The 251830-nt window shown below is 39.3% G+C and overlaps 12 protein-coding genes and 2 long non-coding RNA genes across 30 annotated transcripts; 6 read left to right on the forward strand and 8 right to left on the reverse strand.

Annotated features, from left to right (window-relative positions):
• Positions 1 to 53745: 53745 nt before the first annotated feature.
• On the reverse strand, positions 53746 to 73262 carry trip10a (thyroid hormone receptor interactor 10a). Of its 5 annotated transcripts, XM_004552116.5 has the most exons (16): positions 72731 to 73262; positions 66961 to 67076; positions 66301 to 66357; positions 65727 to 65874; positions 64968 to 65030; positions 62986 to 63090; positions 62756 to 62884; positions 62272 to 62418; positions 61942 to 62127; positions 59541 to 59702; positions 59224 to 59247; positions 58384 to 58493; positions 58007 to 58139; positions 57725 to 57813; positions 57503 to 57636; positions 53746 to 55221 (listed from the first exon to the last, which is right to left on the reverse strand). In XM_004552116.5, the coding sequence occupies exons 1-16, from the start codon at positions 72752 to 72754 to the stop codon at positions 55070 to 55072; spliced, it is 1779 nt and encodes a 592-aa protein (XP_004552173.1). In that variant the 5' UTR covers positions 72755 to 73262; the 3' UTR covers positions 53746 to 55069. The 5 variants fall into 5 exon arrangements, with proteins under 5 accessions (XP_004552173.1, XP_004552174.1, XP_004552175.1 ...); XM_004552117.5 differs by lacking the exon at positions 59224 to 59247 and having other exon boundaries at positions 72731 to 73261; XM_004552118.5 differs by lacking the exon at positions 59541 to 59702 and having other exon boundaries at positions 72731 to 73260.
• Positions 73263 to 79281: 6019 nt separating this feature from the next.
• LOC106674506 (vascular cell adhesion protein 1) lies at positions 79282 to 101065 on the reverse strand. Of its 5 annotated transcripts, XR_013098386.1 has the most exons (11): positions 100607 to 101065; positions 95895 to 96046; positions 94854 to 94895; positions 94477 to 94734; positions 93895 to 94221; positions 93558 to 93797; positions 93196 to 93423; positions 92804 to 93067; positions 91883 to 92672; positions 88661 to 88993; positions 84426 to 84514 (listed from the first exon to the last, which is right to left on the reverse strand). XR_013098386.1 is itself a non-coding variant. In XM_076883291.1 (7 exons), exons 2-7 carry the CDS (start codon positions 88749 to 88751, stop codon positions 82535 to 82537), a joined length of 1359 nt encoding a protein of 452 aa, XP_076739406.1. In that variant the 5' UTR covers positions 88752 to 88993; positions 89472 to 92516; the 3' UTR covers positions 79282 to 82534. The 5 variants fall into 5 exon arrangements, 4 of the variants coding, with proteins under 4 accessions (XP_076739406.1, XP_076739408.1, XP_014263561.1 ...); XM_076883291.1 differs by lacking the exons at positions 92804 to 93067; positions 93196 to 93423; positions 93558 to 93797; ... (3 more) ...; positions 95895 to 96046; positions 100607 to 101065 and adding exons at positions 79282 to 82701; positions 82834 to 83097; positions 83275 to 83601; positions 83896 to 84150 and having other exon boundaries at positions 84260 to 84514; positions 89472 to 92516; XM_076883293.1 differs by lacking the exons at positions 92804 to 93067; positions 93196 to 93423; positions 93558 to 93797; ... (3 more) ...; positions 95895 to 96046; positions 100607 to 101065 and adding exons at positions 79282 to 82701; positions 82834 to 83097; positions 83896 to 84150 and having other exon boundaries at positions 84260 to 84514; positions 89472 to 92516.
• A 1201-nt stretch (positions 101066 to 102266) lies between these two features.
• LOC101488022 (intercellular adhesion molecule 5) lies at positions 102267 to 129073 on the reverse strand. Of its 3 annotated transcripts, XM_076883294.1 has the most exons (16): positions 128631 to 129073; positions 126917 to 127192; positions 126507 to 126827; positions 126115 to 126369; positions 125743 to 125997; positions 125313 to 125636; positions 124921 to 125175; positions 124549 to 124803; positions 123848 to 124207; positions 105062 to 105316; positions 104690 to 104944; positions 104257 to 104583; positions 103921 to 104160; positions 103565 to 103792; positions 103166 to 103429; positions 102267 to 103032 (listed from the first exon to the last, which is right to left on the reverse strand). In XM_076883294.1, exons 1-16 carry the CDS (start codon positions 128734 to 128736, stop codon positions 102833 to 102835), a joined length of 4176 nt encoding a protein of 1391 aa, XP_076739409.1. In that variant the 5' UTR covers positions 128737 to 129073; the 3' UTR covers positions 102267 to 102832. The 3 variants fall into 3 exon arrangements, with proteins under 3 accessions (XP_076739409.1, XP_076739410.1, XP_014263580.3); XM_014408094.4 differs by lacking the exons at positions 102267 to 103032; positions 103166 to 103429; positions 103565 to 103792; ... (2 more) ...; positions 104690 to 104944; positions 105062 to 105316 and adding exons at positions 121468 to 121815; positions 121971 to 122222; positions 122365 to 122709; positions 123051 to 123305; positions 123457 to 123708; XM_076883295.1 differs by lacking the exons at positions 104690 to 104944; positions 105062 to 105316; positions 123848 to 124207.
• On the forward strand, positions 107085 to 111587 carry LOC106674812 (uncharacterized). The gene is made up of 3 exons (XR_001341645.3): positions 107085 to 107306; positions 109003 to 109138; positions 110420 to 111587. It is a non-coding gene; the product is annotated as an uncharacterized LOC106674812 (long non-coding RNA).
• Positions 129074 to 129179: 106 nt separating the features above from the next.
• angptl6 (angiopoietin-like 6) lies at positions 129180 to 134113 on the reverse strand. Its single transcript, XM_004552126.3, has 7 exons — positions 133863 to 134113; positions 132847 to 133326; positions 132627 to 132764; positions 132312 to 132519; positions 130775 to 130968; positions 129584 to 129854; positions 129180 to 129491 (listed from the first exon to the last, which is right to left on the reverse strand). The coding sequence occupies exons 2-7, from the start codon at positions 133309 to 133311 to the stop codon at positions 129307 to 129309; spliced, it is 1461 nt and encodes a 486-aa protein (XP_004552183.1). The 5' UTR covers positions 133312 to 133326; positions 133863 to 134113; the 3' UTR covers positions 129180 to 129306.
• Positions 134114 to 137357: 3244 nt separating this feature from the next.
• Positions 137358 to 141381, forward strand: ppan (peter pan homolog). The gene is made up of 12 exons (XM_023152545.2): positions 137358 to 137582; positions 137865 to 138035; positions 138145 to 138246; positions 138520 to 138570; positions 138770 to 138940; positions 139159 to 139235; positions 139572 to 139679; positions 139798 to 139921; positions 140016 to 140094; positions 140303 to 140432; positions 140527 to 140684; positions 140761 to 141381. Exons 1-12 carry the CDS (start codon positions 137568 to 137570, stop codon positions 141144 to 141146), a joined length of 1572 nt encoding a protein of 523 aa, XP_023008313.1. The 5' UTR covers positions 137358 to 137567; the 3' UTR covers positions 141147 to 141381.
• Positions 141382 to 142281: 900 nt separating this feature from the next.
• On the forward strand, positions 142282 to 144821 carry p2ry11 (purinergic receptor P2Y11). The gene is made up of 2 exons (XM_023152546.2): positions 142282 to 142410; positions 142609 to 144821. The coding sequence occupies exon 2, from the start codon at positions 142653 to 142655 to the stop codon at positions 143568 to 143570; it is 918 nt and encodes a 305-aa protein (XP_023008314.1). The 5' UTR covers positions 142282 to 142410; positions 142609 to 142652; the 3' UTR covers positions 143571 to 144821.
• A 233-nt stretch (positions 144822 to 145054) lies between these two features.
• eif3g (eukaryotic translation initiation factor 3, subunit G) lies at positions 145055 to 149463 on the forward strand. The gene is made up of 10 exons (XM_004552127.4): positions 145055 to 145189; positions 145272 to 145318; positions 145891 to 145979; positions 147359 to 147418; positions 147516 to 147620; positions 147735 to 147930; positions 148043 to 148153; positions 148711 to 148847; positions 149168 to 149274; positions 149360 to 149463. The coding sequence occupies exons 1-10, from the start codon at positions 145167 to 145169 to the stop codon at positions 149373 to 149375; spliced, it is 891 nt and encodes a 296-aa protein (XP_004552184.1). The 5' UTR covers positions 145055 to 145166; the 3' UTR covers positions 149376 to 149463.
• Positions 149464 to 149683: 220 nt separating this feature from the next.
• Positions 149684 to 161456, reverse strand: LOC101464316 (intercellular adhesion molecule 1). Of its 4 annotated transcripts, XM_076883298.1 has the most exons (8): positions 161281 to 161455; positions 159996 to 160275; positions 154563 to 154683; positions 154377 to 154470; positions 151216 to 151491; positions 150802 to 151119; positions 150438 to 150698; positions 149684 to 150357 (listed from the first exon to the last, which is right to left on the reverse strand). In XM_076883298.1, the coding sequence occupies exons 4-8, from the start codon at positions 154396 to 154398 to the stop codon at positions 150263 to 150265; spliced, it is 972 nt and encodes a 323-aa protein (XP_076739413.1). In that variant the 5' UTR covers positions 154399 to 154470; positions 154563 to 154683; positions 159996 to 160275; positions 161281 to 161455; the 3' UTR covers positions 149684 to 150262. The 4 variants fall into 4 exon arrangements, with proteins under 4 accessions (XP_076739413.1, XP_076739411.1, XP_076739412.1 ...); XM_076883296.1 differs by lacking the exons at positions 154377 to 154470; positions 154563 to 154683 and having other exon boundaries at positions 161281 to 161456; XM_076883297.1 differs by lacking the exons at positions 159996 to 160275; positions 161281 to 161455 and adding an exon at positions 158205 to 158223 and having other exon boundaries at positions 154377 to 154683.
• LOC143418386 (uncharacterized) lies at positions 152516 to 153623 on the forward strand. Its single transcript, XR_013098387.1, has 3 exons — positions 152516 to 152625; positions 152862 to 152953; positions 153486 to 153623. It is a non-coding gene; the product is annotated as an uncharacterized LOC143418386 (long non-coding RNA).
• Positions 161457 to 162915: 1459 nt separating the features above from the next.
• Positions 162916 to 167968, reverse strand: LOC143418387 (vascular cell adhesion protein 1-like). Of its 2 annotated transcripts, XM_076883300.1 has the most exons (6): positions 167702 to 167968; positions 166280 to 166555; positions 166139 to 166167; positions 165850 to 166021; positions 165490 to 165753; positions 162916 to 165400 (listed from the first exon to the last, which is right to left on the reverse strand). In XM_076883300.1, the coding sequence occupies exons 1-6, from the start codon at positions 167745 to 167747 to the stop codon at positions 165243 to 165245; spliced, it is 945 nt and encodes a 314-aa protein (XP_076739415.1). In that variant the 5' UTR covers positions 167748 to 167968; the 3' UTR covers positions 162916 to 165242. The 2 variants fall into 2 exon arrangements, with proteins under 2 accessions (XP_076739415.1, XP_076739414.1); XM_076883299.1 differs by having other exon boundaries at positions 165850 to 166167.
• A 1037-nt stretch (positions 167969 to 169005) lies between these two features.
• On the reverse strand, positions 169006 to 182033 carry dnmt1 (DNA (cytosine-5-)-methyltransferase 1). Its single transcript, XM_004552134.2, has 34 exons — positions 181828 to 182033; positions 181375 to 181411; positions 180790 to 180897; positions 180438 to 180678; positions 180261 to 180333; positions 180087 to 180168; positions 179944 to 179984; positions 179811 to 179865; positions 179641 to 179724; positions 179380 to 179489; positions 177969 to 178087; positions 177783 to 177875; positions 177536 to 177687; positions 177124 to 177311; positions 174972 to 175152; positions 174780 to 174877; positions 174457 to 174604; positions 174238 to 174353; positions 173961 to 174162; positions 173744 to 173877; positions 173470 to 173649; positions 172949 to 173173; positions 172675 to 172867; positions 172356 to 172446; positions 172140 to 172271; positions 171757 to 172039; positions 171466 to 171607; positions 171128 to 171294; positions 170844 to 171021; positions 170562 to 170757; positions 170306 to 170469; positions 170001 to 170117; positions 169419 to 169512; positions 169006 to 169297 (listed from the first exon to the last, which is right to left on the reverse strand). Exons 1-34 carry the CDS (start codon positions 181872 to 181874, stop codon positions 169260 to 169262), a joined length of 4509 nt encoding a protein of 1502 aa, XP_004552191.1. The 5' UTR covers positions 181875 to 182033; the 3' UTR covers positions 169006 to 169259.
• Positions 182034 to 183572: 1539 nt separating this feature from the next.
• On the reverse strand, positions 183573 to 200625 carry s1pr2 (sphingosine-1-phosphate receptor 2). The gene is made up of 2 exons (XM_004552135.6): positions 200052 to 200625; positions 183573 to 186615 (listed from the first exon to the last, which is right to left on the reverse strand). Exon 2 carries the CDS (start codon positions 186494 to 186496, stop codon positions 185375 to 185377), a length of 1122 nt encoding a protein of 373 aa, XP_004552192.1. The 5' UTR covers positions 186497 to 186615; positions 200052 to 200625; the 3' UTR covers positions 183573 to 185374.
• A 25848-nt stretch (positions 200626 to 226473) lies between these two features.
• LOC101466249 (hemicentin-1) lies at positions 226474 to 251358 on the forward strand. Of its 3 annotated transcripts, none has more exons than XM_076883301.1 (14): positions 226474 to 226585; positions 231717 to 231974; positions 232066 to 232413; positions 232572 to 232796; positions 233837 to 234064; positions 234152 to 234415; positions 235038 to 235295; positions 236064 to 236201; positions 236988 to 237197; positions 237759 to 238001; positions 244798 to 244935; positions 246225 to 246434; positions 246807 to 247049; positions 249034 to 251358. In XM_076883301.1, exons 1-14 carry the CDS (start codon positions 226477 to 226479, stop codon positions 249252 to 249254), a joined length of 3093 nt encoding a protein of 1030 aa, XP_076739416.1. In that variant the 5' UTR covers positions 226474 to 226476; the 3' UTR covers positions 249255 to 251358. The 3 variants fall into 3 exon arrangements, with proteins under 3 accessions (XP_076739416.1, XP_076739417.1, XP_004552193.2); XM_004552136.3 differs by lacking the exon at positions 226474 to 226585 and adding an exon at positions 228883 to 229035; XM_076883302.1 differs by lacking the exons at positions 244798 to 244935; positions 246225 to 246434; positions 246807 to 247049; positions 249034 to 251358 and adding an exon at positions 239639 to 242198 and having other exon boundaries at positions 226475 to 226585.
• Positions 251359 to 251830: the final 472 nt, after the last annotated feature.

Genomic DNA, 251830 nt, shown 5'->3' on the forward strand with positions numbered 1-251830 from the left:
CAAGGTGAATTGAAAGTGCAAGCAAAACATCTGATAAAAAGAGCAGATGGTGGTGCAAAGGGTCAAGAAGAATCCACAGCAAATGAAAGACAGAATGTAAAAGGTATTACATTAGAGATGACACTTCTTTGTTATTGCTGCTTGTCAGGCTCCAATCTGCTTTAATCTTGTTAGTCCCACAGCTCCTCTCAGATGCTTTCTGCAGAAAAATGATAAAATGCAAACCACACAGTAGCACACGGCTCGCATGAAATTCTCAACCTGCAGTCCTTTTATTGCAGCTTTGTCATTATTTACCACTGAAATATTTCAGAAGCCATACTGGCATTTTGTGCTGCATGGAGGAGACAACAGCCCGCTGTGCTTCATTTCTGTGCTTTCATCTATAAGGTTTGTGCATGCTTTGCAGGGGTTGTAACATAAAATAATATCGTAGATTCAACTTTTCTCTTCTTTGTAGTAACCATGGTGGATTTATCCTAGATGACCTTTCTATCAATAAGTGCTACGCTGAAGAGAACCCCGATGAGTTCATACACAGTAGCAGCTGACATTTAAAGCACAATGCAATAAAAAAAAAGGTACAAAGCATCTAACAGCATCAAACAGAAACAGTATTGACTGGGAAAAATAAAGGTTTTGGAGCTACCACAATATTACTTCACATGTAAAAGTAACTGGTTAACAAAGAAACAGATAAAAGTTAACAGAGACTGAATGTGCTCTTAACACAGGTCCACCACTCACTGCTCTCCCACTGCCCACACACACACACGCAACTGGTTTTAAAAAGCAGTGCAGCACATCCTGAATTTGCAAGAATATATACAACAGACCAAGACATCACCTATAGTATAAATAGAATTTCACCTTTTAAAAAACTTTATAGTTTATAGTTTCATAAGCACAAAATAGTATTTGAAGTTAGGCGTGACTGATTATGGCCATGAGTGGTAAAGACAGGACTGCATTTTCAAGCTAGCAAACGTTCTTGCTTTCTTCTTAACATAAAGAAAGCAAGGAAATAGTGACCCATACTAAACAGACAAATAAAGCCATGAGACTGGAAACAGGCACTCCTCTGAGAAATGTGAATGGAATATTTATCCATTCCACAAAATATGACATTTTTTAAGCAGTGGGGTTTTTTTTAAATTAATGTTTCTTCAAAAGAAACAGAGTTCAAAACAGATAAGAATCAAAAGAGAGCTTTGCAAGGACCAACATATGTGCTGTTGTGCCACCCAGTTCTCACACTTAGTGCCAGTCGGTGTGGCAATAACAAAGACAGAGATCAGGGGTATAAAGAATAGCACCAAATCATTATGTGGTGACCCCATTTGAGTATTGTATCATCATATCTGTGTCAGTCTAGATCATCTTCAGCTAAGGCCAGTTTGTCAGAGCACAAACCCCTGCTGCCAAGCAACAGTACTTATGTGCCATCTTTCCTCAGGATCATCTTAAGGATAAAAGACAGTAGGCTGAAAAAGGTGGTTGTGATTCAGGGCGTGTAAAAATGTACTGTAGTAAAAATTCAGAAGCGACATGTCAAATGTTTTTAAAAAATATATATGAGGGAAAAATATATTATAAGTTAGAGCAAGAGGTATTAGTTGAATAGATAAATTGAATTTAAAAAATAATAATTAGTGAAAGATGGTGATTTTGTGCTTATTAGCTAAATAAGTGTTTTTATTGTTCTATCAGAGTATGATGAATACAGTATGATGAATAAAGTGTGGATTCTCAGATTTAATATCTGAACAAAAATATTTCATCAACCCCTGTGAAACAGTTTTCTATTTGCAAGGCCTTCAATGTATTAATCATAAAAAATGCAAGCAATGACGCATGAAGTCTTAAACTCATGAATATCACCAACGTGTGATTTTCCTTCTTTCTGGTTATATGCGTAGCTTTTATATCAGTTATCTTCAGTTTTTATTTGTGTGTTAATCTTTCTACCTTTAGTTTTTTCTTCAGTAAAATGCTTGTTCAGTCAGGATGAGATTAGGGAACTACTGAAGAATATTGCACTTTCTAGCTTTATAATACTCCCTGCATTGCTTTAGTAGCATTTTGGGTGATTTTCTATGTGTAATGAGAAGAACTTTACTGGATTTTTGCTAAAGTGAAAAGCAGCTCTACACACTTCAGAATGTGTTCTGTTTAATTATGAATTAACACTAGTGACGCAGTGCTGACAAAAACTACAAATGTATGTGCATTACACCACATTTTGCAGGGGATCTTGTATTAATTCAAATTACATGCCATTCCAAAAGTGCAATGGAAGCAGAGATTGACCCTTCGTTGATTGTGGATGAGAAGGCACAGTACAGTTTATATTTAGCATTTAAGCTATGCCTTTATTGCTCCTCAAGCATGGGATACTGTCATGGAGTGATTATGATATAACAGAAGCATAAGAATTGACACATGTGCAACAGTACAAGGAAAAATCTTACGTAAAGCAAAAAACAGAATTTGTAAATTAGTACACGTTTAACAAGCTTGAAAGCATCTGGTATACTTTATTCTTCAACACAGCCTGAACAAAGCTCTTGGGCAGCTTTGTTGTAATTTCCTTAAGTAGTCATCTCGTTGGAATGTCCTTCAGGCTTCTTGAAGGATATTCAGAGTTCTTCTTTGAATGTTGGCTGCCTTTTGTTCTATTCTCTGTCAAGATGATCCTCACACGGCTTCAGTAATGTTGAGGTCCGGGCTCTGGGGAGACCACTGCATAGTTGATACTGTTCCATTGTGCATCTATCCAGGTATGCTTGTGCTGCATTGTCAGTTTGTTCAGGATTGTTGTTGTGCTGAAAAAAGAAGCCACTGCCAATCAGACAACGTGTTTGTGGATTAAAGTCTGATCCATAATGACCTTTTACCAGACCTCCTCTGTACATGTTGATGATGATCTGAAACAAAATCTTCCCATTTGGATTCATTGCTAAGCTTTTTTGGCTAAAAGCTATTTGGGAATCACATTGTTGATACAAAAATGCTATTTTATGACTGTCAGACTGTGATGTCTTTGACACTTCCTTTGAGTGATACATAGGTCAGCGTTAAAACAGTTTAACAAACAAAACACAATCCTCTTAAATGTCCTCAAATAAAAGGGCAGGACTGACAATCAGTATAATAAGTGAACCAATATTCAAGACCACTTTAAAACATTACAAGAACGTCTGCCTCATTGGAGGTGAAACATAAAGAAAGAAGTGCTGTACTGCACAGTACTGTAAATTGAATGATTGAATAAAATCATTTACCACCAATTTAAATTGTGGATTTAATTTAAAAATTCATAGTGACAATGTTTCAGATGTTAAATTGGGATTAGGGTTAAATTAATGGTTAAAATGTTTGAAATGACTTGCTGTGTTATTATTTCATCATTCCAGGCTGGACAGCAAAGTATAATTTTACAGCAAAGTTGTTGATTCATGTCATTTGTGGTAAAGTATGAAAGAAAGTTCATGTGGAAAGACCTTTAGCTATTTCTGCAGTTGCATTTTTCATTGTTGTTGGAGTCAGCTGTGACTTTGCACATTTTCTCATGGTGCAAAGTCACAGCTACAGGACCCCAGGAAAAACAAAACAACAAACTTTAAAATTAAAGTTTGCATGAATAATAACCAAGACAGAACGTATTAACCTACAGAAATCTCTCAGCATGAGCAGCTTCCATTAATGGAGAGCTGAAATCTAAAAAGAACAATAGGCGACAGAGTGGCTTTGCCGGTTTGATTTCCTTAAAGTGGTTATGAACATGCATTCGCACATGCAGTCGGACTGATTGAGTGCAGGTGGCAGCGACAGAACTGGCTTGATAGAGTGCATGGGGTGAGATTCATCGGCAGGAGCGGAGCTACAGAACAGCTCGAGAATTAAGAAGCAAAGCCAGTTCCAGTTTAATCACGCACCCATCCTCGAGAAGAAGGGTTTGTTTTGATGGAAACACAATCATCTTTGTGAGTGCAGCTGGTCCTGAGACACTCCTCTTTGATTAAACTTGAGAGTACATTTGCTTTCTGTCCCTTCTACTCATACAGTAGGTCATGCAGCAACTTCTGTCCTCTGAAAGGAAAACTTGCAAATCACCCCAGCCTTGTTTTATGCATCCTTTCACTGTAACCTTTTACATCACCTTCCTCATTAATTGTGCCCTCAGCCACACTTGGAACAACACCCCACCTCTTGTTCAGATTCACAGTAAACATTTCCTCTACACCCTGCCCCTTGAGGTGACACAGAAACGCTATGAACAGGGCTTTGAACATTTGTTTCCTCATGATTAAACATAACTTGCACTCAGTTTCCTAATTTTTTTCCACACTCCATATTCATGTTTGAACTCTAAAGGCAAGCAAAGGTGCCGGGGTGTCGAGATGGAATAATGGGTTAGCTGGAGAAGACGCTAATTTACTCTACTCACCTCTTTGGAGAACCTTCCTCATTAATGTCCTCTTTAATTGTGTTTTAAACTTCCATTGATTCAGCACTTGCATCCCTAATCTCATTAGGTGCTGTTTTATGAAGGAAGAACAGTAGATCCATTCTGGGCTGCAACCACGGGCGATTCCATTTTATAACCTGATGTCAGAACGCTGCACTCCTCGCTGAGGCAGTAAAGGTTTACCCTTGAACTGATTTTTTTTTTTTTATGTCTCTTTCCGTAATTACAGTAAGATGCTGTTGGAGAAAAGAGATGAAATTTTAGCTCTGGTGTGCCAGAAGGGAAAAGAAGTCAGGATACATAAATACAAACATCACAATGTAGCCACAAGCTGAGCAATAACAGGCTGGTAAGTCAATATAACTGAAAAAAGAAACTTTTAGAAAAAGGAAAACACTTTTCACCAGCTAAAAAAATGAAAGATGCTAAAGGAGCCACAAATCACATCCATATACAAAGGGAATTATTATATTACTTTTTCACCAGGTGGATTAAAATTGCAAAGATTTTAATGTACATATATTTCTCTTAATAAGTCACGATCACTGTCTAAATTAGATAGCAAATCTATTGTAATCAGGCCCACTGATGCACATATTGTAAGTCTCATATAAGCTATTTGCAGTTTTAGGATCGTGGAGTTAACTGGTTCACTGTTGCAGCTTCACATTAGTAGTATTTAACTGGTGAAATATGCATTGGCTTTTATTATGAATTTTACCAAGAAAATACAAGGTCATTGTTTGCAAATTTAGCGTGTTTTCCTGTAGTGAGTCTGCCAATCAACAAAACTGTAATGTCTTACAGCAAATTAGTTTTTCTTCCATTACTCCATGTAATGTTTAAGAGTCTTTTATGAAGAGCTTCAGGCAACAGGCTTTTTGAGCAAAGGTCACTCTCCCCCAAACTGTGTTTTTCAGACTCATTCCACATGCAGCATTAAATCCCAGAATGATGGAAAAAAAGGCCAATCTTTGTCTGCTTCATCCATTAAAGTGACAACACTTTGTTTTGCAGGTCCCAGAATTTATGATTAGTAGTATTAAACTGCATTTGCTTTTACCGCTGATAACTGCAGGTGACCCTGCTCTGTGATGTTTTAAGAGAGAGGGAACTTTTTGTTTAAATGGGCCATCAGTAATTGTGGAGGGCAGAATTTTACAAAAATATTTCAATCATTCTATTCAGTTGATATTTTTTGTCATGCATGTTGTTTGAAAGTTTTTGTAGTTCTTCAAAATTGTTCAAAGTTAGCCAAATTGGATAGAGAGGCTCTAGCCTCTTGGTCACTGCAAGCCTCACAGTTTTCACTCCTCAACAGTATCCTGTTCTTGAGGAGCAACAAAAGCATATTTTAAAAGCTAAAAATAGCCTCTGTACATAATCTGTATTCACATCGACCATCATCAGTTGCCTGGAATAGCACAATAGAGCCACTCCTATCTGCAATGCCAAGTTTCCTAAACATATACCACTGAACATCATAGCCAAATACGTAAACTTTCATTCTATACCCCCAAAGGATTTTACTCCTTATGTTCTGAGAGTTGAGAATTCTCCCTGCAAGATTTGTGCCCAGCACTTCAAAACCCTGTCATTATAGAGTACTTTGAGTAAGCTAATGACAAAACAAAAAAAAAACAATTCTCAATTTAAAAATAATACGTAAAATGTGGAAAACCTGAAAGTTTGAAGACTTCCTGAATCCTTCTGCTTACTTTAATAAAGTATGTGTAGCTTGTAGATACTGCAGGTGGTATCAGTATCTGCTCATTTGGTATTTCCTCAGCTAGGCCTATCAAACCTACATTGGTCTCTGACAGATACTGGATAATGTTTTTGCTTAGAATCACTGCAGAATAGTTGCAGTTTCAGGCAACCTGCTGGAACTGACGATTGCTGATGTCAATGCAGAATATCTACAGCATTTATATTTAGCAGCTAAGCTTTTATTTTGTTGCTGCCCAAGTACGGGAAACTGTCGAGGAATGATTATGATATTACAGAAATTCTCTTAAGCTTACATATTAGTGCTTCTGGTGGAGGTGAGTTTGAAGAAAGAAATCAGTTTCAGACTTGGTGCAAACAGTATGGGCACTTTCCTCTCAAAGCATTGCTCTATCAGGCCTGCAGTGTTCAAAACATGAAGGGATAACTGATATCCTTTTGAACATTATAAGGAGCTATTTTGAATAAATTCTCATTCTAAGGCACCAGCACAGACCAAAAGCTTTCATAAATTGCTTATAAAGTGTTACTAAAACATGAATCACTGGATATTTTCTCTGTTACGCAGGTTAAGCACTGCTTAGCCTACTTAAGTCAAGAAACCTCCCAGACTCTGAACATAACTTCAAAGCAGGATAATAGTCATAATGAGTGTTTTTAAACAATTTTTGTGTGTGTGTGTGTGTGTGTGTGTGTGTGTGTGTGTGTGTGTGTGTGTGTGTGTGTGTGTGTCCAATTCAGCTCATTTGAAATATTGCCCATTTAAAAAACTGCAGAGAAGATGGCAACATTTCTATTTTGATTCAGGAAGTATTATATTAAACATGTAAAGAATGGAAGTGGAGCTGTTATCAGCTAAAGATCTGAATCATTCTCACTTTTACAGCTTGCTAATTAACCAGGAAAATTCACAATATTGCCTTTGTTTTCTTCCTTTGGATTATGACAATTTGTTTGTAGTGCCAATAGACTCACTGCAAACTGAACTGAGAAATAGTGTTGAAATTGCAGTTATTTTCAGATATCAGACAGGCTTTATTTAATCTGTTTGGTAAATGGATGGTTCACAAATGAGAGCATTTTCAAAATTTTCTTTTTTGCATTAAACCAGCGGGAAACATTTTGACATGTGTTTAGTAAGTTATTATGTTTTAGTTTAGCGTTAATTGGTCCGACCTACTTAACACCATTGGGTTGTATCCCATTACCAAAATCAGTATAGGTAGGAGGTTTGTAATCTTATAAATGGGGGGAAAAACGCTCAGGTTTGTTTACTAGTATTTTTCACTGGCTGGAAGCTAATATTTAAACTGGATGGATGTGTTTATTAAAGTAGTTTCTGTTTTCAGACAGGGTGCAGATATATGAAACATGCTCAGAAATGCAGGGCTGCTCATGAGCAGCAATAGAATACAGGAAACATCAAATATGGCAGGCTAAATAAGAAAGTTCAGGCAAGGAAAGTAAAATGTTGTGAAGGAGACAGAGTGACATACAAAGTGAAATCTAGGTTAAGTGGGAAGACTGTCAGAGACCAGGCCTCATGTACTGTATGTCACGGAAATGAGATGCTGTTCTCTCCCCCAGAAGATCAAAAGATCTGTCTGAAGAGACAGAACTTTTTCCTCTTTCCTCTCTGTTCTGTGCAAATTACAGTTTTTAAAAAGAAGAAAAAAATGTGATCCATCAAAAAACACCAGAGCATGGCCATGAGACCTCCTTTTTATAAAAACCTGTAGTTGTAAGCCACAAATATACAGAACTATAGCTGGATCAAAGTGCTCCATTTCCAGGACCTCGCTCTTGTAAACTGGACTTCATAGGTTAATTTTTTTTAAAGTTAAATAGTTTTAATTGTGAATCAGAACAAGTTTGTCTCTATATGCATTATATTTGCTCTGTATTTTTTTTTCATAGTAGATACATGAACTAATATATTTTGACTTTGTGTGAAATACTACCAACTCACAACAGAACCTGTTGTTTTTAATTCACACCTGCCCCAACAGATGATTACAGATGACTTGCCTTCAGAGCAATCCATCTGACTGAACATCAGAGCAACACAATTATTACAAACATGCACAACATCTTGTACACACAAAGCACAATTTGACATTTTGACTTTGTGACATCTTTGTACTATAATACATGTCTCCTCTATTGGAGCATAAAACAATTTAGACAGCCTCTTTAAACCACTGAATACATTGTAAAGGTAAATATAATTCAGATGAGGAATTTTGTCAATGTGATGTAAACAAGATTAGTTCTCTTCACATAATTCATAAATTAACTATTATGGTTTGTGCAAGGAACTCAAAGGCAGGACGCGCTGGAGTTCAGTGTTTGTGATTTTAATGAACACATTCTAATTTACAATCCGTGAGTATTTACAGTAACTCCGAAAGATAAACAGCTACAAACAATGGAAGTTTTGAGTTTGATTTCCTTGCAGGTTAAAGTCCAGTTACCACCAAGCAAGCAAAGCTTCATTATTAAAAGAGCTGAGTTACATTACTGTATTTGTGTGGTCCAACAATACAGGAAAACTGGGGTTATATACTGTTGATAACTGTAGATGAACATCAGGTGGTTCAACACCTGAGAGAATGGCGAGACCATAACACAAGCATGATCTGATTCTCAGTAATATACGCACAAAAAATAAAATTATAATTTACAATTAGATACACAACATATATGACATATTATTGGATGTAGAGATTTTATGCTCTGGTGTTATTTTTTTATGTACGTTGCTGATTTTTTGATCCTTTATGTTTTGAGCACTATTGGTAGCTGCAAGTTACATCTGCTTGTTTGTAATACTACCATTTCTCAGCTCAAAATAGATATGTGGGAATTTGATTTTTTTTTACTCCTTATACGATCAGGATTAGCTGAAAATTTATTGTAAATCTCAAGTAATAGTTAGATTTACAATTATTAAAAATGTCATGACCCTTAAAAACTACATTTATATTGCTCTAATTGTGGCTGAGGTGTTATTGGTTGCCTCTTTAAATAGCGAATCTTTTTCTCGTGCCATTTTCTCTCTCCCTCTCTTCCTATCTCCCTCGCTCTGCCCGCAGTCTGTGTGTGTGTGTGTGTGTGTGTGTGCTGAATTTTCCTCCAGGTTGAGAAACATGTGAGTTCATATTGTTCCCATATAACTGTTGTATAATTCATGTATTTACAGAATATGTATTCAGTTCCAAACATCCAATAAATCTTCATAATGCACACACATTCATAAAATGATTTCCCAGTATTTCCCCACACATCCATTAAAACATAATCTATGTGTCCATGGACAGACTTCTGTCCCGAAGTTTGACATTTAATAACAGTTTAAGTATTCATTTATGTGGAGGAGCACAAATGACTCAGAGTGTATTCACTGAAGAAAGAAATCCATGAGGGTGGTTTCGTACTGGTGTAATTATTTCTCTTCAGCTTGCGTTTGAAAGAAAATCCCACAAACAAAATACCTGGGTTTTTTTTATAAATAAATATGCAGAGGCATTACAAAGTTTCCACCAGGGAATTGCTGCCTTTTCCTGCCTCCATTGCGGCACAACAGGGCCCTATCCTGACACCTCCAGAGCAGCACAAAGTAAAGGTAATTAAAAAACAGTCGCCTCAGCCCCACCCATCCGTAAACATTGCAGACTGCAACCATTGTGCCACATTAATATGCAAATTGGAGAAAGGGCTGCAATCAGGGTGCTTTACTGATCCAGTTATTAAATCAAATTTCCCCCAAACAGGCATCAGGAGCTGCTGAGGTAGTGAATGGGTTTTCCCTCTTTCTGCGCATAGTAATGAGCCTTTATCAATTTTACATTCATCACGGGGGTAGGGGAGATGGAGAAGGCGGTGCATGATGGCACCACCTCCCCTGTGGCAGGCCACCTCGCTCTGCAGTGGCAGTCATTCGCAGGGTAGTCCATCAGTACAGCAGCCATTGGACACAAGGGTACCAGGATCATCATATCATCTTGCCTCTCTCTCCTCTCAGTTCTTCTGGGACCGCATGCACAGCTACACACCGAGATGACATGATCGAATTTTTCAACGGCATCAACAGGTGATGTTACACAGCAGCCAGAATGCTGCAGTCTCCAAGGAACTGCAGTGTCAAACCACTAAATTTGCTGGTGATTGTAGCAGACTGCAATTCGGTGTGAATTACAAACAAATACACCGTGTGAGTTGAACACAGCATGTGAATGGACACTGACACAAAAAGTAGTCTCACTGGTGAGGCAGTGACACTTTGCTAGAGAAAATGAAGACGACAGGTTACTGTTGTTTCTTATGGCAAATGTGCACACACTGATAAAATGATCTTCCTTCAAACTCGTCTTCCTCAATATAAAAACACTGGCTTACAACAATCAAATCAGCGAAGATGAGAGCAGGTGAAATGACGGCTTCCTCCTGGGAGACGTGTGGGAACAATTGGATTGTTTCTCTTACGTGCCTTCTTTTATTTGTATCTGAAGTGACCTTGGGCAAAGACTAGAGTGTGGGGACATTAGCAAACCAGCAAGTATTGTTATAGCAATTACTAAGAAATCACTGGGCCACGGGGAGCAATTATGTGCTTTGTGTTTACAATCCAGCATAGGAGAGCGATGGGAGAAAAAAATGAAGAAGAGCAGGCACTGAAAAAATTGGGCTGTGGGCAAGTAGGAAAGCAAGAGCGCAGAATGAGGTAATAAAAAAGCAGTGTGCAGTGGCAGAAATGGGAGGAAGTCGGCAGTCAGGTGTGTGAGAGGATGGTGAGGAGGAAAGAAGAGGTATTTGAATGGTAGTGAAGTGGACACAGTGAAGTGTAAGTGTAACAACAGTAAGAGAGAAAAGTGGAGGGACAAAATAGCAAGTGACTCTAGAGTTTCTAGAGCCTGTGATAGCTTGGATTTCTTATACAGCATCTTGGTCCTTTGAGGCATAAATTTCAACTGTTTCTGTGTCACCATTGTAGCTGCGTACACTGCCAGATGTGAGCGGTAACGAGCTGGCCTGGCGACATGGTCAGGCTGAGTCTGGGGTTTGGCTGATAAGAATGACGGGGAGGAGGTCACTGAGCTCACTGTATTGAGACATAACCGTCGGTCAATTCAATTTCCTTAAGGACACAGGAGTCCAAGCTGCAATCAGAACATTTCATATCACAGTCAGGCTCCTCTTGCCCTTTCCCACAATCTCAGCAGAGAGGAGTTGGAGAAAGGAAGAATAATGAGAGAGGGAAAGAAAGAAAATAGGGGAAAAGTGTCAGAAGATAATTGTCGGGATGGGTGGGAAGTTTAGAGGTTACTGCAGTGGCCCAGAAAATCTTAATTTCCTGTCAGCGTTATTCTAACCAGTTATTAAGCTCTAGCTGACCTCAAGAGGAAACGAAGGGAGGAACATCAGAGAACACGTTCACAAACAAATTCAGTAAAGCCTGAGTGCTCAGACAAAAAGGCTAACACTGTCGGGATGTCGGGATCTGTAAAAGAGAAGAATCGGTCTCTCCCCAGCGCTTTCAGAGGAGAGGAGGAGCAGTATACATACAGGCCACCCAGAGGATCAAACAGCATGCTGACTGCAACAGAGGATTCTGCAACAAAGACACCAAACCACCCTCAGATGCAGATAAAGAAAGAGTGGAGGATGACTAGGAAGAGCTGAGGCAAGGACGACGTATACAAAGCAGAAATCTAAAATTGACTGGAGACTTTTAGGATGCCTGTGGACACCCACAGACCTGAAACAAAATCAAAGATGTAAAGTTTACATCATCTGCCTACTTAAAAACATGACCAAAATGTAGCCTTGTTTAAACTCCCAATTTTAGACAAACTTCACTTGAAATCTTTCAAATGGTCAAGCCTTTTTGTACTGATTCAGATGGTGTAATGAACCTTAGGACTAGGGCAGGGCAATATAGCCAAAAATATTTATCACGATATATATTTGAAAATTTGCGATAACGATATAACTGACGATATAATTAACGCGAGACAAAATACTTTACAACTCCACAACTTTATTAGTGCAAAAAAAAAAATCCCCCATCGATGTATTTTCACTTAAACAAGCAGCTGGTTTTTTATGTGCATTAAAGTTATATAAAACATTTACAGTGCAAATGCAAATTCCTTGCTGACAGTTTAACCAAAAGGCATTTCCAGTGGAAATTGGCCGACATATCCTCAGCATAACCATGTATAATATCCAAAACTTAAAAAGAGGTTATACACACACAATACGGTAATATTATGTTGAAGCACAGTACATATTACTTTGCGAGGCTCTTGACTCTGGTAGCCGTAATGCTCCAACAATCCATCAAGCGGTGCGACTTTGTAGCTTAGCAAAGTCGTACTAAAATATTTTTTGACAGATTTTTGAGCACCGTGTACCACATAAAATCGGTTCGGTAATAACGATGGATATGTGCTTTGGTGTGAATCTGATGGACGAAAGCCAAACCAGTTCCACACCACTGAAGTTGCACCATTTTTATAAACCAATTCTGGTTCATCTGTTTCATTTAACAATCTGCTTTCGCCCTTCTCATTCTCCGTCGCCGCCATGCTTTTTCCGCCATGTGCGTATGAAAACAAAGGCAGTGCACACGCTTGTTTTGCCCATATTCTATCGCAATATTTCATTTTCTTATCGTTGCCTAACATTATACCGGTATTACCGTGAACGGTATGATATGGCCCAGCCCTGCTTAGGACCACATTGCTATATGGGGTAACATTATGACTCATTTAAGCAGGGCTGAAGCAAAGAATCAGGATCATATCTCTCTAAACAATGAAGATATTGAAAAAAATTGATTCGTAATTGATTCACAGCAGAAAATGAAGTGTCTGAGTGTTGATTTGCTGACAACAAGAAAACCCAAGTCCGTACTGTGCCTGAACAATCACATACCATCACATATTAAAATAATGTGAGAGTTGATATTTAGTGAACAAGGGAAAATGACATAGTGTGCCCTTATTTTTCAATTATCTCAGTCTTATAGTAGTTTGTCTAACTGTATTTGCATAGATTAAATGGTGTGTGGGGGTGTGTGTATGTGTTTGTGTAAGAGGTAGGAAAAGAGGTTTGACTGGAGTAAGATTAAACCAGTTTGCTGTTACAATGGGCATTGTGTAAACATTTAAAAAAGAGAAATAACTTAATAAATACAACTGTTAGCTTTATTCATATGTAATCTCAATATTAGATGCTGTATTTGTATTTTTTGTCTGAGGAAAAATAATAGATGCTTAGGAGTCACGTTAACCCCTGTAGTCACTGGACTTACACCTCTGAAAACACTGAGTATGTGACCACCATTGAAATCGGTTTGTCAACAGTGAATCGTTTTAATTGACACTGGAAGTTTTCCTTTTCCGCCAAAAGTTTTTTGTTTTGTTTTGTTTTTATCATTATTACAAACTGCATTAACCCAGACAGAAAAAAGAGCAAACAACAGAGAAAAAAACAACAAAGCAGTCCTCCCAATCCAAACATGACACATCCACAAGTACAGGAAACAAAATACCCAGGCTCGCATAACAAAATCCCCATGTCAACTCAAAAGATACAACAAACCAAACCCAGTATGTTTTAGAGCAAAAATTACTCTGATTGACATTCTGTTAGATAAAAATCTTTTACAAAACTGAAAAGAGTCCCCAGACTTTTCCAGATGCCACTGTTTGTCTCCCTCTGAAACTGGAGGTTTTGATTAGCTGTATGTTATATAACCTTTTCACATTTTTGTGTTTTTACTTCTGTCCTAAAAGGATAGCTACAGCAACCCTGCAACTAATGACCAGTGATTCAGTAGACAGCTTTCCAACATTAGGTAATTAGCTCTGTTTAGCAAAGAACATCTTTACTGTTCCTCCAAATGGCAGGATTATGAACCCATTTAGACTGAATATACATAAATCATTGTTAGGGAAGAGCTTCTCACCAGTCACTATTCATTTGCTTGATAATGTAAATATCTAATCAGTCAATCACATAGAAGTAACTCAGTGCATTAAGGCATCTATAAATGGTCAAAATAACCTGCTAAAGTTAAATCCCAGCATCAGAAATGGGAAGAAATTGGTTCTTGGTGCAAGGCAGGCTGGTCCGAATATTTCTGAAATATTTCTAAAAGGTCAGAACTTATGCATAAAGTACATCAAACCATAAAGAACATAAAGAACATAAAAGCATGGATCTGTCTGGTCTTGTATCAACAGTTCAAGCTTCTGGTGGTTTTATGGTACTTCCAGAGGATAACAAGCACATCACACAGCTCAAATCATCTCAAACTGGTGTCTTGACACCATAACAATGAGTACACTGTACTCAAATGGCCTCGACAGTTACCAGATATAAATGTTATTCTGTAGTTTACAAACCAAAAGTTTGTTGAACTTTGAAGGGTAGCAGAGAAAATGGGTTCACACAAGTGGGTGGCTGAAATTATAGATGCATTAAAGAAACCAGATGCTGACAGAAGTATAAACAAGCGCTTTGTTGCAACAGCAAATTCATCAGCACTGAAAATGCAGAGCAAAGAGGAGAGGGATGAAGAGGTTGTGATGAGCAGCTGAGCAAAAGAAGAGCGGCTGATGAAATGATTAGAGTGTTTTGAAGTAGAAAAAGACAAGATATGGGATCATTATCAAGAGCCATGGAGCCAAATGCAATCACTGAGAATGTCTGCTTATTTACATTTATTCAAAAACTCAGCCTCTAGTGGTAAAAATCTGTAACAACATCAGTTGTTTCAGAATCATTTCCTCTCAAATATGTATTTTTTGTGCTGAAATGTACGTGGAACGTCTACCAACCCTCAGGACAGGCGTTCACTATGCAGATAACAAAAGGTTCAAAATTAGTCTTTTTAGATATTTCCCACTGATATACAGTTCTACAACTAGCTAATAATTCTACTTCGAACTATGTAGGACACCAAATGATTACAACTATGCAGTGCAATGTATTGCTAGTTGTTGCCACAGGAAAAAAAAAACTGAGGGAAAGACAGAGAGATGAGCAAGATTCAAGACAGCCAACTCTAATATTGTTTCACTGAAGAGAATCTCTTGAGTTTTATTACCAGACTTCAACAGCAGCTGAACTGCAAGGAGGCAAACATGCTGTTATCTGTTATGCTTCTATTTCACCCCATACCCCATCCTCTTTGCTCTCTTTGTCATCTTTTTTTTCCTCCCATATACAGTATGTGACATCTAACACGCTATTTCATCCCTACTTGGCAAGCCCTCTGACTGAGTGCCTTATTTGCTCTCTAATGTTGTCAGGAATGCAGCAACCCTTCCTCGGGTCATTGCTTGAGGTTGAACTTGTATCTCACTGCCTGACAGAAGGAAAGGAAGGCCAAATGGAAAGTAAAGAAAGGAACGGGGCTCTTTCATGCTCAATAGGAGGGGAGAATAGAGACAGAGAGAATGCAGAAGCAGAGCAAGGGGGTTGGGCAGGGATGGGCGGGTTGTGGGGGTTCACAGAAGAAGAGCTGCAATACTGAGGTTTTTAGCCAGAGAAAAGAGACAGCCAGTCTGTGAATACACAGCACTACCACAGTGGGTTCCCCACTCTTTTACAACCTTCCATCAGACTAAAATTTGGTACCTGACAGCAGCTGACAGCTTCTACAGCAGGAGGCAATACAGAAGACCACATGGCACATGCTGTTTATGCAGGTCTCTTGCATATGTATTGCATGTGCACATCCATGCATGAAATAGGGTTTATAGCTGCTGACGGGACTAGAGCTATCTGCAAACGTGATGTATAATTAGGACTTTATTTGCATCAAGCTTTATTTGATTTGAATTTCAAACTGACCCACACACACGACAGTAGTTCATATTGTGACTGCTTGTTTATGTGTTTGCCTTTTTCATGATTCAAGAGAATCATTGTGTGAGAACAATCAAACTTCACAATATGCTCTAGTTGCCATATCAAAGAAAAAACCCTCAACCTCTATTGTGAGGGTATTTGTGAGTGTTTGTTGCAGCCATAGTCCACTTGTTCCCTTGAGCCTGGATTATACCTCCAGCATCTTAGAGTGCATTAGTGTCAGGTCCAAGTCACATAAATTTTATGATCAGACCGTGAGCATGAGGTACTAGTGGACATATTGCATGCCTGCCTGTTTTTTGTGACCGCACTTGTCCAGGACTGAGGATTTAGATTACAATACCTTAGCTTCACATGCACGACAGATAGCCGACATCAAAAATGTCTAACCTGAATTACAAGGCTGTCTTTTTGTCTGTGTAGATTCTCAGTCATCCAGGTCATAGTAGCCTAAGGAGTTTGGAAAGAAAGCGACTGGACTTCTTAAAGTTTCTTAGAGATGTTTCACCTCTCACCCAAGAAGCTTGTTCACTTTTAAAACCAAATGGTGGCAAGTCATAGTTATTTAAGCTCTAGTGCGGGTTCCCTTAAGAGGGTCGTTGACCCTCTATCTTTGCTAATTTTCTATAAATTTTTAACTTGAAGATGTCAAATTGTGATTGCCTCGGGGTCTTTAAATTATTAGCAACAATACAATACAAATAGATAAATACTCAATTTGTAAATTGTTAAACTTCTGATAACTCTACTAGGTTTACATGAAATGATCAATAGATCAAATGCCACAGAGTTATACCACCACAGGCTAAAGACAGAAAAGTCTTCAATGACAACTGAAAGGTTAATTTTGCTGACTCACTGGTTATTTCAGACTCTCATGCCCATGGGGCTGTGCATAACTTCTAATAGCCTGGAGGTTTGCTTGACAAGGATTTGGAGCTAATTAGTGCTATGTTTATTGGCAGTTTGCATCAGAAACTATTCAATAAACTGCATTTTTCAGACAGTTTTGAGAGTTACTGCAGACAGTGAAGTTTAGATAAAGCTTATAAAGTCTAGCTGCTCTTGACAGTTTTCTTGTTTGACATTTTTTGTCCACAGCTGGTATTCTCAGTCTGTATCTTTGGCTGGCTTTTCCTGTGACTGACAGACAGACAGACAGATAGATTAAAGCAACTCCATTAAAAAAACATTCAGTCATAACCATAAATAAAATATAATCTAAATAATCTAAATAATCTGAGCAGGGCAGGGATAGCTCAGTAGGCAGAGTGTTCGCCCCATGATCGGAAAGTTGGGAGTTTAAATCCACCGAATGGCTATCCTCAGGTACCCTTGAGCAAGGTACCGTCTCTACACACTGCTCCCCAGGCGCTGGATAGGTAGTTGCCTACTACTTCAATGAGTGAATAGGTTAAACGCAGAGGACTAAGCAATTTCCTACAGGAATAAATTAAACATTATTATTATGAGATAAAAAAAACAAAAACAAAAAAACAAAAAACAGGATGAAGAGGATAAAAAAAAATTGGAGAAGGAGGGCAAATGTGTACAGGTGACTGATTTTTTTTTTAGTGGCGGGGAGAGTCCATTGCATGTGTGACCTCTAGACTCATGAGATGGTTGTCTGTGAAGGTTCTCAGTTATCCAGAACCTTCACATTTCTGGAGGCACAACGTAGATAAGCCACCTTCACAGGACAAGACTCGGCTGCCATCTGCATCTAAAAGACAAAGGTCACTCTTTCGAGAATGCCAACGTTTGCATTTTGGACAGAGAAGATAGATGGTTTGAAAGAGGAGTGAAAGAAGCCATCAATGTCCACTGAGAATGACCTTTGAAAAGAGGCGGTGGTTTACGACACCAAGTGTCGGCCATCTATAACCCAGTTTTGAGATCCCTTCCCAGACACCATAACAGCCACTCACACCCTGGGCCATTTGACCTCAGTATATCACATGATAAGGTGGGGCTAGGTTTCACAATGGGTTCCCCCGAAACTTTGGCTGATTGTGACCCACACCCGTTTTCACACCTTGCCTTGTGTTTTTAGGTAGGGGATCAATAGGAGGATCTTGGGGTCACTCCCATAGGGACTCTTCACCAATTGCTCATAGAACTGAAGAAGCTTCATGAGAATTGAAACATCTTCAAGGAAACTTGGGCTTGTTCTTGTTAGCATCCATGAGCTGGACATTCTTGGAGTAGCCAGTGATGTTCCACACTCCCCTCACACCTCTCTGCTGTTATTCTTCTACAGCTCACACTCCATTTTAGCCTGCATCAGACTCTCACTAAGTTCCTGTTGCATACACCTGAGGTTCTACTTGTCCCACTCCTTGAATGGTTGATATTTCTGTTTAAGCAGTTCCTTAATGTTACTGGTGACCAGGGTTTATTATTGGTCACTAGTAACACAGACTAACTCTACAGACTGGATCCAGAGAGTCTCTGTAGAGCTACAGTGGGGCAAAAAAGTATTTAGTCAGCCACCGATTGTGCAAGTTCTCCCACTTAAAATGATGACAGAGGTCAGTAATTTGCACCAGAGGTACACTTCAACTGTGAGAGACAGAATGTGAAAAAAAATCCATGAATTCACATGGTAGGATTTGTAAAGAATTTATTCGTAAATTAGGGTGGAAAATAAGTATTTGGTCACCTCAAACAAGGAAAATCTCTGGCTCTCACAGACCTGTAACGTCTTCTGTAAGAAGCTTTTCTGTCCCCCACTCGTTACCTGTATGAATGGCACCTGTTTGAACTCATCATCTGTATAAAAGACACCTGTCCACAGCCTCAAACAGTCAGACTCCAAACTCCGCCATGGCCAAGACCAAAGAGCTTTCGAAGGACACCAGGAAAAGTATTGTAGACCTGCACCAGACTGGGAAGAGTGAATCTACAATAGGCAAGCAGCTTGGTGTGAAAAAATCAACTGTGGGAGCAATCATCAGAAAATGGAAGACATACAAGACCACTGATAATCTCCCTCGATCTGGGGCTCCACGCAAGATCTCATCCCGTGGGGTCAAAATGATCATGAGAACGGTGAGCAAAGATCCCAGAACCACACGGGGGGACCTGGTGAATGACCTGCAGAGAGCTGGGACCAAAGTAACAAAGGTCACCATCAGTAACACACTACAACGGCAGGGAATCAAATCCCGCAGTGCCAGACGTGTTCCGCTGCTGAAGCCAGTGCATGTCCAGGCCCGTCTGAAGTTTGCCAGAGAGCACATGGATGATACAGCAGAGGATTGGGAGAATGTCATGTGGTCAGATGAAACCAAAGTAGAACTTTTTGGTATAAACTCAACTCGTCGTGTTTGGAGGAAGAAGAATACTGAGTTGCATCCCAAGAACACCATACCTACTGTGAAGCATGGGGGTGGAAACATCATGCTATGGGGCTGTTTTTCTGCCAAGGGGACAGGACGACTGATCCGTGTTAAGGACAGAATGAATGGGGCCATGTATCGTGAGATTTTGAGCCAAAACCTCCTTCCATCAGTGAGAACTTTGAAGATGAGACGAGGCTGGGTCTTCCAACATGACAATGATCCAAAACACACCGCCCGGGCAACAAAGGAGTGGCTCCGTAAGAAGCATTTGAAAGTCCTGGAGTGGCCTAGCCAGTCTCCAGACCTCAACCCCATAGAAAATCTGTGGCGGGAGTTGAAAGTCCGTGTTGCTCGGCGACAGCCCCAAAACATCACTGCTCTCGAGAAGATCTGCATGGAGGAATGGGCCAAAATACCAGCTACTGTGTGTGCAAACCTGGTAAAGACCTATAGTAAACGTTTGACCTCTGTTATTGCCAACAAAGGTTATGTTACAAAGTATTGAGTTGTATTTTTGTTATTGACCAAATACTTATTTTCCACCCTGATTTACGAATAAATTCTTTACAAATCCTACCATGTGGATTCATGGATTTTTTTTTCACATTCTGTCTCTCACAGTTGAAGTGTACCTCTGGTGCAAATTACTGACCTCTGTCATCATTTTAAGTGGGAGAACTTGCACAATCGGTGGCTGACTAAATACTTTTTTGCCCCACTGTAGTTTGTCACATCCAGGCTCAAAGGATTTGACAAGGAGGAGGGAGACCACACAGACACTTGGGAGGCTAGGAGATATTTTAATGGAATAAAGAAAAGAAACCCAAAAACAGATCGAGTGGTATGACTGCCATGGCTGAATGCACCATACCAGGACAAATGCTTGATCAGTCAAGCAGTATACACAAGAGTAAGGAGCAACTAAAGGAGCCAGCAGAGATTCATTCAGGCCTGCTCAGGTGTGCTGCATCTGAAATTGGGTCAGCTCCACCTACTAGACACCTGAAAGAGAGACAACAAAGTCAGCCCTATCATCACCCCCCCAAACTCATAGAACAGCGTTCTTACCCTGAGCCAAAGCGAAGTTAATTTAGTCCATGATAGTGTTCACCCAGCTATCAGTGTCGACATTTATGTTTTCATCCTGTGGCTCCAGCAGTCTGTGCACTTGAAACAGTCCCTGAGAGACTTGCTAGTCTCAGGAGATCATTTCCTGAATGAGCGGGTGATAACAGGAACCTCATTACACAGGGTTTATATGTGGGCTGGAAAAAAATCAGACTGTGATCTGATCTGCCAAGTGGTGGTAAAGCAGAGGCACAGTAAGCATCCTTCACATTAGCATAAAAAAACATCAAATGTCTTAATTTCTCTTGTGACATACTGTGCAAATACAGTCAGATGGCAGATGAGAGTGGTGTTATGGTGGTCTGGACTCTTGCAACGGTTTAATTTCACATTGAATTACATCATGTCCTATACTTTACTAGTCCCTAAGAACCCCAAAGCGCTTTACACATCCAGTCATCCACCCATTCACACACTGGTGATGGCAAGCTACATTGGAGCCACAGCCACCCTGGGGCGCACACCTTTTCACACCTTGCCTTGTGTGATTAGGTAGGGGATCAATAGGAGGATCTTGGGGTCACTGACAGAGGCAAGGCTGCCAGACACTGGCGCCACCGGGCCCTCTGACCACCACCAGCAGACAACGGGTGAAGTGTCTTGCCCAAGGACACAACGACCAAAACTGTCCAAGGCGGGGCTCAAACCAGCAACCTTCTGATTACAAGGCGAACTCCCAACTCTTGAGCCACGATCGATCATATCCCACCACATATCTGGTCCTTTACTGAGACAGAAGATCATCCCATATGCACACTAAGCTTTGCACATCATAATACTTGAAAATTGCACTCCAAAGCTGCGCACTGTCTCAGGAGCTATTTGGACCTCTCAGTACAGCACAATCTAATTCTCACAGACGGGATTCTCAGCCTGCTTTGTTGGTTGGCTTTTCCCATGCTGTGTCACAAATCTTACACATTTTTCTTTCTGTCTTCTCCAGATTAATAATGTTTCTAATATTGAACAGGAGAAGTCACTTAAATTTTTATTATCCTATATTACATATAGCCTTTGCAGTAAACTTCTGTGGAAGTACCTGCATTTTTTATTTCATCCATATATTCTTTTGCCCCTGTTAATTTGTATAAATACTGTATATAGTGGGAATGTGTCACATCTACATCAAAGAGGAAATACAAGCAATTTGTGTGATGCTGACAGCTAAATGTGAATGGGGAGCTATCATGATGAGTGAGAGATTGAGGTCATCCTGCATCCTGCATCCTGATCTTTGTTGAGGTCTTTCCAAAGGCTGTCACTTCATAAAGTGAAACAAGCTATTTAATCACCACTCTCCCACGCACATTTAAAAAAGAGGTGACATTACTGGGACAGACATCATAGAAAACAAAATTGTTCTTGACTACTCCCATAAAGCACAATGAGGTGAAAAAAAACAATCTTGTATTTGACCTCTGAACATCATTTGTCGTTAAGAGAGAAGATTGTACACTCTATGCATTTACAATTTAAATCTGACTAGGCAAAGAAAATCTCATTCAGTATGACAGGACTACTGGGGATTTTTCATTTGCTTTTTGCAGTATTTTCCAGCTAAAAACAGCACTACACACTTCACATAACAATTCGCCACACTATACCAACAAAAACTTTATGAGTGTACCACTACTGTCTCAGATTTCCAATTATAGACTGTGCTTTTGATTAACACCAAGACTTTAAATAGGTTTTGCCCTACTTTCTCTACATATAACAGTGTTGCTTACATATATATGCAAGAACACACTGATCCTGACAAAACAGCATCCCCACTAACAAGGGATAAAGTTATTCCGTGCTACTGCAGGTAATGTTTATATCCAATAAAACACAATCTTTGTCGAGAATCTGTATGACTTTGTTAAGATAATACTAATAAAAATTCTATTTCTTTGACACTTACCTAAAAAAAGAGTAGAAGAAAGAATAAGTGGCCAAAAGAGTTGAAGTCACATCATGACAAAATGGCTTTTTACAAATTATTTGGGCTTTACTTTTAAAAATCCACTTTTGTGTGGTATTGAATGCAGTTAAAGTGAATGAAAATAATGGAGAAAGTTAAAATAAGGAATTCTACACCTGTCAAGACAGGTTGCACCTAATCTTACATTTTCCACAAACCCTGCCCATGTACTGAGATATATAAAAAAGGTATACTATCTCTGCAAATGTAAAATAAGAGCTACAAAGAATATTCTTGGCAATGAAGCAGAACACAGACCACTTACCCAGCTTTCGGGGCATTTTGTTAAAAATTAAACTAGACATATATATCTATAATTGGGCTCTAGATCCCTTTTTGTTTGAAAGTACTATACTGCCAGACTCTCACTGAGTCAATTTGGGTGGGTATCAGCTGTGGTGTCAACAGGGAATAAAATGATAATGAAGCAAAAATACACCTGTTCAAACAAGAACCTCCAGGCAGCTAATATGGATATGTGATGTTAAGCTTCCATTTTATCTCATCTTAGCTTTTATAACGCCTGCTTCAACAGTGTCTACAAGATAATTTGGCAGACAAATATTGTTTGCTGTCGTTCCACGGAGGCTCATTTAAATTTCAATTTGGTGGCAACAGGAAGGAGGGAGAGAAGGATAAATGTAAGGTAGCAAGGGGCGAGGCAGCAAACGGTCCAATCACTCATAGATTACAGTCATTTGTCTCAGTCAGATGGGCATCGGTTCAATTGTTCTTTAACTGTTTCCTTTGACGCAGAGCAAGTATCGATTTATTTCTGTTTACACAATAAAAAAAGTTCTCCCACAAATGAATTCTATATATACATATATGTTCTGACTCTGTCAGAACTGATAAATGTGATGAACTGATAAATGTGATTCTTGAAGAGTTACAAAAACCGGCAAGCACAAAGACACAGATCTGGCCTCAAATAGTTCAAGATTGCAACGCTCACCCTGTCACACTGAAATGACAGCATTTGACAAGTGGTCATGTCAAAACGCACCGACCTCTTGGGTTTTACAGAAGCTGTCAAAGTCATTCAAAAAGAAAAAAAAAAAAACCCAACAACAAAAACACAGCTTTTCCCATTTCAGTAGGTATTGTGGGAACAAATAAAAGGTAAACAAAGGATGAAAAAGCAACAAAAAGGATTTGGGCTCCCTGGAGCTGGCTAAGCACTGCTGCTACAAGGATTGTCGTAGAGTAGGGCGAAGAGGGAGGCTGCTTTTTTTGTTTTGTTTTGGGGTTTTTTATTATGCATACTAACAAAAGAAAGAACAAGGAAAGCAGAGTTTATAAAAGAGTTGTGTAACTGCGTGCTGCAATTGTGCACAAAGCTTGTATTTGTTTGCGTGAAACATTGTGTGTACATGTGAGTATGCATTAGCATGAGGTGTGTATATATGCACCTAAATGGGTACGGGAATGAATGAGGAATCAGAGCAGAGGGAGAAAGCCAGGAGAAAAGAATTGCTGTAAATTAACTGTGAGAGCCAGCTAAATTGCTGACTCATATGGTGCCCAATTACACTGCAGGAAGGCTTGGTAACTGCCTTGGTCTGGGCTGCTGGTTAGGCTTTTCACAGAAATTTGTTATTTTGAGGATATTTGATGTCCTCTTCCCTAAAACAGCTACTGCAAATACAGAGCATGCTTATTGTGATACTGTGTAACAAAAACAAAACAAAACAAAACAAAAAAAACTGATAACAGAAGTACAACAAATGGACTTAAGTAAAACAATATATTATATTTTTACCATATATAGTTATATATACTAGTGCTATAAACAAGCACATTTTTTGAGATTGGCAAGTCTGATACAAAACAGCCAACACTACAGAAACTAATTGAAAATAAACTGAATTAAAAAGCAAAAAAAGTTAAACAAAAGATTTTCTAACTCATTTTCTGACTAATTTCAAAAGTTTTGCTCATGCTTGCCTGCTATGTTTGTCTACAATCCTGTTTTGTTGTTTGGACTTGTCATATAGTATGAAAGTAAAAAAATACAAAAACAAAAACAAAGCTATTAATGCAGCAATCTATACGGAAATGTTAAAGATTCCTTTTTTCATTGTAAAGAAAGGTCTGGCGTTCTCTCCAGAGACATCTGTACAGCTGAACAAATAGGTGTTCACACCTGTAGGGAAATGCAAGCATTTCTGGTTTTCTTCTATAATGATACTATAACTCCAGGGGAATCAGGAGGGGGTGTGCATACATATAAATATATAAATCACTGTTATGTTTGAAATTGTAAATAGCACTTCAAAATTCTCAATTAGTGCCAGCTCCAAGCAACATATAATTGGGTTTTGGAAGAGAACATAAAATACAAATATGGGGATTAGGTGTTATCAAAATAATAGATTGTATTGAAGCACAGAAATTCTATTTCAAGGTTTGGGGTTGACTGGATAAAAATATGGATATAATATGAACACACTATGGTCCAGGCAACAAAATAACATCAAGCGCAAAAGGTGAGTTGGAGTAAATTGCCATGGTAATAATGCTGCATTATAAGTCAAGCTGTAAAATTGGGCAACAGCCTCCACATATTGTCAGTGCAGTCAGATACCCGGGCTGTGTGCAGCCACCTAAGATGGAGACGAGTGTAATCTGTTGAATGAGACAAAGCTTTAAAATAAAACTCATTTCTTTCCCCTTGGCATTCTGCTTTGTCTGCAAAAATGAGGATTTGCAGTGACTTCTCCGACACTCAGGGCCACTGGTGAATGAAAAGAGTTATTATTCACATCAGAGTATAGTCTACACATACACACACACACACACACACACACACACACACACACACACACACACACACACACACACACACAGAGGCATACACAGGAAGACACATTCACCATCGTAGAGGGGTCCTTTTGCTGTTCTTGCTTATCCCTTTCTATTCTCCTTATTGGTCCTTTATGACTCCCTGGGCTGTGTGCTTGCAAGGGGTACAGCTCCACTTAACAGCCCCTGTATTTTCAGAAGACCCATAATGACAATTTTAAAAAGAAAACAAACCAAAACCAAAAAAGAAAAAATAAAAGCAATAACTCCAGACATGACAGAAGCAGGAATGAAATGAACACAATGAATAACAAAATGAGGTCACAGTAATTCAAATTTAAAAGTAGGTTGGCCAAATAAACTGCTGCTTAGTGTCTGCTCACTCAGGTTATAAAAAATATTACCAAAGTGTAAAGACCAAGTGTTTTTCCAATAATTATGTCTAAAATTACTTTAGGATGTTCATTATTATACTCAGATTGTATCTGGGAAAGATGATTTCAGGACAATTTTATATATAAGTCATTTATAAAATGTACTGTGAACTTTTAAATTCATCAGTTACTTACTTATAAATTTCACTCAATTAAGATAAGAAATATAGTGAAAAGCTATGCGGTGCTTTCTTTTGAAATTCACAAGCCAAAGAGATTTACCAGCGCAATCCAATACATTTTCCAAAATAACAAGTGCACTTCATTTGTGCAGCATAATTACAGAGTGTAGAATCCATTAATATTCTATACAGATTATTCACTAATCACCAGTCACCAGTTACCTAAATCATCTAAAGCTATATGGGATTTAAACTAAATTAGAGAAGGCCTATTACATGTAATTAACTTGAAATATGCTCAGTTATTTCTAGACATTACCACATATTTTCCGACACTGAAAACAATTGTAATGACCTCTATAGGTTTTTTTTGTATTTAAGATGTGAAATTATGCTTTTTGCAGACATTTTCTCATTTTCTCATGTCTACCTCTGCCAGTACGTGTCTTCTTCAACTGAAGAGGATAAAAAGAAAATGCTTATAACCTCAAAAAATGAAAAGAATAAAAACATGCTCTCTGTTTCAAGAAAAAGCTGCTCGCATGCATGTGTGGGTGCGTGTCTGTTCACGCACGTGTATGTATCTGGGGGAAAAGATGAGAATAATAGAAGAAAATATGGACTTTGAACGAAGAGAGCATGAAAAAGAGGGAATTTTGATCACCAACTGATATGATCTGGCTTATGCATTATGAATGATGCAGAAGAGGGTGACTGGCTCTCCAAACCATCTGCAAAAGTAGCAACAGTTAAGAAACTGGGGGGATGAAGAGATGAATTTGCATATGGGTTTATGGATTAATTCAAGGGATAGGCAGCAGTTACTTTCAGTAGGGGGTTGTTTAATTAATGTCAAGAGGTTTTTCAGATGTGCTACAATGATTCACATAATTTCAGTTGGACCATTAAGACAGCAGTCCAAACTCTCCGGGGAGTCAGACCACCCCCTACTCCATATCATGGATATTTCTGAGTGAGAACAGGGAAAAGTAGCATCACCACGGAAACCACAGATAGCGCAGATGAAACATATTGCCATGGGAACTGAAAACTATGTAATTATGCAAAAATATAGCAGATTAAACATATGATCAGTTTAAGAAAGTAAAGTTTTAATATGGCACAATTTCTAGACATGTTTTAGGGTATCTTTCCCCCTCCTTGCATTACCATTGTTATCGCAATGCATCCTGTTTGACATCCATAAGGTGCAAATGCGGGAGATAAAATGATGTATGTGGTATGGAACGGCAAGCAACTGCAGCGAAGCAGAAACTAGAATGTGTGCGTGTGCGTGTGTGTGTGTGTTTGTGTGTCTGCAATAAAAGAGAGAGAGTGGAAGGAAAAGTATGGGAGAGAAAAATACTGCACCCTCTTTGTCATAACATGATGGACCTTGCTGGAAACACAAACTGACAGCAGTGTTTAATTTCCTTGCAATATCGGAAAATTGAATGCAGTAGATAAACACTGACACGGCTTTACATCAACACTAAATGCTTATGATTAACCATCAGATCCTGCAAAAATATTCAATCATAATTCAAGCAAAACTTTTTAAAAACTAGAACACGATGTATATTATTCTATATTTGAATAAATAGGAATAAATAATAATGAATGAATGAATGACAAAAAATGGTCTGCTAATGTTTGTTTCATTTCTTTGTTGCCATCCACATGGCAATAAAGAAATGACAATAATTAAAAGATAAATAATAATCATACATGGATTGACTGTTCAATTAGTTGCCTCTGAACACTAAATTATAACATAAAGAGAGTGACTCCCTGAATGGAGACCTTCAAGCATTGGTCCTCCATCAATGCTAATTTTATTATACTAATTTCTCACCTTAAGGCAAACAGGTTTTGTTGCATTAATATCCTGCACAATCAACCAGCCGAAAAGCGGCCACAAACTAGTATACGCTTAATACCATTCCCAAGCTAATGGAGAGAGTTGTGTGAGGAAGAGTGTCCACCGTAAAATCATTGCCAAATAAAATATGCTGCTGATCAAGCATGTGATTCAGGACCTGGGTTAACAGCAACCCCCTACGGTGATGATGAGCATCATGTTGGGTGGAAGCTGTGCCGAAGCTGACTCAAGACAACGGTAAAGAAAAGGGTGTTTGGTTCAGGTCAGGACTGGGACAAAAAAAAATCAACCCTGGCACTTTTGGTCTCGATGGCCCAGATGAAAAAAAAACAAAACAGAGATGGTTCATTCATATAAGTCCAGATATTTGTTTAATTCCTCAAAGTAATGGTAAGGTTAAATAAAAAATAAATTAAAATCATAAATGTATTATTCAGGAAGAGGTCCGAGGAGGCGTGGAGGAGGGGCGAGTAAGACAGTGGAGCTCAGGCGAAAGGGGGCATGGACAAAGTGGGAGAACATCTTACAGCGGAAAGTAAACTGGACAAACATCATTGAGGCAAATTTCCATCATGTCCATTTCCTTGCTCAGGTTGTATATGATGCCTTACCAAGCCCAGCCAACATCCATGTGTGGGGCAAGAGTGACACACCAGCATGTCCGTTATGCTCTGGAAGGGGATCCTTACAACACTTGCTGAGTAGCTGTCCAAAGTCCCTTGCAGAAGGTCGCTAATGCTGGCGCCATGACCAGGTGGTGAAGGAGGTTGCAGAAGGTATAGGTAACCTATATGTAACGCATGCTTTGCACACTCTTGGGTTTCTCTTGATGAGCTTCATGGGGTACTCACATGAAATGGTTTTCCAACAGTCTTGAAGGAGTTCCCAGAGATGCTGAGCACTTCTTGGCCCTTTTGCCTTCCTTCTGCGCTCCATCTCATCCTAAAACATCTCGACATCTCGATGGGATGGCATGTTGCTGCAGGATGCTGTGGTAGCTGGTTCAGTGGGCCTTCAATTTTGAAAAAATCCCCAACAGTGTCACCAGCAAAGCATCCCCACACCCCACATCACACCTCCTCCAAAGCTTTACAGTAGGAACCATGCTTTTAGAGACCATCCGTTCACCTTTTCTGCGCTGCACAAAGACATGGCGGTGGAACCAAAAGATCTCAAATTTGCACTCATCAGACCAAAGCACAGATTTCCATTGGTCTAATGACCATTCCTTGCATTTCTTGGCGCAAACAAATATCTTCTGCTTGTTGTTTTTCCTAAGTAGTGGTTTCTTAACAGATATTTGACCAAAAAGGCCTGATTTGCCCAGTTTCCTCTGAACAGTTGATGTAGACACGTGTCTGCTAATGGAACTCTGTGTGGCATTTATCTGGCTGTAATCTGAGGTGCTGTTAACTTGGGATTTCTGAGGCTGGTGAGTCAGATGAAGTTATCCTCAGCAGCAGAGGTGACTCTTGGTCTTCCTTTCCTGGGACGGTCCTCATGTTTCATTATCCCCAGTTTCATTGTAGCACTTGATCATTTTTGAGACTGGACTTGGGGACACATCCCGAGTTTTAGCAATTTTTGACTGACTGACCTTCAGTTCTTAAAGTAATGATGGACTGTCATTTCTCTTTACTTAGTTGATTGGTTCTTGCCATAATATGAATTCTAAAAATTGTCACATAGGGCTGTCAGCTGTGTAACAACCAGACTTCTACACAATACAACTGACTGAAGTTATACTCTGTTGAACAGAGTGTAACTATAAGTACACTTTTGAAGGACTTACTCAGCACAATTCAAACTGGAACCGGAAAAATTGTATTCGGTGATGTACTCCTACACGGGACACCTTAAGCAGCTAATCAAGTTAGCCTGGATATGCTAGGGAGCTAAACGTAGTTTCTCATGGGAAGAAAGCAATAATGAGTTTGGACTGGCTGGTTGGCCGTGTTAGAATGAGGGGGCGGAGCCCTGAGCACAGCTCGACAGGTCTGCCATAGACAGACGTGGTGTCTTTGGAGCTTCCGTAGTTGGTCATGCCAAGGCGATTCCCATAGTAAAACACTGAGTGAAGTTAGAAAAAGAACTTTAATGCCAAAGTTGTCCAGAAACACAAAAAATACAGACGGTAAGAATGCAAACACTAAAATGAAGTGAGAAACCACAGAGTAAGGAAGCATGCAACCAAGAGGGAAAAGAGGGACTGTGGAAAACAAGGTGCACAGTAGCACACAGTACTGAGGACATTGCACAGGGTAAGAGAAGAACTGAGGTATAACTACACAAAAAGTAATGAGGGAAGCAGAACCAGGTGGGAGCACAGCTGGAAATTATAGACATAACTAGGCAAGGGAAGTAAACACAAAGAAAAAGCAGAAAACAACAGTGTGAATAATTCAGACCCTACACAGCGTTTGATATGTAAATAGATAATTTTATTTGCATTACACACAGATGCACTTTGCTTTAGCACCAGTGTCCCAGCACGGTCAGCTTTCAAGCTGTCTTCACACGCACGTCCTCCCTTCTGGTCTCCGATGTCACTATAAAGAAGGGAAGACCTTGTTAAATGAATCACCTCACCCTCCCTGGCACTGCCCCTTGAGCTCACTGCACCATGCCTCCCCTGCAGCTGAGCCAGGGACCACACGTCCACCACAAACAGTTAAAATAGGAAGACAGCAATTGAAGGAGGAATAAGGGTTAACTTGACTTGGGGAGAAAATAAGATCTAAACAGAAGCACATGGAAAGACAAAGGAAAACACCGATGAGACTCGAACTCTGAGGGCCACAACAAAAAGGGAACTAACTACGAGCAACCTGCATATCAACCGTAACCACAAAAATAGACACAATTTCTAAACACAGGGGATTAAACTAAAATAATCACTTGAGAATTAGCAAGTAAATACTAACTAGAACAAGTTAGTTGTGAGACATTATTGACAAGCTAAATATATACCACAAGATCACAAGGGAGGCAATACAGAATAACCAAAGCAAGCAATTTTATGAAAGAAGAAAAAACCCAAACATATGTCCTTCTCAAGATGCAGAAGAAACATTAACTCACAAAACTCAAACCCCAAAAAGAATAAATCAATGAAAAAACAGAAAGCTCTAGGTCAACGACCCTGGGACCATAACAGTCAGAGCATGTACCCCAAGATAAGAGATAAGATAAGATAAAACTTTATTAATCCCTCGGTTGGGTTCCTCTGGGAAATTTGGTTTCCAAAAGCACAGCACCGACAGAAGTTACTGAACGTGAGCAGAATATTATATATATACACATATATAAATACAGAGACATATATAAATAAAATACCGGTATATGAAAGCGATAAATAGAATAAACAGGAATAAGAATACAAGGAAATTGCACATTTCAAGAATTGAAGTCTATTGCACCGTTGACTATTAACAAAAGGTATTGCACAAAAAGTATTGCACAGTGAAGTGAAGAGAAGAGGCAGTACAGCTTAGTTGTTCCCCCCTCCTTTGTCCTCCTGTTTCCCCTCCCTCTCCCAGTTTGATGGCGTGTGGGACAAAGGAGTTTTTAAGTCTGTTGGTTCTTGTCTTTGGGAGAAGCAACCTGTCACTGAACAGACTCCTCTGGTTGTTTATGGCCATGTGCAGAGGATGCCCAGCATTGTCCATAATGTCCAGCAATTTTTTTTAGTGTCTTTTTCTCTGCCACTGATACCAGAGTGTCCAGCTTCATGCCGACCACAGAGCCAGCCAGCATAGAAAGTACTCCTGCGACCACTGACTGGTAAAACATCCTCAGGAGCTTCCTGCAGATGTTAAAAGACCTCAGCCTCCTGAGGAAGTACAGTCGGCTTTGGGCTTTTTTATACAGGTGCTCTGTGTTGCATGACCAGTCCAGTTTGTTGTCCACCCACAGCCCGAGGTACTTGTACTTGTTGACCACCCCCACCTCCTCCCCCTCTATCTGAACCGGCAGTGGACCTTCCCTGGACCCCCGGAAGTCCACAACCAGTTCCTTGGTTTTTGAGGTGTTGAGTTGCAGGTGGTTTGTGTGACTCCATGTGACGAAGTTCCTCACCAGACTTCTCCTCTTCCTGATTATCCCAGATACACCCCATGATGGCTGGGTCATCTGCAAACTTCTGAATAAGGCATAATTCAGACAGCACAGTTCCCTGTCGTGCTCCTGTGCTGCTGACCACAGTGTCAGACATGATGTCCTTCAGCCTGACGTACTGTGGTCTGTCAGTGAGGTAGTCTGAGATCCAAGCGACCAGGAAAAACTGCATCCGAATTAAAGGCACTGGAAAAGTCAAGAAACATGATCCTGACCGTGCCTTTTCCCCCGTCCAGGTGTGAGTGGGCTGTATGTAGGAGGTACAGGTGGGATCCTCCACTCCGACATCCGCCTTGTATGTGAACTGTAGTGGGTCCTGGGCATGTTGTACCTGTGGTTGGAGGAGGTTGAGGAAGAGCCGCTCTAGAGTCTTCATGAGTTGCTGGGTGTCAGAAGAGAAAGCTAAGACCAAGAAGAGACCCAATTTCTCTTCTGAAGTTGGGTGTCAAACGAGAAAGATGAGTACGTTGGATGAAGTGCTAAAGAGTATCCCCAGGAGGGAGAGACAGAGGAAAGAGAGGAGGAAGAGGAAGAAGGGAAGAAAAAGTAGGATAGTCAGGGAGATTGAAGAAAAGACAGTAGTATTGGGAAGCTAGAAAAATAGCAAAGATAGAGGTGGCAAAGGAAAAGGCTTATAGTAAGTTGTATGCGAAGCTGGACACCAAGGGAGGAGGAATGGACTATCAACTGCCTGGGCAGAGAGATTGAACTGGAAAGGATATGCAACAGGTCATGATGGTTAAGGATAGGCATGGAAGTACACTTCCATAATTTTGAAGTCTGAGAGCCTGAGGAATCGAGGTGTACTGGTACCAGTTGTTAAGAACCAGCCTGATATGCAGGCTACACTAGCTACAGACAAAGTTGATGAGCCATATGATCTGATGTGGGCAAGAATTACTGAAGCTATTTTAAGAACGGAGATGACAGCATTGTCAGGGTTTATAGACTAATAGTACTTTTTATAGTACTAAATTATGATTAGTGCTAATGTCATAAAGAAAAAAATATCTGAAATAAAAAGTCTGTCATCATTACATTAATCAGTTGCCATCTGTTTAGCTGCTATAAATATTAAAATATATAAATAATCTCTTCAGAGTTGACTTTACTGTTAATGCTACGGTTTGTCACAACAGTGATCTACTTTCTAAAACTACAAATGCAGGGAATTGTTCCAGCTGTTGATCCAAAATACTGAGGAAAATGGGTCTTTATACAGAGGTGCATATGGAAACACTTCAGTGATGCAGCTGAATGCCAAAATTTTCTCAGCCCAAACAGCCTTTCAGTAAGTTCTCTGATAAAAACCCAAACACACCCGTTTCTTCTTTTGCTGTGTGGACATTGTGAGTCCTACTCACACATCAGAAGTAAAGAATCCACTCACTCTGCTTTGAAAACACTCAAAAGCCCAACCCTTCCATGACTGTGTGTGAGTAATAGAGAGTCCATGTGATGAGAGGAAATTCACAGCTTGCCATTTATCCTCAGACAAAAGCTCTGGGAAGAATAAAAGCAAAATTGGAGTGCCTACTGAAGCTGTTGAGAGGGCCCCTAGCCGAGACACAAATTGCTTTCCTCCTTTGCTCTACACAGCCCTAACATGGTCGAGGCCTCGTACATCAATTACCAGCCACCTCAATGGAACATCTCTGCCACTGTAGTACCTTTTCTGGTTTAATGCCAAATGAGTGCTGCGCCTGCTGCACATCACAGAAGTCAAGCAGCCAATACGGAAAAGGCAGGTGCATTATAAATCAGCTGCCCATCCAGAGGAACTAAGTAGCTGTTGACAGGTGCCGGTAGTAGTAACAGAGAAAGCTGACAGCGGTTTGCGAACTGGAGTGTGGTGCAGCTTGCTGATTTTACATAATGCCTTCGGGCACTAATGATTACGTTTTGAAGGATTTTCAGCACCCAGCTTGCCAAGCAGTTTGGGTTTTATGATTTCTCTCTGTGTTCATTAGAATGTGAAGCCTCACTGCCCCCCTGCTTTGAACAAGCGTTGTGGTCTTACTCCAAATCCCCCATTCCCAGAGACATCTTTGTCCTGGCCAGTAGTCCATCAGAGTCCAACACAAGTGAGAAGGAGTGAGGAAGAGAGAGACTAAACTGAGACGAGGGAGCACAGCCATTTTGTCCAGCTTGCTACATCCCAAGCTTTCATCTCTTGCCTGGTTTCCTGCCAGATAAACCAGCAATCCCAAGACACAAGCTGGTCTGTCCTCGGCAGCTATTAAAAAAAACCTGATATGTGCTTGCTCTCTGCACTGGCATTTTTTCCTACAGCCATTTACTGAGTCCAGGTTCGGCCAAAAAAAGAGATGTTAAAGATATTAAAAATGTCTAATGTATAAGGCAGTTGGAAGTGCGTTGGGAGGTAATGATTGATGCCTCAGTGCTCTAACATTTATGCTAAGCCGGTTTCTATGTTTTTTGAAGAAAGCAGTAATGGTTCTTTGGGCCTCTGGGCAGCTACATCTCATGCCTGTATGTATCATAGATCCCTGCATGCCCACGTAAGAGCAAGATAATGGAAGGCCAGCCGGTCTGGTGGGATGACCAGAGGTGGGAGAACATACTGTAGCATAGACACTAACAGAGAAGCCAATTAGTAATTTCAGCATTTGCTTGTTTAACAAGCATGGTGCAGAGGTCTTTGTTAAATTAATATACAAATCTGAACTTGCCAAAAGCAGGTCGTTGTTGTTGTTATGAATCACATCACAGCCACTTTAAACATTCAGCCAGAAGACAAGGCACAAGGAAACATTTAAAAAGCTTAAAGGGAAAGGAAGATGGAAGACTTCCTCAAGAGATACCTATAGTGCAAGCTTTAAAAAAAAAAAAAAAAAAAGCACAGTTTAGGGATTTACGTTGTGGGATTTGATTTTATTCCTACACTAGAGACTTTTGTTTAATTGCTGTTCACATAGGAAATCACTCAGCCGTTGGGCAAATCAACAGTGCTCTCAAAATTCTGCAGACACACATACAGACTTTTACTCTCACACTATTGAGTTATACGGCTCTCATTCAGCTTTCTGATTCGGCTGAAACATAGCCCAAGGGGAAATGAATTTCTAAAATCCAAACAGTGTTCAATCTAATTGCCCTTTATTTTCTGAAAGCCACTACTGCACTGTTGTTCCTGCTAGTGTAGGGACATGATGGAGATATAATGAGAAAGAGCAAGATTACTATGCTGGACATGTTGCAAGAAAGACATTTAGCTAAAGGCAACGATGTAGGCCAAGACCGGGCCTAGCAGGAGGGAAAACATGCTGCTGACTCTAGTGGTCTAAACTGTTATTCCCACGCTAAATGCTAAATGTCACTGATGTTATTACACTCTCTGGAGCAGCATATATCTTTGTGCTGAAATAGGCAAATTCTCAAGTGGGACTGTGTTTGTAAATTGCGAGTTTGGTACCATTTTAAAGACAGTGTGGCATCTATTTAAGGGCTCTCACAATCAGTCATATTTCCCAAATGATCTGTAGCCACTGAAAAAGCATGACATGGTGTAAAATTTCAGCTGTAGAGCTGGTCGGATAGAGCCAGTACCTTTTTGTATGGACCTTCATATCTGACTTCTGGTTCTGTCAGTCTCTCTTTAACTGTCTTCCCATGCAAAAAACATTGTGTTTTACTGATAATAGTGCCTGCACTCATTTGTCTGACCTGTTGTTATACGTTGTAAACTCTGGTTCGTTAATCTTAAGATTTAGGCGTTCAAATTGATTGCCTTTTAAAAAGGGTGTATGTGTTACATGTACTGGTGTGACTCAAGTGAATAAATTGCAGATTATTCTCTTTAAATACTCACACATATACAGTTAGATATAATAAATCAAGATAAACACACAGTTCAAAGTCTGTAATATGCACATTTTGTGTTTCCCCTTTCTAAAACAAGTAACACTGCTCATGTGAATCTTTACCACAGTAGCGGTATCACTAAGAGGACAGTATGTCAGTTAAGTGTGACATTTTTTGGTACCATCATTTGTGGATGAGGTTCAAATGACAGAAAACTGACTTTTTCTGCTGAGTTGGCATTGCTTCCATATAAAAACTGACAAATCATCATGGTATCATAGTAGTTACATGTGATTACTGAAAACAATATATGCAGTGGTAGTCCAAGTATAAAGCATCAACACCAAAGTACTTCATGTTGGTTCTTGAGAACACCTATTAAAATATCTCTCTTAGAAACAAACATCAGTAGATTCTGGATCAAAATAGAGAGGATTTGGACAGATGGGTACAGCTTTATTGGGAACAGTCAGCATCCCTAGCAGACCCAAGGCATTATCAGTGTCAGAAGCCTGTTCAAGCATAAAAGCAACAGATAATCAATTTTTAACTGACTGTTTAAAAAAATCAAAAATAAATGACTACGACTTACTTATTTTACAAAAATACAGATATTGCTCATGCATGCAGAAATGCACGAGGTAAAATATCACTGTATATGTTAGTTAATTAATTGACTCATTTACTTTATGAGGGTGAGTTTAATACTTTTTGGTAATCTTATTTTGAAAAGCCTTTAGTCCCCAGAAGCATCCATCTTCAGAGTAGCCTGTAGGGGAAGTGCTGGTTCTGTCCCTCTCATTAAATATACTGGCTTAGGAGTGGAACAGTGGCTGTGTTTTTTTCTAAATTAGTTAATGCCCTTCCCTATTCAGGGGTTCAACATTTCTGGAGGCATCACTGGGATGTATGCAACATGTATGCCAAGAGCTAACCAAATTGACAGTCATCCTCCAAAATTATCCCAAGCGTGGAGGAAGGAGAAAATTCACGGCAAATCTTGGGGAGGAGCTGGAGCATGGGCTGCCTGTACTCTGAGGTGAAGCTAACTTACCATTAGAGCTAAAGCTAATATTAAAAGCTACCAGCACACCTGCTGTGACCTACTTTTTTTCTCTGGTGACAAAACAGGAAAATGGAGTCATCTAAACAAGAGAATTTGCAGTTGGAGGTGACAGAGGCACTATGCATGTTGTCCAGGGAGTGCCTTTTGGATTTGTGTGACTTTAACCATAGCCGGTCCAGAGCTTGAGCTGGTGGTTGAGAAAAAATAGGACAGCACTCATATCAATGATAAGCAGCCACCTTGAGTGGGAGAATTTAAAGGAATTGGAGGACAAAGGTACGTCTGAACTTCTTTGTCTTCAGGATAAGATTAATGAGTATTGCAAAATGCCAGACCCACTGGTTGCTGAGATTGTGCTCCAAACTACTGACCGAGCTAAAGAATTACAAAATGGACCGGTGCAGCACGAGCCTGTTCTTCACTTCAATAGAGAAGTGAAGAACAGGCTAAACTTTGTAAGGAAACTGAAGCTTTGCAGTTAAACTTGCAACTGTGAGCTTAGATAAACATTGCTGAAAGACGGCCGGCAGCCACTTAAACCTCTTCTTTATGGCATAAAGATTAAAATATCTGGCCAAATAGGGGAGCAAGGGCAGAGGGATTGCCTTACATTCTCTAGTTTGGCACACGAATTTAAAAATGGCTTGGTCAAAAGCTTTCCAGAAGTGGATATTGTAGATGCTGTGATAAGAGCGATGGCCCCTGGCATCTAGTTCTGTAGCTATCTTGAGGCAAAAATCTTCCCACATTAAGAAGAATTTGATGTCACAATCAGGAGAAGAGTGATACAGATCTGTACAAACAGCTGAGCTCTGAGGTCCAAGTTGTGAAAGAGATGATTTAAAATATTTATCCAAGCCCTTAACTTGAGGCAAAAGAGCTCATTTGCTTTATAAGACTTAAGTACAATTCTGAGCTGGTCCAAAACATGGTTTTTTTTTCATGCTGTGTTGTCAGGCTTGCAAAATGACAATATAAAGCATGATCTACAGCTATATCTTGAACTGACCAATGTCTCAGGTGTACTGTCACTGGAGAAATTTAATATTCCCTGTGCATGAAAGTGTGAGAAGCAGGACAAAAAGAAGATAATAATGCCAGCTCGTACTGCAGCCATCCATTCTGCACAGACCGACAGTACCACACCAAAGAATGAAAAATCCATTCAGCCAAATCACAGTAAGTATTGAGTGTTTAAGTAAGTATGTGTGGTAGCATTGAACACTGCTTGGCGGGCTGGTGTATGAGGGGAGGAAGACAAATGAGGCATAGCCCTTTAAATGAACAGGAGTCACTCCAGCAGGAAAGGGAGTCCCAATACAGTTCCTACTGTTGCATGGAAGGAGGTAAAGTAAAACTGTGCAAAAGTATGCTTTACTGCTCCAAATCATGTCAGGCAGAACACTAAACTCATCACAAAGATTATCATGCATAGGCGTTATGCAAGAAAACTCAAAACATCCCACCAAAACAAGAGAACTGTAAAGCCAAAGTAGAAGCCTAAACAGAACAATTATTGGCTCAAATGAGATCGGACTTATTGTTGAAACAATAAGTCCGACCTCTGTGCTGCACTAGATCAACAACAAGGATGAAAAATGCATGTCATAGCATACGCCTCCCACATGCTCACAGAGTCTTAGAAGAACTACCACCTACATTCCAGAAAACTGGAATTTCTGGGTTAAATGGGTTGTGACAGAGAGATTCAAGTATTATCCGATTGACTCATCTTGTACGGTCTACACCAACAATAATCCAGTCACTTATGTCTTATCATCAGCCAAGCTCAATGCAACATGCCACCTGGCTGAGTTGGTGGATTTTCACCTTACCATGAAATATTATCCAGGAAGATAAAATAGTAAAGCAGACAGATTGTCAAGAATGTCGGTTGATATTGGGACCATGATTAGGTAATGCATGGAGAAGAACGCACTAACATGATATGGTTCGTGCCTCTTGTAGCTCAATATGTACAAGTTGATGACCCAACACTTTTGACCATTTCAGCTGAAGGAATTTGTGCTGCCCAAAAAGAAGATCAATGCATTGGTAATGGTCCTTGACCTGCAGTCTGGCACAAAACCCAGAGGTCAGCAGCTGAGGTCTCTGACCAGGGAGACAAAATGACTGATACATGTATGGGATAGACTAAGACTGGACAGTGGTGGAGTTTTGAAATGCAAAACAGCAGTCAAAATTCAGCTGGTCCTGCCTGTGAAGTATAAAGAAACAGTATTGACAGCATCACATGATGAGATGGGACATCAGGGGATGGACCAGACATCCTCACTTATAGGAGACAGATTTTTCTGGCCACAGTGCAAAGGATATTGAGCATTCTTTCCCTGAGCTGCTCTTGCATAAAAAACAAAAAACCCAGGAAACAGACAGGAGCCTACTCACTAGCATAGTTACAACCCAACCCTTGGAACTAGTGTCTATTGATTTTGTACAGGTTGATAGATGCTTTGGGGGCTAAGAATACATATTGATTGTAATAGACCATTTCACACGGTTTGCTTGCCCTTATATAACAACATCTAAAACAGGCAACACAGTTGCTGACAAGCTTTTTAATGACTATGTTCTGAAGTCTGGCTTTCTACTGAGGATCCTGCATGATCCAGGAAGAGAATTTGAAAACTGGTTGTTTGCCCAGCTGTAAAAGAACTGTAGCATTGCAAGCTCCAGAACAGCACCATACAGTATCATGGTGAATGGAAATGGTCAGAGCATTTTAACAGGACACCCCTGCAGATGTTGAAAACATTCACTGAGAGGAAAGATTAAACTGGAAGGCGTAATTAAATAAGCTCATTTATGAATACAACAGCACAAGAAGTGACGTGACGGTTTTCACCCTTTTACTAGACCATGTTTTGATCAGAAATTTGACCCCTCATGGGGGAACAGGCAAGCTTCGTAGTCACTGGGATGACTGCATCTACAAAGTTGTGGTGAACAGAGATCTCCCAACTTAAGGGACAGCAGAATTTTGCACCGTAACCTTTTGCTTCTATGTAACCACTTACCTCTGGGGGTCCCACTCAAGGTGGTTTAGCCAAAAGAAAAGGACAGAAGAAAAGCTGGAAAAGATGCAGGTACTGTACTACAGTCTGAAAGCAGTAGCAACAACAAAGATGACTGGTACTGTTACATACCTTCACATGCTTCTCCAGCAGTACAGCCCCAGGAAAATGGAAACAGCAAGCAATCGTACATGTTCTGATGGCGTTCCACATCCTGAGCTGAAAAAAAAGTTTGAGAAGGATACAGATAAGGGTGAACCTGTGTTGATATTATGATCTAATGTTGGCAGTGTTTGCTTTATGTGTGACTCCTCCCACCAGAGGATGGCTGTGGTTTTTTTCCCTTTCTCTCATAGGAGGTGGACACCTGGGCGTGCCTGCTGAGTAGCTGGGTGGAGTCTCTTCCTGTCCTGGGATTGGATATTGGTTGATCACCTCCAGTACTTAACTACCTGGGCCCTATTTCAGGAAGCCGGTTTAGTGCAAACTCTGAGTAACCCTGAGTTAACGAAAACTCTGGGTTTTCGGTTTCACAAAGCGAGTTTAGATTAATTCTGAGTGAGTTACTATGACGACACACTCTGTGAAGCTAACCTGCCCCCTAGCAGGCTTACTTCAACTAACCCTGACCTTCTCCGCCTCTTTGTCAGAAACCTGACTGTAGGAAGTGTCAGACATGGTGTGCCCCTTCCTTGAAGAGCCAGTAGATGTTGAAGCCCAAATTCTCCGCAGAGCTCTCCGCCGGGAGAGAGTGATTAGAGCGCGTTCGGACATTTTATCATTTCCTGATGATTTTCTGTGTGAACGTTACCGTTTTTCAGCACAATCTATAATTCATTTGAATAACATCCTCAGGCCTAATATTGCTCATGTGACACATCGTGGACATTCTCTCAGTTCTGTACATATTATTTGTATCGCACTTCGGTTTTTTGCAAACGGGAGCTTTCTGTATAATATTGGTGACGCTGAGCACGTTTCCAAGGCTACCGTCTGTCGGGCAGTCAGGAATGTTACAGTTGCACTGAAACGTCTCCTGTACTCGTTTGTGGTGTTCCCCGGTCATAGACCCACAAGATTTATCAAAGAGGGATGCCACAAAATTGCAGGTATCAGGATGAACGAAACTTAATCCATGATGTGGTGATATTTGAACTACTACTTAAATTTTACATTTATTCTCACGGTTCCCAGGCGTGATTGGCTGTATAGATGGCACTCACATTCCAATCATTGCTCCTTCAGTAAATGAAGGAGACTATGTGAACAGGAAGTCTTTCCACAGCATTAATGTACAGGTACATAGTTCCCTGTAGCATTTCAAACTAACAAATTATTTCATTATAGTAATGGATGCTAATTTGTGTTCTCTGCACTGTGAAGATCATATGTGATGCTGCCAACATAGGCGTGAGAAGCCATTTTTGTTGATTGAGTTTTCTCCTGTTTTTCATTTAGAAAGTTAGGTAAGTGAATTGTCTTTTGTTTGGTTTTCATTTGTGTAGTAAAGCATAGGGACCATTAGGGAGTTTTGTTTGTTATTTTTGGCACTGCTCACTGCTGAAGCAAATAAATGGCTGCTTAGCATTTTAAAAGATACTATTGTTTGTGTTCTTGCTTTGGTGGAGCGGGAGTGGGCCAATTTCTTGTTGCGTTCAATACACGCCTAGACAAAGAACGTAACAGTTGGATAGTAAGGAAGGTTACACTAAACCCAGTCACCTGCACCAAGAACACACATGTACCCAGGAGGACATCATATTACAGATTAAGGCAGTCTTGGAGTGAGGGATGCAATCACCTGACTAGTTGGGAATGAATCAAGTGGCACTAAACAACCCCTTAGTTATGCTGAAATCGGCTTAGACTGCTGGGGGCTGGACTGCTAGGTGCATTTCTTCTTCACTTTCCATATATATCACTATTGCATTTTAACAATAATAATTCATTTTAAACTCTGGCTCTCTCCTGTATGTGTCTTTTGTCCTATTTCACTCTGCTCCCTTATCGTTCTCCTCATCCCCAAACTGTCACTGCAGATTACTGCACCACCCTGAGCCTGATTCTGCCAGAGGTTTCCTCCTGTTCAAAGGGAGTTTTTCTTTTCCACCGTCTCCAAGTACTTGCTCATAGGGGATGTTTGATTATTGAGGTTTATCTCTAACATTGCAAGCTCTTTACCCTACTATATAGATCGCCTTGAGCCGACAGCTTTTTGGGATTTATTGTTTAAAAAAAAAAGAAATTTAATTAAACTGAATTGAATTAAAATTTAAAGTGGGCTATTGGTAGAATAATGTCATTTTTTGTTGTGTTTACTTAATGCTTTAGATTAACATTAAACACAAAATCAGGGAGTATACATTTATTTTCACAGCGTAATTAACAGTAACTTATTAAAAATTAGTAAAATGTGTATATTATTCACCTCCTGACTGACTTCATTTAGTAAGTTAAGAAAGTTATTGGAATTTACAGTGTATGAAGAGATTCAGTGTAGCTTCAGTGAGTGTTATTACGCTTCAGTCTTGACATTTAATCCATGCTAATTTATCACTACAGCAGCCCACCCCAGCAGTAGTATCTGCTGGGGTCGGTGGGTGGTTTATTGCTTCATAGTGAACCTCTGGCACAGACACAGCAAGTGACAGGTTTTTCCTTTTATGCCTTTCCGTGTATGTACATGGAGGTGCATGTGTTGCCATGGGGTAAGGGGTGTATAAAAAATAAAGAATTGTCATAAAAGAAGCCATTGTCTAAACCATTTATAGCTGCCGGCCAAGTTTGCTGTTGTAAAGAGATACAGTAATGAATTTCTCCAGTGGTCTAGGGAACAAAAGAGCATTACAAAGATTCTTGAGAGGTTCATTAACATATTTGCTGCATTGAGGGACTAGTTGATGATCATATGTATAACCCCAATGTACACGTATTCATTACTTGCTTATAAAAGAAGCTTGCATCAAAAAGCCACACCTAGAAGCTGAATACATTCTGGGGTAAATCTGTCGTAAATAATATTTCCTCCGAATCATCGCCAGCTCTCAGGAGCATCTTCTGCATCTCCTTCGATAACAAAAAACAGATTATTTTATTTCATACCAGTTTTTCTCAAATGCCTGTGCATCACCGTGATTGATTTTCAGGTAATTCACTGAAGGAGGATGATCAAATGAGTGTCCCGTAACATGGTGCACCAACAGATTATAAAGGTGACAGTCTGTCTACAAACTTCCCTAGCTGTCACAAAAAGCATGCACTTCTTTAATAATGTGAATATTCCTAGAGAGAATTTAACTAATCCTTGCAAAGACAAATAACTGTGTCACTTCAGAGAAAGCTTTCCCTGAAAGACTGAAGTCAGATACGTAACTCTAGCATAAAAAAGAAAAACTTTTTTCCAATTGGTTTACAACTGAATGTAGAAGAAACCACACACTGTTAGAACTTCACAGTGATTTCCCTGCAGCTAATCTTGAGGATGGGAGTAAAAGTCAGTTATGTTGTATTTGAAGGCATTTTTTCCTTTACATATACTTTGTTTCAGCTTCCTTAGCCTTCCCTCGCTATTCTGTCTTCCTGCTCCCACACCCTGCTCTGGGCTCTCTGAGGCCCATGACCCATCACTTCTGCTAAGACCTCTAAGGGGCCATCCATCACTAGAGCAGCGTTGTAACCTGGGGATAGATTTCCTCTTCCCTTGCCCACTCATCAATCACAACAGGCTACTGTGCATACCCAAGCAGCTTGCGAAAGGTGGGAAAGGCCAAGCAATGTCATTCACTAAGCCAAAAAGGAACCTGCAATATAGAACAAAAAAGCATATATGCATCAAACCACTTTTTTTACATGTCAAAAATAAATAGACTAATCTTTCGATGAGGAAAAACTTGATCATACTTCTTAAGTATGCAAGTAAGCAACAGGCTATCTCTGTGTGTTTATGCATGATTAATTGTGAACATTAACTTCAATAAAAAGCTGAAGTTTAAACAGTAAATTCACCTAAAAGAGAGAATGTGCTGGAAAGTTTCTGGTCAGTAATCAGCAACTCTGTGTCAGCCGGCTTAAACAAAATAGTATCTTCACAGGTGCATCACTTACAGTTCACAAGAAGGTCACTCAAACATACAAGCAGTTTTTGAATCATACATCACTTACCTGAAGATGTTATCATGGGGGAAAACGAGAAACCATTGATCAATTGTGAATGAAGGTACTGGAGGGGGGGGGGGGGGTCACAGTGATGCAAAACAATGCAAGGAACAATTAAAGACTCCCATGAGAGCTTAGACGAAAGGGGAGCACTAATGTCTCACAATACACAGGAAAGAAGTGGTGATGCAACAGAGTAGAAAGAGCAAAAAAAAAAGGGGGGGGGGGGGAAATAGGAGAAAAGCAAAGTGCAGGCACCTACAAGAAGCCATGTTCCTTGTCACTGACACCTACACAAAGAGGATGCAGTGGTGGTTAAAGCTTTTGTAATGTCGATATAGCAAAGGCTGAGTACACTGGATGATGGGGTTGAGTCAGACAGTGCCAGGTGTCCTTTTGACATGGGCACCACTCCCCTAAATGAGTGGCTGAGAGAGCGAGTGCGGCTGTCACCAACACCCTTCCAATTAAAACCTCTAATTAATCAGAGCTATTTAAAGCAGCCCATTCATCCCCAATGGCGGGAAGCACGCTGACGAGAGGAAAGATAAACCGCACATCTTTGCTCTGATTTACCTTTTTTCTAAGCTGCCCGTTGGCATTATTGCTTTCTTTCCACAGCTATGATATGCAGCTGCTATGCACAGTTACAAATGTAAGAAATTGAATAACTGCATCTGGAGCAGGATATGTATTTTCTTTACCTTTTTCTTTTGAGGAATAATAGGTTGCTGTATTGTATGCTTGTACTGTTGACGATCATTAATATAAGTTAAGTAAATTATGTCTTTTCCCTGCAGTATACTGACAAACAAACAGGTGATGTGTGATTAAATGTCAGCATTGAGACATCATTAAAGATTTTTGATTAAAAATAAAAATCATAAAAACTGTTTTCATATTAGGATTATACATACTGATGTTCAGTGTTTGGTAAAGGTTGGAGCTTCTAAAAATTTACAGTGGAAGTTAAACTATAGGTTCAAGCTACTTAAGGGAAAAATATAGTTTGGACAAATAAAAATGCATCAAATTGTTAATCTACATATGTTTCAAATATAAAATTTTAAAAGTAACAAAAAATAGCACATCAGTGAGTTTACAATAAAGGTTTTCCACTTTTTCACATGCTGTTTATATAGTGCCCATGGTGATTCTTACTGAGACTGAGATCCTTATCCATGATGACGTCGCAGTGTGAGCGCTGAGCAATACCCCCCTTTGCACATACACTACACAAAGGTCAGATGTGTGGTTTAATGAATGCTTTGTCTTCATAATAGTTAGGGCGGAAGAAGAAGGTGATGGAGCAGGTGAAAGGGGGTTAAATTGAGTAGAAAATGATAAACATATATTTGTTTTCTGTTTATGACTCTAAAATGATCATAGTTCCTGTGGTTAATGACATGACAACGTAGCAAAAAGGTAAATTAACTACTTGAATCACAATTATACAATCAAATGGAAAATTCAGAAGATTCCCATGAAACACCCTTACTGCTTCTTTAGAAAATAAGAGGGTAAGAAGTAAGTGGTGCTAATCAAATGCACTTGATTAAAGCATCATCTGCATGTAGGACAGCCTCTATAAAAAGAGTTTTTGTGGGGGTTTTGGACTGGAGCATTTGGGTGTGTTAACTTAATGTCACAGTCTTACCAAGAGTGGAGACCCACTCTGAAATTGGGTCATGCAAACAGGACAATGATGTCAAGCACAGGAGCAAATCTATAACAGAAAGGCTGAAAAAGGAAAAGATTTTGCAATGTCAAACTCCAAACCTCAAAGTCAAAGACCAGACCTCAACCTGATTGAAATGCTGTGGCGGGTCCTTAAGAGAGCTGCGCATAAATGAAAGCCTGTAAACCTCAATGAGCCAAAGCAATGTTGTAAAGAGTAGCGGGCCAAAATTCTTCCACAATGATGTGAGAGACTGATATAGTCATACAGAAAATGATTACGTAAAGTTGCTGTTGCTAAAGTTGGTTCTACAAGCTACTAAAATCTATGTTTTGCACATGACTGCAAATGTAGCTAAATTACCAGAAAGCTACTGCAAAGGTAATTCTCCACTACAGATAGTGAAAATACATCACATGAGCATTTGAGAAAATAGCCCACTATTGTTTAAAATGTTCAGTATTTTCTGGTAACTAATAAATACGTATGAGTGCAAGTGACTGACAAGAAGAAAGAAGCGTGAAGCGTGGTAATTGGTTGTATAAAAGTAAGATGTCATTATGGTCTGTATGATAGAATTAGAGATGCTAGGTTTTTTTTGGGGGGGGGAGGGGGTTAAAGTTGGATTTCAATGTGGAACGAGGATGCTTTTTTCATTTCTAACCATTTGGGGGTTTTTTCTTATGCATAACACATTTTCCCACCAAATCAAAATTTCGAGCCTTATCAGTCAACATTTTAGTTCTCAGTATCATCTCAGCATCCATCTCAGTTATTCAATTTACAATAGATAAACTTGGAAAGCAAATTATTACAACGACAGTTCTCTAGTGGCATTGGGAAAGTGGAACTTAAGCCCATTTTTCACCATATGCTTGTAGCGCTGTGCCATAGTATCAAGTGTGATTGTGTACTTTGGTTTTTCGTTTTACATTTGATTCAATTAGTTTGTTTTACTACAGTTTTTAATTGTATGTACCTTCACATAGGTTGTATTTTCCTTAATGTTTAAGCTTTTCCCTATTTACATGCTTCTTTTTTTTTTTGTAGCATTTCTAATTTTGCTTGTGCTTTCACGTACTACATGCGCTTTCCCCAAAGCGTCAGCCACAGCAAAGTCCTTCTGGAGGGTCAGATCCAGACTGCTTTGTGTCACGTTGGAGATAATGGACAAATTTTGCATTCAGTTGGCACTTCAAGTAAAGAGGTTGACAATAGTTAGTGCCAAGGTGAAGAAACAGCAGAAAATGATCATGAAACATGTGGATAGAAATGGCTGGAGTCACATATACACACATGAGATGCAGAATTTCCTCAAGCTGAAACAATCATTTAATCACACTCAAAACTTTCTAGAAAATAAAAGGAAGCAACATATTGACACCCTTTATTTTCTCCCTGAAAAGAGCTCATTAGCTTCTCGTGCCGTCAATTGAGCTTCCCAGACAGAACTTCCTCTCACATTGAATACAGATCTCATCTCCTTGTCTTAGATTGAGACACTCAAACCCTAACCATAGCCATAACCCTCAGAATGTCAAACAAATTTAACCAAAAATATCTCATAATTAGATGAATTTTTAGTGAGCACTGAATGACCTGCAGGCATGATGCCTACCTGAAGGGATCAGTTCAGGGTGGAAGCATTGTCTCTAAATGAAAAGATTTCTATTTCCTACACCTGTACTATTTACTTTTTTTTACTGTTTGCATATTTATTTTTGAAAAAAAAAACATACATGTGTCAACTGCTTAGTCAAATGTCTCTCCAGACAAATTGCCTCCCTCAGTTAATCACCCCTATTTACATGTAAAATCTGAACTCTGCCTATTACCCATTAAGTACCTGTCAGTTTGACTGAGGAGCAATTAAACTGAATCACCCCATTACACAAATAAGTAGTAAGTAAGTGTTGGCCTCTGTTGTGTGTCCTCTAATTCAATTTAAAACAGTAATTCATACAACTTGGTATTAAGAACTCAAACACTTATTGAGTCTGGAAGCACATTAAATAATATGAAATGTAAATGGCTGAATCCTTTTCAGTCTGAAGATCTAAAATATATTCAGGGGAAGACAAAACTAGTGTGAGTAATTCAGGAGGTGAGGCAGAACTTGCATAACCATTTTATCATAAAAGAAGAAGAAGTGAGTTTTACTATTACCCCAAACCAAGTTTTCACTAATCTTGTGATTGATTTTGAAAACTAGAGATGGAAATAAGTAAGGCAGACCTGTTCCAGAGGAGTGGTTTTCAAATAAAACAGTGGGTAAGCACATGTTAGTGTTGACATAAATTAAGGTTCTCTGCTATTAGATTTAGAGTCTTAATAAATTTGAGTAACACTCAGGTTACCCTACCGCTGCATGTCAGTGAAAAGTTCTATTAAAGTAAAAATGAAATGCTTAAGTGAGTCAGGGCGAGTGTAATGTCTGAAAAAAAAAACATGTAAATGTAATTGTAAAAGCAAATTGAACCTTTCAGTAAATAAATAATAAAATTAATCAGATCCTACTGTTGAGATTTTTTTCTGGTGAGATCAGCAGAGGTGGCGGTCAAGATGAAGGTGGAAGTTAGAAAAATAAAAATGAAAGTACACAAATCAAAAACGCACCATCCACGTTTTAATCAAACATAAAAACTTATTTTACGTTTTGGAATGGAAAAAAAACCGCAGGCCATCATCCTGTGATTATGAACAACAGTAGCTGGAGATGGCGGAAGGTAGGTAACACAAACTGTTACCTATTTTTTATCCAAGACCCACAGTCATACAACAGTGTGGAAACAAGGGTTTTTGTTACATGATTGACACTGGAACCCAGAATGTGCAGAATTATTTTCACAAACACAGCCATATCCACACTCTACAGAGAAGTGAAGCTTACAGCTGAGCGTAGTTTGAATACAGTAAATAGAGTTGTATTGAAAAAAGGTCCATCCATTCATCCATCTTCTTCTGCTTGTCTGGGCCCGAGTCACGGAGGCAGCAGTTTAAACAGAGAAGCCCAGGTATCCCTCTCTCCGGCCACCACCTCCAGCTTGTCTGAAGGAGGCGTTCCAAGGCCAGCTGAGAGATATAATCTTTCCAGCATGTCCTGGGTCTGCCCTGGGACCTCCTCCTGGTGGGACATGCCCGGAACACCTCACCCAGGATGCACCTTTATCAGGTGCCCAAACCACCTCAAATGACTCCTTTCGATGTGGAGGAGCAGCGGCTCTACTCTGAGCCCCTCCCAGATGGCTGAATCCTCACCCTATCTCTAAGGGAGAGGCCAGCCACCCTTCGGAGAAAGCCCATTCCTCGAAAATGATTTATCACTGAGATTGATCACCTTGAAAAAAGGTGATAAATCACAATATACGTTACTGCAATACTTTGCCAACCTGAGAATTCAAAATCAATCTGATATCATAGTAAAGTATCTTAATGATATGGTACCCTGGGGTCTCGTGGTGATTCACACGTGTAATTTTGACCACAAATCCGATTCAGAAGGTTGCTAGGATCATTGTTCATTCTTTGTTACTTTTCTTAAAAGTAATGCAATATGTTACTTAATTACTTGCTTAATTACCAGCACACATACAATCTTTCTTGCCTTTGTTTTGAAACAACTTTAATCTCCACTTTTCAACTTCTCAAAATAGTATTTCGAGTTTAATCTTGAATTTTCAACTTTATTCTCAAAATAAACAAGAATATTTTTTAATGCTGCCTTAATGCTTTGTAAAATACAAACAAAGAATCGCAGTGAACAAAACAAAAAAACATGTTTTGTTTTTTTTAAAAAAGTGTTATAACCTAAAATTGTGACAGCAACATTCAAACCAAACAGGTAACGGTGCAGAGGAACAATGATGATCTGACTGAGGGAGGACAACTTTTAGTACACAGGGGCTGTCTGGGAATGAGTCATACATGGATTCAAGGCACCGGTGTTAGAGTAACTTTTTTTTTTAAAGTTACACATTGCATTTGTAGCACACTACTCCATAAAGTACTTTTGCATTACTTCATTATATGGCCTGGTGATTCTCAATTATCTGGTAATGATAAAAACCTTGAGTCAGAGTCCCACACATGTTCCTGTCGTCTGAGGACAGAGGCAGACTGTTCTTTTAGTGTTTAGGCATCAACACAAAGCCAGTATTCAGGCTAGAAACCCAAACAGCACTTAACAGCTACTGCCACAGCAATTCTACAGTATAAACAAGCACCGGCAGAAATGACGTTAGAAGCAGCATCACTGCTTTGTTAACTGTTTAAAATCACACTCTGATTGTCCTGCTGGGGCCTGCATACTCTCAGCTAAATTCTCTCTAGCTTTTGTATGCATCCCATCAGCAGACACCTGAAAAAAGTCAATGTTGTGTTAGCAACAGTTCCTTCTAACCTCGGTGCAGTTTTCACTTTATGTTCTTGTTATTTCATGAAAAAAGGACTAATATTCATGTCTCCATCCCTCAAAAGACCTCCAGCATTCACATTCGGTTAGCCTTTGAAACTCAAGTGGAGATAATTGGAAGTGTAACATGATTAATGATTTGAGTACAGTAATGTGTTGCAGCAAACATTCAATATGATTACACAAAACACTGCAAGACACAAGTAGAAACAATTAAGGAAAGACAAACACTGTGGGGGAAGGAACAAAAGCATGAAGTAAAACCAACAATAAGATCCATGACAACTAACTTACAAAATAAAGTGAGAATGAAAAAACAGAGAGGGACGCCACAAACACGACAAAGACACCTAAAATAACAACCGTGATATGTCTCTTGTATTAAATTATTATAAAATGTCATCTGTTAAAGGGAACTGACAGCTTGTAAGGAACTCTATGACTCATCATGTTTGGGTTTTATATTTTTTCTTTGTTGTGAACAGACTGCAGGAAGAAAAATGGGACGAGTATCTTTTAAAAAGACTGTGGTATACAGTCTGTTGAGATTTCAGGGGCTTTAAAAAAAAATATATATATATATATATATATATTTATATTTTTTTTTTTTTTTTTTTTTCAACACTGTGGTGGGGAAGTCGTATTGGAAGTCAGCTGGCATTTTGTGTTTCTGTGAAAGTAGGTGGGTCTGCTTGAACTCCTCACAGTGTCCTCTGCATACAGAATGAGTAAATTAGTATGTTGGGCTTGAACCATCTTAGAGTGAAGTTGTTTTATTTTTTGTTGTATCTCCAAAATCTCCAAAATGAACCTTTAACCAGGTAACAGGTGCCATAGCCACCTTTGCCCTTGACCTAGACTCATTTCAGTAAATACATCCACTATCAGCCAAATTCCTTGGATATGAGTACATGTGTCAGAACCTGCGGCACTCTTTGTTTAAATCATGTTCTTTGTCTATTGAGAATAAAAATGAAAACACTGAAAAAGAAAATTCCTTTTGTTTTCCACAGAAAAAAAAAGTGAATGGCATTTTTACACCCTGACCAACCTGAGAAGCTGAGCAGCGTTGTGGTTGTGAAGGCCGGAGGCGCTTCTGTTTAAAATGAAACTTAAAAAGAAAGTTATTCACTTCTGTTGGGATTTTAAAAAAATTGACGATGATATTAAAATTAGATTCGTTTTGGGGTCTTGTGGAGCCTCAGAGAGAATTACATGCCTCGGTATTACACTGATCAATATTTACTGGTTATACTCAAACAGGGTTTAGTCTAATGTTTAATAATTTATGTCTTAGTAATGAAGCTGACAACTTAGTCGAGGCAGTTTTGTGTTACTCCTAGCTCTGCTGGCTTGATGGTAGTGTTAAAATACTTTTGATTGGTGGAGCTTATTAAAAGCTCTTTGGGTCCACATATGCAGAAAAACAGTTACGGGGGGACAAGCTTCAACAGAATGGCTGTGAGAAGACAGAAGTTGTAAGCAGACAGAAAATTGGCCTCAAGCTGTGCCACAGGAATGAACATGAGGCAGTGATTAATCTGAGGGACATTTATTTATTTATCTACAGCAAAGCTACAATTACAAAGCAGTTGACTCTGACTCTGTTGTTTATTTGTGGATTTTTGTACATGTCACTTGAGTGAACCGGAAACGTTATTTACTTAGAGATTGTCCTGCTTATCTTGTAAATTGCCTTTTCAAATTTCTTAATGATGTAGTTTGATCATTCTCTCGTTGACCATGCGGAGCTGATGAAAAGCTTAAAGGTTATCCTGCATATTTGTCTTTATTTTCTCTAGTGACTCCTGAAAGATCTGTTTCTTAAATCTTTAATCACCTGTGGTGCAGAAGGGTAGAGAAATAATTGCTTATTTTGTAAACCACCGCAGTAAAATGGAACTGGTGTTTCACTTAGAGTGACACATAATGCAGTTACTGAATTCCTGCCAGGCAATGCTTGTTTGGAGCATTTATGCCAATAATCAGCCAAATAAAAGCATTGCTAATGGTGACCAGGTTGTTGTCGATTTGTTGATCACCACTAGAGCGTTAAAATGATGTCTGAGCGCTATTCATTTTCTACAATCTCTGATTCTGCAAGAACAAAAACAAATATTAGTTAAACACAGGCAATTCAAAAAACCATGGCACCACATAACTAGCGTTTGAAGTCCAACAGCTAGATTCATCTTTCCTGCTGGACATGTGTCAAAAGCAGCATTAATACACCAGGCACTGTTTATCAAGACAACATGTTTTTATGAGTCATTTTTTTCCCTCACATTTTTATAGTGAAATCCTTTGCAGTAGATTCTGATCTATTTTAATGTAAGGTTAAAGAAACATAGTCGATTTAAAAAAATGAAATGTGAGTATCCATATCCAACTGTGGGTATCGATAATGGATGCTCTTGGTCAGTCCCACATAGGAATAAAAGTGTTGTGTAAAAATGTTAAACTTGATGTGAAACGATTATAGACACATGAAATCAAAGATTACACTGAGTGAATATATTGAATAAGACTTGCCAGAGATCTCTTAGGAACTGCAATCTTGTACTGTGGTACATAACTTCCAGACAAAGTATCATCCTAGATTTTTTTTGGAATATGGATGTTCCAAAAACAGGAACAGCTTTGGTTATCAGGTTTCCCAACACATCAATAAATTATACAAAATTAGGTTGTGCCTGATATCTGCTTAAATAAATAAGTCTTTAAAGATTCAAATAAAATGAAACACATGAAAGCCACTGCCCAACTCTAACTCGGTTCATCCTTCAGGTAAGTTTGTTTTTCTGTCCAGAGAAACCGTTTAAATGTCTTCTCTTGTGTATCCTCCCCATTAACATCGCCACTGGGGTGAGACGAGAGGTACCAGGATGCAGTGTTGTCCCCACCGAGCTGTAGGTAGACGGAGAATGTTGGCTGGTTCCTGTTAGCCTTATTTAAAAGCTGACCTTTAATGCATCTTGAGAATAAAGGCTTTGCATACAAATAATGATCTTATTCCTCAGTCAGTCAGTCTCTCAGTTTGGCCACACCAAACTGATGCACTACCATTTCTGCCAGTGATTTTTTTTCCCATTTCTATCAAAATATGATGTATTATTCATTTAAACCTTGTTTTTAACTAAATTCACATTCATTGCATTTCACTTCACTTGTGTGGTATTGTGGATGAGGTGATACGAAAGTGGGGCACATGCCAATTTTGGGTTATTTAATTAGTCATTATAAACATTATGGTTTTTGAAGCCAGTGCAATTTAATCAGGTATGCAAATGCATGGCCTATATTGAAAACATAATTATGCAGAAGAGAGTAGATGGCAGGTCTATGACACAAGTTGCATCACTTAAGAAATGATGCAACAATGCCACCTACTGAGAATGAGCTGCATGTAATCAGTTAAGAGTGTGAGACATATCAATGCATTCTGGGCCTTATTTCTTAAAGCAGGTATTGGGATTTTGTCTTTTGTAGTTTGTTGCAACACCATCTCAATTTTTATTCCTAAGAAAATGCAGCTAAATTCCTATAATTGTTACATTATATATAATTCAGATTTTTCTAGGTCATCCATGTAGATGGATTGCCTTGTTATTAGATAAAAAAGAAAAATATTATCTTATATGACCAGATATGTTTTATTTTTTTCTCCAACTTCAGAAATGACATAACCACTTCAAACTCTGAAATGTGCTTAACATTTATTAAATCTTGAAAAAAAGAGAGAGAGAGAAAATACTTTATATGCAAAAATGGTATATACACATTGCTTTTAACCAGAAAGGCACCAAAGACACATAAGCAGTTACTTGGATAAGTAATGCTGCTAGCTGGCTTCATGACAACATAAAAAAGACATTGTATGACAAATTAAAGTGTGAAAAAGCAACATTATCGGCCATAAAATTAGCTTTCAGTTTTCTCTCTAAAAAGTACGATTTTTTTTATTTTTTATTTGAATGGTTAAAATCGCTAATAAGACAATAGTGGTGTTGCAATAGCTAAAAATATATATTACTTATTACATAAATACAATAGTCTTAATGAAATACATTTTATTTACTCCCTTTTGTGGCTACAAACTGTCCACTATGTGTGCAAGCAAAAAAGAAGAACATGAAAACATCCTTAATACAAAGTACAACTTCTTTCAAACATGAACGTTTGCGCATCTGCAATAAATTATTTTTCTCTATAATTTCAGGATGTAACCATGAGAAAAGAATAGGTCCTGCATATCCTTATTACTGCTAAAGGTCTGAAATTAACTTAAGTGAGAATGATATGACTGTGATTGTCTGAACATTAAAGTGTTTGTATGGTTGTTTGAATCTGCTATGATGGGAGAGCCGTTCTCAACTTCTGGTGCTACACACAGCTAAAAACTAAAAGTAAGTATTCTCCCACAAATGAAATTCACCACCCGGTGACACTCAAGCACTATCGAGGGTAGAGAGTGACATGCTTGAAGCAAATAAAAACTCGCAGTGGAGCAGACTGCAATGAGCCATAGGAGGTCAGGTTTTTAACTGAAAAGGTAAACAGGAGAAGTAACTTCCTCCTAAATATTAATGGTGTTAACACCCAGTGTAAAGATGGCAGCAGCACTCCTCCTCCTTCCTCTCACACTCAGAAACTAATGCCTCACTAGTCTGTGGAATGAGACAAGCACTTGTACTATTAATGGTGCCTGAAAATGACTTTTAAAAAACAACAACAACAAAAATGACAACTGTATATTGTGATGCAAGACTAGAAAATAAAATGTCTTAGTGGTTCAGGTGGCTTAGGTAACTGGGATGGGGAAAAAATGTCATTGAAGCCATGATGAGCACACTGGTAGCACCATTCTTCTTCTTCTTCTTATATGGTGCACCTCTTTCAGTCAAAACACGTCATCTGCATATTTCTGGTAGTCTTGTCCATTAGTGCTGTCTTCTTTATGATCAGTCCAATAGGAAGAATTGCATACAGTTTTTTTTTTTTTTTAAATGTTAAGTGTTTCACTTATTTAGAGTGATGGTAACATAAGATGTAGGTATGTAGCCTTCATCTCCATTGTTCCTACGGACACGGGTCCAACCATCCCCTTTGTCCTCCTCTACCACAGCCAGCACCTCCCCTTCCTGCATAGCGATGGTCCCTTCACTGGCACCTGAAAAAGAAAAACAGGCTACAAATAATTTCATATACCGATGTGCTGACACAAACCTTGCTCAGTCAAATCAGAGGGGAAAAAAATGGATTCATAATTTTATGACTGACTTCTTATTTTGTGGTATAATTATGCTACAACCTACAGGTAGAATTTCAAAAGCCAAGCCAGCACTATAATTTTACTGTCATATAACATTCTGTAGCCATAATGAAAACTTAGAATAAAATTGTCATTGTACATGTACAACAAAATTGTGGGTGTGCCACACCAACTGTGCTGGAATGAAATATAAACAGTAGACAGCAGGAATAAATAGCAAACAGGAGAAATATATTCGAAAAAAATAAGAGAAATGCACACATTGGAAAACAAAATAGTTGCAAAGTGCTTGGAAGTAGTGCAAAGAAAAGACTAAAAGCCAGAGTGATGGGGGTTACTCTGACCATGGCTGAGATTGGTGAGGTGGGTGGGCAGGGGTGGGGGCAATATTGTTTATTGACAGTCTGAATGGCCCAGGGGAAGAAGCCGTTCGTGACTCTGGAGGTGTGGGACCTGATTGACCTGAGGCGCTGACCAGAGGGCAGTAGGGTGCAAAGGGTCACCTGTGATGACAAAGGTTTTTCTGAGATAGACGGATCTGGCGATGGCCTCCAGTGTTGGCAGAGGGCAGTCAATTATTTTTTTGGGCCAGTGTTAATTATCCTCGGTGCAGCCTTCCTGTTCTCAGTAGTGGCCCCTGCGTACCAAACACCCAGGCAGTAGGAGAGCATGCTCTCCACTGAGGAGCGGTAGAAGGCCAGTACCAGCTTCTGGTCCAGGTTATTCTTTCTCAGGACATGGAGGAAGTGCAACTACTGTCGGGCCTTCTTTACCAGGCCGTTGGTGTTGTGGGTCCAGGTGAGATCAGCGGAGATGTGGGTGACCAGAAACCTGAAGGTGGAGTCCAATTCCACCCGTTCTCTATTTATAAAGAGAGGGAAGTGGACCTGTCTGTGTCTCATTATAAGTTCTTTTGTATTGAGGACGTTCAGCTTCAGGTTATTTTCCAGTGTTGACTGACTATGGGTGGGTAGGGTGGGCAGATCAGCTGACAGCTCACCTGATACCCTTCACACATGCAGTTAGATTTACAAAAAAAAAAAAAAAAAAAAAAAAAAAAAAAAAAAAAAAAGAAAGAACAAAAAACACTTTGCAAACCACATCCACCTCATATTCTTCTTTCATGTCGTTTCTGACTTAATCGGTGTCATGTCTGCTGTCATTAAGGCTCGCTTTCTTCACTAAGCGAGCCTTTCTGCTGTTCTTGTTGCCTCCAATTTTCCATATATGAACATGGAAGTCTGGAGACATCTCAGAACAGAGCACAAATATTACAACCAAATTCTAAAAATAAAAAAATAAAAACTTAGGATGCTGTGTTAAATGTAAAAACAAACAGAATGCAAGGTTTTGAAAATCTCACAGATCCATATTTTATTCACAAGACAGAGGGAGCAAAAAAGGGTGTAAAGTCATATTTAAAAAGAACATTTGGTAACTGATTAGGTTATTTGGCAAAAGGTCACTAACATGATTGAGTATTTAAAAAAAAAAAAAAAAAAAAAAAAAAAAGACATCCTTGCGAGATGATGCAAGACAATTTTAAAGGACATCTACTACAACGGCGTAACTTTGTAGTAGAAGAGTCTGGATGTTCAACTGTGATGCCTACAGTCGGAAAAATATGACCAAGACAACCCGGGATTATTGAACAGCAGACAATAACAGGAGACAAAAGTCCAGCAACTACACTCTCAAGTTCCCCGATTCTTACAGACACTGTTGTTAAAAGAAGATGTGACGCTACACAGTGCTAAACTTAGCTCAGCTCCAACGTTTAGGTGCCATCAAATTCAAAATAACTTTTTAAAATGATAATTTTCTCAGTTTAAACATATTATATGCTTTCTCTATTCTGTTGTGAATAAAATATGGGTTTATGAGATTTGCAAACCACTGCATTTTGTTTTATTTGCGTTTTACAAAACATCCCAACATTTATTGAAAATGGGTTGTAAAGTACACCTCGCAGGAGAATAAAAATCTTAGACTGTAGTGGTTCTTACTAAACAGTGAGAAATAATATTTCCATAACTCAGCTTTTTAGGAATGCAACTCTTGTAATCACACATCCTAGCATACAGCATCGACTCACTATGCCTCATTTTGAACAACAACAATAAGTCAATGAGTCCATTAGTTAAAAAAATAAATAAATAATAATGAGTGTATTACATACCAGGGAAGTTGTACATGGCTGTGCATTTCCCGATAGGAGCAGCTAGGTCTTCATCCTCAAAGTCATCATCAAACTCAGCATAAATGGCTTGGGAAGGATCAGGAGTGCTTTCATCGGAGTAAGCTCCATCAGGGCTGGAAAGAAAATAGACAGGCTTCCTGTACAGAGTAGACAACAAGCCTGTGTTTTAAAGTAATGTCTACAAGCAAAATGTAATCCTACCTGTGTACATCATTAGCTCCATTATTGTTAAATGAGTGGGCTTTATAGCGCAGCGTGTCTCCTCGACCTCCAGCTTCAGCAAGCCATGTCTACTCAAGAGAACGGTCCCCCCAAAAAAAGCAGAAATTTCCATCAATCCATTATTCTACCATTTGTGTGACTACATGCTTTAAAAACTTTTAATTGGTTAGAAGAAAAGGCTGGAAACCTATTGACCTAATAGTTTATTAGAAATAACATATATGGGTCACATCATTTGACAGCAGCAGAGAGCTAGATTACCTCATATTTGCTCTGCTCTCCTCTGAGCCGCTCTATATTCTGGGATGTCTGGTTGATTTGGGATGCCAGGCTGGCGGGGTCTCCCATTTGAGGATTTTTCTCATAAACATCTTTCATCTTTCCCAGCGCTTCACTGAAAAGAGAGAAAAAAAAGAGAGCGATAGACAGAGAGAGGGGAACAAAGGAAGAAGAGGGAAAGTGACTTTCAGTAGAAATCAGTTCCCTGCAGACCTCAGGAGTGGATAAACACACAGAGACACGGCACAGTTGTGTACTCTGCATGGATATTATATCCACTTTCCCAGTGGAGAAGTTCTAACAGAGATGGTTATTAATACACAGAAGGATCCGCACATGTCTGTCTAATAGACACACACCTCTGATCAACTTCCTTTTGCAACTCTTTGCAGATTTCATCCAGTTTCTGTTGTAACCTTTTTCTGCGCTGCTCCGGAGGGAGGTGGGCAAAGTCCTCTGTCACTGTAGGCTGCAAGAGGGTACAGGAAGGGGGGGGGGGGGGGGGGGGGGTGTTAGCACTGAATGTCTTCTTACACTTTCATAATGACAGTTACCGTGGTGTGAGAACTGGACAACTGCAGAGGAAGCCTGTGGTTTGTGTTCAGCTCAGGAGACGTCAAACTAAAAACCATTTCAGCTCTTTGAGTTTCATGTTTGTTCGGTTTTGAACTGGCATAAAGCCAATGAAGTACAGAACATCAGTGAGCTGAACACAAAACCATCACCCATGGACCAATAACCGCATTCCAATAACTTCGTACAGTCCCATCTCTTATCATCTTCACATTAAAAAAAAAATAGTCTTGATTTACATGTGTGACACAGAAAAGTGCACGATTGGGGCTATTCGGAAAACAGGGTTACTGATTGCTCAGTGTTTCTATGTGCCACCAAGCATTCCTCCCTTCCTCCACCACCAGGTGGCCACCTCTTCAATACAGGCTTAAGAGGACAAGTCCTAGACCACATTACCTTATGCAGGATGCGGCATATTGAGGCCGTTTAGGGCAAAAACCAGCAGAAACTCATGAAGTTCCTGCTGGAAACTTCATAACTTTCTGCTGGTTGAGAAGGGAAACTACAGAGAATTTACAATGAATGTGAAGGGAAATTACAATGAAACGAGCCATTGTAAAGAAAAGGTGGCTACTTTTTACGAGTCAAACACCTCCACACCCCAGCTTTGTTTCCTGTATTACCATTATCCTCTCTGGAGTAAACTTCTGAGGGGGAAAAAAGAAAGAGCATGTGTACATAAAAATGGTGAAATAACCTTAAAGTGGGTTTCTTGCTTTTTACTTTTTACCTTGAAATGAATTTTAATTACATTTTTATATACATAAACATTAAAAATCAGACTAAGTTTAATACAGCATGTTCATGTCCTAAAAATATAAATCAAATTATTCATTACAGGAATTCAGTGACTCTTGCAGAGGCATGAACACAGGATGATGTGTAAGCCCTTATGAGTGAACGTCTCCTGGCACCCGAACCGTCTTCTGTGGTGACTCACCGATCTCCTGAGTGTCCGGAAGGAAGAGATTCTGGGTTTGACTGTCTTATTGATCTCCTTCAAACAGTACGACAGGGGGTCCCGGCCAAACTTGGGGGAAGGGGGTCCGTTAGGTGAAGGGGCAGGGGGAGTGGAGAAAGGAGCGAGCACTGGAGAGGACAGCTGGTGTGGGAAATGAGCAAAGTACCAGCACCCAAGATAAGATAAGGTATACAGACATAGATTGGTGTATTGGGGAAGGAGGAGGGAAGAATAATTGAAAAGAAGAAGGGGAAGACAAGAACAACAAGATGACAAGGGAAAGAAAAAGACACCGTCAACACCTTAAAGCACACCACAAAGCAAGGAAGACAACACTGAAGCCAACCCAGCACATGAGCCCAATAAGCATGAAAGCAAAAAACACTCTCATAAACACAAACATCAAGTAATAATTACAAAAAAATAAATAAATCCCAAAACACTAAGATTACACAGCAAAACAACCAACCACAGCTCCCACATTGGTGCCACAGCAACCCTGCAGCCAAGTTCAAGCCCAGCTGATGGGCAGCCTGAGCTCCAGTGAGGAACTGGCTGAAGAAAGCCTGCGAGGTTAAATTACTTTGCATTTTTTACAGCTTTAATTGTTTATTAGTAATAGCAGTAATATAATCATTCATAATAACAACATATTTACTACCCAGTTTCAATGCTAACAATAACAAGACCGAGGTTTCTAACTATGGACTGGATATGATTTCTCTCAATACACCCAATAGGCTATGGTTACTGGCTTGCTGAGTATCTATAGACAGTGGTCAATGTGTTTTTCCAATTTGGCTGTAATTCAGTTACACTGAAAATAGAATTTCGTCTCATCACAAAATAACTAAGAAAAATGTTTGATTCGCAACTAAATATGTTTAAAGTTTAACCAGCACTATTAGAAGTCTGACCTATATAGACAGAAAATATCAACTCACATACCAGAACAGTAGCTATAAATAGCCTGCTTAATTACCGCAGTGGGATTCTGCACATAGATTTTTTTTTTGGGGGGGGGGCGCCTAATGAGTGCCCTCTGTGACCTATTAGAAAGAGGTTAAACTGCAAACATGTCTGGGTGAACTAGACGCTGAGGTGTACATAAATGTAGTAAGGTGGGTGGGGGTCTATTAGCTAAATTACACAGGAGGCTGATGGCTTCTAGTCTCCAATAATGAACGTCTAAGAGAACCACACACAGTTTCTTGTGTAAATACGGTGAGCTAGAAGTACATTGTTATTATATGAACATCTACCGAGTAGGTGCCGCTTTTCTTCAGGGTTACGGGGGCCTAAATACAGGAGAGGAGTTAAGAACGGGAATGTTTAGGAGCTAGACATAAACCAAGAGCTCACTCAAGCCGATATATTCAGCCTCCTATTCACACGGCCGAGTCCTAATTGGGAGAGCATGACTGATGACACAGAGCACTGTGCCACACACATACACAGAGCGGGAAAAGTGCACAGCCAGTAAGACATGCAGAGAGTAGAGGGGTGCTGAACAAGCAAACACTGCAGGGAAGAAAGAAGGGATCATTTAGAGCTAGGACTGGAGGTGGGGGACCATTAGCTTGTTAGTGGTCAGCCACTCATATCGCCGGCTTAATTTTGGACCATAGCAAAAGTGCTCCATTGAGATAAGATTTACAATGTAGCGCAGCTCTCTTGCTCCAAACACAAAGTCATACGCAAGAACATAAATGTCAATGAAAACATTCAGGTCATAAACGTGCGACTGTAACTGGTCGGGGGTTTTTTTTTACCTACAAAATGTGGTATCATTCTGAAGTTGGCACAAAGATTTTATTGTGATGCAACACATAATGGCAGGTTCTGCACAGTATAATAGAAGCAGTGTGTTTGTGGATGCCTATAGAGAAAAATTCAATGTTGTTTGGGTCCCGTGCTGATGAAAGCACAAGCACAGCAGAATGCTGCCTGCTAGTTGACCTATTGGAAACCAGGGATAGGGAGGGTGTGCGTGGACGAGGTTTATACGCTGACAGCCAGTCATAGAGTCATGCAAAAGACCTTTTCCAGAAGTGTTGGGGTGTGTGAGAGTTCCCATATAACTCAGTGGCAGAGGGTCATGCAATATTATTCTGAGCATTAAAGGTAAGAAGGGTGTGTATGTGTGTGTTGCAAGTGTGTGCAGCTGCAACCACAGGTCCACCAGGGGTGCTCTCTGTAGGGGATTTCCTGGCTCTGCCATGCAAGGAGTCACACACTAATCTGCCTGATTGCCAACCTGAAGACTCACTGATTCATTGAAAAATTTCAAAAAGTACAATAAAGGACATCTGTGTGAGTGTGAGTCCATGTCATTAGGCTAAATTAGCCTAATGTTGCACTCTATAGTAAAATCTCCTACCTTACTTCGCTTGCTGAAAAGCCAAAAGTTATTGGTCTTCTTCTTCCATGGGTCAACGGAGACTTTAGGTGTACCGAGGCTACTGTCCGAAGAGGCTCGATTGATCCCCTGACTGTAGTCCTCAAACTCCAAATCTCCCGGACGCTCAAAGCCCGACTTATTCTGCTCTATTACAATCATGGAGTCCTGCATTAAATGCAATTATGGATAAGAGCAATTAAGAGCTATCGTCAAGCAGATTTAAGGCTAAAACGAATTAGCTGTACAAAGCCATGCTTCACATTAATATCCGTTCTTTTCTCCTTTTTTTTTTTTCCGAGATCCACTCACATTCTTCTCATTAACATTAGTTCCGGCTTTAGTAATGCCTTCCAGGCACTTGCCAATGATGGGCATCACATGCTTCTCTGTGTCTGAGAACAAGACGTAGCCTTGTGCCAACTTCTGTATTCGCCTCTCATCCAAATCCTGCAATTTCTAGTGAATACAAATTAACAGTTATTTACAAACAATGCCATTATTAGAGATAAAACAAAGCACAATAGATAGCAGCTAAAAATGTGTATTTTAAAAAAGGAAAGATCAGGTTTATACTAAAATATTGAAATCATATACATATTTATCTGAAACAAAATAAACAAGCTGTAGCTGTTTATGATTTTCAAATAGCTTTAAAGCATAACTTTGACATACATCATTTTTTAAATTTCTGATTCATTCATAATAACTAATACGCGTTACCAGTAGAATTTCTACTAAAACCGAAAATAATGATGGTGGTAGGTGGTCATTTTGCAATAGATAATTGACTTACATTGAAAATGAGAGGCATGTCACTAAAATAGAATTGGTTCTGTTCTTTGTTGTATTTCTGGAGCTGAGCAGCATAGTCGTTCTTACACTCGTCTGCTACGTGTGCTCTCATGTGAGCTTGCTGTTTGGCCTGAAATCATGCACAAATAAAAACAGGTTAACAAAGCGCATCTAGTATTACTTTGGACGATGTCAAATAGGATATGGATATTCAACATGTTTCCCGTTTACTTTTTCAACATCAGCTTTTGTGGCATTGATGTCTTGATCTGTCTTTTCTGCATACTGTGCTGCACGCTCTGCTTCTCTCCACTCTCTCTCAAAGCGCTTCTTACTCTGGTGTGGATGGAGGAAAGAAACAGAAAGAAAAGCAAGAACATTACATTCAGTTCATTTAGTAAAGAATTAACTCTTAAGAGGTTACACAACTTTAAGCAAAGGACATGGCAGGTTTGACGGAAAACAGGTCTTGTAGTGCGAGGCGGTATTACCAAAAAATTGTATCTCTGTAATACTTAAGATTCTGGCCCTCTGACCTACTTTAACACATTACTTCAATTTTATTTTGTATTACACAAGTGCGCCTTTATATTGGTTTACAGCTACAAGTAAAATGTAAATAAGGTACACACATTTAACTGCTCTTTAACACAATTATCAGTTGGTCACATGGCAGCAATTCAGTGCATTCAGGCATGATCGTGATGGCCTGGTGAAGGTCAAAGCACAATGGGGAAGAGAGGTGATTTAAGTGACTTTGAACGTGGCGTGGTTGTTGGTGCCAAATAGACTGGTTTGAGTATTTCAGAAAATGCTGATCTACTGGGGTTTTCCCCTCACACAAGTATCTCTGGTGTTTACAAAGAAAGATCCAAAAAAAGAAAGAAAAAGAGAAAAATAGCCAGTGAGCAGTAGTTCCCTGGGCCAAAATGCCTTGTTGATGCCAGAGGTCAGAGTAGAATGGCCAGACTGCTTCGGGTTGATAGGCAGGCAAGTAACTGAAATGATCACCAAAGCACAGAGAAAAGCTTCCCGGAATGCACAGCATGTCAAAGCTTGGAGCTGACGGAGTACAGAAATAGAAAACCACACCGGTTATCACTCTTGTCAGCTACAAACAGGAAACTGAGACTGCTATTCAGCACCCTTAGTACCAACTGAGTACAATTAGCACTATGGCACCATTCAAACACCACAGCCTACCTGAGTATTGTAACTGACCACAGTGTGCCCATGTCGAGATGGCTGCTTCTAGTAGGGTGACTCGCTATCTCACAAAGCCTCAATTATCTCAATCACAGACACCAGGATGTCAATCCAACGGAGCATTTTGGGATGTGGTGAAATGGGAGATTTGTATTATGATTGCGCAGCTGACAAATCAACTATGTGATGCTATCATGTCAATAAGGACCATAATTTCTTAAGAATGTCTCCAGCTCCTTGTTTAATCTATTCCCAAAAGACTTCTGAGGGGAAGTCCGTTCCGAGGGGAAAGATTAATCCAAACTAGAAAAGGGGAACTAATAAAGTGGTCAGTGAGTGTATCACGAAAAAGAAATAAAACACAAAAAACCAAAAACAAAACAATGAATTCATCTGCAATAAAGATCTGTTTGGTACAGGAAGTCCTCAACAGGCTGCTTGGTAACCTTTCGCAATATGCCACTGCTAGGCCTCACATGCATTAATTCAAGTCACTGAACTGGACCTCGCTGCCCTGAATGTGCTGCTGGTAGTTTTGGACCATTCAGTGTTGGTTTACATGGGTTCCCTCTCAATGCCAGCACAGCTTGTCCAGTGACCAATGTAATAATAGTACACAGTTTCTTGAAATGCCACAGTAGCGTGTTTTTACTTTTCACCTTTATAGTGGTACTTGAAAAAAAATATGCTTTAATTTATGATGTCAGTGCTGCATACCAGTTTGTCCAGTATGCAGCACAGCAGTGGAGATTCAAAAGTAGGCTTGCTTTCCACTCTGTTCATCTGATTTTACTATAGACAAATGTAGTCACCTGACTGAGCACACAGAATCTAGAACCATTCACTTTATCTTTCATTTTTTGCACTCAAGTCAAACATTCCAGTTTTGGTTATAGAGAAATCTTTTTTTTTCTTTTTTTTTGGTGGTACTTTAAATGTTAACATGCATTGTAGAAATGACTTGTGTGCTGTGTTCATCAACCTTTAAATTCTAAGAGTAAACTTACACTGTCAAGCTGCTTGTAGGTGCTCTCCAAACTCTGCTGGGCCTTCTTGGCATCCATCAGATACTGCAGACATCCATAAAAATAGAGTGAGAGGAGGGTCAGATGACAAAAAGAGAGACAGCCATGTGCAGGGGCAGACAAAATAAACAATGACTGCCTAAAGCCACACAGCACAACAGACAAGAAAACAAATACCAGTGTGTCTGTTTGAGACATCACGTCTTCAGTAGAAGCCTGTACATGGCTGCTCTGTTCTATCAGGAAAAAGCCAAAGCATTCCTCAGAGAAATGGCACACCACCACTCAGACCATGCCTCCCTCAGGAGACTCTAAGTGAGGCTTCTTTCCTGCCACAGCAGTAAGATCTCTGCATCTCCACTCCTCCTTATCACTGTTTGTTGTATATTCTAAAGAAAAACCCCATTTGGCATGTTGTCAGAATGTTGACGACTATGGTGTAATAGGCACATACACAGTGAGTTCTAGGTGTTTTCATTTACGTCATTTACATAACGGGGGCTTCCAGTGTCACACAGTATGACTCAAACCAGGAAGTAAACAACAAAACTGTTAAAACAGCATGGAAGTGAAACAAAAGTGGCCTAGTACAAGACAGTTAACCATCTGCAGGTAAAGAGTGGTATGAATGGGACTGTGGGAAACGAGACCAACTAAAATGAAAACATCACAGATTCTCTTTGTTGCCACAGATTAGAACTTTAAAGACTCTAACCCTCATCCATTTCATATCGAGCTCACCGTCTTTCGTTCCTGCTTAAAATCTTGCAGGTACTTGGTAAGATCGATGCAAATGTTCATCATCAAGTTCTCTGCAATTAGCTCTCTCTGCCCCGCATAATCGTTCATCTCTGTCAGGATGTCCAAAAATGCCTGGTAGCTGGACAACCTATTATTTAAAGAGGTGGAGAAAGGAAAGGGTGGAGAAAGAATGACACTGTGATGAGGCAGCTGATAAGATGACAAACAGACAGGTTAAAAGAGAAGTTTGCAGTGGACCACGGCACGATAAGAAGTTTATAGCTTCCTTATTCCTGCTTCCTTCTAAAGGAATTTAAATGGCAACGAAAACAGCAATGCACTACTGCGTGGATAACAACACCAACTAACTGCTTGGATAACAGGGGGAAATGAAGGGAAAACCTTTAGTTTCAGATAGCAAATGAACTTAGGGGCTGCACCAAAGTCCAGGATTATTTTTAACTATAGATAATGCAAAGATATCCTAGTAGATACCACAAATAAAAACATATAAATATAAATAAGGGAGCTCTTCTATAAGAACAATCCTGCAACATAACCAACAACAACTCACCTGCATTCAGGCTCATCTTTGCTGCTTCGTTTTTGGTTATACTTCTTTGAAAGGTTCCTGTGAACAGTGACAGATCATTAACAATCTGAAATGGGGAAAGGGCTGAAACGGCAGATGGCAATAGAAGACAACTCGCTGACTTAAAATGTTCTTATGTAACCATTTGATTTGTTTCCACACCATAGGATCAACAACAGCAGTCCACTATGAACATATTTAAATAGCTGTTCTTCCTCCTTTCACTCTCCTTCTGACCACTTCCTGTCTATCATGCGCCAGTCTGCTCCCGCTTCCTCTCCTTTCCAGCAAAGCTCAGCACTACAACAGATGGGGGCCTACAAACTGGGAAACAACCGGGAGAGGAAGGACTATGTAAGAAAGGCCACAGGAGAGAGAGAGGAGAAAGATACAGGGACAACAAGCTACAGCTGGAGAATCGAGCTAGTGTTTCACACACAAGTTAGATTCAGTCCCGCAGTGGTCATAAGACCAACAAGCATTTCATAAACAGCCTTTTAACAGGCACCCATGCAAACACAAAAGGACACATATGCTGCAAGCTGCTTTGAGCAACACACTTGTACACAATTCTTTGTGGCAGTTGGGCAACAACAACGTGAAAAACAGAGGAGGAGAGAGAAAAAACAAAAACAGGCCTACCTCAGTTGTTTGGCATAGTTTTGCTCAATCTCTGTCCTCTCCTTCGCAAATTTCACATACTTCTCTACCAGCTCCAGGCCAGACTGTGTGTGCTTTTCAATGATGTCATATTGGTCCTGGTGGAAGGAGCACAACACAAATAAGGAAAAGACAAAACACAGTGAAATACCAAACATGTGTTGAATTCTAGGTAATGACCGGGATGTTGCACTGGTGGACTTTGAGGTCACCAAATTACATCTTAAGCAGGGGGGAATAAAACAAAAACACATCAAGGTTTGTTCTCGCATGCTAGGTCCCAAGAATGCTCGCCACATGTGCACAAGATATTGGCAACCGTTTCTTAACTTCCGCTAGGCTTTAAATCATGGGGGACCTGCGTTTTTCTTACGAGGGGGAGAGAACTGTCAGAAGGACACAGAGGTCATGCTTCTCAGGCATTAAAGAAGGAGGTGCTTTTCTCTTCCTTATGTGGTCAGACTGTGTGGAGTGAATAGCAACGTGACGCCCGATTCCTTAGAAAAAATTTTTTTCATGCCAGTTCCATTTACAGCCGAATTTGCTGACTTCTCCTCATCATTATGCAGTATGACTGAGGCATATATGGTTTCTGTTCCTCTTTCACTGCTTTCTTTAAAACACCTTCAAGCTCTGACAAGCCTACTAAGAGTGAGAAACAATGCTGAAGACTTGAAGCGGAGGCATGTTGAAAGGGGATTCCTGACGTGTTGAGCCACGTTATTCTACACCCTTCCCGCTCTTCAGGTGAAACAAAAGAGTTAAAGTCCACATAAATGAGATGGCATTTAACCTAACTACAGTACACAGTTCAAAGTTAAGAGTAAGGCCTGCAATCCAGCGCTACAATAATGCCTAGCCAGTAGGCACTTTGGGGGTTTTAATTAAGGGTCAATAATTGTGTAACTGTAGTAGAGAAAAGGAGTGAAGTAGGCAGGATTAGTGTATTGCTGAAAATGTTTCCCACTTAAAGGTAAGCGATGACAATTTCTGCATGATTTAAAATGAAAGATTATTGATGTGGAGTAGAGTGCAGTAATAATAATTCTTTTACTATATGAATACATTTGGATTTGCAGCATATTATGATTTACCACACAGTTTTTGGATAACAGTAAACTAGCCTCACATGATTCCTGGATCACAAAGTTAGCGCATGTGACAATTTCTCCTAAATTACTCGTACCAGCCACTTAAAACCAAATCGCCCTAAATGAGTGATTCCTCCATCAGGCCCCAGTTAGATTCATAACTGGAGATGTGTCAAAGTGCAAACCAAATACCAGGAATACACCAATTACAAAATTCAACTCATGTTTAAAATAGCATTTTTCTTTTTAGTTTTTGCTGACATTTCCTCCCCATTTTGGGAACTGAAGTAAAATAGACCTCATTACACCATCTCTGAACATTTACCAAGCACCAAGTTTTTATGACACAAGAGATAAAAGTCAGCCACTGCCACTTATAAATGTCACGCCCAAGACACTTATTTGGTAAATATATTAGCTCACGTCTATCAAAATCTGTTTACACGTGAAGTAACCAAGAAGCTAGAGGCAACAGGAATAATAACACAACTGAAAGCCATATTATTCAGTCGGGAACTTGTAGGAATAACTACATGTGTACGAACTAAAAAGCACAGTAAGTTATGAGCTTACAATACCTGTTAGCACCCATTCAACTTAGTCCTGAGGCCTGACCTAATGCTGTTTTCAAACTCATAAGCTTGATTTAGTCTTCTGCAGGAAGCATCCTAACTTACGATGTAACTGGAAACCCCTCTTATCCACAACATTCCACGCCACTCAAGTCACTGCAGGCTGTGTCAACCCGACGTGCAATGACATTTCTCAAGAGGTGCAAATCAGGTTACGGCATAGGGTTAAAAGGGGTTTCCAGTTACGATGTAGACTTCCCACTGAAGCATAAATCAGGCATTGGTAGCCCCCAAGAGAGATGATCAGAGGCTTTAAATAATGTCCAAGACTGGACAACAGCTGGTTAGTCAAAATGCATTAATGCAGTCCCTTCGACTTGTAGGCAGGTTACTTCCGACATATTACAATTACAAATTAATCACTCTGATTGGTTTATTTTTTAGATTGTTAGTTTCACCACTAAGACAGATGTACTCATCATATTATGAAGACTTGGAAAGTTGTAGTCTGCCTCTGTAGTCTGGAACAGGTCATTTGAATAGATAAGCCCTTTATTTGCATATTCAGTTTGTGGACTGCCGACCAGCCTGTGGCACAGTGTGCAAAAAGCTTACTGCTTACTGTGGAGATTTAAGGGGAGGTTAGAAACTACAAGCTGTGCTAGGTGTAACCTCTTTGTGTGGGTTTGTCCTTAATCCAGTATTTATGGTCAAATTTCAAAATACTATACTTGAAGTATTCCTGTCAATACTGAGTACCATTCCAACATCCAGACACTTCCATTGAAAATACAACTGCAGATACTTATTAATGTTGGAAAATATTATCGATCCAGGAAATGTCACCATTTCTATATCAAGATAAAGCAATGCAGAGCAAAAGGTTTAAAGGTCTGACAATCCTTTAATGGTTATTTAATAGTTGAGGTATACCAGGTATATTTTAATAAGGTGAATGGATATTTATCTGGTAAAGCTGTATGATCTCAGTTATGTCGTCTGGATGTTGGATGTTCAAGTGTGATGCTAAAAATAATTGTGATTAAGCCCTTTTTTTGGTCAACATTTTTCACACTGATGAAGAAAACCCTTTAGTGAACTGGCTGTTTTATAGATCCAACAGGAAAATTGAACTTATATCAGAAATCTGTTTCAATTAAAAATAAATAAATAAATAAAAAAAAAGATGTTTGGCTTATTTGTTATCAATAAGAGTATACCGGTATTACCAGAAAGTCTTCACATACACACTACCCCATCTGTCCCGCAATATCACCCCTAAAAAAAAAAAGCATCTACATCAGTTTAAGCAATTATGAATAAATGACATGACCGAAGAAGAGTGGGAGGGGTTTCCACGCTAAAAAAATAAAAGTAAAAAAAAAATAAAAAAATGGATGTGAGAAATCTCAGTGCCAGCTCCATCAGGCACACTCTAAAACACAACGTTAGGAATAATTTCAAATAAATGATTGAAACCATTTCTGGGTAAATATTCAGTTTCTATAAGTTCCAAAAATTACATTCTGTTTTTTCTTTAACATTTTAAACCACTTTTTCTGGAAATGAGGTTGGATAACAGAGCTCATAGAGCTCATCTAAAGAATTCTTCAAACTTTTCACCTGAGGAAAGTGAATCAGAAAACATTTTTTTAATTTTTAATGGGTGTTGGTAACATAAAATTCAAAAGTTCAGTGTTGAAATAATCCAAATGTTTCAACCTTTGCTCTGTGGTCTTTGGACTATTAACACAAAAATACAAATATTTAAATTGTGACCTCCTTTTAGTCAACATTCTACACAACAACCCATCTCCCCTGTGATGGACTGGTAACCTATCCAGTGTATACTCCATCTACTGCCTTGGGCTCCAGCACCTCCTGCAACCTTGAACCAGCAAGTGGCTAAGAAGATGGATGGACAGAGAGTATGCCAGATTTCTTGTAAGCAGTTTCGTAAAATACTGAAAAAGTCACATTTGGTTATCTATAAACCTCAAGATAACAACTTAAATCTGAACAAGAACTCCCCACTTAAAAAGCAAAACCATTAAAACTATCTTAAAATAAATCAAAACAACTTGAAAAGATATAATCAGTGTCTTCTCAAACACCATTCAAAGCCACAGTCAAAGTTATGTATACAAGTCCCCGCAGAGTTTGTACTGAACTGATTTTCATAAGACTAAAACAACTTTAAAATGAGCATGTTTTTGTTTTAAAAGCAAATGTTATGTTGGTGGCTTGCACGACTGCTTTTTATTTGTTCTTTTAACTTGCCTTTACCTATAGTTATTTTTTATGGAGTAATCGCTCCTTTCCTCAGGAATACTTTGAGCCATGACTAGAATCTTTATCCTCCTCTTATTTCATCGTTTTGAAGGATAGTCTAAATTTTCTAGTTCTGCCCTGGTAATTATACAACTTCCAAATATAGAGAGCCATAACCTATTTTGTACTGCACAGATTTATGTATGTGGGGTGCGTTAAAAGTATGACAGTTTACTTTGTTCTTCAACTCCCAGGTCTCATCTAAACCTCTGTCCTCAAAATAATGTCAAAAGAGAACTGGCATCAAGTAAAAGCCACACAATTTCTAAAGGAGGCACCCTGAAAGTCACCAACCTACAATGCTTGGCTGGATATTTCAGCCTTGAGTCACCCTGTCATCTTCAAAATGAGGGGCCAGGCCTGGCCAGACCAGCCTTACTGCAGTTCTGAGGAGTGCCCTGGTAACACTCACTATCACAGTTAATGCCCAGACAATGATCTTGTACTCTGTAAACTAGTGCCTTAAAATAGCCATTGGATTAACGACAATCAGGGGACAGATGTCATAGAGCTGATTTGGCCCGAGGAACTAGCCAAACATTAAAAAAAGCCAATTATGCCTGCAGGGCTTTGTCCAAGCAGGCAGGTGAAGACATAGCCTACAATGAGATTTTTTAATGAAATCTATATTGACTGAAAGCAGAACAGTTCGCTTTCCTGTGAGAGATTTCCTAAAAACTAGTGAAACAACTATATGCACTAAAACAGGAAAGCCTTACAAAGAGACAAAGCCTCTGATTAATCCTGGGGTACCACATTTCTCTGAGTCAATCAAAGTAGGGCAAAACTAATTAGGCTGTGTTGCACCAGCACATAGGATGGAAAAGGGACTGGGGAAGAGGCCTAGGGGGAGATTGTAATGAGGTCACAACCTCACTATGCTCATCTTTGCAGTGCTCCATTTTACATATTCAGGTTTGTTGAAAATGTGCATGAGCAACAACAGGCTTTGTCTGGATTCTGGATAATGTCATTGCCTTTACAGCTGCATCCAGGAAGTGGCTTACAGCTGGCTACCTAGCAGTCTGTAAAACACAATTCATACAAATCTAGTATTTTACCAAATCATCGCAGCACATGGGAATAAAAATCTCTCTCAATATGCACTCTTTGTTGAATAAAAAAAGAATCATGGCACTGAGATGGACACATTAAGGGATTTACTCATGAAACTTGTTCGCAAGGCAAATCACAGCATCTGATTTCATCTCTATGGAAGCAAGGTGTGCCAGACTGTACACAATGAACCATCCCACGGGGCACAACCCACCTCTGCACTGTTTAAAGGCCTTTCTAGATGTGAAATAGTGTTTTTAGGCTGATATCAGACAACTTTTAAGAGTCATCTGGGTTATAAATAGTCACTTGATCCAATTAATTAATTAATACTTAGATTTGGAGGAAAGAGAGGGACTAAATGATAAAACAAAAGGTGTAAAAATATATATAATATGCAAAACGTGGATCCTTCATTTTCCAAAAGTGCTTGTATGGTTTTGTATGTAAACTTAATCCTTTTTTACGTACTAAAAGTTGAAGAAATGGCTGGAAACATGTTAGTATAATCCTGAATGCACAGCTGTGCACACAGGCGAGTTACTCCGCTTCTGGATACATGTAGGCTTCCTCGCCGGAGGTCGTGTAGCGTTTTTCACTTTCTCATCCCGCAATGCTTAAAAAACTGCACTGCAAACCTGACACCCAGACAACCTATTAAAATATCAAAGGAGACAGAAGCGAGGCAGATGATAGACTCACCCAAAGCTCTGTGCCCCAATCCATGTTCAGCTTGTTGGCCAAGCTGTCTGACTACCCCGAATACAAAGAACTTCTCCAAAGTTATCCCAACAGCTCGGAGGACGGCCCTGGCAAGTATAATCCCAACGTGATAGATCGGTCGTAAACACTACCTTCTCCGGCTTATTCTCTCTTCAGCACACACAATACATCAACATTATGATCCTGCAATTAATTAGGTGTGCCAGTCGTTAGTCTGATTCTTCTAAATATTTTACATAGCGAGGGAAACGGGGACAAACTAGCTTTCGTATCCGCGTCACTCCCAAATCCTAAGCCTTAAAGGGGCAGTAGCCTGAAGCACACACGCTACCAGCCAGGAGACTGTGCTGCATCCTGACAGTCCGCACTGGTTAAAATTACTTCTGTTCAAGACGTGTTCTTATCTAAGACGGTTATTGTAAAAAAAAGTCCTCTATAGGCTACAAGCTCCGGGAATTCTGTGCTTCCCTGATAGAGAGCGTCCCCCGGACTTTCCCACATGAATCATAGCATTATGTTCATCATCGATCAACAAGCAACAGGCTGACTGGTTCTGGCAGTGAGTGCTTCACCGTCTGATTCAAATCATTAATGACTCACAATTAAGTTTTCATGCAAGAAAATAGGCTACTCTGTTTAATTTGCTTATGTGCAGTGACGCCTAATAAGGTCTACAATGAACACATCCACTACTTCCAGACTGAAAAACAGCCAGACTGTAATGGGGGAACGAAAGACGGAAACTATAAATGTAAGAAGATTTAAATTCAATCTTTTGAGAGATATGAAGCTACGAATACTTCATACAAAGGGAAATTGAAAATGTTTTTTTTTTTTCATAGGAAAGAACAAATAATTAGGTTACCCGTGCAGTTAAGTTTTCACTTCAGTTTTCAGAATCCTGTAAAAACCCCTAGCACTTAACACTGGTTGATGACATAAGGACATCTATGTCATTTGGAATTTTGTATCTCTCTATCTTTTGTCTTCTGAGAGTTGTGAAAAGGGACCAGGAGGATGAGAAACGATGAAACAAGCAACACCCAACAGACTGGAAAGTGTGTGTGTGGGGGGGGGTTACCTGTTTAGTTTTACCTGTGAGATAAGCAAAACAAGACATAACATTTCTTCTCACCTCTTGACCTTTTCTTTATTCATTTCCCATATCTGTTCTGCACAGTCAGCAACCATATCTTTTATCACAAGTGTGGCAAATCTTGTCTTTCTTCCAACTTTATTCTCTCCAACACAAATGTAAACACCAGCACTGGTAGACGTGGCTCTAGTGATAGTGACAGACTTCTGGCGCCTCTTAGTGGTCTCATTTCACAGCCGCTGTGAGCTGTGTAGATCAAGCTGATGTTTGGGGGAGGGAGGGTTACTAGAGCTTCAAAAAGAATCACAGCGACTGACGATGGATCTTCAAATCTCACAACAATTTCAGAAAGCGACAGTGATACAAGGCAATCTTCTACAAGTAGACTTATGAAGTTAGAGCTTTTCTTTTCTTTTCTTTTCTTTTCTAAATTAAGGAATAAGTCAACAGTATCCACTCAACAGCTACCCTGAGGTACCCCTGAGCAAGGTGCTGTTCCCAGGCGCCCAATGGCTGCCCACTGCTTTACATAGTGAATGGATTAAATGCAAAGAGGAATTTCCCCACGGGGATCAATAAAATCTACATTATTATTATTATTAAAGGATGCATTAGCAAATTAACTGTAAGATAAACAGTGATTTAAATGACAAGGTGCAGGTTGTATTGCTGCAATAGAATGATCCTAAGATTGTTTGTGTTCTCCCCGTCGCATTTCCAGTTATAGACAAGAGGAGGGTTTCCCTTGGTTTCACAGCTCAGGGTAATATCAGTGCCCTTAAGTTGATAGATATCATTGTGTTTAGTTTAGCTCAGGAGCATCAAGAATGGCAAGCATAGTTTTTCACATTTAAACAATGGATAGCTAAACTGACTTGAATGGTTTTTGTTTTTTAAATCTAAGCTAAAAGTTGAAATAATGCTCTGTTTGTTTGGACACAGTGGGATGTTTACTCACAGTGTTCAGAAACACTGTGTGAATGAGGGGAAAAAACAGGAAGTTGTGGTGTCTCCCTTAGTTATGCTGCAGTTGACGTGGGCTGCTGGGGGGATTTTTATGATACGCTGGGCATTTATTAATCTCTTTATCTCTTTAAACATCTCTGTGTTTTTAGCCTTTTTGTATTTAATCATTCTTTGCTCTCACTCCAACCAGTCAACCAGTCACGTTTCTTCCTGTTAAAAGGAAGTTATTCCTTTTTTCCTTCCCATTGTACAAGTGCTTGGTCATAGAGGGTTGTGTGAATGTTGAGGTTTCTCTTTGGTATTGTATAGTCTTTACTTTACAATTCGAAGCACCTTGAAGCAACTGTTTTTATGAAGTGGCACTATATAAATAAAACAGAATTAAATTGAACTACATTTTTTTTCTGCGAATGTTCACTCTCAAATTACAGGATTCATTATTCAGTGTTTTGGTGTGATTGTTAAATGATGTGTCACAATGCTTTCATTGTTTTTATACGTCAGTGAAGTACTGAACAGGAACAAAACTGATGACATCACACAGCAGCCAGTTCTGCTTTTTTCTTCTATTGAACAACTTTTGGATTCTCTGGCAAACAACATTAGATAAAAGTTAGTTACATATACATCATCATTTTTAATTTTCTTAGCATTACATTGTATTCATTTCAAATTAATTTTTTTGTATGCAATAGGTCTTTACTGCAATTAATGAGAATCATCTAGCTTTATTTTTGCACTCAAACTTTCAGTCTAACAGTATAAAATCTCTTTGTTTTTAAAGCCGGAGCTTTTATTTCTCATTTCAGTGTGCTGGTAAACTTTACAGAGAAAGGATTTCCTCCATAGTCTTCTACAATCTCAAGTCGATCCAGGATAAGAGAGTTGAGCTCTGTTATGATGTCAGGATCTTTGCCTCCCTCTTGTGGTTCAGGCCACTAATGCATTTGACTAAAGCTTGAGCTGTAGCTCCTATGCTCCTATGTGTAACGTTATAAACACAATCTTTTGATCTTTTAGCTTCAACAACTCTTTCCACAAGTTCATGCCTTCAATATTCCTCTTGAAAATCAGTATCAATACACTTTTCAGCTCCTTAGGCTTCCTCTCATTCTCCAGGATTTTGTTAAACAGTCTGGTTAGAGTTGACTGTCCTCTCTCTACCACCACAGGCATGTCATCTTGACCAACCACCTTTCCACTCATCACCCTCTTCATAGCTGCCCTCACTTGCTCCTTACTAATCGGCTGCACTTCCTGATTTTCAACTAGTCCTTGTCTCTCTCATTTTCTGAATTCAACAGCTTCTCAAGTACTTCTTTGAATGTTGTAAATAAATAAAGAATCACAGTGACAACAGATACAGATACACGACCTTCCACCCTTTGAGGAACTTTGAGGGGCTCAGAGTTCCCCTGAGCTGGTACTTCTCCAGAGTGAAAATAGCCAGTTGAGGTGGTTCAGGCAGGAAACGTCTTATGCACCTCCAGGCATGTCCTACCTGAGAAAGCTCAGGGGCACATGAGGCAGGGATGATCAGGCACTTAAAACAATACTTTGAATTCCATATGCAATAGTATCTCAGATTATATAATCCATTCACAAAAATGGTGGTTTGAAATTTCTATTAGTATGAATGGCTTTTTTCCTTCAGTACTTTGAATAAATCAGTATCATGATTAAACAGTTACCAGTCATTAGTTTGGTTCTTTTTCACCAGTGTGACAAATCTTGTCTTTCTCACAACTTGCAACACACATGTAAATGACAGCATTGGTAGACGTGGCTCTTGTGACAGTGATAGTCATCTGGCGCCCCTCAGTGGTCTCTTTTGCATTCACAGCATCTATACAGATCCAGCTGATGTTAGAGGGAGGGTTGCCATCAGCATTGCAGCTTAGTGGAACATTCTCACACATTCTCAGGGTGTAAATAATCCCACTGGTTAACATTTAGTCACTTTGATCTCATAGGTTGACAGGTGAAAGAGAAAAGGACTGTCTGTGCAACCAGAGTTGTTTGAGCTCACAACACTTTAAGAATACATTAGTATTGGGTGGCAAGCTGATATCCAGAGTTCACTTAGTGGAAAATAAGAAGGAAATCTTACAAAGAACAACAGCAGTGTAAGGTGCTGAGGTTGCAGAAGGATGGACTGATAAGATCCGAAGCAGGTGCAGGAGGGATCTCTGGTGCTTTGGGTCCTAAGTGCAGCACAGCCTCACATCTGAAAACTAATCCAGGGTAATCTCTCTTGGGAATGAATCTTAAAACAGACGACACATTGACCGGATTTCCATGAGGGTCAATAAAAAGTTTTGTGTGCACAGTTTCATTTCCTCTTTACCACTTCACTGTGAGCTCCTTCACGGGAGCAACATTGGTGACATTGCATTTCAAATCATACTCTGTGCTCTCCGTCATTGGACTGTGATCTATTGCAGAAATTGACGCAGTCTGAAGTTTTTGTAAATAAATGAAAGTAAAAATAAATTATGTCAATGAAGACAGATTTTTAGTCATTTTGTCTTGATGTCTTTCCATCACCGCAGATGATTATAAATTCAACAGTCAACATGTGATTAAAATGTAACTTTAGTACAAGCTGTTTAACCTTGTGGTACCTGTTTAGAAATCACCACCATATTTATACATATTTCCCCATTTTCAGATGCTCAAAAATAGTTGGACAAATCAATATCATTTTAAATATTGCTAAGGATTGTCTTATTGCATTGGAGTCACACTGGGTTAAATATGTACACTTGGGTTTTAAGGGGTATTTATTATTTTCTTCTTTTTTTGGGGTTGTATGGAAGCCCCAAACGCAATTTCATTGTTCTTGGCAATGACAATAAATAAATAAATACTATAAGAAATGTTATTTAATACCTGGATCCTATACAATCCTTTACACTATCGCAAGTCAAGACGTCATGGACATTAACAAATGTTATTTCTACCTTGAGTTTCTCTGCTAGGATGTTGAATAAGCTAATTCAGTTGCTGCTTGTTTGTGGCTCTCTGTGCATTCAGTTTTGTCTTCAGTAAATGAAAGTATGCTCTGTTGGATTGTACTAAGGTAACAGGCTTGGCCAATGAAGAATATCCAATTTCTTTAGCTTGAGAGACTGCTTTTGGTTAATGATCCATTTGCATTGTAAAGTGGTGTTGGATCAGGTTTGCATTCAGCATTTTGTCTGAGTCTGAGCAGAGAGTATAGCCCTGTACACTTCAAAATTCATCCTGCTACTTCTATCAGCAGTCATCTCATCAATAAATACCAGTGGTCCGATTCCACTGGCAGCCATACATGCCTCCACCATGTTAAACAACATGCTTCGCATCATGAGTTGTTTTTCTCCTTCTCTACAGATTTATCTTCGTCCGTGTCAGAAGTTCACCTTGTTTATATCTGTCCAAGCTCTTTTAGATGCTTTCTGCCAAATCCAGTATTGCATATCAAATGCAAGTTGAACAGTTGAAATCAAGTCCAAATTGTTTATTTGCAAAATCCTAGGAGACAGGCATCACCTGACCATAAAACTACTTGTCATTCGATTGTCCTTTGAGTCTCAGAAAATGCTCTTAAACTGTCACGGTTCTGGGTCAGTTTGACCCAGTATTTTGAGTTATGTTTTGGTTTATTTTTCAATGATAGATTGTTCTTTATGTTTCTCTGGTGCTTTGTTGGGTTTTATGATGAATCTGCCTTTCAAGTTACTTTGGTGTGTTTGATTGTTTCCTTATTCTCTTAGTGCTTGTGATGATGATGATGATTATGATGATGTTCTATGTTCCAGCTTATTCTGGTTTATTCTTAGTTCTGCCCGTGTTAAGTCTGTGTTTCTTAGTCTGCATCCTTGTGTCTTATTTCCTGTTTTATTGTGAAAGTCTATGTCCTATGTTAGTGTGTGCCGCTTTGCTCCCCCTGTCTCGTTAGTCCAATTTCTCCCAGCTGTGTCTCCCTCCTGTTGCCCATTCCCTGATTACCACCCTGTGTATATTAGCCCTGTGTTTTCCTGTGCTCAGTGTCGCGTCGTACCCTCAACTAGCTGTGTGTTCTGCTTCTATGTGCCTAGTGTTTAGGCTCCTGCTGCAGTTTTGTATTTCTTTTCCAGTGTCTCAGTCCTTGGTTCCTCTGTTCAGACTTTTGTTTGTCTTTTGGTGAGTTTAGTTTGTTCGAGGCTTTTCCCAGCAATAAAGCTGCGCTTTAAGTCTCACTTCCGTGTCTGAGTTCTGCATTTTGGGTCCACCACTCCTGCTTGCCTGCCTGCCACACAGCGATTCATGACATAAACAACTAATGCAATAATTTTTTTTTTAAATCTCGTGACTTAAAGCTTAAACTTTAAGTCATGAGGTTTGGTGTTTTAAGCACTTCAATTGCATATTGATTATTTAATGTAAAATTGTGGTAAAATGATAGGATCATCAAAATGATGGCATAAAGAGACAAAGTCGCAATAATATTTATTTAATTATGTATGGAGTGACCTGTGTATATCGGACATTATGACATCAAAATGAGAAGAAGGCAGAGACAAATTAGTAGGCATACGTCAATGTGTAACTCTCCAAAACGTTATTGTTTTTTATTTCTACACAGTGGTACAAATACTTGAATGAGAGCAATTACAGGCTACTAATACCATCAAGAGTGAGCAATTAAAGTGACTATTCTAGCAATGAACATCATTCTACCAAAAATTGTATCAGTTCATTTGAGCAATGATGTAATCCATGTTTTCTGGAAATGTATACATAAAGATAAGCTGTGCAACACAATTGTACCTTTATCTTTGATAATATTACTCTGAAACCTTTGTTTTTCTTTTGGTTTCTGTACTTTATTTAAAAAAGACATCTTCATCCTTGTGGTTTCATGACTTTTAAATTCGTAGATCCTTCAAGTACATTTCTTACTGCAAAACGTACTTTATTTTCATTAAAATTAGAGGTTCTAGAGTTTTCTTTAATTTAAATGTTCTTCTAAATGAAGTGCCACAGGGCTGACCAAGAACAAAATAGGGGTGCACCACGGGAAATCTGAATATTTAATTTTTAATTAATTTGATTTTAGTTTTGATTTTTATTCTTGCTTCAGAGATTCTGGTTCTTGGTGTTGTTCAAACATACATCTGGTTTATTTATTTTTTTTCATTAGTAATCTGTTCTTCTTATGTTCTGGGTTCTTGTTATTCCTCTAATCTTCTAACTTCATTTATCTCACCTTATAAGTTTATGTGTTACATTTAAGTTATTTATTATGGCACCTTGTGAGAGGTCATTTTGGTTCCTACCTGGTAATGTTTATGGTGGAATTGTTTGTAGAGTGTAACATCCACTGTGTGCCATGCGTGTCAGGGAGTGAACAGAGTAAAGTTCACAGTTTTGGTATTAAGATAGAAGAGACTGTAGCCTCCAATGCAGCCACAGCCCAGAGCTACCACAATTTATCCCCTCAGTCTTCCCTTTGGGGATTTTGTGTTGTACTTTGTGGAATTTTACAACCACACTAATTAAAGGGGCCACTTTTTGTTAAATCCTGCTTGTCTCCTAATTTTACTTTTGGGGTTTTATCCTGCAAATTGTGACAGATTTGTATAATCTGTCACAATTTGTATAAAGTAAGTGTGCTATGTAGAATGTCTGTGAAGGTTCTCAGTCATCCAGGTCATCGTAGTCCTTTGACTGCTATGTAGAATGTTACTTTTCAGAATGATATCTAGTATTGTAGGTGTGTTTTTCATCACAATTAGTAATCCATCCAAGTGACATCAAAGGGGAGCAATCATATATCAGTGGAGGGGTTATTCCGCTCTAACGCATAATTTAAAAAAAAAAAAAAAAGCTGAATTGGTGATTCAAAATGGCCTGAATCTAGAGACTGAGCCATCTGTGACAGTCATCAAGAAAGGGTTCAATGAGACTTCATAAAGTATTACAGGACTCAGAGGAAGGCATCTCTTCTTCTTCAGAAGACTTAGGGACTTCCATCTGCCACTGAGGGTGCTTAAGAACTTCTACTCCTGCACCATCGAGAGCATCCTGACAGGAAACATCTGCACCTGGTTTGGGAACAGCACCAAGAAGGACAGACTAGATCTGCAAAGAGTGGTGCGCTCAACCAAACGCATCATTCGATCACAGTTTCCTGACCTGCTGTCCATCTACACCAAGCGGTGCAAGAACAAAACCAGGAAGATTATGAAGGACCTCTCCCATCCCAACAATGGACTCTTTTCACTGTTGAGGTCTGGGAAGCGCTTCCGCTCCCCAAGGGCCAAAACAGAGAAAATGAGGGGGAGCTTCTTCCCCCAGGCTATTTGGGCCCTGAACCAAGTGCAGGACTGGACTCTCATTCATCACGTCACTGTTTTTATTTGCACACTTCTTCCAATTTCTCTCTTAAATCATTATTTGCGCATTCTTTTTTTTACTGTAAATTTCTAAGTTAAAATCTGTAAATTTTGTCATAATCTGTAAATCTGTAAATTCTTTACCGTCGTTTAATGGTCGGGCATTGCACAGAAACAAGCACTTCACCACTTGTCTGTGTATGGTTGTGTGTGTGGTAAATAAAATTTGAATTTGAATTTGACTACAGGGTTCTTTTTTGTAACATTAGACACCAACTGGTGGCCCTTGAGTTTTAAAAAAAAGCCATTTCTAAGTTGTTTTCAGTTTTTATATTATGACCGTTAATCTCATTCTTCCTCTTTTCTTCCTCTATTTAATATCATGCAAGCGAAGCAGATTATACTCTCACTGAAAGCTCTTTGCAAAAATCAATTTTCAGGCCAGTCAGATTATTCAGAAAGCAAAAAAAGCTTTTCCAAAGTTATCCCAGCAATTTGAAGGAAGGTCCTGTTGAATAGGATCCAAGCACAATATAACCACTGACTGCTCCAGCTTTGTCTTTCTTCAACACATATAGCTGATTAATTGTTTAATAACCATCACACTTAAGCAATTAATTATGCTTGCCAGCTTTTAGCCTGGTTTTTCCAAATATTTAACATGATGAAGGAAATCAGGTCAACGTAGCTTTCCTATCCACATCACTCTCAAAAATCGTAATAAGCCTTAAAGAGGAAGCGATCTGATCTCCACACAGGATGCCAGCCAGGAGGCTGTGCTGTAACCCGACAGCCTCCACTGGTTAAAATCATCCTATTGTTTAATCCGTGTTCTTCAATGAATTATGTTATAAAAAGTATTCTGTGGACTCTGGAAATCAGTGATTCCCTGGCAGAGAGTCCTGGACTAGCAGATAATCACCCTCTAATTCAGATCATTAATAATTCGCCTTTAAGTTCTGGCATATGACATAGACTACTTTGTTTAAATGCAGTAATACCTGTTAGGGCTACACTTGATATTTCACAATTAAAATGAACTGTGGGTCAAAAAACATAAAAACAATAAAAAAAAATTAATTCAAACATAAGACATAATATTGCTAAATGTTAATTGTTTTTACAGCAGTTTCATGCACTGTTTAGCAGACATATACATAACATTATTAACTCTAAAGCATAACCTTCTTATTATTTTAGATATTTCTGCTATTTGTTTTCTGGTATATGAAGTTGTTTAATTCAAGGAATTAATTTATGGAAAAATTAAATGTACATTTATAAAATATTATAGGACAAATCATAAATTACATATGCAATTAAAATTTTACTTCATTTTTCATAATGCAGGGAAATATCCTAAGCATTACTACTGACTGTCAGAGGGACATCTGTGGCATTTGATACTATGTCAAAAGAAGAATGCCAATTTTTTCTCTTTCTATAGTAAATAAAGACCAGGAGGACGATGAGGCCAATGGCAAATACAGCGAGCAACACTCCAATGACTAGCAAAGGGACCTTATCTGTAAGATAAGCAAAATAAAAACAACATTAAAATAAGATCAGTTCTCGATGTCATATATTGTTCATTTTAAACATCAGTTATCACTTTTCTTTATACATTTCCATAACTGTTCTCCAAAAAGTAATCATACCTTTTATCACCAGTGAGACAAATCGTGTATTTCTCCCAGCTTCATTCTCAGCAACACAAATGTAAATGCCTGCATTGGCAGACGTGATTCCTGTGATACTGATAGTCTTCTGTTGTCCCTCAGTGGTCACGTTTGAATTCACAGCAGCTGTGTAGATCCATCTGATGTTTGAGGGTGGGTTACTGTCAGCACTACAGCTTAAAGTAACATTCTCACCCTGGAGCACTTCCTTGCTTTCATTTCCATTCTTGAACTCAGGGGCATCTGTGGAAGAAATACATGAGAGATTTAATAAGATAAAAATAGTATGCTTCAAACTTTACTTTCATCTAAAATTATGTATATTCAATATTGACAAATCATTTAAAAAGATCGTGTGATTCTGTTGCAGAGCTCTGAGGTGGAAAAAAAAAACATGAAATACGTGGGTGGAAATCTTACAGAGGACAACAGCAGTGTAAGGTGGTGAGGATGTATTAGGGAGGAACTTTGGTCCTTTAGGTCCGAGATGCAGCTCAGCCTCACATCTAAAAGTTAATCCATTGTAATCTCTCTGAGTGGAGATTTTCAGGGTAGAAGATGCGTTTACTGGGATCGCAGTAGATTCATTAAACGTCTCTGTGAGCACAGTTTCATTGCCTCTGTACCACTTCACTGTGAGAATCTGTACAGGAGCAACACTGATGACATCACATTTCAGATCATGCTCTCTGCCCTCCACCATCGGAACATGACCCATGTCAGACACTGACACAAAGTCTGGAGTTTCTGTAAATAAAACAATTTTTATTTTTTGGTATTACTGATTTACAATGTAAAAACCAAATTTAATGTCTAACATTATTACATCAGTACAGGAAACATGCATTTCTAAAAGTGTTAGTTTGCAGGTGCCAGAGTCACATTTTGATTTCCACATAAGGAACATTTGAATTGGATCAATTAGAAGCTGCTTGATATTATCACGTCTAAGCATGTCTTTAATTATTGCTTTCTTGCATATGCATTTTTCAGTTCATGCAGGTCATAATACAGTAACACAGTCTGTGCACATGTACTTACTGTAAACAGCGATGAGTGGACTCACAGTACACTGGGATCCATCAACCAAAGTAGCATAGCAGGAAGGACTTGGAGTCCACTCTTCTAGTTTTTCAACCCTCCAAGTGACAACAGGAGGGCGTTCAAATCCTGTACCTCCAAATGGAGCCTCCCAGCCCATTCCTTCAACATCTGTGGCTGATGTGCTGCAGTTGATTAAAATTGGATCTCCAAATTTCACAACAATTTCAGAAGGTGTCAGTGTTAAAGGGCAACCTGCCATTAACAAGCACACATGTTAACATTTAAAACTGATTTTGGATATAAAAAGACATAAGTCCCTAAAAAAAAGGACAGTAGTTGTAAGGTAAACAGGGATGTGTACCTCTTGGTTCAGCATGAACATAGAATGTCTTAGTTATGTTTCCTAGAATACTGGGAGCTGTGCAGGTGCAGGTTGTGTTGCGGTTTACTAGGGTGATATTGAGACTGTTTGTGTTCTCCAACATATTTTCCCCATCACAAGTCCAGCCATAGACCGGAAGAGGGTTTCCCACAGCTTCACAGGTCAACATAATATTAGTGCCCTCACTTGAAGACATCACATGAGTTCTGTTTTTTGTCTTTGGTTCAAGAGCATCTGAAAAAAAGAAGAAAACAGAAGATTGTTATTTACACAGTTTTATATATATATATATATATATATATATATATATATATATATATATATATATATATATATAGATAGATAGATAGATAGATAGATAGGGGTGCAACGATACACAAAATTCACGGTACGGTTCGATACTTTGGTGTCACGGGTCAATATTTTTTTGATACAAAAAAATGTTCATGCCTTTTTAATTTGTCATTTATTAAAATTATAAATATATATTTTAACTCAAAAGTACAGTTTTTAAATTTAATGTTGCTGAAACAAAAGTAATTAAAAAAATAAAATCTGATTGAGGAATCACTCATCTTTGAAAAGGAGAGTTTATTACAGAGAAATGGCTCTTTCCAAAATAAAAGCTATACTATACGCTTCTTCTGGGCTATATTCTCAGCAGCATATTGTAGCGGGTCAGGGCTGTTCGGGGTTCTGTTTGTACAGTTATGTTTTGTTTATGTTGCCATAGTGACGGGTGACGCCCTCTCGCTGCGACGGTGTGTCCTTCCGGGGTCAGAGGGCGCCCTGTGTGTTGTTGTTGTTGTTGCTGTGCGGTTGCCGCGCTGAGCAGTTAGCTAGCGGCAGTGTTCTTCTGCAGATGTCAATAAACGGCTGTGCTCCCTGGCTAGCTCACGGGAAGCAAGACCAAACGACACCTCCGTCTCCTCCTTGTCTGAGCTCGCCACATTGGTGTCAGAAGTGGGATGATGGTGGCACCCCATGTTCTGACCCGAGTGACTTTTCCCCCCGCCGGTCGTGACCGGCCGGTGCGCCAAAAGAAGGCACCTGGACGTTTGCAGGACTTTGTGTGGGGCAATGGGGTCGTCGGGGACGACTGACCCCTTAGGTGGGGGCTATGTAGCGGGTGAGGGCTGTTCGGGGTTCTGTTTGTACAGTTATGTTTTGTTTATGTTGCCATAGTGACGGGTGATGCCCTCTCGCTGCGACGGTGTGTCCTTCCAGGGTCAGAGGGCGCCCTGTGTGTTGTTGTTGTTGTTGTTGCTGTGCGGTTGCCGCGCTGAGCAGTTAGCTAGCGGCAGTGTTCTTCTGCAGATGTCAATAAACGGCTGTGCTCCCTGGCTAGCTCACGGGAAGCAAGACTAAACAACACCTCCGTCTCCTCCTTGTCTGAGCTCGCCACATTGGTGTCAGAAGTGGGATGATGGTGGCACCCCATGTTCTGACCCGAGTGACTTTTCCCCCGCCGGTCGTGACCGGCCGGTGCGCCAAAAGAAGGCACCTGGACATTTGCAAAGTGAAAGCAAAAAACAAGCGCAAATTCAAACGCAATTTTAATATGTCACATATTGACAGTGGCTCACCGATGCCAATGACATAATTATCCAGCTACATTTCCGAAAGAATGCAAAAACATTGACATATATTTTTCCTTCCTACAATAGCCCGACAGGCAGGGCAGAGATAGATTTTGGTAGCCCGACTGAAAAAATCGCTAGCCCCGGGACGTCGGGCTAGCGATTTTGCAAGCCTTGCATCTGATTGAGGAATCACTCATCTTTGAAAAAGAGAGTTTATTACAGAGAAATGTCTCTTTCCAAAATAAAAGCTATACTATACGCTTCTTCTGGGCTATATTCTCAGCAGCATATTGTAGCGGGTCAGGGCTGTTCGGGGTTCTGTTTGTACAGTTATGTTTTGTTTATGTTGCCATAGTGACGGGTGACGCCCTCTCGTTGCAATGGTGTGTCCTTCCGGGGTCAGAGGGCGCCCTGTGTGTTGTTGTTGCTGTGCGGTTGCCGCGCTGAGCAGTTAGCTAGCGGCAGTGTTCTTCTTCAGATGTCAATAAACGGCTGTGCTCCCTGGCTAGCTCACGGGAAGCAAGACCAAACGACACCTCCGTCTTCTCCTTGTCTGAGCTCGCCACAATATTAAACATATCAGGTCCCCATAAGGAGAATCATGTGCTAACGGCTGTCTAAATGACTTGGGTAAAGTTTGTAGCATGCATGCTTGTTGGTTTTGTCTGCTTCCACTTGTCTTTGCACTAGGATGATGTCGGCGTAAATGTGCAGTCATATTCGTTGTGTTCCCACTAGTGCTGTCAGCGTTAATCTCGTTGAAATGACGTTAACGCCACAACACGGCAAATCGCCGTTAACGAGCTACCCCTGATCGCCTGTGCGTGGGGCTAGATGGCCAACACCTTAACGAGCTAACTGCGCTAACACACTAGTTCCCACCCATGTAATTGAGCATTGCGTGGCACATCCAACATACTGTTTTACTTTAGTCCATGACGCGCTTACCTTCAGGGTCATACGTCACATGCAAACCAAAATAATTCCAAACGCCAGATCTGAATGAGGGTGGGGGAGGTTCAATTTGCCATGTTGCAAGGAGAGCTTAACTTCTGTCTCGCTAGCTTGCCCTGCGCTCTTCCTTCTGACGAGGCTGTCTGTGTTGAACGCTCAGTGGATCTGCGCTCGACAGTGCAGCCTAGGCGGAGTAGTCGAACGCAAATTCACTGAGCGCTCAACACAGACAGCATCGTCAGAAGGAAAGTTGATAAAATAAATTACAAATTTTGTATTGTTCGATACATATGCGTACCGAACCGAAAGCACTATATCGAACGGTTCAATATCGATACGAGCATCGTTGCACCCCTTATATATATATATATATATATATATATATATATATATATATATATATATATATATAGATATATAGATATAGATCTATATCTATATCTATATCTATATATATATACTTTTCTATGCTGTGGTGTGCTGGGGGAGCAGCACAGCAAAGAAGGACTCATCCAGGCTGGAGAAACTGATCAGGAGGGCTAGCTCTGTGGTCGGCATGAAGCTGGACACTCTGGTGACAGTGGCAGAGAAAAGGACATTAAAGAAACTGATGGACATTATGGACAATGCCAGGCATCCTCTGCACACGGCCATTAACAACCAGAAGAGTCTGTTCAGTGACAGGTTGCTTCTCCCAAAGACAAGAACTAACAGACTTAAAAACTCCTTTGTCCCACACACCATCAGACTGTTTAACTCCTCTCTGGAGGGGAGAGGGAGGGGAAACAGGAGGACAAAGGAGGGAACAACTAAGCTGTAGTGCCTCTTCACCTCACTGTACAATACCTTGTGCAATACTTTTGTAAATAGTCAACGGTGCAATAGACTCAATACTTGAAATGTGCAATTCACTTGTATTTTTATTTTTATTCCTATTTATTCTATTTATCCCCTTCGTATATTTTATTTATATTGTCTCTGTATTTATATATATGTGTGTGTGTATAACTCTGTAACTTCTGTCGGTGCTGTGCTTTTTTGGAAATCGAATTTCCCAGAGGAACCCACCCGAGGGATTAATAAAGTTCTATCTTATCTTATCTTATCTTATCTTATCTTATCTTATCTTATATATAGATATAGATATATGGCACCTAACTACACTGGTTTTGACATTGTTTTACTGACTCAAAATTGGAAAATTAAGTGAATGTTGTATTTTCCTAGAAACATTAGGATATTTACTTACAGTGGTCTGAAACACTGTGTGTTTGAGAAATGGCATGAAGTTTTGGTCCATGCAGTCCAAAGTCCAGCTGAGCTTCACATCTGAACTCAACTACATTTTTCTCTCTGGTTATGTTGACTCTCAGGATACTGGACTTATTTGTTGTGTTTTGTTATTGAAGGGTTGTGTGATGATCCTCTCATTGTTTTCGCGTCAGTTGCAGGTAAGTAACGCTACTGTAGCTCCTACTGGTCATAAAGTTTCCAGCGAGCAAAGTTTCAACCGACAGACCCATGAATTGTTGACCACCACACTCACTTTATTGATTGAGATCAGAAGTTTGTTCCGCAATAACACATACCTGTAACTCTTCCATCAATAATAATTTGAATGTTTTTGTCTTTTGTTCAAATCTCAGTATTTACAAATCATTCTTTTTATTTTTGCTTTTTCCAGTTACCTTTACTTGTAACTCATGGAGGCCATTGAAATTAAATTTCCAACAATAAACTAAGCGTGAAGTTAAAAGGGAAAGTTAAAAGTTTTGTCTCTAACCATTATTAAATAAATTAATACACAGTATGTCAGATCCACAGAGATGTCTTCAGCACTCACCACACAGTGAAAAGATGAGCATGAGGAAGCCCAGCATTGTGGCAGACAGCATGCAGGATGATGGAGGTGGATGGAGGAGATGAGGTGTCATTCAGGAACATCCAGAAAAAGTTCAGTTTCAGGATTTGCATTAGATGTTGTGAGGCACAGGAGTCAAAATTATCATTGAAGGTCCTCAGCTGATAATCATTAAAATGGCAGTTACGAAGTTATGAATGCACAGTTTTGCATTCATAGGCACAGTTGTATATATCCAACTACAATGAAACTAGTTGGATATATACAGGTCCAGTCTGACCTAGATCAGCCTCGGTGTACAAAGATTTGCAGCACCTGTAAAACAAGATCAAATTTGGAGCTTTCAGAAAAATGTAAGGCTTTCGTGTACAATTTGGGTCAGTTTAGAACATTTTGGGGAGTTTTATACTAGCAAATGTCAAAATGGGCCAAATTTCATTTGCTCTACCCATGATCTCTTGCAATGGTGTTGGACATTGCAAGATTAACAGTAACTCCAAAATGGGATGTTCGGGAATTATGGGAAGAGCGTCTTGAGTTTTCCTACTTTCTGACTCTCAGTATTAAAACTATTTATAAAATTAAGTTAATGTTCTGTTCAGCATGATAGGAAACCACTGGCCGAGCTAAAAACACTTTTTGTATTAAACAGAATGGAGGGATAAAGCACTTCTAAGTTTACTTGACATATTGTGAAAATTACACACTTTCTTTCACAGCTTGCACTGCTTTAAAAAATTGCATTTCTGATATACAGACAATTACTCACAAGCCAAGCAGCTGACAAACTCACCCAGTGATCTATGTCCAAATCAAATATTCAGCTTGTTGGTTAAACTGTCAGATTATTCCAAATACTTTTCCAAAGTTATCCCAAAAGGTCAAAATGTGAATACTTCTCTGCTCCACCTTTTCTTTTTGTGCATATATACTGAATCAGAATGCTCAAACTTTTAATTTGGGCTGTAATTCGTTAGTCTGGGTCTGGTTAATTAACATAAGGAAGGAAATATGGGATAAAAATAGGTTTCCTATCCACGCCACTCCCAGATCCTTATAAATCTTAAAGGAACATCACCCTAAACCACACAGAGACTAGCTAGGAGACTGTGCTTCATCCTGAATCCCTTAAATGGTTAAAGTGATACATTTATGCAAGAAGTGCATGTTCCACAGCCGACACACTCAGGGAATTCTGTGCTTCCCTAATTGACCATCTCACACTTCCCCACATGAATCCTGCCATGGAGTTTAAATTCCAACATTAAATAACTCTCTGACTGATGCTTGCAGACACTTACTGTGTGATTGAAACGATTAACCACTCAAAATTATTTTTTTACAGCTTCAAATAATCTACTTTATTTAACTTGTTTAGGTTGCAGTAATGCCATCCAACATACACATCCAACGTTTCAAGACTGAAAATCAGCTTTAAGGAAAAACAAGTAAACCATAAATGAAATGCAAGACAAATAGTTAGGTTACAAATGTCATTAAGCTGCAGTTCAGATGCAGCAAGTGTCCTAAGCATTTGCACTGATTGATGTCAAAGGGATCTCATAACCAACTGGCCGTTTGTCAGGAGAAACAGTGTAATGGCCATGTTTTTTCTACCATTTGTAAAAAGGCACCTCAAGGAAGATGAAGCCAACGACCAACAGAGCAAGCAAAGCCCACATGACTGGAAAAAGTCTAGCAGTAGTCTTATATTTTAAAAAAAAGTAAAGAAGGTAAATAAAGAAATATATATCATCTTAACATAAAATATATAAAACATGCATTCGTTTACCAATGTTTTAGTATTAAAATAGGTATGGCTGATGTGCTGCAGCTGAAACTGGATCTCCAGATCTCACAACAATTTCAGAAGGTACTAATTTTAGAGAGCAACCTGTCATTCACAAGCAAATATATTCAGTCAAATCATCTAAATAACCCACAAGCACATTAGATGTAAGCTAAACAGGGAAGTGTACCTCTTGGTTCAACATAAACGTGGATTGTCTCGGTTATGTTTCTCAGACAATTGGCAGTCTTGCAATTTACTCACATGCTATTGAGACTATTCGTGTTCTTTAATCTATGCTAACAATTTTAATTAAATATCTCTCTTTCTGTATAGACGACCAGGATGTTTACTTGCAGTCTGCTGAAACTCTGTGTGTTTGAGAAAAAACGTGACATTTTGGTCTGTATGGGCCAAAGTCCAGCTGAGCTTCACATATCACATCCCATCTCAACTAAATTTTTCTCTTCTGAGGTTGACTCAATAGAGGACTCATTTACTGGTGTTTTTATTGTGTCATTGAAAGATTCTGTCTGCATTTTTTACATTGTTTTTGTACCAGCTAACAGTCAGGTATTTGTCGGAGCAACAAATAGTGTTAATGATGTCACACTGCAGCCAATTCTGTGTTTCTTCTCCCATCACATTCACATGCTGTACAGAATCATCAGCTTCTGGATTCTCTGGCGAACAACATTAGATGAAAAACTTAGTTACTTATTTTAATAATTATTAACTTTCTCTTTGCACTGTATATATTTAAAATGAAACTTACTAAATACAATAACTTGAAAGTCCTTGCTGACTTCGTGAAACTCATTTAACTTTATTTTGCACTTGGCCTTCTCATTCCAGTCTGACAGTGGCACTGAGTGGGAGATAAACATTCCTTCATCTTCGATCTGAAAGATTTCATTTCCAACTGTCTAGTACATCCACTCATGTTCATCCAATGTGATGGTGCAGTTTACAGTGAGAGGTTTTCCTTCATATTCTGCTATAATCTCAGGTGGATCCAGAATAAAAAGGTTGTCCTTTGTTATGCATGTGCTGTAAGCATCTGTAAACCGCCAAGATCGATATTTTTATTTGGATACAAAAAGTAAGCTTTGCTCCCCTTTTATGGTTTACACCAGTAATGCATGTTTCTGATGTTTGGATTGTAGCCCTTGTTCTCTGGTTTCAAGCAATAAACGTATAATGGACATATCTGTTATTTGACACTCTATTGTGTCACTGTAAATAAATTAAAGAAATAACCCTACAATAATACATAAAGACAAAAAAAACAAAACATCTATCATATGACCCCCTATGACCTCCAGTGGAACACCAAGGCGTTCCCAGGCCACCCAAGAGATATAATCTCTCCAGCGTGTCCTGGGTCTGCCCCAGGGCCTCCCAGTGGGACATACCTGGAATACCTCACCCATGAGGCGCCCATGAGGCATCTTTCTCAGATCCCCGAACCACCTCAACTGTCTCACTCAGCTCTCTCTTCACCACAACAGACCGGTACAGCATCCGCATCACTGCAGCCAAAGCGCCAATCCGTCTGTCGATCTCCCGCTCCCTTCTCCCGTCACTCATGAACAAGACCCCGAGATACTTAAACTCTAATATTTAACGACTAAAAAGAAGCTGCCTTGTGAGGAAAGTGAAAAAGAAATAAAAAATAATACATGAAAACAGATTTTAATCCAAATAGAGGACACAACATGGGTTACTGTTAACAGTTTCCTGCTTCATAGCACTGGATAACACAGTATTTTTGCATCACAAGTGTAACCTTTTTATTGTTTTGCACATTTATACTGTTTTCAGGTCTATGAAGTTTAGAAATGGATCATAATCCATTTATGTGTAAATATGCTTTTCATTTTCTAGCTTTTAATGAATCAATGACTCATATATAAATATGTAACTTGAAATTCAATAATGTAATTAATCTGTAAAATACTAACAAATCTAAATTGTATTAATGAGTTTGACACGCAGAACAGAATGCAGCAAAGATCCTACGCATTGCCATTGGCTTGTGCAAAAGTCAAATGGCTATATTAGACATTTGGCACTCCGGAACAAAATTGTATTGTCCACGTTTTTTTTGCCGGTTGTGAAAATAGACCACGAGGAGGGTAAGACCGATGATCAATAGAGTGAGAAAAGCCCAAATAGCTGGAAAGAGGACTTTACTGGTATTGCCTGTAAGACCAACAAAATAAAACAACATGTGACTTCTGTTTAATACATCATGCCATGCATTGTTGAAATTAAACATCAGTAATTTTTTCCTACATTTCCATAACTGTTCTGCACAGAGTCAGTAATCATACCTTTTATCATCAGTGTGACGAATCGTGTATTTCTCCCAACTTTATTCTCTGCAACACAAATGTAAAAACCAGCATTGGTAGACGTGGCTCTAGTGATAGTGATTATCTTCTGGTGCCCCTCAGTGGTCACATTTGAATTCACAGCAGGTGTGTAAACCCATCTGATGTTTGAAGGTGGGTTACTGTCAGCACTACAACTTAAAGTAACATCTTCACCCTGGAGCACCTGCTTGCTTTCATTTCCATTCTTGAACTCAGGAGAATCTGGAAAAAATACAAAATTTTGAAAGTAAGTAATGTCCTTCAAAATATATTATCATCTCAAAAATTATATATTTTCACTGTGGAGAAATCATAAAAAGACAATATAATTCTGAAAATTTTAAACTTACACAAAATTTCAAGATACAGTGTGTGTTCAGCTGTTCCATGTGTGTTGTGTGCATTAAGCAAGTATTTTCCACTATCATTCTTTTTCCAGAGCTGTGGGGAAACCATCTGTTTGCCATCTTTAAGCCAGGTGAGGGTGGGTGTAGGTAATCCTACTGGTTCACAGATACTTTGATGTTTATCATTCACTGTGATTTCATAGTGCTCTTTGCAGGTGAAAGAAGGACTGTCTGTAAAAATGGTATCAGATTCATTTAAATAAATAAGTAAATAACTGAAAACAAAATATTATCTTGTCAATACTTTAGTGTGTTTTATCATTATTCGGCTAAAATATAAAATGACCCAGGTCTGATGCACTCACATTCCACTGTGATATGAACTGAGGTGTTGCTTCTGCCACGACTGTTTTGAACTACAGCCGTGTACTTTCCTGAGTCAGTCCTGGTCAGTGACCTCGATGGATTGATGAGTTTCTCCTCATAGAACCACTGAACAGTGGGAAAAGGGTTCCCATCAGGCTGACAGGATAACATGTCAATGCTGAAGGCAGCACTTTCATTAACAGTGACGTAGTCTGGACAAGATTCCATGAATGGTTTATCTAGGAAGGAATATCAACATAGATTAATTTATATTTCATAGATCACAGAGCTGTGTCTTAGATTAAAAAATATGAAGTAAATTGGTGGGAATCTTACAAAGAACAACAGCAGTGTAAGGTGGTGAGGTTACATTAGGGGGGAACTTTGGTCCTTTGGGTCCGAGGTGCAGCTCAGCCTCACATCTAAAGGTTAATCCATTGTAATCTCTCTGAGTGGAGATTCTCAGGGTAGAAGATGCGTTTACTGGAGTCATAGTGGAGTCATTAAACATCTGTGTGAGCACAGTTTCATTGCCTCTGTACCACGTCACTGTGAGATTTTGAACAGGAGCCACATTGATGACATCACACTTCAGATCATACTCTCTGCCCTCCACCATTGAACCATGACCCATGTCAGACACTGACACAGAGTCTGGAGTTTCTGTAAACAAATCAAAGTGGGGAAAAGAACAATCAAATATAAGCATACAGAAAATATGCATTATTTCACACATGATGTTGCTGGTTGCAAATAAATTTTCATTTTGACTAAAACGTACTAACAATTGAATCAGAGTAATTAGAGGATAATAGATACCTGCTGAGCATTATAAGTGAAATCACTGTTGTATTATAATACAAATATCAGTTCATGTAGTTTATAACACAATAAAACAGTGTGTGCACATGTACTTACTATAAACAGTGATGAGTGGACTCACAGTACACTGGATTCCATCATTTAGAGTAACATAGCAAAAAGGATTTGGACTCCACTCTTCCACTTTGTCAACCCTCCAAGTGACAACAGGAGGACGCTCAAATCCTGTACCTCCAAATGGAGCCTCCCAGCCCATCCCTTCAACATCTGTGGCTGATGTGCTGCAGTTGATTAAAACTGGATCTCCAAATCTCACAACCATTTCAGAAGGTGTCAGTGTTAAAGGGCAACCTGCTATTCACAAAGAAATGTTTTCAGTCACAACAGTCAACAGTATGTGACTATGTCTAGCCTGTTTCAGTTTAAGCGTTGTTTTCATTAAGTTGCATGATCAAAAGAATGTTTTGTCTCACTCTCATTTCTTTTTGTTGCATGTTGAAGCTGTGGTTGGAGCCCTGTTAAGATTGAACCATGCAAAATATGATTTTTTGCCATTTTTCAAGTGGTCTTAAACTACATGAAACAGAACAAAAAACTAAATCAAAAAACAAGTTCAAACTACAGAACTCACTAAGTGCCCAAGACACTAGGGGAAGAAGATCAGGAAACAGAATAACACCCAGGAACTACTCTGATGAAGATCAAAGGGAGACTGAGACAATATAGACACAAGAGAGTTATTAGGGGAAGCGGAGACTAATAGGAAACACTCAGGAACTCAGGAATAGCGTGGCGAGTAAACTCATCACAACTCACAAGAGACAAGAGAGTATCACAATAAAACAGGAATCGAACAAACACAAAGACCTACTGATACAAACCTGATTCAGAAAAAGAGCAAACACAGAGACAAAATGCTGTTTAATCACAGAGACAAGACAAACAGCTTGTGGACAAGAGAGGAAACTTGCACTAATACAAAAGAGCTAAGAGCTAAGCTAATTCAGAAGCATTAAGGAAATGACATTAAATTAAATACCATAGAACTAGAACATAAATTATTAATTATTTACCCAAAAGTAAATCAAAAACCACCAAAACTCAAAACACATAACCCAAGATCCTAGCAACAAAGTTTTGTAAATGGTGCTAGATTCTGATGATTTACTGATGATGTTTCAACCATAAATAACACTTTTAACTTGAAAATGTTAAATGTTAAAAATTCAGATGTTATATCAGTGACAAGTTTCATCTTTTTTATTTTAATTTGAATCTCATTAAAAGGGAAGCATTTACAAAGCACCATTATTTTCAGTTTGTCGTTACCCTCGCTGCTGACATGTGGAGATTGTGGCCATTGAAACTAAATGCAAGCCATAAACTGAAAGTGAAGTTAAAAAAGAAAGTAAAATGTTTTGTTCTTAACTGCCAAATGAAATACTATCCAACCTATCCTTTCCCACCTGCATTACACAGCCAGTTTATGACACATAGAGCTCTTAAGCACTCACCACACACTGAAAAGATGAGCATGGGGAAGCCCAGCATCCAGACAAGCAGCATGTTTAGTCAGCATACAGGATGAAGCAGATGGATGGAGGAGGTGAAGACTGTTTCAGGATTGCCCAGCAGAAGTTCAGTTTCAGGATTTGCATTAGATATCCTGCAGTACAGGATTCAACGTTATCTTTACAGGTCCCCAAATAGCTCGTCTTAATTGATTATCCTACAATCACATTTTTACAACATTTGTCATTGTCTAAAAACTTAAATATCTGGCCAATTACAACTATGACAAGTACAGTAATCCATGTCATCAATAGTGGGCAAATATTTGTCCAACTTATCTTTTTAAATAATAGTAGATATAATACAATATGTTTTTTTAGTTGTTGTTTTTTAATTAGGTTGTTTACATCTATATGTAAGACACATGGAAGAGAAAATAATTGTAAAGCTCAAGATTCAGACAAAATCTAAACATTGAAAAATGTGTCCAGGATTAACTTTAAAAAGCTTCACTTTCCACAAAAGCAACATGTTAGTAATTTTAAAAAAAAACACTCTTTGTTTCAACTACTAAATGTTAAAGAAAAAACTGGGAAAACACAGGGCGCTAACTGTGAACGCAAAGTTCTGCAAACACAAGAGAGTTTCTACGCATTCATTCCTTGCCAGAAGACCTCTGGTGTTAACACAGATTCTATAAAAGATTGATGCAGCCACCAAGCCTGTCATGAAGACTCGAGCTGATAACACTTTGCACACACTCCTGTGTTGCTTTTGTTGATATGGATGAATCACATGCTCCACATGAGAGACGTGCAGCTACTTTGACTGAGCTAATGCTTGAAGTTGATTGTGGTGGTGGATACTATGTACACTCTGTCAGGACAAGGGGTGAGAGAATTTGTTACTTTTTCACTTACAATACATGTAATAATTAATTAATGTAAATATAACTTTAAGCGTGCATTTTTTGCTTTCTGCCTGCTGCCAAGAAAAGTTTATCAGCACTTATGGTCCTACCAGTGGAAACTAACCACTGGTAACACAAATGACCTACTTTTGGAGGAGGAAAGAAAATGTACAGCACACACACCAGGTTAGTTCATTATGACATTTATAAAGAGAAACTTCACAATTATAATTTACAACTGAGGAATGCAAGGAGGTCCTACTTCTCTGACATCATCACTAAAAACAGCCATAATGCTCGGGTCTTATTTTCTACAGTTGACAGGCTAACAAACCCTCCTGTGTCAGTGGCAGCTGAACTTCATTCAACCATGGCCTGCAATGACTTTGCCAAATTCTTCACTGAAAAAATCCAAAAAATTAGACAAGCAATTGGTACATCAACAGCAGATCCAGGATATGTACTGTGTCCACCAAAAAACTGTTTAAACACCATGAAACAGTTTCAACCTATTAACAGCAAAGACCTGGAGGACATCTTAGGTCAACTGAACTCCTCCTCCTGCTGTTTAGATGTCCTGCCAACAAGTTTTTTCAAAAAGGTCTCAAAGACTTTAGAGTCAGACCTGTTACAGATCGTCAACTTTTCTTTATTATCAGGTGTGTTTCCAGAATCACTAAAAACTGCTGTAATCAAACCTATACTGAAAAAGGACAATCTTGACAAGACACAAATGAACAACTACAGGCCGATCTCAAATCTCCCGTTTTTAAGTAAGATCATTGAAAAAGCAGTTTCTCAACAGCTCAGTTACTTCTTAAAACAGAATAATTGCTACGATGCCTTCCAGTCAGGTTTTAGACAGAACCACAGCACTGAAACCGCTCTGACCAAAGTGTTTAATGACATATGTCTGAATACAGACAGTGGAAAAATGTCAGTCCTAGTTTTACTGGATCTCAGTGCAGCATTTGATACAGTTGACCACAACATATTACTCAAACGACTGGAGAACTGGACAGGTCTTTCAGGAACTGTACTAAACTGGTTCAAAACATACGTAGAAAACAGGAAATACTTTGTATCAATAGGTAACTTCACATCTGAGCAGACAAGTATCACATGTGGAGTTCCCCAAGGTTCCATCTTGGGACCCCTTCTGTTTAACATCTACATGCTCCCACTGGCACAGATTATAAACAACAACAAAATAAACTATCACAGCTATGCAGATGACACACAAATATATATCACAATGTCACCAGGAGACCGAGGCCCTGTACAGGCTCTTGGTAAATGCATTGAGGAAATCAATGACTGGTTGTGCCACAATTTTCTCCAGCTAAACAAAAACAAAACTGAGGTAATAGTCTTTGGCGCCAAAGAAAAACGATTACAGGTCACCAGAGAACTTCAATCTATACATCTAAAAACCACAAACCAGGCGAGAAATTTGGGTGTAGTGATGGATGCAGACCTAAACTTAGAAAAACACATTAAGACAATAACAAAGTCAGCTTACTATCACCTCAAGAATATATCAAGGATAAAAGATCTTATGTCTCAACAGGACCTGGAAAAACTAGTCCATGCATTCATCTTTAGTAGGCTTGATTACTGTAACAGCATCTTTACAGGTCTACCTAAAAAATCAGTCAGACAACTACAGCTCATTCAGAACTCTGCTGCTCGAGTCCTCACTAAGACCAAAAAAGTGGACCACATCAGTCCAGCTCTGAGGTCCTTACACTGGCTGCCTGTCCGTCAGAGGATAGACTTTAAAGTTCTGATGCTGGCCTATAAAGCTCTGAATGGTTTAGGACCAAAATACATCAATGACCTCCTGACCCAGTATGAACCATCCAGATCCCTCAGGTCATCTGGATCCGGTCTTTTATCAGTTCCCAGAGTCAGAACCAGACACGGAGAAGCTGCATTCAGCTTTTATGCTCCTTATATCTGGAACAAACTCCCAGAAAGCCTCAGATCAGCTGAAACACTCAGTTTATTTAAATCCAGGTTGAAGACTCACCTGTTCTCAGCTGCATTTGAATAAAGCACCAAATCCACACTTTAAGCTTAAATTTCAAAACTTACATTTAACTACTGATTTTATCTACTGTTCTGATTTTATCTGTTTTGATTTTATATACTGTTGTTTGTTTGTTTGTTAATTAGTTAGTTAGTTTATTTGCTTGTTTTAATCAATTTTAAATCATGCTTTTTATTTGTTCTTGTTTCTAATGTCTCTGTAAAGCACTTTGAATCACCTTGTTGTTGAATTGTGCTATACAAATAAACTTGCCTTGCCTTGCCTTGCCTTAGTTATAGTTGACTGAAACTTCATCTGCTGCACCTCACATATTTCTATGAGATGGTGACTTTGAGCAACAGTGCTGCAAGGGCAAATTTAGAAACAATGTTTTAATTTAAGTATAGCTAATACCCACACATGCTCTTCTTGTGTGAGGAGTGACATGTTGAGATGCTGCAAAATTTTCACTTTCACTATGACACACAAAGATCCCCTAGTTTGAACATTGCTGGATTTTTATGTGAAACATAATAGGAAATTTTAGGATTCTGATTTCCTCTGTTTTAAGTTGATTTGGCTGAGTGGAAGGCTCTACATGTTTTATCTTATAGATATATTCATCTGTACAAGTTATCTTTGGAATGTTCTGACTGTAATCTGTGACCATGATGGGTAGATAATGTGTTTCTATGCTTCTACGCTTGTTGTCATTCTTTGTCAAAAGCCATGCAGACTGCTGTTGTACTCTGTACTGTTGTTTGACCCCTTTGCAAAGACAAATTAAAACCTCACAAAGACAAGCTGTTTGTGTAGATCAGTTTCTTTCAGATTTCCATAACACCACTGAACTTGACACCCTTGGACCTTTGGCTGTGCATAGCTCTGTCCATAAAAATTACAAATAGAATGGTTGATAAATGGCCGCCCTGGCAGAGTTAATTCATGTGTTTGGAATTATAGTTATAAAATTTAAACAAGATCTATATTATTAAAAGAATGAACAGACTGTTTTTGGGTTTTTTTGCTTTGTTTTTTGGTGCTGTTAGGCTCCGTCTTATTACAAATTTGTTATACAGGGCATTAACTGTGAACAGTTTTTGTCTTGAATAACTTTTGCAAAGTAGACAAAAAATTCGTTTGACTTTTTACTCAAGTTAGAACCTTACTGAACGACCTTTATGGTGCCAGAGATTGTCATGATCGTGTAATTTTAATAGTTTTTAAAATTTAGCAGTTGTGGTTCTGATTTCTATTCTTTTATCAGGTTTTCTGGTTCCTACTGTTGTTTACTGTGTAACTTTCATTCTTTTTCATTGGTATTCTGTTCCTCTTCTGTTCTATATTCTGTTAGTACTAGTTCTCTCAGTCTTCCCTCTGTGTGGTAAATGTCCTTTGAATTTAGCTTGATATTCAGTAATGTACAAAATACTAAGAAACTAAAACTTTAAACTAAATGTTAAAGAGTACAGAGTATAATGCCTGCATTCAAAATATATTAAAGTAAAAGCAGAAAGTAGCAATACAACACGTAAATGTTAGGCGATGTACTCATCTGCATTCGGAATGGTCCTGTCTCAGCTGTCCTCCAATGGTGTCAGGCATTAAACAGTACTAACAAAACTATATTACTACTTTAAGGCACTTCTAAGTTGGTTTCACTTTTCATATCGTGACTATTAGCTTCTCACTTCTTTCCTCACCTTGCAGAAAATGTATGTTAATGACACTGACAATATCATACATACAAACGAGGCAGATGATAGACTCACCCAAAGCCCTGTGTCCAAATCAACGGTCACTTATTTGGCCGAACTTTCAGATTATTTCTCTCACACAAAAAAAGAAAGAAAAAAACCTCTCCAAAGTTATCCCAACAGCTTGGAGGACGCCCCAAGGGAGTACAATCTCAGCATGATGTAAACCTGCTCCGGCGTTTCTTTCTTCAGTTCAAACTCGAAATCAACACCATGAACATTTAACTCGGGCAGTTCTTGTTCTTCCAAAAAAAATTTTACATTGCGACAAAAACAGGAACAAACTAGTTTTCGCATCCCCGTCAAGCGAAAATACTACTAGTCTGTGTCGCATCTTGATAAGCCTGCACTGGTCAAAGTTGTACTTCTGCATTGATAGTGTACTTCTTTAATCTGGTGTATAAAAAGGATTCCCCGAGATACAAGCTCCGGAAATTCTGATTCTGTGCTTTGCTTGGGTTTTATATTGCATCGGCTGTGATTTTAATCTGTGGCTGTATTCTTTCTTGATGCATGTTTTTGTTGTAAAAGTCGAGGTTTACTTACAGCTGAGCGAGTTCATGTCCTTGAAGGACACTGTCGTCAGCCAATCAGGACAGGGAGCCACCAGGAAGGGACCAATGAAGTGGTCTGGTGGGAGGGACAGAGACACGGTGCAGAGAGACCTTGCTGTGGGGCAGGAGGAGAGGTGGGGAGGTTCTCGTCCAGCCTTGTGAGGTGAACAACTGGAACTGCTAGAGACGGAGAAATACAGAAGTGCAAAACGAGCGGAACTACGAGAGAATCGGTTGCGGATAGAGTTAAGATCTGTGCTCAACTATTAATGTTCTTATAAGGAAATGAAATCCAAATTTGGTAATTCGGAGCAAATGACTGCCGGTTGTTCATCCTTTGCACAGGGGATCAGCGCCCAGCACGCTATAGATTGAAAAACACAGGTTAGTGCATTCCAACTCGGGAGGGATCTGATCCTCCAAATTTCTTGTGGACCTGATCAGTGAATTTTGATTGCACTTTAAGCTTTGTGTTAGGGAGCCTCTGAGTATAAAGACTTTTTGTTCAGTCAATTGCCTGAGACCCATAGCTTTGGGTTTTGCTTTTTCTTGTGATTTTTAATGCTTAATAAAGTTTTTCAAATGTTGTATTGTTGCAAATAAATTATTTTTAGATTTACTAATGAGAGTCTTTGTTATTCAAGGTACTCTTTCGTGATAATCAAAACCCAAGGCTCGGACTGAAGCAAACATTATGCTCCTTTAGCATAATGGATATTAACTAAAACATAGTTCTTTATCCTTCACTGTCTGAAAAACCTCTGAACTACTGGCATGTATTGGTCATTGTAAAATAGTGTGTTTGGTCACAATTCACCTGTAATGACTTGTTAAAGGCCTTTAAAAGGAAAAAGAAAACACATATCCTCATCTTGTTTATTTAAGTATTTATTTAATTAACTGAAAATAAAACCTAAGGAAACCATCACTTTACACTCTGACTAATACTGGGCGACACCCACCTTTTTGAATCAAATCATTAAAGATCCATAATTAAGTTCTGATGCATGAAAATAGGATATTTTGTTTAAATACAGTGACGGCTGAACAAGGTACACAACTCATATTTCAAGACTGAAAAGAAGCTGCCTTGTGAGGAGAAAGAAAAAGACAGCAAAATATAAAAATAAGATTTTATTCCAAATAGAGTACACAACAAGTGTTTCTGAATAAACATTTTAATGTACAGGTTTGGTTAATAGTCCTTAAAATGGCTTGTATGTAACAAAGCAGAAATAATAATAAGACTGTTGTGAAATATAACTCTGGAAAATGAGAAATGTGGAAGTACTGTTCTTAAAGTGAGATTGTCACTTCTATATCGTCATAGGCCAACAGACCTTTTGCTAGCAGGCAAAGTGTGCTTCAAGTGCATTAGCTATGCTAAAGAAACACAAATTGTATTTGTGACAATAAATTAATTGGACTTTAAATTTTAATGTGTTTTTGGCAATGTATTAACATCTGTCGTTCCATACCTTTCAAAGAGATGCTGGTCATCATAGAAAGAGATTGAGTTTGTCTCTCTTTGTTTAAGGAAGTAGAATAAATCCTGTGATTAAAGCTGTAAACAAGCTTATGATCCATTCTTCTGTATTTTAATAAACAGTTGCAGGATTTTGGATCACCTCCCTACCTGAAACCCACCAGGCCAGGGGGCAACATTTGATATACAGAACAGGATTCGTTAAAAATCCTTAGCTTTTCCATTGGCTTGTACACTAGTCAAAGGGATATTTGAGACATTTGACACTTTGACAGGAAAAAAACTGTAATGTCCACGTTTTTTTTGGCAAATGCGACAACAGACCACAAGAAGAATCAGAATGATGATCAATAGAGTGAGCGACACCCAAATGATTGGAAATGGGATTTGACTGCTTTTACCTGTAAGAGAAACAAAATTCAAAACATAAGATTCATTTAATTTCTCAATCCCATGCATTGTTGAAATTGAACATCAGTAATCTTTCACTTTCTACATTCCCATAGCTCTTCTGCACTGAGTCAATAATCATACCTGTTATCATCAGTGTGATGAATCGTGTATTTCTCCCAACTTTATTCTCTGCAACACAAATGTAATAACCAGCATTGGTAGACGTGGCTCTAGTGATAGTGACAGTCTTCTGGTGCCCCTCAGTGGTCATGTTTGAATTCACTGCAGCTGTGTAGATCCAGGTGATGTTTGAGGGTGGGTTACTGTCAGCACTACAGCTTAAAGTAACATTCTCACCCTGCAGTACCTCCTTGCTTTCATTTCCTTCTTTGAATTCAGGGGCATCTGGAAAAAATACCAAATTTTGAAACAGAAATAATATCCTTCAAAATATGTTATCATCTCAAATTACTTATTTTCACTGTTGAAAAATCATAAAAAGACTATATCATTCTGAAAAATTAAAAACTTAAAACTTACACAAAATTTCAAGATACAGTGTGTGTTCAGCTGTTCCATGCGTGTTGTGTGCCTTAAGCAAGTATTTTCCACTATCGTTCTTTTTCCAGAGCTGTGGGGAAACCATCTGTTTGCCATCTTTAAGCCAGGTGAGGGTGGGTGTAGGTAATCCTACTGGTTCACAGATACTTTGATGTTTATCATTCACTGTGATCTCATAGTGCTCTTTGCAGGTGAAAGAAGGACTGTCTGTAAAAATTATACAAATTAATTTTCAGAGTAAATAATTGAAAACAAAATATTATCTTGTCAGTACTTTAGTGTGTTTTATCATTATTCGGCTAAAATATAAAATGACCCAGGTCTGATGCACTCACATTCCACTGTGATATGAACTGAGGTGTTGCTTCTGCCACGACTGTTTTCAACTATAGCCGTGTACTTTCCTGAGTCAGTCCTGGTCAGTGGCTTAGATGAATTAAGGATTTTCCCCTCATAGAACCACTGAACAGTGGGAGGAGGGTTCCCATCAGCTTGACAGGATAAAATGCTCTTGCTGAAGGCAGCATTTTCAACAACAGTGACGTGGTCTGGACAAGATTCCATGAATGGTTTATCTAGGAAGGAATATCAACATAGATTAATTTATATTTCATAGATCACAGAGCTGTGTCTTAGATCAGAAACATGAAGTAAGTTGGTGGGAATCTTACAAAGAACAACAGCAGTGTAAGGTGGTGAGGTTACATTAGGGGGGAACTTTGGTCCTTTGGGTCCGAGGTGCAGCTCAGCCTCACATCTAAAAGTTAATCCATTGTAATCTCTCGGAGTGGAGATTCTCAGGGTAGAAGATGCGTTTACTGGAGTCATAGTGGAGTCATTAAATGTATCTGTTTTCACAGTTTCATTGCCTCTGTACCACGTCACTGTGAGATTCTGCACAGGAGCCACATTAATGACATCACATTTCAGATCATACTCTCTGCCCTCCACCATTGAACCATGACCCATGTCAGACACTGACACAGAATCTGGAGTTTCTGTAAATAAATAAGCTAAATCATTGCTATATCATATTAAAAATTTCAATTCATATAGTTTATAACACAATAAAGCATTGTGGACATTGTGGTCACATGTACTTACTGTAAACAGTGATGACTGGACTCACAGTACGCTGTGATCCATTAACCAGAGTAACATAGCAAAAAGGACTTGGAGTCCACTCTTCTAGTTTTTCAACCCTCCAAGTGACAACAGGAGGACGCTCAAATCCTGTACCTCCAAATGGAGCCTCCCAGCCCATTCCTTCAACATCTGTGACTGATGTGCTGCAGTTGATTGAAACTGGATCTCCAAATTTCACAACAGTTTCAGAAGGTGTCAGTGTTAGTGGGCAACCTGCCATTCACAAGCAAATATATTCAGAGTTAGAGATGATTTGGTGTAAAATAAGACATAAGTCAGCAGTTTCATCTAAATCATCCACAATTTTAGATGTGAAGTAAGAATATATACCTCTTGGTTCAACATGAAGATGGATTGTCTTAGTTATGTTTCCCAGATAATTGGTAGCTGTGCATGCGCAGGTTTTATTGCCATGTACTCGAGGTAAACTGAGACTGGTTGTGTTCTCCAACATGTTTTTCCCATCACAAATCCAGTTATACACAGGAAGAGGGTTTCCAACAGCTTCACAGCTCAAGATGATATCAGTGCCCTCAAGTGCATAAGTGTCATCAGCACTATTTTGTGTCTTTAGCTCCGGAGCGTCTGAAATGATAAACAGTTTTTTATCAGTTCTCACATTTACACAATTGAAAGCTGAACAGAAGGGAACTTGTGTTTAATCTTTTAAAAAAATAAAAATAAACTTCTGTTCATGTGTAAACAGCAGGATATTTACTCACAGTGGGCTGAAACTCTGTGTGTTTTAGAAATGGCAGGAAGTTTTGGTCTGTGTGGTCTAAAGTCCAGCTGAGCTTCACATCTGAACTCCACTACATTTTCTTCTCTGCTGATGTTGACTCTCAGAATAGAGGACTCATTTACTGGAGTTTTGGTTGTTGTGTCATTGAAAGATTCTGTCTGGATTTTTTCACTGTTTTTGTACCAGCTAACATTGACATACTGAACAGGAGCAACATTGATGATGTCACACTGCAGTCTGTACTGTGTTTCTTCTCCTATCACATTCACAAGCTGTACAGAATGAACAACTTCTGGATTCTCTGCCAAACAAAGTTAGATAACAGTTAGTTACTCATGATCGTTGCTTTTAGTTTTCTTAGCATTGCTCTGTATTCATTTCAAATTAAACTTACTGAATGTAATAACTTGAAGGTCCTTGCTGCATTCATTAAACTCATTTAGTTTTACTTTGCACTTGATCGTCACATTCCAATCTGACAGTGACACTGACTGGGAGATAGACATTTGTTTTTCTATGATGCGAGAGGTTTCATTTCCAACTGTAAAGTACATCCCTTTATGTTCAGCCAGTGCTGTGGTGCAGTTTACAGTGACAGGATTTCCTCCATATTCTTCTATGATCTCAGGTGGACTCAGAGTAAGAGGGTTGTGCTCTGGTGGGCATATGCTGTCAGCATCTGTAAATAGACAAGATTGATGTGCTTATTAGGTTTTATTTGTCCTGCTTCACATTTTTTCACACTAAGTATTAATAATAAACAGTACAAAACAAAATCAAAAAGAATCAGTAATATATGGTAAAATGCAGGATATTAAAATGCAGCCACTCATTTGCCTCAACTGTTTTTAAGCATATCCCTCATGTTCAGAGGTTCAGAAATCCTTGAAACATTGACCAAGTGAGGGCCAGTGAGATCTCAGTGCAAGTAAAGAAGGCCAATATTACAATGACAAAGCAAAGTAAATCAGAGATATTAAAAATTTAGTTAAGTGTCCTAGTCATGTGTAATAATTCTTAAAAAGATAGAATACCAAAAGTCCTAAAAGACAGAAAACAACGTTTAACATTTCAAGGACCCTCTAGGATGTTGGCACATTATTAACGTCTACATCTAAGAGACACCTTCATCAGTCAAAACACAGAGCGTTCACAATAAGATGCAAAAATAAATATATATCTTTGGAAAGAAACTGTGCTAAATACTCATTAAAACTAATACAATTCATTTTGAAATTAAAGTGCATTTATATGTTGTCTGTTATTTAAACACTATAAATAAATATAGTACTAAATAAGTATACCCCCTACTGCTTTCACAAGTTTTAAGAGGGTTTATGAGGTTTGAAGAGGCATCCACATGCTGCTAATCAAATCCATGAGGATGTTTAACTGATCATCAAGCAAATTCAACCCAAAGTCAGACTGTACAATGCTCAGATAAAGTCCAATAAAAAAAGAGCTGCACGTCAGACTCTACAAAGCCTCACTCAGCATGTTAGATGTTTAAGATCAGTTTATATTGTGAACCAGACTGGAATTATAATTTGTTTTTAACAAATGTATTAAAGGTATTTTAATATTGGAAGAAATCTGCACTGTAAAAAAAAATCCGTAAAAATACAGTACAATCTACTGTATAAACGTGAAGGAATTTTCCGTATTAGTCATTTACAGGTATTTTTCTGTATTTCTCAACTACTGCAATGCATTGTGGGAAAAAGAACCTGAAAAGGAGGGAAAAGTAAGCGCAAGAGCAGCCATTAGGCTTCTTTCAGGCTTCATCTGGATTTTGGATTCTGAAGTTGGAGAAACTGCCTTCAAATTTCTGTGGTAAGTATTAAAACTCATGTTTCGTTTTATTAAAATAATGTTTTTCAAAAGACTCCGTGTTTTTATTTAGAAAGAATTGTTAATTTATTTGTTAACTGGTTTCGGCTGTCTCCAGACAAGTCAGGAATATTTTGCTGACTCATTTTTTAAAATAATTGTTATTTAGGTTTAACATGACTTAAGCTTTATTTTAGTTAATGTTAAAATAATTTTTACTGTGATACCACCAGTTTTGCCCTTCAGTGGCTGAACCAGTTTTCATAAATATTATAGTTAGCTGTCTGTGTCTCTCTGGGTGTTACACAGCTGTGACTGCTAACTAGCTAATTAGCGAAAGTCAGCGATGTGGATAACTGGGAAAGTGAGAACTTCATGGTTCTAGAAATTATTCTAGGACTCTAATAAGTACTGTATCAATACCTGTGTTTTACAGTTGGCTCTACTGTACACTTTAAAGGGTTTCAGGCAAAGTTACACTAACCCTAGTTTAAGCCTCAGACCTTCCTGGCTGACGCTAGCAAATGCTAATGTTAGCCTCTGATTTGGGCTGCTAAAGTAAAGACTTTTAGCTAGCTGACCAGCATAGATTATTTCGGTGGTTAACAGACTGTAGTGGTAAAATTATTGAAAGTATAGTTTCACCTCAGCACATTTACAATTACAGTATGTCTATTTTGTAGCACATAGAAATGTTTAGTTAATATTTACAGACAGACACATTTTCCCTGTAACTGTGTTTTTACTCCAACATTTGTTGAAAATGTAATTTATGAAATGCTGAGCAGCATTTCTTGTATGTGGAATATTTTTGTCACCCCACTGTGCTAATGTGATTAAATACTAAAAATTATTACTAAAAAAATTCAATAATAAATCAATAATAACTATTTCTTGATTGAACTATAATGTTTTTTTTTGTTGTTTTTTTTTTGTTGTTTTTTTTGCCTGTCCCATTTGGTTCTTTAGCCATCAGAATTGTTGTCTGAAGACCAACAAGGATACCCAATGGATTTACTTTGCCAAATGGATCATCGTGGCATTGCCGTATTGGTCCATTTGGTCGATCTTTGTTTTTATTATTTATTATATTTTATTTTCAGATGTTACAGACGGGACAGACATGAGTGAGGGATAGGAAAGGGAGAAAGAAAGAGGAAGGAAAGGAAAAACAGAAGGGGAGAGGGACAGTGAGAAAGGGGGAGAGAAAAAAAAATCTCCTGGATCACCTGTTGAGAGAAGAATAGAAAACAAGCAGAAAAAAAACAAAGCAACATACTAAACACAACACCATCGCATTAATCTAGCTAAGTGTAAACAGCAGTAAATACTAAATATTCAATGTTGTTGTGCAGCACGCAGGACAGATGTGCTTCGAAGTAGCAGCCAAGAAAGGTGTAATTTGGGTCTACGAGCAGTGAACACCCGTGTGCATACCTGTGTGGATCAGCGCGCTTGTATTCCAAAGGTTGAACTATAATGTAAGCGCAGTGCTGGTGTGCAGGGGCTCTATATGCCTTGTCTATATCAAGCTTTTAGCCAAATATAAGCAGAGATATTTGTATCTTTCTTAAAAATCCAGATCCTTACAGATTATTTGAGAAATGGATCAACAGCTATCACTACTTGAAGCACTTTAAGTCCTGCAGTGGAAAGATATCCCTTATTTCACCTTTGATCACACACTTTGGTTTTCCAGTGCAGAGCAATGGCCAAGAAAAGGAAAGACTTCCCCGAGTGGAAAAAAAAGATGAAGATACAAGCTGGTGATGATCCAGAGCAGCTGGTCTCAGGAAATGAAGAAAAACCCTGATCACCTTCTCTACAAACACAAGGTGAGTTTAATGTTGTGGTTGATTTAGTTTTTCAAGGTATGTATGTTACTTTAATTATAAACTGCTTTTGTTGCAACAGAATGGTGTTATGTGTATGCAACTCTACGTGAATTATAATCCTTTGTAGGGCTGCGTGATATGACCAAAATCTCATATCCCAATATAAGACGTATTTCTCCTGATAACGATATATATCACAAAATAGTGCATTTTCTGTAAATTCTGTGATTCTCGGGCAACTCGACTTATGTGAAATGTTTTCAGTTGGGCGTCGTGTACCTGGAGTCGAGTGTTTTGACCGATGCATGAAACTATACATTTTTAGACATGAGTTTAAATGGCCGCCATTTTCTTTCTGAGTATTTATTACACGGCGTGCTGCAAGGAAAAGCCTGTTCTAACGTTTGAGTCTAAGGATTATTTTGAGCACCTGACGACTCTTTTTTGCTTTTCATTCGTAAACTCTCGAAACTCTTTCATGTGATTCTTGTGTAGGTGGTTAAAGAGGTTTGTCGTGTTCGAGTGGTGGTGGGGACCAGTTTGTGGCATAATTTGCATAGTACAGTTTTCTGGGGCGTGTCAGACTTTTCATAACCAAACCATGTCCATGCTACAGAGGTAGCCCCTCATTTAACAATAAGGTCCTTGATTTCTTTTGACTGGTCCTTCTGGTTCTGCCTCATCCTTGCTGGCCATGCTGGTATTCTCTGTGCCTTCATCTGCGTGGTAACTGTAAGCGCCATTTATAGTTACTTGATGTTTTTATTTGAGGTCATTTGTTTGATGCATATTCTGAAATTTTATGTTTGAGAATAATGTATATCATTTCAGTTTAGTTTGAAAAGTCTCAACAGAAACTTGAGCTTTATTGTGAAAGGTTTATGTGGAAAATAAACAAGCGGACGGCGGAGCCACACGATGGTTTTATCCTCATTGTTGGTAACGAAAGTACGCGTAAAAACAGTCACTTGTCCGTCCATAGTGTGGTTATTTTAAGTATAAGAGAAGGAGAGAACTTTAAGAAATAATATAGCAACTACAGTGACCATCAAAACCATGAAAAAAATATTGCCATAAACAGTTTATTTTGCAACACCACAAAACAAAGAATAGTGTATAATATGAAACGATAGACATTTTTATATCGTAATCTGATATATATCGTCATATCGCACAGCCCTAATCCTTTTTTTGTTTATGTTGTTTATGCTCTAGGTAAAAAAAAATTATAAAAATACAAACTTTTTAAAAATGTCTTGTTGTTTCTCTTTTTTTCCTCAGAATAAATTGCGACTAGTCTCAATGGCTGACACGGAGGAGCAACACAGCGACACGTTAACTCCGACTGCTGCAGTTCCTGTATGAACTGAGCAACTCTTAAAATCCAAGGAAAAGCTGAGTGTATTTTACTTAAAGCTCAGATGGACCTTGATGTACTAACATGCAGGCTGCATTCAGGACTTTGTCACACTGTTATATGAAGAGCGGTAACAAGACTTTGTAGTAATTTGTCTTACTATTGTCTTATTTGTTGTGATTTAGGGTCTGTGCGCACAAGCAGAGGTTTTTGTTTGTAACTGTAACCTCGTTTTCAGAGCCTTGTCTAACATTTAATGGTCATGAAATATGTCAGACTTTTTCCTCTACTTAACCAGCTTAGAGAATTTGAACACCGTGGAGAAAAAGGTGTGCATTAAGGATTTTGAACTATGATGTTTAAGTGTTGTCACTGCTGAGGATTCGTGGACACAGATCCTTATTCACTATGCTGCTGTTTACAGTTTAACTTTTCATCAGAACAAGCACTTCTAATTATACTTTGCTCCTCACTGACAAAACAAGTCCCGTAAATACACTTTTATCTTTAAGTTTGGGACAGTAATCTGTCTTAATTTATTATGTGTTGTAGTTATCATATGGGGAAAAGTCCTGTGGTTATCCATCAGTCCTGTTCGAATAAACCCAAAGTTCAGGAACATCTTCTTTAGATCTGTTCAGTTGTATTCATGTGGCACCACTTAAACAGTCAACAAATTTTGACTCAAGTATGTTATATTGTAAGGTAAAGAGCCCAAAGAGTTAATCTCAGACAAATGTTCACACAAATGTGAATTGCATTCACTTCATTAATGAAGTGAATGCAATTCAGTAATCAAAGGTGTTTGGCTATAACTGACTACATGTGTATACTGTATCATAAGTGGACAGAGATGGATGTAAACCACACCTTAACCATTTGGCTGAGGCAAAACTACCACAAGGCAGTGATTCTAACTCAAAGGTACTCTGGATATTATTAAATGTGAACATGTCGTTAAATATGACATTTTTTGTTTGTCAGGTGTCCTGTTTGAAGAAAACACTTGGTAGCCACTTGAATGAATGTAAATAAACACATTTACATGAGGGCAACCTGATTTCAAGGAAATAAAAATGCTCAAATTTGAAAGCTTGTGAGTTATTTTGTTCATGTATCAGCTGTTTAGTAGTTTTATGACAAGATGGATGCTGTCATTATATTTTAGTATAGTGTTTGAGTTAAGGAGAATAAAAGAATATTTAACATTAATTGTACCAATGTTGTTGTGTACGAAGCACAAATTAATTTAAGTTTTAATTTATGAATTTTTGAGTACATGGTGTACTAGGTTGTAATTGCATAGAAATGTACGTTTAAGGATATAAAGAACTATATTTAATGAGTTACAGTGAAAAGAAGTGCTTGGAAATAGTAATATAAACAGAAATTTCAATTTTTCTATTAACGGAAAATATCAGTTAATGATACAGAAAATATACTGTGAATAAACGGAATTTTCTGTTTTATAGCTGAAGGAAATGTCCGTAAATGGTACAGAGAGTATACTGTAAATCTACAGAATTTTCCGTTTTATCATTTACAGAAAGGTCCGTCAAACCTCCGTAAAAAAACAGAAAATGTACTGGCAGAAAATTACCAGGACATTTTCTGTTTTTCTACGGAATATTTTTTTACAGTGTGCTTTAGTAGTGCACTTTCAAACCAGTGTTTTGGTTAGGATGTTTGAAAACACTCTGTATATTTCCTAGGGGTGAAATTCCACTAGGTGGCGTGGTCGCAGCTTAATCATAACATCTCTGACCACCTACACACACACAAAAAAAAATTTCCCACAACTATGTGAGAAACTGATAACATTGTAAAGAAAGTGGTTACTGCAAGTCATTGCTGCTAAAGGTTTTTTAAAAGCTACTGAATGACGGGGTATAATTAGTCTTTCACAAGACTGCAAAGAGTCCTGTGAAAGCTTTATTTTTCATCAGACTGTAAAGTTCAATATGGCCCACGCTCTCTCAGTTTGATGAAAACGGAACTTTGTACCAGAAGTAACGTTCACCTCTCCCACTTAAAATGGGTTTTCATTTATTCTTTTAAAAGTCAGAGGTTACATTGATAGTCCTTCGAATTCCATTAGTACCTCATTAAAATGGGAGTATTTTATTTAAAAAAAAACATATAGAAATTATTAGTTTTACCATTTACCACCAAGATACCGAAAGTTAGGCCAAAAAGAAACTCAAAGTTAACTAAAAGGTTTTACTCCTGTCAACTCAATAAAATAATCAATTTTTCAGATAGATACAGAGTTAAGGAAAATCCCTTTGTACTTAAAGAACATCTTTATTACTCACCACATAGTGAAAAGATGAGTATGAAGAAGCTTAGCATCCTCACAGATAGCATGCTTGAACAGCATGCAGGAGGAATAATGAGATGGAAGGAAGTGAGCAGTGTTTCAGGATCGTCCAGACGATGTCCAGCTTAAGGACCCAGGTTAGATGAATATCAGTTCGATGCAGGAGATATGATGTCCGCCTGACAGGCTGGCAGTATCACATGCAGAAAGAAAACATAGAGGAAATTCAATGCTCTTGTGTACAGGAAACACTGTGAAACCCAAAATACTAAACCACATCCAGAGCCAGCGCTTTGTGAAGTAACGGTAGCTTAGTGATGCCCCTCCCCCTATGTTTTGTGCCATTATTCACTGTTCTTTTACAAAGTGTCTAATTTCTACAAAGAAGAGAGAAATTATGTGAGTTTACAGAGAAATACAAATTCTAGCACAAAAATGCACCACAGAAGGCAGATTTGTCAACCTAATCCATTTTAGTGATCACCCAGTTATTCACAGTCGATGTACATGTCATAGTTTTTATGTTTTTAATAAACACAGACACAGAAAGTTTGTTTCATTCTCTCTACACTTATGTGAGAATCATCCACATCATCTTTTTCTGTTTGCACATGTTCAGAATATAACCCTTTTTATGCTGGTTTGGTCATCATGGAAACTTGTTTGAGGGAGCAGGATCCTCCTTTGAACGCCATCATGGTAGTGGCTTTAATAGTGTCTAATAATAGTGTTTAATAGTGTATATGACAGAGTTATTTATTGTATTATTTATTTCTTTAGTTATTATTAGTTATTTTAATTAGTTATTATTATTTATTTAGTTATTTATTGTAAGTGTTAATTCCTGGCTTTCAAAGGGCAAAAGGTCACCTATACTGCTCCCATTTTTGACCCATCTTGTCTCCTCTAGATGACTTTCCACCCTCCCTGAGCTCGACTCTGCTCACACCAGACCCACATGCATCAGCTAGTACTCTGCGGTCAGTCCTGCTATGCCCTTGAGTGAAGGGAAAATATGCATTAAGGGAGGATGTACAAAAAGCAACATGCAAATACAGTTTTATAATATGTCAACATATAGCATTTTGAAATTCAGTAGTATTAAATAAAAACATGAAAGGCATTTTATAAAGTTCCCTTACCACTAGGGAAAGTCTCATAAACAACTTCTCAGTTTTGTTTAAATAAGCAATTGAAAATCTGAGTGTAAAACCACGGTGGTAAGATGGGCATAGGAATCTGAAAAAGTAAAAACGTATGCAAAGAGATCAGCCTTAATGGTCTGTCATGACAGGCATGCTCTTGCAACCACACCATGTGCTCTCTTTCTCTTTAGACATTTGAGGAAGTGGTGAAAAAAAGAAAAGAAGACACTGGAGGAAGTGGTGCAACACAGAAATTATCCACACTTTTGTGTTCTATTGTTCATATCCTGTTCTTAACTGCAAGCTCAAAAGGCAAGTATTATAAAAACATAAAGTCTTTTGTTCAGTGATAATGCTGCTAGCTGTTTTTCTCAGACAGATAGGATCGAAACCAGGGAGTCATTAATGCTACCAGCCTCTGCTGTTTATCTGAGCAGTTAAATAAATTTGACAGGAAATAGATACACTGCTCAAAAGATTAAAGAAACAGTTTGAAAACACATCATAACTCACCGGGAAGAAAATCACAATAGATAATATGTTGGAAATTAAAGGAGGCCACATCATTTAAGGGGAATGACAGTTATCAGGCTATCAAAGTGAAAGAAATGATGTGACAGGCTAGCACATTTTGCTGATACTTTTTTATCTGCAAACAGCAAAAAGATAGTATGTCTCAGTGTGCATGCATTCTACCCTAATTGAGCATTCAAACCATGTTGTACAACAAGCTTCACTGACACACAAGTTCACCAATCTGTGGGCTCATTCACTATTTTATAAAAGGCTGCAAAGGTAAACACCTCAATTCTAAGAAGGTTTGTAATAGTACAGCATATAAAGTTCTTTTTTGTGTTAAAAAAAAAACCCCAAAACAAATTCATGATTTGTTTTAGTCACAATACACAGCATTCGTGAGCATATGAGTATGGTTGTGTTTAGCAATTTGTAGCTCCAGGCAAGACATTTAGTGTTAAGAAGAGGAAAATGCTTGGCACCAGGGGTTTGTGTTGCTGTTTTCACTAGCCTAGCAAAAAGCCCTGCCTTGCATTCTCATATCTGCCTCCAATCCCCATGCCATCTACAACACAGATACTGGAAAACAATCCTGTGATTTTGCTTTGTGCAGATATACATCATGACACTACTAAAAACCACTTGTAATGTTGATTTGATAGGTTAGTGGAGCATTCTGCAACTAAGCATGAGTGTAGATGTGTGTAATCACATACACCACAGATGGTGGTGGTAAACATCTCATTCTCTTTATTCTAAAGCTTCTCAAGGACTCCTTGCTCTTTTTCAGTAGTGTTAGAATCTTAAAAAGAAGGCGACTGGAGTTCTTTAAACTCTAGGAAGTTTAATCATCATGTTCTTTAGCTCTAAAGACTATGACCCGGATTACTGAGAAACTACACAGATACAGTTTCAATTTCCCTATCATAAAATCACAATTATTTTTGTTAAACCCCTTTAATAAAGCTGAAAATCTGCACTTCAGTTACATTTTAATTGAGTTTAAATGTTTGATTGTCCAAAACTTTATAGACCCCAACCATATCAAGTTTCAGTTGCAGCTGTTATAACTGTATAGTTGCCATGTTATCAATAATCCATAACTTGTTGTCCAACTTGACTTCAGTGGCAGATATGATATAATTTGATTTTAAAAGCTAGGGTTGTTGGCTTTTATTGAGCAATGACCTGCAGTTTGCACTGGCGCAGTTTGCAGCCAAGTTTGAAGTGACTGGGATCTAAATTACCTCCAAGTCTGATGCCCTGGCTCTCAGCTGGAAACAAGTTGCTGCCACAAGTGGAGACGCTTAAGAGTCTCAAGATCTCAAGAGCAAACAGATTGGTACAGTATCTGTGTTGATGCTGATTTTGTACTACTCTGTTGTGTTGAACACAGAGCGTGGAGTGTGAAGGCAAAGATGTACTGGTCAGTACAAGTTCTAGGTAGTGACTCAGAAAATGAGACCATGGATCCAAGTGGCAAAGGTTAAATCCTCCAAAAGGGGGCTGGCCTCTCCCTTGGAGATCAATCAATCAATCAATCTTTATTTATAAAGCACTTTTCATACAGAAAAAATGTAGCACAAAGTGCTTTACATAGTTAAAAGCAGCCCACCCCACCCTCCAACTCACTCCCCACACTCTCAATACACATATATCCCCCCACCCCCACCCACACACACATACACACACGCGCACACTTAAAGAGTAAAAATTGGGCTGGGCTCGCATGAGCCAAGTGAGGAAACATTATAACAGAGAGCCGTCTGCACCGGGAGCCGGTCACAGACCGCAGCCTCCGGGCTGGGCACACAGCCGGAGGGAGGCAAAGGAGCCCCCCAACCAGGCTGAGAGGACCCCAGAGACCCAGCAGCCACGGTCAATAACAGCCCCGGTGCAGAGAGCGCCCTCCGAGGAAACACTGGAGATATGACGCAATACGATGTATACAGGGTAAAATGATAAAATAAATAAGAACAGGATACAATATAAATATAAATATAAATATAAATAGAGTAAGAAGATTAAAAAATGAATAAGAATAAAATCAAGAAATATTAGGTAAATCCTAAATTAATAATAGAATAACAGGATAGAATAAATAAGCATAAAATAAATAAACGCTAAGTAAAAGCTAAATTAAAAAGGTGGGTCTTGAGCCTGTTCTTAAAAACATGTACGTTCTCTGCGGCCCTGAGCTCCTCCGGCAGGCTGTTCCACAGACGAGGACCATACCACTGAAAAGCTGCCTCTCCGTGAGTATGTGTCCTGACTTTAGGGACAATCAAAAGGCCAGTACCAGAGGACCTCAGGGTCCGCGAGGGTTCGTATGGTAAAAGCAGATCTGAGAGATAAGAAGGCCCAAGACCATTAAGACATTTAAAAACCAATAAAAGAACTTTAAAATCGATCCTGAAACACACGGGGAGCCAGTGCAGCGATTCTAAAACCGGTGTAATGTGGGCCCGCCCTCTGGTCTTCGTCAGCACACGAGCTGCCGAGTTTTGCAAGAGTTGTAAAGTTTAAATATTCTTCTTAGGAAGACCAGAGAGCAGGGCATTACAGTAATCAATGCGACTGGTAATAAAAGCATGCATCAGCATCTCCGTGTTGGCCCGAGAGAGAATAGGGCGGACTCTGGCTATATTTTTTAGATGATAAAATCCAATTTTGGTTACATGTTTAACATGTGGGATAAAACCAAGCTCAGAGTCAAAAATAACACCCAGGTTTTTCACTTGTAGCAAAGGACATAGTGAAAATGACACAAGGAATTTGGGCATTTGGGCATTTGGTAGGGGCTCAGAATAGAGCTGCTACTTCTTCTCCAAATTGAAAGAGCCAGTTGGCGTGGTTCAGGCATTAAATCAGGATGCCTCCTGGCCCTTCTAGGCATGTCCTACCACAACCCAGTATCACAGCAAAATGTTTAATGACATCTCAGTCCACCGTGTCCATTTCACGCTTTGGAGATGCAAATCATGATTCATGTTTCATATTTAGACTATTTACATAAGTTGAAACTCCACTTAAGTACCTCAATAGTGTATGAGTTTGTTATGATCCTGTACATGATTTTCTTAGGTTTTGAAATTTAAGAAATGTGTTTATTGTTTGGGTTTTGATTTCTGTTCTTTTTTTTTTTTGGAGTTCTGGTACACAAACAGTTCACAGACTGGGTTAAGTTGAAAATAATGTTTTTATTAAACACACAGACACAGATTAAGTTTGTTTTATTCTCTCTACACATGTGAAAATCATCTACATCATGTCTTACCTTTGCATATGTCCATAATTTAACCTTGTTATGTGAGTTTGATCACCATGGAAACTCTCTTCAGGTTGGTTAAGTAGTGTCCACTCCGATACCACACATCATTCATATTGGATTGGGCACATATTTGATACTACCAGGCTCATTTATGATAATTTAAATAACCACATTAATGGGAAAAAGTCAACATACAGCAGACAGCAATCAGATGGGATCAGTGGAAGTGGAATCCAAACTGGTGAGACATTGTGCCAGGAGAGGGAGTCCCCTTGGATTGCTATGATATTAACCCGACTGTAGCTGTTACCAGTCACTGTCAGGTTCCACATAGAAGCTGTTATATTTAGTTCTAAAGTAAGCAATGTCTAATGAATAGATTATGTAGTAGAAGCAATATTGCCTTCCTCTACATAAATTATAGAGGTCAGTTAGCATTTATCTAAATAAATAAATGCATCAGTTGTTCACTTCTATTGCATGCAGTTTATTAAAGTTTGAGTTTCATTTCTTTATTAGTTCCATACCATCACTGCTCACTCTCTTACTATAAAGCTGTCATTTACTCCCAATTTTTACTTGGTGAACGGTGAACGTAAAGATGTGAAGTTCTTCTCTCTTTGGCCTGGTGTTGGAAATGGTGAGTGTGACGAAGGTGTGCTCCCTGGCTCAGCTGCAGGGAAGGGGTGGTGCAGTGAGTTCAAGGGGCAGTGCCAGAGAGGTTGGTGGGACAGGTGTGTGGTGTTTTAGTTAATGAGCTCTCTCGCTCTCTCTTTTCCTGTGTTATATTTAATGAAGCCGGAGGCTCCATCATTAGGTACGGGCTCAAAATCAAAATTGCTGGTGATATCCAAATCAACACAGTCTCCGTCTGTTTGGGAAGTGCTGCTTGTAAGCAGACTACATGCAAATGATAAATGAACATTCAGGCTCTCCGCAGGTCAAATGCAAAAACGTTCCTGGGTACAAACCATGCTGGTAATTCAAATGTCTAAATACCACTGAGTAACTTGTGTGGAGTATCTTACAAATGTAACAGATGAACTTTTCCAGTCAAAGTGCTGAATAGTGGATGTATTCAAACTGTACTGTAAAGAATTCTTGCTCTGATTTCCCTGATCCAAGGATTCTCCTTCACACTGCCAACATCAATGCCATACATCGTGGTCTGGATGAAAGTGTAGAAGACACAGGAGGAAGGGCTGAGTGGGGCCGGTTTCCTTGAGAAAAACCTCCACGCTTCCTCCCACCTTCATGAATTTCATCAGGTGGTCAGCAGCATTAGATGTGCTAATCTTTGAAGACTTTCTTCCCTTAGATATTGGAGGTAACAAGTTAAGCAGCAGAAGGACGGCAGACACTTCACAGTCCCATACACCCTCGTCAGGATCATGCTGTGCAGAAACAAGCACCTCATCCAATTCTGCACTCTGAGGCAGATTGCAATCTTTGATGATCCTTGGCTTGAAGAGTGTTGGCCACTTGGTGAGTAATTTTGAGCTAGAAGAAGGGAGTAATACAAGAACTTTGTCTCCGGGTGAAAATTGCCTGAGTGTGGCCTCTCTGTTATACAGGCAATGCTGACATTGCTAAGCCTGGAGCAAATTCTCCCAAATCAACCTCCCCAGTGTGTGGATTTTTACTCTCAGGTCCAGCACGGATTGAATTTCATTCTTTGAGGGGCTTGGACCTTCCTCGCAGCTTTCCTTAATCAGGTCGAGCACCCCACGCAGCTTCCTGCTGAACAGCAGTTCAAAGGGAATAAATTCAGCCACTCCAACAACCCAGTCAATAAGTTCAAAGAGGACCTACATTAATGGTAGGGGGCACAAAGGTGCTTTTGGTATGGTTGGCTGGTTAATAAGTTGGCATTCCAGAAAGGATGCGCACCAGCAGCGCACATCCTCTCGGATGCCTGGCCAAAAAAATTGGGTCATAATTCGCTCTTGTCAAACCCCCTATGCCCTGCCCTGCCATGGGGTTATAGTGAGCCACCAACAAGTGGGTGTGTGTCTCCTCCGTGCAAGTGTCACAACTCACTCGATACAGCCTATCTTTTAAAAATACAAAACACAGGTAGGTCCGCATGGCTTCAGGGCACACCACGTAAGCATCAATTTCAATCACTTGGTCAAAGGCTGAGCATAGGATGTCATCACGAGACTGCTCCAGTGGAAAATCTCCCATGATGGGAATTACATTACATGCTACTAATGGTTGTGATCGCATCCCCGCATAGGGTGAGAAGCTTAGCAATCCGGGAGGGGCTCATTATGGACATACTTAAGAGTCCATTCTTTCCCATCGAATGGAGCCAGTTGAGGTGTTTTTTTGCATCTGACAAGGATGCCTCCTGGGCGCCTCCTGGGTGAGGTGTTCCAGCATTGTCCTACTGGGAGGGGGCCCTGGGGCAGACCCAGGACACGCTGGAGAAATTATATCTCTCGGCTGGCCTGGGAACACCTTGGTGTTCCCTGGACAAGCTGGAGGAGGTGGCTGGGGAGAGAGAGGTCTGGGCTTCTCTGCTTGGGCTGCTGGCCCCGGCCGCAGATAAGTGGAAGAGGACGGACGGATGGACTCTTAAGTATGTCCATAATGACCACTCCCAATAAAAAACTTAACACCCTCAACTCTGCTACATCCAGATCCACTTCCTGTCTTTTTGTTAGTGCCACCATCTTCAAACATCACACATGAGACACAGGTCTCACTATCATCTTGCAAACCTTCAACTTTCACCGTTGCTGCTATTCTTCTGGCACAAGGAACCCCTGACTGCACTCTCTTATTAATCTTACTTGTACAATGTCCATTGCTTTGGGTGATTGACCCCACATTACCAGGTATTTAAACACATCTACCTTCACTATCTTTACTCCTTGCAGCTTCATTGTTACGCATGTGTCCTTCTCATTTACACACACGTATTGTGCTGACTTTACAGATAACAGATACAGATTGTGAGTATCATAGATTATGAAGAATCCTGCATAAAATACTAATCACCATCACATGCCTCTGACACTTAACTTCCTCACGCAGTACAGTAGTTCCCCTCTTGGGAACTGGCCAGATGAGATATATAATCTCTCCACGGGGGTCTGGGTCTCTCCCAGGGTCTGCCATGGTTGCCAGTTAGGCTGAGAATACCTCTTCTCATCCTATCTCTAAGACTGACCCCAGCCTGTGTACAGAGGAAGCTCATTTTGTCTGTCTGCAGTCCTGACCTCAATCTCAATGAACATTTGGAGATCAGCTTGGACATCCTGTTTGTGCCAGAGTGAGCAGCACAACCACTGACTGGCAGTGTGTGAAAAGCTGGTGACCAGGATAAGGAAGCTGTGCCGGGCTCTTGTCTCTATGTATGTTTTTTTCCAACAGTGTAAGATTTATTGCAAAAAAAACCATTGTTATAACAAAAAAAATATTAAACTCAAATTTCCTTACATGATGTGTTAAGTTTCTAAGTTTTATTATCTGCTGCCTGAGAAATCTCTGAACCCTTACATGCGATTTCAGATTTAACAGCTATTGGTCAATGTGAAACTGCCTCTGTAGTCAGACTTTGCTTGTGATATTTATTATTTTTTTTATTTATCTTTTGATTACTTGTTTTTTAAGAAAGGAAAACACATGACATAATTTTTTTTTTAAATATTTATTTAATTAATAGAAAAGTAATAGAAATAATAGAAAATAAAACTTTTTTTAAAAGCCCATCAGCATGGATCCATTGTTGAAGTGGGTGGGCCCACATTTCCAGGAATGTGAAGCTTGGAGTTTTTTATACAAGTGTATGAAATGGGTGTAGAACTTCTTTTTTAATGAAAGAAAAATAATTAGGTAGCACATTAAATTAAGTTTTTGCTTCGATTTACAGAAAGCAGCAGATATCTTATTTGTTTCCATTAGTTTGTGTCAAAGGGATATCTTTGTCAGAAACAAAACTATAATGTCCATGTTTTTTCCACTGATTGCAACAGTAGAACACAATGAAGATGGAGATGATGATGGCTGCTACAAATGGCAAAGCCCAAATGACTGCAAAAGTGATTTTATTGGTTTTACCTGTAAGATAAAAAAAATAAAACCAAAGTTTACTTCTCAAAACTTCCTAAAATACATTGATCAATTTAAACATCAGCTAACACTTCTCTTTAGTCATCAGTGTCCTCTAAATGTCCCACAGCAATATTAGGCTTGAAATAAACAAAGACGTGTACCTCTTGGTTCAACATGAACATTGATCGTCTTGGTTACGCTTCCCAGATAATTGGCAGCTGTGCAGGTGCAGGTTTTAGTGCGATTTACTCGAGTTATATTGAGACTGTTTGTGTTCGCCAACATATTCTCCCCATCACAAGTCCAGTTATAGACAGAAGGAGGGTTTCCTTCAGCTTCACAACTCAAGGTGATATTAGAACCTTCAAGTAGATAGTCATGATTACTATCTTTTGTGTTTACCTCTGGAGCATCTGAAGAGACAAAAAGATGTTTGTTATTCGTTTAAATAATTACATGTTGTATGCCTCATTTTCACATTGTTAAATTCAGTTTAGAAATGAAAAAATCCAAGAAATATTCTGTTTTTGTGTAAACAGCAGGATGTTTACTCACAGTGGGCTGAAACATTGTGTGTTTGAGAAATAGCGGGAAGTTTTGGTCCACGTGGTCCAAAGTCCAGCTTGGCCTCACATCTGAGCTCAACGACTTTTTCTTCTTTGCTGATGTTGACTCTCAGAATAGAGGACTCATTTACTGGTGTTTTGGTTGTGTCACTGAAAGATTCTGTCTTGATGATTTTATTGTTTTTATACCAAGTAATAGTGAGATACTGAACAGGAGCAACATTGATGATGTCACACTGCAGTTTGTATTGTGTCTTGGTGTACTGCTTGTCCTCTTTGTGCTTCAACATCAGACCATGATTCATTTCAGAGATTGACACGGTCTCTGGGGTTTCTGCAAATGAAGCAAAGTAAAAAATACATTTACAACATATGACAAATGGATGCGCTTGTTAGCATCAATATGAGACCAATGAATGCATAAATGCATTGATATTAAAAGGTTGGGTTTTTCTTGCCACTAACAGAGTCTTCTTCACAGTTCTACATGAAAGTACAACATTTGGATCAGAGTTACAGCAGGTTACTCGACAACATCGTCTTCAAAGTTGCAGTGTCAGCAAACTGAAATTATGCCTTTGTTATACAAAAATAAATAAATAAAAGTATTTTACATCATAGCCTGTTTCATCTTAATTTCTAGTACAATAATGCAGTTTTGACAGATGTACTTACTATAAACAATGATGACTGGGCTCACAGAACACTGAAAATTGTCATTTAGAGTGATGCTGCAGAAAGGACTTGGAGTCCACCATTTCAGGTTTTTAACCATCCAAGTGACATCAGAACCAGGTTTAAATTCTTTGTCTCCAGCAGGAGTCACCCAGGCCATTTCAGCAACATCTGTGGCTGATGTGCTGCATTTGATTGAAACTGGATCTCCAAATCTCACAACCATTTCAGACGGTGCCAGAGTTAGAGGACAACCTGCCATTCACAATACCTTCAGTTAGACATGATTTGTTATCAAATCAAAAATAAGACCCACAACAAAAGAATAACACCCACAACATTAGAGATCAAATAAAAATAAATTTAAGAAATAAATAACAACTAAATAATAATAAAAGATGTGTACCTCTTGGTGTGATATGAACATTGATTGTCTTAGTTATGTTTCCCAGATAATTGGTAGCTGTGCAGGTGCAGGTTTTGTTGCGATCGACTCGAGTAATATTGAGACTGTTTGTGTTCTCCAACATATTCTCCCCATCACAAGTCCAGTTATACACAGGAGGAGGGTTTCCAACAGCTTCACAGCTCAATGTGATGTTAGTGCCCTCAAGTGGTGAGATGTCAACAGTACAACTTGTGTTGATCTCAGGAGCATCTGAAGAGACAGTTTTTCTTATCATTTTCACATTTACATAATAGAAAGCTGTAATGAATAGAACTTTTGTTTAATCTAGCCTAAAAAATACAATTAAATAATCTTCTGTTTGTGTGTTAACCTCAACATTTTTACTCACAGTGGGCTGAAACTCTGTGTGTTTGAGAAATGGCAGGAAGTTTTAGTCCATGTGGTCCAAAGTCCAGCTCAGCTTCACATCTGAACTCAGTGGCTTTTTCTTCTCTGCTGATGTCGATTCTCAGAATCGAGGACTCATTTACCAGTGTTTTAGTTGTTGTGTCATTGAAAGACTCTGTCTGGATGGTTTTATTATTTTTGTACCATCTCACAGTCAGATGTTGAACAGGAGCAACATTTATGATGTCACACCGTAACCAATATTGTGTTCTTGTTTCTTTATTGTAAGGCACTATGTGTACTTGTTCCTCCATCATTTGACTTTGATTCAGTGGATATATTGACACAATGTTTGGTGTTTCTGTGAACAGAGCAAAGAAAAATCAATTTTAAAAATCCATTCATCCATCCATCCATTTTCTTCTCCTTTTCAATTGAGAGTCTTCTATGGGGATAAACCAAGGGCAGCTGTCATTAGGGAAGCGCTAGAGTCCACACTGGGCTGGTCACCAATATGTCACATAAAAAGAGATAATCTTTCACTCCTATGGACAACTTAGAATCACTTCCATGCAGCCTCCACCATCATATCTGAGCATTTACAGTGGCACTTTCAGGAAGAGAAATCATTGTTTTATTATATAAAAACTGTCAGTTCATGCTGTTTATAATACACTAACAAAGTTGTACACATGTACTTACTGTAAACAGTGATGACTGGACTCACAGCACACTGGGATCCATCAACCAAAGTAGCATAGCAGGAAGGACTTGGAGTCCACTCTTCTAGTTTTTCAACCCTCCAAGTGACAACAGGAGGACGCTCAAATCCTGTACCTCCAAATGGAGCCTCCCAGCCCATTCCTTCAACATATCTGGCTGATGTGCTGCAGTTGATTGAAACTGGATCTCCAAATTTCACAACAGTTTCAGAAGGTGTCAGTGTTAGTGGGCAACCTGCCATTCACAAGCAAATATATTCAGAGTTAGAGATGATTTGGTGTAAAATAAGACATAAGTCAGCAGTTTCATCTAAATCATCCACAATTTTAGATGTGAAGTAAGAATATATACCTCTTGGTTCAACATGAAGATGGATTGTCTTAGTTATGTTTCCCAGATAATTGGTAGCTGTGCATGCGCAGGTTTTATTGCCATGTACTCGAGGTAAACTGAGACTGGTTGTGTTCTCCAACATGTTTTTCCCATCACAAATCCAGTTATACACAGGAAGAGGGTTTCCAACAGCTTCACAGCTCAATGTGATGTTAGTGCCCTCAAGTGCATAAGTGTCATCAGCACTATTTTGTGTCTTTAGCTCCGGAGCGTCTGAAATGATAAACAGTTTTTTATCAGTTCTCACATTTACACAATTGAAAGCTGAACAGAAGGGAACTTGTGTTTAATCTTTAAAAAAAATAAAAATAAACTTCTGTTCATGTGTAAACAGCAGGATATTTACTCACAGTGGGCTGAAACTCTGTGTGTTTTAGAAATGGCAGGAAGTTTTGGTCTGTGTGGTCCAAAGTCCAGCTGAGCTTCACATCTGAACTCCACTACATTTTCTTCTCTGCTGATGTTGACTCTCAGAATAGAGGACTCATTTACTGGAGTTTTGGTTGTTGTGTCATTGAAAGATTCTGTCTGGATTTTTTCACTGTTTTTGTACCAGCTAACAGTGACATACTGAACAGGAGCAACATTGATGATGTCACATTTCAGATCATACTCTCTGCCCTCCACCATTGAACCATGACCCATGTCAGACACTGACACAGAATCTGGAGTTTCTGTAAATAAATAAGCGAAATCATTGCTATATCATATTACAAATTTCAATTCATATAGTTTATAACACAATAAAGCATTGTGGACATTGTGGTCTCATGTACTTACTGTAAACAGTGATGACTGGACTCACAGTACACTGTGATCCATCAACCAAAGTAGCATAGCAGGAAGGACTTGGAGTCCACTCTTCTAGTTTTTCAACCCTCCAAGTGACAACAGGAGGACGCTCAAATCCTGTACCTCCAAATGGAGCCTCCCAGCCCATTCCTTCAACATATCTGGCTGATGTGCTGCAGTTGATTGCAACTGGATCTCCAAATTTCACAACAGTTTCAGAAGGTGTCAGTGTTAGTGGGCAACCTGCCATTCACAAGCAAATATATTCAGAGTTAGAGATGATTTGGTGTAAAATAAGACATAAGTCAGCAGTTTCATCTAAATCATCCACAATTTTAGATGTGAAGTAAGAATATATACCTCTTGGTTCAACATGAAGATGGATTGTCTTAGTTATGTTTCCCAGATAATTGGTAGCTGTGCATGCGCAGGTTTTATTGCCATGTACTTGAGGTAAACTGAGACTGGTTGTGTTCTCCAACATGTTTTTCCCATCACAAATCCAGTTATACACAAGAAGAGGGTTTCCAACAGCTTCACAGCTCAATGTGATGTTAGTGCCCTCAAGTGCATAAGTGTCATCAGCACTATTTTGTGTCTTTAGCTCCGGAGCGTCTGAAACGATAAACAGTTTTTTATCAGTTCTCACATTTACACAATTGAAAGCTGAACAGAAGGGAACTTGTGTTTAATCTTTAAAAAAAATAAAAATAAACTTCTGTTCATGTGTAAACAGCAGGATATTTACTCACAGTGGGCTGAAACTCTGTGTGTTTTAGAAATGGCAGGAAGTTTTGGTCTGTGTGGTCCAAAGTCCAGCTGAGCTTCACATCTGAACTCTACTACATTTTCTTCTCTGCTGATGTTGACTCTCAGAATAGAGGACTCATTTACTGGAGTTTTGGTTGTTGTGTCATTGAAAGATTCTGTCTGGATTTTTTCACTGTTTTTGTACCAGCTAACAGTGACATACTGAACAGGAGCAACATTGATTATATCGCACTGCAGTCTGTACTGTGTTTCTTCTCCTATCACATTCACAAGCTGTACAGAATGAAAAACTTCTGGATTATCTGGCAAACAAAATTAAGCAAAGTTAGTTAATGTCAACATTTATTTATTTTCTTAGCATTGTACTGTATTCAATTCAAATTAAACTTACTGAATAAAATAACTTTGAGTTCCTTGCTGCATTCATAAGACTCATTAAACTTCATTTTGCACTCGGCCGTCACATTCCAGTCTGACACTGGCACTAAGTGGGAGATAAACATTTCTTCATCTTCAGTGTCAGAGCTTTCATTCCCGACTCTCCAGTATAGTCCGTAATGATCGCCCAGTCTGGTGGTACAGTTTACAATTACAGGAATTCCTCCATATTCTGCAATAATCTCAGGTGGATCTGTCTTCAACTCTGTTGTGCATATGCTGTCAGCATCTATGAATAGACAAGAATAATGTTTTTATTGGACTTTTATTAGCTCTATAGCCCTATAGACTGTATACCCCCTTGAACTGAAGCTGAAAGTCTGCATTTTTGTCATATCTTGACTGTTCAGAGGCAAAACTATGTCTTTGTTCAACAAATTATGGGCCCAACTGCACATTCAAGAAAAAGACACACCCAAAAAGAGAGCAACATGGGGACCCAAATGAGCCTACCAGTTGCTGTGTAGTTGTTATTAAGGCAGAACAGGTGCTAACTGATTAAAGCTGCTAAAAAGCTGATTTGTCTTTATTTATAAATGTATTCAAATGCTGTCTGTTATTTAAAAACAGTTATTCTAATAAACTCAAACATTATAAATAAATGCAATCCTGTGAAAATGAAAATTCCCACAGGATTCTGCGCATTAATGTTGAAAAACAAAGTGCATCCTCACTGCTCCTATAGGGTTTCAGAGGGTATGTAGCAGCCAGGCTGTACTAATGAAATGCACTATTAATTGATCATCCTTTCAGGCGTGGACGTCCACACATGACTCTGGATTTTCTACTTAAACATTTTAGTTTAACATTTAGTTTTGTTTATTATATTATTACCATATATTTTCTGATTAGTTTGGTCTCTATTCTTCTCATTTAGATTATTCTATTCTAGTTTTAGTTCATTTGCAGTGGTTATTTCCCTACATTCCTTTGTTCTCTTTGTCAAGTCAGCTTTTCTGTTCCCACGATGTTCCCGTATTTGCTTACTTCCTGTTTTATTTTGTTAGTCCCTCATCTGGCATTCACTGTGTTTTGTTTTACTTCCCTTGTCTTGTCTCCTGTGATTAGCTAGCTTGTCTTTCCCTAGTGTTTCCCATTGTTCCAATGACCTTATATGTATTTATAGCCTTTGTCTCCCCTCAGTTATTCATCCTGTTCTACTGTTTATCCGCCTGTGTGGTTTGTTGGAGTCTGTTTTCTGTCAGTCTTGTGAATTTACTGCCTCGGGTCGAAATAAAAGTTAGTTTTCAGTTTGTTTAAACCTTCTCAAAATCTGCACCTGGGTCCAAATTCTATGTAAATCCTGACCGTCAGACCGTACAATGGTCGAAACAACACACAACAAAACGATAGTTTAAAATAATTACTACAAGTCACTACTGCTAAGGTTTGTTTTGAAAGCTACTGAACCATGTAACCAAAAAGAAATATGTTTTTCACAAGTCCACATAGAGTCATGAAAACTTAAAAGGGGAGTATTTCATGAAACATGATCTTATTATTAGTTTTAGCTTTTGCAGTTACCATCACTAATAACATTCCAGTATCAAAACTGATCACACCATCAAGACACTAAAAGTTAAAAACCTAATTTTTATTCCTAACAATTCAATGAAATAGTTTTTCCCATACACACAGAGTTCTTGCAGAGCATCATTATTACTCACTGCACAGTGAAAAGAGGAGGATGAGAATGCTCAGCATCCTGACAGGCAGCATGCTTGGACAGCATGCAGAAGGAATGAGGTGAATGGAGCAGTGTTTCAGGAGCATCCAGAGACTATCCAGCTTCAGGACCTGGGTTAAATGAACGTCAGCTCGATGCAGATTCTACTTATGATGACCGACTAAAAGTTTCACAGGCAGAAAAAAAAACTAGAGAGGAAATTTAACGCCCTTGTGTACAGGAAACTCTGTGAAGCCCAAAATACAAAACCACATCTGCAGCCAGCCCTTTGTGGAGTAACGGTTGCTTATAGGTTGTCCTCCTCCCATATTTTATGTAATTTTTTAATGTAGTCTTTCACAAAGTGTTTTTTGTTTCTCTCCCCTGTTTTTTTGTCCAAATGGGAGTGAAAAATTATGCAATTTAAAAAAAAAAATGTTGAGGAATACAAATTCTTTTAGGAAGTTGCACGACCGACAGCAGATTTCTCAAGTTAGTCAATATTAGTCATCATCCGGTTATTCATTTCATGCACATGTCACAGACTAGGTTAATTTTAAAATATCCTTTTTATTAAACGTAGAGTTACAAATAGAGTTTGTTTTATTCTTTCTGCACATATGTGAAGATCATCCACATCATGTCTTTCCTTTGCACATGTCCATAAGATAACCTTGTTATTTGGGTTTGATCATCATGCAAACCCGTTTAAGGGAGTACGATCCTCCATGGAACTCTGCCCAGTAAACGCCATCCTGGTACCGGCTTCGATAGTGTCCACCACGATACCACACACCATTCAGATTGGAGTGGGCACACATGTGATACCACCAGCCTCCCTTCTGATAATGAGCACAGTTACCTGATGACACAACAGAAGAAAATGAAGATGTTAAAAGGGAAATGTCACTATACAGCAGATAGCAATCAGGTAGGACCAGGGGAAGAGCAGACCGCCATAGCTGTCTTTGTCTCGATCCAAAGTGGTAAAGGCCTTGTTGCTGTGCCAGGAGAGGGAGTCCCCTGCATTGCCGTGATACAGTCCCAACCGCAGTCGATACCAGTCGCTCTCTGGTTCCACATAGAAGCTGTCATACTCAGCAAACACCTGCCGGCCACGCCAGTCTTCCAGGGCCACCCGCAACTTATACTGAGCCTGTTTGGTCAACCAGTACAGGTTTTCCAGACCAAGCCAGTACTCTCCATCTAGGTTCCCAAAGCCTTGCTGTAAAACATGATTAACCAGGTTTAATCACTCTAAGTTGCACAAATTCATCATGGCAACACTTAGACAGCAGATCTCCAGACTAAGCGATGTCTAGTAGATTTATTAGCTCTTAAGAGCATACGTGCACACCTCCAGGATCTGTTTTAATCAAGTTTGTGGTATGTTTTCACTTATTACTTTTTATCTATTGATAATATCAAGCCCTTTCTCCTTATTAATACTAATTAGCGTTGCACTGTTGCCTCATGATCAAGACGGGCCTGGGTTCAATCTGGGGCCTTTCTATGTGGAGTTTGCATGTTCTCTGGGAACTCCAGCTTCCACCCAGAGTCCAAAGACATGCAGTCAGTGAGGTTAGGTTAACTGATTTAAAATTGCCCATAGATGTGAATGTGTGTGAATGGTTGTATGTCTCTCATCCTATGACATCTGAGATAGGCTCCAGCTCCCCCGCAACCCTGAATTGGATAAGTGCAAGAAGATGGATGGATAAGTAAAATGAGTGTAGCCTTTGTCATGTTTCATTTCTGTTGCATCCAGTTCGGAAGAGTTTGAGTTTCATTTGTTTAGTTAAGATCACTGCTCACTCACTTATTATAAAGCTGGTATTTACTCACTAATTTTATTAGACGAATGTAAAGATGCAAAGTTCTTCTCTTTTAAGCCTGAGAGACAGTGAGACTTCATTTATTTCAAAATGATCCCAGACATTTTATCTAGAGTTTTTCATTTTGACTTTAAAGTTTTGCAGCTGTTACTGATTTTAATTTGATGATATTCTTTATGTGCATTTTTTTTAAAACAACATAGGTTTTAAGTGATTTTTAAGTGGAAGTAAATTTGTATTTGTAACACTCTTAGGTTCACAATGAAATACTTGATTGTGTTTAATTAAATTGCTAGTTTCAGACTTATACCTTATACTGTTCCCAGTCTCTAAAGAAGTTGATTGACCCATCTTGTCTCCTCTGGATGACCGTCCACCCTCCCTGAGCTTGACTCTGTTCACACCAGGCCTGCAGGAGTCGGTTGGAACTCTGCGGCCGGAGCAAATAGATCCCACTGGTAGTTTCACCTGATTCCAACACATGCTGACAGTCCCGCCATGGCCCTGAGTGAAGGGAAAATACAAGCAAGGTGACTAATAAAAGCAACATGCAATTATAGTGATGTAATATTACAACATATAACATTTTTTAGTATTAAGTACGAACATGGAAGATATCTTTAGAGGTCTTTTATGGCTTTAAAAAAAATATAGGACACTGGAAAACCCAACAGGAAGCTTCTAACAGAGGGTTTTGAAATTCAGTTTGGACATCAGGAAAATCACAGATCTTATTATTTCTCTTCCAGCACATATTCAGTGTCTCATGCCACACTGGTAAGATAGACACAGGAATGTGCACAAACAACAATGTATACAAAGAAGAGAGACTCCCACACCAAGTGATAAGCCCTAATGGTCTGTCATGACTTGAACTCTCTCTCTCTTTCTCATTACACACTGGAGGAAGTGTTGAGTTACACAGATGTTTCATCCTTTTGGGTTCTGCAGCTCATATTCTCTGGTTTGTAATTGCAAGTTCAAAAGGGAAGTGTTATAAAAAGTTCAAAAACTGTTCTGTGCATGTCTTCATTAGAAAGTGTTTTGTGCTGTGACAAGAGCTGCTGTTTTCAGAAGCTGAGGTTCCCAGGGTGGACAGATAATAGCAGGTCACTGACTCCAACAGCCACTAGTGCTTATCTAAGCAGTTAAATAAATCTGACAGGAGATAGACATATATATAAACACCAAATAACTCTAATCAGGTGCTACTATAAACCATGTTTTCAACTCCATCTTTGAAGAAGCCGAGATGTTGTTCAAAATGTAAATAAAACGATAGAAAGATTTGTCAAGATGCATAAAGTAAGTGCTTTCTACGATGACAGAGCGCTCAACCATCAAGCTTCATTGATACAGTCACACACACACACATTCACTACTACATTACACGCAGGAAGGTTCACTTCCTTTCTGGGCCAAGATTATTTCAGTGAAAACAGAAATTGTGTTTGATATGGGTGTTGTACCCTCGACACAGAAGAAGAGAGGAACCATCTGGTTTGTTATCAGTGCATGGTTAAAAGACCACTATCTGTCATAGCATGGGTGACTTGCATATCTGTGGAGGCACAATTAATGCTGGGAAAACCTTTTTTAGACCTACAGCAGTTGGTCTCATCAATTCCCAAATATGGCGTTGTTAACTCAAGGAGAGATGTAATGTGGGGTAAACATGACCCTGTGCCAACATAAACATTTTTCCCACATTTGATGTGTTTTCTTTGAACTATATTCAGTAGAATTCATGTTTAATATTGTGTTGAAGTGAAGAATTACTCCGAGTTTTATTTACATCTAACACAGCATTCAAACTTTTTTGGAAACAAGCTTGCATATTGACCTACCTGGAGTTTTTGTGACAGGAAAGCTAAAGAAGGAAGGGTCTGTAGGACTGCTGGTGGCAGTGGGGGGATGGAAAGGAACTCCCCCTGTTTGAGCTTGCTCTAATGGGAGAGCACTTTGGTCCCGTTGAACATCATTGGTCATTTGGTTGGTTTCAGAACTGTAATTCAGATGCACATTTGACTGGCTTTTGGGTGGTTCAGTAACGACCTGTTCAGACAAAAAAGAAAAAAAAAACAATCCAAAAAATATTCTGAGTCCTTTTTTATAAATCTTGTATAAATAGGCAGATGTAAGATTTGTTTTTTTGCCCCTACTTGAGGGGACTGGGCAGAGTCCCTGCACTGGCACTTCTTCTCCAAACGGGCAATAAACTGGTTGTGTGAACTCATCATAGAGGTGAGGGCTCCATATTTCTTCTCCAGCTCCCTGTAATCCCTGGACACCTGCAGTGCCTGAGATGTCCAACCATTCACAGCATAAGGATACATTTGACAATGATGAGTATAACATCTAGTTCCGCTGCTCTAGACTCACCTGTGCTGTCGCATTTAGCAGAAGGTTCTCCACCTTTTGCTGCTCCAAGGCCTGATCTTTCTTGTTTATAACTTCATGTAGCAGCTGAGCATAGAGCTGGCTGATGCGAGAATTCATACTGCTGCTCTCTTTGCGCAAGGCCCTTACTTCAATGGCAAGGGCCCCTTCCTGCTCCAGTTGGCTTCTTAGCTTCTCTAGTAGTTCCTGCTGTCGTTTGAGCTCTGCCCATAAGGCTGACACTTCTGAATGGTTGGTAGGAGCAGGCTGCGTGTTCAGACACAGCGCCCCAGTCAATTTCTGCTGAGGCACTATGAAGGTGTAAGAGCACCGGCCTGTTTTTGTTTCTGAAGAACGTGATGAACCTTTGTTGTCATCCTGGGATCCCTCCTTCTGTCCGCCAACTTCTGGCACGTTCACACAAAGTGTAAGAAAAAGAGGCAGAACTACTGTCAGTGCCTTCTCCATGAATCTGTAACAATCCTGAGGACACACAAAAAGCAATAGTTTCTCATCAGGTAATTAGCACTTTAATACACAGACATACACTTTGCATGTTAGTAAATAAGTATCTGGTGAATCTTGACTTTTCACCAGATGTTTCCTTACAAAGACAGAGTATGCGCATTTTCTTGAGTTTAGCAGGTCAACACAGAAGGGACAAAGGTCAACACAAACCAGTCAGAATCAACACTTCTCCATCTCAGGGTCAACAGTACAGTAAGCTCCACACCCAGATACAACAGCCATGGTCAACACCGTAACCAAGGCAAACAGACCAACACAGATGTACAGCTCTTCCACAAAACAACAACATGAGACCCATCGCATTGTGTTATGTAGCTTTCTCAGTTGCTGTGGGTAAGAATGAGAAAATTTCTTCTGTCAGAGATGATAAAAAAAACATGCACCATAATGATTTAACTATGTGAAGATTAATGTAGCTATAAACAGTGCAAGTGTATTCAAGTCTACCTGAAAGTAGATATAATTAAACATTGTGACCATGCATAACTTACTGTGCCAGCTGGTTAGACAGTTTTTGGTGTTTTTGTTGCAGCTCCCAGGACAAAATCGCAGAAAAGTAGACATCAAATGTTAAGACATAAACAGTGATATCAAAAAAAAAATCTTCCTCTAAATCAAAAGCTGTTAATGATCTTAATAAAATGTTGAACTAAAACTGATGGCAGAAAACAAAAAGACTGATAACTACACAACTGCTGCTTTGTCTCTAGAGTTTCTGTCTCAGGCAGACAACTAATTACAAACTCCTGCCTCCCAGAACTGGTTGTTTAGCTGGGTGCAGGAATCTAGGGTGTCTCCTCCCTCTGTCATTAACCCACAACCCTGCTGTCAACTCTATCCTGCTGTAGCACCTTATCAGTGTGGCATGATTATTTTTGAAATACATTGCCTCTTTTTTCTGATGCACATTTGGCTTGTTTTCTGTGGCCTAATTTTATGAAAGCATAAAAAAGACCACTGCAGCATTATGGCCTTATATTGGGACTCATATTCTCTAGTGTGACTTCAACAAACAGACAGTGCTGGGAATGTAGTGAAGTGATAGTAATGATACCAGTCTAGGAAAAGACTGTTGCCTCTTTATGCCACAAAGACTAGAATAAAGGCTGCACCTGTACTTCAGCCTTCTTTGTGACTGCAGTGGCGCTTCAAAAATGGTTGTATCCTGTATGTAAAGGTTTCGTCCTGTATGTAACCATGCTTATTCAGTGAGTCTGTTTTGTTGCCAAGACGGTGACTCTCAAATTAAAAGTGGATTGGTCTGCTGCTCTAAATGCCATTACAGCTCTTTATACTGCTGCAGGTGCTTGTTCGGGAAATTCTGGGTCCCATCACATTCTGTGAAAAGTAAAGCTTCACACTCATCAGCTTTTTATGATTTTCATAAATTAACCCACTAGACTGAGTGATGCTGGAGGACCAATATATATGTATATATGTATGTATGTATGTATGTATATATATATATATATACATACATACATACATACATACATACATACATACATACATACATACATACATACATACATACATACATACATACATACATATATATTGGTCCTCCAGCATCACTCAGTCTAGTGGGTTAATTGCAGCAGATTATGCACTTTGTTATAATAATAATAAGTTGTGATGGTCTGAGTTGCCTTTTACATGACAGCAGTGGCTCTGAGATAGTTCTTTGCTACTGCATCATCTTTATGGGAAAATCAGCAATACTGAAAAACAGTAAAGATAGTCACAGTCACACAGTGCTGAGGTCAAAGTGTGAACAGAAACCACACCTAAAACGCTGTCTCTATTTCTACTTTCAGATCAGCTTACAGTATTGCACTGGGTCACACCCAAGCTCTGATCACACATTTCTTTTTTCATTATGGTTTTCTCTATACTGCCAAAACAAATAAACACTTTTTTTCTTATGTCAGAGAGACAAAGACTTTACGCTCTCATTAACGTCATGATGCTACATTTAGAGTATTGGTTTTCTATCAAAAATTGTATAATTAAACTGTTGAACTTCAAATAAGCCAATGTTTGCCCATAGAATGAATATAATGAATATAGCCGTTTTCTTTGTGTGTGTGCGTGTGTGTGTGTGTGTGTGTGTGTGTGTGTGTGTGTGTGTGTGTGTGTGTGTGTGTGTGTGTGTGTGTGTGTGTGTGTGTGTGTGTGTGAGAGAGAGAGAGAGTTTGAGGCCTTGCAAATTGCAGAAAGAAATGAGGAGTGGCTCAAGACTTTTCCATAATACTGTGTTCTTGTTTATTGAGTGTATATTGAATTTCGTCTTGATGCATTCTCAATCATCCAGGAAAGTAAATCTCCAAAAGTTGATTCTGTTCATCTGGACGTAGCGTTTTGTGTTTCATCACTCATCCAAATTCAAATTCAAATTCAAATTCAAATTTTATTTGTCACGTACACAGTCATACACAGTACGATATGTAGTGAAATGCTTGGATAACTGCTTGTGACCTAAAGAAAACAAAAAAGGAAAAGGCTATGAATAAGATAGGAAATAAATATGAAAAATTAAAAAGGGTAAATTTAACTAAGAAGGAATAAAATATAAATTAAGGTTAAAAATGAAATAACTGTACAACACAAATTAGAATGAAGGGTAAATTTAACTGGGAAGGAATAAGATAAAATATATAAATTAAAGTTGAAAATAAAATAACTGTACAACAAAATACACAATATAGAACTATATAAGAATGTATGAAGAAATCTAAATATAAATAAATATATACACAATAACAGCAGCTGTACAAGTATTAACCGGAAATGAAGAATATAGTGACCAGTGTTGTGCAAAAAAACAATGTTTTTGCACACATTGTTTTTTTGCACAACACTGGTCACTATAATGTCCAGAAAGTCCAGTGTGTGTGTAAAAACCATATGTTTGGGTCAGTACTGTGTGGTGGTGTGATTGAGAGACCGTATCGCCTGCGGGAAGAAGCTCCTCCTCAGTCTCTCTGTGTTGGTCTTCAGGGAGCGGAATCGCTTTCCTGACCTCAGCAGAGAGAACAGTCTGTTGTTGGGATGGCTGAGGTCCTTCACGATCTTCCTGGCCTTGGTCCAGCACCGCCTGCTGTAGATTGAGTGCAGGTCAGGGAGCTCGGAGCGGATGGTGCGCTCAGCTGACCGCACAACCCTCTGTAGAGCTCGTCTGTCCTGCATGGTGCTGTTCCCGAACCAGGTTAAGATGTTTCCCGCCAGGATGCTCTCTATGGTGCACGAGTAAAAGTTCCTGAGCACCTTGGAGGGCAGTTGGAAGTCTCTCAAGCGTCTGAGGTGGTAGAGACGCTGACGGGCCTTTTTCACCACGGTGTTGATGTGACAGGACCATGACAGGTCCTGCGTGATGTGAACTCCGAGGTATTTGAAGCTGTCCACTCTCTCCACTGGGCACTCGTTGATGACGGGGGTCTGGTAGTTCCTCTCCTGCTTAGTGCTGAAGTCCACTATCAGCTCCTTTGTCTTACTGACGTTTAGAAGGAGGTTGTTCCTCTGGCACCAGTTCTCCGGATTCCTAATCTCCTTCAGGTAGGCCGTCTCGTGACATCTTCAGTCTCAGCTGACTGCAGGTTTCCCCAAATCTTATAAACAGTATATTTGCATAATGACTGAAACCAGCCCACTTCAGTGGTTTGGGGAAACCTGCAGTCAGCTGAGACTGAAGATGTCACTTGGATGAGCGATGAAACACAAAACGCTACGTCCAGATGAACAGAATCAACTTTTTGAGATGTATATTGAATTAAATAGATAGAATTAGAATATGTTACTTGTGTTACTTTATTTTTCTTTTATTATTATTCCAAAATTCATAGAAAGGGAGGGGGTCGATTACCATCTTTCAAAGAGATGCAGCCGTCTCAGCTGTCTACGGCCATCCAGCGGTTACTATGATGAACTGCAATTGGAAAAAACAAAGTAGCGTACACCGGCTAGGAACTATCGAAGACACGAGAAATACGGACTTATTAGCCTGTGACACACACTAGAAAAGCAGAGTAGAGCCATGTGGGTGGCGTCACGTTAACTTCAGTTTGGACTAATTGTTGGTTAATATCGTCAAAAAATGAGCTTGATCGTTCTTGGTAGCTTAAGTATAGTATAGCGATAGTTTTTGTGAGTGTGTTTTTGTTCCCATTACATTCTTGCGCTCTGTTTCGAGCTGAATTATGGGGAAATCAAAGGTAAGTACCGGCCTGTGCTAAAAAATTAGCCGATGTGGATTGAAATGCTGCTATTAAAGAGGCTATTTAATCATTGTTAGTTTGCGAAAAACCAGACTGTTACTTTTATTAAATGGAAACCCTGTTGGGTTGTAGTTAGCGATGAGTATGAAAATGTGTGTAGTTTGTAAAGCTAGTTGTGTCGTGAGACCCTTTCACGTTAGCCTTCTTTTCACTAAACGTGAGACCAGCAACAGTCAGTAATTGACCCCTTTACTAATATGTGTTTATCGCCCTCAACAGACCCGGAATCAGAAGAAAGACCGATTACAGGCCAACCATGAGGCCGAGGAGACTTACTCGGCTGTGCCCCACACTTTGGTGTTTCACCGGGGCCAGGTTGGAAAAAACGTGGGTCAGCTCATTATCGATATCCGAAAAGTCATGGAGCCCTACACCGCAGTCTCTCTCAAGGTCCCTTCTTTGAGTTCTTTAGGCAACTATTGTATTGATTTATTCATATTTTATTTCTGCAGACTGTGCGTGAAATCGTTTTACTTTTTTACCAAAAAAAAAAAAACAGGTTAGGAAGAAGAATGTGCTCAAAGACTTTGTTGCGATAGCAGGACCACTGGGAGTGACGCACTTCAACATCTTCAGCAAAACGCCCACCAGTATCAACATGGTAAGATGACCTTAGAGTATTGATTGACTGAGGCCTATAATTTACCTCTAAATGTGCTTGGTGTCAGAGCTAAAGTAGTTAAGTCATTTGAAAATAGCGAAATATTAGACCTTTTTTAATTTTTACATTTTATATTGTTTAATATTAGCAAGCACCTGGCTTCCTGTCACATCAAGTTGAGAATCCTTATATTAGACTGTAAACAAATGCATTTGCAACTGTATGTCAAATCTGTGGCTCTGTTATAAATCTAATCAAACATTCTTCTTACAGAGAGTTGCTCGTCTTCCCAAAGGTCCCATGCTTCATTTCCAGGTCACCAAGGTAAATAATTTAAACTGTGCATGCAAAATAAAACTAAATCAAATGAGTCATGGGTTCATGACATTTTAAAATGTGATTAATAAATGTTTTTCAAAGTAAACGCACTGATGTGCCCAAACTACCAAAGTTGCGATTTCTTTCTTGATCGTTCTATTCCTTACTTTTACAAAGTTGTTTTTTTGTTTTGTTTTTTTTCCAGTACTGTCTTATCAAAGATGTCGTTTCATCTCTGAAGAAGCACAGGATGCACGAGGAGCAGTTCAAGTATCATCCGCTGCTCATCCTTAATAACTTTGGACAAGATGGCATGCATATCAAACTTATGGCCACCATGTTCCAAAACATGTTTCCTTCCATAAATGTGCACAAGGTGGGTTTTACCACTAAAGCTACTGCAATATTTTTTCCTTGGGTGACTCGAGGTTTAAAACCTCATTGATATGATGAAAGTATAGTCTTCTGAGTTTATGTGAAGATTTATCAAAAGTAAACGCTTTCTGATCTCTCTGTTGATCCATTCAGCTTTGTGATTGCCTAACCCTGACTTCCACTCAAGAGGAATGTTTCGTTCTGTTTCTTATGTTTTAGATAAGCCTCAACACCATCAAGAGGTGTGTCCTGTTAAGCTACAATTCCGAATCAGAGGAAATTGAATTCCGGCATTAGTAAGTAAAAATTGGCTATTCTTTATCATTTTAAGTTGCTTATAAACATCAGGTCACAACGCTTTTGAATCTATACATCTGCGCACACATCACAGATGATGCGCTGTTAAGGAACGTACACAAAACTAGTTCCAGTTACTTAAACCTACATTCAACAACAATCCTGTGAAATTCGGGCTCAGATGATGACAGACCTTGACTTGACTGTTCAGTGATCTATGTCCAAAGTAAACGCACTGATGAGCCCCCACAGGATAAAAACATTTGTTTGTTTGTTTTTACTCTGTTTACTGATTACACATTGAAATTGACCAATATGTTGTTCCCACCCTGCAGCAGCCTCAAGGTTGTCCCTGTGGGAGTGAGCCGTGGAGTCAAGAAGCTGATGCAGGAGAGGTTCCCTGATATGAACAAGTTTGAGGATATCAGTGAGCTGCTGATGAAGTAAGGTTCTTTTTCAGGTACAATTGCTGTAGCCTCGAGGATTAAAAGGGGCTCGGATTTGTAGCCGTTGGTGAGCTGGAGTTTTGTCTAATGAAATGTTCTTTGTAACCATTCTCAGGGGGGCAAACCTCTCAGAAAGTGAAGCTGAGCAAGATGAGGAGCACAACGTTACCGAACTTCCACAGGTCTACTCTGGAAGAGGCAACATGGCGTCCCAGCAGAGTGCCGTCCGCTTGACCGAAGTGCGTACGCGCACAAAGTTGATTTATTTTTTTATTTTTTTTTTCCCTAAATAGTGTTTGAGTGGTGCTGAAAATTTCATTGTGCTGTTCTCAGATTGGTCCTCGCATGACTCTGCGGTTAATGAAGATTCAAGAAGGGATGGGCGAGGGGAACGTCATATATCACTCCATGAGTAAGCGCATCCTTTTCCTAATTTTTTCTTTAGCATACGCAGGGGTGTACATGATGAAAAAAACTGTATGAATTCTATGATTTCTCTCTAAAAAAAAAAAGAAAAGTAAACGCTTACTGATACACCCTGAACTTGCAGAATTTTATTTATCGTTTGGAAGCTGGCAAAAACTGTTCTTAACCAGGAATTATTTGTACAATCCTTGTAGTCTCCAAGACGGAGGAAGAAATCCAGGAGATCCTGAAGAGGAAGGAGGCAAAGATAAAAGAAAAGGAGGAACGCCGGAAAAAGCAGGAGCAGAACATCGCTCAGAAGACAGAGAAAAAAGAAGAGCACAGGTAATTTGGCTTTCAAATGTTTTGACTTTCCTTTTTTTGTATCCATTTTTTGATGCGGTTTATGACAAACTGTGTCTCCATTTCTTTCTCACAGGAAAAAGAGCCTGGAAGGCATTAAGAAGAAACGTGCCGAAGCTGAAGAGGACAGTGAGGTGGAGGATCCAGGGGCTCAGGACGGTCAGGGAGCTGATGCTGAGTCTGATGACGAGGCAGAGTACTACAGACAGGCCGTAGGAGAGGAGCCAGAAGAAGGTGACTGTAGCTCATTTACTTAACACTTTTAGTTCACTGGGGTCTTTTTAAGTATTAACAGATGTTTTCCATGTAGGCATGTTTCCGAGTGGAAAGAAGAAGAGGAGGAGTTCAGAAAAATCTCATGGACCTGCCAAGAAGAGGAAGTTGTCCCCTGGTCAATCTTTAAAAGACAGAGGTTCCAAATCACCAGGAGGACAGCATAGAAACCAAACAGGGAAAAAACAACAGAAAGAAGGATGGAAGAAATCCAGGGATGGGGAAAAATCATTTGGGAAGAAAATGAAGCCTACAGGAAAGGCTTTTGGAGCAAAGAGAGCTGGAGAGCAGGATAGATTTGGTGGGAAAAGGAGAAATGGGGACAGACCATTCAAGTCTAAAAGTCAGAAAGGCAAAATGGGCTTTAATAAGAGTGCAGGAGGAAGAAAGCAAGGCTTCAAACAGAGGAAGGGAAAAGGCTGACCTTCAGTACTTCCTTTTAAACTGGACTTGGAGAAATTTTCTGTTTCCAACAGGAAACGTGGAAAAGTTATTTAACTGGTGAATGCTTTATCTGCAAGTGACGCCTGTGAGAGTTTCCTGTTAGCATTTATATTTGTCACCAGAAAACCGACCTCTTTCTGTTATGCAAAGATCTTTGAATTTCAAACTGTATTTGCTCTGTAAATAAATTGACTCCCAGTTTGTCTCTTTTTAATCGATCTTTTGTTTTACTAAACTTTAAGTAACTGCAAAGAGATACAAAGTTGGAAGAAAGCAGCCAGCAACTATTAGTATCTCTTCCTGAGTTGCTGTCCAAGCATGATGTCATGGAAACACTGTTACAGATGAGGGAAAGCTAAATGAAAAATAACCGCATTACATGAGCACCTTTTGATACCAGTTTAAAATGAAATGAAATATTAAGACTTTTAATGAAAAGTTCATGTCACCTATTGTTTTTGACACATTATTGAAAGCAAAATATGTTGATCTTTCTGAAAATAAAGTATCTGAGAAAAAGATGTTTAAGTATGATAAATGAAGATTCAAGTGTTTAAGGATCATAAAAATGAACTTGACCTTTAATAGTCCTTTTTACTATATTTAATAACTGCTATGACACATTTTCTAAGCTTTCATGTACAGTTCTGAACATTTGACACCTACAAATATTGATGTGAAATCCAGAGTTGCATTGAGGATAAGAAAAAGGGAAGTAGTATATTGCCAATCATAGCCAAACAAGTAATAATAAGCAAAGCAGCTCCCTCAGTGCATGTTGGCCCAGCACCACAAAAGGACGATGTTGGCTAGTTTTTTAAAATTCCTGGTCAGCAATTGACTTTTTGTTTTTACTCTATGTGATATGGAATAGATTACATTTGTTATAATGTGAATATATATATGTATAAATGATCCTCCCAAATTTAGACTAATGGCAGATGAAGGGAAAGATTAAAAAACAAAACAAATGTGGATGGAAGCTTTGCTACAACATACCTAATCTGTCCTGTGACTATTACAGATGCTTGACGTTGGCGTCGTGCTTTTCCTTCTTCTAGTTGTGAAATAAAGACAAAGGGTATGAGGAAGTTGCTTCTATGCTCATGCGTGCGTTCCGCTTCTCGCTCACTTCTATCACCGACAGAGATAAGAATGGTACTTGAGAAGTGTTTCATATTTTTCCTATCTATCACGCAGGACTTAACTTTCAAGTCATAACGCACTATTCGTCACCCTTTCGGTAAGAGAAAAAAAGAATTCATTACTAAATATAATCTCTGTTTTAGCTGTAACACTTTTAAACTTTTAGATAGTGAAAAGCAGTTTCTATAAATAGCTTCAATAACTTCCTTTTCTACAAAAATATAAATTTGTGCCAGAATAATTGTTGTTTTATTAGATAATGAAATTTAATGCATTAATATACTTTGATTTGCAGGGCTTGGACAGTTCTAACAGTGTACCTAAAAGCAAATTAAAAGCATGCTGTCTAACTTCTCTAAATGTGAGAAGTTTCAAACAGGCGCCCTGCCTGTGGTGTATGGAGTTGAGTTTGTCGTGGCTCTGGCTGGAAATCTGTTCGCCCTGTGGCTGCTGGTCGTCAAAGAGAGAAGAAACTGGCACACCGGTGTTGTTCTGTCATGCAACTTAGCCATCAGCGACCTGCTGTACGTCCTCACCCTGCCGTTGTTAATCGTCTACTACTCAAAGGACAAGCACTGGATGTTCGGCGACGCTGTGTGCAAGCTGGAAAAGTTTCTTTTCACATGCAACTTATATGTGAGCATCTTCTTCATCATGGCGATAAGCGTGAATCGATGCGTGGCCCTCGCTTGTCCATTTTTCACCCGCTCCTATATAACGCCTGGCCACGCCAAGGTCACCAGTATAGTCATATGGGTCATCGTTGGAGTCATTTCCAGTCCGGTGTTGAAATTTGCATCTGTTTGCTCAGATGGGTCTAATAACAAAATTCAGTGCGTGTCCTTCTGCAACAAGACTGAACACCCTCACTATGTTTACAAATTTTTCCTCTCTATGTTTGGGTGTCTGTTTCCCTTCCTGGTTACTTTCACTTCTTACTGTGTGGTGATTTGGGTAGTTTGGAAGAATGTTAACATAACCCCTCTTGAGAAACGCAAAGTCGCCCTGTTAGTCGCATCAGTGCTTGTGCTGTATGCCATTTCTTTCGTGCCTTATCATTTCTTTCAGATTTATCACTTGCATCTAAGATTATTGCATCCGGACAACACTGTCTGTTGGATCTATGATATGTACCAAGTGTCAAAGGGACTGGCAACTGTGAACATGTGTATCCATCCGGTCCTTTACATGGCTGTGTTTGACAGTATGAGAGTAGCATGTTGTGGAAAAAGCTCAGAAGACAACATCGGGGGGTGATGAGCTGTTGCTCTTGTTGTGGTTTTTGTGTACAGTCTAACACATGCAATGCAATGCATATAGCACTTGCTTGACTTTCTTGTAGCTATCTTATTTCAAAGTGTTACTAGTCTCTATTATGACTTTTCTAAAACACTTTCATTGTGTTTCTTTTGGTTAATTTCCTGTTGGCCTAGTTCAGCAATAAAAATTATACTGAATCAGTTATTTCTTTTCATTTTGTTTGCAAGGAGCCAGCCTTTCTTATATTTTTAAGTGCTCCTGAGCAATAGTTCTCTATGGTTTCACAAATTTTCAGTCCAGTCCTTGCATCTGATCACATCACCTGAAAAACGTTTTGTTTTTGTGTTTGTTTGTTTGTTTAACCATTTTATACTGACATATGAATCATTCAAGCATTAACAAAGTCCTCTATGGCAAAGGATGAACCCGAGTTGTGTCTACAAATAACAGACAACATAGCAAAGAACCAATTTTTAAATGTATCTTTTAATTTTTTGTTGCTAGCAGCTTGTCAGAAAAATATTTTAACTTATTCAAAGTACTTTAGTTGAATCTATGAAAATTCCCAAAGATAAATAAAATATTTTTTGCATCAACAACATGATTCCCAACGGGATATTAGTCAAGTGCAGTGTGTCCTTCAAAAAATCTAAGGAAACTGAACAAGTGCAGAACAAAAGAAGAAGTGATGGGTCTGAAAAAATCAAGCTGTGTATGGCAAATGATCAGTCCTGACACCTCGCCTGAGATATGCATCTGGCCCTTGAGCAGATCTAACATTTCTTTGACCTATGCATCTCAGAATTTTCGGTTGTCTGCAGGAGAGACTGCACCCAATTGGACAAGAAACCAACTTCTTTTAAAATGCTTTACTACAATTGACAACATGTTAAATCAAGTCAACATGCCAGCTTCTAAAGTTGACCGACCATCATCTACAGACATCTACCACTTGAGTGAGACAGGCTGCAGTGGTGCAACCTCTGTCCAAAGGATTTGTAAAGGTGCAATCTCCAGAAATACCTTATGTTCCTTGACTTGAATGCAGACCAACAGTGCTTTGAAGAATACTGCTAGAAATAAAGGTTTTCTAATGCCCCAAAATTTGCTCTTGAATGTGCTTCTTTTCCACTATCAAACATGTGAGGAAGGTTTGAAAGAATCCAGAATATTATTTAATTTTCACTAATCTAGTTTTGTGTAGTAGAAGTCCCTTTAAAAATGTAGTTGGTCGAATTGAAAAATAAAAATCGTTGTTATTGTTGCTCTTAAAAAAAACTTTTTAAATTAAATTTCATGTTCATGTAAATTGCATGTTCGTGTCTTTGTTTGTTTGTTTTTAAACCCCTAAGATCTCAGATATTGCTTTCTGTTAAAAACTTAATTTTACATTTGCGTAGAATTTTCCAGATTATTATCAACCCCGATGTTTAATTTGGTTTGGTTTTAGACAATGAGTTCTGCGCTCTTATTTTGAAGCAAAAAAAAAAGGGATTACACTATACTTTTATTGTGAAGTGGTAGGAAGTGCGTACAGTAGCGACGCCGCTCGACTCATACTGCTCCGGTCCTAAAGTAAAGCTAGCAGTGAGGATGCCGTCGAGTGAATACGACGAGTAAGTTCTGTTTGTTTCATTTCATACTGTGAAGTCTTTATTGAGCTCAAAATAACGTGGCATTTTCGCATCTGTCTTTCAGCTCCAAGCCCAGCTGGGCTGATCAAGTTGAGGAGGAAGGAGATGAAGGTAAAGAGCCTATTATCAGCTTTAGCTAATGCTAACACATCTGCTGTAGTCCAGTGACTCAAGACGGAGGCCGGCTAGGCGGTTTCCACTTCCACGTGGTTGTTAGGCGTAAACGTAGAGCTAAAAATGTGTTTACCTGAGACATTTGGGTTGTCTAATTATGCAAAAGCTGGAGTGATATATTCGTGTGACTGACATGGATGGACGATTTATTGATGAAAAGAGTTACCGATATATGCTGAGGCCTGTAACAGTGACGTAAGCAGGGTCTCTCAGTACTAACATGAGTGCAGCTATCAGCTAGCAGGCTACGCTAGCAACACAGCTGTGTTAGAAGTAGGGTTTCAGCGCCACGGGTAATCAAAAGTCAATAAGTGTCTTATTGCAAATAAGAACACCCGAGTGTGAAATCCAATTCAGAACTGGATATTTGATCAAAAGATGAGCCTTGATGGTGCTTTCATTGAGAGTTTGATTGAATACGTGGGAAGCGAAGCTCTTCAGAAACGGGGCGTGAAAAACAATCGTTTTTCTAGCAGTTTCAAGGACTAAACTGAATGTTTTCTTCACAGGCACACTGCCATCCCCCAAGGAGACCATCAAAGGAAATATTAAAACTGTCACGGAATATAAAATAGATGATGATGGAAAGAAGTACAAGGTAATAAAACGTTTATTATGTCGTTTTTACAAGACTCATTATACAAAGTCTTATCTTCATTATATTTAAATGGTTAAAAATGCATCTATCATTGCATTTGTAGACCAATAGAGTTATAAGAATGGATGCAGTGATTGCATTACTTTTTTTAAGGAGATATAGATACTGTCTGTAGTGCTGTAGGACAAGTAGTTTTTTCTCCCACTCATTGATCCTTTGCTAAGCATGGGTGTCGCCCATGTAGTAATTGCAGTCTAAAACAGGGCTCTGGAGGAGCATGAAAAAAATGGCTGCACAAAAAAGTGCAGGAAAAACGGTTGTTTAGGGGCAGGGATAGCTCAGTAGGTAGAGTGGTTGCCCCATGATCGGAAGGTCGGGGGTTCGATTCCCCTTAACAGCTACCCTGAGGTACCCCTGAGCAAGGTACCGTCCCTACACACTGCTCCCCGGGCGCCCAATGGCTGCCCACTGCTTCACTGAGTGAATGGGTTAAATGCAGAGAGCAATTTCCCCACGGGGCTCAATAAAGTACAATAATGTACACACTTTCTTCTTCTTCTTCTTCTTCTTCTGCTTCTGTTACTGATACAACTGCAGTTCTGTAACGGAGTGTGATAAGGTTTATCATCGATTGTGTAAGGTTATCAGGCTTTAGTCTGTGGTGTCCATGGTCAACCCTGGGCTGCACCTCTGAAACCCTGTGGCACATGATGGGTTGTACAATTTATTTTGAGCATTAGAACTTCATAAGCTATGAGTAATATATGTTAAAAAGCAATTACAGGCACATTTAAAACATAGATACAGAGTAAAACCCATTCTTGTTTTCCATCTACTAGATTCTAAATTTACAAACTTCTCAATTGACATGTTATACAGCAAAGTTACAGATGTAGTCATTAAATGGTTTTTAATATTTTATTGATACCAGATGCCCTCTAGAGGTCATAGTTTCATCTGAAAGCTTCGAGTAAGACTGCATTTTTCAAGATTTGTATAGATTTTATTAGAGGCGCATTAGTGGCTGCGGTAAAGCAGGTCATCTACTAACTGGAAGGTTGGTTGTTCGAACCGAACAACTTGCTGCTCCAGTCTGCATGCCAAACTATACTTGGGCAAGACACTGAACCTGATGCTTTCATTGAAGTGTTAATGTTAGATAGAAAGCAAGGTAGAAAAAATGCTTTTGTTAATTGGTGAATGAGACATGTTGCATAAAGCCTGAATAGAGTAGATGACTGCTAAATGAGAACCAGTCCTTTTAACATAACCTTCTTAAATATTTGCACTTGCTGTATACAAAGAAACTTGTTTGTAATATTATTAATTAATATTAATATTGATTTATATGTTGTTGATTTTGTTTCTTTGTCCTCTAGATTGTGCGAACCTTTAAGATTGAGACAAGGAAAGCCTCAAAAGCTGTTGCCAGAAGAAAGGTCTGTCTTTAAATTAAATAAAAGTAAACCTTTTTCCACTTTATCCATGAGCAAAATAGTAAACTCTGTGTCAAACATTATCCCGCACTCATTTCAGAACTGGAAGAAATTTGGTAACTCTGAGTATGATGCACCAGGTCCTAATGTTGCCACCACTACCGTCAGTGATGATGTCTTCATGACTTTCATCTCCAGCAAAGAGGTGAGAGTCTTGCTTTTTTGTGTTGCTGCTTTTGTTTACTGTTCTAATAAAAAAAAAAAGTTAACTATGGTGTAGCTTTGCCTTTTTACTTGATGTATCTTTTTCATTTTGTAGGACTTAAATGCCCAAGACCAGGATGAAGATCCGATGAACAAACTGAAAGGACAGAAGATCGTGTCTTGTCGTATTTGCAAAGGTGATCACTGGACTACACGCTGTCCGTACAAGGACACCCTGGGCCCAATGCAGAAGGAGCTGGCTGAACAGCTCGGGCTTTCTACTGGAGACAAGGATAAGCCTGCTGGTTCAGGTATCATGAACATACCATTCATATAGTCAAATTTTTGCTGTCAGATGTTCTGTTGCGGTTTGGTGTTCCTAAAGTTATCATGACTAATGTTGCATGCTTTTCCTTTCACCAGCGGAGCCAGAGCCTGCACAGCCTGCACAGAGCAAGACCGGGAAGTATGTTCCTCCGAGCCTGAGGGATGGAGGCACCAGAAGAGGGGAGTCCATGCAGCCTAACCGCAGAGGTGGGTGCACATTTTCTGCTTATACTATTCACACCCATTATTCTTTGAGAAATTGCCATAGGCATTATAAAACATGGATGTAACTTCCAGGTCAGAAAAATGAAGCCAGTGCAGCAATGCAGCCATCTGGTGGCTTTCTATTGTGTTGCCACCAGATGGCGATAGAAATGCAGGGTTTCAAAAAGACTTCCAGTCCTATAGAAGTTTAGAGGGAAAGGCTTTCTTAGTTTATGGGCTCTCACTTATTTTTTTTCACTTTTTTGGAAGTCTTAGTAATGCTATGTTTCAAAAGGGAAGATGAAATTGCATGCTCAATGGCTAATGAGTTGTCAGTCAAAAGACATTACACTGAGCTTGCAGTGTTACAGTCACACCCAGCCTCCCAAATTGCGTCCAGTTTTTGCAACCGAGATGGCAACAGTGGAAATGCTAAACTTCAGGGCTTCAAAACAGATCTTTAGAAACTAGTGGATGGTGTAATGGTAGTGGTATTATGGTTGATAATGCCTGCACAGCCTCAAGTATTGTTCAATAGAAACACTGTTTGTTTTTGACAGCTGATGACAATGCTACCATTCGTGTCACCAACCTGTCTGAGGACACCCGTGAGACAGACCTGCAGGAGCTCTTCAGACCATTTGGCTCAATCTCAAGGATCTATTTGGCCAAGGACAAGAACACGGGACAGTCGAAGGTCAGTTATAAAGCGAACATTTGATTTAATAAAGTGTCAGCAACAATTTCTTAACAAACCTCTTTCCAAGACGGTGTAGCTGATAAATTGACTACAGTGTTTAGTTTTCTGTTCGTAAGAAAATACACAAACATGTTGTCCGTCAAGTGTTCCAGTGAAAGTGAAAATTGAGTGCTTGACTTTATTATTGTCGTTTTTGTATATATTTTTTTAAGTATCAGCTGCTGAGTGTGGGTGCGTTTTCTTTTCCTTTTTTAAAAAACTGTTGACATTGAACTGAAACTGAGCATGGTTCAGTAATCTCATCCTGTTTCCAACAGGGATTTGCCTTTATCAGTTTCCACCGTCGGGAGGATGCAGCAAGAGCCATCGCAGGAGTGTCAGGATTTGGATATGATCATCTTATTCTCAATGTTGAATGGGCCAAGTAAGTTCAGTCTGTCAGTTTTGTCAATGTACTTGTCATAATGTTGTATAATCTTGTCGCTGACTAAATTTCACTCTCTTTGCAGACCGTCAAACAACTGAGGAATTCAGTGTAAATCCCAGGAAGATTCCATATTTTATTGTCATGGTAAAATATGGCTGTTACCGTAATAAAGAGAGTAGTTGTAAATGTCTTTGTCATTATTTCTTTTCTTTAATGCATTTTCTGTCTAGGCTTTATCCTGAATTAAACCTTTACGTCTTCGACATCAGACAAACACTACATTGATTTTCTTGATTTGGAGACGTGAACAGAAAAGAGGAATGAAGCTCTTCACAAAATCATAATTGGCAAAAGTGTTAGCTGGCTTTACAAGACCTAAACGATTAGACAGAGATAATGACCATCATGACACTTATTATCAACTTTATTTTTGATTTAATGTGTGCACACTTGTAAAACTGGATTTCAGATCAAAAATAAATTGACAAAAGACAACATGTGGCAAGTGAGCAATGCTGCAAAAAGTTACTAATCTTGTTTTCAGGAGATTATATCTAAAAACTGTAGCGTGCATTAGTGAGGACATACTAATACTGACAGGGATTTTAAGCGGTCAAATACTTGAAAGGTTCATGTTGATGCAATTTTTGTCCCAACTTTTCTTTATATTAGCACTGCACAGTGAATCACAGTGAGCTTGACAAATGAAGCCTGCATTTGAAAAGATAGGCCTTATTAACTAATTATGGTGTCAAAAAAGTAAAACACTAAAACATCGAAAGAAGAAAAAAATACAGACGTTACAGTTGATAAGTACAATCATGTTTCCATAAAAAAAATGTATGGATACAAATTGCTAAAACAAAACATGCTATTTGAGCTTTACCAGTCCTCGTGTTTTAATACATTTAAGAATGTAGCTAAAAAACTTTGAGGATTCAAACATGGCACAGACCAAATTTTTTGGCTTTGAAAATACATTCTCTTATCTTTTGCATTTGCGATGAATCACTCCCAAAGTACAGATAACAAAAACAATTGCAGCAATTGCAATTGCAGCAATGGCCCCGGGACCAATACCTAAAGGAGAATAAAAAAAATCATAGATGATAAAATATAACAAGATGGGAAATGTACTGAATTAACTGATGAGAACTTACCTGGAGGTTTGTTGACTGTGAAGTATTTAGTCACAGTACCCTGGGAGTTTGAGGCGGTGCAAGTATAGACCCCTGGAAACTCAAATGGTCCAGTCAAAATAGGATAATTCACATCCTGATCCTTGTACGTCTCTTGTGCTGCTTGTGGGAATTGCCAGTGGTATGATGGCAAAGGGTTTCCTGTTGCATTGCAACTTAAAATGTTTTTACCAGCTGGCAAGTCCAGAGTCTCATTTGAAGCGCTGATAAAGGTTGGTTGGTCTGAGGACATATGTGAAATCAAATTGCACACAGAAAAACTTGAAAATGAAAATACAAAGAGAAATATTTTTTTGATTACATTAAGATCATTTTAAAAACTCACAGAGTACAGTCAGAATATGCGCCTCTGAACGCACTGGAAGAGGACGTTGTTCCTCTGGCCACAGGTTTAGTTTTGCTTCACACCAGATCTCAGCTCCATCATCATCTCTATGAGCAGTCAGAGTGAGGACAGATGACTTACTGACGGGAGACGGACTGGACTCATCAAATGTCTGAGAAGACAAGATCTTATTTCCTTTGTGCCAAAGCACAGAGAGATTTCTTGCTGGTGCAACATTAACAATGTCACACTGTATGGCAAACTGTTGGCTTTCCACCACTGCACTTAAATTCTTCAGAGACACACTGTCTGGCATTTCTGAAATAAAAAAAAAATCAAATGAATTAATTTTACCCAGTTATTAAGTACTAATGACATACTTGAAAAGTGTGAGACAAAGTTAAGGCTACTCACTATAAACAGTGACTGGTAACACTTTTGTACACTGATCACCATCATGGAGATTTACAAAACACATTGGCTCTAACTCCCACACTGGCACAGAGTCAATTCTTAAGAGAAGAGAAGTGACACCCTTGGTAAGGTCCACTCCTCCATATGGAGACTCCCATCCCATTCCATCGGTCTGGTTAGATAGTGAGGTGCAGTTAGCTGAAAAGGAGCCTTGATACCTTACCACAACACTAGGAGGGCTTATTTCTAACGGACAGGAAGTGCTCACAGGCTTTCCTAAAACGATACAGGAAAGCTTAAGTTAGGCGTATCATCAAATAGTAAAGAAAAATACTATCAAATGTGCATATGCTGGTAATGTTTCACTGTGAACCGTGGCTAACAGACCTGGAGCAGCAAAATTTACAGTTGGAAAAGCCTTGAGGAGGATACTCAATGTCCAAAGTGATGAATAAAGCCACACTAAATTATATAACTAACATTATCTGGGATCACTGTTGCAGACTCTTCAAGATTTGTTTCAGTTTGAGATCTCCCACCCACCCACTAAACTTGGTGAGGTTACTGCTAATAATTGAATGATTGAATTTACTTCAGTTTCAATGGGCACTCTCTATAGAAAATCTCTGACAAATACTAACAAGAGTAGTAGCTTTACAAGTCTTATTCAGGTTGTAGTGGGTTCACTAGATGTTCTTTGGGCTTTGGGAAGGCCACTCTAGAAGCTTAATGAGACATTTTCAAACAATTGCCGATTCCAAGATCACCAGTTCAAGAAATTGTACATAAATACAAGTTATTCAGATGTGTCACCATAAGAATGAAATTTCTGACCACAACTTTGTGTCACCTTAACATCCTCTATTGCAAATGCTGTCAGAATATAATTCCTTTTAACTGAGTAGATAATTTAACAGCGTATTTCCGTTTGCTTTGTTGCTACACCTGCTGTCACAAGAGTCAGTTCCGGCTATACAGAGCTGTCTGAGTTGAAAAGAAATCTTTGAGCGCACAGTGTCTTCCAGAGATGGACTGGTGAACTGGCATACCGGGCATTTTCCTGTTGGGCGACGCACTTTTGCGCCGATGGGCCAACTGTATTGCCCAATTCAAATCTCCTAGACATACCCAGAGCTAGCCCTCCAATACTTTTGCTTTGCACTTGCGCAACGTGTGGAGCAGTGTTTAGTGCGGAAACAGTGGCGAAAATGTGGAGCTGAAAAGATGAGCGAGAGAAAAAAAAATAGATGCAGGAAAATCTGACACATGTTCACTGTGCAGCTAATATTAGCTGCACAGTGAACAGTACCAGCAACACCTAGTAACAAGCCCTTGTAGTGACAGGACGGCTACCTTCGCAAGTGAGGGCTCACTTGACCGCATGAGATACAGAAAGGTGTAATTAACGTGGTAAGGAAATAAGTTGATTTAAGGATTAAAATCAGGATCCAAGTAAAATGAACGGATACTTTAACCATAGTCACTCCAAATACCTAAACTGTGATTTTTAATTGCCACGTGCTGCTAGCCCAATAACAACTGCGCCAACCTGATCAAAAAGAAAAAAAAGCTTCAATATTAATAATTTAAAAAGTGAATATATTCATAATATATCTGTACATGATATTTTCTGTCTATTTGTGTAGTGCCGACCTCTCCATCGCAGACGTAACGGAAACCCTATACGCAGACTGACACGTGCGGGACTATAAATTCGGGTTTGGGAGACGACTTTCAGGTAATCCAGATTCTCAGCCTACAACTCTTTTTTTCCCTAAGTCACTGTGAATTACCATCTTTAAGTGTTGTTAGGAAAAGGACATAGGAGGTAGACTACTTTTCGAAAACAGGCCTACATATAATGCTCACAGCTGCTGACACGTAATGTAAATTTAAAAGTTTGTTGTTTGTGGGACTCGTCATGCATATATACCAAAAAAATGATAATAAACGGAACAATCCCAACGGGACCTTTGCACTTTGAGTGCTCAGACCCTAAAAACGGAGTTGATGTAAAAGAAACAGCGCGCTTCATCCGAAAGATGGGTTCCGTTCTGAAACTATAATTTGGTAACTTTAACAAAGTAAAGAGCGCAAAGAAAAAAAATACACTTACCTATCCACGCAATAAAGATGAAGAAAAACATAGTGTTTTTACCAAGCGTACAAAACCCTCAGAAGGAAACTAAAAACGAAGCAGATCCACCTGAACAGCTTTTTCTAAATGTGCGCACACTCGTGCGTTTCTTCCTTTCGTTTTCTTTCGTCAGGCGCAGAAAGACTACGCCCGTGGAGGAAAATGCAGAGTTATTTTGAAGAAGTTAACAGTTTCCTCACTTTCTGATTTGCACAAGCAAAATTCTAAGTATTGCACAGAAGGTTGTAGTTCATACGTTATATTACACGCAATAAAAATGTCTTGCACTTGCTGTGATTTTGCGAAATAAATCCGCCCGAGCATCTAAACACATGAGTGACACCATACTTAGAATAAGAAAGTGTTTGAACAGCGAGTCAAGTTCATTGATTTCTCTTTGTGTTCGGTGAAAACTAAAGAAATAGTTGGGTTTAAGCAGTGTGTATGTGTTGGGGGGGCGTGGATTCTGTTATTTCGCATTTCATGTGCGTCCTGTAAGACCGTTAGACGCTCAGTCGAATAACCCTGTGTTACAATAAACCCTCCTCACTTCACATAGCGTCAATATTAAACATGATATATTTAAAACGCAGCATCAAAACATGTTGCCAACCAAACAAATGAATGAACAAATAAACAGGATGCTACAGTCTGATGTAATAACATCTTCAAAATGTCAAATCCTCTTTCGCAATCACTTCTGCAAAGATCCAGGTGATGAAATGGACAAGAGGCTGTTGGATTTTTGCAAAGATAGTTCAGACGAGGGAAAACGGGACTGTTTTGACAGCAGTATGTACCAGTGACGCAAAATGAGTCAGGACATATGACTGAAACAAAGTCTTCTGTGTAGAAGACGGGAAGAAGCTAAGATTAAATCTGATTAAGGGTTGCATTTGTAAATACATTTACACTCACAATGTTACTCCTAAACAACTACCGTACTGTAAATGCTTAAAGAAAGCTGATGAAATAATGCTTTTTTCTTTCTTTATTTTCAGTTTTGAAGCATGACTGGACTAACCATCCACTGAGCATGCATTCATGCAAATTTCCCCTTAGACTGGTACTCGTGAGGCAGGTTGTCCTTGGAGATGTGGAAAAATTCAGATCTTCCCCTAAATATTAGGAATCGTAAAGAAATCATTTAATCACGAGAAACAATTAAATTTTGGCATTCTCTAAAGAAAATAAGATCTCTGACAAATACCATCGTGACTAGTAAATAACAGTTCAGTTTGTTGGTTATTCACATCAAATAACGTGTAAACATCCATCCATCCATCCATCTTCATCCGCTTTGTCCGGGGCCGGGTCGCGGGGGCAGCAGCCTAAGCAACACGTGTAAACAGTTCATGTTAATTTCAAAAATTGCAATGTTCCTTCTTTTTTTTCCAGTTCTGCATCTGGTACAGTTGCTTATCTTGGGGCCACTGTTGTTCTTGGGGTTGAATTTGTTGCATTAAACTTCATATGTAAAAAAAACAAAAAAATAATTTTGTTTTCTTATGGAGACTCCGTGCACTTTATATAAATCCAATGAATAGGCTTTGTTGTTCAAAAATAGAAAGGTTTTATGGTCAGAAGATTTTTCATGTTAATCATTTGTACCTCATTCAAAGCTGCAAGGTTAATGGAGCAACTCCATGTGGGCCTTTGCACTTTCAGTGTTAGGAATCTATTTAAAAGGAGCTTATGTAAAATGAATGCGCTCTTTGGAAGATGAGTTCCACAACAGCATTGTAGAGATACTATAGAGATAACTTTAAGTAAAAAGCTCAAGAGAAAAAATACTTATGTATCACTGCAAAACAAAAGATGAAGAACTGCATCATGTTTTTACCAAGTTTCACAAGAAAATTAAATATAAAGCAGATCGACCTCAACAGATGTTTTGAAATTTGTGTAGCTGACCCCAAAAGCTGTTTCCTTTGGCTCTGAGTCACAGAAAAAACTGCCCCTATACAAAGAGCTGCAGCATGGTATACATGAAGTGAACATTGAAATGGGCGTTGACTCACTCTATCGTTTCCACAAGCAAACGTTCTAAGAAACTACATGCAGTGTGAACATTCAATAATGACATCTTCCTGTTAGTTTGACAAATAAAACCACAGAGGCTCCTAAAGACAAGAGGAAGGTCCGATGTGGTTTGTAGAGATATAATATTTCAACTGCAAACTCGCGTAAAATGAGTTTGTCGTGTTCTGCTTTCGTTTTCAAAAGACTGAAAGAAGATGTTCTTGAAAAGGTTACAGTACTGAGTATTCACACACAAAACAAAATGGAGTGATAAAAGTGAACTCAAAGAAAGTTGAGTGCAAGAGGAAATCCATCAACGCTCAACCTTTCACGAACCAAGAGGAGCATCAGTACTCATCAGCATTTGTCCGGGAGGGGGACAAGCCAAGGACTAGCCCTTCACCCCCGGACCTAAGCCCGCTGAAGGTTGCCAGGGATTGGCAGATGAGAGTGGACTTGGTTCAGAGGCCATTTTTTCCCACAGAAATTGTAACAACTACTCTGCGACCAGACCTCGCCCTTTGGTCCAACTCCCAAAAACTTGTTTACATCATTGAGCTGACAGTGCCGTGGGAGGATGCAATGGAGGAAGCCTTTGAGTGTAAGAAGCTGCGGTATGCCAACTTGCCAGCTGAGGCAGAGGACAGAGGCTGGAAGATCAAGGTGCACCCGGTAGAAGTGGGGTGCAGAGGCTTTGTTGCCAGTACAATAGCAAAACTGCTTAGAGAGATTGGAATCAGAGGACAGGCCCAACGGCAGAATTGAGAATTAGCATAGAGAATTAGCTCCCGAGAGGACCAGTCACTGGCTGTGGCTAAAGAGTGATGTCAGCCCTCTTTAGCTGTGGGTAAAGAGTGATGTCAGCCCTCTTTGGCTGTGGCTAAAGAGTGATGTCAGCCCTCTTTGGCTGTGGCTAAAGAGGGCTGACATCACTTGAGCAGCTAAAGCAGTCAGCTAACCATGAGACACATGCCCAGGATTGATCAACCCGTGGTGTGCCTGCCACAGGAGAGGGCATCAAAGGGGTAGAAAACCTAACACTAGAAACTTTGCTGTTTGACTGATACAGCTGTCTCAGGGCCTCCTGGAGGCCGTGCAGTTAACCTCATGGTAGTGAAACCTAAAGGAGGAATGGAAGAGAAAAAAGAAAAGGAAAAATGTTCCTGCTCTTCTTCTCTTTTCTGGAAGGCAGTGGGGAGGTAAAGCATACAGCCTGATCCGACAGGGAGGTGTAGGAAGCCAGATCAGGCGCCCCCCTTCCAGCTCACCCGATGAATCCAAGGTCCACTGCTGACGATATGTCCCAAATTTAATATGATAATCTAGATCAGATCTCTAATCCCTAAACGTAACCAAGGAAGGTAAAAAAATAGCAGATTAGCTTGGGATAAAAGACTGAAACACCCTGTGAAGTTGGAGCACACAAAAATGTGTCCAGCTAGTAAAGTTTCTGGGCTGCCTTTCCTCATAACAGGCATCTCTCAAGACTTTCTCCATTTGAAGCAATGTACTATCAGGGATTGTAACATTTAGTCCTTTTACTGAATTTAAAAAAAAGGTATTTCTGTCAAGGTCACATTCAGTTTCATCCACATGTCTGGAGGGTTACCTAGAGAAATCATGAATTCAGTCTACAGTAGAGATCAGTTTATGAATGAGATATCCAAAAAGGTTTCCAAAATCCATCGCTGCTCCTCTCCTGGGTGGGGAAACGAAATCCAAAACCAAGTTTCCAGTTAACCTAAATCATGGGACTGGTTCCAGAATAATCCACAGACTCTACTCTCCAACAAAACTTTCCACAAATGAAGGCTTTGCTGGTGGAGATGAAACATGATTCTTCACACATAGCCAGCTGACTCCCCATGAATCTTGACCAGGAGGACAAGGCAAACTGAGTAAGTCAGAGAATCAAGCAAGACCACGATCTCAAACATAACAAATGCAGCCAAAAGAGTCCGACAATATAATGCAGTGATTTACAAAGTGTTGGCTCAACCCCCTAGTGGGCCATGAAGGCACTGCAGATAGGCCGAAGTGATACAAATTCATTCTGATGAACAGTGACATATATTTATATACAAAAATCAATCAAAACTGGTAGTAGGAGTGGTTTAGTTTGTGATATTAGTCATTACTCTGACCTACATTTACTGCTCTTGCATTAATAATATTAATGTAACATTGCTTCTTTGTACACTGGCACAAAGTCAGTTTTAAGGGGAAGAGAAGAAAAATTGTAGGTAAGGTCCACTCCTCCATATGAACACTCCCATCCCATTCCATCTGTCTGGCAGAAATTTGTAGCCAGCAGCCTGTGAGATTTATGTTTTTTGCATACATTTTTAAAGGAAATGCATCACTTTATGTTGTATTTTGATTAGATTGAGGATTTTATGGTTTTAGTGATGCAGCACTCTTGACTCTTGGAAATGGCTGGTATACAGCAATGACATGGCAGTGATTGACAAGACAAGTTAGTGTGTGTGAGTGTAAAAGAAGCATCAGCTGGAGTTTAAAATGGCCTGTATTTATATAGCGCTTTTTCTAGTCCCTAAGGACCCCAAAGCGCTTTACACAACCAGTCACACACACATTCACACACTGGTGATGGCAAGCTACATTGTAGCCACAGCCACCCTGGGGCACACTGACAGAGGCTGCCGGACACTGGCGCCACCGGGCCCTCTGACCACCACCAGTAGGCAACGGGTGAAGTGTCTTGCCCAAGGACACAACGACCGAGACTGTCCAAGCCGGGGCTCGAACCGGCAACCTTCCGATTACAAGGCAAACTCCCAACTTTCACATTATGAGCTTCAGAACGCACCGGAGGAGGACCTTGTTCGTCTGGCCACAGGTTCAGCTTTGCTTCACACCAGATCTCAGCTCCATCATCATCTCTATGAGCAGTCAGAGTGAGGACAGATGACTTACTGACTGGATGGACTGGTGTAGTGCCAGATTTGTTTTTTCATGTATTAATCACATATTTAATCACTAGTTCGAATGCTTATGGAATGTTAACACAGTGAGGCCATTGTAATGGGAGACGTTAAACAGATAGTGGGACTCCTGCTTATCAGGGATGTAAATCCTTAGGTGATGGCCAAGCAGAAAACAAGGTCATAATTCTCTGTGAGGGAGAAGGTATAGCCCCCCCGTGAGAGGGGCCAACCTGTAAGTTTGTGGAATGTTCTTTGTCTGTGTGTCTGTATATAAGATGTAAGGGCGATGGCCACAATTCAGAGATGGTCCTGGTGTTTCACTGGGATGCTCTCTCCACATTGCAATGTGTTTATTAAACCCACTTCAAATCAAGCTCACTGGGTGTGTTGCAGGTTATTGTTAAAATTTCTACAACACTGGACTCATCAAATGTCTGAGAAGACAAGATTTTATTTCCTTTGTGCTAAACTACTGAAAGATTTTTTGCTGGTGCAACATTAACAATGTCGCACTGTATGGCAAACTGTTGGCCTTCTTCCACTGTACCTAAATTATTCAGAGACACACTGTCTGGCATTTGTGTAACAAAAAGGGATACAATTACAGTTTTTTTTACAGCCGCTAGGACACATTTCACAATACTTAGGTCACTTTTGCAAAACTCTTCACACAATCCTCCTAACTGACCTTCAGCTTGGCAAAGCAGTTCATTTCACATTCAAAATGCACTACAACTACCAAAACACTTTATTCAGGTCTCAAATAAACTCATTCTTCCAGAACACTAGCAAAGGTTGACAGCCGACAAACACACTTTGTCACCCACAAAACAATGACCTAAAAAACACTAACAACATGTAGCATTACACAGCGTTTTCTTGTGTAAAACAAGGACACATCTCTGTTTATAATTTCAATATATGTTACTGGAATGAATCAGACATCATGCAGAATTCGTTAATATTTGTTTATGTACCGTATTTTTATTTTTTTGCACTAAGTAATCCCAAAATACAAGAATTTGTATACACACCATCCACTGATACACATACAATAGTAATGCTAATCTACTCGGTCTTCTCCATTTGGCCACAGGTTCTCATCCACATCACATCTCATGTCATCTAGGGCAATACACCTAGGAAAGAATCTTCTGGCATGCCAGAATTGAAGGAGTTGAAAAATTGAAGGAGTAACACCTGTGCAGATGTTCATCTACAATGAGAATAAGCTGTGGCTGGTTAAACTGCATTTTTAGATTTAAAATATGTTTCAATAAAATATTGCTGTTGAATTTTGCTGTCTTTTTAAGTTTTGCATTGTGTTATTGTTTTGACCATAAGTTTAACAGTTTTGAAAACAGTATGTAAGTACATGCAAAATGTCCTGTACGTACAAAGATTTTTGGCAGTTGTGTCTGAGTGGGAAGATAATTCATGAAATTTGAGAGATGTAGTCATTAAATGCATTTTGTGCCAAAACAATGATAACTGATCCTCAGTTTAGCCCACATAGACTTCTGTTGTGCTCACTGTGTGAGGAGTTTTGCAAAAGTGACCTAAGTATTGAGAAATGTGTCCTAGCGTCTGTAAAAAACTGTAATTCATGTTATTTTCATGTTATTCAGTGAATACTAAAAATTGCGTGCTCAGATAAAGTTAAGGCTACTTACTATAAACAGTGACCGGTAACACTTTTGTACACTGATCACCATCACGGGAATTCATATAACACATTGCTTCTATCTCCCACGCTGGCACAGAGTCCATTTTAAACAGAAGAGAAGTGACGCCCAGGGTAAGGTCCACTCCTCCATATGAAGACTCCCATCCCGCCCATTCCTTCAGTCTGGTCAGACGATGAGGTGCAGTTTGCTGATAAGGAGTCTCCAAACCTTACCACAACTCTAGGAGTGCTAAGTTCTAATGGACAGGAAGTGCTCACAGGCTTTCCTAGAATGATACAGGAAAGCTTAACATAGGCATATAGTATGATACAGCAACATTTAAATTCGGCATGTGGTCAAATAGTAACAATTAAAAATAATAAAATGATAAATTTAGCACATTATTTCAGCTCTGCTGGTATTCTGGATGCATGGATACATTAATTTGCATATCCTTTTAATATTTAGGCTTTGATTTTACTGTGAATTTTCTTTTCTGATCACTATGGTAATGTTTTGCTGTGAAACATAGCTAACAGACCTAGAGGAGCAAGATTTACAACTGCAGAAGCTCTAAGACTGAATAATGTCCAAATGTGTTACGACCCTCCCACTCTCAACAAAACACCGCTGTAATGTATGTATGTTTGCACTGATTGCCGATCACGCTTCAACTGAGTCGTCCTCGGTCAGAAGGAATGGTACTCCACAGTGATGTAGTTCAAATAACTTTACTAAAGAGGTGGCAGATGACATCAACAGGATGTACAGCGTTGGTAGGGAGGCATTACAGTATTCACATGCAGGTAACGGGGGTGTGAGTGTGTATATGGGTATGTGTGTGTGTGTGGTCATCTGTAAACAGAAAGAACAAACATTTGTATTAACCACTATGGATAGCAGTGTACCCCTTATACAGTACTGTGGGTTTCCAGCGTAATGTTATACAATCTGCCATAACCTCATGGCCACTAGATGGCACCCTAAGACCATAAATGAATTTCTGGCTTGTATATACATTGGCAAACCAGACCTCTGCAGATTGCAACGATTCAGAGAATAAACATAGTAAATAGTTACATCCACCTACAACCACAATGCTTGACAGTAAGTCGTATATGGAATGAAATATGGGCTGAACACAAGGCTGCCTGTAGTAGGCCAAACAAAACGCATCTTAGCGATAGCAATGGGACTAGCCTCTTAGCGATAGCAACGGGACTAGCCTCTTAGCGATAGCAAATTACACAGATAAAGTCAACAAGCCTCACTCTCATCTTACAATACTCACATGGTAAGCACGCACGCAGTATTAACTCACACCGAATGCACGTTAATACGTTACTCCTCCGACACACCTCTCATCTGTGCAGCGCTGCGCTGAACACGTTCCCAACCGGAAGTACAGATACCGAGGTGCATCATGGGTAACGTAGTATAAAACAGCTACAGTGAACAAGCGGACTTTTAACAACCGCCTACCGCGGCTGCTGGGCGAGCCCTCATCTGGGACTCTCCTCAGCTCTTACTGGGACAGTGGCGCGGCTGCCCCTCTGTTGGTCTTCCATGGTCTCTTGTGTTCTGGGGGCCTCTGGATGTCTGGAGTTTTGATCTCCTCCATACCCGCTTCACACCCTGGAGGACGGGGCTGTGGCCCCCCCACACTCCCTAGCAGATCATTACATGGAGAAACCTTTGGAATGCAAGCATGCTGATCCACACAGGTATGCACACATGGGTATTCACAGACGCGGACTAAAGCTTTCTTGGCTGCTGCCTCAAAGCACACTGTGCGCTGTCTATCTTGCGTGCTGCACAATATCGTTTATTATTTAGTAAATACTGATATCTATGACTAGCTAGTTTATTGTGATGGTGCTTTGTTTTCTCTATTATTATGTTGCTCTTTGTTGTTTGCTGTCTCCTCTGTTTGTTTTTGTTTGTTTGTTTGTTTGTTTTTTTTCTCCATACAGGTGACCCAGGAGTTCTTTTTTTTTTTTGTCTCTCTTCCCCCCCCCTTCTCACCGTCTCTTCTCCCCTTTGGTTTTCTTTCTTTCTCTCCCCCTCTCTCTCTCATTCATTCCCCCTGTCCTATTTATTTAAAAAAAAAAAAAAAAAAAAAAAAAAATGACAAAGGATGAACTGAAGCTCTGCCATCACGTAATGTCGCATACGGCTGTTTCTGATGTCATTTAGAAAAAAAAAAGAAAAAAAACAAAAAAAAAAAACAACCGCCTACCATTTTCTGTTGGCTGGTGTGAGAGGATCATCAGCTAATGCAGCTCAACTGTGTCTTCCAGGACTGTTACTGTTTATACTTTTTTAGGCAATGTTGTTAATTGTGCTATGCAGTATGGATTAATACCCATTGTCCGCCATGAGGACTTACACTTTACCTTAGTTGATGTTAGAAACTTTTAATCCTTTACAGGATTTTCATTTTCTCAACCAGAGTGAATTGGTGATACTGGGACAGGAGGTTGAAGTTGCAGTATAATTCTAAAACATTTAATTTCATCTTATAAATGCAAATGAAAACACTTTTTCTTTCTATGCTCTACAGTTAGCTTATTTTAGTTTGTGTGTCAGGAGAACAAAGTGGTCTACAGATTTTTACTACACTTACTTTTCTTCAGTTACAGCACAAGAGTGCGCTAGTGAAATGCAAAATTGTTTATCCAAATAAAAAAAAAGGTCATTAAAATTAAGCAAAAATTGAAAAAAAGAAAAAGTAAAATCACAGACTTAAAAATATAGTTTAAGTGGACAGAAAGGATTATATTTAAAAGGAGAAAAAAAAAAAGAAAAAAAAAAGAAAAAAGACAAAAAAAAAAAAGAAAAGAAAGGATTATATTGATTTTAATATTCATACAATAATGCAAACACATAAAGATACTTGCAAAACAGGTCATTTCTTTATTTTATACCTAACCACTTTGTAAATCCTGGTGACTACAGTATTTTTACCAGTATGACTAAATATACTAGGCATAAAAGCCCAAAAACATCAGAAATCCCTTTTGGCAAGTCAAACACTTTGCAGTCAGATCCTAAACTTCAGCAGGCAGCTGTCACGGCGGGGTGTACTGATTAAATTTTGAAACTGGACCCAAAAGCAGGACACGGAGGACGACAAAACTGTGATGAACTAAAAGCGAGCCTCTTCTTGTGGCTGATATAAAACTGTTACAAACAATAAGGCAAAAGCGCATGAGGGAAACTGTGAAGGGATACACCCAAGACTGAACATCATCATGAAACACACTAACATGACATGGGGGATGACAACAGACGACCTGACACAGACCGAACGGAAACACACTGACTAAATGCATACAAGGGGTGCTCAAGGGAAGTGACCACACATGGGGAAACGCTGACACAAATTAACATGACACCACAGGAGGAAGTGAAACTAAACACAACAAGCAATGAACACAAGACTCTTTCAAGATAGAACAGGAAACATGGAGACGTAGACATGACACGAACTTAACAAGAACCACACAGACATGAAACATGACAGGTAGACACACGAACCAGGGAGACGACGAAAAAGGGATCTAAGAAACAAAAGACTAAAACAGCAACTAAATGAGCTAAACTGAAACGAAAACACAAAAAAAGGTACATTAAACTCAAAAACTTGGTCACACGACCCAGTATCTTGACAGGCAACAAAGGCAGTGATGAGCAGACAGGCTTATAACATTGTAGCCTGTATTTGTACTTGTATGTGAACTGTAGCCACAGTTTTATTTTGCTAGCCATTAATTATGGGACAGTGCACTTCAGGTCATTTTACTGAGTAACAGGAAAGGAATGTAATACTTTCTTTGTTAAGTAATTAATAACGTACATGTATGTACCCTAACCCACGTGCATTACTTTTAAGAAAAATAATGAGTAATGTGTAGCAAGCCCAACAAAATTGTTATAGCATAACATCCTCAGTTTAACCAGAACATTTTTCTAATAGTTTAACAAGCCCTCTTTTAGATGAAATGATCAAATCATAGAAAATAAATTTTTTTAAAAAAGAGTGAATGTTACCACCTTGAAATGACTGAAACGTAGGAATGAACCAGACCTTACACTAATTCCACAGCTGTGTGCAAAATACAAGTTTTTGAGCATGTTTAGACCCAAAAAATGTGTTTTATTTCCATTAATAACAGTTAAATTGATGAGTGGAGTAATTAAAACCAGAGATTTCCGATTTCAGTGTTTGTCCCCTCTTAAGAAATGGGGATGAAATTAAATTTTTTTAAAAATCATATCCAAATATGAGTTTTTTTATGATTACATTACAACAACAGATTACAACAAAACACACTTATTTATCTAAGCATTGAAACTGCTCAAAATTAAGAACCAAATCAAGTTTTCACCAAGCGTGCATACAATGAAATTAAAAATAAAACTTTCCTCCGTTTTGTGGTGCAGAAAACAAGTCAGCTCATTTCCTGATTTACACATTTAAAAATATGTGTATGTATATGTATATATGTAAGCGCGTACGTGGAAATATGTGTGTGTATGTATGTACGCATGCATACATGTGTATATACATATATGTATGTATGTATGTATGTATGTATGTATGTGCGTGTATGTTTATATGGGTGTATCCGTATGTTTGCAGGGGTATGTATAACTTGTACATATCTTTCTTGTGTAAATTTAAATTTGTCTGTGATTGTGTAAATACTTATACTATTGCGTACTTCACACATGGAGAAATGCCAAACAGCCTTTCATTGTTCTTGTAACAGTGACAATAAAAGCTGTTCTATTGTATATCTAAAAGTTGTAAAGATGTGTGTGGATCATACATTAAATTGAGCACATGAAAAGATGTGAACATGCAATAAAATGTCTTGCATTTCCTGTTTTCTGAGAGAGAAAAACACAGGCGTACGTAAAGACTTGATAAAAATCACAAGCGGTTTTCTAAAATTAGAATTAGAAAAAGTTTCAGTTGACAGTCAGAGGCAAATTTGTTCCTTCTTATTTCTGTCCAGCGAAAAGTTAAAATAAATGAATAGCTGAGGATGATATCTGATTATTAATCTGTTTTGTTTATACACATGTTTACACTCATAGTGTTGCTGTTAAACACGTTTCTGCTAGATTAAATTTGCTTGTTTGGACAGCAGTCTCTTGATTAGTGGAGCTTTAGCGATAGCTGACAAGATGGTGCATTTTTTCAGCTACAGCTTTAAAACAAGCATGCACCCATTCAAATTTGTTTTATACTGGTACTGATGAGGTAGGTTGTCCTTGGAGATAGTCGCCTTTCTTGCATGAAAATATGCCTCTGTGTGTCGTAAAAACTAGAAAAGCAAGGAAGAGCAGGAGTCCAAAGGCCACAAGTAGTCTGACTATTGCTGTGATGATTGTTTGATCTCCTGTGAGAGATGGGAAAGTTTCTTACATAAAATCAATCGCAAATCCCAAAATAAAGATTTAAACAGACAAAGAACTGCCAAGAACTTACGTGGAGCTTTGGTGATGATAAAGTATTTGGTCACAGTGCCCTGGCTGTTTGAGGCAGTGCAGATATAGACCCCTGGAAACTTAGATGATGGAGTCAAAATAGGATGATTCACATCATGACTCCTGTACCACACTTGTGTAAAGTTTGGGAATTGCCAATGGTAGGATGGTACTGGATTTCCTTTAGCTGTACAATTTAAAGATATTTTGCTCCCAACTGTCATTTCCAAATTCTCATTTGGATCATTGGTGAAGGTTGGTGGGTCTGAGGACATCCAATCAAAATACAGACAAAGAAAGAAAAGCTCATTTTTTCAGTATGAAAGCTTGTGGTGATTAAATTAAGAGCATGTTAACTCACAGAGTACAGTCAGAGTATGAGCTTCTGAACGCACTGGAGGAGGACCTTGTTCCTTTGGCCACAGGTTCAGCTTTGCTTCACACCAGATCTCAGCTCCATCATCATCTCTATGAGCAGTCAGAGTGAGGACAGATGACTTACTGACTGGAGATGGACTGGACTCTTCAAATGTCTGAGAAGACAAGATCTTATTTCCTTTGTGCCAAACTACTGAAAGATTTCTTGCTGGTGCAACATTAACAACATCACACTGTATGGCAAACTGTCGGCCTTCTTCCACTGTACGTACATTCTTCAGAGACGCACTGTCTGGCATTTCTGAAAAAGAAAATAATTTAAAAAATAATAATAAAATGACTCAAAGTTAATCAGTGAAAATATAATAACGATGACCTTCTTAGAAATGTTAGACCAAACTAAGGCTACTTACTATAAACAGTGACTGGTAAAACCTCTGTACACTGATCACCATCACGGAAATTCACATAACATATTGGCTCCATCTTCCATTCTGGCACAGAGTCAATTTTAAAGGGAAGAGAAGAAACACCCTGGGTAAAGTCCACTCCTCCAAAGGGAGACTCCCATCCCATTCCTTCAGTCTGGTCAGATGATGAGGTGCAGTTTGCTGAGAAGGAGTCTCCAAACCTTACCACAACTCTAGGAGGGCTAAGTTCTAATGGACAGGAAGTGCTCACAAGCTTTCCTAAAAATAAATAAATAAAATAAAACAATAATACTGGGAGTAAGGGACTTAAGGCGTATGATGAGTTTCACTCTACCATCTGAGTTAGGTGAATGTTAATGTGAGTGCAAATGGTTGCCTGTCTCTCTGTGTCAGCCTTGCGACAGACTGGCGATCTGTCCAGGGTGTACCCTGGCTTTCGCCCTATGGCAGATGGGATAGGTGACCCTGATAATGATAAGCGGACAAGAATAGATGCATGGACAATATTGCAACTTGGGTGGTTGTAATATACTGCCCCCTCCCATTTAAGTTTCAAGAGTGGTTTGATTTTTGATCACACTGTTCATAACTCTGGATTTAAAATATAGATGGACATATTTTTTATTGTAAAAACCATGAAATTGTTTGTGTTCCTCTGTTACAACATTCATAGTTTTACTGATACTTAACATAATGGAAGATTTGGAGGTTAAGAGATAATGATGGAGCTACAGAGGCCTTGAGGCACAAACTAAATGTTGAAAGTGAGATGAAACGGCGAAGTACTTTTTTTGCATAAAGAATAAGTCATACTAAATTACATTAAAATATTTTTAGAAAATCTGTAAATGTCTTAAAATAGGATAAAGGAAAAATGATAGATATAATAAAAACAAACACAGACTAAAAGTAAGTCCCAATATAAAATTATAATATAATTTGGTCACTTTAGTCTCTAAAATACTTTAGCTGCTTTAGAGTTGCTAAATAATGATCCATTCATTGAATTACTGCAATGAAAGAAGCAATTTGTAGCATATTTGGATTGAAGACTTCTGGTCAAATGTCTAATGACCTGCAACTTAGTAAATAATAGGACAATATCTAAAATATAACAGCTGCTAGGCTTTTGGGGGTTGTTTGTTTTTGGAGGCAGCAAATTTACACTAGAAAGACTCCAAGTGATAAATGCTAAAGATTTTAGATAATGACTTCATAAAGTGGATTTAAATTAAACTGATAATCTGAAGAAATAAAAAGCTTATGACCAGTGCTAATGTGGTTGAAGGTTTTCTCCTGAAGAGGAACTGGACTTTGTGTTAAAACTATAGAAATATAATATGGTAACTATATAACAAAGCAACAAGCACAGCAAAAACAAGCAAACAAACAAAACAGACCCACCTGTGCATGCGATTATGCAGCTGAAGATGAAGGGCCGCCACATCATGGCTTCAACAGATGTGTTCACAAGTGCATCAAAGTTCAGAACTTTCCTCCTGAGTCCGAGATTAACAGATGGATATTTTGGTAGATGCAGATACAGTAAGTCTTCTTTAGCCAGAGGCAAATCTATTCTAGCCTGTACTGTTCAAGAAAAGAGAACTCAAAAAAGCCATACTAGTCTTGTGAAGAACCCCGCCCCCCCAAAAAACCAACAAACTAAAGAAAAAAAAAAAAAAAAAAAAAAAAAAAAACACAACACACACACACTTGCAGACAAGTTGCGGCGTCTGTTGTTCCGATTTAACACCAGCAGTCTAACAGTCCCTCTGAGAATACTCGTACTTCTGCAAATTACAAGACAGGGAAGGAGCCCTGCTCCACTTACTGGACTTTTTTGTACCATTTTTGTGAATTTTAGTGCAGACAGTCTGAAAACAACTCTGTGCAAATTTAAAATGATTCAAATCACAGTCCACAAGTACTAATTTATGACTGACATAATGAATAGTTATTAGATTACAATGAGTGCTTCACTTGCAAGTATATGGTTTCTTCTCTGTATGACTGTCATGCCAGCTACAAGGTTGGTTGCAAAGCCAACAAGGTTTTAGAGCAGGGTCCCCAAGCCCAGTCCACGAGGGCTGCAGGTTTTAGATCTCACCCTGGGTCAACACACCTGAATCACATGATTAGTTCATCACCAGGCCTCTGGAGAACTTAAAGACATGTTGAGAAGGTAATTTATTCATTTAAATCAGCTGTGATGGATTAAGGACACATCTAAAACCTGCAGGGACACCGGCCCTCGTGGACTGGGATTGGGGACCCCCGTTTTAGAGTCTCCTGTCTATCAGGATGAGTTAAAAAGCTGTCATTTCAAAGTTTCTTAGATGATCAGGGAGTACATTTTACACCCAGTAGAGACATTTGGAGGATTTATCTATTCATTTTAAAGTCTTGTAATATGTGACCCCTGTGTATATTTACTTTTTTAATGTATTTCTAACCCCAAACAGATTCAGTAACAGCAAAGATTGTGGAACAAGCAGCTCAAGGAAAGGTTTTAGTACAGGTCAGACTTTAAACAGTTAAAAACCAAACTCTGCATGTTTTAACATCTGGTGTCCACTGATCTAAGGTTCATTTACAAAATGCTTCAGAATTCAAAGAGATGAGGTTTTTCAACCACTTGGCACCACTTTCTTTGATTCCCGATATATTGATCACACTTGCTGTACATTTACAATAATGAAAACTACAAGTAGAATTTCATAAGATTTATTTGAAATATTACATATAAAAACTACATACAATTTATCCCACATTAGGTGAACATTTAACAACAACAGCAACAACGTCATGATTAAAAGCACATTTAAAACTCAATGTGGAATGGTACTACATAGAAAGTCCATAGCGGCCACTTGGTGACGCCATTAAATCGCAACTTTTAAGAGAAATCATTTCACCAGCACCAGGACTTGCAGAAGTGATTCTTGATGAAATCTTTACACGCTTAATCAGAGAGCTCCATCTTCTCTTGTTTAATGTTCTCTGTGGAGGGAAAGTAAGTAAGTTAAAATAAATTAATTTTAAAAAACAAAACCACACACTTGAATGAGGATTGGTGCATTCAAATCTTAAAAGATAATCATACGATTAAACTGAAAGTCACCTGATGCTTGTTCTTCCTTCATCCTTTCCGTGATGCACCTCTTAATCTCAAGCCCAATGGCCCTGGAGAGCGGAGGGGGCACAGCATTTCCAACCTGGAAGGAAACAGAAGCAATTACTTGGCAAGAAGCTGGGAGAGATGTTTCTGGGCAGCTCATGAAATGCAGTAAAGACATCTTCATTTTGGAACTGCAACTCAGTCCAAGATGATAAAGGCCAAAATGACAAGGCCAAAAATTAAAATGCTGCTTATTTTTGTTATCATTTATGTAACAAACGAAAATAATAACACATTAATTTATCCCCCATCACCTAAATTTATTGCCTCTCACAGACATAAAAACTGTACTAAAACAAAGCAGTTTCAAAGTTTATACTTTGCTAGATTCCTGCTAAAATGTCTCTGCAAGCCTGACCAAGCAACATCTCCTGAAAGAAAATAGTCATCCCTCACGTGACTTGTACAATATTGTGACTAAAACTCGTAGCAAAGTCACTGTTGCCACTCTTACCTTCTTTGTAGCAACTGTAACCACAAAAATTTCTCAGGGATTAAGAAAAGTATTGTGATTCCAGATTGTACCTGTCTGTGTTTGTCCAGGATGTTTCCAAAGAAGCGGTAGGTGTCAGGGAACCCCTGAGAGCGTGCACACTCTCTCACACTGACAACTCTGTGCTGCTCAGGATGGAGTACACGGCCCTGTAATCAAGAGAGCCTAAGGTCAGTTTCTTTCATTTAAGAAGTGTAAACCATTTCCTGAAGCACAAATTAGCTTAAGACTTAAATGCAAGTACTCTGTTTTTTCACTCCTATATTAAATAAATTTGAAGGAATGTTTAATGTAAACAAACTGAAAAAAAACAAAAACAAAAAACAAACTTGCGTACCTGCTTGCCCATTGGTTCAGGATTGGTGACTGTTGTGCTGAAGAAACCATCCCATTCCAACCTGCCATAGAGTCCCGCCCAGTGATTATGGCGGTTCCCGGTGTGGGGCAAACACCAGGGGATCAGGGTATTAAACTGCCTGTCTGCAGGGTCACAAGGCTTACCTAAAAAGACATTTGCATGGAAACTATAAGAGATGTATCCCAGATGGAGATTTAAGCTCTACAACTTTTTTTTTTTTTTAAGTCCTGCATACCTCCTGCACAGGTGCAAACACCTCTGAGTGCACCGGTGCCGCTACGCCCATTCTTCTTATCATGATGTGTGTAACGCAGTTTCTTAGTCAGGGTGCCATCCTTCAGTCGCACCTCGATGTTGGGCAGATCCCTCCAGTCGGAGCCTGGAGCCAAGGGGATGTAACGCATCCGACCCTCAACCAGTGCACTCATATCCTGTAATGCAGATCATGTAACTTCTGTCATAAAGTTATTCTTTAATGACTGAAAGAGTGAGCCAACATGAGAACACCACAACTCACCTTGCAGATATGATCTCTGAGGATAGGCTGGTACTGTGTGCCTCTGATCTGCCTCTGGAACCAAGACTGGGGCTCCCCATTGTAGGAAATCTCCAGTGCAGCTGCACCATTGCGAATCTCTGGCAGGTCAGACATGGTATCCCTGACAGTGATAGTTCTGTAGATTCCACCATTGCCTCTGTAGACAGAAATTAGTGACAATGATGCTTTAATGTCTTGTGAGAAAGATTTGCAACCTAAAAATACAATATAAGCAACCCAGAAGGGGAAAGGGTTTACATTACCGTGTGACATTGCTGACGTATCTCTTTTCACCCACCACAACGCTGAGAGAGCAAGCTCTGGGGGCAAACACATGCAGAGGCTCAGGATAGCGTGGCAGCTTCTCTCCCGGAGCAGCAGCCAGGATGATGGCCCTGCGCCGGGTCTGAGCAACACCGTACTGACCGGCCTAATGAGAGCAGAATGCAGCGCATTAGTGATCCTTTATTGTATGAGAAGAAAATAAAAACCTTATATCAAGCTGTTGGTTAACAACACAAGCTCTGAAATGTGTTTCAAGTCAATTTCATTTTAGCTTCACCCAAAATTTCACAGCAGAAAAGTTTAAGGTCTGACCCACCTGCAAGACACCAAAGGTACACTGGTATCCCATTCGCACAAGACAGCGCAGTGTGAGCTTCAGGACCATAGAGTTTTTGAATGACACAAAGTTCCTCACGTTCTCAAGCAGGAAGAATTTGGGTCTGTAGTAGTCACAGTAGCTGCAATAAGAAGAAACAAATAATAATAATTAAAAAAAAAACAAAAAAAAAACAACAACACTATTAATGCGAGGTTAAGAGTTTTTGTGGGAAACAAAAAAGCTTGCTGCACAGTGTCGGCGAAAGTTGATGACTTTAGGCAAACCAACCTAAGATAGGAGACAACAAGTGAGTTCTTGAATTTGGAGTAAGTGCGAGAGTTGAAGCGGTTCATCCCACTGAACCCTTGACAAGGAGGCCCTCCACACAGCATCTCCACATCACCCTTCTGAGGCAGCTTCTGGCCAAGAGAATTTGTTTTCTCTCCAGACATGACCAACTTTAGCAAGATGTTGCAGTCCTCGGTGAACACCGTTGTGCCTGGGTTGTTCAGTCTGAAGGCCTGTGCTGCTGGCTCCCACATCTCTATAGCCCAGAGGGTCTCAGAGATTGCTAAAGGCAACAAGCAGTTACGTTTTTGTACTGCAGTCCCAAAACAAACAAACAAAAAAGATGATTTTAAAACATTTTGTGAGTGGGTTGCAACATTTACCAGCCTGGTGGAATCCCTCAGAAAGTCCACCGCAGCCAGAGAACACATCCAATGTGCGATACTTGGGCACTTTAGGTTTAGGCTGTGAGTCCGGCTGTTCCTGTGCAGCTGAAGCTTTTCCTTTGCCTTTACCTTGGGAAACCAAATTTAATACATTAGGATTTCAGAGACTACTAAAAATCAATTTTTGAAGGAAAATATAAATACAATTTCTACCTTTTCCTTTGCCCTTTCCTTTTCCTTTATGGACAGTTGAACGAGCATGATTTGGGGGATCCTCAAAGCTTTTTGCCTTTGCATTATAGGCCTGTGAAGGAGGCACAGTATGGAAATAAGACTGCAGTTTCTACACTGAATTGAAGACATGTTCAAGACTTTTTCAAATAAATGTTCCAGTATTAGACAAAATCTACCATGTCAACTGTTTTTGCTTTCTTCTATGCACGTGGGGTTGTCATTACAAGAAATTGTTTTTGATGAATTGATAAATAGATGATTAGAGTTTAAAGATTAGAGTAGAAAGAAAGTACTGTACCTCAAGAAAATAGAAGCGCTCAGGTCCAGCACTGGAGTAGTCCTGGATGGATTCATTCAGGTCCTCTGCATATTCTACCTGGCAGCGGCCGAGTACGTCACCCATGTTTACGGTCACTTCTTCATCACTCCAGTACAGCTGATTGATGTCTGTATGGTAACTAGCTTTGACACCTTTGTGTGTGTTCTCAGGCCTGGAAAACAAGATAAAATTTGTTAAAGTCTTAAAATTTGTCCAATTTATAGCAACCCATTAAACTGTTAACAGTTTTTACCTGTAGAACTTGTAGAGTCGCAGTTTGACGTCTGACATCTCGGGTTTCCCATTGCTACGCCTGTGACAGAAGATCTCCTTGATGCGCCCAACACGGAAGGGCTCAGGAGCGTCCAGGTTTGAGCCCTTGATGTAGTCTGAGGACTTCCTGTAATACTCTGGATACAGATCCTCATCCACATCGTCTTTCCTGTGGGATCGCTTCACTGGACTGGCTGGCTTCACACTGAGAACCACATTGTTATAGAGGTAAGTGGTGGCCAAATTTTTTAATATACTTTAATATTAGCCACGATACTCAATCTTCCCTTTTTAATAAAGAACAAAATTTATTCAACCTGAAAAAAATAAAAATATAAACAGGCGACCCGTGTGTAAAGAAGGCCCTCTAGTGGCTGAAGCTGCACTACACATGTAGACTCCTCGTTCATGCAAACTACCGTAAGACTGAAACTTCTAAATAGCGTTAGACAGTACATGTGTATTCATCATTCTACAGGTCTGAATAAAAGTAACACTCACCTGAAATTAAAAGCCTCAGGGGGAAGGTAGACGCTGTCCCCCACCCTGAACTGCTCTCCTTTAAAGCAAGCCATAGCATACAAAGCCTTTGTGTCATGGTTTTCATTCTCCAGGGGTTCAAATACACGAGGCTTATCTTTGTCCTCTCGCTCTTTAGTCCTTACACAGCTGCCACAGAACCTGAAGGTGAAAGTAGAGATTTTAAAAATGTAAAAAAAAATAAATCGAGGAAAAGATCACGAGCAGCATAAATGAATGTGTAGCTGGTGCTTACTTGAATTTGCATTCTTCTGATGGAGATGTCTTTGGAGGCATTTCAAACCTGGCATATTCTGTGTCATACCAGAACTGATAGAAAAAACTCTTCCCGTCATCCTCAATCACCTTGAGGTCAACATCCACACCACCCTAAAATTACAGAAGCAACTGTTACATGAAGAAAATTACAATAAAAGCAGCTTCAGATCTTTCTAGCCCCTTTAAAAACTTACCTCCATAAACCAGTTGTTCGATGGGGCTTTATACATAACATCAACTTTGCCTTGGACATAATTGAGCAGCATGTCCTCACATTCATCCACAATGACAAGCTCGAGTGGATCTGAAGTCTCACCGAGCACCGTGTCTATTCCACGAAGGAACCAGTGGGCATGAAACATCTTTCCATTATTATCCTCCCACATTGACGTGATCCTAAGAAAACACCTCATTAGATTTGAGAATTGGCCTGAGAATTGAATATTATTATACTATGTCTGAAACGCTTACCTTGCCAGATACAGTGGAATGGATGGATCCTCTGATGAAACTGAGACACAGTCTCCCACCTCCAGCAGTTCATCGTTCAAAGAGACCTTCCTGTAGTATTGCTTCTTCCCTTCAGTCTGAAAGGAGTTAAAGATGAATATTTTTATATGACCAGTGCTGGGAGCCACTGCTGCACTAGAGGGTAGTTCTATTAATCTACCACACTGGATGAAAACATACGTGAATAGATTCTCCAATCCATGTAAGTTTGCACTGGGTCTGCTTCTTTCTTTTGGCATGAGGAACCTTTTTAGGCTTCTCCACAGGAACATCTTCCTCCTCAATGTTCTCATCATCTTCAGCCTCCTTGACTGCAAGGTTGGGGCATCTAAACAGAGATAGATAGATTTAAAGAGATTAATACGACTGCAACACCAAGCTGTATATAAAATATCATGTCTGTGTTTTATTCCTTCTTGCTTAAAATATTATGACAGATAAAGTCACTGATGCAAATATCTGGAAAAGCATTTGTAGGCAACACATTCAAAAAAAATGCTCACCTTCTCTGCCTACAAGCTTGTTTGCTTTTTCCACTTCCTCCAAATTTGATCATGTCTTTGCAAGCTGCACACTTTCCACAATCAGGAGACTGACAAACCTGTCCACACACACAGAAAAAGAATTCAATATGCATAAGAATTACAGAGGATGGACATCAACATCAGATACTGTACAGATAGTATCCAACTTGCCTCACAGACACCACAGCGCTGTCTTTTCATGGCGCTTTCTTTATCATTCTGCTCTATCTGATCAGAGAAGAATGCATCAAAGATCTGGTAGACCAGCTTTGTAGTGGTTGCTTTAGTTGGTCCCTTACTATCTTTTTCTATCTTTGTTGGGTGACGAATAGCCTGTCTTCTGGCAGCCCTCCTGTCAACAGAACAAAGTGCATGGTCAGAAGACGCAGATTTTACTCTGCACAAATACCTGACGATAAGTGACGTAATGGCATTATGAAGCCCCTGGCCATCAACACACCACAGCATCAGGCCATGCAAAGAAACAAGCAAACCAAACTAAACAAACAGAATGTTCAATGCAGAGTTTCCATCTGATGTAAGAGGCAATAAAGTTCTCTCCGTGGGAAGCAATTGGGCCTGCATGGGAAAAAACAACAACAAAAAAACAAAAACAAAAAACACACCAACATGTGCCAACTTCCTGAGTGTAAAGACTGCTTTGATCTCCTTTGGCTTTTGTTCTTCCTGTCAAAGATATAAATAGCATTCGCTGCAAGAACTCTAAACTCTTAACAAATTCTAACCCATGTTTGAGGAAGTGTCATATTTCTTATTAAACAAGATGGATAACCCTCACCTATATGAAGGCTTTTGAGCGTTAACTCATACAGGCTCTAACTAAATCAAAGTTAATTCCAAATATAAAGAGAATACCCTGACAGCACCACACTCAGGCGATGAAAAGTTTCGTTTTTAATTCTGATGCTTTACAGCTGTGGGGCTGCCCCATGTTCAAACACAAAGCTTGAACTTGGGACTTTCCAAGTCTTCTTGTTCTATGGATTATGAATTTCGTAATGGAAAAAAAAAAAAGTTTACGAGAAAAAGCCTCCGCATAGCCATTATGAAACTTAAAACACTTCTTTCTTCACCTACTATTAAGAGACTGTGCATCTCTTGCACAATATGCTCCTTTTCTAAATGTATCATTTTTGAAGCTGCCAGATACAAGATCAGAATCTCAGGAGAACTAGCTTTCTATGAGGAAGCACTGACCAACAACGACACTGCTAGAGGCATGATGACTGTTTTTAACGTTCACATTTGTTTTGCACAAGTGCTTATAAATGTCAGCAACAATCTCACTATACTACTAGCATCAAAGCACCTCAGACTTTAGCAACCCACCCACTGTTGGGTAAGTAAGTCTGTGGTAGAAGTTACTTTTTGAAAGTGAATGCCCTTTCCCAAACCTGCCCGTTTCCAAGGACCACATTCCAGATTGTTCTGTATAACAAATCGGGTATCACAAAATATTAAATATAAACACATCACAAGTGTTCAACGAGTTGAAATGTGAAAAGACGATTTGTATGTTTTAAATAATGTTCTGTTAAACTCGAGTGGGATGTGCCAGTCTAGTTAAGTTGTTTCTGCAAAGTTCGTTTTAATCCTATGACATCTTTAAATAAATCAATCACCGCACTCGCGCCGATTACACAAATCTGATATACGTGGCCAGATTTCAAATCTGCTGGATAAACTAAAAATAAACCACAATGTAAAGCCAAAAAATATAAAATGATTTAAAGTAGAAATAAAACTTTAGCATGAAATCTGGTGTAGTGCTCTTTGTCCATAAAGTTTCTAAATGCTTCACATTAAACACACCACCAAACAAGCTAAAGATGCATTCACAATGAGGCCTACCTACCAGTACAGCAGCATGCTGCATTAGGAAATGTTAAAGGAATGTTAGACATTAGGGAGAACAGGGAGCAGAAATACAGGAATATAAGCACAAATGAAATGGATAGTTTTAAAACCCGAAGGGAGTCAAAATAGCTGCTGATAGAAGAAAAAATAAAAATGGGAAAGCTGAAACTGGATTTTTCATTATAAATTAAGTATGTATTACATGTTTCTTCAATGCACTTCAGATTCAACATTAAGCTATTATTTCAAGTATTTGCAGAATCAATTCAGACCATTTTCTCTGAAATCTCAGAAGACTGCAGATTCACAATCCAACAGATGAGACCAACACCCTTGAAAAATGAATCATTTTAAGTATTGATGCAAAATTATCACTATACATCTAAGCATACAAAACAGAAAGTTGTAACAAAAAAAAAAAAACAAAAAAAAAAAGTTTAAGCACCTTTTTCCTAGAGTGACTCCTGCAAGCTTGATCAGGTCTCTCATGCAGGGAGTAACAATAATTGGCTGCTCATCCGAATCACCGGCCTCATCGTAGCTCTCCACCTGCTCTACAACAAACTGGGCATGGCGCAGGAGCGTGTCTTCAGTGAAGCAGTTGAAGTTGAGTCCTGCAGGAGGCACAGTTGTCTGAGGGAATGGAAAACAGGGCATAATAAGCTTTGGACATGTCATTAAGAAAAAAATAAATAAAAATTTGATCCCTGTGGGAAACCAACACAGGAACAGGCAGGATCACTTTATATGAATGGAAATATACACAGTAAAACATTTTTTAAAAATTCTCAAACAGATACCACGACAGGAACCCGGATTCAAAGACAAGAGTTTGTTTCATTCACACAAGACTGCACCTCAATCTTATTGAGTAGGTCTTCATAGGTAGCATCAGGATTCTTCTGGAGGAATTCAACCACTATCTTGCTCATATAGATCTTCTCTTGCATCAGTGCAAAGATGGGAGCATACTCCTCACTGGGCTGCATTAAGATGTAGTCAGCAAAAGCTAGATAAGGAAAGAGTTGGATAAACATTAGTGTACTGTATATATGGATTTATTTATTTTAACTAAATGGAGAAGAAAATACACAATTATACTACCTGTAGTGAAACCAATCAAAGCTTTTTCTCCACCATCAAAACCAGTGATCCACCAGGCATTAATGGGTCCCAGCTTTTTGGCAGGAACACCACCTAAAAATACAGGGGGGAAAAAAAAGGTTATAAAAGCTAAAAGACAATGTACAATCATAATGAACTTTCTATAACTGGACAGGTTTTCCATACCATCCATACAAGGGTTGTCATCATAGATGGGTTTGACAACACAGCTGAAGTAAAGCTCAACATTCTTCTCAATAAGTCCAGAGTCGAATGGACAGAGATGGCCACGCTTGTCATAAACACTGCAACACACATTGTTATACCATATGACTGACAAAAACTTTAAGTTTTAGAATATAAAAACAGTCTAATTAGAAGGAACACATCTGTTCTTCTAAACTCCTTTTACTTTAGGGATCACCACAGCAGATCATCTGCCCATCTCTCACTCCATTCCTAACATCGTTCTGTCACGCCAACCCACTGCAAGTCTTCCTTCACCACATCATGGATCTTCTCTATGGTCTCTTGCCCTCCACAAGGTTACTATCCATACTCTGTCCAAACCTTGCGTCTCTAACCCTGTCTGCAAATCTCTGAACCTGATCTGTACTCATTCATAATACTATCAATTCTGGACCCTGACAATTAAAATCTGATTATCTACAGCTCCGCCTCCAGTCTTGTCTGTATGTCTCAATACCATCTTGTAAACCTTCCCTTTCGCTATTGCTGATATCATTCTGTCACGAATCACCCCTGACCCATTTCGAAAGCCTCTCCACCCCTGCCCAACTCCCTTCTTCACCCCTCATGTGCTGTCCTTTGCTTAAGGTTGAGCCAATTTCAATACTACTTGCAGCAGCATTGTTGTGCTTAGATGTCTCCCTTTCACACAGCTTTCATTCTTCTCTCCAGAGCATACCCCCCATTTTTCCACTCTCTTCCACCTCCTTCCTATTGTTACTACAGATCACTATGTCGTCTGCAAACACCCTTCCTGCCTAACCTCATCTGTCAATCTGTCCATCACCACTACAAACAAGAAGGGACTCAGAGCAGATCCCTCATGTAATCCCACCCCTACAATGAACCCATCTCACCAGTATATGTTTTTTTTTTAGATCCACAAGGATGCAGTGCAACTCTTCTTGTCATTGGATAGTTCTCCACCACTCTCAAAGCAAACATCAAATCTGTTGTGCTCTTTCTGTGTGAAGCCACATACTTCATGGTATCAAACTTTACCCCACTGTAGTTACTACTACCACCACCTCATCTGACCAACCACCTTTCCAAGCTATCCTTTTCATAGATGCCCTCACCCATTTCCTGCACTTCCTGACCAACAGTTCCCCTCCGTCATTTTCTTCATTCTTGAGTTCCTCAAGGTACTATTTCCACCCTGTCACCACCCTCTTGACATAATAGTACATTTCCAACTCTATCCTGCTGCCCATTCAAGCTTGATGTCTCCCTCTAGCCAGTCACAGATCTTTCTTTCCTTGCAGTTTTGTTTTGTTCCTCTTACCTAACAAGCTGTGTATGTTACCTCACAGGAACAAAACCTTAATAAAGATGGAGAATTACTCACCTGAAGTTTGTGATCTTGTGCTGTGGCAGATCCTCATAGCTCTCAAATCCATCCTCATTGGAGTCAAACAGTGAGAGGCGCTCATCTGTTAACATTTCAGGCTCATCCAGCTGAAACACAGAAATTATGTTTCAGCAGACAGAAAAAAAAAAAAATATATATATATATATATATATATATATATATATATATATATATATATATATATATAAATAAAATTTAAAACAAACAAAACTGCAGTTTATGTTTGCAAGTTCTCACCGCATTATCAGGATCCCCTTGGAAAAACTTCAGGTCAGAATCATCTAGGTACTGTCTACAGTCTTGACATTTGGGTGGTGGTGTCTGAACAGTAACAAAAACACAATCCAGTCAGCACGAAGCAATAATGCCTTCAAAAATGTTTACAATTCACCTATCTAAATCACTACCTTTACAGCAGAAACCGGCTTTACAATGTCACTCTTGGATTCTTCTGGAGCAGCACTGCATAAAGAAAAGTGTCAACACATTTGCTTGTATAAACTATATCACAATTGTTGCTCTCAAGCTAAAGATACTTACTTGTCATCCGACTCCACTTTGAGACGTTTCTCCTCCCGAGACTACAAACAAATTTGAAAGTATGTGGAGGGTTATTTATCTGACACGGAGGAACTGTTTCTACTCATGTTTTTTTACATTACTTGTACATAACATTACGGTACCTCCTCAATGTCATCATCTTTCTTCGGTTCATTCTGTCCGTTGACAGCTTCTCCATTCAAGTCCTCTGACTTGCGCTTCTGACTGAAAGACATTTATTTCAAGCAGGTTAGAGTGACTGAAGTTTTGTTTTATGCCAAAATACATAAATGAATTAAATATATTCCTATACGCACACTTTAGTGAACATTGACAAGATAGTTGGCTGTTTCCCACTGTTTCTGGTAACCCTGGTACTTGCTGGAGACTCTACAAAAGGAAAAAAATTTATTTTAAAAATTACCTTTGCTTAAATAACTGGAGAAAGCCACTGAATGTGCAGGTGATCTCCATCTTAAGAGATTTAAACGTACTTTTTGTGTCAGAATTTGCCTTGCTCCTCCGTCCACCCTTCCCTTTTGAAGAAGTTGGTGACTTGACAGATTCCTCCTCCTCCTGTACGCTCATGGTTACATCTTCATCATGCTCGTCTTTGTGCGAACCATTTGAAAAGCCATTCGTCTTTCCATTCTTCTCTGCGTCATCAGAGTGGGAGCCATTTTCAAGATGAAGTTCTTTTCCAAGTAGGGCCTTCACTTTAGAGATATAGACCTCCTTTAAAAAACAAAAACAAAAAGCACATGACATATGTCACAAGTTAGATGACAGAAAGTCAAGTACGGTTTTAGGATTAATATCAATTTGGACAACTTACAACTGACTGACCTTTGAGATCTCTGAACTTTTCATTTTTTCCTCCAGACTGGTCAGCTGATCCTGAGCATCAACATGCAGAAAGTCCTGCACCAACTTGAGCTTCTCTTTCACATGTTCCTGAAGTGACATTTTAAAAGAGAATAAGAGCTAATGAATAAAGTCCAAAAAAAAAAAAAAAGGCGGCACAACTTATGCACTCACAGGCACGGGGATAAACACACAAAACTTAAAGAACACAACTGTCTTAAACTGGATTGCATTACTTAACGAGACAATATGCAACCTGGAAACTATCACATAGTACATATTTAACTTCTCCTGTTGACATCGCACCACTGGTGTCAGTTTCCTTATGCTGTCCACCAGAAACAGCTCAAATAGAAAATGGCACAAAAAAAGAAGACTAAAGCTGATCCTCGTTCATTTTATTTATAACTATTTATGATATAAGGGGAGTGCAATGCGGATTGAGTCTGGAACTTCCCTTCGAGGTGACAGTATAGAAACAGACTAAAATACTAAACATTTAGTTCTTCCACACTAAACTTCCGTTTCAGAACTACTAGATAAGCATGTTTTGAGTCCACAGCTCACCTCATCTGCAGATCCTTCCTCATCCAACCTCTGCAAGCTGTAAACAAAGGAGAATCAAAACAGTGCTGGGGTAAGTCAGAGCGAATGGTGTAGGAGCACATCCTTTGCTATACTGCAGCAATAAAACACTGACAGCGGGAAAGCAGAAACACAGATAACAAAACTTCCTGAGTGGCGCCAAATCTCACACGCTGTCCCATCCATTGGTAGGCTAATGATGCTAACTGGCTAATAGTGCATACCGCATTAGCCCTGTCAATGGCAAAAAGCTAATGTTAGCAACATCTGTTTGCACAGGTAAAAGGGAAACCGCCAGTAACGCTCAGGACAACCACAGAAAGTCTAACCCACCAGGACTGCCATTTCAGCTTTAACAGCCGCTGTTATGGCTTTTGAAATAAAAGCTGCAAGCTAGCTACATCAGTAGAACACTATTAGCATTCATTACAGTACCTTTTCCGGACATCGTCCGGGAGAGGCAGGGACGTCCTGGTTGGCATCGTAAACGAGCGTAAGACACGAGCGACTAAAATGTTTTAAAACCGTTTAAAACTCCACTATCATTAACCACCGCGCAGCTCCACGGTGACTGTCTGTCTGCAGATGGATGCTATAAGCAATTCGGGCGCGCGGGCCGTCTTTTCGCGCGGAAACCCGGGTGTTGTGGACTGTACCACTGTAGCTATGTACAGGTAAAACAGTTTCGATGATGGACTTAATACATCCTTGATGTACGTATCGTTTGTGACCGGAATTACACGTTTATGTCATAAATGTTATTAATAAAAGAAAAATGGGAATTTTTGTCTCTTTTATAAAGAAATAATTTATCTAGAAATGCACAATTAAACCGATCCACCCTTACTGTTTGATAGATGTCGAAGTGGTCTGACCAGGCGGAAGTTGTTGTTTACTAATGAGCTATCGCAGCAAGACATCTTCATCTGTTGTATTACTACTACTTAAAAAAGTACAATTAAAAAAACATTGACTGGATGGCATCGTAAATGTGATACACAATGTAGCTGTTGTATTATTGTAGGGTAACAATAGTTGATTATCCACTGTGGATCACTTCCAGTGCGACTGTACTATCCATGCCTCAGGTCATGATTGCCTTAAGTTGTTTGTAGATATTTTGATTTGGGCGACTGCAATGTCATTATGAGCAAATAAATACGGAGACAAGGTCCTTCAACTATAACCAGCTACGTGCCTATTCCACCACAAGGTGGCAGTGTGTCATCGGTAGAGGATTAATCTCAGGCGGTCAATTTGTTCTTGTACAGTATTTACACATGGAAACCCACCATGTCCGCTTTTACCACCAGCTTTTATTGACACTTGTTTATTCTGTTATTATATTAATTGGTCAGTGTTTAGCTGTGTGTACAGTCACTGCACAGTTGAATAATGTTTAGAAATAGGCGGGGTTTTTGTTCTTTTCCTTTAGTCTAAATTGTAAAGTACTTCAAATTTCGTGCTGTTCTACAGCAATGAGCTTACATGGGCTGTGCTTTATGTGTACACAACTTCACATACAGGTTTCTGAATCTGATGTAATATCCTGCAGCGCTATGGAAAGACTTGGCAGACATCCCAGCAGCACAGCCTCCTGGGGCTGATTCAGCCAGCGTTCCCACCCAGGAATCCTGGATGTCTGACAGGAAACAGGCCCAAATCTCCCAAGGCCTCTATAAGTCAGCCTCCCCCCTCACCCCAAGCATCCCTCTTACCCAGAAAAACCTCTCCCGGGGCTTTTTCTTTATGCTTCTCTCAGACAAGCACTTACAAACAGGCCATCTTCTCCACCACACCCCACTTTAAGCCCCCGCACTCTGTCCTCTGCCCAGCTTCCCATCCTTTTCAGGTCTACCTTTAGCCTTAAAGCAAAGCTATATTTTCATCAGGTAAGATAGCCATGATTAATCACAAAGCAGTATTTGCACAAACAATCACAGGCTTTCATGTTGAGGCTAGTGTTTTTCTGACCTTGTCAGAGCATGTTTGGATTTAATGCTGCATTTTAATTCCTTCTAAGATGGATTCACAATAAAAAAAAAAGAGGCAACTCAGGACATGCAGAAAAGTTGCAGCTGCCACACTGGTTGAGTAAAGCTAAAAATCACACGCACACTTTTTTTTCAGTATTTCATTTATTTTTATAAAACTGGAATTAACAAAAAGGCATGTACCTATTAGTGTTTCAGATTGTACCAGTTTAATACAGGAAGCGTGCTACTGGACACACACAACTATTGCACACAAGACATTGCATAAAAAAAGTCATACATACTGTACAAAGACACATACATACAAAACATACACAGTTATTTATATATATATATATATATATATATATATATATATATATATATATATATATATATATAACATAAAAGTTGGCAAACTCATAGGTACACCGATTTAAAAAAAAAAAAAAAATGGGGGAAAGGAAACATCACGGAAGCTGCCAAAGTGCGTGTCCATCTAAATTTAGAAGTCAATATAAAAAATAAAATAAAAAATAAAAACACTGACAGGGAGAAGAGTTTTAATTGTGTGTCCATGAGAAGAAGGTTACAGTAAGCCTAAACAACAGGAACCGGACACTGAAAAAATAGAACTTCCTATGGCTGAGGGAAGTTGCGTGTTGTAGGATGTCAGGGAACGAGGATGAAGCTGACCTCCCAGGAGGGCAGATACCTCTCGTGCGTCTGAAACCGGATCTTCTGCTATTTTGTAGACAAGGTGAGGGGTCTTGAGAAACATGAGACGGGTTTGGATCTTTATTTGCACACGGCTTATGGTTTGCAAATTAAACCAAGATGTTCACAACAAATTCTTGTTCATGGTGCTGTTTGAAAATTCACAGTAAGAGTGATCTACCCTGTTTATCCCACTCTCTGTTTGTCAATGACTTTGTAATTCCAAATGATGGTTAATAATACTGTCGACAATGGGGTACATGCCCCGAACACTTCATACATACATTCAGCCTTTTGCCCCCATGAGGAAGGCACAAACAGAGGCAGCACATTGATTCTATGTTACTACAACACTGCAAGGGCATCTGTTCTTTTAGTTAAAGCTTCTAAACAGCTGTTATTGAGTCAAATTTGCCATCTGTGCCTACTCCCTTAAGGAAATGTGCATTCTGATTAGGCCTTCCTCAACGGAAACTGTTTAGATACAAAAGACAACAGTAAAAGCAAGAGGGGCAGATTAAGAGGACAAATGAGGGGAGGGGTGTTAGTGATGGAAGCCGTATCTGGAGTATATCATACATGTTAGCTCTTACAGTCTGAGTTTCATGCATTAAATGTGAGCAGATTACACAAGTTTGTTGTAGTTTATCAAAAGGTACGGTTATATAGGGACTATATAGTCCTGGTTTTGTCAAAGGACTACTTAGTAATTTTGTTTCAGTTGACCACTGCCACTGACTCTGTAAATAATGAGTGATGCAACTTTAAGCTTAATGCATACATATTTCAGTGAGGAAGAGTAATGTGGTTTAATCTTACACAGGGCAGAAATCTCTACAGTAAACTACAAAGTGCAATTTTGCAAGCTTTGCATTGACACAGTTCTTGAAAGTCCCAAACAGCTATTACATAACTATGATATTATGCACATTATTTTTGGCTTTTAAAAGGGTTTAACACATTTAAAAGATGAACATGATCATAGGTATATAAGTGAAAATGGTTTGCTCCACAATCGAGAAAAGTACCCATGAGAACGTTATAGTTTCTCATTTACTACGTTGGTTTCCTCTTGCATTTTTACACCAGCTGCATGGGTGATTTTAATTGCATACCGATTATAAATTCACACAGTATCAATTGTAATGAGAGATTTAAGTCTGTGTCTCAAAGACAGCTTTGTCCCAGCCTCACCCACTTGTCTTAGATCCAGGACGTGCTAGCTTGTTTCTTTTTCTCACACTAATACACATGATATCCTTGGACCCTATCAAACACCCTATCAAACCCTATCAAACACAGGTGGTGCATTCTTTCATAATAGGCATTTTCTGGTGTTCAAGTTTGTTGGTGCAGTGTTCCAGAGAGCTGGAACTCTTTAGAGGAACCAGACAACGTTCAGAAGGCCGCCCACTTTGCAGCACGCCCCAGCAGCAAATCAAACGGAGGAACTCCCTTCTCATGTCCTTACTGCGCAGCGTGTAGATCACTGGGTTAAGCGCAGAATTCAGAGTGGCAATGCAAAAAAAGGTGCTTGATTTGGAGAGGATAGGGCAGGAATATATGCTGCAGGACGAATCCAGAAGGAGAATTGTAAAAGCGGGCAGCCAGCAGACAATGAAGACTCCCACCACTATTGTGACCGTTTTCAAAAGGGAATAAGCTTGTGAGTTGGTTGCTTCCTGGTGGCTGGAGCGTACAATCAAATAGATTTTCACATAGAGGATGACAATAGAGAGTAGTAGGAGGCTGAAAACAGTGACGACAAACACAATGTATTTCTTAGAGTAAAGTGGCAAAACTGCCGAGCATTCAGGGAGGTTGTCGATGCAGTTCCAGCCGATGATGGGGAGTCCTCCAAGAAGGATGGAGGTAACCCAACAGGCTCCAATCAGCAGAAACATTCGGCATGTTTTGTTGGAGCCGTATACCTTTACCTTGGTGATAGCGATATAGCGCTCTATAGCTATTGCCAACAGGCTGAAGACTGAAGCTGCCAGAGCAATGAACACTGTGCCTTCCCTGATGAACCACTGTATTGGGAACAGCTCAAATGTATTTGCCCCTGATAGAAAAATGTTGGCTATATATGCTGAGCCTGCAAGCAGGTCAGAGAATGCCAGGTTACCAATGAAGAAAAACATAGCCGAATGGAACTTCTTGTTGCGGCAGACGGCAGTCAGGACCATCAGATTCTCAAGGATGATGAATGTGCAAAGGATGACGATCAATATTTCGAGACTGGAGGGATGTTCTTTTTTTTTTTTCTCAATTTCTTCCTTCATTTCATCCGTGGTCATGTTTTTAGCATAGGTGTAGTATAAGCGAATCACAGTCTTATTGTAGTACTGGGAATATTTGCTCCCCATGGTGACAGGGTGGCAATGCACAACGGCTTTACGACAAAGATTCATTCACACAGTGTTGTTCAGAGCGTCTATGCCAGTAGTTTCTGCCTTTGAGTAAAGGACAGGAAGGATGCTGGGAGGGAGACTGTCCTACAGTCACGTCTCAGAAGCTCTATGTGGGTCACCTGTAAACACAAAGAAAGAGAGAAGGCCAGGATTACTAACAAAGGAAATGTTGTTGCATCGATGTAATAAACTGTGACAAAGAAAATATATATTTTTAGCAAAGCCACGTGCTCAGCAAAGTCAAAACCTAAAGCAAAACAGAGTATCCAGGAAACATGTTAAGTACAGCGGAAACTAGAAAATTCTTACTTATTCTGACTGTAATAACCCAGGAACAGTAGGATGGCGATAAACAAGAGCTTCAAAAATAAAACCTTTTATTGTCAGAAATCCTTGAGTTGCTTTACAGCAAAACAGATGAAAAATAAAGAATTGGGTGCTACATTTAAACCACAAAGGCAAACCTTGCAGTTTGCAAGGAAAAGAAGTCAACCGCAGAAAGACTTTGCACCTAACCTAAAGAAGAAAAAAAAAGTACTTTAGTTATTAACCTCCACAAGCAGAGATCACCTTCAGGTGAAAGAATAAATGCTTTGTTAGGGCTGGTGCTTAGACAAAGGACTGCACTCCCAGTCTGAAGGGGACATTCCACTAACCCTGTCCAAGCACTCGGCTGTCAACACACGGCATTGTTGTGGGGAGCAGACCATTCCACTCCAGTGAGTTACCTCTTGAAACTTCAGCATAGCATGCGGATCAGCCAGAGCTCTTCATCCTGACAAGCACCAGCCACCCACTTCCAACCAAAAGTTTTGCAGCTAATCAAATAGATACCAGAAAGTTAAAAGTTGGGGCTTTCCTAAGATTTGAAAAACAAGATGTTTTATCTCTACACCACACTTTTACATAATGATTTCTGAATATCATTAGTTTTATGAAAACTGCTGTGGAAAAATTTAACTAATAGGAAAGTTTTATCATGACATGCCAAAAAACAAGTCCCAGTGTGAACCGCTAAAATGGATTCAAATTTCGTTTTTTATGCAACAACAAAAAAAAATGGGCCCCAGCTACAGGATCTAAAATAAAGGAAGGTTGGAAGCTCTGGAAATCTAATTAGAAGTGGAGCCGGTGTTTTAAACCTGTCAAAAGAAATATGATCTCTCTGCAGACTAGCTTTCAGAGTAATTCAACACTGATGCGTCCTTGTCTTTGCTAGGGAAAGGGAAGAACTGAGGTAAGTGTTGGCTAAAGAAGAAATGAGTGGAAACTGGGCCTGGATCTCTTCTCTGTTCTAATAGGCTTTGAATCTAAACCTGAGAGCCTAAAAGATAAAGAAGGAACAAGACAAAGCCAGACAGAGAGAGCATGGATGTGGAACGGCATCTGGACACAAAGGCAGGAATCTGAGACATCGCTGTGACGTGCACATACATACACAAACCCATCAATGCATTGCATTGCATTGTAACACACTCGGCTAAATGTGACAGTAGTGTTGCAAAGCATCCTCCTTGCATTCAGACAGGTTCAGCGCACAGCTGCTATAGGCTGCCAGTAATAACCAACACACCGTTTCCTTAAGCAGGAACAAAGAACAATAGTCTCCTTCAGTGTGGATAGCATTGGCCTTCAGCCTTAATAAAGGGACAGCATGCTTCCATTTGGCTACAGCAACTGTATCATAGCAGAAATTTACAGCCAAGCACTCCCTTATCCAACTGCTATCAGAAAAGCCGGGCTCCTCCCCATCCCTTTTAGCTCCAGTAATAGACACAAATAGGAGTGTTTGAGCTTAAGCACATGTGGCATCTGCACTCGGGTAATTATATTAGGTTGTATTATTGCAGCCTATAATGAATTAACTCATGAAAAAGAACCTCTGTGTCTCTGCAGTCTCCTGTCTACTAATGGAGAAAAAAAAAAAATTGGGCTGGCTTTGTTTCACCTTGACTTTTTTCTCTCAGCTCTGTCATTTTTTTTTCCTTTCGGTACGGCACTCTTTTTATCTGTTGTGTAGACAGCTCAAGGTCCGCCTGTCACCAAGGAGTTTTTGGCAACTGTCATCAAGGGATTTCACTTCATGTGGGAAAACTTGACGGGCTGGTTTGCCGAGTGCACCGTCTAAATGTGTTAAACCCTGCCCTGTCGCTCTACCTGCAATACAGTATATCACTCAGATGTTTCTACATTGGCTGATCAACACCTGAACCCCCGCCTTCCTGCCCCTTTGTTGAAGCATTTGACCCAGACAGCACTGTCACACTTCCACAATAAGGGTGACAATGCTAAAAAGTGTTGTCATACCATGACTACCAATGTGTCAATTCTTTTAGACTAGATGTGAACACTTGAAATAATAATCACAAGTAATGTCATAAGAGTAATATAAAACTAAAACCACTCTAGTCATTTTATTAACTGGCTAATATCAGATTTAAATTCCCCAACTCCCTGAAAAATCTTAATTTTCGATTAATTACAGGAAGAGTAGAAACGTTGGCTTATATTTAAATATATTTCTATATATTTCTATATTTGACATATAAACCACATTTCTGCTTATGTGCACGTTTCTGCACTTAAATGCATCGGTGCAATAAAATACATTACAAACCTGCACCTAAACATAATGCATGCACTTTTAGCTTTCACATGCAGAAGTGCCACTTAAATTGATTCAAGGTGCTTGCTGCTACTACTGCACATTCACCCAATGTGTGTGTATATATATATATATATATATATATATATATATATATATATATATATATATATATATATATATATTTATTAGGGCTGCCACAAACGATTATTTTGATAGTCGACTAGTCACTGATTATTTTTGCGATTAGTCGACTAATCAGATCCATTGGACGTAAAACGTACAGCTTATTGCACCAGCAGCATCTGCTCTTATATAACTAGCATTAGCTTACAGCTTTAAGTGTTTAAGGTATGTGCTAACTAAAAATAAAGAAAAGATGATAGTTTATTAAATTTTAATGAAATTTGCAGATTGTTTCGGTGAAGTTTAATAAACTCCTTGCTATCTAAAATATAACAGGACACCGGAGTAAATTCTGGAGCATCTCACACTTCTGATAATCAGCTGTCTGCTTGACATTTATTCAGCTGTGTAAAAACTATAACTTTAATCTCAGCCAAACCGATTTACTCAGGAACAAATAAAATACTAAAAAAGCCAAACAATAACATTTTTAAGTTATCTAAGTGACTCATATATCATGTTTAACCTGAGTAGCGAAAGACGGCGGTGGGTTTGAAAACGATTTGCCGGGAGTCCGGTGTTCTCACAGCTCTAGTGACCTTGCCCCCGGCTAGCTATCGAGCTAGTGGGTAACAGACGTCTCCGAAAACGTCGGAGCGCTTTTGAAAATATGTGGTGTCTTGATAAACTGAGCAGATATTTGAGGTTTCCACAGCTACATTCTCACCTAAAAATATGTTAAACGTGTATTTTGTGACCCAGAAAGAATAATAAGAGTAACATTAAAACTAACTAGCTGCCGCCATTGTTGGAAACTGAGCAGGGCCGCGCTATGAATTCTGGGACACAGCTTCTTCTTCGGGGTTTAACGGCAGCTGGCATCGTTGTACATGCAGTGCTGCCATCTTCTGTTTCAGTCCGTTATTACACTCTTAAATGCTGCTACTCATTCCTGCGTCTTTTGGGATCTTACAAAGCTTCAAACGACGCGTTGACTATTAAATCAGTCGTCGACGATTTTGATAGTCGACGTAATCGTGACTAGTCGACTAATCGTGGCAGCCCTAATATATATATATATATATATATATATATATATATATATATATATATATATATATATATATATATATATATATATATATATATATATATATATATATAAAAAAAAAATGTTCTTCCTCTACACCCCCCCCCCCCCCCCCCCCCAATTTTTTTGCACATGTCGAGGAGCGTGTCAGGCTACATTTCACTGTGTGTTATACTTGTATAACTATGCATGTGACAAATAAAGAACCTTGAACCTGCACCTTGAAGGTGGAAACCTACTCTCAACTTTTCTCTGACGCCCCCTCAAGTCATTATAGATTAAAAATTTAATCTGAGGTTGCTTCCAACACATGTACAGCGCATGCAGGTTTTTGAATCAGGTATTTGATGTTTTTCCATCGGAATGACGACAATTTAGTTTTGTTTTTCACAAAGGTGGAGGTGGAGGTGTAGCATGGGTTACCGAAAGACAACATGACATCCTGTCTGGATTTTACAGCAAAGGCCCAACAAGGTGCAAGAGCAGGTGATGAAACAAACGCTGGCAGAGAAGCAACACGTGAATTAAAGACAAAGGAAGCCAAACAAGAGACAGATACCTGTGGCAGGATATCCTATCAGAGAGCTTTGAGATCTGTATCATAATAAATTTCTCATAAATGATGCAAAGGTTCTCACGTAATGCGCCTTTCTCTGCTTTACAGTGTTTGTGATACTTCACAGCTATGTATAGTTTTCACACCACACATGCAAGAAAATGTATGCAGCTGCATTTGACACCGAATTTTTTAAAAAACTTTATTTAGTGTTGCAGGGATATGCGATGCATCATGATAGCAGAAGGCAAGCTACTTTTGAGTGAACATGAACAGAAAAAAAAGGTTCCGATTTTACCATGTAAGCCTTAATTTTTCACACTTATGAGCATTTTTCGCTTAATAGTGTCTGAAAGATGAGAATTATTATCTTACTTTCATTTTACAGCTTAAATTACAAAATAAGTCCAACAGACCTGTATAAATCTTGGGCCATAAAGGGTTTTAAACATGCAAAGATTGCTGGAGATAGAGCCTGACGGTTGCTCTTGGAAGCAGACTCTTGCTCTCTTTGGATTTTAACAAGAGAAAGAGCTTTGTCTTCATCGTGGCACTGACGGTTGAACAAAAGCTTCAGGTGTTTTTCATTAGAAACACACAAGTCCCAGTTTGCACCAGAAAACAAACAAAGCCTCACTTCCTTGTTAAACCTTCTGCTACCTGGCTCCATTTTCACCAGGGGGAAAGCATTTGAAACTCACAGTGATGCTAAACCTCAACAACACAAAAAGATTTCGTTAAAGACCATTTCAGACAACAACAACCATGAACCGTGATTTGAGAAAGTTTATATTTGACTTTTATCTTGGCTGCATTCAAATATGTTTACTGTTTACTTCAAATAATCCTTCAGCGCACTTCACGGTTGAACTGTTTGTGGTCGGAGACATCCTGTGACACTTCTTTCTCCATCTGCCTTTCGCACTCCCTGCGAGCAAGTTACCGTAGTGGAAACATATACTCAGACCAGCCTCTGCTGTTCAAAAAAAACTGTATGAAAAAGTTAATGTGTGGATTCTCAAATGTAATCTCTCTTATATGCAATGTGATCTATCTCAAAGTATGCTATCACGGGTGCACAGGAAGCCTCTGGTGCCATTTTTTTTTTTCTTTCCTGTTCAGTTTCTTGTGTGTTAATTATCAGTGTTAATCTAAAATGTGAGTATGATTTGCTGTAAATTTTAGCCAGAGTGACTTACATCTTGCTTCCTTACTTTCCCACATGCACATTCTACTCTACTGTAAATGAAGATCACCACGTTAAAGTAACAAAGACCTTTGTATATGTGTTTTGTTTGGTTTTTTATTTCGACTGAACTAAAAGCAAAAGCTGTGAACATCCCGCGGAGGTGTGAGCAGAGATTCTTAGAGGGAAAATTCCACATGCAACGCACAGCAAATATCAAAGTTTCCCCCAATGTCAAGTGCTAACATGCCAGACATGGGGGGGAAAAAAACACCTAGCTCCACCACAAGGTTTCACCACTGCTACCACAGATGCTGAAAGGAAGTGACTAAACCATGCTTACAGAGTTCTGTTTTTTTTTTCTACACTTTTAACTTTCTTAAATTTGATCAGTGATGACATAGGAGCCTTCCTCTTTACACTGACAGGTCAAAACACAAGCCATTTGCACACAGGAGCCCACCAAGACCCCACACCCACCCTTGCATCAAGCCCGCAGAAAAAAGAAAAACACAGGATGGACTGTGTCTGCTGGCAGATGGTTCCAGTCCCTCTTTACCAATCAATCAATCATTCACCGCCAGGCCTCCATGAGGAAAATCATTTTATATCAGCACAGCGATGCTATTGATTGTCTGCTGGCAATTACCAGGAAAAGGCAATTATCCCAGTTTCATGGTTTAACGGGAAAGAGGAGGATGCATGGTGTTGCTGTCACATGACTGTCCCAGACTTTAAACGACATTAGGGACAGATTCGCTTATTTGAAGTTTAAAGAAAAACAAAAAAGAACAAGAAAAAAAACTGCTTGAACTTATTTTCCCCTCTCTTTCATGCCCAGCTGCACACAAATTCAGCAACAAGACGGATGCAAAAAAAGCTGTGAAAATAAAGAAGTAACCAATTTAAAAATAAATTGGTTTAGGGTCAGTTGAGCGTAAACAACCTCAATTTCCTGTCACGAGAGAGGCCTCTTACTCGTGGTGTGCTGACCTCAAAGGGAAACATGTTACGTGTTACAAATTCACCTGTGTGTTCAAGCAGAAAGATTGAATTAGTAGTTGAGGTGTTATGCACACTTTTTCATCTTTTGTCACTTTTGTTATTTCAGTCAAGTCACAAAGATAGGACAGTGTTTTTGACAGTTGTGACAGCTGATATTTTTGGAGAGCAGCAAAATTCACAGACCCTGACAGTCTGTCGATGATTTTACAAACTTACACATAAGCAGGACACATTGGGCCGAGGATAGACAAGTGGAAAAGTGGCAGATATATAGTCGCTTTTGGATCTGTTGTTTTCAAAAGACCAGCATATCACAACGGTGCTACGCATGAAAACTAAAGCAAGGGGAAATGCGAAAAATGAAGGCTTTTAGCAAGCCCAGTAACACGATCAAGAGGCACAACAGACTGGATGAATATGATAGTTGCTGCAACATGTTACTGTTTATGTGGAGGGGAACTGAACTGAGGAACAACAACGTTAACAGAACAAAAAAAAACAACAAAAAAAACATGGCGAGCAATAACCTAGCTTGCTAAACTATGTCACAGACATCTATATATTACATCCCCTTCTGTCATAAAAACACTAACAAAACACAGAAGTATTTAGCACACATTAGTATCGGTGTCACACCTGCATCATAGCATCAAACGAGAGACAAAACACACAGCAGTTCCGTTTTACTGAAAGGTGAAACAGTTCCTCCACTTGAGTTTTCACACTATGTTTTAGGTTTAATTTTAGCTCCAAATAGCAAATGTTTGTCTCTCTTTGTTTGCTACTACACCAACATTAATCACGTGCCACTAAAACCTCATATAAGCGCCTAGATATAGGAGAGCTCGTGTCCCCAATACACGAGATCTGGCATATAATTAGGGATTACCCTTTCGCTCGTCAAACAGTTTGACAGTTTGGGCACAGCCTCTTCTGGGGGTCGCAATCTGGCAAGACATCTCAGTGTGGAAAAAAAAAAGCATTTTTAGCTCACGTCTTATTGTGTCATTTTTCTGCTCCTTTCTGAAGTCACATCACAGTCTCTGCAGCTTGATAATGCTTTATATATCGTGGCTGTTTGTGTGCTTTAGGGTTCTTCGGGTACCAAGTGAACATAGCTGTAGACAAAGAGCTGCAGAAAGAAGGGCATCGTGCAGCCTCGGGAGCTATAACCATCACCCCCACTGCTGCTGTCCCCTCAGTGCTCCACTCTCTCTACTTGGGGGTGGGGGATCTCCAAAGTCGGCGCCTGAGAGGCAATTACTGTAATACGTTCACCCTCAGACCATCCCTGTCAACTTACGTCTCGTTTTCAAATTGTTCATGTTTTTATATTGCCCCATATTTGCATATTCTCCTTTCATGCGGCTCTCCGATTTGCAGAACCACATAATCCTTACTCTGACACCCCTCAACCCACCTCGTATTTTTTAAACTTCACCACAGAGATCAAAAGACGAGGCCACAAAGAGGTGATCAAATGCACATCAAGAGGGATTTATTTAGCCCACATCTGGAGCAAGCATGTTCTTAAAGCCCCCTATTAAAGACTTCATTACAGCACATAGTGCGCAATCAGTTCGACAGAACTGTGTAGCTCTGCACCAATAGACTACATTCTCAGGCAATACACAAATGAGTATAACGTTTTAATCTTTTCAGAAAAAAGCACTATTATTTTAAATTACTTAAATACACACTTAAAGATTATGATTTTCTGAAATACAAAATCTCAGGAAATTTTATAAGACACTTCTCAGAATTTACCCTTCAACATGTGATATGGTTAAACCACTTTTAAAATTGCAAAGCGCAGAATTTGTCAGCGTGCGTGTCTGAAGGTAAGGTAGTGTTAACCACATGGCGCCTTTCTTAGAGATGCTGAACATGTGTGCATCACATATGCGCTCTGCTTTTTTATCTCTGCACTTTGCACAGCTTTCTTTTTTTCTTTCTTTTGTGAGTGTCTCTGTGTGTCTTTGTGTGAGTGCGTGTCTGTGTACGGCGGCTTAAACCAGCAATGTACGTGCAGGCAATGCCATGCAATGCAGGCAGAGAAGTGAGGTCAGGATTGGTTGGCCTCTTGTGAGAAACCTCATGTGTGAGAGCGAAATTGAGTGACTTAAGTTTCAATCACCATGTGCCTCTAACACCATCCCATAGTTGGGTTTTTTTTTTGTTTGTTTGGTTTTTTTTACAATAAGGTGCCTCCTAATGAAAGGTTTTCAGCCCTCTTTAGTTATCTTTTGTCCCAGCTCACTGTTCCTATTATATCCTGTTTCTAGACTTTCAATTCCACCCCTTCTCATGTTCTCTTGGTAACTGCGCAGATGCTGTGAGAGAATTTGAGATTATTTAATGCATCCGGTGCTAGTGACCACGAGACATGACTGTGTATATCAATGCATGTGTTTGTGTTGATTGGTAGTGCAGAGGGTTCCGTGACTGCGACACTGTGACTGTTTGTTCCACAGATGCTGCAGTGATTTGCAGTGCACTGCACATCATAACAAACAGTCACGGTACACCAGACCATAATCAGTAACGCAAAAAAGGTTTACTGCACAATGAACCGCAACAATGTCTGCAGAGTCGAATGCAAAGAGCCACAAAGCCACCCCGACTGCTCCTGTCTAGTGTCCACTGATAAGTTGATAAATTGACAGTGGCTCTCCATCCCTCCCTATGATCGAGTGTAGGAAAACAACTCCAGACTCCTCTGGCAAACAGAGGTCCATTAACCATAGCTCTGTTTTATGGAGAAAAACACGGTTGCCTAGAGAGGGAACATTGTTGTGTCCACACAGCCCTAACTTGTATCCCAGTATTTTATACAGTTTAGGAATGATTGCATTGAATGGCAGCATTTATGTCTTTGAAATCTCCCCAGCATGAGTGCATCATATGTCAAAACGCGAAGAAATATACTTGTGAGCTGCAAATGTGTGCCACGGATGTCTAATGTTACACGGTTTCGGCAGTTTCGAAGGTCTGCTTTATATACTGTAGGCATTACATGAGTGCAAATAAATAAACTCAGCAGTTACTAATTTTTCTTTATATACTGCATTATATCCTGGCTCTGGTTAAAGTGGCTTACCACTACGTAATATGTAAACAGCAAACAGTGTAGCTGTTGTGGAACTCTTCGAATAGCAGAAGGCAACTACCGTACTTGACTTTCACTTAGACGAGGCACATTTAAATGAAAACGTCTGAGCAGTTATCATTTAAATAAACGGCATCCACTTCTGCCCCGTCTGTCTGTTCAATTGGAGCTGTCTGGCTTCCATCATGACCCAGCTTGTGTTTTGCTGTAGGTTAAGTCCATCATATCTTTCAGCTTGGAAAGACTTAAGCTGAAGCATTTACAGGATAAACAAACTGAATAGCTAGTTTCAATAAAAATGCCCTCACAGTTGGCCATTTTGTCTAACTTTTAAAGCCTGTGAGTGGATATAACAAAAACCTAGCAACCAAAGAAGCTCATTAGGACGAGAGAGAGCAAATTAACTCTCAGCTCCAAACAAAAGGAACAGCTTCAGGAGGCTTTCACTGGCTGAACAGGGCAATTGAAAACCCAAGAAAACTGTCTCCAGCTTCCTCCTGGGTCTGGGGAGGTGGGGTGTTGAAGTAATCCTGTCAAGTTGTCCAGCTGCACAAACAAAGCTGACCGGATAACAAAGACTTCCAAGAGAGAGGAAGAAAGAGGAGGAGGTGGTCTCCAAAACAACAGCATCTTCATATGTACCTGCCCCGAGATCGCGCAAGAGCGAGCCCTGAAAAGGATCAGAAATGAGAAAACCACGACATGACCACACTAATTAAGCCTGCCACGAGGACAGACTGTACGAGGCTGTTGCCTTTCAGTTCATAAATCACGCTGTCCAATCTAAAGACCGATCCAAAGCCACAGGAGTAACCAGAAACCCTGCATTCAATCCATTCGTCATTGTCTCTGAAAGACCCATGTTGCAAGTTTGTCCTGAAAACCTTTTTTTTTTTGCATTGCCACTTATTGGCAGCATCTGAGTATTGTCTCGTCCAAGCTTGAAACTGCAGGAGAATTGGAACAGACTTATCCACACCAGAAAGTGTCAGGAAATCCTGGCATGCTGCTACAAGCATCAGGGCCTGGTCATGGGGGGTCTCATAGTTTGTCCAAGTGGAAAAGGAATGTAAAGAGTCTTTAAAGCTAATGGTTTCTTTCGCTGATTGAAACAGCATTTTAAAATACTCACAGCTATTGTTTCCCCCAACAAAATAAAATCCATATTTGTAAATGTGTTTTTCATAAGAATAATTATTTTTAACTGGAGTGAGTAGGTGTCAGCAAAGAGCAAGCACATCATTTGTAGCTTAAAAAAAAAAAAAAGGCTAAAAGCAAAGCGCACCACATGTATTTCTCTGATCTGAGGCACTCCCAGCTTTGGCTGTGAATCATATAGCAACATGCTGTCAGCTGTGTGTTGTGACTTGCGCCTCGGCAGCTTGCGAACAGAAGTCGTTTATTTTGCTCCAGCTGCCACACCCAAGGAAAGTGTTTTTCACGAAAAAGGACTACCAGCATGAGCGCGTAGAAACCAGATGGCTATCCGCAGACCACTATTAATATCACAGAGAAATCCCAACAGAGGAGTATAAACACAGGCATTGTCCCTCGTTATCTGACATGGTTCCTATTCTTTTTAAATGTATGCATTGACCTCTGACTGCTTTTACTGAACCAGGTAAAAGACAGGGCGCCTCTGGCAGGTCATGCCTCTGATCTTTTAGTGTTGTTATGAGCCTGATCTGACTGAATAAAGCACAGACAACAAAAGGAAAGACAGCTTCCTCAAAGAAAAGCTTTCTTGCTGCTCCCTATTAGTGGACTGCTCCCAGGCCTTAACTGAAATCTGAGCATCCTTCAGGGATCAACGCCACCCACCCACCACCCATTCCCGACTTTATCCCCCTAGTGACCTGTTCCATTAAAAAAAAATCCCACAAATTGAGTTCCCACTGCTAAATTACCATTAATTTATTTATCCACCCATGCACTTATACATCTATTTATTTATTTACCCCATCTATCCGTCTTCATTTCTCACGCTATCCCCACTGAAACGGCTCCCATTACAGAGGGCCACTGAGCACAGTGGGCTGGGTCAGCATCGCACAGATCCTGAACTCATGAGGTAATGGGCTGCTGGTCTGTGTAAATGTCCCTACAGTTTAACATAAAACATTTAAGGTTCCTTTATATAGACTGTTAAGACTAATACTATGTGTGCTTCAACTCTGTGAAAGGCATTTAGCCAGTAATTTGATTGACCCTTTTGTTACTCCTGCCAAGGGATGGGGAAGGGGGTGGGTGAGCAAAGAAGCCCGGCACCAGTCAGGCCTGTGGCGGGTGTTGTTCACGTGCAATGAGCCATGTGGTCACATGGGACAAACACAGATGGATGGATGGTTGTGTCATGTCCTATCCAAGACATGCTGGGAAACACACCTGAGTCCACAGGTGGTCATGCATGCACCAAACAAACCAAGTCGGTCTTGCGCAACACCTGCATCAATGACCCTGTTGACAGCCTGTGCAACACTTGATAGGGTGACCCTATTGCTGCTGACTGTGTTTCCTTTTCACAACTATTCTCGATGTTATCACAGGAAGATGTGTACTTAATTTTAACCGGCTTCAAGCTATTCAACATTTTCAGACGCTGATTTCTCACGGCATTTCTTCAGCTGGTCCTCGAGATAATATGACCACAGACTTTTGTACTTTCAGACAGCCTCCTAATGAGCACCGCACCGTAGACCGACACACTGACCCAGACCAAGCACAGGACAGAGCATGATGGATGGAGGCTTTTATCTGAGCAATAAACATTATTTGCTCTAGCTTATCATCTTATCTCACTTTAACTTAAGCATTCTCCCAGGATGTCTACTGGACTGCTGACACCTATATCCTTCACTTAAGGATTTACTCATTTGGTCAGTATGAAACAGTATGTGCTGTGCAGTCAGTATGGAACAATATGTGCTGTGTAGTCAGCATGCTCTCAGCATGCGTGATAAGAAAACCTTCGTTAAATTCAAATCCGGATTTGCAAATTCAGGCCACTTACTTGCAGTTCAGCTGCATCGTATTATTAACGTGTATTCAAATTACATTTCCGTTTTAATTCTCACTCTAAACCACCCATAACAATGCACGAGATTCAGTTAAGGCCATGCTTGTTGAAGCTATGAGCTAGTTTTCACTGAAAAGTCTATCTCCCAAGCCCATAAGATTAACTCCGGTGCACATGGGGATAATGGGGGCTTTTGTCTTATTATTACATCCTTTCAATACAATGCCTTCTTTAGAGTGACGGATGAACAAGCCCCAACAACATCAGGGGTCACAGCGTGGAGGGGGTGCGGGGTTGAACGGGGGGGCACGGCAAGCTGGCTGTTTGGCTGAGCGCGGTTCCCCCTCAGCCTCGTACAGTACAGCTTCCATACATCAGAGTGCACATACACCCCCACCCGCCCACGTCCAGCTGCCTTGCACGTTAATATTTGACACGACAAATTGTTAATCGTTAAAGGGCGACGTCTAAGAAGCTGTCACGTTGAATCAAATTTAAAGAAGAAGAAAAAAAAACATCTCGCGCTGTGCTGTAACTGCTTTCTTGGGACACTTGTGAAAGTGCAGAAGTGACGTTTCTTAACTGCGGCCACGCAGCGAGCTGGCATAGGTACTCATGAGTCATTGTGGCATTTTGAAAAGTTTGCCGAGACTTTCCAAGCATTATTGACACGCTTCACTGCTCATGCAATGAGAGGGACCTCGTGGAGTTTAGATAAGTGTCTGTCTCTGATTTTCAAAGTCCGAGCATCTATAAATATCAGCCTGGTGGAGCGATACAATAGTGCGGATCCCCTTTGTTAGGCTGCTGAAGCACATGCTCTTACTTTTTGCTCTTATCTTTAAATGGTGGGATTACTTACCCCATGAGAGATAGTAGATAGCAGAGTAAAGAGACGCTCCGGCAGTTTGATATTTGTCTTCAGGTGTCCTCACGTATGCGTCAAAGTTCAGCGCCTTCCTCTGTTACTCCAGACCAACGGTGACAATCAAAACTTTGGTAGCGGACCACACGGCGTGCCTTCTCTAGACAGTGGCAAATCCATACCGGTTTGAGAGCCACCACGAAACTGTTCAAAAAGGCGCGATGATCCCCCCACCCCCCAAAAAAGGAGAAGTTATGAAAGTCAAACCAGACTTTTTATGTTAAAAAAGGTTTTAAAAAATGAAGAACTAGCAGTTTCTATTCTGTCGATCTAATCCAGTCGGCTGTCTGTCTGTCTGTCTGCTCTGTGAGAACAACACTGGGCTGTGGAGCGTCAGTGAGGCACTCACGCAATACGCGCTCACACACCCACACACGCGAGACGCGGCGTGGAGTGTATGGAAACGTCATATTCCCACGAAGAGCCGTGAGTCTCGCTTTTGAAATATAAAACTAAAACGAGGCAGTTCTGCGGCCAACAATTAATATGGAAAATGCCCTTTAAGCTGATTTCTGGACCTTTTCTTCACTTTGGAGCGCTCAAATAAAGTCCAGATGTTCCGCCTCCCCACTTCCTCTTTTCCTAACAGATCCCAACACTTTTCAACTGACAGAGGCCAAGTATTCCTGCACTGTGAAACAATAAATACCACCATTTGATCTGATTTACTGTGTCTTTAATATATTCTTGTTTTTTGTTTTTTTTCAGCTGACCTGTTCTCGTTGACTGTTTGTGGTGACTCATGGCTTTTATTTTTTCCATTTATCCCTCAGGTCTGGGCATATAGGTGCAATAAGATGGGTGAGGTGAAGGTAAGTCAGGACTTGTTAGTCAACAGGGCTGTGCCCACAGCTGGCAGGTGTTCGCCCCAGCGAAAAAGCCTCTTTCCAGCCGCAGGAAAGGTAATAATGTCTTCCCAGTCATTATGTTGAAAGCCAAAGTCGTCCCAAGTGGCCATGATGTCATGCGTCTGTGTAAAAGAAGAAGCTGCATTATGTTACTGCAGCAGTTAAACATCAAAAACTGGACTGGATTTTGTGGGATTGTGAGAGCAGCGTTTGGGATTGTTGAGACACCCTAAATAAATGTTTTGTTTGTTTGTTAAAAAAAAACAGATTATTTTTTATAATAGAGAAAAGAAAAATCTGAACGACAAGTGAAAGACTTTGGTTGAAACACAGTGAGTCACTTTCAGATACCTTTTCCTCTTAAAAATGGCAGGAAACAGGTGGCATTTGTTCATACTTTTGTGTACCAGAATGTGCTTAATGACATCAGAGAGCATTAAAATGAAAAATGACTACATTGCTCTTATGAAGCCCCCCAATAAGAGTGTATGAGACGTAGCGTGCAACAGCCGTCTCCAGATGAGTCTTTGCCTGTCTGTGTCTACAAGACAGTTTGAACAACCTTGACTCATGCTGCGTCTGCTGATGGTTTACTGGGGTTGAGAAAGATTGTGCAATTCTCTCCCAACACACACACGTCTATCATCCTTGCTGTTGATGGTGTGGGGAAATTACTTTCTCTAAAGAAAAAGAAGAACAACTTGTGACAAAAAACATCAACTTTGCAACACTTCTTTTAACGTTGACTAAATCTTCCAATCTGCAATCCCCAAGTGATGGGGTCAATGCGTAAACGGTCTAGTGGTGTATCTCAAATGCTTTTGTTCTCACGGTCCTTCTTCAGCTAGGTGTTTAATGGCTGTGTAGCAGACAGGCTTTATGGACTGGCTGCTCACTGTCAGAGGGTTTATGATTGGACACTGCTCCACTAAAACTGCCCCGCTGCGGTCTCTCTCTCTGAGCCTTTAGGGGAGGGGTCAAGAGCCCTGACCTCACTTCCTGTTGGGGCTCCTCACAAGCATTCCATTGTCTGTGAGAATGTACATGGGCTCTGGGGACTCTGCACATCTGGCAGCTGTTATTAGCAACCTCCTGTACCCACCCCTAAACCCCCGAAGAAGAGTTCCACATGTGCTCATGGATGTGTGCCCCAAAACACACTTCAAAACCAGCTCTCTCCGATGTTGTTTGTCCTTGTGGTACATTTAAGCGTTTATTCTTGACAATAGGAAGGCGAAATGTTGGGAAACATGTTTGTGTTCTTTCTTGCAGTGTTTTTTAAATAATTGATTTGTGGCTTTCTACAGTCTTACTGTTAAAAGCCAGAGATTAGCTCAATAGAAAGGAGCTTGGTTGAATCTGTCTAACTGTAACCTGAACCTCTAAAGTTTTCTGATTAACACATCACACCTTGTTTGTTATTCCAAAACAAGTAGCAGCTTTGCCAGAGGTTTGTGGGCAAACGCTTTATTGTTTGGGATCTGCTTCTAACTGCTCACCTGCTTCTAGGCAGAATTAGAATCTGCCCTATAGATGCTGTTGTTGTACAGAAAAACAAAAAAGATAAGATGTGAAGACATCTGGTGAAATTTGAGGATTGTAATAGGTGGATTTTTGTTACTTGTGACCATGTTTATTGTCCGTGCAGAGCAAAGTGAGCTAACAGCCAGTGCTGAAGAGTAACAGAAAGTACTTAATCTGGTAGTTCAACCATTCATACTTCTATTATACATTTTACTACATGTCCTAACTGAAACCTATTTGACATTTAACAAGTCCTGGTACTTTGTAATTTCGATTACTATGACGTAATGCTTGACGCATTTCTCATTTAACACTATCTGTGACCACACACTTGAACAGTTTATCTGCTAAAATGTCGGGCATTTCAGAGGCATTGTCACCATGAAAATTCCCTAAAATGCCAATATTAACTAATGCCCAGTTCAGTTACTTGGGTAATTGTGCCTGGTGCAATGCCCTCACCTAGACATCACTGTCTAGAACAAAGGTGATATATATTATGTACACAAAAGAAAAGTTGATATTCATACTTTGTCATTAAACAAAGAGTGTTTTTGCAAGCTTGAAACTTTCTTGTTAGTTATTATTATCGTAATTATTTCTTCATTTCTGCATCCACCCACTTTCCTAAGTCGTTTCGAAATAGATTTTTTTCTCCATAGAGATAGAACAGTATATATATATATATATATATATATATATATATATATATATATATATATACAGATTTTCAGTTTGTCTAAATATATTTACAGAGACAAACTGAAAATGTGTCTCATACACAGGAAGCCTTTATAGAGGTGAGTTGCCCTGTGTTTGACTTACCAGAACTGAGGTACTTAGCAGAAGTGGCACGACTGTACAAAGAGAACACAGCGGATTAGCTTTATTACTCATCACTGGAGGTCTTTGTTGTATGGAACCAGAGAACCAAAACTATAAATGAGTCTATGCAGGGGGGCTAAATATGCTATGTTTCTAATTCTTTGAGCACAATTACACCAAGGAAGTCCTTAGTATTGAGCCTGACTGCTCTCTGGCAGCACCGTGTGAGACACAGGGGCTTTCCATCCCATCTGTATCAACATCTGATAGCATGTAAATTCCAGGTACAGATGAGCTGTCATAATGTCACAACAACAACAAAAAAAAGATACGTTTTGTATTGTTTTCCAGTAATGAGCGATCTGTTGCTCAAGAAAAAAATTCTGTTAATTAGATTTTGTCGTATTTGCTGTACTGCGTGTTCTTCTTTAAATGGCATTTGATGGGAGTCCTACTATATTTTGTATCTTACATTTATTTTGTATTTTTTATTTTAGGCACTTTGGTGTACTAATTTTTATTCTGGTATTTAAAGATGTATGTAGAGTTTGGTTTTTTTTTTTGTTTCAGACTCTTTGTTTTACTCATTATTAGTCTGACAGATGTATATAGAGTTTGTTGGTTGCCTTTTGGTGTATTTTTTGTCTTGGCAAAGCCTTTGAAGCATTTTGAGCTTGTTGTTTGTCTGAAAGGTACTATTGAAGAATTTTGATTGCAAAGAGAAAACAAATATGGAAAGTTGACCACAAGGGAAAGATCTTGCATCACTTCCTCCTCCAAGAAAGAAAAAAAATCTTCCAGACATTAGAAAAAATCACTGCTAATACCTTCCTCTTTCCTATAAAGATGTTTTACCAATGTGATATGAGTATTTTTAGCTTCTTGAATGTTCCTCAGATGATCGGGACCCATGATCCAGATGAAAAGGTAATAGCTCATGTGAAACCAACAAAGGATATCTGGCACTTCAGTTCCATAACATGAAGACAATACACAATGACTATCTATGTTTAGCTTATAGTGAAGAACACAAAGCTCTAATAATCACAATCATTGTGAATACAGCATGCAGGCAGACTGCTAGTGGCATATACCTTAGAGCAGGAGTCCTGTCTGGGGTCTAGCAGCTTATCTCTGCCTGCACTCTAAACATCAGACTTAAGTGCTGGCTGTGCCACATGCCTGTGCTGTTCACAGGTTTAGAAGAAATCCGTACACCCTCCATTCACTCCCTGAAAACCTGCAGTGTTATCTTACTGCTTATCTCTGGACCATCTAGAAACTTTTTTTCCCTTCGGCACAAAAGAACTTGATCCGCTCTGTGTGCAGGAGTAAAAATTTGAATAACTGTTCAGGTCACCTTGTCTGCTCATGCACAAAGGAAATATAGACCTTGTGTTATCTGTCAATGTTTATATTTTCTTGGGCATCATTTAATCCTCTGTGTTTGTGACAAAAACGTTACCAGCATTTTCTTTATTCGTGCAAAACTACAATATGCCATTGTTCCACCCATGTGCAGACGTGTCTCTCACATGGGTATAAAGTTACCATAGTTTTATAGCAAGGTTTAAAAAGCTCGTTCCCATGGTCCAGTTTTGCACTGGTCTGTGTACTGGTTACTATGCTTGGGTATTAGTATTGGATGTCCGTTGTATTCATGATTCACTGGTTTGCTGAGGGAAAAGGTGTTTGTGGATAGTAACATGTGGTGCCCACACAGTCGGGAGGGGGGTTAGTCATGACTCTTGTGGCTTCCTGCAGATTAGGACGGTGTTTATAGAGCCCTGCTAAAGTACCCTTAGTAAAACACATTCAAATCCACACACTCATTATTAGTCTTTTCCATTAACATAACTCAAGCCTGTTTTTAATAGCAGGGGCAGCCAAAGGAGAACTGATACAACTTCTGTCTGCTTTGTGGCCAAACAGTCAATTGTTGGTTGAAACTGAGGGGGATTGTCTGAGATGTGGAAACAGCAAAGTTCAGCATCTGGCAGAGCCAGAGATAGGATCCCTGACATTTAATCTTCAGAGGCTTTGCTAAGGGCACGGTTAAAAATCTGATGTTTTGACCTGAAACCATATGGCAGCCATCAGTGGCAAAGAAGCACAACCCTGACATTTCTTGCTAATTTACTGACTAGAAGTTCAAAAGGTTAGTCAGAGGTTTGAATGAACACGTGGGTGTGTTAGTTTTAGAAAATGGTGATATCAGGACAAAAAAAATCAACTCAGTTTTTTCTCTGCTTACGTTGTTATGTGTTTGGAACATGTGATGATAAAAAGATATATTTTTGGTTTGAACTGAGATTATTTTAGAAGATGACATTATGTTTACTATTCTGGGATTCTGCAAATGTGATAAAAACAGATGCTCTCACTCTTCGACCTTGACTGTTGACGTGGGATTCAAAAAAATGCTACGTGCCTGTCATGGTAAGTAACTTCAATGTGTGTGAAGATGTGGTCACAAGAGACAAAGGAAGTCTCTCATTTTTTTGGTTCTCTCATGCAGAAAGAGAGAAAAACAAAAAATCAAAACGCAGACAAAACCAATGGAGCGGTACACTAAACGTGTCTATAGAGAAATCAGAAAAGAGAAGGATGTTAGGTCGTTTGACAGAGGGTAAACTAAGTTTTCCTAAACCAGGTCAAGCACACACTGAAATTTGGCTATTGTACTGCTGAGACAGGGAAACCAGACTCGGTGATTTAATCCCATGTATTTTTGCTTGAGGCCATACGCTGTGTTTTTGTTGTTTTTGTTTGCTTAAGTGCGTCTACAAAGGGTGTTTCTCCTGACATATGAGTCCAAAGGTGCACATTCTCAAGGAGAAACGGCTCTTTTCCCAAAGGGAAGCTGACTGCCTGGGTCAATGTTGGAGGTCATCAGATAAGATGGATCAGGGGCAGGCCATTACTTTAATCCAGCTGTTCTCTCGCATGACCTTCACCCCTTTAGCTAAAGGTGAGCATTCACAGATCCAAATTTTGTTGTCAAAGTTATAACTTGGGCAATGAAAAAACGATGGAAGTGGAGCAGCAGGAGTCTAAATGTCACACCTCCCTGATACAGCCTGAAGCACCTCTGTCTTTAAAACTGGGACAGACACACATAAACATAAACAGAGCAGGAGACAGCCAGACAGTCACAGAGACATGAGAAGAAACCAAAGTTTGAGAAGGGATCAGGACAAATCTGTAAATTCATTTCTTGTAACACTGCAAAACAAATGAGGTAGTTAACAGTTAGATAAAGCAGGGCATTGTTGAATTCATAAAGTAGAATGATGTATTTTTATTGTCCTTTTTTTAAATAGTAGCACTCTTTAAATCACCTTTGAACCAGGGAGAAAACCTCAGAGATTTATTGACTCCACACCGTTGCCTCCCCTGTGTCTAAGCTCTACACACCACCCGGGAAGTGATGCTTTGATCAGCACACTGCACGCATTCTTCCCATCATCATCTCACTTCCCTCCCCGGTGTTTCTTATTGGCTGCAGCTGGAACACCTCAAGTCGCTCAGACCTCACTCCATCAGGGTTGCACTGACAAAATACAGCTCAACAAAGCTGGAATAGCTCACCTCTGTTTGATTTTAACTTTCGTTAGGATATAAAGTCCAAGTCAAACCACTAAAGGGTCTGCGGAGTTTCACAGCAAATGCTTTGTTTACGTCTCCCTGTAAAGCATCATCTCTCTGTTACGATAAGCCATCAGAATATGATAGGGGAAAAAATGATGTGTGACGTATGAAACAGAAAACAGGTTGGACAATCCATCCATTTGTCCATAAATGAGTGTGTGTGAGAGGAAAAGTACTGTACATAAATCAGGATTTCCTTGACAACTGTGTGTGCGCACTTTAAATGTTTTGATCAGATTGGAAATAAGCAGCAGCAAAGCAGACTAAAACACAGTCTGTCTATGTTAACACACAGTTAACACAACTCTGTGGTTAAAACTAGATGTTAAAAAAAAACAACTTTTGGCCCGCCTCCAGTTGTCTGAGGCATCTATTAGAAACGATGAGGCCATTTTCCAGTGAAATTATTTCTCAGTTAACTGTGGTTTCACACCTGTTGATCTCTACTCAGTTACCATGGTAACTCCAGGTAACTCCTGGATAAGACAATAAGCAGTCTGTATTCACCTTCAATATTGCTATAAACTGATATGGATCGGTTTATGGCTTTTATTCTTTGTAATGTTTAACTTTTGGGTGACGGCTCAAAGACAGAGAGGATAAAGAGGGAGAGAAAGCAAGAGACACGAGATGAATGTACATGTAAAAGATCTTTGATTCCCATAACATGGCCATATGGCCAAATATGGATATGATTGATCTTCACTTGTTTTAAATTGTTCTTTGCTTTTGAATGAAAATTCACCTGAAATTTTACAGGTAAGCAACAAGAAGACATGGCTCGCCTGGAGTCTGTGATACAAAATGAGAATATCATCAAATATACGTGACTGCCTAAAAAGGAAGTCTTTCTGTCTGAGTCATTTCACAACTCTGAATATTTTTTTAACAGCAAATTTTTATTTATTTTTTAACAGAACTCGTCTCACTTAACATTCTGTTCACTGTAACACCAATCAGTCAGAATGAGTTGACATGTATGGCAATAGTCTTTCCTGTTATGTTAAATGAGTTGACTTGCTGTAGGGCTTTGAGTGCAAAATGTTTGGGATAACAAACAAAAGTACTTTTCGGGAAGTTAAAAAAGGAAATGGCACTGAAGCCAACAGACATGATGCCCTCACTTCTCACATCCCAGTTCAAAATTTTTTGTCACACTATAAAAAATGGAATAAAGGTAGTGATATGGGGTACATATAGAAATGTACACGTACATATGTTTTAAACATTACAGAAAGATTAAAAGCACTGCTGTGAAGGCACAATATAAACAATACTTAAAAGGATCATTAACTGTGGCTAAAGAATCAACATACTTGCTTAAGAATTGGCAGATCTTCCCACATACAGTACGGTAACTCCTAACTCAATTATCTCTAAGCTAGCGAATGACATCGAGCCATCACTACTCCCTGGTAAAGTCCAAGATGAGACATGATGACTACAGTACGACACCTTCTCTTCAACTTCCCCCTGAAGGAGCTTTCACATGCTGATGACTGTTAGCTCATGCTGCTGCTTGCCAGCTGGTCTGGTTTTGCTTGCACGTGTGTGAGTCATTGCATTAGAGCTTCAACTGTGCACAGTGAAATAAAAAGACTGCTGCATCATTATCTAATCACCCTGCAGGTTTGATAGGGGCAGTATACACTGTTAAGAACAAAATAAAAACCACTCCATCCGGTTGTTGAGGTGGATCATGGGAAATGCAGAGTCAGAGACATTTAAGTATGCGTAATTTGGCAACATTGCAGCTGCCACAGAGAATGCTCCATAAAACTGACGAATATCGCTGCTGGATAACAAAAAGAAAATGTGGCTTCAATTAACAGCTCGCACAAACTCTTCTGTGACTGGCAGTAATCTCGCTAACCTAAAACAGATTGATTTAGGCATTCCTCCTGATCTGAAAGCACCACCAGGACTAGTGTTTTTGTTCAACTTGAATAACACTATACAGCCAGACTCTCAGATTTTTGTTTATTCTACTGTCTCTTACCAACCGTGGGACTTTAACCTCTATGTCGAAGAACTGTTTCATTTCCAGATCTCTCCTTTAAATCTGCAGGTTCACTCCACTGACTTTCAGTAGCACGGGCAGGCTTTAACATGCACGAGAAAATGTTCATTAGCTCTGAATACTCACTTTTTCTGAGAAACATGGATTTGATGGCCCTGTAAAATAGTGCTCTTATCCTGGCTTCATACCAGTCTTGCCCCCTTACCCCTTCCGCAGTCAACCCCTACGCCCCATCTGAGCAACCCCGAATTCCAGGAAAACTTGCAACAAAGTTCTGGCTCGCATTAATCACAGTTCCACTCCCTGTAGAGCACAGAGGGAGAGACATCACCCCCTTCCCTTTCTGTGACCCCCTTCAGCTTCACACACCCACCTTTGACTGTTTTGATGCAGCCAAAAGTAGGAGATGAGAACTTCCTCCCGTTTTACCACAACCTCAACAGGTCTCTGTTTCACTTTGAGTATCTCACAATCTGCTGAGATCTTAACAGCCCCATTTGTCACACCACTGTGGTGACAAAGTCATGCTGCGTCAGTCAGTCACCTGCTTTATTTACCTGTTAGTTTTTCTGCATGTGGTCGTATTGTCGTTAACTCTTTATTGCACGCAATCCACTACAATGGTGTTAGCCAGGTCCCACGGGTTGCTACCTCCTGCCAGTTGTTTTATGGTGAACAAACAAGGCAAAGCGTGACTAAAAACTGGTCCAGATGATCCGCTGGAGGGGAGCTCATGTTACACAAATTTTACACTTAACTGAAAAGGTAATGTGTGCTGAGAAAATGTTCCATGACACAACACAGTTATGTGAGGAAAGAAAAAAAAAAACATGTTATGCAACCACTGTTTCACACTGCTAATATAAAAGATTTTTATTGATTGGCCCGTGTTTAAGCCTAAAAGGAGTGTGTGAGTGCAACGCTGCAGCCCAACCCGTTCCAGTGATAGACCTGTCTCTGCATGCCCATTAGATGCAGGCGAACTGAATAATACACAGGATAGTGTTCTCATCTAAAGAACTCATACATCCCTCTGGCTGTGTTTCTGGGACAATATGGCCGAGATCTCTGACGGGAATTCAGAGCACAGCTCTCATGAATAGCACATAAACAGAGAACATCCGTAAACAGTTTGAAGGACTCGTTTGGATTTTGTTCCAAGACGGTGGGTGGGAAGGAGGGATTCAGAAAGGGGACTGAGACAGAAGGCCAAGAGAGTGAAGCACTGCAGCTGATATTCCCTCTATGGCGGCCTGGTTGGGAGGAGCAACATCAAGCTGCCTCTGTTCTCCTTTGGGACGTTCTGCCTGTACAAACAAACCGACCCCGGGCCTCTGGTCTAATGGGAACCAGACCTGCTCGAGGACCAAATCTCCTATGTTTTTTTCTTTCCTTTTCTTCGCTCTCCCTCCCACCCCCACCCCCACCCCTATTCCCCCCTCTCTCAACAACCAACGCTCCGTTGACACGCACTCCAGCTGAAGGACGCACTTCAATTATTCTAAACAGACCTGAAAAAATTCCCCTTCCCTTTATCAAGCTTTCCCACACAGCAATTTTACATGACATTCCAAGTTTGTACATCAACGCTGACCTTCTTGATCCTCAAGGAATCAGATTCCAGTGACCTGTACTTATCACCACAGACACACTTTCTCTCACTTTTGCATACTTTCTTTATCACTCTTCCCCATTCCCTCTCTCTGTGTCACATGTGCACACACAGAGCTTCCCATGCATCTGTTTGCAAAAACGTCAGTCTTTTTGACAGAGTGTGAGTACATTTCTGCACCCAAGTACATGCATAACTAGAGAGTTCCACCAAATGACGAAAGCATAGGATTAGAGGCACCAAGGTGATGTGTTGGCTGCTGTATGAAAGAATGTCATCCCTGGCTACAAAGTCTGAATGTTCTCACTGTTAGGGTTCAGAGTTTATCAGTGAATGTCCTCCCAGTCTCACTGGTGTCTCTATCTGAATGTTCTGTTTTACCAAAGTATGAATACTGGCACAGAGTCAGACGGGGGGAAAAAAGGCTCTTAAAACACATAGAGCCTCCACATTGACAGCACATCTGATTCAAAGAGGCCTGATTGTGATACGGCCTGGTGACACTGCTCCTAACAAACATGTGGAGCTGTTTAAATTGCTTCATTTCATCACTATAGTCTCCTTCCTGCAAGATAAGGCTGGGATAAAAATCCAATACTTCCTTCTGTTTTTAATTTTTCTTTTCTATTTAAATCTGCATACGATCTGTAGTCAGGTCACTGACGCCAAGTGCATGGAAAGGCAGATTTATTGACAAGAATGAACCATGTCTGAAGATGTGGAAAAAACTCACAAACACTGGATATGACTGTTCAGCTCTGTCTTCCTCCCACACATCTGGGCACAAACCCGTCAATGTCCCTCAGGCAAAGATCGCTGATGAACTGAGCTGTCTTGCTGCCCAGTTCACAGTCATTCAACCCCACCATCCCCTGAAAAAAGTGTGTGCAAACACTCACGCTCAATCCACACCCTTACATTAGATTTTTGCCCGATCTTGTGAGCTGGTCTGGGCTTCTCTCTCTTTCTCCATGGGATTGCTCTGGGATTTCTGGCAGTGTTTACTTCTTTGTGCTCTACAAGCCTGGAGCGGCCAAGCCCAGGCACACACTCACTTCTATGGAAGGGTAGGTTTTTCTGCACTGTCAGCACAAAGTGTTAACAAACGTGTTGCAACTTATGGCTCTGTGGAAGCGTGTAGGAGTCAGAGTTATATACAGGATGTGAAACAGAAACCACTCAGATATTGGGGTCACTTGGAAATGTCCTCATTTACAAAAGAAAACTGAATTGCTTTTCAGCACATATCGGCTCATGAACCATAAACAGCTAATTTTCAGCAACCATTGTAACATCCTGTGTCATATTCTATCATCACAAGTTTCAGCTGTTGATTACAGAAGCAATCATTTTAGCTACTTTGTGTCTGCAGCATCTACCTTTGCAGGTTTGAATACAGGCTGAATCAGTGAAAGGAAAAAAAGAACTTTCACCTGAATTGTTGCTTTAACAAATACGGCCAAAGAATTAACAATTGATTTCATACAACAGTGTGTACTGTTCCTTTCACACACAAAAACCACAAACAGCTTTAAAACAGAGCAGAGAGAAAAATAGGAGGATCCCAAGATAACAAAACATCTGTGTTTCTACTTACTAAACATAGCAAGTCTTCTGTTTGCTTTGTTTGATGGTAGTCGCATAATGCCAAGGCTAATGTCAGCAACAAATTAATAGATGCTGGCTTTGTGAGCAAAGCTGGAAAAGAAAATATGTATCAGAAAGCAGTTCATAACTGAAAACAATATTAAATGAGCAAAAGAACAAGCACCAACAATATATTAAGCCCACCTGTACGATACTGTGTATGGTGTATCTTCCCCCTGTGCTTCCAAAGCATCTCTCACATGTCAGGACATGGACACAGGACCCCTGAAGGTGTCGTGTAGTGTCTGACACCAAGACTTTGGCAGCAGGTCTGTAGGATACAAGCTGGGGCCTCTGAGGATCAGGCTTGTTCAAACATATCCCTCAGATACTCAGTCATATTGAGATCAGGGGGAATTTGGAGGCTAGATCAATGCCTAGAGCAATCTGTCATGATGCATGATCTGTTCTTGAGTAGTTTTCTTTGGTAATGTTTAGGTGGGTTGGACATGCCTGCAATGATTTTACTGTTGTTGCTGTGCCCAGGCTATGATTATCACTTCTCATTTGCATTTGGTAGCGTGCGTTTGTGAGCCTTTGTGATTGGATGATACAGCTCCAGGGCATATTTAATTGGTGTGTCATTGATCTGCTGTTTTCATGTACTCACATGTCACGTAGTCCTGTTACATGAAATAGAGATGGGTCAATGCATTAACGCTATCGGGGTCTGAACATTTCAAAAGTTTGTTTGGGGACTATATAGTTGGTTGTTACAGTGTAATAACACACTGTAATGTGACTTTGTCTGCTTTTACAATATCAATAAAACACACTGATTGAAAGATATGTTGAAATCTTGCAACATAACCGCAAAGTAATAATGTCTTATGGTATTAGTGATGACACCAGGCGGGTGTGTCCAGGCAGGAGTTAATGCCGTACTTGTTTATATTCTCACTGATGTAATTTGTTGAGGCAACAGAACTTTGGCAGGAAGGGACTGACAAACAGTCAAGGTCACTGACCCAGTTCAGGGAAAAAGCCACCAATCAGCTGTGTGTCCCTGATGTTTCAAATTAACGATTAGTTCTTGATATAGGACAGTAGATGGGGCAACAGGGCTGTCTTTGTTTGTTAATGATCACACAGCACTATGACCAATAATGGTTAACCACACATAACATCTTTCACCATTTTTTTTTAAAACCTCCTTCCGCTTCTTGTCTTTCTTTTCCTCTATATTGTTCCACTGCCACGTTGCAACTATTCCGAGTTTGGGAAGTAGAGACACCTGGATTTAGCCTTTTTTTTTTCGCCCCCCAGAAAATGTCTTCCTTCCAGGGTAGGTACGCCAAAGGCTATGGCCATGTGATGACAATGATGATGTGGCATGGTCTGATAGTGAGAAAGTATTGAGCGTGGGGACTCCACACCCCCATGGCCTCGCAACGCTCCCCTATCCTGAATCAAATACACAGAGATGTGTGGGATTACTCTCACAGGAGGCACTTGAACCCTTTGACTTCCTGCCCGCTCATGAGTTCACTGGTCTCAGTGGGAGTGTCTGTGAAATGCATGCGCAATAACAGCCGAATGAAGGCAAGAGAGACCAGAAGGAGGAACGGGACGTGCTGTGAAGGAAGAGGAGTGAATGACAGGTTAGTGGGGGAGGTAGAGAAGGAGGATGAGAGGTGGGGGGAAAGACCATCCAGGGTCTGTCTATAACGAGCCTGAGGCTGTTGGCAGCAATAGCATGTGTTATGGAGAGGACTCAGTTCTCTCTTAAAAAACTGGACGAAGGGGGTGGGGGTGCGAATGCTGCGCAGCCAGGAAAAATTCACAAAATAACAAAAAAAAAAGTTCCTCAGCTGTCTGACAAAATGGTCTGTTTTTCATTAATACGGGCAAGTTGCTATTTTGAGGCAGAGCTTCCATGTAAAATATGACCTTAAGTTTTAATCTGTTGGGTGCAGATAAAGATCTGGACTCTATTTGCTAAACACGCTGCATCAGCCTGAGGCTGGCCTCATTTGTGACCAGCCTTTAGCAAGCCTCGTGACAGCCTGTTATGCTTTCTACGTCCATCATGTGCCACAGTAAAGCATTTTGCGCTTATAATATTGTACAAGGGCCGATAACGTGTGGTATCATGTGCTGGTCCCTGACAGCTTGCTTGTCTCTCACTGTCTCCCAGCTAATATTAGAGCAGCGCTGATTAAAGAGAGGGCTGATTTTGGTCCCAGTGAAGGTCAAAGTACTTAAAGTGGCAGCATCGAAGTGCTGTGAGGCTAACAAGAGTGAGCACCTGGTGTCCAATGCCTGCAGCTCGAAAGGTAAGGTTTTTAGAAGGAAGGGAGGGGGCAGGATGATGATCTTATATACAAAGCCAGCTTGTTTGAGACCAGGCTCATATGGAGCTGCTCTGCCAAGGGTCCAGGGCTCTACATCCTGCCGCGCACTGAAAGACCCAGTCTTCAAATAAGTCACACGAACAAAGAGCCATACAGGCTGTAATCACCCATAAGCAACCCCATACACACATAGAAAGAGTACACTGTACTTCTCTATCTCCTTTGTTTTGTTTTTACTGTTTGCAGTGCCACCCATTAAGCTCCGAGTATTTCTCAAGAAGTCCCGGTTTTAAAATCGAACTCACAAATCAGTGCAATTAAGTCATTCTCCACAAAACACACACGCATACACACAAACACACTAACTCCCCCGTCATCGTCTCCCCGTGTTTCACCCTCGGGCAGCAACTGCGTAATGCCTTCCAGATGTTGGGATGCTGTATTCTCTGGCCTACCAAACCTTGGAAGTCAGTGCCCCTCTCTCATGGTGTTAATGGTGCCCAGGAGGCCTTTGAGGGGGGAAGGGAGGGGAGTCACAAGACCTTTCAACCTCCTATAGAGAATACAAAAAAGACCTCAGGATCCTTTCCCTTTCACAGGGTAATCGGTCAGCTGTCTTCTCTTTGCATTGATCAGCAGGGTTTCAAATGGAATTCCTGATGAGAAACCTGGGTGTGGTTTAAAAAGACATCCTAGTAACAGTGGAGGCAGGAAGGTGTGCTTACAAACAGGATAACAAAGTCCTCTGCAGCTGTTCTTTCTCCAGATGGGTAGTGGTGGTGAACACTATTAGATTTCATATATCAGCTTCCTTGGGCTGAGTATCTTGTGTCAGCTGCTCCTTGTCAACTTATTGCAAACCTGCCATATTATTCCTTTTTCTGAGTCTTAATAAATGAGTCTTGGTATAAAAAAATCAATGGCTACTCTCTTGAGTTAGCTTGTGTTTCCATCTTTCCATTTCTCTCTCCCTATGAGCTCCACTAAATGATCCTCTGTCACAGTCTCAGTTTTATGTTCCATACTTTACTCCAAGCTGAATGGCCAATCATTGGGGTCGTATCTATTTCGCAGTACAGACCATAAAACAGTATAAGACATGGTAGACAGCCACAGTCCCTCAGGGAATATTTTTTAAAAACAATATTAAAACCAGTGTTGGAACTTTTCCAGTCATGGTTATTCATTTATGTTCTTTTACTATGGAGGTTTGCGGTGATTGGATGACGAATGCAACCATCAGGGATGCAGGACAACTTCCAAAGATGGCTTTGGGGTGTTTCTGTTATTCTGGCAACTTGCACCATATAAAGGATAGATCACTCAAATGCACCAGCATGGCTCAGGCAAAGGGTGCAGACCAAGTGATCCCTAGACTAAAACCAAAAGAGGAGCGAGTGAGCTGAAGCGAGAAGAAAAAAGCTCCAGGCCGAGGATCTCTGTGAGAAAGTGTCCATCTGCAGCGCACGCTGGAAACGACCCAAAACAAACAGGTTAAAATTAAACCACAGAGTGAAAGCCAATCTGTGTGTTTAACGTTCTTACAAACAGAGGATTACCGTGTTACCATTTCAAAGGTCTGAGAAATTGTCAGTTTTGTGGTTTATCCCACCACAATACAACCAATAATCTATGTAGTAGCCCCCCACTGGCTGACGCACAGAGAGATAGGGCATTTTGGAGAAAGATAGAACTAAAAAGAAAGTTAAAAAGTCACATGTAGGAAGGTCTTCAAACTTTGGCATTCTGTTTAATTATTAAAAAAAACACTTTTTAAAAACTAGAATGATAAATTCTCCTGCTATAATTTATAGCATAACATATTTAACTTTTACAGTACAGTTATTGTAATAATTGCAGGTATAAGTTCCAAAGAAAAGCATATTTGTTACGCAGAGATAAAGTATGAATACAAATCAAGCCAAAGCTTGCAGATTCTTTTTTTAGACTTTGACATAGGTCATGAAGCTACTTGAGATGTGAGCTTTTCCCACTAACTCCACTGCATGTACCAGCAGGTTGAGTAATATTTTTGCCATTTTTGGATGATAATGTAACATTTCTCTAGAAATTTCTCTAGTAGAAACACAGACGCTCTGTCTTTGCATCTTTTTAATCTGCCTAACGGGCATCCCATCTTTCTAACCAGTTGATTCTGACTTTCCTAATTGGGTTTGGGCTTTGTTATGAAAGTATGTGGTTGCTGCGGTTGCCACCGCAGATGTTTCCCAATTCCATAAGTACTGCATTCCCCTCCTTTTTCAAAAGCCATGTCAGCCCCACAAGTTACTGCACAGCCATAGGGGATCAAATTTGTTCAGCTGCTAAGGACAAAGTGTACTTCTGAGCGGTGGTGATTTGACACTTTGCTGCCATCTAGTGTTGACTAATGGGTCTGGATTTAGAGTTGTGTCTTCCGATAGTATTGGAAAACAGTGGGAAACCATTTATAAATGAGATATCTGTATAACTGTAGCCATTCGTTAAAATAAAATCTAATATTTAAGGTGTGCTTCACAGTGAAGACATGTAAAGTGCTGGATAATAATAATAATGATGGCATTCATTATTATTTTGTTGGCTGTGGCTCCAGAGGGAGCCAGAGATAAAGGGACTAAAGTGAGCTGGTTAACAGATATTCAGTAGAGATTCAGCAATAATAAATTAAACAGTTAAAAATTCACATGCAATATTGTGCAAAGGTATTGAGGAACTCATCTTTTCATTATTTTTTGCTTCCAAGCAGCCAGATTTTCTTGTAATTTTTAAAGTGCTCTTGAGCAATCGTTATAGAATTTCTTAAGGTCTCTCAAAGTTTTTCTTCTTTGCTTTTTCTGACCATTTTCCATGGAATGTTTTTTTTAACCCTAACACTGACCCAGGAATCATTCGAACATAAAAAATGGCAGTTAGGTCAAGGAATGAGCCAGGTTTGGGTCTACACATAACAGAAAACTTAGCCAAGAATCAGTTTTAAATTGCATCTTTTGTTGCTTGCATCTTTTGTTGCTTGCAGCTTGTTGCGACACAAGCTGTTTGTTACAATTGTTTTTGTTTAACCTACAAAAAAAATAAATACAGTTTGACAGTTTGAAAGTGTCAAACTGCTGATGTTGACGTGATCTAGCTAGCTAGCTAGCAAAGACCTCACACAGGACCTGGGAAATGCATGTGGTCCTTCAGTTGATCCACGTACTGGTTGCTGAAGCCTCATCAGAAATGGTCTCAGTGAAAGGGTGCCAGCCAAGAAGCCATTCTTGAGGAAGGGAAACTGGGAAAAAAAAGACTGAGCTGTGCTAAATTACACAACAACTGAGATGAAAATCAGTGGCAACAGGTCTTATGGAGTGATGAATCCATATTTGAAATTTGTGGTTCAAATCATTGTCAGTATCCACAGAGGAGGTCGAGACAAATGTACAACATTCCTAGCAAGCAAGCTACTTTCAGCTGCTGCCGTGCCACGAGAGGTTGCCACAGCAGTTAGCTCTGCATATCTGGTATGACAGATGTCTGACGTACACAAAGAAAATTTTTGTCTCCAGCTGGAAGTCATCTGTAAAACACAGTGGAGAATCTGTCGTTCCAGCCAGTGGCGTTGGACTTCTGAACACAAAAAACTACGGTATGATTTAGATCCACCATGCAATACCATCTGGAAAACATTTGATTTATACCAACTTAATTTTTCAGCATTACAGTGTTCCCAAACACAATGCCAGTGGAGTAAAAGCATACCCGGAGAGCAAAACACACAATGGAACACTATCAGTCATGGATTGGTCTCCCCAGAACCCAGACCTCAACATTAACGAAGCAGTGTGTGATCACTTTGACAGAGAACAGAACAAAAGGCAGTCAACATCCAAGAAGAGTGAATGTCCTTGTCTGGAGAACTATTCCTGAGAACTACTTCAGTTCAAGCTGTGTTGCAAAATAAAGACAATCATACCAAATATTGACTTTAATGCTTGCTAGAATTATGCAAACTTTGGTTTTATTTACCTTATATATTGCATTTCCATGTATGTTTGCACATATTTGAGCAAATTGCTGTATCTTTTTCCCATTTTTCTTGCAAAATATAAAGAAATAAAAGGAGACTTTTTTGCAGCAGTGTTCCCCATTCTCCTTGTTGATGCATCTGAACCCATAAAACATATCTGTTGCTGGAGAATATCATGCCAAGGGTTTGATGGTCTTTCCACCCAGATGATGTAGCAGAGCATTTGCCGTTCAGCTGGAAAAGTATTTACAGTTTATAAATCCCAGACTGCATGACATCATTTTTTGCGTCCTCTGCACACACCTCTCCTAAACCCAGAGTCTAAAGTTACCAAAGTCCAGATAAATAAATAAATGCATAAACAGACAACCTGGTGCTGCAGTGAGTCGACCAAAGTTTTCTGCGCTTTAAAATTCTTCAAGGCTTGTAGATAAAAAAAAATTACTGCATAGAGGAAACTGAATGCACTTCTGTCACAGCTCTTTATCTATCTGTCTATCTATCCCCACTATAATGTTGCTAAACGTTTCCATGTGTCTATGATGTCAAGCTTAGTTCCAGAGTAACAATCCTCTACTGGGTCCATCGGGCCCAGATAGATTGTCCCTCAACAGAGGGAGTGAAACCTGCTGTCAAAACACATTTTTCTTGCTACACGTGCTTTGTATTTTCTCAGAAAATGCATTTCACACGAAGAGAAATTTCAAAAAAAAAAAAAAGGGAAAGAAATGGTTTTGCTCTGGAATCTGTGTGACATTGTAAGAAATCTAAATATGGGTCTTTTTTAAAACATTTCATTCCTTCTGTGGTAATCAGCAGAAGTGATTTGACAGATCACCAAACTTATCTCCCCTGAGCCACCTAGGAGTGTTTTGGTTGACTCTGATAGTTGTGGGTAAACAGTTGAGCAAAAACAGGGGCCTGGAAGAGGAAGATTGTTCTTGGACAAGCTTTCTGCCCTGACTCAGCTGGACAGCAGGCATCCCATCATTGCAAAACAATAAAGAAACAATGTCATCACTCTGAAAAGAGGCCTTTGGTCTGAGCCAAGGCTTTGAGTAACACTGCTTAATTTCCAAGTGAAGAGAGCTGTTGCATTTTAAAGCACACGGGAGAAAGGAGCAGACAGAGGATATATGGTGTGAAAGCAAGGGTAGAGTAAGTTAAAACAAAAGAAGTCAAGACAAGAGAAGGATTTAGGTTAGCAGACAGGCCATAATCCAAATGTGCTCAGCAAAAGCTCAAAGCACAGGATGTACTGCCTTCATTAGCAAGCACAGGTAGTGGAGAGGGTGGAAAAGTGGACTGAGTGTGAAGGAAACAAAAAAAGATAACTAGGAGATAACAGACAGGAGTTTTAACCGTGAATAAGATCCAAACATGGGATCCAGGAAGCAGAAATAGCCCACCTTCACTGCTTCTCGCGCTGCTTTGAACAATCAGATTTATGCCTTTTCTCTACGGACTCATTAAGCCTGTTTACTACTAATGACTTCCTGTTTGTTATCTGGCTCCTGCACACTTACACGTTTACACTTTCCTATCTAACATCCTAAAAGACTTTCATTGCCATGTGACAGACTTACATCTTCACGTTGATTGTTGGACCGAGCTTGTTTTGGTATGTTTTACCAAAACATCCCCATAAGAGAGTCTGCCAGAATCAATTACTTACTTTTCTTGATTATAATCAACCTCATATGGCTGCTAATGGCTTTGACGGTCCAAGGGTCCAAACTACTGACACTCCAGCTTCAGCTTATACATTTTAATTGATAATTGGGAAATGTTAGCCTGCTAAAACAATAAACTCCCACTGTATATCCACTTGACTTACCAGTGCAATGTATGGATTTTGACAGGACAGAGATGCCTCAAGTCAAATATGGGAAATTATGCGCTTACTGGAAATGAAGATAAAACTGTGGCAAATAAAAGACAAGCAACAAATCACATGCATGTGCTAAAACAGTAGATAACAGCCTCTGTGCTTTATTATTGTGTACTACTATTTCAGAAGTAATTCAGCAGGAGCTTATCTACACAGTTTATAGCCGACTAATGTAAAGCGACGACAGTTTTCCCCAGTTTTGTTATTGTTGTCTCACTCCATGAGAGACTCATTTCCCACAAAATATCTGCTAGGTTCGACTTGAGTCACTCATTTAAGTGCATTTAGGCTTTTGTCACATTGTTGAGTGAAGCACTGGACGCGGGTGAACCGCTGAGGACTTTAGTCTTTAGTCTTATCGTCGCCTGCTTCGTCTTCTTTCTCTCTCAGCTTCTCCGTTCCTCTCAGCTTTCAGACCTTAAGTTAAAGCTAGACGCTGCACTCAATTGCATCACTTGCCCCACGCTTTCCTTTGCAAGTGTAATTTGTGGCTGGCCTGTTTGAGTCTTAGTGGTTTTGTGCTCTAGTTTAGTTGTACAATCAGAGGACTGTTTGTACAACGTACAACCTTTACCCAGGGTGTCACAGGAAATAGTGTAAAAGTGAGGTCTTACCAACCTACAAAATTTAATTCAAAAATACTAAACACTTTTCAGAATATACATCAGAGTCACCATTTATTCACAAAGTAACAGTGAAAACAACAACAACAACAACAACAACAAAAGGATAAAGAAATGAAAACATGAATAAAAAAGAAGAAAAACAGCCTTCTGGGGCCTCAAAGGTGAAAATAGCAAACATAAGTACCTTTCTTTTTACACACAAATAACAAAAAGCAATAAAGCTACAGCATGAAAAAAATACTACAAAATAGGCCCCGTGTCTAACCACAGAAATGGACAAAAAGAAAGAAATTCCCAGAGGAACCCACCCGAGGGATTAATAAAGTTTTATCTTATCTTCTATCTTTTATCTTATCTTAAATAAAATTACTGACTTCCCACCAAGCTTCCACTGCCTTAAGGTTAGGTTTAAACAAACAGAAAAGAACAGGAACTAAGATTTTACAGGTTTTCAAATTCAAGAAGTACATTTTAGGTCACACAAAATAACCCTAAAGCCTCGGTGCAGAGGCTAGAAATACACCTTCACTACCAAAATTTTCTGCTGTAGCCTGCCTGCAGCACACGGACACATGGAAACACACTCTCTCTCTTTCTCTCTCTCTCTCTCTCTCTCTCACACACACACACACACACACACACACACGCACACACACACACACATATATGATCACCAATGCTGAGAATTGAGCAGCATTCCCCCCCAAAAAAATCAGTTTATAAAAGACGGAGTTTGGACAATAGCTACCTGGTCAGATAAGTGAAGCCAAAGCTTCATGTTAAACCTGCTTTAATTCTGCAGCTCAAAATGTGAAAAAGAAGTCCAGTTGGACAGAAGTCGAACAGTAAGTGAACCTTCATTTCCTCTAACTGTGACCTCAGGAGACACTGTCCTTGGTGAGTTTGTGGTCACAGTCACAGTTTCAAATCATATTCAAACTAACAATCATTAAAGTTAAAAAGGAGGTTAAAGCAGGTTATCTGACCTACCTTGCTTTAATTTATTTTAATCATACTCACACCTCGAGGAATCATTAAATTGAAAGGTAATGACTTTACATTATTAGACAGAAAACCCTAACAAGGAAATCCCCTATAAGGAAGCGCTTGAGGTCAGAGGGAAGAATGAACTCTCTTTAAACAGGAAGAGACGTAAACCAGACTCCAGGAGCAGCAGCTATCTGTCAAAAACAGACAGTTATAGTTAAAGGGCACGCTCAAATATTGACACCATTTGAGCGTGCCCTCTGTACCCCTCTCAGAGACTACGTCCACACTAGCCTGAATAGATTTGAAAACGGCTTTTTCGTCTAAAAACGCTCCGCCATACTCCGCATCCACACTAGCGTTTTCAGTCATTTTCACAGAGTTGTACACCGAAAACACTTACGTTCCAGTACTGCGCATGCGTGAAACGCAAGAAGATTCGACCTGCCTCATTTCTGTCTGCCGCTTATTTACTTAAAATGTTGAGGAAACGCACCAAGTTTTTAAAATGGACTAACAATGAGGTGGAGTTGTTGCTGCGAGTAACGCAAAAGTACAAAGTTGCAAAAGCGATTGAGAGTTAAAGAATTTGGAGAAAAGCTATTTGAAGCATGTACAAACTGATATTAATCTTTAATAGGGCTGTCAAAATTGAGAGCAAACAAAACAACTGTGCAATGCCCTCCACTATCTTAGTTTAATTGGTCACATGACTGCATCATATGACTAACATGTATCATCGTTTTAGAAAGCCTCCGTTTTCGCTGTCCACACTGCATACGTTTTCAAACGTATGCGTTTTCGAGAGCGTTTCCAGAACGCTGCGTTTTCCTAGAACGTGGTCTCAGTGTGGACGGGAGGCCAAAACAGAGAGAGAGCGATGCGTTTCCAAACGAAAACACATTAGTGTGGACATAGCCAGATTCATTCCTCATTCGTCACATCCAGTCTCAAGACACAAAGACAATACTCTAGACTCAGGGTTTCACACATCCACCGTTTATATACAGTCTATGTCCCAAACGTACATTTTTGACTACTCTGACGGCACCACACTTGTACTCATAGTGCACGTCATGCAGCTGTATTTTACAGTATGAATGCAATGAAAATGGTAAGTGTGGAAGTATGCAATTTGAGACACCGCATAAGTTAACATTGCAGTTGTTAATCAGTATGTTAGCATCCTGAAGTTAATCGTACTCTAAACATAAAGTGGATTTGCTCAAATTAAGGCTGGGTGTGTGCAGACTAACTTCAGTATTCACCTACAAAAGGTTTGGATAACCTCTAATTCTGGGAGTCTTTCCAAGAATGTCTGTTTACAATCACATGTAGCCTAATATATACAATATCTTTCGCAAAAGTACACACACAGGAGGTAAAGAATGCAATCTTTGGCAGGGGAATTGATGTTTCTCAGTACTGTGGCATGTAGCATATTACAGTTTTTTACAGCCGCTAGGACACATTTCACAATACTTAGGTCACTTTTGCAAAACTCTTCACACAATCCTCCTAACTGACCTTCAGCTTGGCAAAGCAGTTCATTTCACATTCAAAATGCACTACAACTACCAAAACACTTTATTCAGGTCTCAAATAAACTCATTCTTCCAGAACACTAGCAAAGGTTGACAGCCGACAAACACACTTTGTCACCCACAAAACAATGACCTAAAAAACACTAACAACATGTAGCATTACACAGCGTTTTCTTGTGTAAAACAAGGACACATCTCTGTTTAGAATTTCAATATATGTTACTGGAATGAATCAGACATCATGCAGAATTCGTTACAGTTTTTTCTGAATGCTTAAACCCTAACTGTGATTCTTGTAGCACAATTTCTAAAACTATTCAGACTTATAGCAAAACCACTCACTGAGTTTGCAAAACTAAAAGCACAAAAACTTTAGGGCGACCGTGGCTCAGGGGGTTAGGGAATCGCATCTGTAACCGGAAGGTCGCTGGTTCGATCCCTGGGCTCTCTGTCCTGGTTTTTGTGTCCCTGGGCAAGACACTTTACCCTACTTGCCTACTGGTGTTGGCCAGAGGGGCCGATGGCGCGATATGGCAGCCTCGCTTCTGTCAGTCTGCCCCAGGGCAGCTGTGGCTACAACTGTAGCTTGCCTACACCAGTGTATGAATGTGAGAGTGAATGAATAGTGGTATTGTAAAGCGCTTTGGGTGCCTTGAAAAGCGCTATATAAATCCAATCCATTATTATTATTATTATTATTAAAAACTGCTTTGCACTCAGTTTGCAATTTTGTAACACACACTTTGCAAAACTGTAGGCACAATTCACTGCACAACACTCAATTACCAAATTTCCAACACACTCCTAGCAAAAGTATACACATGTATGGCTATCATTAACACTAATTTGCCAACTGTCTGGCACACTTTCACATGTGAAAACTTTTTTAGATAATTCGTTCACTTTGCAGTCAGCCTAAGCACTATAATACAGGTAAGCTGTGTGTGCGGAGTACAATGGAGGGAGCAGAAAGAGTGAGAAGTAGAGGAGGCCGAGGAAGAGGACGTGGAGGTGAAGAAGTAGGATGAAGAGGACGACAAGGACAAGGAGGAGCAAGAGGAAGATGAGGAGGGGGGAGAGAAAGATGAGGAGGGGGGAGAGGAAGGGTAAGAAGAGTAAGAAATAGAATTGCTGATGACATCAGAGCTACAATAGTGGACCATGTAATCAACCGTGGAATGACCCTGAGGGTAGCTGGCCAACGGGTCCAGCCTAACTCGAGCCGCTACACTGTAGCAAGTACCATAAGGACATCTTGAAATGAGAATCGGTTAGTACAGTCACTTCGCACAAAGATTTGTAGCACTGCCATATGCCAATGAGAAACACACCAATACCATTGATGTAAAAATACTGAAATTGTTACTTTACAGAATTGCTAGATGACCAGATGCTGGGGCAGAGGAAGCATGTTCACTGCAGACCAAGTAACCCATATAGTCATTATGGCGATTGCAAATAATCCTATACTTGGAAATAAACACTTGTGTTTGTTTTGATGTGTTTGAATAAACACCAGTACTTGAAGTTTGGATCCCTCTATGCTTATGGATCTATGACAGACGTATGAGCTCAAACTGACATAGCCTACCTTGTGCACAGAGAAAGCAAAAGCCAGATGTGTTTTGTATTCATACCATCAGTGTGCAGTTGGCGCATTATGTGCTTAGTAGATGATGGCTTGTGTGTACTGTTTGATACGGAAACACCATTTTTACGAAGGTGTGAAGAGTTAATCTAGCTGTGTTTGCTTTTGCAAGAGAACTACAATGTTTTGATGATTGGGTGACAGGTTTTCTTATTTGTGTGAAGAGTTTTGCAAAATTAGCCAATAGTTACAAAAAATGTGCTTAAGCAATCAGAAAAAACTGTAATATTTGTTTATGTACCGTATTTTTATTTTTTTTGCACTAAGTAATCCCAAAATACAAGAATTTGTATACACACCATCCACTGATACACATACAATAGTAATGCTAATCTACTCGGTCTTCTCCATTTGGCCACAGGTTCTCATCCACATCACATCTCATGTCATCTAGGGCAATACACCTAGGAAAGAATCTTCTGGCATGCCAGAATTGAAGGAGTTGAAAAATTGAAGGAGTAACACCTGTGTAGATGTTCATCTACAATGAGAATCAGCTGTGGCTGGTTAAACTGCATTTTTAGATTTAAAATATGTTTCAATAAAATATTGCTGTTGAATTTTGCTGTCTTTTTAAGTTTTGCATTGTGTTATTGTTTTGGCCATAAGTTTAACAGTTTTGAAAACAGTATGTAAGCACATGCAAAATGTCCTGTACGTACAAAGATTTTTGGCAGTTGTTGTGTCTGAGTGAGAAAATAATTCATGAAATTTGAGAGATGTAGTCATTGAATGCATTTTGTGCCAAAACAATGATAACTGATCCTCAGTTTAGCCCACATAGACTTCTGTTGTGCTCACTGTGTGAGGAGTTTTGCAAAAGTGACCTAAGTATTGAGAAATGTGTCCTAGCGTCTGTAAAAAACTGTAACTTTCGTAGGGCAGTTTGTGAAGAGTGAAGTTTGCACAGAAATCAAACATATTAAAACCAAAGTGGAAACAGTGACAAACTGCTTCCTCCAGTGACAAATTAATTCTCAAATACAAGTTGTAAGAATTAGTCAGAAATTGCTTTGAGATTCTGATAAAGTTAGGAAGAATTTTCCACACTGGATACAAGATGAGTAAGCTGCTGTTTGACTTAATCATGAATTTCCCAGCAGGAAAGATAAAATTACTCTATACTGCAGTCAGGATAGGGCATATCTGATGTTATGTGTGTAACAAAGAATTTTAGGGAATTTTGTCTCCCCAGTCTCCCTGACACTGATGCAATGTGTCTTGCATAAAGTAAAGAAAATGCCAAAGAAGAAAATGCCAGCAGAGAAACAAGGAATCTGTGGACACAGAGGGTCCTCTGTTAGACTCATGAATCTTCCAAGATCACGTTACAACAAGCCGAGCTTCAGTAAGTAAATGGAGATATTGTTGCACTGTGAATGTCTCTGTTGTTTTTCTGTGTTTTCACAAATGAAGTCGATGGACACTGGTTGCTTGCTCGGTTTTATAACGGGGTGAGGAAAGTGCATCTGGTCTCCAAAAGAACTGATGGAATTTCTCTCTAGCAGAACAATGCCATCTTGTCAGTGGTAAGATATATGATCAGTTCCTGGGTGTTAGTACAGGACTGGCATTAAAACTGCAGGATACAGTCAAGTGCCTTTTTCCTTAGGACTTTGTCAAATTTGAACGGACACTTCCCTTTTGTCACTGGAAAATTCATTCTTTTTATAACAAGCTGTAGTAAAAAGGCCAACATTGTCACATCAGCCTCACGAACATTTGTCACGCCACTAATTGCTCTGTGATTTATTCTAGTAAACGCCCGAGTCCAGTTAATCTCAGTGTCCTTGAAATCCTTCAAGGCCAGCTGATGAATGTGGTTCCTGCACATTCTTAGACTTGAACAGGAAGTACCCTTATTAAATGAAACTGATAGCGATCACAGCGTGGCTTCATGAAATGTAAGTGAACCGCACAAACGTTTGAACATTTCTGTTAGGTTTGGCAGCACTTAGCTTGGATTTCAAATGGACTTTGTTGCTGGGAAACACACACCATTTGTCAAGAGAATCAAGCTGGAATGAGACCAGTATTAGTCCAGTGAAATTTTAATAGCAGCCTTTTAAGTCTGATATGTGTATAAACCTCCAGGAGAGAGAAAAAAGAAGACAGAGGGGGGTGTAATCCTTGCTTGCTTTTTCTGCAGCATGACTGGAATTTCAATGCTTGTTTTCTTCACTGGAGTGTGTTGTTTGTCTTTCAGAGCATTCCTTCTTGGATATCCTCTATCTTTTCTGCTTCAACCTAATGGACCTTTCAAATAACCTTTGACCTACACTGGATTAAAAGACAACTTGCTGCACGTAGCTGCTTTTTCTCACTTGCCCTTAACCAAAAACATATTGTTCTTGTTCCTATTAAACATTTCTGTGGGTCCCAAGAGCACAAGGAGGATGTGATTACTTGCTTTTAAAGCCTCCCACAGATTCACTGTTCTTGCTGTGATTTGTTATTTAATGCAGGGGATGCATCCCAAAAGAGTTCATCACCTTAAACTGACTCAGAAATGATTCCTACATCCATTCCTTTAGTGTGACAGGACAACTTTCTTTCAGTTTCTAGAAAATCACATGCTTATCTGGGAGTATCCCACATTTCCAGACTGTGCCACACAGACACCACACACATACACAAAAATCTAACTGAAAGTGAAATCTGGGAAATTCCAGTTTTTAATATTGGCTTCTTTTGTGCCATAACATGTTCTTAATCAACAATCCAAAATGGGCACATTCCTTTTCTCTGATGTTAAGATGATAATGAATCAAAAGCAAACGAACAAAAAAAAACCCCAATCCCAATACATAAACCATATGATACATATTTCATTTCTGAATGAATCAATTTGGTGTAAAAATTCAACCAGAAGGGACAAAAAATGGTCCAGTTTTGGTCTTTAAACATTTGGTCTAAATTATGAAAACACAGAGCAACAGAGCCGATGGTGCGTGGGTGTGAATCTATGTGCTGGTGACCTTAAGATGTGTCTGTGCATGTGTATGTGTGGGCAAAACGACGGCTAACAGCCAACAACCAAAAAAATCTTCACTCTTCAGCTGATTTAGAGGGTTTGGGTAATTTTTTTGTTGTTTTAGTAGTAAAATGTAGCTGTATATGCAACAGTGAAGTCGCATATACAGTATTTTAATTCATCCTTTATTTTTGCACATTTTCCATTCTTTTAAAGTGTAAAACTTTCCAAAAATAATCACATTTATGCTTTTTCAGGGGGTTTTCCCACAGTTCTAAAGAAAAGACAGGATGTCTAAATTTACAGACTTATGGAAAGAGGAAGTGTAAATGACCTAAACAGATTTTTTTTTTTATTATTTGTCTAAAAGTCAACGGTCTAAATCCATTTTTATGTGTTTTTATGAATATAATATCATGAATTAAAGTTTTCACAGCAAATATCAAATTGTGTTAAATGGACAAAAATATTATTTAAAGCTATTAATGTCTGTAAATACCTCACTCAAGACCTACAATAGTTAACAGTGCAAACATCAGACTGTGTAACATAGCCTGACTCATGAAAAACAGAAATATCGCCCCCCGCATGCAAATTACTAACTGTGCAGTGAAAGTGGGAAGAGAGAGAGAGCAAGAGAGGGAGAGAGAGATAGGAGTCTGCTTGTACTTATTCACGACAGCTCGGAGCTGCACAGTCCAACAGGGGAAGCTGAGCAGAGGAGTAACAAATGACTGAGGGGTCATTGTTGAGTAAGGCAACTCAAATGAGTCAAAGTAGATTATTTGTTCAGCTGTCAGTGGGGCTCCTTCTCATTGCGGCAGGTAAGATGCTCTCATTTTCATTGCTAAAATGACGGTCTTCGAGATTTATAATGCATATTTGGTGTAATTTTGTCATATGATGTCTTTTTCTCAGTGGCTAAGACTTGTTTTTATTTATTTTTGTTATTTATTTATTTATTTATTATTTTATTTTCATTACCCACAAGGTCTATACGGATCAAGCATAAATGTGAAGCCATATTCGTGTTAGAGAAAGAGTCATTGGCGTGATTAGTAAAACAACAGCAGCTAAAGCTGTGACATGCCCCAGGTGCAGGACTTAATTTAACCAGAAGGGTGCGATAGATTGCCGTGTGTAAAAGAGAGAGAAAATAAAAGAAATGAAAAACAAATGGTGGATAGTTTCCCAGATTTTGTGAAAGAATGTGTAAAAGTACCCAGGGAGAAAAGAGGTGAAATCTGAACCAAATCTTTTCCCCTCAAAAGAACACTTATTATGTGAAATCCAGTCTTCTTAGATGTGAGTTAAGGCTATTTATGCAACAGCAATTTCAACTTGCTGGCACTGGCTGTGACTCTGAATGTTCATTAGTGGTTTATTGGATTGATGTAGTTAAATGTATAGCCAGCTGTGTGTTGTTCTTTCCTTTCACTTTCCATTAAGTATATTTTTTTTTAAATATATCTTTTTTTGGAATTGGGAGAACATGGAGGAATACTGCAATAAGGCTTCAGATTAATCAATAATTTCTTTCTATTAAAAGGTTTGATTTGTACAACAACTTCTTTTCCCCTTTAAAGGTGTTGTCTTCTTAAGGGTTCATTGTTCACCGTGAGGTCATGGACTGTAACCTCATCAACCTCTTGCTTTCACTGTTATCATTTAGGGAAGTGTGGCTGTGTAAAAAAACACTCTTTGGCATTATGATAATCTTGTTTCTACACGAGTCCTCCTGAATAACAATGTGGGGGGTACGGTGAAAGACAAATCCTTTAAAAAAGCTCTTTTCTGCTTAACAGGAAAATATATCAAAACAAGGGCTTGATAAAAGAAAAGTCTTATCTGGTGAGAATATTCACTGACATATTTTTTGTTCAGTTAGTGCACTGACTAAAAAAAGGGGGGAGATTATCAAACTCATTGTCAAAAGAATGACTCACCATGGGAAAGGAATGTACACAGGCAAATGAAGTCAGCTTCCAGGAAAAATATGTGTTGTTTAATGATTTATTTTATCCATGGTGAGCAAGCAAGCAAACGGTGGAGGGAAGAAACTCAAATACAGGTATTAGTGAGCAAAGCAAAGAAACACACAGGAGGAGGTGGTAGATCCCCCCAAATTGCTAATTTGCTTGTTTGACTTCATCTGCCTTTTTTATTGTATTTTGTTGTTTAGTGAGACATTTAATATGCTTTTTTACTTGTGTTTTTTTAAGGTCTTAATGTCTTACAGAAAGTTATTTTACTACAGCAAAAATCTGTAAAACACTACAGGTCCATAGGGTGACTAGTTTTCCACTTCCCTCCAACAAAGAGGGAGAGTCCATACACTTCCTTTTCTGATTTCTTAATTTGTGCATCCTTGATGAGTCTCCTTACATTGTTCACTTAGTCTTTCGCACAAGAGATAGGACAGGAGAAGGAACAAGGAGAGAGGAGAGGAGGAAACAGGAGTTTAACAAACAAAAAACCCATTCAACCTTCATTTTAAAGCAATGTCAATTAAACAGATGAATTATAAGTCGACTTGTTAGCTTTGTTTATTTGCATCAACAAGGCGATTCCCAAAGAGCTAATAGCTGAAAACTTGGTATATATCTGCACAGTGTCCACTGTGGCCTGAGCGATGCATTTGGCTTCAGTTGACCTGTGTCTCATCAGAAATTGTCTCAGTGGAAGGCTGGCTGTCAACAAACCATTCTTCAGGAAGGGAAATGGATAGAAAAGACTGAGGTGTGCCAAATTACACAAGAAATGGACTGAAATAGTGCCAACAGGTGTTATGAAGTGCAAATAGTCATACGTATTGAAGAGGGCATCTGAAAGGTACAACAGTATGGTGGAGGTTTTGTCGTGGTATAGGACTACGTTTCAGTCTTTGGTGTTGGTAACTTTGTCAAAAGTGATTGAATTACAAATGCAGAAAAGTACCATCTTGCAGTACCACCTGGAAAGCATCTGATTGGCTTAAAACTCTTCCTAAAAACACTACTGAAGTCCTCTTCACTGTTCTGCATGCGCAACATTTCTATCAGTGAAACTACGCTGTGAGTAACTGTGATGGGCTGCGGCTAGGCTGTTGGCATGTTGGTTTGCTGGAGCCTTACGTGTCCATGAGAGCATCATCTCTAACCTGGTTGTTCTTGTCAAAAATCTGACTGCACAGAGGTGCTGAGATGACCAGTACATGTGCTGTTCTTGCAGTAGCTAAAATAGCTCTGCAGCTGTTTCAGCAGGGCATTGCCTGACCCAACACAACCAGAGGAATGCAGGACTTTCTAGATCAGAAGCATATCCAGACACATCCTATTACACATATTAGCCTGATTGTATATACATATGTCGTAGTGTTGGTCTATAAAATATGCTTAAAACACAAACTTGCATTTCCTTTTTGACTAGTATATTTGGTTTGATTTGTCGATCCTACATTTTAGTTTTACTACAAAACAAAAACAATGTGAAGCATCTAAATATATATAATATTTCTATGCTGCAGGTGTAGGTGCCTCATGTCCCATTGAGTTGAGCCCCTCCAGTGTTGTGGTGCGGTATGGAGACCCAGTTTCAGTCAACTGCACCGCAACAGTGAGCCATGATGGAATGGGTTGGGAGGCTTCAGTTGGAGGGATAGGGATTACAGAGGTCAACCATTTGCCCTGGATTGTGGAGAGTTTAACAGAATGGGGCATCTCTGCTTTTTGCTTTATTAACACTAATGAGCAGTGCCAGAAAAATCTGAACATCGTTGTTTACAGTAAGTCCTGGTTGTTGTGCGTATATTATCACAATTATATTATGATAACTCTAATAACTCTGGTATCTAATAACTCCTTTCTTTTTCTCAGCATTTCCAGAAAAAATCCAAATCAACTCCACCGCTGACTCCAATGGTATGATGGTAGAAGGGGAGGAATATAACATTACTTGTGAAATCCCCAAAATAGCACCAGTCCAAAATCTTACTGTAAAGTGGTACAATGGAGACAGAATCATTGAATCAGATGTCTTAGAAATCATTGAACCAAATAACTTAAAAAATACTAAACAACCAGTGAAACTTTTATCTACCTTCCCGTTTACACCAACTCGAAACGACAGCGGTGCCAGGTTCAGATGTGAGGCACAGATGGACCTGAGCCCAGTAGGACCACATTTGAATGTATCGTCACAGGAGCTTACTATTACAGTTGTCTGTAAGTTTGAGCTTATTTGTTTGTAATTCACATAAAATACAATTCTGTCTCAGATAGTATTTGTGACTATTATGTTTACCTGGCAAGATGGTATATGTCTGAAAGAAGGATAAAACATTACATTGTAACAAATGGTTGGTGCTTTTGCTTCTTTTCAGTTGGACCAGATGTACAGTGTTCCAATATTATTGAGCTAATGGAAAATGAATCTTTGGAGGAGAATTGCAATATAGCAGGAAATCCCACCCCCTCGGTTAAATGGCTGAAAGATGGACAACCCTTCAACTCAACCACTCCGATGAGAAGGGAAAATGCAGGGATGTACACACTTGAAGCTAATGGCTCACTCTCTGTCCAAAAGAACATCCAGGTTCATGTGTTATGTGAGTGTCACATCCACTTTTATGACAAACTAACAAAACTAATACTACATTTGAACATTATACATTTTAAAATAGCAGAAATTGCTGGATGCACAAAGTGGAAGAAGTGCTCAAGTCCTAACTGAGAGTAGCTGTCACTGTTTTAATCAAATGACTCAAACTTACAACACAGTACGCAGGTTTAAAGGTTTTAATTAACAGAGTCTTGGGAAACAAGAGCATTGAATTTCAAAGGAAGCCTGGCTACTTAATCAGGTGAAAGTCTCCGGACTGTCACTTTGTCTGTTCACATGCTGGGATGAAACACAGGTGAATATTCAAGAATGATCTCTTAAAATGTTTCTCTTAGTTCTGGTTAGTGTCAGTCAGGCCAAACTGCGACTGGAGCAGTATCTCTGTCTTCCAGCAGATAAATCCCTTTGAAGGACAAAAACTCAGTGTCATACTCAGCTGTGTGGGAGGATATTGTGGACATAAATGCAGGAGGCAGGACCTTGACTCGAAGCAAAACTTTTAATGCTGACTAGACCAAAGAAAACACAGAAAGACCAAAGTTCAGGAAAAACAAGGAAACCATGCCAGACAATCCAAAAGCCATAAATAATTGGGAAATAAATATTCTCAGGGCATTACAGAGCTGGAAGACAAACAACTATGAGGGTCAAAGCAACAAAGAACAAGGAGAGACTCAGACAATATACAATGTAATACAAGAAGGTGAAGAGGGTTAACATGACAAAAGGGAAAGGGAGTAGGACAGGACAGTGTAGGAAGGCAAAAAAAAGACAAAGCAGAAAGATGACATGAATGGAAACTACAAGGGAACTAACTAAAGGACAAGCTGAGAGTAACAAAGTTAAGAACAGAAGACTCAAACAGCAAGACTGAAATATAAACCATGAAGAGCCTATATAAAGCAGAAGATAAACAAGAATTGTAAATACAAGGGAAGAATAACAAAAAACTCAAAACCAAGGGTCCCAAACCCAGGGAGGACCACACTGAGTGTTTGTCCTTTTCCTTTGTCCTTTCCTTTTCAGACGGACCAGAGTTGAACTGCCCAAGCATTTACATGGCAGAGGAACATACTCCTCACAATCTCACCTGTACTGTTGAGGGCTTTCCTGAACCTGTCATGGTCTGGTACAGAGATGATGAGGTGGTGGAACTTCCAAAGACGTTGACGAGACTTGATGCAGGACATTACTTGATCACAGCTTCAAACAATCAGTCAAACGTTAACGCCACTGTGGAAATTATTGTTCACTGTAAGTCTTTCAGACACACGTCAAGCGAGAGTGATTACATACGTATATTTTACTCCTTTTTGTCTTAAATGAAATTATTGTCTTTAGATCAACCATCAGAGATATTTGAGCTTCAAGACCTTGAAGTCCACATTGGTTCCACTGTGGAGCTGAAGTGCTCCTCCAGTGGAAACCCACGACCAACGTATACCTGGAATTATTACCAGACTGACAATGTGATGGAGGAAAATGAAGATGGAGTATCCCGTTTGGAGATTCACAGCGCTACTGCATACAACATGGGTACCTACACGTGCCATGCATGGAACAACAAGGGAAGAATTTCCAGAACAATCAAAGTGACAGTTATAGGTAGGTGAACTGCAGTACACAGTATGCAACATAATCAATCTACCAATTATAGCCTGCTTAGATAATGTCCTGGAAAGAGTGATAAAGTATCATGGATTGTGTGTAATATGAGAGCATTAATAAAAACCAGCTGATCCGCACGCTTTTTGGCTTTTGAGTCTAAATCGAGAAGTATCGATTTACAGCTTCTCACCATTACCACTACTGATGTGTTGTTCAAACCAAATGGGGAAGAAGGGTGATGTAAGTGACTTTAAATGAAGCATGGTTATTGGTTCAGTTTTCGAGAATTTTTAAAAACTGCTGATTGACTTGCTGATAAAAAATATATATACCTCAGTTCAGATCACATTTTACCTTATATTAAGAGTAATTTGGCTAAGTAAATGTGACACATTTAACTGATATGTGTTGCAGGTGCAGTCCACCCCAAATAATTCTTTGAGCTAGGGAGGGGTGTATCCTTCCTGGGATCTTTTCCTGTTGCCTCCAAAGAAACAGCTTAAAGACCTTTCCTTTCATTTCACTACAGTGCTGGATGTGGAAATCTTGCATTATTGTAATGAAGGAATGTAGATTTGGACTGAAATAACATTTCTCACTCCCACCCTTCCTTCTGCAGGTGCTGAGCAAGAATGCCCACTTGAAATAACTCCAAATCCAATGGTGCTTGAGTACAGAAGCAGAGCGCAGGGTGCAACGTGCAGCTCAACATCCGCCATCTCCACAAATGTCAAGAGAATGTACTGGGAGGGTGTAGAATCTGATAATATGACTTGGTTTACTAACACCAATGAAGACTGGGGGATGACGCCAGTTTGCACTGCAACATTTCAAGGAATAGGAAAATGCCAAAAATCATTGAACTTTACTCTTTACAGTAAGTATTCTCAACCCGAGCTGGCAAAAATACAGACATCCTGTACTTGAGTAGAACTACACATCCTTGTGTTAAAAAATACTCTGGTAAAAGTACTGTTTTAAACTTCTTTACTAAAGTAAATGGGAAAAGGTACAGACTCAGAATGTACTCAAAGTAAGAACGTATTGAGTAGTACCTTGTGCTATATTAATGTAATAAAATTGTAGTATATGGGAATAGAATATTTTCAGTCTTCAGTTATTTCAGTCTAAATTTTATTCTAATGATTGTTCTCAGCATGACTCAGTAATGAGCATAGGAAAAAATGATTTTTTGAAAGAGCTCTATCTTCTGTTTCCTACATTGTAGAGGATAACTTTGCCTCCACACATAAACAGGAAACACAGTCAGAGGTTAAAGAGAGATTCAGCAAAACACCTGCCCACTTTATCCACTATTAGTATGCCTTTTGTGTATTACAGTTTAGGATCAAATTGATTTAATGTTTAAAAGCACAAAGTGATGTGAAATAATATCTCAACTTGAATGTGTTAAACCAAACGTAACAAGGTTGTTTTGAAAACATAAGGAATGGAAAGTATAGACAGCTGTCAGAAAAATACTCAGTATTGAACACTCAAGCAAAGTACAGATACCTGAGAATTATTTGTGCTTTGTTACTTTCCACCTCTATTCACAACAATTTTCATACTTTTGCTGCCTTCAAATTTGAATCTTAAATTGTGTTACTCTGCTCTTTCCTCTCCCAACAACTCTCCACTGTAGAAAAACCAGACAGTGTTTCCATTTACCACGTGCGTCGCTTGAGCTCTGTGGAAGAGGGCAAAGAGTTCCAGCTGCGGTGTGACATTGTCAGCATCGCTCCAGCACAAAACGTCACTGTGTTGTGGTACAAAAATCAAGGTGAGGAGCTTTTCTGTAAATATTATAGACGTACTGTGTGAGACTTGCAATACAACACAATACAGTGCTTTGAGAGTCTTTCTAGTGTCCAGCAGTGGACAACGCCACTGGATGCAAAAGAAAGATTGATCATAGAAAGAGAAAATTACGCTACCTTCACCTCCACCATATATAATAATGATGATTTAAATCAAAAGGATCCAATTTGAGTTCATCAATCTATAAGACATCTTGCCTCTGATTTTCAGTCCAGTTCTCATGTAATTTGAAGACGACTTCTGATGAGGCTTCAGCGAACATTAAATGGATGATAAACCTGTAAATGTTAGTTAAACCAACCAGTGCACTTATATAGAAAAAACAAAGTGCCTTAAGATCTAATTAAAAAGTGATTCTTGTATAGGTTTTCTGCTATGTGTACACACAACACTAGTTCATCCCTTCAGTTAGGTGTCTTTAATATGGTTGAGTGGTTCATCAGCTAGTGTTAAGATGTTTAACAAAGTGGTCATATTACAATGAGTTGACTGAAAATGAGTGAAAAAAGTAGCCAATAGCAAAAGAAAAAGCCTTTAAAAGACCTTCACAAAGCCTGTAGTAGAACTATTGTTCAAGACCGCTTTAAAACTCATTGCTTCTTATAAACTAAATATAAAGAAATAAGGAGTGGCTCAAGATCTTCTCACAGTACTGTAAGTTATGCTTAACTTCTGTTGTGTCTCCCGCTCATACATAAACAAGTAGAAATGTCAGCTTTTGTCTTTTTATTTTCTTATTTTCTGTCAGACATACTGAAAGAAACTGGCTGTCAGCTTGAAAACAACAAAACCTGCAAACTCAGTGATGTCAGATCCCCGGTAAATGTTTCTGCCACGATTAATGTCAACCTGCAAAGGAAAGACGACGAAGTGGTGTTCAGATGTGAGGCTCGGCTAAACCTGAGATTAAATCCTCTTCCGACTACAACATCCAGCACCCTTAAGATCACTGTCCTGTGTAAGATCCCACTTCATATTCACTTTTCCCTATTAGGGGAAGCTACCATTCCTTTTGTTATGTTGAACATATACTGTTACTCTCTTAAGTGTTTATGTTAAAAGTAGTGAAATGTTCAGACAAAGATGTAAAGATATTTAAAAGTACACCATTTGACTCTTTGCTCTGAACATCAGATTTCTAAAATTTGTCTTTCTATTGTGTCACTGTCATATCAGTTTATGAAAGATTTCCTTATATAGTCAACTGCTCCAGGCATAGCACATCTTTAAAGTCAAACAATAATCTTGCTAGTGCATATAGATTACAGCATGTAATTAAAAGACTAAATCCATCATTATCTATAACAATATGAAGGTAAAGATAATGTAATTACAAAACAGAGACACCCTGCTTTAACCTTGTTGCAGATATTTGTGCTATTCACTCTTTCCATTTAAATTTACTATTCTTAACATTGGTGTACGGATGAGTTTTAAACAGCATATTTGTTTATTTTGGGTGGTATTGCTTGAATACTCAGTGTTTGACATTATTCTGTTTACCTTTGTGTCACAACAGATAAGCCCAAAATTAATACCACAAAGCTTCCAAAAGAAATCCCCGTGTTCAGAGGCTACTCTGAGGAGCTTGTTTGTGAAGCAGAAGGTTACCCAATCCCAAAGATCCAGTGGCACTACAACCCAGAGTCCCATGTGAATGTGTCTAAAGGAAAACTCACTGTGTCTGAGCCGGGCATCTACAACTGCACTGCCAGCAATGACGTTGGTTCTGCATCACATGTGGTTGAAGTGATTTTAAAAGGTAACACACTTTTAACACACAGATTTTTCACCTTATGCACCTTTTCTGTACATTTTTACATGTATGTGTTTCTGGATGAACTTAAAGCCAAACAATCAGAGGGTTCCACTGCTGTTAGCCAAGACAATAAAAATATAAGACTGCCCTAGATGTTTTATTAAAAAGTCACGGCTCTTTACATGAGGAGTACAGTGGATTCACGAGGGCAGTGGAAACAACTAGGTAACAAGAAAAATGGTGAACTAGGTAGGGAAAGTAAAAATTGAGTGAGTTCCATTTCTAGGTTCTTATCTGTGACTAAAGAACCTAACATTCTTAAATATAACACAGAAGGGGAGAAGGCTATGAAAATACCACAACAAAATTTACAAAATAAACCCTAGGCAGAATACTAATAGAAATGAAAAGGAGCTGAAATAAATACTAAGGAATATAAAAATCAAATATAAGCAATAAACTTGGAAAAAAAACCTCCAGTTTCAATTCAATTCAGTTCAAATTTATTTATACAGCGCTAAATCACAACAACAGTCGCCTTAAGGCACTTTGTATTGTAAGGTAGACCCTACAATAATACATACAGAGAAAAAAAAACAATCATATAACCCCATATGAGCAAGCACTTTGGTGACAGTGGGAAGGAAAAACTCCCTTTTAACAGGAAGAGGTCTCCAGGTGACCCCAGGTCCATTATTGTCATGACAACAATGCTTTTTATTAAATCCTTCAACATGCAGACTGGAGGGACTTGGCACTGTTTCTGATTAGTAGTACTTCCTGATTCACAGCCATCCATCCTCTTAAAGGGCCTGTTTTTTTGAAGTCACATCTTGAAGTCATTCACTGAACATCTGCCTCTATTTTGGCTGTTTCCAAAATAGAGGCATATCTGACTCTAAAAAAGAGGAAACTGCACACTCATATGGCAGTGACTTATCAGTCACAAGAGCTATGTCCTACAAAATTTCCTATTTTATGTAAGCATAATTTGCAAAATATCCCCCCTGTAAATAAAACTGTATTAAATAAAACTTGAAACTACTAACTGAGATTATAAAATCTACAATGTCGAAGGTATATATGCACCAGCTTCACTTTTAAACCAATGGGGTTATGTCTGTCTTACAGTCATGGTAAAAAGAAATGCTCTCTTTAAATACAGTATAAATACAGTCTATGGATTTTGCAGTATGCACTAGTTCACTGCTGCTGGTGACATTAGGGAATGGGTAATGATTTGTGCATGTGATGTTTCTAACACCATCATAGTAACATAATAACCATAACAATAACCATAATACACTTGTTACAGTTTTCTTTCTGTTTCTGTTGCTGAAAACATTACTTTGAATGGACATTTAAGGAATTCTAAAGCATTAAATCTTATTGATATTTTATTATTTTATTTCCAGCCCCACAATTTCTGGGTGAATATGATCTATAACTTCTCACCTAAAATGCTTTCAAACTTTACCGGTATTACTACTACTACTGCACATCTTTACTTATACTTTAGCTTTTATTTTGTATGTGTATTTGCTGACCTCTTTAAATAGTAGAGTTACATATAGAGTAAAAATGTTACATTTCTATTGTTGCACACTGAAGTGTTTCCTGTTTGACTGTCTTCATTGCAGAGGACTACCTACCTCTCATCGCTGGATTTGTGGCTCTTGCAGTTGTAGCCATCAGCATTGTCTTCCTCTTAATCTACTCAGTCTACTACAAGAACACCAAAATGCGCCACTACAACTTTAAAAACCCCAAATTTAGCGAGCACAATGGGAATGTAGCTCACAGCAACGGCGACCTGCAGTTCCCTATGACCAGACTTTCAACGCAGTACATCTCTGCGTAGTAAAGAACAGACTGCTGAGCAATCTGAATTGGCTGCAGTTAACAGTGTTTTTAAAGTATGATTACCACTTCGACAAAGATCTATTCATTCAAATATCACGCAACCTTCTACTGCATATCGATTTTCCAATACATCATAATCAAAGGTGTAGTCCTATTTGTCTAAGTAACATTGTGCATCGGTCACGACAAAAGCTTTTTCACTGCAGAAGCAAATTTACATTATTCAACTACAACTGAGCAATAGTGATCAATGCCAGCCTGACCTTAGTAATATAAAACTCATCTCTCTAATCCCTTTCACCAGTTCTTACATGCTGCTTACAGCTCTTTCCTTTCTGGATGTGCCTTCTTAATTTTCCATACTGTCTGTTTGATAGTTGCCCGCTCTCTCTCAAACTTGCCTCTCTCCCTCATGTAATCTGTGGTGAATTTTGCACCACTTTTCACACATTTAATCTCAGGGTTATGAACATATCTGACTGCTAGTTTCTGAAGCCCTAATTTGCCCTTGCCGTGTAATTATTGAAATGAATGTAATTATTGTAATGTATGTAATTTGGGGCATGGTTAGATCACCCAAAGCTTTCTTTCCCATGAGCACATTTTAGTGAACGCATCATCACGGTAATTTGCTCTGGTGCTTTCAGTCACAAAACTGACACTCTGTCTCTTCGGTAAACTCTAGCAGAGCCTTTCTGACCTCAAAAGAAGGTTTTGTGATGGCACAGGTCGTTACTAAATCTGGCCCTAGATGTCAAGATGACATTGTTGACCAATTACTTTGTTGTCTTTTAACTAAAACTCTTAAAGTGACAGCTATATTTTGAATGATTAAGCTAAGTGGATGTTTTATTTCCTGTCTTGGAGAAACAAAATGTTGGGCATGACTCTGGACTACACCTCTGATTATAATAGTGTTTCATCCTTAAGAGAGTAATGCTAGGTGCAACCACAGTTCCATGAGTCTAATCATTTAAAGAAAAAAATAGCATCAACCATACTTGATTTAAATTTGACAGGGTCTCTCCATGTTCCCCTCTTCCTTCCATGAAAGTTTTGTTCTCACCACTCCACTCACAAAACTGTAATTTCACTGTGAATCCTAAACTTGAGCACTCATCAGCTTCACTCACAAACTAACGTGACATCATATCCACAATTATCACTGGTCATTAGAGCTATGTGAGCACACTGAATACTGTTTTTGTGTATCACTAATTCAATCTTTATTTACCAAACAACCCACAACATTTCAACAGTTTATTCTTTCAACTCGTAAATGAGGCTCAGTCAAATTTTAATCAAGGGGTTTTTTTGTAACTTGATTGCACCTACCATATTTACACAAGTGTGTATCTACTACTGGATTCTTGCCAGTTTTCACTGGATAGAAATATGTGAAGGAGTGATAAGTTTGCTTCTGACTTGAAAGTAGAACCTTTCCTAATTTAATGAGCACAAAGATATTTGATGTTTTTATTTTTTGTTTTTTTCATGGTTCTTTTTCCTTCTTAAGGTTTCAAATCAGTATGCTTCAAGCTGAAATTCAAAATATATATATATATATCAATTACACCGTCTTGTCACCAGGTGCATTTCACAGGGAGATTTGGTACATAATTTTTTTTTTTTTTTAAACATCTCTGCAGAGCTCAGCAGTGCACACACACACAGACACACATGCAGCAATTTCATTTTTTAACTTCCCTTTATCACAGTCATACATATCATATAAAAATGTCAGTCAAAATGTAGCTGTTAATGTGACTGTGTTATGTAATCAAAATGTGCAGAGATGCTCTAACAATGTACCAATCTCCATGTGAAATTTAACAGGTGAGGACCTACAAGCATTACAGTACTTCAGTGTATACCATGTATTGAGCCAACTGTTGTTTCAGTCATAACTTCCTATAAGTCACTCTGCATTCCTTTCTACATATGTAGCCTTTTCTGTGCCTGGTTCTTTCTATGCCAAAATCTAAAAGGTCTCTCATTATGGGACAAATTGTCCTGTTCCACAGATGAGTGACCACAGGCACTGCTACCCCAGTGTCTATATGAGCTGTATGTAAATGCATATATATATATATATATATATATATTTATTTTTATTTTTTTTTTCCTTTTAAGAAAACGTAAAGACTATTTAATGTATTATGAAAATGGACTGCATGGCGATATGATGGCATTGCAAATTATTGAAGGGTTAATGGAGTTCAAAGCCTTTTTGTGAAGGGTGAGGAGACCTTTATAACACATATGTATATACTGTTGTAAATATTTGTGACTGAGGAAAAAATAAGTATTTTCTTATTAAAATGATCACTTTTTAAACATGTTGTTGCTATTTATATGCATGTACAGCGAGTATGGCATATTGAAGAAAACTGATGGTTTCAGTTCAATTCAGTTTTATTTATATTGCACAAAATCATTACAACAGTCGCTGCAAGGCGCTTTATACCATAAAGTAAAGACCCTACAATAATACAATAATACCCCTTTCAAGCAAGCACTTGGCGACAGTGTGGAGAAAAAACGCCCTTTTAAGCAGAAGTAACCTCCAGCAGAACCAGACTCAGGGAGGTGCAGCCATCTGCTGCAACCAGTTGAGGGTGATGGGAGAAGGCTAGGAAAGGAAGGTGGAAAGTTCCAACAAAGGAAAACAGTAAATAGGGTTTTAAAACTCTTTACAAATAATTAAGAATGGCTGTTGAAAACTAAAGGAAAAAAAAGAAAACTAAAATCAAAAGAAAATTGATGGCTAAATACCAACATTAGCATGTCTTATTTAAATGATAATAATGTGATGAAATACTAACGTCTTGATGCATTCTCAATCATCCAGGAAAATAAATCTCCAAAAGTTGATTCTGTTCATCTGGACGTAGCGTTTTGTGGGAGAAACGTTTCGTCACTCATCCAAGTGACTTCTTCAGTCTCAGCTGACTGCAGGTTTCCCCAAATCCAACTTTACTCGTAACCCGGAAGCTCTCCCCACACACAGCCTTATGGGAACAGTAGTCTACCGCTACACTTATAAACAGTACATTTGCATAATTACTGAAGTCATTATGCAAATGTACTGTTCATAAGATTTGGGGAAACCTGCAGTCAGCTGAGACTGAAGAAGTCACTTGGATGAGTGACGAAACGTTTCTCCCACAAAACGCTACGTCCAGATGAACAGAATCAACTTTTGGTGATGAAATACTAAGTTCTGAATCGAAAAGGGAGTCCTACCCAGTACTAAACAAGGTGTACCTAATATACTGACCAGTGAGTCTAGTATGACTGTGACTAAAAAGATTACATTACTCCATACAAGCTACCCAACACGAATCCATCTACTTTTATCTAATCCACTTCAAAGATCTATTTTTTCCTCTGCATTTATGTTTACTGACTCTCTGCATCAAAGAGCCACTTGTGTCACTTAATGCATCACTTTAAATGAACCTTTTCTTGTCTTTACACTAAATGTTGCTACTTTACATTTTAACTAACTGCATTGTCTTTGTCACTTTAAACTGTGATTTATTAGCACTGCTGCAGTGTTTTCTTAGTCAGGGGTAGTGAGTGCACTCAGTGTCTCTCTGTGCCCACTGTTGGGGGAGGGACAGTTTCCTCCCCGGTAACTGCTGGGAGCTGGGAGCGGCGTGCTGCTGTCAGCTGTAGCTTAGCTTAGCTTTCTCCTAAAAAAGTCAACAAGTCGCCGCTGGTTTACTTAGCAGCTGAGCTGAAGCGATATACACTCCAGCTCACTGTAAGAGAAAGGAAAGCCAAGGAAAAGGAGCGGCAGCTGTTGGAATAAGAGACTCAGAAAGTTTACTCTAATGGATTATTTGAGCTTTCTTCGTCTTCTTTCAGCCCTTTTGACAGTAGAGCTGTTATCGCTTTCTAACGGGGCAGAAACCAGTAAGTAAGAAACACTTGAGAGCTCATGTTTTCTTTGCTGTTGACATGGAAATAACAGAGGCTAAGGGTTCCATCCCTGCGTGCTTTGGAGTTTGCTTATAGCAAAAAGGGAGTGTTTAAAAAGTTGGGAAAGTGTGAATGAAGTTTTTAGTGAAATCCTTTATTTATCCAGGAAAAAGTTTCACTGAGTCTAGTTTTCAAGAGAGGCATGTACAGGAAGCCTATTCCTAAACGATTAAATGGGAGACAAAAAATGACAAAAGTGGGAAAATTAGTGACTTTTATTGTTGGGGTTATAAGGATCTTCTGTATATTTACATTTTCCCCCAACAATCTGTTTATTGTAGATGCATGGTTAAAAGATATATGTCTCAGGTGTCATAACATTGTACTTTGTAATATGTGGAAATGAACTGAGTTGAATGTGACGCATTTAACTGATATGTGTTGTTGGTATAGTCCTCCTCAAAGAATGGTGGGCAGCAAGTGCAGACTTCCCTGTGGGAGGGGTGTATCCTTCCTGAGTGTTTTCCTGTTGCCTACACAGGAACAGCTTAAAGAGCTTTCCTTTCATTGCTATTTCACTACAGCGCTGGATGTGGAAATCTTGCATTATTATATATAATGGAGGAATGTTGACTTGGACTTTTACTACCACTCATCTTTCTGCATGTGCTAAGCAAGAATGCCCATTTGAAATAACTCCAAACCCAATGGTGACTGAATACAGAAGCAGGGTGCAACATGCAGCTCAACATCCACAATCTCCACAAATGTCTAGAGAATATACTGGGAGGGCGTAGAATCTGATAATATAACTTGGTTTGCTAACACCAATGATGACTGGGTGGTAACGCTAGTTTGCACTGCAATATTTCCAAAACTACGAAAATGCAATAAATCATCGAAATGCACTCTTTACACTTTTACCACCTTCAAACTTGAATGTCAACTTTTGTTACTGTGCTTTCTTTCTGTTACTGTGATTCCCTCTCCCAACAACTCTTTACTGTAGAAAAACCAATCAGTGTTTCCATCAATCACGTGGATAACGTTACCTCCATGGAAGAGGGCAAAGAGTTCCAGCTGCGGTGTGACATTGTCAACATTGCACCGGGAAAAAAACCCACTGTTTTGTGGTACAAAAATCAAGGTGAAGAACTTTTTTTGTAAATGTTATAGCTTACGCCAGGTTTCTTTGTCTGTATTATGCTGGGGGAGTGAGAAATGGGTACAGACGAACGTGAAAATGCAAGACATAAGGCAAAAACTGAGTTTATACAATTCCAAGTTTAATTATTATATCCATATTTGTTAGGACCTCTTTAATTCTTCAATACAACCCAAACTTTCTTGGGGAAGCTTGTAGTTTCTTTAAATAGTCTTGAGAAATAGATCTCCAGGCTTCTTGAAAGACATTCAAAGCTCTTTTTTTAAATATTAGTAGCCTTTTGTTCTGTTCTTTGTCAAGATCCCACACTGCTTTGATAATGTTGAGGTTCGGGTTCTGGGGAGGCCAATCCATGACTGTTTCATTGTTTGTTTTTCTGTCCAGGTATGCGTTTATTGTGTTGGCAGTGTGTTTGGGATCATTGTCATACTGAAAAATGAAGCATCTGCCAATCAGCCACTTTGCAGATGGTATTGCATAGTGGATGATGGTACTTTTCTGTGTTCATAATTCCATCAGTTTTGACAAGATTCCAAACACCACTGGCTGAAATGCAAACACTTACTGCATGTCTCTCCTGACCTTCTCCATGCATATAGATGAAGATTTGAACCCAAAATTTTTCATTTTGATTCATCAATCCATAAGACCTGTTGCCACTGATTTTCAGTTCAATTGCTATAATTTGGCAGCTGTTTTTGCATGTTGTCCTCCACTGGTCCAGTATTGCCTTACATTTCTTTAAAGACACACAGCACACCAAAGTCTCAAGATAGTGGTTCCCTGGGAATTACTTGATTGATGCAACAATTCTATTTTATGCCTGTAAAACTGTGTTATCTTTGGCATTTTTATGAAATAAAAATACAACAAAATTTGTGTTTGCAACAGGATGCTTGATTCTTGCAACGTTTTCTGTTATGTATAGACACAACACTGATTCATTACTTGAGTTAAGTATTAAGACATTTAGCAAGCAAAGAAAAAATTCCTCTGAAAATGGTTAGGTAGGAGTGGACTGAATAAGTGAAGGTAATAGCCAATATCCAAAGAAAAACCTTGGAAAGACCTCCAGAAAGTGTGGGGAACTATTGTTCGAGATCATTTTAAAATATTACAAGAAAGTCAGGCAAAATGTAAAGAAATAAGGTGTTGCTTGAGACTTTTTCACGGTACTGCAAGTCATGCTTCATTTCTGTTATGTCTCCGACTGATATGCAATCAGGTGGAAATGTCAGCTTTTGTCTTTTTGTTGTCTTATTTTCTGTCAGACATACTGAAAGAAACTGATTGTCAGCTTGAAAACAACAAAACCTGCAAATTCAGTGATGTCAGATCCCCGGTAAATGTTTCTACCACGATTAATGTCAATCTGCAAAGGAACGACAGCGGAGCGGAGTTCAGATGTGAGGCTCTGTTAGAAACGGGAGCAAACACCCCTCAAAATACAACATCCAGCACTCTTAAGATCACTGTCCTGTGTAAGATCCTATTTTCATATTCACTTTTCCCAATTAAGAGGAATCTACCATTCCTTTTGTTATGTTGAACATATACTGTTTTTAAGTGTTTATATTAAATGTCGTGAAATATTCAAATAAAGAGGTAAAGATATTTAAAAGTACACAATTTGAACAAAAAGTTCCACTTTGGGATTCTTTGCTCTGAATACCCAATTTCTAAAAAATTTTTCATGCTATTCATTCTTATATTCTCAATTGGATTCATCTCAGAGGTGTACAGATGGGTTTGAAAATATGCTATTCAAATTGTAACGCATTGTTTGTTTTTCATGGTATTGCTTGAATACTCATTGTCTTGACATTACTGTATTTACCTCTTTGTCACAACAGATAAGCCCAAAATTAATACCACAAAGCTTCCAAAAGAAATCCCCGTGTTCAGAGGCTACCCTGAGGAGCTTGTTTGTGAAGCAGATGGTAACCCAACCCCAAAGATCAAGTGGGGCTACAACCCAGAGTCTCATGTGAATGTGTCTAAAGGAAACCTCACTGTGTATGGGCCTGGCATCTACAACTGCACTGCCAGCAATGATGTTGGTTCTGCATCATATGAGGTTAAAGTGATTCTAAAAGGTAATACATTTCTGTACTACATGTTTCTGCAGAAACATAAAGCTGAAGTTCTGCAAAAGCATGAATATAAGGCTGTCCTAGACTGTATATAAAAGATGGACATGGCCAATGTGGCATTTCCCATGTAAATGGTAAATGGTACTTATGTATTGCTCTATTTGAGAACTTTTACTACAAGTCACCCAATCACACACACATTCATATGTCTGTCATATTTTGGAGTGTAACAGATCCAAATGGAATATGGATAAAACGACAGATAAACAATGAGCACAATCACACAGAACACAGTACAATTCAACAAAGGACAAATAAAAAGACACAACTCTTTAGATGAGAACCACGGAGGGTTCGTGAGGGCAATTGAAACAACTAGGTAACAAGAAATAGGTGAAGATAATCAAGGCCAACCAGACAAGAGGAAGTAAAAATAAAAACAAGATACTGAAGACAAACAGTTAATAAAATAAAAAAGGAAGTCACTGACTAACATACAGACAAGACCCTAACATACTTTGAACTAATGAACTATGAAATACCACAAAATAATATACAAAAAACTAACACCAAATAATAAGTGCAAATAACTCACAATTTTGGGTTCAAGACCAAGGATCATAACAACAATGACCTGGGTTAACACAGGTTCAGTATCTTGTCCATGAATCCTTCAACATGCAGACTAGAGAAGCTAGGGACAATTCTTAAAGCCATGCACTGTTTCCTTTTTAAACCCATGGAATATGACTGTCTTATTCATGGTAAAAAGAAAATCCACTCTCTTTAAGTTCTCAGATTTCTTCATCAGAAAGAAGAGTGGGCGAGAATTCCCCCCAAATCACTTGCAAACAATTATTTAACTTATTGCTGCTAAAAGTGGTTGTCCAAGCTACTGAATCATCATAAGTACTTGGTTTTTGTTGAATAAATAATGATGCTGGTGTTCATCTCGGGCTTAATTCGTTTTAAGACCTTGTAAAGTCAAGGTGATATGATATGTAAAACCCTACAGCTTTCTTTTTACCATGACTGTATATTTAAGTATAATTGATGACTATGAGGGTCCCTTCATGCTCCAAAAACAACAGCTTCGGGAGGTGGTAGAGTGGTAAATGTGTAGCTAAAATATCTGCAGGAATTTAAAAAATTTCAATTTGCTGCTATAACTTTGCACTGTCCACGTTTTGCTGTGACACAACAAATTTCCCACATGTGGGACTAATAATCTTCTTATCTCTCTTATCTTTTAAATATGTTGGGGAGATCCGCCATGAAAATTTGAGGCTATGATCAAATACAGGATATATCCACAATAAGTTTGGAGTTCCTAATAAAGTGCTCAGTGACTCTATGATGCCCTATGTTAGTTTTCGTTCAGTTTCAGAAAACATTACATTGAATAGTAATTTCAATAGTAGTGCAGGAGGCTTCGAAGAACCTGGGCAGATCACCAGTTTCTCACAGGGAGACAGACAGCCATTCATACCCACACACCTGTGGACAGTTGCCAATTTTAAGGAAATATAAATCATAAAATGGACAATTTAGAATTACCAATTAACCTAACCACACTAACTGCATGTTTCTGGGCTGTGGGGGGGGAAGCTGGAGTACCTCGAGAGAACCCAAGCAAACACAGAGAAAACCTCCCAACTCCACAAAGAAAGGAGTGTGTGGAGATGGTAAATCATAAAATTATATTCCACAAATCTCTCTGTAAATATAACCTATAGCCTGTCACGTAGAACACACTAGAAACTTAAGGGGTACTACTACTTTGCAATTGATCTTCCTGCCCCAATACTTGGTCATTTTAAAAAATAAATTAGAAGCTATCAATCTTTATTTTTATTTGCACTTTTTAATTTTGCATGTTTGTTTGTTGACCCCATTAAATTATAGAGTAAAAAGTTTACATTTGTATTGTTGCACATAGGAAATGAACACCCTTGCATTGTTTCCCGTTTCACTGTCTATATTGCAGAGGACTACCTCCCTCTCATCGCTGGATTTGTGGCTGTCACTGTGGTAGCTATCTCCACCATCTTCATCTTCATCTACTCAATCTACTACAAGAACACCAAGATGCGCCACTACAGCCTTAAAAACCCCAAATTCAGCATGCACAATGGGAATGTAGCTCACAGCAATGGTGACCTGCAGTTCCCAATGACCCGACTATCAAAGCAGTACATCTGTATATAGCACAGAATAGACTGCTGAGCAATCTGAACGGTCTGCATCTCTCTGCCACCAGGGTTAACAGGTTTTTCTTGTTTTGTTTTTTATTGCTGTTGTTGTTGTTGTTGTTGTTTTTTTAAGTCTGAATACCGAGCCAAATACAAAGAAAGACTATTCTGTCCTCCAAACGTCAATCACCCTGTTATTCTCACACAGATTTCCCCTTACATTATAATCAGAGGTGTAGTCCTATTTGTATAAGTAGCGCATCGATCACAGGCACACAGCCTTTAGAGTTATTTGTTTTTAAGGCTATATCACCAAAGTGGCAAGTTTAAATTATTCAACTATAACCATAACATGCTGCTTACAGCTCTCTCCTCCCTGGATGTGTCTTCTTTGTTTTCCATGCTTTCCTGTTTGATAGGAACAGTCTCTCTTTAACATTGGTGCCATCTCTCTTCCTCACTTATTCTCCAGTGAACTTTAAATTCTATAGTTGTTACATTGTAGGCACACAGCTGTGTGCAGTGCTTTTGGTATGTGCTGAAACTCTTCACCGAGTCTGCTCTAAATATGCAGAGTGAAGAGTCCCTTTCTACTCTGGTGTTTTTCTACACATCATACGTGTCATCTTTTCCACACAGATTTTAGGTTTATACTGTAGAGTAGTTTGGCCCTAGATAGCCCAGCTTTGATTACTTTTTTTAAACTTTGTTCCATGAAATATTGTTGACGTGACAACTGAATTTCGACCGATTAAGCTAACTGTGAATATGTTGTTTCCTCTCTGGTGGGAAAAAAAGAGGTGGGGACTATACCTGCAATTGTAAGTGTTTTATCCATAAGGCAGTAATACTAGGTGTAATCACAAATTTCCTTGATTTGAATAATTTAAAGAAAAAATAATGAAAACCATACTTGATTTAAATTTGGCAGGGTCTCTTTAAGGTCCTCTGCTTGTTAACATGTTCACCACTTCCATCATGGCTCCTGTTTTTAGATCCTTCAATGAAAGATCAGTTCTCACTACTCGACTCACAAAACTATAATTTCACTGTGAATCCTAAACTTGAGCAAATATCAGCTACATTGACGAACTGATGTGACTTCATATCCATGATTAACACTGATAATTAGATCCGTGTCTCACGAGTCCAAGCCCAAAGGCTGAGCTAAGGTAAGGACTATGTGGAGTCACCACACAGCACATTGAATGCTTTTTTTGTGCCACCAAACAAAACACAAGACTTATCTCTCGGGGCCTTGCTTCATCCTTTTCCTATAAAGAAAGTAGTCAGAATGTGATTTACATTCAGTGATCTGAAAATAGCAGCCACACTGGAAGCAGTTTGGTTTTAAGGAAACAACAAAATAAAGTGAGGGTCAGAAACATTTAAATCAGGTTTTTGATTTATTTTTTTATTTTTATTGTAGCTTTTACTCTTTGTGACTGTTATTGCACCTGGTGTAGTTACACAAATGAGCAACCTCGGCTTGAGATGTACAAGTCTGTCTATACTACTGGATTCTTACCAGTTTTCACTGGATAGAAAGAAGTGAAGGAGCAATCCAACTCGAAGGTGAAAAATTTTCCCATTTTATTTTTTATATCTGATGCATGGTTGGTTTCACTAATGTTGATGTTTCTGTTAACCTTAAGACTTCAGATCAGAACCGTATGGGATTTTTCACGTCTTTAGGACATTGTGAATCTCAGACTGCTGTCCTTTAAACTGTTAAACTCACGGGAAATGCAAAGCTTTTATAAACTGCTTTTACTTATTGCCTGCCCTGCCAGCAGTGCACACACAGCAGTTTTCTTATTTAACCTCACTCTTCAACGCATATCATATTGAATGTCTATATGAATTGTATATTCAGGGTAATATTTGATGTAAATCCAAAAGTTTATATTTATTTATGAGAAACAGTAAAGGCTGAATAATTTAGTGTTGAAAATGGACTGCGCACTGGTTAGTAATGCAAATTATTGAAGGGTTAATGGAGTTCAAATCCTTCGTGTGAAGGCTGAGGAGAACTTTATGACACATTTGTATATACTGCTGTAAATATTTCTGACTGGGGCAAAAGTGTATTTTGTTATTAAAAATGTCGCTTTTTAAAACATGCTGTTCCTATTTATATGCATGGAAACATCCAAGTATTATAGTGTAATAAAGACAACTGAGGAGTTCAAGAAAGGACAATTTGGATATGTAGTTTTAAACCTTTTTTACAAGTAATTAAGAATGGCTGCTTTATTTGGTTATTGGCATGAATAAAATTAAAAAAGAAAATTGTATGCCTAAATACAGACTCAGTAACCCTAAGCATACCATTGTATTTAAATCATAACAATAATATTTTTGGGGGGGTAAAGGAGGAATAACAGTACAGTATTTATGCTTTACCTGAACCTGCAGCACAGCACAATGCATATGGAAAAGCTCTGCTTTGTCCACCACACATATCTCTAAGAACATCAACTACAAGAACAAAAAGTTAATATCATTCTTTTGCCTTCCCCCATTTTTCAGAATGGTTCATTAGTGTGTTGAAGCATAGCATGTCCATCCTGTTACCCTTATTTATAAAAT

Source organism: Maylandia zebra, linkage group LG4 (assembly GCF_041146795.1).
Source record: "Maylandia zebra isolate NMK-2024a linkage group LG4, Mzebra_GT3a, whole genome shotgun sequence".
NCBI lineage: Eukaryota > Metazoa > Chordata > Actinopteri > Cichliformes > Cichlidae > Maylandia > Maylandia zebra.

Coding starts and splice junctions, on each gene's coding strand:
- trip10a (XM_004552116.5), bottom strand. CDS start 72,754: ATGGATTGGGGCACAGAGCTTTGG. Junction 65,031..65,726: donor TTAAGCAGGAACGAAAGACG/GTGAGCTCGATA, acceptor GGATGTCTGCAG/TATCTGATGGATGCCAAGAA. Junction 57,637..57,724: donor GGAGCTAATGATGTACACAG/GTAGGATTACAT, acceptor TTTTCTTTCCAG/CCCTGATGGAGCTTACTCCG.
- eif3g (XM_004552127.4), top strand. CDS start 145,167: ATGCCGTCGAGTGAATACGACGA. Junction 147,419..147,515: donor AAGCTGTTGCCAGAAGAAAG/GTCTGTCTTTAA, acceptor CACTCATTTCAG/AACTGGAAGAAATTTGGTAA. Junction 148,848..149,167: donor AGAACACGGGACAGTCGAAG/GTCAGTTATAAA, acceptor TGTTTCCAACAG/GGATTTGCCTTTATCAGTTT.
- LOC143418387 (XM_076883299.1), bottom strand. CDS start 167,747: ATGATGTGGCGGCCCTTCATCTTCAGCTGCATAATCGCATGCACAG. Junction 166,556..167,701: donor CTGCATAATCGCATGCACAG/GTGGGTCTGTTT, acceptor ATTTATTTTTAG/GAAAGCTTGTGAGCACTTCC. Junction 165,754..165,849: donor TCATACTCTGACTGTACTCT/GTGAGTTAACAT, acceptor GGATGTCCTCAG/ACCCACCAACCTTCACCAAT.
- LOC101466249 (XM_076883301.1), top strand. CDS start 226,477: ATGCCAAAGAAGAAAATGCCAGCAGAGAAACAAGGAATCTGTGGACAC. Junction 235,296..236,063: donor ATTGAACTTTACTCTTTACA/GTAAGTATTCTC, acceptor TCTCCACTGTAG/AAAAACCAGACAGTGTTTCC. Junction 238,002..244,797: donor GGTTGAAGTGATTTTAAAAG/GTAACACACTTT, acceptor TCTTTACTGTAG/AAAAACCAATCAGTGTTTCC.
- p2ry11 (XM_023152546.2), top strand. CDS start 142,653: ATGCTGTCTAACTTCTCTAAATGTGAGAAGTTTCAAACAGGCGCCCTG.
- dnmt1 (XM_004552134.2), bottom strand. CDS start 181,874: ATGCCAACCAGGACGTCCCTGCCTCTCCCGGACGATGTCCGGAAAAG. Junction 179,866..179,943: donor AAAGTGGAGTCGGATGACAA/GTAAGTATCTTT, acceptor TTCTTTATGCAG/TGCTGCTCCAGAAGAATCCA. Junction 172,868..172,948: donor CGACTCTACAAGTTCTACAG/GTAAAAACTGTT, acceptor CTTGTTTTCCAG/GCCTGAGAACACACACAAAG.
- LOC106674506 (XM_076883291.1), bottom strand. CDS start 88,751: ATGACACCTCATCTCCTCCATCCACCTCCATCATCCTGCATGCTGTCT. Junction 83,098..83,274: donor TTACACTGCTGTTGTCCTCT/GTAAGATTTCCA, acceptor TTTCTTCCACAG/ATGCCCCTGAGTTCAAGAAT. Junction 82,702..82,833: donor TGTCTCACTGGTGATAAAAG/GTATGATTACTT, acceptor CTTATCTTACAG/ATAAGGTCCCTTTGCTAGTC.
- s1pr2 (XM_004552135.6), bottom strand. CDS start 186,496: ATGAATCTTTGTCGTAAAGCCGTTGTGCATTGCCACCCTGTCACCATG.
- angptl6 (XM_004552126.3), bottom strand. CDS start 133,311: ATGGAGAAGGCACTGACAGTAGTTCTGCCTCTTTTTCTTACACTTTGT. Junction 130,969..132,311: donor TCCTGTCACAAAAACTCCAG/GTAGGTCAATAT, acceptor CCCTTCACTCAG/GGCCATGGCGGGACTGTCAG. Junction 129,855..130,774: donor GAGACTGGGAACAGTATAAG/GTATAAGTCTGA, acceptor CATGTTTTACAG/CAAGGCTTTGGGAACCTAGA.
- ppan (XM_023152545.2), top strand. Junction 138,247..138,519: donor CGCCCACCAGTATCAACATG/GTAAGATGACCT, acceptor TTCTTCTTACAG/AGAGTTGCTCGTCTTCCCAA. Junction 140,433..140,526: donor GAGAAAAAAGAAGAGCACAG/GTAATTTGGCTT, acceptor TCTTTCTCACAG/GAAAAAGAGCCTGGAAGGCA.
- LOC101464316 (XM_076883296.1), bottom strand. CDS start 160,092: ATGGACTCTGTGCCAGCGTGGGAGATAGAAGCAATGTGTTATATGAAT. Junction 151,120..151,215: donor GTTACCAGTCACTGTTTATA/GTGAGTAGCCTT, acceptor TTTTTATTTCAG/AAATGCCAGACAGTGTGTCT. Junction 150,358..150,437: donor CACAGTCAACAAACCTCCAG/GTAAGTTCTCAT, acceptor ATTCTCCTTTAG/GTATTGGTCCCGGGGCCATT.
- LOC101488022 (XM_076883294.1), bottom strand. CDS start 128,736: ATGCTCCTGAAACACTGCTCCATTCACCTCATTCCTTCTGCATGCTGT. Junction 126,370..126,506: donor ACACAGAGTTTCAGCCCACT/GTGAGTAAATAT, acceptor TTATCGTTTCAG/ACGCTCCGGAGCTAAAGACA. Junction 125,176..125,312: donor ACACAGAGTTTCAGCCCACT/GTGAGTAAATAT, acceptor TTATCATTTCAG/ACGCTCCGGAGCTAAAGACA.